This window comes from Periplaneta americana, chromosome 12 (assembly GCF_040183065.1).
Source record: "Periplaneta americana isolate PAMFEO1 chromosome 12, P.americana_PAMFEO1_priV1, whole genome shotgun sequence".
Classification (NCBI taxonomy): Eukaryota; Metazoa; Arthropoda; class Insecta; order Blattodea; family Blattidae; genus Periplaneta; species Periplaneta americana.
In genome coordinates this window covers 135,313,788-135,579,056 of record NC_091128.1, presented here as the reverse complement: position 1 = coordinate 135,579,056, position 265,269 = coordinate 135,313,788, and the positions used below count along the sequence as shown (strand labels likewise).

The following is a 265,269-nucleotide window of genomic DNA, read 5'->3' as shown; positions in this document are numbered from 1 at the left end:
CATTTTTCTTTATTGAAATACATGATTCATGAAAGGTAATATAGTATTACTCCATTATGTAATTACTGTACTATACGTCAAAGACATTTACAATATGTACTGTACTTAATTCTTTCGGAAAAAATGTCATTTATAGTTGTTTGCCATGTGCATGTTCTCCAAGTCCTCATGTTTACCACACTTCAGTTTCCTGCGATTATATCCTCCCGACGACGTCGCAACTATAGTGATTGAGTCGCGATTTTTTATTATCATTCTTAATATCGATGATGGGAGTCCTAATGAATCAGAGAGTTGTTTCTGAGTAAGAGTACTGTTCTCATCGTACTTTCGTAAGATTTCCAATTTTTCCGACACAGAAAGCGCTTTTCGTTTAACACTCATTGTAATGACATTCACAGACACTTCAGTACACTAAAGGACAACAAAATGCCCAGCAAAAATTTCCAGAATTTTATTATGGTCGAGTGAGGAATGTCGTTTGAGAGAGAGTGAGGTATTGTAACTGTACATAGGCTTTAAGCGCACAGGTAAAGAGTCTAATAAGAGATCGTAACAAGAGGGTGGGGTATATTAAGGTATGAAGTATGAAGGTTTAAATGTGCAGGTAAAGGTTCAATTACCAATACTTTTCAGTTCAGTGACCAAGATGTTTCATTCCTGTTACAGTACATTGCTGAAAATTACATCGAAAATATTCCACAAAAACCGCGTATTATTCGGGACTTGAGCGCAACAAACGGGGTATTTTATAAAGGCATTATATATGAAATGTGCAAAAAAAAAAAAGCGTATTATGCGGGATAGCGTAATAAGCAGGTGTGTCTTATCGAGGTTTTACTGTAGTTATGTTATTAAAATTATTATTATTATTATTATTATTATTATTATTATTATTATTATTATCTTTTAGTTTTCATATGCATATTATTACTAATGTATACAGCATGAGTAATAACCTGGCTACTGGGATGCTTATCTGAGCAATATTTATAATAATCAACCCCCACAGTCAAGAAGGTCACATTCCTTCTGCTCATCTTGTCTTGAGTAACGGACAGTACTATAGTTTGTGTTAAATAGAGTTATTTCATACAACTATAGCATTATTTGAGTTTAAAATTACATATTGCGCAATTTATTTTCTTTGTTTCCAGTAATCTGGTATGATGATGTTTTACTGTACATTTACAAGTAAATTTCACAGATATGATTTTGAAAATTCAAGGTACTATTCTAACAAAAAATTTTATGAAAATAAAATATGAAAAGAATATAAAACAAAATAGAATTGTTAGATGTCATGACAACGTGGACCAAGAGTATATTTCTGTCTTATTGTATCATTTTGAAAGCAATGGGAAGATTCTTTCTGATCATGCTGTTACTAAATGTAAACAAATGTTTGTGATCCAGGACCATTTTTCTACAAGACCACCAACATTAATTTCCAAGTTCAAATTACAACTCTTCAAAAAGTTCCTACAAGGGTGCTGTAACTCAAACTGCAGACGTGTATATTGCAGATATGTATATTGTTTGTTTAAATAGTATACCAACGCGTAAGTAAACAGGAGTTTACAACATTACAATTTCTTTTTGGAGGAGGAGTAGACGTCAACAAACTATCACGTGTGTAGAATCAAAATTAAGTTTTAATTAAAACATTTAAGAATGCTCACAGAAATATAAGTTTTCAGCATATGTTTGTTTATTCAACCTTTCCCCATCGTTTGGACAGATTTTGTTCATATTTTTCACTTGCAAATCGATTACAGTAATTCAATAAATATATGGACGAAATGTCAGAATTTTTACTTAAAATAAAAGTTGCTTGAGTATTGAAAATAACTTCAAAAAGCAGAGGCACTGGATGTATCATTGAAGAAGAACGTGACTGTCTCAAAAATAGGATTCCTTTGGCTGTTCTCGGTAAAATTACAAGAATAGTGCTGAAATTCTGATTCGACAATCTTATGTTTGATTCCAATTTGAATCTGTCTTTTATATGTAAATAATTTATTTTAATGTTGGAGCTTCCCGAAAACATTGGCAACACAAACAGTGACTTCCATTAATTCGAACATAATAATAGGCGAGTTTTTAAACAATCAGTACTCTCGAGAGAAATAGAAATAGACCAGACAAATGCTTTTTTTCTAATACGTATTTTGATGTGTGTATACGTGTACGTGCTTGTGGATTTTTAGAAGTGACAAATTATTGACGCTATTTTTATGCCATACTGCACCAGAATCTCATCATAGGAAGCTTATGGTTAGAACTTGTTTGCTTGCTTTTAAGAATTGTGCAACAAAATTGAAATGCTTTAAGATAGTTGTCCAAATCTTGTGTATTTATTTATTTCTTCCTGTAACCACTACAGGTTGCCATCGACAAAGAGTACCATGATACAACAGAGTAAATGCCTTGAGGCTTAGTGATACATTGTTGTTAGAGTGAAAAATAACTATTTGAATTATATTGAAACACATGATATTAAACGAAGTAACGTCAAGGAGATGCGAATTAGTCATGGTCCATATGTATGATGCCTGAAAATAGCTATTGAGCCTTTGAGTGCTGCAATTGTTAGATCTCTTAAAATATTTTTATGCAGGCCAAAAAATTTACAGAAGTCGACTAGGAACCGGGGTATGGTCCCACGGGCTCCTATCATTAGTCCCGTAATGACTATGGATTCCAGATAGTATTTGTCCTTATAAAAACTGATGGAACGTTCATATATATTCCTTTTTTCCTCGTGTACTTCTTCTGGCTGGTGTTCGTGTGATTTGAATCTCACAGTAGGGTCTATGATGTAACCTTCAAGGGAGGGAGGTTTAAATGCAATTATGTCGATTCTTCGATTACTGCCCTCACTGGATATGCCGTGTACTTCTTCATATACTGAATAACCTTTGTTCCTTAAGGCAGTTGCTATTATAGATCTTACTGTATGATGCCGCGTATTTCGTAGAAGTTCACCTTGTGGACAGGCCCCCAGGACATGGGCAAGGGTTTCAACCTCTCTGTTGCAACGTCGACAGAGTTTACTGCCCAAGGACCTGCCAGGTACACTACGCACAGCTGATACGTTAGCATTCATCTTGATTGCTTCCCTCCACTCACTACAGGATTCCAGATCCACTTATTGGCCGGGGTATATTGTTGGTATAAGAGCACGCGTTTGCCTTTCTGTTTTTTCTGGCTCCAGTTCTCAAACGCTTTTTCTCTTAAACTTGCCGTACCTTTCGCATATCTACAGTGCCGTATATTAAAAATATTCTTCTTGTATGTTAGTCTCATCTTCTTTTGAATTACTGTAAAAACGATTTCCAGTGGCTCATCCTATATAAAGACAACCTGTATATATTTTAATTGGTTGTAGGTTCTAATCTTAACAACATAGTTAACAATTGAATCAGTCGGAGCTAAAAGGAACTAAGTCACTTTTCACAACTTTTCAGGAGAAGCAAAAAACATTCCACTAATAACACAAATATTATATTTTTATGTTATAGAAGGCAAAAGAATATTTAAAAGTCTTAGTTCCTTCTTTCACCGTTCGATGCGCATGACATCCGTTGTTCAAATTGTTGCATAACCCAAAACTGCATATTTTGACGTAGTTCCTTTTAGCTCTGACTGATTCAGTTGCAAAATATTTATGTAACTTTTATATTTAAAAAAAAATAATATAATGGTGTTTTAAATTTGAAGTTTTACCGACAGTATAACAGTATAAAGTAATAGTTCTAAAGAATTGTGACTAATTGCAGAAACAAATGTATTTCATTCAAAACTTTTGAATGAAAACTAAATAGGGTAGTTTCCTGTAGCAGGACTCAGCACTAAGATTCTGAAACATTCTAATTACAAAATGTATCGATGTATAAATTTGTGACATATTAATAGCCCATATTATGCTTTTTTTTTTTTTTTTTTTTTTTAACCTGTATTGAATTTTACAGTTTGTGCTTGGAAGTTTAATGTTTTGCTAAAGGAAATAAGGTGCATTAATTAATATCAATACCGTATTGTATACATGGTTATGAACAGGAATTGACTACATGAGATTGTTTTCTGTTGTACTGAAACTTTTATTTCATTATTATTAGTATAGAAGAAATTTCGATTAGTTCTGTAGACGTGTAGCTGCATTCCTGGAAGCTTGTAATAATTCCTTAATCCAGTCCTGCATTTAGAACACCTATATAATAATGTACGAATATATATTTATACTTAGATTGCCAAGAACATACTGTACTTTCTATCAATGGAAGTAACTAGGTAAAAAAATAGAACTATTAGTTTGTTCATTAAATGATAATGCATAATAGGCCTACATTTTTATAGCAATGTTATAATAGCAATATTGACATATCATTAGCTTCTTTGAAGATTAATAGTGCTGTGTAATAATTTAAATCGTAAGATTTCGAGATAAAGGTTTACCTAATTGTTTGCAGCCGTGTGTATAAGAATCAGAAGAAAAGAATTGTGGGTGGACTATTGTAAAAGTGTATTAACCTTCATAAATCTTAAGTTCTGTCAATCAATTTTCTTAATTGAAATTACAATTATTAATTCGCAGAATTGTTTATATATTGAAAACTTTCTTTGTGGTTAAATTATTTCATTTTCACATTTTTCATTAAATCTTCACAGTGCTCATTCCTGAAGAATTAATTTATTTTTTGTAACAAATACTATAATTTTTAACAATAATTCAGTTGCCTACAAATGTAGCATAATCTAGAATCATTCTGGATTTTGTTACTTGGATAATATCAAATACAATCTCTGAATGAGGAGAAGGCACTTAGCGAAATTCATTACCCCAATGATGGTATTAATAAACGAAGATAATGAGTAGAAATAAATTTTGATGCGGCTGAGAAATGGTCGGAGAATTTTGCCATGAGCCTCTTTTTCAAGTACAGACCTGTATTTTATGTGCTATAAGAAGTCCTGCCTTTACTTCATTTCTTAAAGAATTCGTGCATCGTATCTCCCTTGAAAATTCATTGCCCTCATCCACGAAACTCAGATATGCATGGTAACATCTTGACCACTGAGGATGACCCGACCTGTAGTATCCTGTTTTGTTTTCTCTCATATGATATGAAGGAAATATTTATTTGCAAAAAAGTTGGCTTAGAGTTTTTTGCGGCCTGTGATATTCTTTAAAGTCTAAATTATTTTGTATATTGATAGGAAATGCATATTGACACATATGTCTTTTTTACTTTTTAAAGTATTTTCCTTACCACATGTTTCCGAGACACTGCTACTTTGTTTCAGATTGCGAGCCTCTAGAAAAGCTGTTTCCATTCTCGTGTTAATACCAGTAGCACTAACATTAAAGTAATATTCCTTCCTTATCACTCTATGCTTGTATTGTATAAGATGGGTTGATACAAATTTGGTACATTATAGAAAAAATCTGTACAATGTGGTACATTTTATTCGCCAATGGCAACAATGGGTGACAATCGTAGATTGATTGTTGCCAATGGCAACTGTCACATTACTTGACTATGCTAGTTATTCCATTGTATGTACAGGGTGGGGCATAGGAACCAAGTGTTTTTAAAATAATCATAAAACAGTTTGTTTTTGTTTTCAACACATTTTATTGGTAGAACAACGTTTGTGAGAACATACCATTTCAATTATGAGCGGCATGTGATGTCCGTCTGTGTTGATGCATTGTTGAAGGCGCTGACGAAAAGTCACCTCTATTCTTTCCAGGGGATCTCTGTTGATTTGGGTGATGTGTTGACGTACTGTGTCCTTTAATTCATCTAATATTCGGGGCTTATCCTTGTAAACACGTGCCTTTAGGTACTCACATAGAAAAAAATCACGTGGACAGGTCAGGGGACCGAGGGAGCCTTGGAACATCACCAAATCTCGAAATGAGACGATTGGAAAACAGGAGGCAAAGAACTGCCATTGATGCTCTGGTGATATGCGCTGTGGCCCCATCTTGCTGAAACCACCTATCTTGAATGGGTGTAAATGTAAATCGCCTTGCAAAATCCGTCTTACTGTACGATTGCTGATTCCAAGAGCAGCTGAATGTCTTCGAGCAGAGCGGCCTGGGCTGCGCAGTATCGCTTATCTGACTGAAACTTTTCTGGAGTACGCACTCTGTGTTGGGGGCCGGGCGATTTATCCTTCAGTATTGCGCCTATTTTTTAAAAGATTTTTTAACCCAACATAAGATTGTGTCACGCACGGGAACAGAATCATTGCAATTAATATTGAATCTGTAGCAAAACTCACGCCGTATCGCCATTTCTAACAAAACAATCATACGCAAACATGCGTCCACTGCTCCATGATGCCGACTGCAGGTGAAATGCTATGAGCCACGGAATGGACTGTCACATGCCGCACGTCTCTCCCTTTCATAATGACCGAGCACAAGCCATTTAAAAAACACTTAGTTCTCATGCCCCACTCTGTATATATGGTCAGCATTTTCACAATGGCGTTTAAGAGTTAGAAAAAATAAAAACTGGGGAACTTGATCCTCTATAAGCATTAAAATATATGAATGAAATTTCTTCCTACATTTTAGACTATTTTCAATTGAGTCGAATGGTATAGTGTAAAAATAAACAAGAAATAAAGAATATCGACGCATAAAGTATTAGGTTCTAACCATCAGAACTGCTTTGGCCTTCTATTGTGCCCAACTCTACAGTTCAAATATTCTTCCGTTTATGATATACTCATTACCATCTATAAACATAAATTATAGATTTCACGCTTCTAGAATAAAAATTAAATCCATGGCATGACAGACCATGAAGGGTCAAGGCGACTAGCTGGCTGCTGGTCTCACGTCTGCATACCTCAGCAGAGGTGAACGATCATCCAACCAGACTGGCGGTATTGTGTGGTTAGCGAGATGTTCGCCTCCAATTGTTTCCATAATTGTATTTCACTACCTATTGTAGCACTCCAAATTCAACACAGTTCTGGATGGGCATCTGTACCATATACTGGCCAAAATTTCTTGAGAAAACTCCTTCCCCATGAGGACTTGAATCAGAGTGCATTCCTTAAAACTAATTCTAGGCATGATGCCTTAGACTACAATACTATGGTGCAAGACTTTCTAAATTTAATGTTGATACAATTTTGTATTTTTCATCAGACAAGGTTGATTTTAAAGTATATTGCTTTGAAGTGAGTTAAAATCAGATGTAGGTCAGACGCAGTTTTAACCCTTTGAAGCACAAATTAACTTTTTATGTTTCTCATATCATGGATCATAACAAAGCTTAGATCAATTTTTTTTCAATATTTTAACTCTGCACACAATTTCAAAACACAGATGGCACCTCTGTGTATGCTCAAAAGGTAGTTCCTTGGTGGAATATCTGTGCCATAAAATTTAGAAAGAAATAAATTGGTGGTTCTTCTGTGTAACCACTATGCTTCAAAGGGTTAATCAAGACTGCAATCAATCATCAGGCTAATTTTTATACTTTCATAATCTGTACAGTAAATGTAAGTCTTAATGCTGGTAATAGCAGAAATCAAATCTTGAAGCACCAAAGACCAACTCAAAGTATTTTTTCCACACCATGTGGCTCAATACATAATTGAATCTCTCAGCTTGAGGATGCTGGCAGTATATGTTGAAAAATAAGTATTTTGTTAAAAACCATATCGAAATCAAATTTACTTTTTCTGACTCCAACTTCATAGTTCGGCTTTTTATATAAAAAAATGTATGCATTTGCTTTAAGAGGCACACGAAAAATTTATATTGTTAACATAGTGGAAGATTATTGTTTAAAGGCCACCGATGTAGCTCAGTCGGCTAAGGCACTTGCCTGCCAATCCGGAGTTGTGTTCGAGCGCGGGTTAGATTCCTGCTTGGGTTTTTTCCGAGGTTTTCCCCTACCGTAAGGCAAATGTCAGGTAATTATGGCGAATCCTCGACCTCATCTCACCAAATATCATTTCGCTATCACCAATCCCATCGATGCTAAATAACCTTGTAGTTGATACAGTGTCGTTAAATAACCAAGTAAAAAAATTATCGTTTAAATGTGATATATAAATTAAAGATTTAGGGTAATTTCAAATGGGGATCCTACCAAGTATATACACAATAAATAAATAAATGAAAAAAGAATGTACGGGAACAAAACTTGCTGATGAAAGTAGCAAATGTATCAAAAGATATGGTAAGGAAATATTTTCATTTATTCAGATCATCTGGGAGGTAAAGCATGAAAAGCTGTTTTATAGTTTTATTTACCATTTTTGTGCGTGTATTAAGAGAAATTGTTATAGTAGCCATATGAATTTCCGCTGCTCATATCCCTATTCCCCAGATTTCTTCAAAGCAAGAATTTTTGTTCCACTTTCAAAGGAATGGCAGAAGCAATCTCATTCATTGCCAAATATCTCTGCAAATAATGTGAAGCTCAGCCCATCTTAACGTATTTGAATATTTTTAGCTTGATCGCCAATACATTTTTTTCTTTAAAAATGTGTACAATTTTCCTTTCCTTTATAAAAATCTGCGACTCAGGGATTCAATTAAATCAGTGCAGAGCTGCTTCTGGCATGTATGTTTGCCATTTAGTGACTATCGTAGTGGCAATTGCATGCCAGTTTCAATTCCAGAAAGTACGAAAGACTGGCACAAAGGAATACTTCAAACTTTACTGTTCCATCTTAATCAACGAGAGCTTATCATTGTGCCTGATGTGTCAGAAATGTCCATCATCAGTTCCGCCTAATTTTATTCATAAGTTTTGAAGTGTTAATTTTTCGGGTTATCAGATAGCTTTCAAGCTTAAGTATACATTGCACATAACTAATGAAAATTATATCCATAAGAGACTTTTGTGTTAATAAAATGTCTTGCTACATAACCGTTTTTGTGCATTATTATTGTTGTTATTATTTGTATCATACGGAATATTATTTTAATTTTCTGTGATACAAGATAAGTGACTTCCATAGACTTCAAGCTGTTCTTTTTACATTATATATGTACTAATAGTAATGTTGTATTTTACTATTTTAAATCTCTTCCAAATTTGTTATTCTATTTTAATTATATGTTGGGCAATGACTCTTCATCAGCAATTAATATGTTCTTTTGAAAATATTACTAAATCTATAATGTTTCTAATTGTAAAGGATTTTCCTTTTCTTCCGTGAAGTACATGAACTTAAGTTTCATTTCATATATAATTACTAAAATTATTAAGTCTCCTTTCATAACCTAGTAGGCTAATGCATATTGTTGCATTGGTTACCTTGACGAAAAGGAAACCGAAGTTAATTTTTTTTTAGAGCTGTTGATTACGCATGTTTAGTGGACATTACTTTAATGTGCCATTGTTTATTGTGAGGTATGTGTGCGCGTGTGTAATGTATGATGATCAGATAATAAAACATGCATTATATTGTCTATAATATTTGTATTAAAATTATTTCTGGTCTATTACCGAAATAAAATCAAAGTTAGCACAGTTACAACTATTGCCGTGACATTGGAAAGTGAGTTTGAGCTTTTGGAAAAAGGCAAGTAATTTTTCATCATAATTTCTTTAAATACTTTGGCGCCAACTTGTCTCCTATTAAATGAATACTAGACTTGTGAAAATATATCGTCGCCTGAATGCAAGAACTAGGTAATTTGAAATTTGCGTTTTTTAGTTACCTCTTTTATAGCATAGCAAAAATCGCACAAAATGTAATCCAGGATCTAGGTAACTGATCGAACGATACCAGCGACATCTATTTTCCAATGTAACAAATAGGTAAAAGAAAACGAGACATATTTCTTAGTGCAATAAATAAGTAAATAGGCGATGTCACAAAATATGAAAAATCAAGTTACCTAATTCTTGCATTCAGGCAACGATATAATCTACATCTTCTTGCATCCCATGTCTACATAGCATGCACATGGAATACTGTTTTCTTTTCCTCTCTTTTATCCTCCTGTGGAAATATCGGAGAAGAATGCAGTAGGGCAAGATGAGGTCAAGGAAAGTGTATTAACATTGATGTCAACAGTGGTGTTTGCCCACTTGCTCTCCATAGCTGAAATACTTACTGTGCATTTACTGGCACACTACTGACTTTTTTTTTTTTTTTGGTAGATGTGGATGGTTGATTCATTACAATGTTTACTGTAAAAAGGACATGCCAAAAAAATTCCCTTTATTTTTATTCCAATCTTACTCTTTCCCTTGTATAGACCCAGAAACTAAATTTAAGTCACCTAAATTTTCCAAGTTTCAGTTAATATAAATATAAATAAATAAATCTTCCTCGACTTGGTGGGGTTGCCAAAGACAAAGAATGTTAAACAGTAACATTTAAAATTACATTAAAAATGCGTTACAAGAAATTTGTTTACCAGAAACTAAAATTTGCAGTAGATAATATTTCACATAATGAAAATTTATAAAAATACAGATAAAAAAGTGGACTGAGAAAATTCAACTGTAATTTGAATTGAAATACAAATGTCACCATAAAATCTGCAGAGAACCCTTCAAAGCTATAATAGAAATTTCCTTAATTGTTGTTGTTGGGACTCCAAATTTATGACAGAATGACACAAATTGTTTTGTTATGGTCCCTCTAGCGCCCACCATTAATCCGGTGACTTCTATATCCCTGAGTTTATATGATGTTTTGTAATAAGGGATAGTGGGTTCATATATTCTCCTTTTCTCTAGGTTAACCTCCTCAGGTTGACTCTGATGCGTATCGAATCTGATGGTTGGATCCAGAATATAACCTTTTGTCTCTCCAGGTTTAAATGTTATAATGTCAATACGCCGATGACTTCCAGTATCCGATATTCCATGGACTTCTTCATAGGTAGTGTAGCCATTGGACTTAAGGCATGTTGCGATTACAGACCTGATTTTGTGATTTCTGCTGTTACGAAGAGTTTCGCCAAATGGGCATAAACCTAAGACATGAGCCAGAGTTTCAACCTCACTGTGGCATCGCCTACAGTAGTTATTGTCTTGTGTTCTGTCTCGAATAGCACGTACAGGAGCAACATTACCAGTCATCTTCAGCGCATCTCTCCACTCGGAGCTAGAAAGGCCTGTATGATGTCTGACCCTGCTGTTTGCGGGAGTGAAGTCTTGATATAAGCTGACTCCTTTACCTTTCTGTGGCAATTGACACCATTAAATTCTTCAAAGCGCAAAATTTTCTTGAGTCAATTAGACTTCTTTTGTTCTTAATGGTGTCTGGGGAGATCAAATTGTTTTCCAAAGGTAACTTGCTGAGGTTCATTATTGGGTCTGTACATAGAAGAAGAGGAAAAAGAGAAAAGAGGAGAAAATATGAGTTCACTGTTTGAATTGATATGTTAATAGCACAGCCCGTAAGTTATTTGTGACATAATTTAACCTGAGGTGTGTGAACATAATCTTACAGGAGGTGCTCTTGTCACATGAGTTTCCATGTAAATTGCAGTCTTATTGCGAAACAATTGATTTCCAAGTCGTTTGTTCAAGTGTGTTGCTACGAATTTATTTTGTATATTTTGGCGAAGTGCATACCTGAAAGAAAAATTTGAAAAAAAAAAATGTTTTCTCAATCCACACGCATAAAAATTATTGGAAGTCAACCACTTGAAGTATAGTTGAAATAAAGTAAGTTGGTGATAATTTAGGAAACTTTCGTATTGATTGTTACATTTCTGTGAAAGATGAAGATTTTCAACTTGGCTATAAAAGGACATGAAATTAAACTTTCTAAAGATGTATAATTACATTAGTTTGTGAGAAATATGATTAAAATCTCTGAAACAAAGTAAGGTATTTTTCTGACATGTTAGGTAAGTTGGTGACATTAAAAAATGTGGATAAATATCATTGGAAGGCCTTCATTCTGTTAATTTATAGAACAGTTGAAGTTTCGTTTGTTGTAACTGAAATAAAATATAATAATGGTATCACACATGACACATTATTAAATACACATTCAGAATAGCTAAAAAGAATCACAAAACTGAAGATATAGTCTCTAATTGGATATCAGTATCAATCTTCTGATCCTACTATCAGCTATTAGATTTCCATCTATGAAAACTCCATACGAGCATTCATACACACTCCTGCCCAAACCATCACCCTACCATCTCCGAATGGCGACCTCTCGGAAATATGGCATTGCGAAAATCGTTCCCCTCTCCTTCTCCAAATTCTTTCATGTCCATCAGGTGAGCGTAGATTGAAACGGGAATCGTCTGTAAACAGAACACAGCTCCACTGTTCATTTCTACAGGCTCTATGAGCCTATGCAAAACGCAGTCTTTCAACGTGATGCATCCTGAGTAATCTGGGACCAGTTGCAGATTTAGCTGTTATCAGTCCACTTGCTTTCAACCTTCTTCTGTTTTGGCCGATATTGGACATTCATGCATGTTAACAAACCGTTGGACTACCATTGTAGCTGGCAGGTTGCGCTCCCTAAAAACTGATACCATGTGTCTGTCTTCATTTTGAGTTTTGCATCGTGGATGACCCGAACCTGGTTTCCTGGTGTATTCTTGTGTCTCTCCAAAATGTTTTAGATTATTCTGAATGGTACTTCTATTCTAGGCATATTAATGACATCTGCGATGTAACATACATAGAGTCCATAATCATTTAGAGCAATGGCTACAGCAATATCTTCGGGTCACATTCTTTAAAAAGATAAAGTGTGACTACCAACTTACACTTAAAACATGACAACATGTGAAAATTAAATAAATAGCGACGATAAAGAACAAAAACACAGACACAAATTCTGTAGTAACTGAGACTTTCTACAAATAAATGGCTTGTTTACACGAATCCATGGTAACAAAATGACTGCAGATTGTTGGGTATTAAATTGCATGGCCTACTAAAACTGTGATTAACATACATGTAATTTTTCTTTTTATAAAACAAGTGTCAGAGTTTTTTTTTTTTTTTTTTTTTTTTTTTTTTTTTTTTTTTTTTTTTTTTATTCCCCTGAGTGTAGTAATTACCATTGCTAAAATTGACATTTAAAATTTTGTCTAGCATTTATAATAAAATCTTGCTTATATAGATTGGCTGAAATAATATCATTCGCTATGTTTTTAAGAAAATGTTTGACGGTTGTGTTAAAAAATGAATCTCCTTTGTATTAATTTTTGCATAAGGGTTTGATTGATTACATTGGTGGTACAGTTTTTTATATGCCATGTACAATATTTTCGTGCAACTGTATTCTAAAACATCGATTGTATAAAATATTTTGGATGTTTTCTGTATACATGTTCAGGATGAAAATCACTGGGTAAAACAAAGTAAAGATGAGTAAAGAAGAGAAGAATGTTGAAAACTCCGAAGGTGAAGCTGAGGAAGGGGAGTCTACCAAAAAGAGGTTCAAGACAGAAGCAACCTTTTTCGTTGGCCGAAGAGGAGAGATAGACATACCAGCAATAGAGGAGGAGAAGCCAAAGTTCAAAGTATCGCTTAAAGTGAACGCTCAGGGAGCCACTAAACTCGAGCATAAATTCAAAGCAAAATTAAAACAAGAGACCATAGACTGGGATGTAGAAGGAACATCAAAAGAGAAGGATGCTGTCATTCAGACCGACATGACATGTGCTTCCTCTGTTGAAGAAGAGGAAGATGAATTGCCTGGTCTACAGATTCCTAGAAGAGAAGTTGCTATGCAGACAGTGTTTACATATGATGCAGACAAATCTGACACAGGTATACTCGAGGAACTCAAGTCTGCAATTCCTGTGCTGGACAGCCAAGTTCCCTTTGTTAAACAGGAACCTATTCCAATCGAAATGGCGCCTACACAGATTCAAGAAGAATTTTATGGAAATCAAGAGGTAGCGGTACCTGTTGTGCCTTTTGATGTTCAAGAAGCGCCTGCTGATGAGGAAGAAGAGGCTGAAAAATACTCTTCTGAACATGTTGCACAAGGAGCGGCTCCCACTGAAGACACGGCTGAAATACCATATGGATCCGACATTTCCGATAGAGGAGTAATCACAGAATTACGACCAGAGATCACAAATATCAGAGATGCATTACCTGACGCAACAGGCTTTGAACAACAGACATGGAATGGAGATAATATACCGCCTGAAAGTGTACAAGCAGACAGTTCCCACACGCACATAATTAGAGAGCAGCCGTCATCTCCTACAGAGCAAGAAGCAGAAATTGAACAAGGGGCTTCTATTGGAAGTGACAAGCAAGATGGATTGTTTGCCGTGGAGCTTATGCCTTTTAGTCCAACTGATATGTTAATGTCAAGAAGTGACGCAGTGACAGAAGATATGACATCCCAGCCTCAAGTTCAGTTCACAAAAAAGGAAGAAGGTAAGACATTTTGGATAGTTTATAGCACAAACTGCAATGTAAATATGGATCTCCAAATGGGCATATAGGCCTAGTTTGTATACATATTATTTTAAGAGTACAAATGAAAGAATGTTCATTTATGGCACCACAATAAATGGCCAGGGGGAAAGGAGCTGGCCACCCTACCCCTTTACCTCCTGGCTTAGGTGTCTCATATGTGATGCTTTATTAATGTCACATACGAGGTTCCAACCTGTCTTCGGACAGTTGACCAAACAACAGCAGTCTATGGTATGCGTAAACTCTGTGGTGGCTGAATGGTCAGACCTCCAGAGGTGGTGGTGGTGGTGGTGGTGGTTTGCATATAACAGATGTGGTCGTATGATCATTTTGTATAGAGTAACTTTTGCTGGAGACTAAATATTATAGCGGATATGTAATTTTTAGTCACAAGCACAGACGAGCTGCCAGGCAGCAATAACGATTGAGTACCTCCGTGAAAAAAGGTTGGATGTAACAATTTTGACCACAGCGAGTTTTCAGTGGAATAACATTGAATGCTAGTCCCTCTACAGGATACTAAGTGATCTAAGAGAAATTTCTATTTGAAACATACTTATTTTCGATGTCAAGACGGCCTTACACAACAATCGCAAGATATTTATTTAACAAACTTTTATAAGAAGGATATTATTGTATTGTATGATGTGCATAGGTCATCTGAAAGAGACGAACATTCTGACATGAACTTTACAGGCAGAAATTCTACAATGACCGAGAAAGTGCTGTGTTTAATGAAGCTAGGTCGTCAAATAACTATTCAAGAGACAGAGTGTGAAGTGGATCAGTGTAACCAATTTCGAAAGACGATCTTCATAGCAATGTCCATATTAAAAACAATGGTCATTTGTCATTATTTACTGTCTAAAATATATTCAGATACTCCTACTGCCTGAGCTACGTCTGTGGCATTCCACAAGTTAACATGCCCGAAAATCCATATATGGCTTAAATATAATAGACCTATTTAAACATTTAATGGTAATGGGGAATAGCTTGCCTATGAAGGTCTATACTTAGTGTTTGAGTGTTTGTAGTTGTTTAGTCAATATCCGAAAATGGATCTGAACCCCACCAGTGATAGCAACAAGGCACTACGTATGAGGCAACTTAGTGAGTGAAGATATTTAATCTTAACTGATGAGGTTTCATCTCAAATTATTGCCATGCCTGCACGCAGAGTCGAGAAATTTTTAAAAATAGAAGTTTGTTAGCTATTTGGCTTGTTTATTGCACATATTTTCCAAGTTTGGTAAAGTGATTTTAAACTTTCAAACAAGAATAATAATTGGTGAAATATTATTATGAATGTGGTAGAAACATCACTGTCGAATTAAATTTCGGATAGAAATGCATCTAAAAAATGCTTTCTCATCCTACATTTACCTATGGCGAATCCTCGGCCTCATCTCGCCAAATACCATCTCGGTATCATCAATCTCATCGACGCTAAAGAACCTAGTAGTTGATACAGCGTCGTTAAATAACCAAATACAAAATACAAGATTCCTACATTTAAGAAGTTTGAAAAAACTGGTTCAGTTCATGATAAAAAGAAATCTGGCCGACCAAGAATTAGTGATATTCAGGTTGTAGAGATTCTTCATAAAAACCAAAACCTAGCTCGAGATAACCCATTGGCTGTCAGCAGTGATTTTGTGTCGAGCAAACGCTTGTAAATGATATAAAACTCTGTATGGAAAATGTTACGCATACCTCTGAAAATGTATCCTTAAGGTTAGGTTAAGTAACGGTGGCTAGGGGCAGGTTAGGGTCGACCCTTTGCACGTCGGCCATACTGAGGCCTATTGTGCACCCCTAATTTATGGGATGAATAAGGATGAAGTGTACCAGCCCACAGGCTGCATGTGATTCCTCACCCAATGAGGACCCCCTACCGCCTCCGCCCACCCCAAGTTCATTCCACCAAGGTGACCAAATAGCACAGGATCCATTCCAATAGCCCTTCCAAAGTGTCGAAGCACCCTTGGAAGTGCTCTTAAGGAATGAATCCTGGCAGAGATATCATGGGAGGCTGGGAACCCAGGAACAGTTGTAGAGAGGATGCCCCCTCCCATAAGCGGATGAAGTAATGCGTCTTGACCAGGGGCGGCTCGCCCATAAGAGCTGCGGAGCTGCAGCACTCCCTGCTTTGTCAAGAAAATAAAAATAATTTTAATTTTAATTTGTAGAATAATTTTTATAGCTTTTCTTAAGTAAATTGCTTTATATTTCATCTGGCCGGGAATATGTACTATTATCTTATGCATAATATTTTTGCGCATCGACTGTATTGGAACTGACACTGCATTCAAAGTCGTCCTGGGATCTGCAGGGTGGGCAGCTCATAGAGAGTGTCTCTTGCTTGGTCAGGGGGTAGAGAGGTGAAGGGAAGCAGAGGGTAACTGCCGCTCTTTAAAACCCATATTTCGCTGCAGTGGCTTGCAGAGCCAGGCTACAAGGGAAGATCTTTCCTCCCCTCCCACACAGCTATTGTAATGCTGCGTCAAATGGATTCTCTATTCCCTTGAAACTTAATGACAACATTTTTATTTTCTCTTCACATACTTATTGTTGTAGAATCTTATCGAGTTAATATAACGAAATTAATATCCTCTTTTGCCTTATTATTATATATCCAGCCTCCTTAACTCAAAATGTTTGCGCGAGTAGAATCCTTTTGATATAGCATGTAAAATACGAAAGAGACCTCTTCCCAGTTTTAGAAAATTGTTGACCATCAGTATATCCGAGTGTTGCTTTGGTGTGACATCTTAGTACCGTAACTTAACCAGTGCAAATGTGCAAGCATGAGTGTGAATTACAGAATATTAATTTTTCTCAACTTTCCCTTTGCTGAGAAGATTGAAGTGAAATTTGTATACACCAAAATCTACTGCAGTGCCCCCAATCCACAAGTTCACGAGCCGCCACTGGTCTTGACCTGAATATTTCTATGGAATGAGATGAAGAAGGTGAATGATATGAAATCTAAATTCTTTTTTTTTTTTTTTTTGCACAAGGGGGGAAGGGAAATAGACTGTGGCATGAAAATTCCAACCCGGCATTTGCCTAAGTAATTGTAGAAAAAACACAGTCAGGTTGGTCAGTCCGGGAATCGAATCACGGATCTCCCGAATGCGAGTCCCATGTGAAACGCATGAGCCACCTCGCTTGGTAAATGTATCCTTAAACTGATCAGAAAGAGAAAAAAGAATTGGTTGGGTCGCTGGCTGAGAAGAAACTGCCTACTGAAGGATGAACTGAAAGGAATGGTGAACAGGACAAGAGTTCGAGGCAGAAGAAGATATCATATGATAGACGACGTTGAGATAGCCTATATGGATCATATGCAGAGACTAAGAGACAGGCAAAAATAGGAAAGATTGCAGAATAGGGTTTACAGTGAAAGACCTGCCCTTGGGCAGAAAACTATGGATGAATGAAACTGCAAATGAGTTCAGTGTTGTGGAGTAATGGTTAGATGTCTGACTGTGAAACGAGTGGGCCCAGGTTTAAATCCTGTTTCGGACAAGTTACCTGATTGAGGTTTTTTCGTTTTTTTCCCTCAACCCATTAAGAGCAAATGCTGGGTAACTTTCGGTGCTGGAACCTGGACTCATTTCGCTGGAATTATCACTTTCATCTCACTCAGACGCTAGATAACAATAGCAGTTGATAAAGCATCGTAAAATAACTTCATTAAAAAACTACAACTGATATTTGAATTGAAGGAAGCTATTAAGAAAAGAGTTAACTTAAAACTTTTCATTGTTTATTATCTCAGATGGAAATTGAACCGTTAAGGTTATCTCGAATCCAGTGGACAGATGAGATTCACTTTACTTTCAATAGTGGAGTCAATATTCACAATTACGAATATTGTCGAATATGGACAACAGACTGCCCGCATGCAAGGACAAAATCCTTCTCTTAGCATGTTCCATAGCTGCTTAATCTCGATTTCTCAGTTTGTAAGTTATATTGATTTCATTTATGTTAGTTATTGTATAATAACCCTTTTATATGTGTGTATTTAATTTTTACTCCATAAAATATAAAAAGACTATTTTCAGATCTTGCAAACTGCTTACAAAGTTTATAGTTTTCCTAAACATGGCCGAAGATGATATCTATTGTTTTTTAATTGCTTTCATAAAGCAGAACAAACTGTAGTCCCGACGCTCTTATTTCCGGCGTGACTCCGCCCCTTTGCTTACGTCTTAGAAAGTAAAGGCTCTATGAAGTCTAGGTAGGTAGTATCGTTCGCCATTTTTGTTCTCACATTGCCGAGCTACCATAGGAGGAATCTATTTGCCGCACCATTAAATATTATCATGTCGTAGCTCTTATGATAATAAATCAAACGCAATGTAATTCAGCAAATAATTGAGCAGCAAATAACGTCTTCATGTGTTTTCTGCGAACGCCAAAAAAAAGAGCTAAAATGGCGGGCGATTATATTAAGTATTTATCGAGCCTTAAGAAATGAATCAGCGAATCACAAGACGCACACGTTTAAATGTAGGCGACCTGCAACGTGATTGGCTGCCGGAAATTAGAGCGACGGGACTATACAACCACAGTCTAGTATATACAGTCACGAAGCTCAATACGTAGTAAATATGCATCCATAGATAGTTGCTCACCACTAGGATCACTAATATGCCTCATTACAGAAAAGCGAAATAATAACTGCACAGTCTATTGTTCCTAGTAGCCTCACAACTCAAGCTTCGTGACTGTATATACTAGACTGTACTACAATTACAGATTTCGTTCCAGCCGATACAGCTTCCTTACTTAGCGATGAAAGAGGCCTGATGTTGGACACAGATTTGTTAGTCAAACCTCAGGATCTGCAACAATTTATGGAAGGATTGGAGCCAGTGTTAGATGCTTCAGGTGAGAAGCGATTGGTAATCATTACAATTTTTTATTCGGGTATACCGAGAAAATTAATATAAATATATATGTACTCTGTTGAAGACTGATTAATGGGTTAGGTACATCTTACAGCAGTAAAAGTTTTGGAAATATTCAACATTTTTTTCCTCAATTATTGTATCTTGTACAATAATGAAAATTAGTATGTCTAAAACACTGTCCTTTTGCTATATGCAAAAAATATTTTTACGATTAAAAAAAAATTATATATATTTTTTTCAAAATTCATAATGGTGGTAGTTCACTGTCCAGTGATGAAGCGTTTCCCTCATAACTCATAAACTTGTTAACTTTTCATGTTCTCTCTCTCTTATTTTATTACTGAAACTCATGTTTACAATATCATGCTCTGTCAACTACATAAAAAGATAAAGGTATCCCTATGACATGCCATGAAGGCACTTGGGGGCCAAGGAGGTAGAGCCCCATGCTTTCCATGACCTCAGCACTAGAATGAGGTAGTGTGGTCGGCAACACACTCTGACCGCCTTTTATCCCCGGGAAAGACCTGGTACTCAATTTTATAGGAGGCTGAGTGAACCTCGGGGCCATGTTTTGTTTTGAGAAATTATTTAAGAACTAATCCATCATTTTTGGGACGTTCTATTGATATTTTTCCAATCTGCTTAAATATAATGTGTGGGATTCTATCTGGAGGCATTATTTTTAAGAGATCCAAAAAGCCAAAGTTTCATTATCCCTTTATTCACGGAAATGGATTTAATTGCAGATGTAAAAAGTGTTGGACGAGCAGTAAGCGTTGAACTCACTCCCATGTTGGACACTGACCTGTCAGTGGAACGACAAATGACTGAGCAGTCTCCAGTTGCTCTCGAACCACCTGCAGCTGTGCAGGACATGGCAGGTGAGTCTACGGAACGTGTGTTAAATGGAAATGAGAAAGGAAAGCACTGCAAACAAACATTACTTCGGAAAACGTATTATTTGTCTTTCTTGTGTTAAATTTTATATTACCTCGTTAACATGTTTCAGCCTACTATCGGCCTGTGTAATCAAGATGTACAAACATTACTATTGAAATAAAATCGATTATGTGTTCATTATGAATTAAGAATGTATATATAGTAAGTTCAAAAGGATTCTGTTGCTTGGATATGCCATTCATTTCATCTTCATTGATCGAAAAGTTGATTCTGATTTTCCACTTATTCTCTTCGTGTATATATGTGGTTTTAATTCCAATAGTTAAAGCTAAAATAATTACCATTACATTTTATAAAGTCTTACTTATTTTTTCAACATTAATTACACTGGTTAACGAAAAAAATATATTTATTTATTTCATCAATATTTGTTCACGTCATGGCGGATTAGATGTATTCCAGTTCTTAATCCGCCATCACTCTCTATACAAATATAACAAAAAATAATACATATTGAACCTATAAGTATCCTCTGTTTACAATAGTAATAATAATAATAATAATAATAATAATAATAATAATAATAATAATACACAACTAATAATAAGTATAGCTCTTGTATTTAAAACTCCTACTTTAGCTTTTTCATTTTTATGCTCAATCTCTTAAGAATTATTCTGTTAACTTCATTGACTACTCTTCGTAGTTTCTTATCGTGTGACTACTCAACATTTATAATTCCATCTCCGTTAGAGCTTTGACTTTCTCTCCCCATCTAATTTTAACTCTAAAAAGAAATTTTCCTAATTTATGCAGATTGCTGGCGTTTAGATGACCATTCATTTGAAAAAAATATATATATATATATACATACAGCATGGAAGTGAAATAATCCTGAAGATTGAAAGGGGCGATAGGATACACTTAAATGAATAGAAAACCTATATTACGTTTTGTGATTAAGTGCACGATTAATTAGAAAATTAAGTTGGAAGTTTCAGCAGTCTGGCAACATAGCTGCTAACACAATCTTCTTACTTCTCGTAATACAGATGTAAGAGTTCAACGAACTCAAGTCTATCTCCATATGTGAACCATCTCTATCTCTCTGGTTACAACACTGCAATCTGGTTGCGTCGTTCAGTGACTTGAAATTAGTGGTTTTTAAATTAAATTTACACGAAAAACGTTCAGAAAACTGCCAGAAGGATAAACATTTCTTTATTAGATTTTCTATCGATATGGACAAAATTCATGATCCTACTCGCAATAGTTACCGAATAAGAAGGTATTAAACATTTGGTAAAAAAAAAAAAACTTTTTTTTTCTGCAAATCTAGTCTTTCAGGTGAAGCTCCCTGTAAAGCAGATTTGAATAATTTCAAGAGAAAAATTGTTCCGGGTCCGGGTATCGATCCTGGAACCTCTGGTTGAACGTACCAGCACTCTCCCAACTGAGCTACCCGGGAACTCCACCCGACACCATCTCAACTTTTCCCTTTATATCCACACAACTCGCGTGCGCTGACAAAACTACGATATATACAGTATTTTCCACCAATATGGTATTAAACTTTTTTGTTACACACAACATGAGCTATTCGCGCTGAAAATCTACAGGGTTATTTCACTTCCATCCTGTATACAGAATGAAAAGTATATAATTGCATTAGTTTTATGACCGGAATCTTTAGGTTACCATATAACTGTTATAAGTAACCAAAAAGTCACATGTCATTTTGGTATTTGAATAACAGTTTAGCCAAAAAAAATATTGTATCTGAAGTTTGACCCCAATTTATGGTAAAACTATTGGGTATTGAGACAAAATTAACTGATTAAATTTCCGTCACACTGTAAATGCATTCTAAATCAGTTTGTTTTGTATCTTATTACACAAATGAAGCGCTTTTCGAAGAAATGACAAAGGAATATTTTTTTCGGCTTGTTCTTCACGTTGATATCTTACCACCCATATGTCTCAATGCCCAATAGTTTTATCATAAATGGAATTGAAACTTCAGTCACAATTTTTTTTTCGGCTAATCCGTTATTAAAATACCAAAATGACATGTGACTTCTTGGTTACTTACAACCTGAAGATTCTGTTCTTAAAATGAATGTAGTCATATACCACTTTCACCTTGTACATACGGTATTTTTCTTCTATTCGAATAAATTATGTTTTCCTTTACTCAAATGGATGCGCTGATTACAAATCTGAAATCAGTTGTTACCTAGCATTTCACGTTTTTTTAATCAAGAGCTAATCAGTAAGCATCAGTTTTAAAATTAAGTGCATATAGACTACAGTTGAAAATAATGATTTCGGCTTAGTCTTAAATGTTATTGTTTTTTATTACCTTGAATTAAATAAACATATTAAAGAAGAAAAATTTATCTGAGTTATGTAATAAGCTCTGTAGACCATTTTAAAAGAGCTTGAGAGCTTTGCTTTTCCATTGAGTGTGTGTGCGTGCGTGCATGTGTGTGTGTGTATGTGCGTGCGCGCGTGCGTGTACGTGTGCATGCACCAGCAATAGTTACACATTATGTTCGAATCAAATTGACCTTCATATCTTGTTACCATTAAGAAGTCAACTTCAAAGACATACTGCAACTTAGATTCTAACATGCTCTTAGCATGTTATCCACTAGCTTAGCATAGGTATCAGCTCGATAATTATATTGATGGAAATATATTATTGCTTATGAATCAGAAATAAGATCTTTAATCCAAAAATAGTTTTCAGTAACATACTAGTAAACGAAATGGATTACTGGAGAAAAATAATAAAAATAAAGCAATGTTAGTTTAGTGGGAAAGGAATGTATAATGCAACATAACATTGTCACGTCGCTTTCTTATTTATAAAGAAGTTAAATAATTTTTTGTGTATAAGTGAATCATTCGTAATATTAACAATAAATATGTAAATGGTTCTAGAAAATAATGAAAAAAAGGAACTGTATGTTAAAATTGGACATGAAGAAAACGGATTTCAGATTCAGGATTAGCACATTCCAAGGTTTGTATACTTGTTTTTCCCTGTGTAACAAAATCATTGTTGACCAGTGTTATTCATTCATAGTATCTCACATCCTTTCATTCACTTTCTATTCCACTATTCATCCATATTTCCTCACACCTATCCTTCCATTCATTCATTCTTCGTCCATTCTTTCGCGCATCTTTTCATTAAATTTATCCACTTATTCATTTATTGATAAATTCATCCATTCATCAATCCACCCATATATCTACTTTTCCACCATGCATTATTAACCCATTTGTCCATTCTCTCATGCATCCATTCATTTGCACTTCCACCATCCAACCTTAATTTATGTTGTTAAATGAGTGTACTAGCATATTGTGATTGATACAGATACTGTCCAATAACGTTTTAGTATAATTTGAAGTCTGACATTACGTCTATCTTAGGCTACAGAAGTACCATTGCAAATGTTTAGCATAGATGAACTATGGAAATACCATAGTTATTAGTGAAAAATACAAGACAGACCAAAAAATCAATGATTTTAAATCCTTGATATTTATTATTTTTTGTGAGTTAGATAGTGTTACTTACAGTTCATGCGAAATATTTAACCTACAATTTACTTTTCATGTAAAAAAGGTTCTCAATACTGTATTTAATAGCCACGTTCCTAAAATGGCCTCCATTTAGCTACACACATTCTTCGAATTTTGATTGTAGAGAGTCCATCACATGGCCCAACATCTGTACGGGAATATGAGACGTTCCATGACAAGTTCTTGACTGTAAACATTTTAAGTGTTTCAAATGAAAAATTTCTCCTTCTTTTTGATAAAATGCATGTTATTCTTTCCTAATGAAATGCTGCCTACCAAATTCTTTTATCTGATCTCCAAGCGCCTAGCTTTGTTTTGTTTTTGCATGTTCCCTCAACAGCAGACCTGAACGTGTAGCATGGTCTAGTGCCACCGATCTATCTCCATACATTCCTACACTCTCTGTAGATTGAAAACTCAAAAAAGTTTCATATCCATTTTTCAAGAATTAAAACAGAAAATCAATATCCCGAATTTAAAAGAAAACTTACAAATTAAACCAAACCCTTTAACTCTATTAAATATAGAATATAATCGAAATTTAACATAAGAAATACTGAAATCAGAAGTAAACACTGAAATACTGAAACAATTGTCTTTAGAGACAATTAATATTAGGTACCCTCCACAAAACTGGCTTCATTTATACACCGACGGATCCTTGATCTCCAGAGAACAAGGTGCCGGTGCAGGTGTTACGTGCTGTCTCTTCTCACTTTATAGATCTCTTGGATATGGAACAACAAGTTTTGATGATGAAATCATTGCAATAAGTGAAAGTCTCAGGAATCTTCTATGCCACATCAATAAATTTAAGAATGCAGTTATATTGTCAGACTCCAAAGCAGCTATTCTATCAATAGTCTCTAAACACACACCTTCATCTCAAACAGCAGAAATAACTAAAATGCTCTCCCAATTAATATCACTCACTAAAAGAATTGTATTCCAATGGATACCATCCCATTGTGGAATCCTGGGAAACGAGAATGTGGATGCTTTAGCAAAGAGGGCAGCACTGCTACTTACAGACCTGTTACTAAATCTACTTATTACTCTGTGAAAAGATTTATTAAATCTACATACTTAGACTTCAAAAACAAAATTTGATAACACAATCGCAAGGGAAAAAATGGAACTCTCTGCATCAAAATCCACAGTTAATTCCCGATTTACCACGAAAATCGTCTGTAGCTGCATTTAGATTGGCAACAGGCCATGATTGTTTGGCTAAACACCTGCATAGAATTGGAATATATCAGTCCCCTAACTGCCCATTGTGCAACTCAGACCAAGAAATGGATTCGGAACATCTCAAAATCTGTGCTTCGTTGGCTGGTCATGATAATATCTTTGAAAAATATTGGAGTGCAAGAGGTCAAATGACTTTATCGCCAAACGCCTGGCATTATAAAACAACAACAACAACATTCCTACACTGTTGGGGGTCGCTTGGAGGTTTAAGGTAACCAAACGCAGGACTCTACTCATTACATACACAGCATGGATAGAATTTTAGAATCAAATTCAGAGGGCCTTTAATTTTTATTGATATTTGAAAACAGGCTTTTTATTTTCATTAGACTGCCTCCTACTAACATGAACAAAGTAAAATTTCTATCCTATAATACATCACTTGAACAAAAATTGTACAGTTTTAATATGCTGTATTCTCTGTTCACGCGCGAAACATTAGTACTAACTACTTACTTACTGGATTTTAAGGAACCCGGAGATTCATTGCCGCCCTCACATAAGCCCACCATTGGCCCCTATCTTGAGCAAGATTAATCCAGTCTCTACCATCATATCCCACCTCCCTCAAATCCATTTTAATATTATCCTCCCATCTATGTCTCGGCCTCCCCAAAGGTCTTTTTTTCTCCGGCCTCCCAACTAACACTCTATATGCATTTCTGGATTCGCCCATACGTGCTACATGCCCTGCCCATCTCAAACGTCTGCATTTAATGTTCCTAATTATGTCAGGTGAAGAATACAATGCATGCAGCTCTGCGTTGTGTAACTTTCTCCATTCTCCTGTAACTTCATCCCTCTTAGCCCCAAATATTTTCCTAAGCACCTTATTCTCAAACAACCTTAATCTCTGCTCCTCTCTCAAAGTGAGAGTCCAAGTTTCACAGCCATACAGAACAGCCGGTAATGTAACTGTTTTATATATGCTAACTTTCAGATTTTTTGACAGCAGACTAGATGACAAAAGCTTCTCAACCGAATAATACGAATTTCCCATATTCATTCTGCGTTTAATTTCCTCCTGAGTGTCATTTATATTTGTTACTGTTGCTCCAAGATATTTGAATTTTTCCACCTCTTCGAAGGATAAATCTCCAATTTTTATAGTTAGTACTAAATACTACTATTTAAAAATAAGTTAGTAATGATAGTATAGTATAAATTATACATATGAAATAATCGTTTTAATGTGTCGAAGTTTTGTATATTATAAAGTTCTACTGGCCAATATTTTACTTTACATAAAAGCACAGACTTGAAAACTCATAGATAAAATTAGAACATTTGTAGAATATCGTATTTTAATTTATTATGTCTCATACATTAATTTTATATCTCAAAATTAAATCTATGTCTTTTAGCATTGATAATTTCTGTAAGTGTACAATGTGAGTGTCTAAACCAGTGATGTCAACGTTTCTGCCACCAGTATGACGTTGGCACAGATGGCATGTCACTATATGAAGTGCATGGATATCTATCCAGCAGGCGTACTGTTGTCATTGTACACGAGAGCCATGTTTTGTCTGATCCTTTCTCCGTTCTTACACCTTCAGTTTCTTCATTCATTTTGATTTTACTATACCCTTGAAGTCGGGATGAATATTATTATCAACAGATATATGCAAACTATTTCTCAGATTACCCTCACTCTGTGTTGACTTTTTAGAAGTTTCATAACAGAAAATACCTGCTCACAGACCTATGTACTTCCAGACATGGCTATTGTTCTTGCAGAATTTTGCTTCAGGTTTGCGAATTGTGAGTCCGGAAGTGCTTTGTAAAATTCTATTAGATCAGTACTTGAGGTATTGATGAACTTTTCACGAAGCTTACTGTCGCATGTTAGGTTGATCAATGCCATTTGCAATGGTGCGCCCTGAATATGCTTAAAATGTACTGTGAATGGGGTATCAAAAACAGAGGTCCAAATTTCCATTTTCCTCATATTCTAGTAACGTGTTTTGAATTGCCTCTCTAGATGTCTTAACACCTACAAATCCTTCGAGAGAAATATTCTCACAGTTATCTAATGCTTCAAGTTTCGGAAAGTGCAGTAGATTTCCGCATTCCAACTATTCTATTCACAGTAGTTTAATTTTGGAATGCTCGTAATAAATCCCATATAACTTATATCAGCATATTTTTTTACTTATAATATTTGATTACATAACAAACTTTTACTATATATTATTACGATGTACTGAAGCACATATGATTTTTCCGTGCAGAAATTCTGCGTCATCATATGATGAAGGATGAGTGGAATGGAGAAAAATTCTCTCTGGCACTGGGATTTGAACCCAGGTTTTCAGTTATATGTGCTGACGCTCTATCCACTAAGCCACACCGGATTCCCATCCCGATGTCGGATCAATCCTCTCAGTTTAAGTTCCACCTCCTGGGTTCCCTCTAGTGACCTACCCTCATGCACTGTGTCATAGATGTATGACAGTGGCACAATGTCCATACATGTGCAGAGGTGCACTCGTAATGAGTGACTAAGTGCCCAGGATCCAACAGAATAAGCGCCTTCTTAAATCACTAAGTGATTATTTTTCGCATATCATATATTATTACAATGTACCGAAGTACATATGATATTTCCGTGCAGAAATTCTGCGCCATCATGTGATGAAGGATGAGTGGAAAGGAGAAAAATTCTCTCTGGCACCGGGATTTGAACCTGGGTTTTCAGCTCTATATGCTGACGCTCTGTCCACTAAACCACCTAACGAGTGCACCTCTGCACTTGTGTGGACATTGTGCCACTGTCATACATCTATGACGCAGTGCATGAGGGTAGGCCACTAGAGGGAACTCAGGAGGTGGAACTTAAACTGAGAGGATTGGATCCGACATCGGGATGGGAATCTGGTGTGGCTTAGTGGATAGAGCGTCAGCACATAGAGCTGAAAACCCGGGTTCAAATCCCGGTGCCAGAGAGAATTTTTCTCCGTTCCACTCATCCTTCACCATTTTAATATATATGCCAAAATTCTAACATAAGAAACGCTTTTCCCAAGTAGGATCAAAATATTTAATACCACTTGACGAACAAGTCGATGTAGATGCATACGAAGCCATCACTATCACTTAACTAAGCATGGAGTCAAATTGCACATGTAACACACTTGTGCGCGCATATCAATAGTTCACGGTCAGACCTCGATAGATGCTGATAGCTTCATGGCTTGCCACAGAGACATAGGTGATGCCACTGCCACAGGTAGAAGAAATTGACATCGCTGGTCTAAACTATAAAATATCTGATCACGGAATTAATTCTCTCCTACATAACTATTTTAAACTGTATCTCTCACTTCAGTGCTGAATGCGGTCTCTACACCTTGCCCTGAGATTACTCGTAAATTAAATGGAACCATCCCTGGGCCAGTTGAGCAGAAAGATATGCCGGAAAGGGAACTGAGAAACATGTTAAAGGGCCAATATGCTATGGTAAATATAAGGACAGCAATGATGTCAGATGGCCAAGATAAAACAGGATATGCAATGATGTCGTGGGTAGGAGGAGGACAAACACAAGTCGAAATCATTGTACAAAAACTTACACCGGCTTCAACGAATGTGATGATTGAAGCATGGACACCTGCTTTAGCACCAAGAGAAACGTCGAGTGAGGTCTCATCAGTGGCTGAAACATCCGAGTTCATTCCTGTCTCTGAGATGACTGAAGCAGAGTTCGGAACATATCAAGATCAGACGACAGACGAGGTATTTCGAGTAGACATAACCGATGAGACTCTGGGTAACAAGACGGTGGGCGTGCAAACGGATATTGCACTCGGAGACCGGCTTACATCAACTTCTATATCTTCCATACCTCAAGAAGAGCAAGATCAGATCATAGTAAAATCAGAGTCTTCTGCCTTCATCCCATCGGTTCATGTGTACGATCAGCAAATGAATGAAACTGAAGAACCTGCTTACCAGGATCTTACAGCAGAAACAGTCTCAACAGACGAATATGCAGAAGAACAAGTGATTACAGATGACTTCAATGACGAGGTACATGCTTTTCCATTATATAGTGCATCTAACGATATAATTATGAAAAGCCATCAGAATAATGCAATCGACATAAATGAGAATGTAGAAGACCTCTTCAGTCATTTTGTAGTACCATGGAAGGAAGAGGCAAGACGGGCAGTAAGTGCCGAAGACATTCCCATGTGGGATTTTGATTTATTAGCTAAGCCCAAAGAGGTGAAGTTGCAATATATGTACACCTTCGAGCCTTTAACATATTTTCTTTCTTCCGAGCTACCAGTCGCGGTAGAGGAGGAAGAAGAATTTCGTGCTACAATTCCACCAGAGTTCAGGACTGGATTGCCACAGATCTTGACTGGCTGGTCTGCTGAACTCCAAGAAGAAGAAGAAGAAGAAGATCAGACTGATGTTCCAATGCCAGATTGGCCTTTATTAGATGAATCAGCTGAGGTGCATGACTACTATTTGCCTCCTGGGCCTGCAATTTCTCAACTGTCGACATTATCTGGTATTTTACCTAAAAAGTCACCTGCCTTAATTCAAATGCCCATACATTCTGAAGCTTGGGGATTTCCATTTGCAAGAGAAGAGAGATATGGTATCACAGGAGATTTGTATGCTACAAGTCAAATTTCTGGATTTGACATCATAAGTTCCGTGCTATCGTTCAATAATCCCAATAATGGAAGTCAGATTTCCACATTATTTATTCCTATGGGGCACGCAGATTCCTCATATAAGACAGGAAACAGTTACAACATTGAACCACTGACGCATCAACATTTCGGTGTTAAAGAAAGAAACATTGCAGTCACAGAAGTGCCTGGGCAATCAAAAGACTCTCCAGTTGCTATTACCGTTAAAATGAATCCTACTGCTCCGGAAAGTAGAATTAAAGTGGAAGTTGCAGAGGAGTTGAAGATAGCTCCTAAGTTTACTTTGCAGTATGAAGATGCAATGGAAATAACCGAGAAAGACAGGCACAGTGTGGGATACGCCTTACAGTTCAACAGTTCACTAGTACCAAGCACTGAAGAATTAAAGATAGAACCAATACAAACAGAACTTGTTATAAAAGCCTCACATGCACTTCCTGTAACTACTCTATTGGGCGTTTCGATGCAAGAATCGGATATTGAAATTAATAAATCACTTGCTGTATTCCAACCTGGCGGACTTGGGGGTCAGTTATCGCCCCCAAATACAGTTCCTCAGTCAGCTGATGTAACAAATCTGAACATACACTTTGAACCTTATTCAAATGAGATGCTCTCTTCTCAGACATTGGTAATACAATCAACTAATTCTGGTTTAAGAACGTCATTGAATATGACATTCGAAGAAATCCCAGCTGCTTGGGAGACCACAAAGCCTGAAACTGAAGGCGAAGTAAATTACAGTATAAATGTAAACGATAAAGTCATAGATGAAGGAGCTCCAACAGTTCTTGGGCCTAATAATTCAGCTTTATCATTCGCAATTCCATTAGGAACAAGAGGAAAGGGCTTGGTAAAAATATGTACACTTACTAGTCACCATTCTCTATTTGTAACTCCAGAAATTAAACCTTTTAGTGGTGAAGAAATACATGCCATCTCATCAGAAATTGTTTACAAAGTTACAGTAAACGGGACTGAAGAAGTAACCTCAAGAAAACAAGTTCTACCTGGTGGCTCACCGTTGAGAATTCGAATTCCTTTAGTTTTTGATTCTGACGATCTTATAATTTCCGCTTTGGATAGCGGAATTATAATGGACGTGGTATGTCAGATATGGCGCAATGGCATTCAGGAATATGAAACGCGCCAGGAATTCGGGTCCTCAACACCCATGAAACTTGAAATTCCTGTCGATGAAAAAACAACTTGTTTTCTAACAATCACAGGAAATCTAACAGCAGAGAATTTTATGACAAAGAAAGCTATAGTTTCCTATCAAATTGAAGGTGACAGAGTGCAAGAAAGAACATTCACAAAAGAACTGGTCAGTGGTGGTTCGGCTCTCAGATTTGATGTTCCATATGATTCAAAATTTCTATCACTGTCAACTTACATTTTACCAACTCCTCTTCGTAGAAAGGATATAAAATTTCAAATGTGGAAAAATGGAATAAAACTGTATGAAACGAGCGAAATGTATGACATGACTTCGCCGTTGAAACTGAAGTTTCCCATAGATAAAACTACATACGGCATCTTAACTCTTACGGGAAATTTAAATCTCGAGAATTATAAAGATCGTAATAACATTATCGTCTCTAAAGTTGTAAGAGAAGGAGCTGAGGATATAATATTCAGTAAGAGTGTGGACTTGAATACTCCCAATCTTACGCTAAATGTCCCCATCTGTGATAATAAACTGTGCGGTAGAAGCACAGCAAGACCAATGAAAGCAGAATTGTTCTTTGAAGTATTTTTTAATGGTGTAAAAGTGTATGAAACTTCCCAAGCTCTGGATAACGAGATATTCGAATTTCCCATAGATGAAAACAGAATTTGCTCAATGACTCTTGCTGCAAGTCTGATGTCTCTAAATACCGGAAAAGGTAACACGTTTGCTGTTTGTAATATTAATATAAATGATATGAAGCAAATAAGTTTTACTAGAAAAATTATTACAACTGAATCAAAAATGAAATTACATGTCCCTATTTTTATTACCGAGGATATGTTGACTTTGAATACTCTAGATGAAAACCGAGATACAGAACAAAGAAAAATTAAGTATACCATTTTTAAGGACGACAAAGAACTAGGAACATCTTATAAAGAACTGAGTTCACGTGGATCTCCTTTGACATTACAGATTCCAATTGCAACCGAAGATACTGAAGGGACGGAAACAGAAATATCTTGTTGTATTATAACAAATGATGGTACTTGCGTGAAGCAAACTAAAGCACTTCCTGTCACTGGATCACCACTTAGATTCGATATTCCAGTTTCCATTAATACTGATATGCATCTATCAATGTTAGTAACGACAATACGAGTTCAGTCAAGCCACAAACCAGAACAAATAATAGACGAAAGAACTAAAATGATTGACCAAAATTTAGGAATCGATCGAAATCAGACTGTTGTATTCAGTTCGGAGCCAGAATGGGTTGAAAATCTTCCTGTTCCTGAGAGCGAATTAGGTAGAATAGGAATCCCTTGTGCAGCATATGTGACTGATAATTTGGAAGAAGAGGCAGTCGATGATGCACAATTTTATGACAAAGAAAATGCTATGTCAGCTAAACCACAAGAGCCAAAAGCTCCCTTTGGCACAGTTTCGCAATTCGCTGGCTCACAGGCTTATCCTTACTTCCATCGTGGCTACCCTGCACCATTTGTAATGTCCATACCATTCTCAGATCTCACCGTTTCAACTGAGAAAGATGGAAAGCCCCCTTTTAAAGTTTTGCAAGTAAGAAGTTCATCATTTAAAGTACAAATTGCAGTGGACTCAAATAACAAAGAAGACTTAGTTATGTCTACTGCATTGCATATAACAAATTCCGCTTGTCAGTCATCTTTGTCTGAGAAAGCATCGAAAGATCCGTGTGAAGTACAAGGAACCACTTTAATTCCATGCACTTGTCTTCAATCAGAACCAACGTTAGTAGACCAGGCTAAAGAAAATCATCTTGAATATGACCAGCTGGCAGTTACACTTACAATGATTTCCAAAGAGCTTGAACGCCGTCAGCAACAAATAGAATACTTGCAGAAGCAAAAAGAGCAAGAAATATCTGCGTTTGAAAAAAAGATTATATCCAACTTTGGTTTCAATTCCTGTAAATGCAACTCAGCTTCAACTCATTCGCCAGGACTACAGAAATTCGAAATGGGTTCTAAACACTTGAAGCACAATCCTTCATATAAAACTAATACAAAAATATCAACTGTTGCCTACCATGTGAAGCCAAATACCTTCATTCAGCAAGGATACGATCAGAAGCGATATGATATAGGCAAAAGTGCACATATATATAATAAAATCATCAATGGGGTACCTCTTGAATTTTCTAAACAGCCAGAACTTCAACCTAGAATTCCTTCAAATTTAAAACTGCAGTTCGAGCCAGAAGCTTTCTTTGATATTGCTTCGCAATTCGCTGGCTCCCAGGCCTTTCCTTACTTCCATCAGGGCTACCCTGCACCAATTGAAATGTATATACCTTTCTCAGATGATAATTATAATAGAATGGATCCGGAAAGAATGTCCACAATTTCTTCACTTCATCCATTACAAAATTATTACGAAACAAACTTAAATCAAATAGTAAATGGTACTGAAGAATTTGCAAGAGCTCAGACTGAAGCACAGAGTTGCGTAGGCACTAACACCAATAATGTCAGACCAACAGAAATGAATATCAGTAAAGCATTTTATGAAAATTCACCATTTACAAGCGAAAGATACCCTCCTCCAGTAAGAATGGATTTACATATGGAAAATCAACTGCGTCAAGCAGGACATTTAGTAACGGATCCAATTGCAGGAATGGGACATCATATGACAACAAAAAGAAATAAAGCAGGTGTTCTAGATGGTGATATACTGCAAAAGCCTGTGACAGACCGAATGGTCCCTCATTATCAATCTCCTGTGAATCAAATCATACCTGGTAATGTTCCCACACTTGAAGCTCGAATGCATACGTATCCTTCTGAAATCTCAGCTTCTATCGTCACACCTATAACTGCACCAAATTCACAGGAAGAGCAAGTTCGACCTCAAGTATATGACTATTTATCAAATTTTGAAACTTGGTGTTCTGATGGTACTGAAGTATCTAGCGATCAAATATTGAACGATGAACTGTTATCATCCACAGATTTAGAAAATGCTGATGAAGAAACCAATTTTTACATAATTCCATCTTAATTAAGAGAAATGTAATGAAGACAGTGAATAGCCACTAATGCAAATGTACATGAGTCATAATCACTTTCCAGAAATAAAAGTTAATTTTTATTTAAAAAATACATTTTCCTGTACTCATCTTAAAGTTAATGTGTCATGTGATTTCCGATAAAGTTTATACACCTACACACAAATTGAATCGGCTAGAATTAAACTGTACTATATCCACTTTTAATGCGGCCAGTTCCTTTTCCCCTCCATTGCATACATCGTCAGTTAGCTACATATTACACTAATCAGACTTCATATGCATACAAACAGTTTTTTTTTCCTCTGACACATATCGTCAAGTGAGATGTACAGCCTGATTATAGATGTACATATCAGCCAGAACCTCAATCAGAGGCAACAGTTTAGATTTTGATGTGAAAATCGTCTGTAGCTGCATTTAGATTGGCAACAGACCATGATTGTTTGGCCAAACACCTGCATAGAATTGGAATATATCAGTCCCCTAACTGCCCATTGTGCAACTCAAACCAAGAAATGGATTCGGAACACCTCAAAATCTGTGCTTCAGTGGCTGGTCATGATAATATCTTTGAAAAATATTGGAGTGCAAGAGGTCAAATGACTTTATTGTCAAACGCCTGGCATTAGAAAACGACAACAACAGATTTTGATGTTCAATTTTCCTACATTATTCTAAAATGTCCTACATTTTGCTGTAAAGTCCTACATTTTGAACCACTGTGCTCTATATTTCATTAAAATAATCTAGTAACCTTACCTGGTAACATGCTACGAAACTTCAAATTTTTAAATGTGCACTGTATCATAAGAAAAGTACAGTTTCTAAAGTCGAAACTGAGTGATAACTTCGAGGTGTCTAATGTAGTTAAGCAAATTGGGTCTCCTCAAAAATTTTGTTGAGGATTTAACAGGAGGGTGTGGAGTATGAATATGAGGCTTGAGTGGGACCTGAGACTTGTGGCATCACACATTTGTTTGACAGTCTTGTAGAAAGATAATATATATTACATGGCCTGTACCCAAATGGTACAGCTCATAGCATCAGACGTTTTTTTCTAATGGCGGGAATTTGACTTTCTGTCATTCACCCATATGAAGCCAGTTATGTAGACCAATTTACCGACAGAGTTGTTTCCCAGGGTACGCCATAGAAGACTGGTCTACACTACACCCACGATGAGATGAAATGATGGAAATTTGTTGGGATGCCACAGGGAACAGGACCATCCAGAGAAAATCCTTGTATTACCTGAATCAAGGGCTTCACCATGTTATAAATCAGAATTACGTATATCGGGGATCAAACCTGGGTCCATAGGATTATAAATCCAATGCTCTAGCCACTAGACCATAGTAGCGACATAGCATCAGAAGTAACCGTGTGAAAAGACAGAATTGTACGCTAATATTTCTGTGTTACACTTTCGTATCGTAAATTTGTAAATTTATTTTTTGCAGTTTTCCTCTCTAGGTTTTCTAATTACTGTATAGTCTTGATGCTAAGGTTAGGTCCATTTACTGATAGTTAAACCTTCCATCAGTAAGGTTAAATGATGAACGCTTTTGAAGTTTCAAATGATAATAATCTAAACACAGTAATTTAATTATTTTTCATTAAAATGTTGGGGAATGAAAATACAAAAAAAACTGATGAATTAATCAGTGCTTTAGCATCTCAAAATCGTAAATCCCATGTACAGTAAGTCCTGGTTATTATATATAATAATCGAACATCATATGAAATATTACACATGAATACATAGTAAGCACTAATTTCTGTAGACAAGTCTTTCAAAAAGGTGGTGCTTATACTTTTGTTAGTTGTGATCTGTTATTAATTAGTAAAATTGATATGTCTGATTTCTATAGTGACAGAATATTAGAATCTATGAAATTCAAATTGGAGGTCAAATTTCGTTATCTTTAGGAGACAAAAAATTATATCCAACTTAGGTTTATTACTGAAAAGAGTTTACAAACCACATAAAAATAGATTATCTCTCAGAAAGTTTCCGTGTAAGTAAATTAAACTTACCTTTGGGCCAGTGGGAAAAGGTACATAAGTAAAAAAAAGTCTATTTTTCTATTGTACCTAATCACATAAGTCTAGTATTTTTTCTCGTTTTTTGAAATAATAAAATTTCTTGTATATTAAATTGAAAAGGGTCTTACTTTAACCAACATGCATGAATTTCATTACTATATTTATATTCAGTTACGGATAAATTAAAGAGAAAGTCTCTCCTGAAAAATTAATTTATCCATGACCATAACGAAAAACATGCCTTTACTAAATACTTTTGCGTTTGTAAAGTAGGCTTTTATTCAACATTACTTTATTTCACTAGTGAGATAAAGACTTTACCTCACAGTTTGAACTTTATCTCACAGTTCATTAGTATTTTCCTAGTACCCGGGTACACACGTATACTTTTCCATTGAACTATTACTCAAGAAGTTAATATATTAGTTACTAGATGTCACTACCTCTACTTCTTTATTACCATTTCTTAAATATACATACACTCAATCTCCTTCTCTTTTCTTTATCTGCTACGTCGTAATTTGTACATTACATCCATATCTAATATGCATCTTTTTAAAATTTTGTAATAATTTACCTTCTGTGATGCGAGGAGACTTGAACCTGCGAAGTTGGGTTTATAGGATTTTAAAACAACACGCGTTAGCCAACTGAGCTATACAGACATAATGATTAATAAAAATTTTAATATTCCTCTTAAGTTTACAGAAGTAAAATGTGAAATTATTTTAATCACATTAGTCCCGTGAACACTTCTAAATAATCCCTGAAACTTCAAAAAGACGAAAATACACGTTTAAAGTGAAAAAATATATATTAAAATTATATAATTAATTATAATTTGTTATTTATCCAAAGCCTTAGATACCACTCTTTACTAATCATGGCCTCCTACATAATGACCTACCTAGTACTCTTATTGATTCTAAAATCCATGCCATGGTATGTGATTACATGAGAACTTATTTTCAACATATTTTCTTTTATAAAACATAATTTTTCGTTATGGTCATGGATAAAATTACGTATGGTACTTATGAGCGTGATCTTTATTGCACTCGTGTAATTTAAGCACGAGGCTGACGCCTCGTGCTTAAATCTTTCCACTCGTGCAATAAAGATGCGCTTACCTCACAAGTACCATAAATAACTATTTTTTTACTTATGTGCCCTTTCCCGCCAACCAAAGAATAATCTTGGTCATACAATAAGTATCCTAAGCAAACTACAAGCTGGAAGTAACAGCCATTGATAATATTTTTTAGACAAATAAGATTGAATTCTTGTTCGACAGAACCTTTAATCTGATTACCGGTACTGTACACAAATCCTAAGTGTCTATGTTACCGAAAAATTGCAAGTAATCAATTTCTAAATATTGAATCTATCATTGTTTAAATTCTTGTCTACAAAATGAATTTTGGAAAAATGTACATAATGTCACTGATAATGATAGTAAATTTAATATATTTTTAATTATACTTATAAATTGTTTCATGAATGTTGTAAAAAAAAAAATCCAAAAGTAAAAACATAATAGGTAGCTGAGGAAATTAAAATCTTGCGTATTACAAATAGGAATGAGCTATAATGTAAATTATACTTAGGCCTATATTTTTAATTAGGTACCGCTACTTACCAGAAAATACTGTAGATAAAATTTTATCGAAAGTTATAATAGGGAAAAAGGAAGCATTTGAATAGGAAAAAACAAAATTCGGATATTAAAAGAAAATTATCTGGGTTACTTGTATTATTAGAAATAAAACCACTCGATATCAAAACAATTATATTTATTTAATTAAAATCCATGATCATAAAGTAGAGAATGTAAATCTTTATACAAATTTTATAATTTTTCATATTAATATCACTGACACCTTAAATATCCAAGATAGTTTAGAAGATCCTCCAATTGGTTGTTGTTCTTGTATTTATCAGATGCATATAATACTCAACTTCCAGGTCTCAAATATATTCCCACTGGGCAGAAATTATGTTTGTTATAAAATATCTAAAATCAAAAACAAAAAGTTCCTCTGGATATAACATACCAAAATAAAGTTCTGAAATAATTTCTCTTCCTTTAAGCTATTTATGTAATTTGTCAATTCAATGTGATATTTATTCAGATACATTCGAGTACTGAACAGTAAAATGATAAGTATAACTTAAAGATTAACAGAAGACAGATGGGTTGCAATAATTATAATATTTGCTAAAAATTAATTTAATACTGTAAATATTCTGCAATGTTTTACAATTCTATGTTCCTTTTCATTGCTGATTACAGTGATCACTATATTAAAATAGGTTCATTCCATATCAAATGAACACAGCTCACAATTTGTCTATTCATAGGCACATAAATTTTTTTATGCTCGACCATGCCGAAATGTAGTAATTATACACCTGGTAGCAGCCCTTTAATGGACCTCATTAAAGTACACCTATTCATTAAAGTTCAGGTATTCCACCAATCAGAAAACACCATTGTAGCAATATGAAAGCGCAAGTATCGATTACTCTCAGATATGCAATCGAAAGACAACTAGTGAAACATCACAGAGGCTGGAAATCCAATACTGTCGCAGAAGGTTATGTTCTGTTACTATAATAATTAGCGTTAATTGTAAATAATATTCAAATAAATTCAATTTGTCATCTCGTTTTTCAATGTCTAAATCAATTTCAAGGTTATATCAAGATTGTTTATTTTACTCTCTAGATTATTAAGGTCAATGACATTGTGTCATTTGTGTCATCTCGGAAAAAATCAATACTTTTGCGTCTGCGCACATCTCACAATTTACGAGATATTGCACAAGGTCAGTTCCGCTCCCCAGTCAGATAAGAATAAAATGAATACTTATAAATAATTTCAAGTTAGAAATATGGTCGAGCATAAAAAGTCATATGAAGCTTGTGCTCGTTTCATAAACATACTCGCGTCTTAATTGCTACCATTATAGGCTCGTTGCATAATGTACTAAACTTAAATGAAACCCTTTTGACACAATGCTATTGCAAAGTTTAAACATTCTTCATATTGCTTTTTATGATTTCTGGTATAAAAATTACTGCAACTTGGAACTTATAAAGTCTGAGGCCGGATGCACACAGAATCAGATGCAGCATGGCTCGTCGCGACAGGACTTTTGCTTTTTAGTCTCTCACAATGCCTTGCGACAGCTTATCACTGTCTGCTCACAACTGAATTGAAGTGTGGGTTTGGAAAACTGGTCTAGTCTAGCAAATGGCATCAATGAATGAGGACTGTCTATATCAGAAATTATATTATATTTCTTAAGGACACCCAATTCGCCTGAAAGTCTATACAACTGAAAGCATCTTAAAATTATATTACTATACTCCCGTCGCTCTTATTTCCGGCAGCCAATCACGTTGCAGGTCGGCTACATTTAAACATGTGCGTCTTGTGATTCGCTGATGATGACGTTATGTATTTCCTAAGGCTCGATATATACTTAATGTAATCGCCCGCCATTTTGGCTCTTTCGTTGGCGATCGCAGAAAGCACACAAGGCCATTATTTGCTGAATTACAGTGCGTTTGATTTATTATCATAGGACCTAAGCAGGGTTGCCAGATTTTAGATATACCAAGGAGGGACATCTTTTCTTCATCATATACAGCACTTACGTTTTGTTGAAAAAAAAAGAATAAAAATATTCCGTCTACATGCAGTTGAAGTGACTAATATGAATCTCAAAATTGCAATTTTAATCGAAGAACATATTGTAGATACAGGTTTCCAAGTACAAAACAATATTTATCTGGCTAACTTACAGCCAAATAAATATTGTTCTGTACTTGTACATCACATTCCTCTCGCATCTTTCTGAAGGGCTTTGCCAATAATATGTTATGCCAAATTATTAATTTAATGACTTAATAGTAGTTCTGTCTCACAGATATCCCCAGCTAGTTATTATTGATTGTAAAGCACAAATTCCAAAAGATGGCATCACATATTACAAAATATTTAAATTTCGATGTTTATTAATTGATTACAATGACATAAAATTTATTAGTATTTAAAATCATATTTATTTGGTGACTTAGCTTATTAGTGCTCCAAACTCACTATTTGACATACAGTATACAGTACATTTTCAGAGTTTATATACATATTTATCACTGGACTTTAGCATTTTCAACAAGCTTTTTTACATTTTCTGTACCAGGTATTTCTGATGAACGTCTCTTTTTAAATGTCCAGAAATATCATATTCACCACTGAATTCGCTGTCACAAACCTTACACTTGCCAAAATATTCCTTTTTTCCAATGTGCAAACTTACATTGTTAAGAAAATTAATTTAAATTTAATGTAATTATTCAGACCTAGAAGAAAATAGTTACTATAAAGAGAAAATTATACAAGTGATGTTAATTTTCTGAAGGAGGGACTTATTGCATCCCGCCTCGAATTGAAGCAGGACTCGGAATTTTTATATGAAAATCAGGACATGTACCACCAAATCGGGACATCTGGCAAGCCTGGACCTAAGACATGTTAATGTTTAAAGATGTGGCAAATAGATTCCTCGTCTGATAGCTCGGCAACGAAAGAACAAAAATGGCGAACGATACTACCTACCTACACTTTATAAAGCCTTCACTTTCTAAAACGTATGCAAAGAGGAGTCTATAGAACAGAGCAGTAGACATACAAATTATTATTATTAATTATTATTCACCTGGTGCTTTCATCTCATTTACACTTTCCTCCTACATTTTAGAAATCATATTATTGTCGTGATATTTTTTCAAAGTGAGATTGAAAAGAATGTATCTTTCCTGTACTAAAACAACCAATTTATCTGCATCGAGCTCCATTCTGAATAATGTGCATTACACAACAATAGTATCTGTAGATTGTGGAAGCTTGCAATCGTGGGTATGGTTATTCAGCCATGTACAGTACACTGCAGTCATCAGACTGTGTGCTCGTGATCAAGTTCAAGCAGTCATCCAACGTTGTTTCCCCATGTCTGCTCGCAACCATTGCGCTGCATCTGATTCTGTGTGCACCCTATCATAAGAAATCAATGGGAGAAAAGTACCAACAGACAAAATGTAGCGTCGCGTCTCATTCTGTGTGCAGCTGGCCTAAGGAGTTAATTCAAATACTGTCAGAAAGCCAATTTCGTGTCCTTTCCAATGACAGGTTGCATGGGCATATTACTAATGTTTTTTCAAATGGTAAGGTCAGCCATTATGACATTAAATATCAAATGTCATCAAAATTTGACCTTTAATTATAGATTAAAGATTATGGATTTTCTTTTAAATAATATATTTCATCTGTCATTTAATGTCCTATTTATGTTTGAAATTTGGATTTGGGGGCCACCATATGGTCAGATGTTACACATTTTAGTACAACGTAAGTGCACTTGGTTGGAAAAACACACAGTTGGTGACACTGACTAAATTGCTAAAATAAATACAATATATATATATATATATATGGTGACACTGACTAAATTGCTAAAATAAATACAATATATATATATATATATATATATATATATATATAAACACACACCTTCATCTCAAACAGCAGAAATAACTAAAATGCTCTCTCAATTAATATCACTCAATAAAACAATTGTATTCCAATGGATACCATCCCATTGTGGAATCCTGGGAAACGAGAATGTGGATGCTTTAGCAAAGAAGGGCAGCACTGCTACTTACAGACCTGTTACTAAATCTACGTATTACTCTGTGAAGAGATTTATTAAATCTACATACTTAGACTTCAACAAACAAAATTTGATAACACAATCCCAAGGGAAAAAATGGAACTCTCTGCATCAAAATCCACAGTTAATTCCTGATTTAACACGAAAATCGTCTGTAGCTGCATTTAGATTGGCAACAGGCCATGATTGTTTGGCTAAACACCTGCATAGAATTGGAATATATCGGTCCCTTAACTGCCCATTGTGCAACTCAAACCAAGAAATGGATTCGGAACACCTCAAAATCTGTGCTTCATTGGCTGGTCATAATAATATCTTTGAAAAATATTGGAGTGCAAGAGGTCAAATGACTTTACTGTCAAACGCCTGGCATTAGAAAACAACAATATATATATATATATATATATATATATATATATATATATATATATATATATACATATATATACACAATATAAAAAATGAGTTGTAATTATTATTAAGGTAGTTGTACAAAAGTAAATAAAAGTTGTTCCGAGCTTGAAATTGTGGTTAACACTATTATGTTGGTAACATAAGATGGCTCAGTGGTGACACACTAGACTAGCATTTGGGAAGACAGAGGGTAGGCCACCAAGGGGGAATAGAGAGGTAGAACTTAAACTGAGAAGGATTCAATCCGGCATCGGAACTAGAATCGGGTGTGGCTTAGTGAATAAAGTGTCAGCACATAGAGCTGAAAATCCAGGTTCGAGTCCTGGTACCAGAGAGAATTTTTCTCCGTTCTACCCATTCTTCACAATATTCAGTTGATCTTCAGATAAACATAATTTATCCTGCACCTTACAGAGATCAATGCATAATGACTAGAAAAATATACAAAAAGCTCTATGACATATTTTTAAATATCTTTGGTGTCTCGCAGATAAACTTAATTTTAATTAAAAACAGAACTTTCATAACATTCTTTAAAAAAAAAAAAAAAAACACACACACATACACAAACAAACAAACAAACAAAAATTAAAAATGGTACCGATAATACTGACCAATTTTTTTAAATACATTTTAACTTCGGAATACATAGTTTATTCCTTCCACGTGTTAAATACTTGGTTATGGTACCTTGTTGACTAGTTTCAGCCTGTTGTGGGCTATAATCAGAACTGGGTGGTCCTGGTCTTCATGCCTTCTGTTTGCATTTCCTATGAAGTGTGTATGTGTAGTGTAATGTAGAGACAAAAAGTGTGTGTGTTCAGACACACAAAAACACACCCATATGAACTTAACACACAACTCAATTTCAGAACACACACACATTACACTACACAAACACACATCCACAGGAAATGCAAACAGAAGGCGCGAAGACCAGAACCACCAGTTCTGAAGATAGCCCACAACAAGGTACCGTAATCTAGTATTTAACACGTGAAAGTAATAAACTATATATTCCGAAATGATAAAGTGTTAAAAGTTGTGTAATCAACATGTATACATTTTAAATATCCATTTTTAAAACACTATTTTCAAAAAAATATTTAAGCTTCTATATATGTATATATATATCTATTTTGATAAACAAATACTTTTCAAAATAACTTGGTTTCAAACATTTAAAAATTACTCAACAAATTATATCTTACTTTCAATTAAATACCTACAAATCTTACTGTATATTACACATTTTGGTGCTATTCTACAAAATTAAAAATGTCTACATATAAAAACAGCCTTTTACAAAATCTCTAACGTTCATTACCAAATTGTCAAATTTAAAGTAGGCCTACACTATGTTTTTTTGAAGAAGTTAGTAATAACTGATTGCTTAGATTTTTTCGTTGGTGTCTTCTTGCCTCCAGACCTTTTGCTCAGAGACTTCGTACTGTTCAATATTCTTCCTTCAATTACACCAGCACCCAATTTCACCCTTCTTTCATCTTCTTCCTCTCCCATTTTCTCTTGCTCGTCTTTGCAACTTTTATTTTGCGGTCTGTTATTCCTAGACGACGGCAACACTTCATCTGTTTCAAAACTTAATTTCGGCGAGGCTTCTGCGGTAGATGGAATAACTTCCATATTATTTTCATCACTGTCACATACATCACTATTTTCCGATTCAGACACTATGAGAACACGTTTTCTTGTTTGTAAAAAACTGTCTTCCGTTTTCTTTCGTTTTTCTCTATACTCTTCAGTATTTCTATTCTCAATGTTGGTTTCCAGATTTTCTTTTATAATTTTTCCAGACCGTTTTGTGGGGGTACACTTTAATATACCTGCTTTTGCTTTACTGCTATTACGTAATTTTTCGCCTTGCTCACATACATCTTTTTCACACATGCTTCGAGACACATGCAAACCTTTAATTACAGAGACGTCTACATTCGTATTTTCTTCTCCTTTACAAGAGAAATACATACTTATGTCACCTCTAGTTTTAGGTATGGCTGTTGTATTTTCTGATGGTTTACAACTCTCCTGTATTTCAATGCGTTTTTTACTTCTACTACTTTGTACTGCAAACATATCAGCTATTCCCCCAGCCTTCAATTCCTTTTTACTTTCTTTCCCCTTCAGTGTCGCAGTTTCTTTCTTAATTGCTTCTACTGGTTTATTACTCATATTTACTGCATTATTTGGGCATTGACTTTCCTCTTCAACATCAGCCAAGGCAATTCGAGCATTCTGTCTTGCTCTCTCAATTTCTCCTTTGGGTCTGGTAACTGCACGATTGTAATGGATTGCACCTAATCTAATTTCTTCGCCTTTCTTTTTTTTGTCCACGGCGTACAGAACATTTACGTCAAGAGTATTTGCTCTCTGCACACTGTACACATGCTCAGAAGTCAGAATTTTGAACTGAGTTTTCAACTTTGCAACATCATTTTCGTTGACAATTAGTATTTTGCATCCTTTCTTATTATGCAATATGCCTCCAATCAGGTAAGTTACATTTACTTCTTCTTTTAACCTAGATTTAAATTCAAATAATAATTGTTTTGCTGTATTTATATGAATGTCTAAAGTTTTACTGAGCCATTTGTATGTCACAACTTTATCTTTAACCATTACATACTCTTCAATATTTTGAAGGTACATATTCAATGTCTCGTCATTCATTTCGCAACTCACACGCTACGTATCACACTATCAAAAACTTTCCAGGTATAATGTGTCATGTAATGCAATACTTGCATTAATGTTTTGTCGCTTCAGTTTAGTTCTTTATACTAGTTATATCATTCCTCTGGATATTGGAATGTCTACTTTAAAAAAAACTCTACTCATTATGTCTGCAACTATTTGTATACGGTCATCGCCATGCGAATAGTGTGGTGCACCTGCGTCACGGACAGTGTGCCCAACTCAAGAAACACGAAATTCGCTACGGAGCTGCCGAAATTCCGCTACTGTTATAGGTATTAAATAAATATGGAGAAATCAGATAATATAATATATACTGGGTGTTCATTTCAAAGTGTGTCATGACGTCACTGTTGTTGGGTCACCGATTTGAAGCGAGTTTCAGTTTATATGTTAGAGAAGTTGCCTATTATTTAAGGCGTTCTTCAATCTGAACTTGAGAACGTGTACGGTATAACTTGAACGTCGTAGCAACAGATGGCGGTCTGTACGGTCTGTGTGCTACCATAACCTCTTTCGAACTGTGTTTTGCGCCGGCAAGTCGTACGCAGGGTATTTGTTATCATCGGTTGCGTACGGTAACATTCCACAACACAAATCAAATGCTCCGTGTCCATGTTGACCGTCGAAGTTAATGTCAACAAATATGTAAGTAATCGTCTTAACCCTCTCCCCATATACCGACAGTACGTATTTCCAAACAGTTCACATTCCTGCCACTACCGGCGTTACCGTACGTATCGGCACGTACTCTTCAGAATGAACGCCGTACTTGCTAGCCAACTTCTCTGCCTCTTAGATTATACACCTGAGCTGCGGAAGTGTAGAAAGATTGAATTCTCTAGGCTCATCAGCTAGCCACATGACGGCATACAGCGAGCCAAGACACATTTTGAACTGAACACCCAGTATATAGGCTATATATTATCCTAGATCATGATATAAGATATTATTCAGGAATCATAGAAAGAGGTTTTACTGTTTCTCCTGGCATAATTTACATTGTATGAAAATCAAAGCTGTGAATTATATTCATTTCATTCCAAATTTATTTGAAAATACTTAAACTTTAATAAAGACGTAGGCTATTTTGTAAACAGAAATATAAGTAGGGCCTAGTGCAGTGATATTATTTCATTTATTTGCAAATACTTAAACTTTAATAAAGACGTATTTTGTAAACAGAAATATAAGTAGGGCCTAGAGCAGTGATATTATTTTATTGAAATATATTGATTTTATAAAGATACCGGTACCGTAAGTTTGAAAGCAAGTTGATTTACTTATTGTTTTTTTTTTTTTTTTTTACAATAACACACTGAGAATTTAAATTTACTTGCATTATTATGTAATATTATTTAAAGTTGGAATATAATATTAGGTGTAATAAGCAGTTTGTAATGTTATTTCTTTTACTCATACTCCTGATCACTTATCATACCGTACTCTAGAATATACAATACATATTAAATTATTATTTTTATGTTATTAGCAGATTGCTCTCCCACTAAAAAAATTGTTAATATGGTTCTGCATCTTTAATTATAACATGTTTTTTTATGTATGTAATTTAAAAATTAATCAGATTCCTCCCCAGGTGAATCCTGTGAAGTTGATGAAATACTCTTATCATGCGTTAGTTGAACCTCCTAATATGATTATCATCTATTTTGTAATCTCGCAGCACACATTTTTATTCTCTGTAGCCTAAAGCAGTTACAATGGCAGGTGACAATCTATGGTCCGTCTCAGGAATCTGTGAAGCAGTGGCGGCTGATTGACTGAGGCAAGTGAGGCCGGGCCTCAGTCACTTCGCTTAACTGAAATCAAATTTTGTGTTTTTATATAATGTATTAGGTATTTGAATGAGGCATATATCGCTGTAGAAGTATTTGAAAACTTTGTGATATATATAGACCTGTTTTGCAGTAAAATTTGCTCCTAAGGCCAGGATCGCTCGTGCCAGGTCTGGCTTGTGATGTATATAGATCTGTTTTGCAGTAAAATTTTCTCCTGAGGCCAGGATCGCTCGTGCCGGGTTTGGCTTGTGATGTATATAGATCTGTTTTGCAGTAAAATTTTCTCCTGAGGCCAGGATCGCTTGTGCCGGGTCAGGCTTGTGATGTGTATAGATATGTTTTGCAGTAAAATTTTCTCCTGAGGCCAGGATCGCTTGTGCCGGGTCAGGCTTGTGATGTATATAGATATGTTTTGCAGTAAAATTTTCTCCTGAGGCCAGGATCGCTTGTGCCGGGTCAGGCTTGTGATGTATATAGATATGTTTTGCAGTAAAATTTTCTCCTGAGGCCAGGATTGCTCGTGCCGGGTCTGGCTTGTGATGTATATAGATCTGTTTTGCAGTAAAATTTTCTCCTGAGGCCAGGATCGCTCGTGCCGGGTCAGGCTTGTGATGTATATAGATCTGTTTTGCAGTAAAATTTTCTCCTGAGACCAGGATCGCTTGTGCCGGGTCAGGCTTGTGATGTATATAGATATGTTTTGCAGTAAAATTTTCTCCTGAGGCCAGGATCGCTCGTGCCGGGTCGGGCTTGTGATGTATATAGATATGTTTTGCAGTAAAATTTTCTCCTGTGGCCAGGATCGCTCGTGCCGGGTCTGGCTTGTGATGTATATAGATCTGTTTTGCAGTAAAATTTTCTCCTGAGGCCAGGATCGCTTGTGCCGGGTCAGGCTTGTGATGTATATAGATATGTTTTGCAGTAAAATTTTCTCCTGAGGCCAGGATCGCTTGTGCCGGGTCAGGCTTGTGATGTATATAGATCTGTTTTGCAGTAAAATTTTCTCCTGAGGCCAGGATCGCTTGTGCCGGGTCAGGCTTGTGATGTATATAGATATGTTTTGCAGTAAAATTTTCTCCTGAGGCCAGGATCGCTTGTGCCGGGTCAGGCTTGTGATGTATATAGATCTGTTTTGCAGTAAAATTTTCTCCTGAGGCCAGGATCGCTTGTGCCGGGTCAGGCTTGTGATGTATATAGATATGTTTTGCAGTAAAATTTGTTCCTGAGGCCAGGATCGCTCGTGCCGTATTTGGTTTCAGCATTTCCTGTATTTTCGCGGGCTTTGAGCTTGAGCTTAAAACGTTGTAGCTGAGGCACAATTCGTCTGGCCTCGTGGCCTGGTCAGGTTTCACTCCTCCCATCCATGGGCCGGCCTCAAGGGTAGAGTGGGGTGAGAATAGCAATGGTGACTTGTCTTCCTAAATAGGCCATAAATAACAAAAATTCCAGCTCTTTGGCAGGCAGAGACCCACACTATTCTCTCTCCTTATGTCTTAGTTTATGACTTAAGCGAGGATGTACTTCGTGGTACAGTAGTGAGTCTGGGCCAATGTTGTTATGTATTTCGGGAAAATATAAACAAACAAATGAGAGAAATAATGCTGGTGTAGTTAATTCATTGTTAGAGTGTCCTTTTTCGAGAAGAAATAATATTGAAAGAAAGGAAGTTTTAAATAAAGAGAGAGTCTATCGAGATACCTACGACATCGCTGACAATTTTTCTGACAGATAATCTTAAAACGCGAGTTTCTATTGCATCCTGGTATGGGCAACATAAATAGTTAAGTGGTAATGTGGTGCAAAATAAACTTCTCTGTTGGCCTTGTTTGTTGCTGTCAAGGGAAAAAAATAAAAAGAAAAGAAAGAAAGGGGATTTACAACACATAATATGGGTTGCTTCATCACACTGAAACAATCACTGAAACTCGCAGCATAACAGCTTATTTGGTGAGTGAAATTATTATTTTTCATTAATAGTAATAATAGGCTAATAATAATAATAATAATAATAATAATAATAATAATAATAATAATAATAATACAGTAATAATAATAATAATAATAATAATACAGTAATAATAATAATAATAATAATCATCATCATCATCATCATAAATAAACATTTCCTATCGGAGGCCCTTAAACTAGTTTCATCTGGCCTCACCGAGGATTTCGATCACCGGCCGCTACTGCTGTGAAGTAAAAAGACGAAAGAAGACCTCTGCGCAAATGGTGTGTGGGAGGGCTAGGGCCAATGATTGTGCTTTGGGGGAGGCATTGCTTAAAGGAAGCGACAATCGCTTGCAGGCGGGGATAATTTCTATCTGAACTCTACTCTACTTTCTACCACGAGCATCTTACCTCTTACGGACTCGAGCTGATGCTGCCCGCAATACACTCCGGCACAGATAGACTATGCCCCCACTATGCGCGAAGTTACTCCACAGATTTCTGGGACCCCTGATTACGGTTATACGTAATCAGACCGTAATCAGGGCTGGGACGGACCATAGTTCTTTGCTACAGTTGGAAAAGCAGTGATATTTTAATTTCTACATGCCATTACAATTATTAGCACCATATCTAGATAACATTAGAGTTATGTGAAATCTTATAGAAAAACGAATATTTATTTAGAAATTTCAGAGAAAATATACAAATTTAATCTTCTAACATTACTTTTTAAGTTCCATTACATTTCGAGAGAATTTCGATTATCGCCGCTAAGTAACCCGAAGCCTCAAATTCCGCTAAGGTTGGGGACACTGGTCACAGATCACACTTTATCTTCGAAGTGCTCGGAGACTTTTACATGTCCAGTCTGCCACAAAACAATGTCGAAATGTCGCTACAGCCCTGACGAAATTTCGCTACGTTTTGCTGCACAAATAAAAAAATAAATAAATAAACGGACCACAGATTTTATAAAATCTACAGAATATAATATATTATTGACCAAGTTCAATGTTGTTCAAATCATTTATGTACGTATCAAGAGTGCAACAAATTGAGAATTTAAACTAATTACCTTCAAATGATGCTGATGTTTTCTGAAGACTGTGATGAAATAGAACCGTGAAGGGGAAATAAAAAACACATAAAAGTAAAGCTGGCAATCGTGTGTTGTGATAACCTGTGTGAGCCTGAAAGTAGTTTGGGGACAGTGTTGCTAATATGGTGATTTTGCCACCAAGTCTGGTTTTTTGGTAAGCGATTTGGTAACAACTCTGATTACGATGTGATCAGGGGTGACAAGAAATGCCATTTAGCGACATGTAGAAATTCTGGCGTTTTTAAAGGACGTGTAGTCATAAATCTGGGGTTTGGACGCACAAAATTAATATTTCATTTATTCTGGTTTTTAATTCAATTAACCTTAAATCTTAATTATTTGGGAAAAGATTGACATTACTTAGCGTTTCAAAATAATGTGCAACGTCCTCATGTGAAGTTTCCCCTCTCCATCATCAAAGTGATTGCATGACTTCAGAATAAGAGTTGAGCCATGGCATTGGTCATGAAAATGAGGAAATAGGAATTAGGAACAAACAGGTACAGAAGTCAGACTTTTTTGAGCTTGCTACACCTGCTTTATCATTTCCATGCCTCAGGCTGCAGTGCAAGCCTTCGGGACCCTACTCCGTACAAGGTAAAAAAAACTCTTCCACATTCAAATGGCGTATTGAACGCGTGTTCAGTGTAGCGAATTTGACCAAATATAAATTGCGAAATAGAATGAAAATTTAAACACTTCATTCTAATATGAGTATTAAATTCGACTTGAAAATAGTCTACAAATGCTGCCATAACTAGACCTACAGTTTACCAGAACATGTAATTATTTTTATTTTAGTAGGTTATTTTACGACGCTGTATCAACATCTTAGGTTATTTAGCGTCTGAATGAGATGAAGGTGATAATACCGGTGAAATGAGTCCGGGGTCCAGCACCGATAGTTGCCCAACATTTGCTCATATTGGGTTAAGGGAAAACCCCGGAAAAAACTTCAACCAGGTAACTTGTCTCGAACCCGGGTCACCTGGTTTCGCGGCCAGACGCGCTAACCGTTACTCCACAGGTGTGGACAACAACATGTACTTAAACAAATTGGTACTCACGCCGGCAGCGTCTGATTTATGAATAATGGGACGTATCTTTTATTTGTATTTTAACACAAATTCTCCCATATGAGTAAAATTAATACAATTTTGGTGATTTTTATACTATTATTTGGTGACATTTGATTTGACGAGTTGGCAACTCTGTATGGGAATCGTTTGTAGTGTGCGTATCAGATAGGCTGTATATGGTTGACGTTGATAGAAAAAGAGTTATACCTAGATTGTTTTGGATATGGGAGTGTAAACATTTGGTATTATTTTAAAGGATCAATATAACTGGTAAATTTTCTTTATATATTTGAATGAGTTGTAGTTAGTTGCACGAATTAATATTCCCTTTCTAGGAATTCACCTTAACCAGATGTGGTCCAAATTTTAGATTATGAGTTACATTGCCAGCTGATTAGTGCATGTCTCGTCAAATTTTTAACAGGAGTGATGAGTGGCCATCAAGACAACAGAAGTCCAGGACCAATCCCTCCACGTTGGTTACATTGTCCGAGGAAAGCTTCAGATCTGGTGGCTAACAAATTTCTTGCATTCAAAACTCCTCTCAGCTCACAGTATGATGATCAGGTTCCAGAGGAGAGTCGTTTTCCACCCAGCATGATCTTCCAGTCAATGAAAAGTTACAAGGTATGTTACCTCTCTCACTGCAGCTTTACCTTTGAGTAACAATTGAATTTGTATTGTATTTTTCACTGTACTAGGTTATGTTGATAAACTATTTCCGATACCAGTACATTATATACCTTAGCGATAAATGCAGATGTCGTTATTTTATGCAATACGTAGTAATAAAGAGGGTGACTGCAAGAAATAGGCTTTTGCTTATACAAATCTTGGCTAAATCTGAAAGAACAGAACGGCAGTATGGGACGTTATCCCCATTCTCGCCGCACGCTCACCACACGGCAGCTGCTCTCTGTCTATTGTCTGCCCCCGCCTCGGTGGCTCACTCCCTAACACAACAAACCTGCGTCGTGCATTCGACATTCACGTATAAGCATAATAGAACACACAAATCTACGCCCGCCAAAATGAAATGTGCATTCGACACTCACGTACTTGGCATAACACAATACTCATCTGTGAACGTAACACTCCCTCACTCGCAGATTGTATTCCATACACAATAGTCACCAAAGACATGTGCAACGTCACACATTACATTCCTACAATACATTACGGTACTCCCCATTGAACAGGTCTGCAGAACCCGTAAGTAGGGGAGATATGACGTCAGCCTCACTCCACTTCTATTGGAGATGATCGACTTCTGCATAGAGTTGTTTACGTTCTTAGCATGTGGAAAGTCTATCAGTGGCGGCACTGTTATTTTCAAAAAGGATTATAATAAAGTCATCGTATTTATAATGCGTTATGTAGTTTGAAGATTTACGATTGTGCTAGATTTCCTGTCTGTAGTTTGTTTCTTTGAGATTTCTTTGCATCTAGCCTGCTTTAGATTTTCCAAAACTTTCGTCCTCTCATCACCTACGGAAACATAAATTTGTAGCATTTAAGTAATGAACCTTGAAAGTTTAATATAAATGTCACTATTCATTTCATTACAAAATGAACACAACAAGTGGTCCTTAATTTAACAGTATATAAACAAATCAATATACAGATCGTAATAATGAACTTACCTGAAAGTTTGTCTATTCCATAATCCTTAATATGAACTTTATTGAAATGTCGTTTAATATTGAAATGATTAGTAGAAATAAATTGGATGGGACACAGTAAATAAGCAATTCTTTCGTCTTCAACAAGAAAATAATCATATTCCCATTTCCTTTGGAAGTTGTATTTCTTCACGGTTTGGATTTTGCCATGTTCCAGTTCTCTTCAAACTGCAGTATGCATATTGTATACCTGCCGCCACGAGGATGAATGTTGATGTAGTGAGTGGAACTAAAATGCTATGACCACACTGATTGAAAAGGTGGATGAGGTAGGAGTAGTACGAAGGCAATTGCTCTGAGGAGCTACAGTTCTGCAGATCTGCCATTGAACATGAGTAGATTCATTTTTCCCTATTTCATCAAGTCGTCTCATAGCCGAGTGGTCTAAAGCATTACCAATAGCGTGTGTGAGTTTCATAGGCAACTTCAACTGATAGAATCCCAGCATAAGCAAAGAAATGAGATAAAAAAAGAGAGAGATAAGAAAGAAAGGGAAACAGAACGGAGTTTTCGTTTTGCTTCGTAGATGGCGCTTTCAGTTTCACTTTTGTCCCTTAGGTGTCACTCCCCATGTATGGTGGGTCCCTATCACCACGGCATGGCGCGTCCTCAGGTTGCGGATAGAGGAGACGGCCTCCAGATATGGAGGGTAGCTGCGAATATATTGAATAAGCAGTCGTGGACAGCCGATAAGGGGTGGTCCTCCAGCTTGGGGGTTGGGCGAAGGGCTAACAACCCATCACCGTAAAAAACAGCTTGTTACGAATTCCTACAGTAAGCCTCGGAATAGGACTGATTCTCTGGCACGACCACAGCAAAGGAATAAGGTTTTGAGATTTGGCACTTGGAACGTAACTAGTCTTTATAGAACAGGAGGGGTAACATTAGTAGCAAAAGAACTAGCTAGATATAGAATAGACTTTGTGGGAGTACAAGAGGTTAGGTTAGATGGGAATGGCATATCACAAATAGGAGATTACTTGTTGTATTATGGGGAAGGAAACAATAATCACCAATTAGGAACAGGATTCTTTGTACATAAAAGAATAAACTCAGCAGTAAAAAAGGTCGAATTTATCAGTGACAGGTTATCGTATTTAGTACTTAAGGGTAGATGGTGCGACATCATAGTTATAAATGCTCACGCCCCTACAGAAGAGAAAGACGACTATCTAAAGGATAGCTTCTATGAGGAATTGGAACATACTTTTGATCAGTTCCCTAGATATCATATGAAAATTTTATTGGGGGATTTCAACGCTAAAGTAGGACGGGAGGATATTTTTAGACCAACTATTGGAAAAGAGAGCCTACACGCAATTAGTAGTGACAATGGAGTTAGATTAGTCAACTTTGCCACATCGAAAAATTTAATTGTCAAAAGTACAACATTCCCCCATAAGGATATACATAAAAATACTTGGACTTCTCCAGATGGATTGACACACAACCAAATAGATCACATCTTGATAGATAAACGGAGACATACTAGTATAGTAGATATTCGAACTTTCAGAGGTGCAGACTGTAATTCTGACCATTATTTGGTGATTGGAGAATTAAGAGAAAGATTATCAGTAGCCAAGCGAGTAGAGCAACAAGTTAATATTACTAAATTCAATATTTTGAAATTAAAGGACGAGGAAGCTAAGCAAAATTATCAGGTCGAAATTTCGAATAGGTTTGCCACTTTAGAAAGTTCCGACGAAGTTGAGAAAGAATTAGATGTTAATAGCGTGTGGGAAAATATCAGAGATAGTATCAAAATTGCAGCTGAGCAGAGCATAGGTTATTATGAAACTAAGAAAAAGAAACCGTGGTTTGATGAAGATTGTTGCATGGTAGTAGAAAGAAGGAAACAGGCAAAATTGAAATTCTTACAGGATCCAGTTGAGGAGAATAGAGATAATTATTTCAATGAAAGACGGGAAGCAAGTCGTACACTTAGGAATAAAAAGAGAGGTTACTTGAAGGAAAAACTGAATGAGGTAGAAACAAATAGTAAGAATAAAAACATTAGAGATTTATATAAGGGTATAAAGGAATTTAAGAACGGATATCAGTCAAGGGTAAACGTGATCAAGGATGAGAATGGTGACTTGCTTGCAGACTCTTCATCAATCCTAAACAGATGGAAAAACTATTTTGCGCAACTACTAAATGTACATAGGCCAAATAGAAATGATCGGGATGATATTGAAATACAAACTGCTGAGCCATTTATACCCGAACCCACGATTTCAGAAGTCGAAATTGCGATAGAAAATCTGAAAAAGTACAAGTCTCCAGGTATCGATCAAATTCCAGCAGAATTAATACAAGAGGGTGGAAGTGCATTATATAGCGAAATTTATAAACTTGTACTTGCTATTTGGGAAAAGGAAATTGTACCAGAACAATGGAAGGAGTCCATAATTGTACCTATTTTTAAAAAGGGGGACAAAACCAACTGTGGTAACTTTCGAGGAATATCACTTTTGTTGACGTCGTACAAAATTTTGTCCAATATTCTTTTGAGGAGATTAACTCCGTACATAGATGAAATTATTGGGGATCATCAGTGCGGTTTTCGGCGTAATAGATCGACTATTGATCAGATTTTTTGTATTTGGCAGATAATGGAGAAAAAATGGGAGTATAAGGGTACAGTACATCAGTTATTCATAGATTTCAAAAAGGCATATGACTCGGTTAAGAGGGAAGTATTATATGATATTCTTATTGAATTTGGTATTCCCAAGAAACTAGTTCGATTAATTAAAATGTGTCTCAGTGAAACATACAGCAGAGTCCGTATAGGTCAGTTTCTATCTGATCCTTTTCCAATTCACTGCGGGCTAAAGCAGGGAGATGCACTATCACCTTTACTTTTTAACTTCGCTTTAGAATATGCCATTAGGAAAGTTCAGGATAACAGGCAGGGTTTGGAATTGAACGGGCTACATCAGCTTCTTGTCTATGCAGATGACGTGAATATGTTAGGAGAAAATACACAAACGGTTAGGGAAAACACGGAAATTTTACTTGAAGCAAGTAAAGCGATCGGTTTGGAAGTAAATCCCGAAAAAGACAAAGTATATGATTATGTCTCGTGACGGGAATATTGTACGAAATGGAAATATAAATATTGGAGATTTATCCTTCGAAGAGGTGGAAAAATTCAAATATCTTGGAGCAACAGTAACAAATGTAAATGACACTCGGGAGGAAATTAAACGCAGAATAAATATGGGAAATGCGTGTTATTATTCGGTTGAGAAGCTCTTATCATCCAGTCTGCTGTCCAAAAATCTGAAAGTTAGAATTTATAAAATAGTTATATTACCGGTTCTTCTATATGGCTGTGAAACTTGGACTCTCACTCTGAGAGAGGAACATAGGTTAAGGGTGTTTGAGAATAAGGTGCTTAGGAAAATATTTGGGGCTAAGCGGGATGAAGTTACAGGAGAATGGAGAAAGTTACACAACACAGAACTGCACGCATTGTATTCTTCACCTGACATAATTAGGAACTTGAAATCCAGACGTTTGAGATGGGCAGGGCATGTAGCACGTATGGGCGAATCCAGAAATGCATATAGAGTGTTAGTTGGGAGACCGGAGGGAAAAAGACCTTTAGGGAGGCCGAGACGTAGATGGGAGGATAATATTAAAATGGATTTGAGGGAGGTGGGGTATGATGATAGAGACTGGCTTAATCTTGCACAGGATAGGGACCGATGGCGGGCTTATGTGAGGGCGGCAATGAACCTTCGGGTTCCTTAAAAGCCATTTGTAAGTAAGTAAGTAAGTAAGGTGTCACTCTACCCTAAACCCCTACTTTCCACTCTTTCCCGCTAGAGCGTCTGGTGAACTAGTAGAGGAAAAGTGAAGGGGATTGTGGGCGGAGTTTGTACGTTCTGTTCTTTCAGATTTTCCCCTAACCTTTCGGGGAAACTAGGGCCTTTTCTTTGGAGTAACTAACCAAACTATTCGTCAGTATACACAGTTTAACACTTATGCCAAGTCTTGCTATCCGATTAATGTTCCAATTAATCTGTTTCGACCTGTTTCCTCACGTTAAAAGTTATCCTGTGTGAATGTTTTACATTTCCTTATTAGACCTATAAGAAGAAAACAAAAGCTGACATAGCCTAAAAATGTTAGAGATTTCCTCTGCTACAGAGTTGTTATTGGTTTGGAGCCTTTCTCTAGCACGTGACTCTTTCAACTTGCATTTTTCTAAGTTCTACGGTGTGGCAATCTGTGACAGGTTAGGTTATTTTTTTTTTATTTTAGTGGGTTATTTTACGACGCTTTATCAACAGCTTAGGTTATTTAGCGTCTGAATGAGATGGTGATAATGCCGGTGAAATGAGTCCGGGGTCCAACACCGAAAGAGGTTAGGTTAATTTAGGCTTTAGCATACCTAGCATATACGAATCTGTGACAGGTTAGATTAGGTTAGTTTTGGCATTTTGTATGCTTTGCATATATTAAGTGAAGGAAAATGTGCGTTTCGCGTTTTTTAAGTGTTCTCCCTCTTTATTTCGGTGTTAAATAAGCCTAATCTCTTTCAGGTTAACCTAAACCGATCAGTTCTTTGCAACTTTTAGCTATTTTCTGATATGTTTTCAAGTCAACTGACGTCTTAAATTAATTCTTCACATTCAAAGCTACTTTCCCTTTGAAAATTAGAGTATTTTCCCACTTTTTCGTCAAAAAACCTTCAATGTTGCGTACTGTAGAAAACTCTGGTTTGGTTTACTGGCCTTATGGCATGTGGCCCGGTCAGTGCTAGTTTACAGTTTGCCGCCAAAACTGCTTACCAATTTCTCTTCACATTGGATGCTCCCATGCGTGTTGTGCGATTGTTGTGAGTGTACTTCCATGTTAGATACCGCATAGAATGGCTCGCTATTTTACTCTAAGAAGAAAGAGTATTTGTGTGCAAGACATATCGTCGTGTGAATGCAAGAACTGGATAACTTGATTTTTCATATCTTGTGACATTGCCTATTTACTTATTTATTGCACTAAGGAATATGTCTCGTTTTCATTCACCTATTTGTTATATTGGAAAATAGATGTCGCTGGTATCGTTCAATCAGTTACCAAGTTCTTGCATTACATTTTGTGCGATTTTTGCTATGCTGTAAAAGAGGTAACTAAAAAACGCAAATTTCGAGTTACCTCGTTCTTGCATTCACACGACGATATTATAAGTAGGCCTACGAATTGGCTTGCTGGGTCTTTGCAGAGAGTATTGCGAAAGTTTCCGAATACTCGACTGCCGACAAGGCAGGCAGTATATAAGTTAATGGATAATTTTGAGAACACGGACTAGGTGTTAATCCAAATATGGCCTGGAAATATACCAGTTTTAACACAGGCTAAATTAGATGACTTTGGTGCTATCATGGATAAATATATAATAGGACGCGAAACTGCGGTCAGCACCATCTGGCGGCGGGGGGCTGAAATAAGATGATCAGTGCCCAACATCATAGGTGGTGAACATTAGAACTACGTGTTGGGTACATTACCCAGAGTTCTCTATTTATCCGTTCGAGATATTGCTCGAAGAGACAAGATGGCAGACAGAAACTTGCTAATAAGTGAACATAAAGTGATACTACGTGTGTATAAGTAGTGTATGTTTAAACAGTGATGTTTATGGACGTTGTAAAAATAGTGTTGTTGAATGTATTGTAAAGTAATAGTAATATAATAAATTGAACTATCTAAGTAGTTCTTGCAGATTTTTCCATTGTGCTGTACAATAAATACCCAAAGAATACAATCCCAATTATCTAACCTTTTACTTTATTTTTTGTCTCTGGTTATATTTTAATTGGGTAGTGTAAAATAGATCGTCTCTTTTATCTTCCTGTTGGCTCCGGTAAGAATTTTCAGTAGAAGTTGCTGTGAGGAATAAAAATGTAAATGTTTTATTTCAAATTGGGTTAGTTTTGAATATCGATGAGGGTGGGAGGGAATACTTTCTGCACAGTTTAACATTTTCGTCACCAGGTGCGCTGCTAAATGCATGAAGTAATTAGTTACTCTTTTCACTACTTGGTGCGCTGCTAGACATAATAACGCCCCTCCTCCCAACAGGTGGCAGCAAGATCAATTTCTACAACAGCGCCTCTAGTATGTGTTATGGGAAACTCAGTAAGTTTCGCATCCTATTATATATTTATCCATGGTGCTATTCTCGAACCTTCACCACAAAAATCTAAAAAAAAAATTGGCTCAGCAGGCTGGCATATCTGTATAATCTCCAGCATGTTCATTAACTCTTAAACCTATCACTATACCCCAGTGCATGCTCTAAACGAAGGTGATCTACATTTACATATCCATTATTGCAATTAGTTTTTAGACTCCGTGGAAAGTGACCGCCATTACAGTATTTACTAATTCTGGCAGCCACAACCTCATCCTCGCTGAGAACCTGTTTGCCAGTACATCGCTAAACCAAACCGATAAGAGCTCTATTCATATATATATATATATATATATATATATATATATATATATATATATATATATAAATGCTATTGAATATAGCCGGTACTGGTTCTTATAATGTGTTTGATCAAAAACTATGTGTTACCATACTTGCTTCCTTTACCATTGCTATCCTCCTTTTTACTTACTGGCAGCAGCTCATGTTATTAATTATAACACACCCCAAAGAATTTGAAGCTGTCCACTCATTTCACTTCCTCAGTTCAAATTCGCACGTTTATCTTCTTTATTTTTGTTTTAGTAACTATGGTCTTCGTCTTGTTTGCATTTATCTTCATCTCATACTGCTCACAGCTGTCATTTTTTTTTATTGGGTTATTTTACGACGCTGTATCAACATCTAGGTTATTTAGCGTCTGAATGATATGAAGGTGATAATGCCGGTGAAATGAGTCCAGGGTCCAACACCGAAAGTTACCCATATTTGCTCGTATTGGGTTGAGGGAAAACCCCAGAAAAAACCTCAACCAGGTAACTTGCCCCGACTGGGATTCGAACCCGGACCACCTGGTTTCGCAGCCAGACGCGCTGACCGTTACTCCACAGGTGTGGACTCACAGCTGTCATTAGCACCAGTAGCATATCCTCTAATATCTCCCCTTCTGCTAACGACACCATATCATTAGCAAATCTTATGCACCTTATTCTTTTTCCTCTTACTATCAACTTCCATGTACTGAAAAATGTTCATTAAATCCTCCAAGTAGATGTTGAACAGTGTAGGTGATAAAGGGCATCCTTGTCGTATATCCTTCTCCCTGTTCCACTACTTCCCTCTGACATTTCTTCTCTATCCTGACTTAATTTCTTTCGTATATAAATATAAATAGCCTTCTCTCTTTCCAGTCCAAACCAGTTGTCTTCAAGTCGCCATAAATTTATTCCAATTCACTCTGTCAAAAGCCTTTTTTCAGGTTCACAAATATCATATACCATACAATTTTTTTTTATTTTTCTATAGATAACTTTTTCTATAAATTGTTTGCAGCAGTCCAGTTGCATCTCTGTACCTCTTCTCTACCTGAAGCCAAATTGCTCTTTTACCAGCTCTCCTTCCATGTTAAGGTAAGCGTTCACTACATCGTATCGCACTCCTCATACGAATCGCACGCAACGGATATTTTAAGTGCAGTGCATTCACTGTAACGGCTTCACCTCATCGCCTCATCGGATTCCCCTATCAGCTGTTTAAAACATGACGTCGTACGATATTGACATTACTGAAAGCAGAGGAGTTGAGGTTAGGTTTATTAATTACGTCTGTTAGCAAATAAGAATTTGTAATTGCTTCATGCGTCTTAATTGAAGAGGAAGAAACGAAAGAAATATTGGTTACATAATATATTTGCAAGAAACGACTTGATTACTGTAATGGGAACGCCTCAAATTATATAATTCTTCGCAATTTTCTACACGCGAAATAAGTTTTCCGTCTGCCATTTTGGTGCGACACTGAACATGGCACAACATAATAGTAACAATTGACCAATTAAAATTGATTTATTAAAGAAGTAATAGTTGCCCATCCGAGAAACATGGACAGATTTGCCGAGAGGCGATGCGTCCGATACGATGTAATGAACGCGGTTACATAACAATTACAGCAAAGATAGTCTTTTTCCGATCTGTGCGATTCGTCCGATGCGTGCGATACGATGTAGTGAACGCTTACCTTTAGAATATAAATGTCTATTCAGTGTTCGCAGGAGAATCTTCGCCGAGTGTGATATCAGACTAATAGTCCCGAACTCATTACATTTCTTGGCATTATTTTTCTTCAGTATTGGCATCATCATTGTCTCCTGGAAATCTTCAGACTGTTGCCGTTCTTATATATTTCGTTGCATAATGATACTATACTTAATTCCATACTGTGACAGGAGATGTAAACATTGCCGGCAGAGGATGAGAGAAGTATAATTGCTATTCAACCAATTGCAGAGGTCTCATTCCACGCTTGTTTTGAAGTTTGGCGGGGGTAGAACGCTTCAGATCGCCCAACTTCAAAACAAGCGTGGAATGAGACCTCTACAATTGGTTGAATAGCAATTATACTTCTCTCATCCTTTGCCGGCAATGTTTACTTCTCCTGTCAGACATATGGAACAAAGTATAATGGTAGAATTTCCTTCTTGTCTTCACCCAAGCATTTCGCTGATTCAGCGGGTATTCATAATTGTGTTAATATTTTGAATTTTGTATTGTGTTCACAGATAAAACTTGGTCTTTGGATCGATTTAACAAATACAGGACGATTTTATAATAAGAAACAAATAGAAGCTGAAGGCTGCAAATATATAAAACTGAAATGTCGTGGCCATGGGGAAACTCCATCTGAAGAAGTTGCTAAAGCATTCTTTTTGATTTGTGACGAGTTCATACATCAAAATCCATTAGAAATAATAGGTAAGTAGACATTCCATGAGCACAAACAAAGTATATTTTGAATCAAGATTGGTAGGGATAATAAATTATTATGGGACTTTTCTTTTCTTTGGTAATTTTGGAGAATGACCATTCCACGATTTTCGAACTTTTTTTTTTCACAAACGATTTTATGCTTTATTTTCGAAAAGCAATAGAAAAAAAAATTCGGAAACACATAATTTCGACTGTAACCTAACATAATCTATCAGAACCTAAACTAAACTAACCTAACCCAAGCAAAACAAAGCTAAAATAAGCTAACCTAACCTAACATGGTAATATTATGTTAGCTTAGGTTAGTTAGGGTTAGTTAAGGTTATGTTAGGTTACTGTCGAAATTATGTGTTTCTAAATTTTTTTTCTGTTACTGTTCGAAAATGGAGCATAAAATCGTTGTTTGCGGAAAAAAAAGTTCGAAAATCGTGGAGTGGTCATTCTCCAAAATTACCTTTTCTTTATACGAGATATAAAAGGGAAAACATTGAGATGTTGCAAAAGATTCTATTGGAAGTTCAGTATCTACAAAATATTTGTCCAGTAATTATGCATATAAAATATACTGATTTCTAGTAAAGTGTTAATGGAGTTAATGGACCTTTAGTTGAAATCAAAAACATACGAGGGAAAACCAGTAAGTTCCAAACCGAAGTAGCAATCTACATTTTTTAATGAAGTGACTGAAGCTGTGCTAGATGGCAGTATTATCAGTATGTGCACAAGCAAAACAAAGAAGCAGCAGCTTCAAGATATTAGCATCTCTGTGCAAGTGTACCATTGGCAACTTGATCCAAGCATTGATGTATTCTATGTTTCGGGCTGGTAACAATGCATCCAAAACTCATCACCTGTGACTTTCCAGGCTAGCATATTATCCCCTTTAGCCTGACTACTTAGATATAGTCACCTGTTGCATATTTATCTCTGTACACTCTCCACTTGCTGACCAACTTGGTGTTTGATACTTGTTCATTATTCAGATAACTTCTGCACCCAATTGAGACAGCTTGACTTGACAGGCAATGCTCACCATACACGAGCAGCATTTCTTTATGATATCCCTTCATGCCAGACCTTTTGCCCAGAAAAATGGCACAACAAAGTGCTGCTTGCCAATGGTACACCCATGCAGAGGTGCCATCATGTTGCAACTGCTGCTTCTTTGGTTTGCTTGTGTGCACATCGATCACCTTGACACCTGGATAATATTGTCATTTAGCAGTGATAGCTTCAGGTGCCTCATTAAAAGATATGAATCGCTACTTCGATTTGTGTGTGCATTAGGATTCCATTGAAGATACTTATACAACTTTCTCCGCGATTATTTTGTGTTATATAAAATGAATTGACTAGTCAAACATTGGAACTTGAATCAAGGAAAAAGATATTTCGTAAAGGAAATCAATTGTTATGTACATATATGGAATTGTTCGTTCTCTTAAGACAGCATAACTTGCGTTATAAAGTTAATATTAGATTTGTTCCAGCATGGTTCAGAATCGATTCTGAACTGCCTGGTCATGTGGAGTATCTCAATATGCGTTCCAAGAAGACCTGAAACGATTCTGAACTCCCAGTTTCATGTTCCAACGTGCTTTGGAACTTGTTCGGAATGAGTGAAATTGGTTCTCAATTAAGAGCAGGAACTGGGAATCCTGAACTGTTGACACATGCGCATATGGCTTAATGTGAAGTGAGGTTAAAATACTTCGAGACTAAGCAGGATAGAATTAAAAAATAGTCGATCATGAGTGCTTTGGAAGGTGATAGTGATATATTTTATGACGAATTAAGTTTGGAAGATGAATATTATTTTAATATAAGAAGAATCTCTGAAGATCATGAAATAACAGTTCAAGAAACATTCCAACAACGTAAAATCTCAAACTAGTTCTGAGAACGTACTCAACTAGTGCATATGTCGAAAGATGTTCTGTATTATAGTCACAACGCTGTTATTCCCGGTGTGACTCCGCCTCCTTGCTTACGTCTTAGGAAGTGAAGGCTCTATAAAGTCTAGTAGGTAGTATCATTCGCCATTTTTGTTCTTTCGTTCCCGAGCTACCATACGAGGAATCTATTTGCCACACCGTTAAACATTATCATGTCGTAGCTCCTATGATAATAAATCACTGTAATTCAGCAAATAATTGAGCGGCAAATAACGTCTTTGTGTGCTTTCTGCGAACGCCAACGAAAGAGCCAAAGTGGCGGGCGATTATATTAAGTATTTATCGAGCCTTAAGAAATGAATAACGTCTTCATAAGCGAATCACAAGATGCACACGTTTAAATGTAGCCGACCTGCAATGCGATTTGCTGCCGGAAATTAGAGCGACGGGACTATAGTTTGTAACACGTTCTGAATTACTTGCCGGAATAAACCTATTATGAAACGATTTGTCATGCAATAATATATTTAACACGTCATTGTTGTCATAGAACCCCCCCTCCCTTTCTTCATAGATCATGATATCAAACTACCTTTCATTACAAATTTGTATGTGAATATGGGGAGGGAAGTAGCAGTGCTTACTCAATCCTGTCTTGATTTTACTCAAATAGTGGCATTAAAATATAATAGACTTATTTATGTTTCACTTGCAGGTGTCCATTGCACACATGGTTTCAACAGGACAGGCTTCCTTATAGTTTCTTATCTGGTAGCACAAATGGATTGCAGCGTAGCTGCAGCCCTAAATCAGTTTGCATTAGTTCGGTGAGTTATTTCATAATGAGTGTAATAAATAATTTAAATTGAGACCCTCAAAATAAAATTTATCTGTAAAATGAACTTCGTGGTAGAATTGTGTACCAAAGATTTACAAATCCATTATTTTGCAACCATGTGTTGGTTATATTTTGAAGGAAGAACGCTTTTGGTGTCACTTCTTTCGTACATACAAATTAAATCTATAGTTGAGTAGGTACAAAATATTTTTATTTACTTATTTAATCTGGTGGAATCAAGGTCATCAGGCCTTATCTACCACACCACCCAAATACAAATAAGGGATATACAGAAAACAAATGCAGAGAGAAGTAATGTGGATTTAGTTTTGCAACTGCATAAGGATTTGAAACATACAATAATGCTGAGGTTAAATTCAACTTGAACTTCTGATTTCAGTAATAATCTCTTTTCAGGTTAAGAATGATACTGCATATAAACTAATGCACATTGCTCATAGTTTCACTATTAGTTCTTTCCTGCTGAAAAATAACACTATTCTGCGGTGGAGGAGTATGTAACACAAAATTTCTTATGATTAATATGTAATCATTTGTAGGATCAAATTTGTAGTTGTGATCAATTATCATATATACACGAATACAGTAGTTCTAGGTAGCATAGTCGGTATAGCGCTGGCCTTCTATGCTCGAGGTTGTGGGTTCGATCCTGGCCCAGGTTGATGGCATGTAAGTATGTTTAAATGCGGCAGGCTCATGTCAGTAGATTTACTGGCATGTAAAAGAACTCCTGCGGGACAAAATTCTGGCAACGCTGATATAATCTTTGCAGTTGTGAGCATCGTTAAATAAACTATAATTTTGTTTTTACACGAATACTCCGCGCACCCTGATTTTAGGAAAGAGAAAAAAAATTGGCTGTAATTTGTGTTTTATTTACAAGAAATTAATCCTACATAATGATATACTCCAAAACTAAATAAAATATAAATTTGTTTTAAGAAACGCGTCATAATCTTCACAGCCAATCAGAAAGAGACCATCCAATGTCTCATCTCTCATACCATCTATGTGAGAGATTATAACGTTTTTGTTCTATCCATGGTTTTTAAAGGGAAGAATCCTATGTGTCGTTCATTGACGATTCAAAGGAATAGTTAGAACTGTAGACTGGGAAGCATTATTATAATTGATTCGTAATGTATGACATACCACTTCTGATAATCAAAACAGCATGCATTGACTAGACTGAGACTAATAAGTCAAAAAGTATTTATAATCTTTTTGCTGTAAGAAAAATCCTAATATAAACAATAGCACGTGACTGAAGTGAGGCTTCATTGGCTGCTGTTTGGCGCCATAGATTCTCAGTACGTGTTCCCGTCTACTGTTGTACATTCTGTTTCATGTTAAACATTTCCCGTTACTCGTCAAGTAGGCCTAACCTCACTACTATGCATTCGTTTGCTGAGGAAACATTTACTTTATAATTACTACAATTAAAACTCACTTAACTTATATACATTAAGGACTATTTGTTTTTCTCCGCTTTTGAGAGGGTTTCCACTCTTATGTTTAATAACCACACACACCGAGGATGCAAAAGCCATACTTCAGTACCACGTGCTTACGTGAACAAGTACAAGCTTAAGTGATGCCAACTTGTTACAAGAACAGACTACCGTTTGTATTCATCCGCGTTCATAGACATAACAAAATATAAAAGTAGCTTTTCTTTTACATAGCGTTTTACATATGAGTGAAGTTAAATGTTTCATCGTGTTTAACAACTAGAATTCAATTTTTTATTTTCAAATAATAGAAGATTATGGTTTCCAAATACGAACTATATTTTCCTGCGTCATGTGAGTGTTTCGACTGGGAGCCAATCACAGGTATGACAACAACGTGCTTATGTTTACATTAGGATTTTTCTTACAGCGAAAACAGTATAGAATTAATAGTATTAATGCGTGGTATTGTTTTGTTTTAAGAGCCTTATCTGAAAGTGACAAGAACACAGGATTATTCCCTAGATGATTGTTTTATGATAGTCATTACAAAGTACAGTGTATGTTGTTGCTTTAAAAATACTAAATGTCTCGTGTTCGTCAATGTGAAAAGTAATATGCATGAAATAAATAATATGTTTCAGTCCTCCAGGAATCTATAAAGGAGATTACCTGGAAGAACTTTACAGAAGGTACGACGAAGTTAAGGATACTCCTCCTGCTCCTGAGTTACCTGCATGGTGTACAGGTTAGTTTATGACAGTAAATTGCAATATAACTGATGAAATACATGTCTAAAGATAAGGTTTGATTTACACAGTCCACGTGCGGCCAATGTATAAAAACTTGGCCAAAACCATAACTTTCAGAGTGGTTCTTTTTGTTGTTTTTTTTCTCTGCATGTAGTTAGAAGTTGGATATTCTTGAAATGTTGGATGTTCCTGAGATAAGAAGTTTGGATGTCAAATCATAATTTATATTCATTGTGTAAAGAAACTGGTTGAATGACATGATTTAGTATCTGAAGTTATCTACTGAATTGAATAATAAAAAATGTTGCTGATAATTTGCGATTTTCGATATTTCGCGGAAGTTCGTCCATTAATTACCGCGAATTATCGGGAGTCGACTGTAAATTTATTTGAAGTAACAGTTCGACTAGATAATGTGTGAAATTTATGAGAATATATAATAATATTGTATTTTTCAGAATCTGATGACACTAACGGTGACGATGGTGGTGATGACGATGACATTTCTTCTGATGTTGGAGATGTTGGTGAAAGCAGGTTAGATTTATAAATTTTGTAAACTATTTCAGTTGTAAATAATACTATGTAGTACATTGCACTCTGAGGATTCTATGAAAAATAGTAGCATAAAAAAAATTCTTGCATATTGTTCTTTAAAATCGAATCTCAATATGTCTGGGCTGAGTAATATAATTCTGTAGTTATAATTTCATAACTATTTCATTCTGCTCTGTAATACTTCAACTTTATGACTAACACGCACCATTAAAGACCAAACGTACCAGAAGAAACCCAGCCCCTTGGATGACGACTGAAATACGTAGCCTGATGTCCGAACGCGACTTAGCTTATAGAAAATACACCCGCAACAAAAACGACGAATATTTTAACTCCTATAAACACCTAAGAAATAGAACGACTCAACTAATAAGAAACGCTAAACTGAAATACTCCTACAAACTTATAGAACCCAACACAACCCCTTCCGAATTATGGAAAAATCTGAAGGTTATTGGACTTGGAAGGGCTAGTGAACAAGCAGACATTCCCATCCCACTTGACCGCTTGAACGAACACTTTGTAAAGGACCCGAGCTTGAACGACACAACGAAACAAGACACAGTTTTGCCTGACTCAGTTCCCCCAACTCGAGACAAATTCTATTTTACCGACGTCACTCCCATTGACGTAATGAAAGCCATCCGACGCATCAAGACAAAAGCCCAAGGGCCAGACAACATTAGCATAATACTTATACAGAAAATACAAGAGATAGTAATACCTACGATTGCACATATATTCAATAGTTCCTTAATCACTTCAACTTTCCCTAAAATATGGAAGCAAGCTTTCGTTCTTCCTCTTCCAAAAGTCAAAGTTCCCACCGACCCGAACGACTATAGACCAATCAGTATCCTGCCAGCCATTTCAAAAGCACTGGAAAGAATCGTACACAGACAAATTACTAACTACATGAACGAACACAAACTATTCGACGAGTATCAGTCAGGTTTCAGAGCTGGACACAGCACAAGCACTGCTCTACTTAAAGTGACCGAAGACATTCGTGAAGCAATCGACTCTAATAAAGTAACAATACTAACACTTCTTGACCTTAGCAAAGCTTTCAGCTCTGTAAATTTTGACCTGCTCACCCATAAATTGAGAAATATGTATTTGTCAGAGACTGCTGTGAGTTGGTTCGAATCCTACTTACGGGAAAGACAACAATGTGTTGTATCCGGGAATCGAAGATCCTCCTGGCTTGACATAACATCAGGTATACCACAGGGGTCGGTACTCGGACCATTGTTGTTCACAATATATGTCAATGATATTACATCTCTTGTAAGGCATTGTAACTATCACTTGTATGCTGACGACCTTCAATGCTACATCTCTTCCCGCTTAGACCGAGTAAATGACGCTATAGATAAATTGAACGAAGACATTGACTCGATTGTGACATGGACAAAGAAACTCCGTCTTAAAATCAATCCTGGAAAGACACAAGCAATTATATTAGGACACAAACGGCAAACCGACGCTGTAAAACACCTCGACATTTCCCCTGTTAAAGTAAGTACAGTGCATATCCCTTTCAGTTCTTCAGTAAAAAATCTTGGCATTCACATGGATAATAATCTCAACTGGGACATGCAAATCACAGAAACCTGCAGAAAAGTATATTCTATTATCCATGTGCTAAAAAGGATAAATGTTCACCTCCCCTCTTGCTTAAAAAAGTCCCTTGTGCAGACACTTGCATTTCCCTATTTCGACTATGCGGACATTTTACTGACTGACCTCTCCAGCGACAACAAAATGAAACTTCAACGTGCTAATAATTTGTGTGTACGTTTTGTAAGCAATGTTCGTAAATATGATCATATTACCCCATCCCTGGAAGCAATAGGTTGGCTTAAACTAGATAAGAAAAGAAATTTACATTCACTTCTCTTTCTCTTCGAAATCTTGAACTCTTCTATTCCTTCGTACCTGTCGTCTCGCTTCACTTACCTTTCTTCCCACCATAATCTGAACACACGCTCTCGTCATGAAACAATACTAACAATACCATCCCATCGCACCTCCTCATACTCATCTTCTTTCACAATAGCCCTGCCAAGACTCTGGAATTCGCTACCTGCTAGCATCAGGGACTGTCGAAATAAAACTGAATTCAAACGAAAACTTACTAGGCACTTGGTCAGTAATTGATTACTTGTAAATAGTTTCTTTAATCTATCACAAAATATTTCAATATTCAGTAATTTCATCACTATACAATTTTGTTATTCTAGATTTAATTTGTAATTCAGTAAATATAAAATATTCTTTGTTTCTCTATGATAAATTATCTAGTTTTAATTATTCAGGTAATCTTTTCGTACTTTGATTTTATTGTAATTGTAAATTTAATACTAACTGTAATATTATTTGTAATTGTAAATGTAAATTTAATACTAATTGTAATTTTATTGTTGATATTGCAGTTGGAATCTCCTGGTAGAGGGGCAGAGAAGGCCTGACGGCCTTATCTCTACCAGGTTAAATAAATAAATACTACTACTATATTTTTAATGTGATATAACGAAAGGAACTGGCCACCTCACCCCGTTACCTTCTGGGTTAGTTGTCTCATGAGTGATCCCTTATTGATGTCACTTATAAGGTTCAAACCTGTCTCCGGACAGTTGACTAAAGAACATGTTTTTCTGCTTTAAATTGATTTGTAATGTGAAGAAATATTGTTCCATATTTAGTGACTGTTGAACTTCATTGGAAAATTATTTCGTGTAATGTCGCCCTTTAAATAGGGTGAATATTTCTGTTGTACAGACCGAGAAACAAAATTTGTGCCATCTGAATTTTCAAAGTTCCATTTATAACATTAAGCATGCGCAGTTTGTTATAACTGGAACTTGGAAAATTCAAGTGGCCCAAATTTTGTTTCTGAGTCTGTACATTCTTTGAGAAAAAATTGATACCGTAAAACAAAATACCTAATGTAATTTTTATTTATGTAGTTACTGAATCTTGTTTTGATTAAGATGAGTTTAATTTGTTGTACCTGAAACAAGAGAAAGAAAACATATTTTAAATTCAGATCAGTCTGTATTCTTTAGTTACTTTTACTATTATAAATAAGAAATTATAATTTGTTTTAGAGCTTTGACACTGGTAAGAAAGCTAGCAATGAAAGTCATTTGAAGTATTAACTCCTTATAGATTGGATAACACCAGAAAAAACAGGTGCTTGAGCAGAGAAAAGAGAAAATCCTGTATGAATATTCGATTGGATTAGGTAACATCAGGCAGGTTTGATCTTTAGTGGGAGGTTGGAAGATCTATGGCCATGTGCACCATTCTCGATCATCTAGCCCGTTTATCAGCAATCACGGAAACATGGTTAATTCTTGACAATGATCAAGTTATAGATGCGGTGCACCGACATTTTCCCTTGATCAACTCAGTACTGTCAGCTGACGGTACGCTCGCTTGAGAAGAATCATCTGAGCGCTAGGTTACCGCGTATAAAACAGTGAACAAACGCACTCTGTCAATTATCGCTTCGTTTTTGTTTGTCGGACTGCTTTCAAACATCCTCGCAGTTTTCAAATAACAAGTTTCAATAATCATGGAAGAAAAAAAGAAAAGAGCACCGAACTTCTCACAGTTCGAAGTGGGAATTCCTTTAGAACTCGTCAGCAATTCTGCATCCATATTACAGAATAAAAGTACTGACTGAAGTTCTCTAAGAGAAAAGCAGGCTACCTGGTTGGATTTATCCTCACAATTCACATGAGTTATACGTGTTTACATAATTCAACATAATTTGTAACGTAATTTATACAGTGGTTATTTCATATTATTGATAATAATTTGGAAAATTTCAGTATATGGATACCTCACTGACAATTATCTTGAAATAGGCTACTAAAAAGAGCAGATTTGTATGTGTTTGTCGAATGTTCATCATCTTGCTTACGAAAAGACACATTTCAGTGCCAATAATTTATTTGGGAAAATTTCAGTATTCGGATACCTCGCTAACAATTATTTTGAAATAAAAAAAAAAGCAATTCGTCTGTGTATGTCGAATATGCATCATCATGCATACGAAAAGGAAGTTTTTAGTGCCAATTTATTTTGTGTGCACAAGGTTGGAATTTTGGAGTAAGAAGGAAAGGAAAGTATCCTTGTTCTGAAATTTATCCATTTATTTTGTGTTCACAAGGTTGAAATTTTGGAGTAAGAGGGAAAGGAAAGTATCTGTGTAATTTCTCTTAATTCAAGTGTAAATAGCCTAATTGTCCAAAACGTCATGTAGGTCCTAATAGTTTCAAACGGCAAATCTATAGCTAATAAGTGATAATCTCGCATTCTACAAAATGGTCATTTAGTTTTACTATATTATTACCGGCATAGAATAACTACTTTATTATTATGTTAACAAAATTAGACAGTTAGGCCTAAATAATATTTTGTCCTCAAGTAAAGTCCAGATCTTCCAAAGCAGAAACATATATAAAACATTAGTCTATTTTGAGAAAAAAAAAACATTTTTATTATTCATCTACAAACTTACTCTTTCTACAATAACACCAATTCTGTTATTTCTGCAGTGACTTGCGTGTTCAAGATACATAATTTCATCTTCAATTCCATCAAGTACATCAAATCGTGCCGCCATTTTGGTTTTCTCGACTTGGCCATGTTCAATTCAAGATAATCGGTCCCACACCCATGATCAAATTTGATCATCAACAACTCACTTGTTTAACTTTGATCGAGATTGATACTCCGCAAATTGGCGTTGAAGATGGTCAAGTGCCGACTTAACCATGGTCAAATTTTAATCGAGAATGGTGCACACGGGCACTAGTGTTTAATCTTTTGTCAACAAGAATGTTGAGTGGCACCAAATTTTTTGTCCACAACTGTACTTATCAAAGAGGCATAACATTATTGTTGAAACATAAAGTACCAAATATAATGTGAATACAGTTTATGGAGCTGTATATTCCAAAGTTATTGTTATTAGGAAAGGCAGTTTTACGAACTTTCTTTGTTCAAAATATATAATCATTTTCAAACATATAAACTTGTAGATATTAAGATAGATTAAACAGATAAATGACCGAAATATGTTTCAAGAATAGACAATAAGATCTCACAAATACAGTATGATTACAGTTGAAAAAAAACACATGGTCTTCAAAGGTCTATAAAATGATGGTAAGATTAAATGGAAATTATTGGGATCTAATCTTTGAACAAGAATGAGTACTTTATACGTATACAAAAAGTAAAGTTCATTCTACACGTACTACTCATCTCTTACATCTAGTGAATTGACTTTCTGACTGAGGAATAAGCAAAATATCGTTATGAAAGTAAAAACTACCCTAATTGCCAAAAAAAAAGCAACACTTCAAATTAAAAAATAAAATAGTAAATATAATTATATTTTATTTATGTTTCTGTAAATTAAATGAAGAGTTATTCATCATTTTATGATTTAATATTAGGTTTGTAAAGTTTTATAATCCTTTTTATATTAAAGCCATTTCTTATAACAGTTTGATTGAATTATTCAAGAATGACAGAAATAATATATATAATCAATATTTACACTTCTACCATTTCTTTATTATATTTATTAATGTTTATTTACTCTAACTTTTCTGTTTGGTTTATAACACTTCTTTGACACTTTTTTATCTTCAGAAGCCCATATTACCATCTCTTGCATTAATCATGTCATCCAACTTCTCAGGCATGCTCCTGATTGTTGTTGTTTAGTCAACTGTACGAAGACAGGTCTTAACCTCACAAGTGATACCAAGAAGGCACCACTAATGAGACAACTAGGCCTCATGATAATGGGGTGTCGGCATGGTTGGTGGAGTTGATATAGCGCTGGCCTTCTATGCGTGAGGTTGTTGGTTCGATCCCGGGCCAGGTCGATGACATTTAAATGTGCTTAAATGCGACAGGCTCATGTCAGTAGATTTACTGGCATGTAAAAGAACTCCTGCGGGACAAAATTCTGGCACACTGTTGGTGCTGATATAACCTCGGCAGTTGTGAGCGTCGTTAAATAAAACATTACGTTTCCCTCTCCATTGCATACATCACCGACTAGCTACATTTCACACTAATCAGAGTTCAGATGCATACAAACAATTGTTCTTTCTCTGGTAACTATCGTCAAGTGAGATGTACTGCCTGATAATAGATGTACATATCAGACTGAAGCTCAATCAGAGGAGATGTTCCCTATTAAAGATCTAAATTCAAATGCCATATGAATCGTCAAGTTGGGTGTGTACTATCGAAATTCATAAAATCATCATATTAAGTGCTGTTAATTGTAATTATTTTCACCAATTATGAAGTACTGGTAGTATATGTGATGTAATTGAATAACTTTCGTACTGGGTGGTAATTTATTGTTCTGTCTGTCCCTGGGTATCACATATTGATATATTATATTGATATGTTCCTTTTTTAGATTGCTAGATTATAACTGTGTAACAGCACGAGGATGTCACTTCCTTAATATGTGATGATGATTTAATTGTGTTTTAGTGGGCGAAGACGTAGAAAGGAATTCCAAAATAAAAATCCGACATTTATGGAAGGGGTGTCTGGTGTGACACCAGTTACAACACAGCCCAAATTACAGAATATACAACGGAAAGTTCAGGACTTTTGTGGTTGGAAAAGGTAAAAGCTACATCATACATTAACTAATTTATTTTTATTTACAGTATTCACTCGAATATCCCATGCAGTTTATTTATGACAAAAATCTTGTCAAAAGTGGGGTATGATTCTTATTCAAAGAGGCCCTCTTTTTTTTTTTTCTGTTCTTTCTTTTTCATACTACTGCACATCCCATGTACCATTCTGTTTCTGTTCTGCTCTGTCTCAGAAACTGCAATTGGAACAGGCATGGAAAATAATTGGTAATGTTGAGAATATTACAATTAATATGTTTTTCAATATTTTTTTTAATAGCCTCTGGAAAACGTTTTTATTTGACAAAAGTTAGAGTACACGGCTTATTTGAGGGTGCATGGTGTTCGAGTAGATATATTTTTTAATTTTTTTGTTCCTGGATAGTAACTTTTATTTCATAATTGCTTCCTACCTGAAAACTACAGAAAATGGCTATTATTTCCAACAAAGTTTGTTTTTGTGACCATGACAGTGATATTTTAAAATTTTGTTATTTCCAATGAAGAAATGACAAGGTCGCATAGTTTTGTTAATATAGTCAGAAAAAAATCAACATATGAATCAAAATTGAGGCGGTAGCCGGAAAAAGGGCCCATAAGCGAAAGTCACGTTTCGAGAAAACAAAGATTGAAAGACTTATATTTATGTAATTACGATTTGAATGCACTTTTATCAAAACAACAATTTGCATACTGTTACAATAATATTTGTCTACAAGTTTTTATTAAACAATGCATTGCGACTTTAATAGTGTTATAAATATATTTTTTTATTTGAGCATTTTATAGGCCCTTTTTCCAGAGTACAAGTTTATTTTATCAAAATACTTTCAAACTTAAAGATATATAACCTTTTTTAACAAGTTTTAACACTTTTTAATGTGTCGACCTAACAATTTTAAGTTTTTAACAAAGTGTTAACGTGAACTAGAATCAATTTAATACTTTCAATATGGTTATATTTTAGCAGAAATTAAACATCAGCATTGAACAGCGCACATTACAGAGGTTTACAAGTTCATAATCATTTTAGCAAAATTATATTTCTTACATACATGTCGTAGTTACGTCATAAATTGTACCGATTACATGAAATTAAATAATATCTGTTGGGTACAGAATACAGATTACAGGTTATTTAGTCTTAATCTAGAATGGATTCACAGTCATTTCAAAGTTTATCTTCAGAGTGCAGTTTACACTTTAGTGCACATCCTGGATGGACTCACACTCACTTTGAGGATCATCTTCACTCATGTTTGCTGAATTTCATAACTACGAATGTAGTTCATTTAATTAGCTACCCTGCTCTCTGTTTACAAGATATTGAAACGAAACTACGTAAGCAAGTAGATTTTAAACCTGAGAATCGAATTAAACATTTTCCCGAAAAAGGGCCTATAGACCAATGGGCCCATTTTCCGGCTACTGTCTCAATTAACATGCATTTATATTACTGTTTATATAAAAATAACCAAAAAAAGATGTAGAAATAAATAATTTTTCGAGATTTACTACCATGATGTGAGCCACTTTCACGAATCTTCCTCTAGATGTACTTTCCTACCATGTTCTCGTTGTACTGTCCTTGGTAGTGACATTCAGGGTCCAGAATATCCTGGTGGAAGTGATTGCTTTACGCCTTCGTTATGCTCCCATGTTCTCCTTGAATTTATCATAATGAGCGTCAAAGATATGGACTTCGAAGGACATTCTGCAGCCCATTTCACCATAGTTCATCAGTCTTCACATGCTCTTAGTTTTCAGTCATGTGGTTACTCAGGAAGCCTTTAACCACTGCGACAAAGCTGTTCTAAGCACTTCATTCTTTGTAGAGAACATTTTAGAGAATTCCTTGTACAGTATTTTTTTGTATCTGTGGTTTGATGAAGATACCAACTTTGACCTTTGCCTTAAATAGCTTTGGAAAAAGTATCACAAGATACATAAAGGTTGCCAGCTTCTTATGTAAAGCTGTGACACATTGTTTCATAAAACCCAATTTGATTTGCAGTGGTGACATCAGTACCTCCCTGGGTACACCAGATGCTTCCACTGAGAGCTCTCAGTCTGCTGTGGCCAGTCTCACCTTAGTAACATTCTCTCTGATCTTTGACTTATTGCTGGCGCCAGCATTTTTGGCATGTGTCCTAGATATATAGTGCCCAGTTTGTGAACGTGATGCTAGTGCAGCTGAGAAAGGTACCACTTCTTATACACGTCACATCAGCCATTTGCCAAACACAGTTGTCAGACTGACTGCGGAAAATGTAAAACACTCGCACTTAACGTTCCCACTACTTATTTCACACGCCAAATACGATGACGTGGACTATAACACATTTTCATCCAACAAGTTCCGTTGCTTGAACCCAGACGTCAAAAGTTGAGCGTTGAATTTCGTAAAGGGTGAAAAAATGTAATTTCATTATCAAAAATGTTATTTTGTTATTTTAGAGGATGGTACAGAAGGGAAAAGAGATCCATGAAGTTCAGAGAATGCACCTGTTGTAACATATTCAGACCTCCATTCTCCAATGCCACACTGCCCTAAGCTTCCCATACCTACACCTCCAGAGACAAAGCAGCTATCTTCAATAGAGAGCAACCGGTCAGAGAATAAAGAAGACGTTAAAGATCCAAATTATTTAGGATATATAACAGAGGAGAGAAACCCACACTAGCCCAACCAAAAGCTCAACTTGATCAGAAATCTGCCATTGAATAAAAAAACACTAATAAAGAATTGAATTATTGTGGAACCTGTAAAACATTGTAATGAGAAAATCTGTGACTTACATTTTTCTTTTTGTAGTACTGGATTTCCTGGCTGCCAACCTGTATCCATGGACACAACCAATATCAGGTTATTACATGACAGGCCATATAGAGTTTCGTGGAAAGCTGATGGCACAAGGTAACATTTTTACATATTTATTTTAATAATGGTCAGTTATCCTTTTATCGTCCAGTCTGTTGTCAAAAAATCTGAAAGTTAGAATTTATAAAACAGTTATATTACCGGTTGTTCTTTATGGTTGTGAAACTTGGACTCTCACTTTGAGAGTGGAACATAGGTTAAGGGTGTTTGAGAATAAGGTGCTTAGGGAAATATTTGGGGCTAAAAGGGATGAAGTTACATAACGCAGAGATGCACGCATTGTATTCTTCACCTGACATAATTAGGAACATTAAATCCAGACGTTTGAGGTGGGCAGGACATGTAGCATGTATGGGCGAATCCAGAAATGCATATAGAGTGTTAATTGGGAGACCAGAGGGAAAAAGACCTTGGGGGAGGCCGAGACGTAGATGAAAAGATAATATTAAAATGGATTTGAGGGAGGTGGGATATGATGGTAGAAACTGGATTAATCTTGCTCAGGATAGGGACCAATGGTAGGCTTATGTGAGGGTGGCAATGAACCTCCGGGTTCCTTAAAAGCCATTTGTAAGTAAGTAAGTAATGGTCAGTTATCCTAACTTGTTCCTAAAACAAATTTAATCTAATTTGTATATAAAATACCGTATATACGTGAATACTCCATGCCATCGATTAGTCCACGCACCTTAGTTTTATGAGAGAGGGAGGAAGAGAGAGGGAGAGGGAGGGGCGGTAGGAGGAGAGAGAGAGAGAGGCTGTAATTTGTGTTTTATTTACAAGAATTTAATCCTACATAATGATGTACTCCAAAATTAAATAAAATATAAATTTGTTTTAAGGAACGTGTCATAATATTCATATGATGTTGTAGAAGCACCCAGGACTCTACCTACAATAGCAAATTAGAAAATACTATCTTGGATAATTTTGTAGACTAATGGAGGTTATGATGAATGGTTCCAGATTCAATGTCTCACCTCTCATGTCATCTATGTGAGAGATGTAGAACGTTTTTTTCCTACCTGTGGTTTACAAAGGGAAGAGTCCTGCTAGTCTTTTGTTGATGATTCAAAAGAATACAGTAGAACCCTGATTTTAGGCGACCTCCATTTAAAATTTTTCCGCATTTAATGTTGAGATTTCGTGGTCTCAATAATTATTACATATGATTAGTGTATTTTTATATTTGATTTAATGTTATTGTCTTTGCTGTGAAACCCGCATTTTACATTAAAAATTGTACGATTTTTTAAAAATCTCGACTAATGCAAAAGTAGTCCCTTGCTGTGGCATTGCGGTCTAAGGCATCCCCCCTAGGACTCGTGTTACGGAATGCGCGCTGGTTCGATTCCCCATGGGGGAAGAAATTTTCTCATGAAATTTTGGCCAGTGTATGCGACCGGTGCCCAACCAGCATCGTGATGCACTTGGGAAGCTACGCTAGGTAGTGAAATCCGGTTGCGAATACCAGCTATAACGGCTGGGGGGGATCATCGTGCTAACCACACGATACCTCCATTCTGGTTAGATGATCGTCCACCTCTGCTTCGGCATGTGGGCGTGAGGCCAGCAACCGGCTGGTCAGTCTAAGGCCCTTCACAGGCTGTAGCACCACGGATTATTATTATTATTATTTAATGCAAAAATAAATGCATTTTGATTCAGCGCATAAAATACAAATTTTTGTAAGAATCAATCACTTAGAAATGCTGCTGCCTTGCCACCACATGATTTCCTCTCCCTCACCATGTATGTCTACATGAAGCTGCATTCTCGTTTGTCTGCTAATTTCCTCCCTTTGCGAGAACCAATCACAAGCAGAATAAAACATTCACAGCAGAACAGGACAGAATTTCCGCTGTTTGCGAGAACTAATCACATTCAATGATGGATGTAGCAGCCATCCATGACAATTGCTTTTTGTCTTTGTTGTGTTCACTGAGGTGTGTGCTACTACAGTGAAGAGATGGAATTTTTCACCGCTACTGTACATATCAGTAGAAAGCAATGGCCATGAAAAGGAAAATGCTTTCTCTCTTGGAAAAAGTTAATTTAATTCGCAAAAAGGAAAAAAAAATCCAGATGCTAAGATATCTGCAGTGGCAAGAAGAACACTTGATTGGCATCCAGCTTCCCCTTATGTTTTCCATTTTTTATGCAGTATTGTACATAATTTTAATTATTATAGCTTTTTTTAAAAATAAATTGCATTTTTGCAAAAGTTGTTGTTGTTTTCTATTGCCAGGCATTTGACAATAAAGTCATTTGACCTCTTGCACTCCAATATTTTAAAAAAAATATTATCATTGTCAGCCACTGAAGCACAGATTTTGAGTTAAATGGCAAGTTGTAGCTGATTTAAGTGAACACCATATTTTAACGTTTTGGTGGCTACTTCATTCACATACAACTCCCAGAATGTCTGGAGGACCACACCTGCTGTTGGTCGACGGGTCCACTGGACCTAGCTGGGAGATGTTGTTGATCACCAGCTTCCCCTCCTTAAGCCACTGGAGGACGATTTTAGTGCCATAGCAGGTCAGCACTAGGAACAGAAAAGTAGAAAGAGGAGGAAGGAAAGTGAAATGAACCCCTAGGCCTCGAATGCTGTAATGCCGTCGGGGTCGAAGAAAGTAAGAGTTCAGTCAGAGGACTGGATAGGAAAGGGTAAGGAGGGAATTAGGTATTGAATAGAGGAAAATTATACCAAATTCAGTCATTAACTCATCAAGCTGACCAGTGCTAATTGATGAGTAGCCCCTCCCTTTAGTTCAGCTAGTAAAATTATGCTTACTAACAGCTGCATCATGGGAAGGTAGGGTTGGGACATTGGATATTTGTCCAGGTTGGTTCTTTAAAGCCTTCAATGGGAAGGATTAATGGCTCTCCCCCCCTATATCCGACAGATACCCTTTTGCAGCCATTTTTGCAAAAGTATTCAAGTATTCAATTTAGTGTCAACCCCCATTTAAGATTAATTATTCTGTGTCCCCAGAAAAACGTTAAACAGAGGTTCTACTGTAGTTGAAATCGCAGACTGGGCGTTGGAATTGACTTCTGAAAGAGAATCATGTTGCCCAACTCTATGCCACACAGACCGAAGTGCAAGGCCAGACAATGCTATAGTACATATAACTGGATCCAATGTTTGAGGTGAAGCAGTACCAACCTTATTTCAAATAATGCGCGCACCTCAGTTTTTCTTTGCTAAATTCTGGAAAAAATATGTGCATAGTATTCGTGTATATATGGTAATTCATTTATCATTCACTATATATTGCTGTGATGTAATGAGATGTATAGTATGATATGAATTGTGGAGGTGGGACAAACTCACATTTAGGTCACTCTTACAGGACCATTGTATTATCTAAAAAAAAAAGCCAAAAAATATTGCCTGGAACCCTCTTATTTTGTGTGCCATAAATCTACTAATTAAATTTTTTTTTAACCAATGCCATCACGCTGAGGATTTCTATTGCTCTTAAAAATTCATTGCTCTTAACTAGGTTTGGATCTACAATACTTGCAAGCATGGTAAGTAACTGATTAAAAGAATTATGTTGTGTTGCCTGCTTTTATCTGGAGAAAGAAAATTCCAAGACTGATCGGTCTTTAATTTTTAATATATCCAGTCCCCATGCTTGTAGATTTCTCTTTTGTATGATCACAAACTTACTAGTTGGTTAAAATCATAGAATTAAGATTGGTTTTTGATTTTCAGGTATATGATGCTGATTCTTCAGGAGAATGACATTTACTTCATTGATCGAGACAATTGTGTGTTTCAAGTGTCTGGAGTGAGATTTCCACACAGAAAGGATCTCAAGAGGCATTTAGTGAACACACTTCTTGATGGGGTCTGTTAAAGAGTATTGAATATCTTGAAAACCAACTTCTTAATTGAAGTCTTGAAAGTGTTTTAATGAGCTTATTGAAATTGTTACCACTATACATAATCTGTACAGTTTTCTTCTTTTTCTACGTTTAGAGTGATAACCTGATGAAACCACTATCCTTTTGTTCAGTCATTTTTACTTCTACCTCATTTGTTTTCTAACACCTGACAATTTGTCTGTTAATATTTTGCATTTCATTTTTATCTTGGTAAATCTCTCCATGCATTAATTGCATTTTACTTTCTCTCTTAAGGCGCGTCTCCACTATTAAACATTTAACAACAACATGTTAAATATAAATGTTGAATTTAACATGTATATGGACATTTCAAGTCTCAATTGACTTAACATGTTAACTAAGTATGTTGAATTTAACACTTTTAACATGTTGGCGTGTTTTCCAGCAGAAATGGAAAACATGTCAAGTCAATTCATTTGCTCGTGCAGCGTCGGTACAGTTCGGCAAAGTTCGTACAGTTTCTATAGCAACAACTATAAGTTCCGATTTTGTGGCGCGTATCTTGATCATTTTTATACTATCATTGGTCCTTGGTGTTGGCTATGAGTTGTTCGAAATAATGGAGTGAACAAAAGAAAATAAATTAGAATAAAATTAATGCACTGATGAAAAGACCTTGTTTGTGGGATGTGTCTGCAAAAGAATACACAGGCAAAACTAAGAAGACCGACTGTTTTAGAGAACTGGAATTATTATTTAATTGTTCTCGAGAATACAATAGAGAGTTTTCGCACTCTCGTTGTATGTTAATGTTCGTGAAACTTCGGAAAGAATAATTATACGATATTACCCACTCCTTTAACATCTATCATGTCGTAGGTCCTATGATAATCAATCGCGCTGAAATTTTTTTAATTGAGATGAAATGGCTGCTCTTAAATTGTGTATTTCTTTGATGTAACAGGAAGTATTTTTGTAGCACTATATTAAAATCGTGTTCTGACATTCTTAGCAAGTTTTTGAAACCAAATCGATACTGTATTCAACTTTAAACTCGTTTAGGATGTATCCTGCATAGTGTCGTTTACTAAGATATTGCCGCATCCACATTCTCATTTTCTTCCTTTTCAAAGCCTTGTAACAAGCAATAGAGGCAATTACAAAAGTCAGATCATCATCTGAGTCCATTGTCCAAGGTTTGAAAATAAAACACTGTCTGTATTAAAATCTCATAGACTGTTTATGGTGGACTGCGCAAAGAAAGTCAAGTTTAACAATGTGGACAAAGTGTTAAATGAAATTAGCATTAACATGTTCAATCAACATGTTGGGATGTTAACGGTAAACAATTTAATATTTAACATGTTGTTGTTAAATGTTTAATAGTGGAGACGTGCCTTTATGTTCTAATTCTCCCAGGTGAAGTTTATTACTATTATTTCTATAATTTTCGGCATTTACTTTTTTTATTTGTGGAGTTCAAAGTCGTAGTTCATAATGGGACAATCTAATTTTGTAAAAATATGATTATGGACTACAGATACCCATATTTTAATACATTTGATTTAGAAATTTGTAGTACAACAAAGTCTGCTTGTTTTTCTCTTAAAATTCCTGTGTTGAAACGAAGACATACAGCTGTATGTTAGTGTGTGCAACATGCATGCATGTGTGCATTCAATGATAAATGTCGTACTGCATGTATCAAACATCACTACATTAACGAGTACTAATCTTGTAGAATATTTATTGTCTTAATTGTAGTAATTGCATCTCCTTGCCCTCTTTTTAATGTAAATCACACAGATATAGCCTCAGATATCCACCTTGACAAAATTGACAACAGCAGCGGTGTGACAAATTCTTTTGTGGAAATTAAGGGAATTATTTCGTCTCTTGTTCCTACTATTGGAAATAAAGTACATACAGATATTTACTTTCTCTGTATAATACACGTACAAATAGAGTTGTAACTAGGGATAGGATTTTCATAGTTTTAGCATATTTTTAATAAGATCATTGAGTTGCTAAAATATACAGAAAAATTATTTACTAGGGCTGGATAAAAAGTAATGGCAACAGTTCAATATTTCTGACATGGCTTTATTCACAGGGGTACAACATTTACGTACCTTCTGTATAGTCACCCCCCTTATTTATTACCTTTTGCCAAATGTTTGGAAGGCGTCGTACACCATCAGTGTGTCCATCTTTGTTGATGTTCCGTATTGACCCCCCTACAGCACGGATAAATTCATCTCTGGTATTGTACCGGGTCCCTCGCAGTGGTTCTTTCACTTTGGTGAAAAGATCGTAATCGCATGGACTCATATCGGGTGAGTACGGTGGATGTTCCAGAATCTCCCATTGCCAGCGGTGCAAGAGGTCCTTGACAGCAGCAGCGGTGTGACTCCTTGCATTTTCGTGAAGAATGATGGTATTCTGTACCACCAAGTGTCGTTTTCTCCTAAGGGCTGGACGAAGGTGGTGCTGCAGGAACCTACAGTAGTAGTCCGCGTTTGCCGTCTGCCTTGGAGGTACAGCATGGTGCAATATTACTCCATCATTGTCATACGCCACAATGAACATCACCTTCACAGCACTTTGTGTATGGTGCACTTTCTTCGGATGAGAATAACCTGGATGCTTCCATTCATTTGATTGACGTTTCAAGTTGGTTGGTTCGTATGAGCGAGCCCAGGTTTTGTCCATAGCGACGATTCGTCCAAGAAAGTCGTCATCTTTCCTTTGGTATTGGTCCAACAAGGCCTGTGCGAGTGCATATCGGTGCCATTGTTAAACCTCGGAAATTTCTTGGGGTATCCAACGCCCTGTAATTTTGCGGTAACCCAGAATGTCTTGCAGAATGTGGAGCACAGTTTTTTGACATACTCCGACTTCCGCTGCTAACTCACGCGCAGTCCATCGACAATCAGCATCCAACAGGGAAGCAAAGTTGAACTGTGTTGTCCTCCACTCGGGGTCGTCCTGTACCTACGGAGGTTGTCCTGAACGGCATCCTGCCTTCCCGGAACGCTTTAACCCATCGTGCCATATGGCAACGCTGCATCGGCACATGCTTCACGCAGTTCCTGAAAACATTCTTGTGCACTACGACCTCGTGTCACTTCAATTTTGATCCAGGAACGTTGCTCTAGTTTTGTAAACGTGGTCTTAGGGCGCTCGCACTATCCCTATGAAAGTCAACGTTCTACACACTGCAGTAGATTGACAGAGTACTGTCGCCGCTGGCTACACTAACTCATCTAACAGTCCTTGTTCATGTCCACACAGCTGGCAGCTCTCGAACGCACCATTGTCACGTGACAGCAATGTTGCCATAACTTTTTATCCAACCTATGTAAATTAAGGCACTTTATTAGAGCATATTTGTCAATTTTATCTTGATAGAACATATTGTAATGCTTTATTGGTCATATTCAGCATAATTCTCCCTTTTGAAGCTTTTTAATAAACTTGTCTATATCAAAAGTTGGTTTTCTTCATTCTTTTAATTTATTAGAAGTATATTCTTTTATTTTCCTGTGGTAAAATTTTAATATTTTCTTCCTCCCCTATTCTGTAGAATGTGCAAAATGGACTTGACCCTAAATGGTCACGAGTCACGGCAAATATTTGTGTATTGTTTTCACACAGGTATAGAAAGGAGTGGCTAGGCATCTCACTTGAAGCACTGGATGTGGAAGTAGGGAAAATCACTTTGTTGCCAAATTTTAGGAAGAGGAGGCTGTGTCTCAGAGACAGCAAGAGAGAGGCAAGAGTGGTTTTCTTTTCTTATCACAGCTAGAACAATGAAGTATTATGACTTCAGACTTCAGTTCTCTTTGTGTAATTTAATCTTACTGAAGTCGGGAGTGTTGTGCAAGTGAAATGCCTAAAGTAAAGGACTCTAGTAAAATTAAAACAATATGTTAGTCAATAATATAGGTACAACGAAAGTTTATGAAAATAAGTTAGCATTTTCTGTTTTGAATAATATGTATATGCCTTGAAATTCCTTAAATTTCACTTTTTTTTCTCTTCTGGTTGTCATTCTACATGTAGTTTGTACTTCCAAAGTAAAATATAATAGTACATTATGCAACGAGCTTATAATGATAGTAATTAAGAAGCGAGTTTCATAATTTTCATACGAGCTTCTTAATTACCATTATAGGCAAGTTTTATACGACTTTTTATGCTCGACCATATTTCTAACTTGAAATTATTCAGATGTATACATTTTATTTGTATCTGACAAGATCGGAAGTGACCTTGTTCTAGGTCGTGAATTGTGAGATGTGCGCAGACTCGAAAGTATTGATTTTTTCCGAGGAACAATAATGTCATTGACCTTGATGTACTCCCATTAAACTTGGTATAACCTTGATTATTGAATTCGACATTGAAAAACGAGATGACAATTTGAATTTATTTGAATATTATTTACAATTAACGCTAATTATTATAGTAACAGAACATAACCTCTGCGACAGTATTGGATTTCCAGCCTCCGTGACTTTTCGCTAATTCTCTTTCGATTGCATATCCGAGAATAATCGATACTTGCGGTTTTATAATGGTACAAAGCTGACGTCATTGGCTGAACACCTGTAAGCTGAGTTGTCATTGGCTGAAAACACTTGTACTTTAATGAGTAGGTGTACTTTAATAACATGCATTAAAGGACTGCTACCAGGTGTATAATTACTACATTTCGGCATGGTCGAGCATAAAAACTATTTTTAAATTTGTTACGGCATATTTTTTATGTTATAGAGCATATTCCTGGAATTTTAGATCATAAGTGCATATTTTATATTGTATATTTTGGAGATTTTTAGGGCCTAAATATCGTAGTCATATAGTAGCGAAATTTGGACAATTAGGAAATAAGATTAAAAAAGATTGGTTGCATCAGAAATTAAATTTAAGAAAACTGCACACAAACTGATGGATGAAGCTGTCGCACCTCGTTGGGGCGCCAGAATCTGCGACGGTCGTCGGTCGTCGTCGTCGTTGCCCACGATGCCTTCCCTTGCCCTCGGCTGCCAGCTCCGTCGTATATGGAAAGTATCTCGAGGATGGCACGTTGATGTCAATAATTAACTATGTACACTGATTAATTTGGGCGCCAGCCTCCTCGAGATTACTCCGGTAGAGTATGAGAATTTCCCAGGTCAGCTGCAAAAACGGTCGGGACATGGGGTTTGGGAGACGTGCTCGTAGATTGAAATGACGTAGGCGCACACCAGAAGTTGTTGGTAAGAACTATGAGAACGTTTATTATTATTATTATTATTATTATTATTATTATTATTATTATTATTATTAAGTGTTCGTTTCAGATTAGCAGAAATGCGCGTCCAAGTGTATAATTTACTGCTCTCACTTCCTACAAGTTGGTAGACTAATTTCAGAGTTCACGTGATTATATATTTTGTACTATAAAACACCAGTAATATAACGGAGAGTTGATAACGTGATGACAATTTATTCCTAATGTAGTAATAATGATGAGAAAAGAATTCAGACTTATAATAATGATGCAACACACGGCTTCTTCCTATACCGACTAAAAAATTCTAAGTCCGTAAATTGTTATCCTTCAGAGTTAGGTTCGCCGAGAATATGTGGAGTGCGACCTCTCCATACGTGTTGTATATGCCTTCTCCCTGTCTGCCAAATCTACCCTCTACTTTCAACCACCAAACATACAATTTCGCCCTCCTATCTATATATCACGTGTCTCTATTAAGAATCCTGATTGGCCATGATTACACTTACGTCACTTAAGACGCGTTCTTCAAAAATTGTTCGTTAACTAGAACCTCCCCTTACTTCCGGCGTCCTGACAATTCTCTGACATATACCAGATCATCTCTTTTTTTTTAACCTGGCTTGGCGTCATCTTGCTGACCACCCGCAGGCAAAGTCCATACATTCCCTCATCAGTCAACTCCATGCCTGGACACATGTTTCCTGTCCGCGTAGCTTGGCTTCGACCTTCCTCCCCACCTGTTACTTCCGCCTCACATTCTGCAACTTTCTTACACGTCCCACACTTACTATCCATATAAGAATATTAACACGAAATACTAATCTAATGAAAAACCTCCTTATCCTATACGAGGAACCGTCTCATGGATCACAAGAGGAACGATATTTTAGAAGAATTAGAAACTACAGCAATATTAGGAAAAGATTAAAAATTATAGAGACAATGGAAAACATCATGTTCACCATGTGCAAGAATATAGGTACTTGAAAATGATGCTTCAATACCATCCTAAAAAAAAAAAAATAGGCAGATAACTGAAAAGATTAGCAGATGACTCTCCACTGGAGGCCGAAACAGAACACTAAAGATCTAAATTTGTGGAGGATAATGACGATGATTTTCTTTCTCTTTATACAAAATACAAAGCGTGAGTATCGTGATGCAATTTTTTTTCTGATAGTGGTTACTTTACTGTCATTCACTTGGATCAGGGCCGGGAAACAGTCACTTTCAGAGCGCTTAGCTTCTCCCGCTACAGTTGCTGTTGTAGGGGTACTCATATACTGACTGCTCTGTTTACTATACGAGTTTGCCACCCCTAACTTAGATGAAACCAGGTAGTTACTTTACTGTCATTCACTTATATGAAGCCAGTTGTGTAGATCAATTTACTGACAGAAGCATTGCCCAAGCAAGGTGTGCCATATGAGGCTGGTCTATGCTATACCTACAATGAAATGAGATGATGGAGTACGGCAAACTGGAGCTCCCAGAGAAAACCCCTGCTGAACCACAGACTTGCCCGTCACAAGTCATAAATCAGGGGTACACTGGGGATTGAACCCAAGTCCACAGGATTATGAGTAGGAAGCAGATGTTGGTGATCTAAAACTCTACTTAGAATGATTATTAAAATACCCTTAAAATAATGAAAAAATGACAAAAATAAAAGAAAATGACATTTAAATATTATTCAAAGTACTTGCACCACAACTTCTTAAAAATTAGTCCCCTTGTTTCAATGACTGTCCTGCAAATCTCTGAGAGAGGAGGCAACTTCCTGGAATTAGGCCAAGATAAAGGAAAAGGACATGCAAAAAAATTAAGGTTTTAAGGGAAATCTATAGATTTTAATGAAGGTTTACAATGTTTTCAATCGGTGGTGGTCCATGTCAGTGCCTTCATTCTCCGTCTCCTTCTACTTCCGTTCTTCACTTTTGTTACCAGATCTTCCAGATGGGAGAGTGTGAATGACAAAACAAATTGTGGGTGCAGCTTGCATTCTTGCAATCTTTGTGTTAAATATACTGTCCATGGGGACACAACGTCCTGTCCAAGACATGGGGAAAGTTTCTCCCCTTCCAAACATAAATTCTAAAGACACTCTCGTAGCGGTCAAAGCTCTCACTTAAACTAAGCTGTTGTCAAGCATTTTATATTACTTCCATTGTGTGAGGTGAAGTCTTCAGTGGATTGAGGGATGGTCTTTACAGTTTGTTCCAACTATAAAATTCAAACTTCACTGTTACTCACTTATTCAGTAGGTAATTACTACTGACCTATTTGCTTAGAAAAAGATTTAACAGACCTATCGGTAAAGAAGGAAGCAAAATTCATTCCAAATAATCTAAAAGTTCTTCAGAGTATTAAAAATGACCAAAAAATGCCGAAAAAATATGTTGTTGTTTTCTAATGCCAGGCGTTTGACAATAAAGTCATTTGACCTCTTGCACTCCAATATTTTTCAAAGATATTATCATGACCAGCCACTGAAGCACAGATTTTGAGGTGTTCCGAATCCATTTCTTGGTTTGAGTTGCACAATGGACAGTTAGGGGACTGATATATTTCAATTCTATGCAGGTGTTTGGCCAAACAATCATGGCCTGCTGCCAATCTAAATGCAGCTACAGACGATTTTCGTGGTAAATCGGGAATTAACTGTGGATTTTGATGCAGAGAGTTCCATTTTTTCCCATGGGATTAGCGAAAAATGGCAAGTTGTAGCCGATTTAAGTGAACACCATATTTTAACGTTTTGGTGGCTACTTCATTCACACACAACCCCCAGAATGTCTGGAGGACCACACCTGCTGTTGGTCAACGGGTCCATTGGACCTAGCTGGGAGATCTTGTTGATCACCAGCTTTCCCTCCTTAAGCCACTGGAGGACGATGTTAGTGCCATAGCAGGTCAGCACTAGGAACAGAAAAGTAGACAGAGGAGGAAGGAAAGGGAAATGAACCCCTAGGCCTTAAATGCTCTAATGCCGTCAGGGTCGAATAAAGTAAGAGTTCAGTCAGAGGACTGGATAGGAAAGAGTAAAGAGGGAATTAGGTATTGGTTAGAGGAAAATTATACCAAATTCAGTCATTAACTCATCAAGCTGACCAGTGCTAATTGATGAGTAGCCCCTCTCTTTAGTTCAGCTTGTAAAATTATGCTTACTAACAGCTGCACCACGGGAAGGTAGGGATGGGACATTGGGTATTTGTCCAGGTTGGTTCCTTAAAGCCTTCAATGGGAAGGATTTAATGGCTCTCCCCCCTGTATCTGACAGATACCCTTTTGCAGCCGCCGAAAAAATATAAAAATGACCTATTAGTTCAAAAATACAAAAAATGCAATATAAGAAATTAATTTTTTACATTGATATTAACATAGAAAGTATTGCTATATAAATAGGCATCGACCTAATGTGAAAAATAAGATGATGACTTTTCATCAACAACCGCCCTCTAAATATGAGTATTGATCCTGAGTCCACAGGATTCCGAGTCCAGCCCTCTAGTACTGAATCACCATGGTGGTAATGCAGAAAAAATTGATTTTAAAATTATCATAGAAAAAATCATTTTCAGCATCACGTCGTTTTTTGGACTTGCTATCTGTCCTTGCCAGTGTACAGAAATTTTTCTTAACTGTGTGATGGATTTCGTTAATAATCAGTATATACCAGTCAAAATCTCCAGGCTTGAGACAAATTAAATATAATTCTCATTCTTAATAAAAATGACGCTGTAAAATGGCAATTTACTACATTTTTTTAACTAATGCTGTGCATATTGACATGTAACCATTTAACCATTTGTACCTCTGCCTATTTTATGATGATTATGATGAAGAATCTTGTTCTGAGGTTAGGGTACCCATGAGGTAGGATTCTGTTAGACCCGTATGATATAAGAGTATGGAAGCAGACAGGTGATAATGACGGCAAACTGAACCCAGAATCTGGTGCCAAAAGTTACCTAGCATTTGCTTTTAATGGATTAATGGGAAATCCCGGAAAAAACCTCAAGCAGACAACTTGTCCCAACCAGGATTCCATCCCAGGCCCATTAGTTTCGCAACCAGACACTGACCACTACTCCAAAGTGGTGGACATTTACTACAAAATAAATCAGATGGTTTTCATAATGATGTTTTGATTACAAATGCATAAATTTGAAAAATAAATTGGTATGATTTGTGTCAAAGATAAACGATTTAGAGAAATTATTACAGTACGTGCATAATTATTTCTATTTGCATGGATTATTAGTGGTGTCCAGTTCTATACTCACCTCATTACCATATGTGGATAATCTTACGTTGCTTTTAGTGGTCTTATGCCACAATACTGTTGATTATTTGACTAGAAAGTACTATCCTCAGACCTCTCAAACCATTGATAGCTTTTTAGTGAGTAGATAAATATTAGAAATTATTTAATTATATGAACAGCTGTTTTATTTGGATTTGTATAAAATTAATGTCAGACATCTTACTTTTTGGGGTTATGAAAAAAGTCTTCATGTGCAATTAAGTAAGCCAAAGTTAATCTTATTTGAGAGTGAACAGTATATACAGTGTGTGTATATATATAGTGTGTGTGTGTGTGTGTGTGCGTGCGTGCATGCATGTCCAGGAGCTCTGGTTCCCCTGTGGCATCCCAACACCTCTTCATCCTCATGTCATCTCTCCTTGTGGGTGTCGCATAGAACAGTCTCCTTCGCGTAAATTGGTCTACAGAACTGGCTTCATTTTTAGCAGTAAATTAAAAAAAAATTTACCATTGTTTAGGTTGGCAAGGATGACAAACAAAGACCAGTTTAGTTGCTAGTAATTAATAAAATATGTTTGTAATTAATGTAAAAATAATACAAATTGCAGCTTGGATACCCCTATCTCAAGGAATGCAGTCCTGAAGTATTTTTAATCTGTCATTAAAACTGATTATTATTCAAATCTAGTCTTTCAGGTGAAGCTCCCTGTAAAGCGGATTTGAATAATTTCAAGGGAAAAATTGTTCCGGGACCGGGTATCGATCCCGGGACCTCTGGTTGAATGTACCAGCACTCTACCACTGAGCTACCCGGGAACTCCACCCGACACCGTCTCAACTTTTCCCTTTATATACACACAACTCGCGTGATTATTATTGTTTGATATAAAAATATTGTTATTATATGAGCAGCGTAATTTCATTATGATTTATATAAATATCTCTAAATCTTGATGGAAATGTTAAGTCTAATGAAATTTTGTTTATTTGTTTAATATGCAGATGAATATAATTTATTTTTGTTTCAGGAAATGGTCATAGATAAAGTGAATGGTCAAGACATTCCTCGATATTTAGCCTATGATATTATCAAATTTGAAGGGTGTGATGTTGGAAAATCTCCTTTTTATCCAATCAGACTTTCGTGTATTGAGGTAAATTGTTCATAATTGATCCCTTAAAATTAAGTTATCAGAACTAACTTTTACTTATGCTGGAGTATGTTTCATGAACACTTTCGATTTTTACTTTCACTCATTAACATTTCTCTCTTAGAAAACGTAAACAATTGTTACATAAGAGAGTAACCAATCCTGTCATATTAAAATATCGCACAAGTTATTTAATTTGTATTAAACTTGACATGGTCTGTGCTGGCTTACTCCTCGGGTATTTACTTTATTTTACAGAAAGAAATTGTGAATCCAAGGCATCAGGCCATGAAAGAAGGACGAATTGATAAGTCAACTGAACCCTTCAGTGTTCGTCTGAAGCAATTCTGGGACATTACACAGGCTGGCAAATTATTAGGTGACGAATTCAGCAAAATGCTCTCTCATGAACCTGATGGACTTATCTTCCAGCCTTCAAAAGATGTAAGTTTCAGTAAATTAATTAGTAACTTAGAGATGTAATGATTATAGTTATCAATCATAACCACAGGTTACTAACAACTAGCAATTATAATGATTTTTTTTTTAATTTTATTTCCATATAACTTGCCTACTATTACTATGATTTTGTCCAGTGATTTTGCATAGAATGTCATGAATGTAATTATACTATTTGATTTCAGCAGCGATAAAGGATTTCTCTTTCTGTTGCTCGTATGTCTTAAGACATACGAATAGTTGACAGTTGACAGTGTTAATGAAAATAATGACAGTATTTTTGCATGCAATTGGGCAGTAAACAAATTGTGTGTGTTAGAATGTGCATAAACTGCAAAATTTCACTTCACAGTTGACTTTTGATTTGAAAGCAAGAGCACACTGATTTTCTGAGTGAAATTAAATAGCCTTGCACGAACACTTACACATACACTCACCCTAGTATACGACATAACTCTTCACAGATACACATCTTGCTTAACGTGCCCATTGAAGTGGTGTGCAACTTGAAAATGGGTCACAGTCCTGCCATCTATCCGCAGTATGTGGAACCCGAATCATGCAAGTGAAGTGGGTAGGCAGTAGATACACACAGACACCTATTTGTTAGTAATGCAGGTTATTGTATTATTGTATTCTTCACAAATGTTAAGTATGTGGACATTAAAATAAATATTCAATCAAAAGATAACTCAGATATAAATATGTATTTCCTTTGTATGTTATATGTAATGTATTATTAGATAGTGAAACATATTGTGGCACCATTCCGGAATGTTCTCGTTGCATCAGGGAGTTGTGCGCGCATCTAGCAAGGAGGAGGTGTGGGAAAACTCGAACCCCTGACTCTAGCCGCGGTATGGAGCGAAAGGGGGAGAAAAGCTACTGTGACTGGGCGGAAGTAAGGAAGCATCTAGAAGCGGATTTCTCTCGAAGGTTCCAAAAAGCTATGCGAATCGGAGATTCCAGAATATGTGGTGCAGTAATAAAAGCTCATGTTGCCAAGAAAGAGTCGGTCAGTCTTGAGTCTTCAAGTCAATCTTGGACAGCAGGAGAGTTCAATGTACAGTGAACTGCATCTGGGAGATCTGGGTTCGACGTGCAGTGGACTGCAGCTGAGAGCTTGGGTTCGACGTGCAGTGAACCGCATCTGGGAGACTTGAGTTGATGTGTAGTGAACCGCTGCTGGGAGACCTGGGTTCGACGTGCAGTGGGCCGCAGCTTGGGAGACCTGGGTTCGATGTGCAGTGAACTGGAGTGAGTGAGACTGTGACCGTGTCCACCAGGCGAGTGTGACGCAGTTCGGGAGACCCGAGTTCAACGTGCAGTGAACTTGAGTGGTGAGTTAGAAGAACTAGCCAAGGCAAGCGAACTGTGAACTGAGAACTGACAGTTTTGTTCTGCACATAGTGCATTGTGATCATTAATTGAAATTAGGAGCACATTGTTGTTCTTTTCAATAATACATGTCATGCATTGTCATTATCGCTGTGTGAAATGCAATAACGGCTATTGTGTTGCTGTGTTGAGTGGAATACCCATTGTTATCGGGTGAATTATTAAAAATAAAGTCACATTGTTGTCGGGTGTGTGGTGTTAAAATAGAAGAAAGTCACAATATTTAGAATCTTAACAATAAATAGGACTTCACTAGCCACAGCTCTGCCATGTGGCTCACAGAATAGTTACAAAAGAATCTCTTGGACGGTAACTCTTCCTTACCACCAATTATTATTACTAGACATCAGATTTATAATGATAATACCAGCAATAAAACTAAGAAGGCAGACATACTTTCATATTATGTGTCATAAAAATGTCAAAAATAGTTACAATCATAATTGCTGAAAATTTAAATTCGTAATCATAATAATATTTTTTACAGTTTATTTAAATGTTTAGTGTAATCCCTAACAGTTAATCAGTTTATATTGTTGTTGTTGTCGTCATCATACTTTCAAAGTAAATTCTGTAAGTTTGTGTAATAGTTCTTAGAACACGTAAGTATTTGCTGTCTTCTATTAACTTTTTCAGTAAGCAAGGGGTAAAGCAATCATGTCTTATCGAAAATTGAGCTGATTTCAAGTTTAAAGAAAAATATATCATGCTGTGATAAAAAATTTTTTATTATCACAGTTGAACTTACGTCACCTCTTTTGTCACAATTTTCTGTCGTAGTTTTAAAATTTTCTTTGTTACAGTAAATTACTTTCACATAATATGCTACTAAACTAAGCACGAGTGCATTACCTCTGCAGACATAAATGACGTTTTAAAATCTTCTTCGTTGAACTATTTATTAATATGTTTGAAAAATTTTAAGTTATATTATTGTTTGTGTTATAATTTCATATTTTTTTTACTACCAAATAATGGAAATATAAATTTATTTGCATATTTAAGTTACTGTTCTTGAGTCTCTCCTCCTTCTTGAATCACTGTACTTCCAAATTTGAATGTCATATTTCATCACTTAGGCAGTCGTTAAGATACTTGTTTCCTTTCATTATATTTTATTAAGTATATTATTATATGAAGCATCAAAACATTCTGTGTGTGTGGGGCTTAGCAGTCCAGAAAAATAATTTTGCCATCCTGTCTCTTTCAACATTTGTATAAGAATGTGTATCCTTGTTGTTGTCATAAATTGGTATAATTATCTTACTTACTTACTTACTTACTTACTTACTGGCTTTTAAGGAACCCGGAGGTTCATTGCTGCCCTCACATATGCCCGCCATTGGTCCCTATCCTGAGCAAGGCCAATCCAGTCTCTATCATCGTATCCCACCTCCCTCAAATCCATTTTAATATTATCTTCCCATCTACGTCTCGGCCTCCCTAAAGGTCTTTTTCCCTCCGGCCTCCCAGCTAACACTCTATATGCATTTCTGGATTTGCCCATACATGCTACATGCCCTGCCCATCTCAAACGTCTGGATTTAATGTTCCTAATTATGTCAGGTATAATTATCTACCTATATTTTCTCGTAAGTTTTCTCTTATATAATAAAACTTTATATCTTGGAATTTTTTTTTTGTTTAAATGTTTTTTGTGTGTGTGTGTGTGTGTGTGTGTGTGTGCGTGCGTGCGTGCGTGCGTGCGTGCGCGCGCGCATATGTATTTTAATCTTCAAGAAAAGTATTAAAAAATGAAATATGGAGTAAGGTATTTGGACACAGTTTAGTATACATTTCATTTTTCAAGAACTCAAGAAATTGAAGTTTTTGGTCAGTTTAATTAAAGTGAAATATTCACAGTAGAGAGTTACGACGAATTTCAAGATATTTTTCTTAAGAAAAGAAAGTGCCTTCAAATGGATCTTCAAAAGAGAATTAGAAAGAACTGAGGTAGAGTGATTGAAATAAGGAGGAAATATTATGAAAATTTTTTTTCCCCATTTTATTACCATATCAGCCCAAATCTAGTACGATGTTTTTTTGCATAAATCAGCGGTATGAAAATCATATACTTATATTATAATCGCAGCAATCTTGAGCCAGTCAACCACCCACTCAATTGTCCAGCCCTTCTCTTGTGCTCGAAATACAAAACCTGGGGAGGGGAGAGAAGATAATTTTTCTTTAGGCAGAGTACAAAACAGAGTACCATGCCTGGTGGTTTAATGGGAACCAGTCCACACCTGTGGAGTAACGGTCAGCGCATCTGGCCACGAAACCAGGTAGCACGGGTTCGAATCTCGGTCAGGGCAAGTTACCTGGTTGAAGTTTTTTCCAGGGTTTTCCCTCAACCCAATATGAGCAAATGCTGGGTAACTTTCGGTGCTGGACCCCGGACTCATTTCACCAGCATTATCACCTTCATATCATTCAGATGCTAAATAACCTAGATGTTGATACAGCATCGTAAAATAACCCAATAAAATAAAAAAACAAAAATAAATAAAGGAGACCATGCTCCGACACTAACAGACAAATTGGAAAAACCAAGTATGCACTTGCTGGCCTAGTGGATAATTACAGCATGAAATAGGATTTGCAGTGAGTCAGTTGTTGAAGAGTTTTAAAAAGTGATGTGTTTATGACACTGATGACAGTGGGGGTAACATTTTGTGAGAGAATTACCAGCCTGAAGAAGAATATAGTTTCAGTTGAGAAGATGTTGTTATGAAACTCCAGAACATTTTCAAAATGCAGATCGTATTATACTGAGATATTTGTAACTGCAACTATTTGTACTGTCTGTTGTAATTGGAGCTTTTCCTTGTTATAGACACATAAATAAACAAATAAAAATATCTTTATTTTCCTATATAGAACATCTGAAAACTTAGATTCGTGTTATATTCGAGGTCATACTAGATTTGGGCCTGTTTGTATTTATAATGAATATTACTGTCATATGCTAAAATCGAAAACAATTTACTGTAAGATACACACTTTCATCACTTGATTAATCACTGAGTAGCATTATAACTTCTTCACTGTGTTAATATTATAAGAATTATCTGGCTAACTAGTTTCGACATGGTGTCCGTCATTGTCCGAAGCCTAGTGAGGTCTCGTGCTATCTTCTGGTTTTCTGTTGTGGTGGGGTGTGTTCATAATTGTGTCGAAAAGGGTGGTGTTTTGAAATTCAGTTGAGTGTTTTTTGGCTGGATGTGTAGTATTTTCCTGTCTATGTAGTTTTGTTTGGATTATGTGATGTGTTCTGTGTAGGTTGAATTGGTATGTGGTTTGGTTATGGCTGTGATATGGGTTTGAAAATACTATACATTCAGCCAAAAAAACCAGAAAGCTAATTCATTTTTATTCCAATAACTATTTTCAAGATTTTGAGCAAATATGAACTAAACATTTTGAAAACTTTTATGCAAGGAGCTTTTTTAGTAACATCAATATAAAATATACTTAACAATATAATTTCAAAACTATTAGATCTAATTGCACCAAATATTGTATAGATATTATTATAGATCTGTTTATATAGTTTAAATTTCACAAATTTTGGCCGAAAATTGTGGAAGTTTTAAAAATCATACATATCCCCTTAAATGATTGACCCCAAAAATTACGATGGCTCTCAATATCTTAATTTAATCAATTTGTTTTTTCGTGTTACGTGCATCTCACAAATCACTTTAAGAAAACTCATTACATAATCACGACTAAGGACTACATTTTCACAATCACACAATCAATATGCTCTATTTCAATCAATATTGTCATTATTATTTTTTCAACAAATACTCAAAAATACTTAGAGATCACACACGTCGAGCAGGTAGACCCTATTAGTTTCTCCTAACCAATGAAGTGAAGTATTTACATAATAAATAATTGCTTTTAACAAGAAAATGGTTTACATACAATTAACTTTTCATATTTCTCTTTTTTGTTCCTAAAAAACCCCTTCCCTTTGCGATTTGTTTATATATGTACATGTATATTAAACAACTGAATAATTAGCCCTATTACATAGCTAGAAATTTAGTAACGCAAGTTATTGTAATAATTGCTGCCTTTCTTCGCTGCATGTGCATGTACATCCCTGTGTCTACATTACGACGCTATGTAGTGAATGCGCTATGTGCTCATGATCAAGGTCGAGCTCTTCTACCATGATTGGGAGCTAATATCGTCTCATCCCTGCTCTAGAACAATATGAAATTTACAAACATACAAAAACACACCCACAGCACATCCTGAACACTCGACTGAATATCAAAACACACATCCTTTTCGACACAATCATGAACACACCTCACCACAACTGGAAACCGGAAGATAGCGCGGGACCTCACTAGGCTTTGGACAATGACAGACACCACGCCAAAACTAGTCAGCCAGATAATTTTTATAATATTAACACAGTAAGGAAGTTATAATGATAATCAGCTTATTGTAACTTAGGTTCATGTAAACATTAAATATTTTATTATTATAAGCCATATATAAAACAAAAATAATCACTGATTTAATGTTTCTTATCATTTTCAGCCATATGTGGCAGGTCGTTGTTCCGAGGTTTTGAAATGGAAGCCTCTTAGTCATAACTCTGTTGATTTCCAGTTGAAGATTGTCACAGAACAAGGGCACGGGTAAGATGAGATGGAGATTCTCTCAATACCCTTTAAAATCATTGTGATTCTTCAAACTTTACTGATTACCAGCAAATTGAGTGTCTTACATTGTAAGTCATATTTCTTATTGCCATAATTCATAATATTAGTTATTTAGACACATTGATTATTTCAGAGATAGACTTAACTAATGTGCTTTCTTGCCAATTATTATAAATTCTTTATTACTAAATTCATAATTAATTATGACTCTCAAATAGACCGAACTTCACAGTTCTTCAGTGTCAAATGTCCATGAAAGAATTAATTAATTCCTTAATAGTTGAATATTAGTTTCAGCAGGAGTTAGTAGAATTCAAGAAAATCTCAGGGCCAGGTTTTTTTGGTGTTCAATTTTTTTTTTTTTTTTTAATTTCGTGAAAAATATATAAAATATCGTGTTTATGGTTAAAAATATGGCAGTGTAATTTCGTGATAATTTTTAATGCCATACACTTATGTATAATGTTACTAAATCAATTAATGATTTTATACAAGGCATAATACGAGGGTGGATCGGAAAGTAACACACATTCATTTTAAAAAAAAAGTTTAATAGGTAAACAAAATTACTCACATCTTTTAGCTACTTTTCTACATAGGTGTTAAGTTTCTCAACACATTTCTCCCAACAATGTACCAGTTTCAGTATACCCGTTCATAGAAGTCCATTCGGTTGGAGCAGGGCTGGGTACCAAGAGCGGATTCTACTCTCTCACGGGGAGCCATATGATTTCTCTTCATCCCCTTTCTTCCCCGCCGAACACCGCACAGCATTGATTCTGTGACAGATGAATATTAAGCGTCCCCGTTTAGAGTCTGGATCCGCTCCCGATGCCCAGCCCTGGGTTGGAGTATATCCATCTGCGGACAGTTGATTACACTTCTGCATCGGTCGCAAAGTGATGGCCAGCCAGAAATTTCTTCATGGGACCAAACAGATGAAAGTCCGACAGTGCAAGGTCTGGACTGTATGGTGGTTGCTGGAGCACCTCCCAACCAAATGTATTGATTTTCTCACGAACAGAAGCCACAACATGGGGGCAAGCATTGTCATGAAGTTCGACATCTTCAACATTAATGTTACGGCATTTGTCACGGAAGGGCACGACGCAATGTTTGAATGTAGGCTGTAGCATTTACAGTGGTCCCGTGTTTAGCAAAGTCCATCAACAAAACACCATGCATATCCCAGAACACTGTCACAAGCACTTTCTTAGCAGATCAGGTCACTTTGAATTTTTTCTTTACTGGGGAACCAGCATGTTTCCACTCCATAGAGGCATGCTTAGTTAGTGGTATGCCCAGGACTCATCACCAGTGACATTTCCTTTCAGAAAGTCGTGTCCTTCTGCAGCGTAACGCCTTAAGTGGTCCAAGCATGTTATCATTCGCCGGCCCTTGTGGTCGTCTGTCAGGTTCTTAGGCACCCAGCGGGCACTAACTTTATGAAATTTCAATGTGTCATACACAATATCATTCACCGCATTGTATGAAATGTTGAACTGCTGAGATAAGGTTCGCAGTTGGATCTGCCAGTTGTTCAATGCCTGTGACATTCTGCTGGGTTGCAGATGTTACCGGCCGCCTGGAACATGGTGAATCATAAAGGTTCTCACGGCCGTCTGCGAAGAATGCACATCACCTGGAGATGTTGCAATGGTCCATACAGTCTTTCCCGTACATGCCACACATTTTCCTGTGAATTTCATTCAGGTTATGTCCTTTAGACCACAAAAATCGCACAACACCGCTGTTCTTCACAAGTTGATGACAGTAACGTGCACGCCATCTTTGTTGCGTAGTTCACGCTTCTCTCGCTAGAGCTGCACATGCAAAACAAATTGTGTCTGTAGTGAAAACTTCAAACTATATCTCGGTGAAATGTCAACATCCCTGCCACAATACCAATGCAGAAAAAGATTGTTGTGTGTTACTTTCCGATCCACCCTTGTATTTGCAACATTTATGGGAAAATAAAGCTTAAAAATAGTAAATAATAAATTGTACCTTTTTTAAATCAGCCCTACTTGGTTATATATTAGGAAAAATGAAGTATAAAACAAAGTTGTTTACAAAACAATCTGTTTCTCATTTATTTTCATTCATCAAGTATCAACTTACAACAAGTGACAACATTTTTCTCCTTCATACTTCTTCTCGATTCACGGCTGTTAAGTCCACTGGTTTTATATCCACAGATAAAATGTCACTTTTCTCAGTCCACAGTACTTAACGTCCAATATTTTTTGTTCATAGGCATAATGTTCATTCGGATATGTGACCACATTCACAAAGTCCTTGAGCATATTGGGTCACGTAAATTATGTCCAGAGGGCTGAAATGATTGAAATCCATTAAATTTATTTTTATATCTATGAAAATAGAAAAGTGATATTCAATAAAGATTCATTATTATTAAGACAGATTTAATTTTAATATGGAGAAAGTATCAATCAATCTTCTTAATGTATCCAGCTGTTTGCTGACAACATAAAGTCCACTATAGTCCACTGTAGTCTATTCAGTTATTGTTTTTCACGAGAAATGAGGGGTATTTTGATCCGTGTTCATTATAGATGCCTGTTGCTAGTAGCCAGAGGTGGGGTGTAGTCAATATATACTGCAGGGCTGTGTCTTCTGCAACTGATACTGATGATTTTTATTTACTTCTTTTGTGGCTTATGGATGGACAGTATAGAAGAATGTGTTCCAGATCTTCATCATGATTATTACACCACAGACAAGTAGGATTATCAGAAATGTGAAATCAGTGTAGGTACAATTGAGTGACAATGTGACCTGTTCTGGCTCTTGTTAAAAATGTTTGAACATGTCTGGACAAGTTTTTGTACATTTCCAGGTCATTTGGTTTCTTTTGTACAGACTGTAAAATTTTTCCTTTGTCAGAAGAGAACCAATTGTTGATCCATAGGTTTGTAAAATGAGACTTTACTGAAGCAAAAGCATTGGATAGAGGTATCACTTGAAGAGGTCTTGGTTGCAAATATGTTGCCTGTTTTGCAATAATGGAGAAAGTATAAATAGTAGGTCAGTTTAATTTACAGAAACTAATTATCAAAATTATCATTGTCATCGACCTCTTCAGGATAGAGCTTCAGCTGGTAAGAGATGGCTCTCAGATATGTTAGTTTCACCTCTTTCTCTATAGGTAACATATAAAATATAATATATACAAAAAAACATTAGCTCGCCCCTGAAAGAGTAGAACTCTATAGGTAACATATTTTCGTACCATTTGCTCAGTGTTTTTAAAGTAATACTTTTTTATAGAGTGTCGAATACCCACATTTCCTCCAAGAAGCTGATTAATTATTAATTTATTATCATGCTGGTCTTTTTGAAAATACTCAATAAATTTTCAAATATTGGTGTGGTGAGTTACAAGGGCCCTTTGGAACTTGCTCTGCCAACCACCAACAGAATTCTTTGTTCTCTGGAATCCATCGAGGAGCACAAGGTACATTCTGTACCTCTGGAGGAAAGAGAGGTGGAACAGCTCTTCGAATACCTCTTGCTGAAATTCCTCTGACATAAGTTCTTTTAATGTACAGAGTTAGGTCTTGAACAGGCTCTGCAACACTTTCGGCTGTTACATCAGATATTTTCATAACAGATTTGTCATACAAAATACCAGCATACAATTAATAGGGCTAATTAAATTAAAGTTATATTTAACCAGGGGCGAATGCTAGCCACGAAAGTTAGGCTTGCTCTTTTATTCATAGGGGAAGATGGGAGGATATAATAATTCATAATTAATAAAAATAAACAGACCCACATAAATAATTTATTTTATAATTATGAAATCATTATGAGTCATGGATCATATTCCCTTATCAGATATAGAAGTTTGATATAATATAACAAACATGGCCAACAAATCAGTTTATTTAGTTTTTTCGACCCTGCCAACCAATGCACATTGTTGTATTGAGCTGCACTGAACGAGCGCACATATTCTCTATAATGTCTGTCTTCTCTTGAACTTCGAGAAAATGGATTTAATAATAAGATTTCAATGACACACAATTCCGAACTCATTGCAAGAATTAATAATACATGCAGCAGCTAACATAGGCATTCCGCTCATACAATTACATTGCACTCGCAAATCACAGCACATTCCCGCTGTCATTACTGGTCTGTGTAACGTTAAATAGTCGTTGGTGTAGCTCTCGGACCAGAGCTTCAAACAACACATAACAGAAGCATGTGCGCCTAGAACGGACCAAGGAGGAAGGCACTTGCGTGCGCATCATATTCTCGCTATTTCTACGTCTTCCCTGTACCTCCAAGAAACGAGCAAGCATTGCGATACTTGCGGTGTGCAACCTGCGGATGGTATTACGCCTATACAGTATTCCAAAAATCAAAATAAATTTTAATGTACATAACGCCATTTTGAGAAATACACATTCTACGAAAATATTGGGCTTGCGCAGCAAGCATAGCATGCCCTGAGAAATCGCCCCTGTATTTAACATAATGGACATTCAAGGCCGTGGACATTCTGTAAGATGTACATTTAGTAGTGGACTTATTTACAGTGCATTATGGATATGAATTTTTATGGACACAATTTCTAATGGACTTCATAAAAAGTGGACATTATGTCTGTGGACCTACCAGCCTGGAATCTTCTTCTCATATCTGACACTACAAGATTGTATTGTGAAAAGAATTGTTCACTATCTATAAGGGGATTTTGCCTAAAATAATAATTAATCTTTTTTTTTTATTATTTCCATCCTACATTTCCTTTGAATTAATTTTAAACTGGCCTTTATTACATAGGATAGTATACAAATTATAAAATGACGTTTACCTTTAGAAACATTTTCGTTGTGTCCATTACGAACTCGTATTTTTCTTCTTTCACTTTTTTTTGTGTTTGAAGACTTTCTTCAATATTGCACTATCTTTTCAGAGCATAATCCTGTGCACTTGTTAGCTGAATACAATTTAAATGCCCTTTACTTTGAATATGTTTTTCACATGAATTACACCTTCCCACTCAACTCTTGTATTACAGTGTTTACACAGTAATATATTAGTACTATTTGGCACGAAACCATGTTTCTTGAATTTGTTAGCCCGAGAAGTGACACTAACTTCACGATTTCTCCCCATCTCGGTCAGAAAAACGGAAACTACTGATATTTCCTACCAAGTAGGGCTACCTGAAGTAGTTCTCAACTTCTCAAAAATGTAGAAATACACCCCCTTAGTGTTTTCTTGGAAATGTTATTTAATTCTACATTTATTTTTGCTTTACGTATTACTCTGTGAAGAGATTTATTAAATCTACATATTTAGACTTCAACAAACAAAATTTGATAACTCAATCCCAAGGGAAAAAATGGAACTCTCTGCATCAAAATCCACAGTTAATTTCCGATTTACCACGAAAATCGTCTGTAGCTGCATTTAGATTGGCAACAGGCCATGATTGTTTGGCCAAACACCTGCATAGAATCTGAATATATCAGTCTCCTAACTGCCCATTGTGCAACTCAAACCAAGAAATGGATTCGGAACACCTCAAAATCTGTGCTTCAGTGGCTGGTCATGATAATATCTTTGAAAAATATTGGAGTGCAAGAGGTCAAATGACTTTATTGTCAAACGCCTGGCATTAGAAAACAACAACAACAACATTTTTGCTTTACCCCACCTCATCTGAATTGTGTTAACATTGTTGAGCTGGACAGTCGCCTGCAGATTAGGAGACTGGAAAACCAATGGTGACAATGATCGTGGAGGCGAAGAGGGAAACCAAGAGAATAATAGAAGTTCATGCAGTCATGATTTCCATTACTCTTGCAATTAATAATAACTTAAAAACGAATGTATTTCTAAATAAACGAAATGTTCCAAAGGATCAGGAAAACCCAGTCATCAATGGTCCTGGAGCTCATAAAAGAGAGTAATAGACTTTCAGGTAAATATACTTTCAAAATTATTTCTCATTCCTTTGCGGTTAACATCTTCAAAACGAATATATTTCTTAAAGATAAATTTTAACAAAAATGTAATTTTTTTCGTTTTTATCGTAAAAATGAAGATTTTCGCGAAAAAAATGCGACAAAATTACAGTCATAAATCAGTCACATTCTGTGATAAATCGTGCATATACTTCTTGTTGCATCTGTCTGTTACATTTTGCGTTTATTGTTAATAACAAAAAAACCTGGCCCTGCTGATAGAAGACCATTTAAAATATTTTAACTTCAAAGGTTATACATTGCATCTTCTTCCCAAAGTTAGACAAATTAGTAGTGGAGTTCTGATAGGGACTGAAAGCACACTCACATCGATTTTCCGTATTATAAAAAAAATGGGGATACTGATAAAATACAAATAATCAAAATTGAAATCTGGCACACAACAAGCAAAGTCTACAGTCTGCAATCCATCAAACAATATCCCAAACCTTGATTGATTTTTTTTTTCCCTACTTCGAATTGTTTACTTTGTAAAGAAGATAATATTATAATGGATATGATACACCTCAAGAACTGTAATAGTACATTATGCAACGACCCTATAATGGTAGTAATTAAGACGTGAGTATGTTTGTTTATGAAACGAACGCAAGTGAGTTTCATAATTTTCATACGAGCGTCTTAATTACCATTATAGGCAAGTTTCATACGACTTTTTATGCTTAAGTATTCATGTTATGGTTATCTAAGTGAAGAGCGGAACTGACCTAAATTGTGAGATGTGCGCAGATGCAAAAGTATTGATTTTTTCCTAGGGACGAATGTCATTGACCTTGATATAATCTAGAGAATAACATGAACATTAATATTGATATAACCTGGAAATTGATTTAGAATTGAAAAACGAGATGATAAATTGAATTTATTTGAATATTATTTACAATTAACGCTAATTATTATAGTAACAGAACATAATCTTCTGCAACAGTATTGGATTTCCAGCCTCCGTGATGTTTCTCTAATTGTCTTTTGATTGCATTAATAATAATAATCAATACTTGCGGTTTTATAATGGTACAATGGTGATTTCTCATTGGCTGTACAACTGAACTATAATGAATAGGTGTACTTTAATGAGGTGCATTGAAGGGCTTCTGCCAGGTGTATAATTACTACATTTTGGCATGGTCGAGCATAAAAATTTAACAACTATAGATCTGTCATTATGATACTGGGAAGCAAGAAGGCAAATGGAAGAACTCCAGAACGCCAAGCATAAGCAACCACCCAACCAGCCAACCTTGATTAATTAAAAATGGAACAAAAATTGTTATTATGGGAGATTTCAATCTCATTCTAAAAGATGGGGATACAGCAAGTCCAGTGAATATGATTGAAAAATAGAGGACCTCTTGAACACCACGATTTTAGAACTTGTATGAAGATATTCTCCCACCTTTATACATCATATGGGTCAAGTATGAATCCCAATCTGCTGTTGGTGACTGTGGACATATTTCAAAATGTTAGTAAGAAGATACTAGAAGACTCTGAATCTGAACACAGAGCTATTTATTATTAGTACTATTCAGACAGGGATCTATTCAAAGAAATCAAAAAAGAAAAGTCAAGGTTATAAATTGAATTTTAGAAAGGTCAACTGGGAGAAATATACTACAGTTCTGGAAAATCAGCTGCCAAAAATGATTATAGATGAATCAGACAGTACAGACAAAGTAAACAAATCCATGTGTAAAATAATACTAGATACAGCAAAAAGTGTATTCCTAGAGGAAAAGTGAGGAATTACGAATCATTCTGGTCAGAGAATTTACAAGCATTAAAAAGAAAAACGAAATACAAATAGAGGTAAGAAAGTACAAAAATTGGAAGTGATGTTGAAGATTGGAGGAAAAAAGTAGCTAAATTAGCGAAAGAAATAAATATGTCCAAAAAAATTGTTAATAACCTCATAGAAAATGTAAATTACAGAACAGAATGATAGGCCTAAAGGTTCACCAGTTCTTGAATAGTATAAAGAATGATAGAATGTCTTCGAAAACACCAATTCTTTACAACAATAAAATTTTAACAAATAACAGAATTGTTGCAAAATCTTTTAACAAGTATTATGTTAATAAATCATAAACACTCTAAAAATATAAAGCAAATTGAGAAAACCTGAACAATGCTTATAAAGAAAGAATCTTTCATAGAGAAGTTGAGAGAGCTGCTGTTAGGTCTTCTTTATTTTCATTCCTGTTATTCTTAAATTTGTGAAAATTCGTTTCAGCACCATGGATTGTATTGTCACTACTCATACACTGTAGTTCTCCCAGAATTCTTTCTTGGGCATCTTGCTTCTTTTAATAATTGTTTATTTCTAAACATTTTGTTTCATGTTAAGTTATCTTTTATTGTTACATATTTTTAATGATTACTTGAAAGAAAATTGTAATTTTCAATTATATTTTTTAATTTCACCTTGTGAAATCTTATGATTTTACATTGTTTTCCACGTAACATATGAAACCCTGTATGTACTCTGTTAACTGTGAAGTATTAAGAGTCTATGAAATATGAGTACCTATATTCTTTAAAATTCAATATTTACAAGATTAAAATTAATCTTCTCAAAAGACTGTAATAAAAACTAAGTTAATAATTTGCCATTCTTACAAAATTTAGTCATCTCTGTTTTGTCATTTGTGCTAAACAACACTTCAGGTCACATATAAATTTTATTATCATCCCCTTCTTATTAATATATTTAACCATTATCTTAAGTATAACCATGTTATTAACTGAACCTGTTTGTCTGTGACTATTTTACCTATTATTTTTTACGAGTGTCTTATTCTTTTGCTGAGATCAATGTTTTAATTGTTTTACCACATATAACTCCTCAGAGTTTTCGTAACATTTGTGATCCAGTTACTGATTTATATTTTGTAAATGCGAAAAATCATATAAAGCGGAAAACTGTATGCATTTGACCTACTAATTTCTTGTGTGCATCTTTGCATAAAATATACATTGGCAAACAAACTTCAAGGATTGCTAGATGGGTTAAAAACTAATGTAAAATTGGGAATCCATGTTCAGCTTAATATGCTGCAATTGTCATTACAATGCCACATAGTCAGGCATTCCTCCTTTGAGAGGAATTTCGGGCAAAGATCTTCGTTTGTGATGTCACTCAAGCAACCTCAGGAATCTTACACAGAAAGTGACAGTCCATATTGCAACCGTGCAGTGCCCTAACCAAACTGGAAGTTGTCATTTTGAGCACCTACTCTAGAAGATAATGCATTCATCTGTATTTATTTGATGGGAAACTATTATGCGATATAAATGTATTCAGGTTGAACTGTAAGTAATGTCATTAATTTCAGGGTGATATTGAGATATTTCAAACAAAAAAATTTAATACAATAATTTTGCTCGTTTTTGCTTCCTTTTCGAGAAAAAAAATTGTTTTATATGAAACATTTCATAGCATGTTTTGGGAAAGCTATTGATTTAATTCCAAATATGTTCAGTCAATTTAAGAGAGCAGTGTATTATGATAATAAATGATTGAAAGAATTTTAATTCTGTCCTTTAAATATGCAGAAATTTGATCCAAACAAATGTCACTTTTCGTTCTGCAAAGGAATTTTAAAATGTTACCTTTGTTCGGATCAAATTTCTGCATATTTAAAGGACAAAACTAAAATCCTTTCAAATCATAATACACTGCTCTCTTAAATTGACTGAGCATATTGGGAATTAAATCAATGGCTTTCCCAAAACACAGTATGAAATGTTTAATGTATGAAACAATTTTTATATCGAAATGGAAGCAAAACCGAGTAAAACTGTATTAAACTTTTTGTTTGAATTATCTCAAAGAATAACCCCCTGAAATTAATGACATTACTTACGGTTCGATTTATATACCGGTACTACTGCGTGTTCAGTTCAAAGTGTGTCATGGCTCGCTGTATGCTGTCATGTGGCTAGCCGGTGAGCCTAGAGAATTCAATCTTCCTACACTTCCGCAGAGTCCGTGGATACCCACGGACTCTGGAAGTACGTACCGATACGTGTGGTAACGCCGGTAGTGGCAGGAATGTGAACTGTTTGGAAACACGTACTGAGGTGAGTTTTTTTTCTTACTGTCAGGATATGGCGAGAGGGTTAAGACGATTACTTACGTATTTGTTGACATTAACTTGGACGGTCAACATGGACACGGAGCATTTGATGTGTGTTGTGGAATGTTGCGGTATGCAACAGATGATAACAAATACCCTGCATACGACTTGCCCGCGCAAAACACAGTTCGAAAGAGGTTATGGTAGCACACAGACTGTACAGACCGCCATCTGTTGCTACGACGTTCAAGTTACATACTGTACACGTTTTCAAGTTCAGATTGAACGCCTTGATTAATATGCAACTTCTCTGACATAAAAGTTGAAACTCGCTTCAAATCGCTGACTCACAACAGTGACGTCATGACACACTTTGAAATGAACACCCAATAGTAGAATGATTCAAATGAAACCCTACCTCCTAATGTTTTCAGAGAACAATCTGTAATCATTCAAAAGAGAGCACTGTCTGCATTGACATGAGCGTCTCATTGTGAAGTAAGCACTGGATTTTTTTTTTATGAAATTCCTGTGACTTCTGATTGAAAAAATATCATACACATAGTTTGTTTCATTTCAGTGCCTGAAGTAAAATGTCATTATTTTAATGCACGTTCAGTGGACAAAAGATATGGAAGTAACAGAGGAATATATTCAAACTGTTGGGTGGATGTTCTGTACCTTCCGTTGCGTGTAGGGTTGCCACCTTTCAAGGACTGCTGTACTGGACAAACCATCCAAAAGACCGAGAGATAAACCGATTTTTTTAATTCAGTCTATTTCATATCATTTTACAAGTCACAACAGTCGATATAAAATTAAATATTTCCCATTTAAACATGAAAGTAATTGAAGAGTCCACTGCAAGAAAATGTCGAAAATGAACCAAGACTGTCAGTGCATAGCTGAAGACATATAGAATGTACATACTGAGTTATATGGCATTAACACTGATAGTCATTGTCCAGTAATGATCGGAAAATCACAGTTAAGCTTTGAGCGCTAAGCATTTCAAACTTTCAATTGCTTCTCCTGCAAAATGTATTGCAAATGACATCCATCATTCTTGCAGTGGACTCTTCAATTTTAAAATATAATTTAATCATTTTTCTTGTAATCATTGAAATTATACCGAAAGTAGCTTTAAAAATCAAGGGAATTGAAAGTAAGAATGCTTTTTCCTTTCTCCTGCAAAATCTTTTTCAAAACACATCTAACGAATTTTGGAGGCGCAGCAATGATATGTTGATAAATAGATAGTACAGTAAAATCCCTCGTAACCAGCAATACCAAAACAAAGGCACTTTTGGCTAGGCCAAAAAAAAGAAAACATCTTTAAATCTGCCACAGCCTGGGCCATCACTGTTGCCTCATTAGGAAGTTCGTACAAATTTCCATGTTCAGTGAATATTTGAATCTAAAATTAGTGTATGATTTGTGTTGTGTGATGTGTTTTAATAAAGAAAATCCACACAGTTTTTGTGTTTATTTAGTTACGATCAAGTGATTGAGAAATAAGCTTCACATGGCTGCAGTTTCAACAGTTGGCATCATAAAATACGAACAGGTAATTTTTTAAAAATATTTATTCAATTATCGGGCGAAATCTCATATCCGAAATTAGCCTGATCCATTTGGTGCCGATTAGGAGGGATTCAACTGTATTTGGTGTGCCTTGCCTCACAAAAATACAGCTACTGATACTGTGATACTTATATCGAACAATAACTTGTCGAGTTGAAGAGAACCTGCAAATTGATGCAGAATTGTTGCATTATCCACTCATGAATAACATCATCTTGGATGGGTTTCATTTGAGTTACCCTTGTGAATGCTATTTAAAATAAATGAATTAACTCACACATGTAAGGTGAATTAAACAGTGTTCATGGGTTAGATAATAAACATACAATATATATATATATATATATATATATATATATATATATATATATATATATAACACAGTTGTATGAACACTTTACAAATGATGATAATTAAGATTGGTAAAATTCAGACATGTTTCGGAGGGCGCCCCTCCATCCTCAGTGACATTACCATGACTGTAAAAGGAAAATAAATATGTATAAGATTCGTGGATGGTTATGTTTAAAAATAAAGTACAAAAAATATACGATGTCTGAATAATAATATTTAATTCTTATAAGGCTAGAAAAAGTTAAGAGATTAATGACCATTCATACAGTCCTCTCTGTAGATTGAAAAGTCAAAAAAGTTTCATATCCATTGTTCAAGAATTAAACCAGAAAATCAATATCCCGAATTTAAAAGAAAACTTACAAATTAAACCAAACCCTTTAACTCTATTAAATATAGAATATAATCTAAATTTAACAGAAGAAATACTGAAATCAGAAGTAAACACTGAAATACTGAAACAATTGTCTTTAGAGACAATTAATATTAGGTACCCTCCACAAAACTGGCTTCATTTATACACTTACGGATCCTTGATCTCCAGAGAACAAGGTGCCGGTGCAGGTGTTACGTGCTGTCTCTTCTCACTTTATAGATCTCTTGGATATGGAACAACAAGTTTTGATGGAGAAATCGTTGCAATAAGTGAAAGTCTCAGGAACCTTCTATGCCACATCAATAAATTTAGGAATGCAGTTATATTGTCAGACTCCAAAGCAGCTATTCTATCAATCGTCTCTAAACACACACCTTCATCTCAAACAGCAGAAATAACTAAAATGCTCTCTCAATTAATATCACTCAATAAAAGAATTGTATTCCAATGGATACCATCCCATTGTGGAATCCTGGGAAACGAGAATGCGGATAATTTAGCAAAGAAGGGCAGCACTGCTACTTACAGACCTGTTACTAAATCTACGTATTACTCTGTGAAGAGATTTATTAAATCTACATACTTAGACTTCAACAAACAAAATTTTATAACTCAATCCCAAGGGAAAAAATGGAACTCTCTGCATCAAAATCCACAGTTAATTCCCGATTTACAACAAAAATCGTCTGTAGCTGCATTTAGATTGGCAACAGGCCATGATTGTTTGGCCAAACACCTGCATAGAATTGGAATATATCAGTCCCCTAACTGCCCATTGTGCAACTCAAACCAAGAAATGGATTCGGAACACCTCAAAATCTGTGCTTCAGTGGCTGGTCATGATAATATCTTTGAAAAATATTGGAGTGCAAGAGGTCAAATGACTTTATTGTCAAACGCCTGGCATTAGAAAACAACAACATATCTTTGTATAGGACACACATTGGTCATTAATCTCTTAACTTATTCTAGCCTTATAAGAATTAAATATTACTATTCAGACATCGTATATTTTTTGTACTTTATTTTTAAACATAACCATCCACGAATCTTATATATATTTATTTTCCTTTTGCAGTCGTGGTAATGTCACTGAGAATGGAGGGGCACCCTCCGAAACATGTCTGAATTTTACCAATCTTAATTATCATCATTTGTAAAGTGTTCATACAACTGTGTTATATGTATATGTATGTATGTATGTATGTATGTATGTATATATATATATATATATATATATATATATATATATATATATATATATATATTGTATGTATGTTTATTAAATGAATTAACCAATAACGTGACGAAAACTGAGTTTTAAGTACATTTATTTAAATTAATAGAGATCTTATTCCAGAATATATGGAAGTGAGATTGTTTGAAACTTACCATTGTAGTGACAATTGCTACGGTTTATATCTCTTAACAAGATCGTTACTAGACATGGATTCTTTCTATCCCCTCTACCAACTCTAGAAGTCTGTACCAGACTAAAAGAAACACTGTGTATATGTGGAAAGCACTTCATATCTTCTTCACGGCTATCTGTCTGTCCATGTCTGTCTCTCTATCTGTCCCTTGTCCATGTGAACAACTCAAATCTTGCTGAGTATACAGAATGAACCGTAAGTAATGTCATTAATTTCAGGGGATTATTCTTTGAGATATTTCAGACAAAAAAGTTTAATACAATTTTGCTCGTTTTTGTGTCCTTTTAGAGGTAAAAATTGTTTTATTTGAACCATTTCATATCATGTTTCGGGAAAGTCATTGATTTAAATCCCAATACGGTCAGTCAATTTAGGAGAGCAGTGTATTATGATTAGGCCCCGGATTTTTATGTAATATGAAAATGCGAAATATGTACATAAAAATGTAGTAAATATCGGTGAAATGTGTAATTAAATATGTAGTATTAATAAAATATGTAATTTAAAGCCACTATTTATTAATGCATTAAATTCACAAAAATGTCACAATTTAACTGGTCAGTGGAAGTTGGAGGATATAGCCTGGAAAGTGACTTGCCATTTCCACCTCATTGTATAGTTTGCAAATACAACTTGTCTCTGCCACAGTTTATGCTTTTTTTTTCTTGTGCCTTAAGATTTCCTGAAAAATATTTTTCTTTGACACACAAAATGGTATTTTGATTTACCTGACACCCGACCCAAACCCCTCGCTAATAGCCTACTTTCAATTTGTAACGAAGTTAAATGACCGGCGCACCTGACCATCCCAGATTCTGAGAAAGCATTAGAGCAAATGTATAGAGTTGAGGCACTCCAAACTACTATATTTTACAGACAAAGAGATGGAATCCCTAGTTTTATGTTTGTTTTTTTTTATTTATAAAAGAACTATTGTCTTAAGCCAGCTTTAGAAATTAAAGTATTTTCTATAGTTGTGAACAACACATAATGACGTCAGTTTCCGGGCCCTCCCTCTTTACCAGCATCGTGTATTATACTATAGTGAGAACAAAAAGCAGCCCTCCAATCGAATCGGAGTAATGGGACAGGAACATTAAGACATATGTCCAAATATATATGAAAAAAAAAAAAAAAATCAATAATTTACTCTGAAAAATAAGAAGAATTTAATAAAAAATATTCTAAACTCAATTGCCTAGATATGTATAAAAATGTTACATTCTTTGCATAATATGTAAAATATGTAATATTACTAAGAATATGTAAAAATATGTAAAATGAAACTCATCTATAACCATATCAGAACCACAAATCGCCGACATTTGTCATTTTCAGTAGTCTACAAGTAAAGGAATGCAATATGTAATTACATAAGATTCCGGTCTCTAATTATGATAATAAGTAATTCAAAGAATTTTAGTTTTATCCTTCAAATGTGCAGAAATTTGTTCAGATCACATTCACAGACAGTGCCGTAAATGCAATCTTTACCTTCCCTCTGATGTGAGGTAATTGCTATACAAGATCAGAGCTTTAGTTGGGAAATTAGAACTACCAGTACTTACCTAACCCTTTAAAATTTTCCAGACTAGCTTTAAGGGATGTTGTTTTGCAGTCATTTTTCTTTTACGACAGGAGAGTTCTTCTGCTGATCGCTTCCCAGTTGACAATTATTGTCCCGTCGCTCTAATTTCCGGCAGCCAATCGCGTTGCAGGTCGGCTACATTTAAACGTGTGCGTCTTGTGATTTGCTAAGGAAGACGTTATTCATTTCTTAAGGCTCGATAAATACTTAATATAATCGCCTGCCATTTTGGCTCTTTTGTTGGCGTTCACAGAAAGCACACGAAGACGTTATTTGCCGCTCAATTATTTGCTGAATTACAGTGCGTTTGATTTATTATCATAGGAGCTACGACATGATAATGTTTAACGGTGTGGCAAATAGATTCCTCGTATGGTAGCTCGGCAACGAAGAAAACAAAAATGGCGAATGATACTACCTACCTAGACTTTATAGAGCCTTCACTTCCTAAGACGTAAGCAAAGAGGAGGAGTCACGCCGGGAATAACAGCTTCGCGACTATAGGATTTCACATATTATGGCACTGGGTCGAATTCAGAAAGAGGAGGTCCAGTTAAATTGTGAACATCATATCAGCTATATATTCCACCAAAAGAGCATTTCTTATTTTTCACTTGGTTATTTAACGACATTGTATCAACTACTAGATTATTTAGCGTCAGTAGGCTTGGTGATCGTGAGATGAGGTCAGGATTCACCATAGATTACCTGATATTTGTCTTACGGTTGGAGAAAACCTCGGAAAAAACCCAACCAGGTAATCAGCCCAAGCAGGGATCAAATCCATGCCCAAGTTCAATCATCAGGTAAGCATCCCAGCATTTCTTATTAGGGTTATAATCTCATTCATGGAGCTAAATGACTGTTTACACTCAGCTGTTGATATAGCAATAATGTCCAAAGCACAAAGAGGTGGCTACAGATCATATGGCTTTCTGTCATAATTTCTATATTCTTTGGACTCCCTGAAATCCCACGCCGTGGCGTTGCGGTCTAAGGCATCCTGCGTAGGACTTGCATTACGGAAGGCGCGCTGGTTCGAGTCCTCATGGGGGAAGAAATTTTCTCATTGAATTTCGGCTGGTGTATGGGACCAGTGCCCACCCAGCATCGTGATGAACTTGGGGAGCTACGATAAGTAGCGAAATCCGGTTGTAAATGCCACCTATAACGGCTGAGGGGATCATCGTGCTAACCACACAATACCTCCATTCTGGTTGGATGATCGTCCACCACTGCTTCGACATGTAGGTGTGAGGCCAGCAGCCAGCTGGTCAGTCTAGGCCCTTCATGGGCCATGGATTATATGGACTCCCTGAAAGCTCTGATACTTTTCCTGTTATCTGTTTAATTACAAAAGGTGCACTATACTTTGTTCTCCATACATTAAATCTAGGTTCTCAGGCCATTCGGATAGATTTAACACAGTTAAGTGACAGAAAAGACCATTATAGTTACTACTATTTTGCATCTTCTGTCATTTCTCTGTGAGATGACTGAGTACTTAATAATCTTGATTCTAAATTTGCAGTGGACTTCTATACAACTGTCCTGCATTGATGCTTTTCAAACTAACTCATAATTGAAACACATTTTTCTTTGTATTTGTTTGTAGCGTGCAGCAAAAACAAATTTTCTTCAATATTATTGTCTCCCCGTCATTAGGTATATGAAATTACTTTCTATTCAGTAAATTTATATAATTTTATCCGAAGTGGTACAGCTTTGTTCTTGTAAGAGCCGATGCATACTGCCATAGATTTGCGTGTTTTAGAACTTCTGGTACTCTATTCAGACAATTGTATAACTACTGGTACTGAGTACCAATGAGTACTGGCCCAACTAAATCCCTATAAAAGACGACACATTTTCTGTGCTTCATTTGTTTTCAGTAGAAGTTACCTGCTAAGAATAATACCTAGAATCAAATTAAAATAATAATAATGCGAACAACAGCAAGATTAATTCCTGTTATTCGAGTAAAGATTGTTGTAGAAGGAATTGTTTTTCAAATACTGTAAAAAGGAAATTAAAACAATTACCTTTCATATAATATCCATAAAGCAATTTACAAACAAACCACAGACAAGTAATAATAAAATACAATACAAAAGTATCTAGTCATAAATTCAAATACAATCAACTCCCGATAATTTGCGTGCAGTTAATTCACTCTGCAGGTAATTCGCGATCTTTTTTTTGGGGGGGGAGAGGGGAAGAAGAGTGGGGCACAGAGTAACGTCATTATTTCCCTTTTTTTTTAGTTGATTTACGCTCTCTTCCTCTCTTTTAAGATATTTGCGATCTAAAATAAGAAAAAATAAACAATCCTCTAAGAAATAAAACAAGACGACATTTTTTGAACTAATAATGTCTTATGATATTTTGTAAAACTAATGCTTTACTCTCATGATAACGAGATATATGCGTTGTCTCATGAAGTTTATTACTATTAGCCACCGGCGTGGCTCAGTCTTTTAAGGCACTTGCCTGGTGCATTTGGGCGCGGGTTCGATCCCCACTTGGGCTGATTACCTGGTTGGGTTTTTTCCGAGGTTTTCCCCAACTGTAATGTAAATGCAAGGTAATCTATGACGAATCCTCGGCTTCATCTCGCCAAACATCATCTCGCTGTCACCAATCTCATTGACGCTAAATAACCTAGTAGTTGATACAGCGTCGTTAAATAACCAACTAAAATAAAAATAAAAATTATTACTATTCATGCTTGTATGGAATCACAGCCTATACTAAAGACACTTGAATTCCATTATTATCCCATAAAATCCAATGTTGCATACAACCCGATGACTAAGGAAAAGAGATACATACACCCGGTATTGGAAATTAATTTATAATTCGAAACACTTCTTATTTCATACAATGATCATTCTTACATTTCGTCAGCATAGTCTATATAGTGCTGGCTTTCTGTGCTCGAGGTTGCGAGTTCAATTCCGGTTCAGGTCGATGGCATTTAAGTGTGCTTAAATCTTAAATGCGACAGGCTCATGTCAGTAGAAATGACTGAAATAACCTTGGCAGTTGTGAGCGTCGTTAAATAAACCATAATTTTTTTTTCTTACATTTCACTATTGTTATTAATTTTCATAATTATAAAAAGGCTCTATTTAATCATGCCACTCATTAAATAATTAAAAAACAGAGTGTATTTCATATTTTATTGTTATATAGATATATAAAGATAGAGTCCACACCTGTGGAGTAACAGTCAGCGCGTCTGGCTGCGAAACCAGGTGGGCTGGGTTCGAATCCCGATCAGGGCAAGTTACCTGGTTGAGGTTTTTCCCCTGGGTTTTCCCTCAACCCAATAAGAGTAAATGCTGGGTAACTTTCGGTGTTGGACCCCGGACTCATTTCACCGGCATTATCACCATATCATTCAGACGCTAAATAACCTGAGACGTTGATACAGCGTTGTAAAATAACCCAATAAATATAAAGATAGAATGTAGATGTAGATTCATTTTGTTCATGGCTGTTAAAGAGAATATGAAATGCTGAACTTTATATATGACGGTTTGAAATATACAGTTTTCTGATATTATTGATAGAAAGAATTATAATTTTTCTTACTGGAGTATACATTTTGAAATAATTGTACACATTATTTTGATAACACTGAATGTAAGAAAGTAAAATACTTATAGTAAAAGAATTAATGTGATTAATATAGTTCCTCGAATTTCAGTATTTTGAAAAGCAAAGTTGGGCACTTATATGTGGGAGGAATGGATCGTCCCTTTGCCCAGATGAAGATGACTAAGGCACTAAAAGAGCTTAACAACAAGATAGTGGAATGCAAGTTCCAGGACAATCAGTGGGTCTTCATGAGGGAAAGAACCGACAAGTCTTTTCCTAACAGCTTTAACACAGCTTCAGGTACTGTTCTTAATTGTAATTGTGATGATAATTATTATTGTGGACAGATATTCTGCAAAGATTTGTATTGTACATGCTCATTATTATTCAGTTTCTTTAACACAGAATACAAGCATCACTGTTAGAAGTTCCAGTGTTTATTGAGAAGATGAGCTGGAATTAGTCGTGTTAGTAGATGTAGATCCACTTTGGAAAGGATGAACATGTGTAAGATGATATTGGAGACTACTTGTGCTTCCACTGTAACTGAACGATTTTTCGTACTTCTTTTAAAACACTGTTTTTCTGTCCGTCATCTTTTCACAATTTTTTACTTTAAATCTGTATACAATACTAAATACATTGACTTCTTAGTAACCAGCAATCACGCAGAATTTGTGAAAGTGAACTAGAGTCACAGAAAGCTGAGCTTTGACAGTTTCATAAACAACTAATGGGCAAAGTCAGGTGCATGTGGACGAAACAGAAGTATTCAATTCCAAGAAATGTCATTACTCGGATTATTAACCTACTTCCAATTGCAAACATATCAATATGCAAAGTTTTCGTTCTTGTGAATAAAAAATCTTCACTTTCACATTCTCTGCTTCCCGTTCTGGTTCTGGTTCTCGTTCCCGATTTATTGTAGACCAGCCTGAATAGATTATCAATTGACATAGTCAAACGTATTGTTTCAGTGAAGTAAAATTCTGAAAACTTCATTTATGTAGAGTTTATTATTATATTTCAAAGAAGTCTGATCTTTTGTGTAAACTTAGTTCTTCAGAGAAGTATAATTATACATCTTGATTACACAACTTTTAACACTATATCACTTTGGAAAACGTATTATGTGTATTTCACGTGTTAAATTTTATATTACCTTGTTAACATGTTTTGGCCTGCTATTGGCCATCTTCAGAACTGGTTGTTGCTGGTCTTGGCGCCTTTTGTTTTGTTTCCTGTGGGGGTGTGTTTGTGTAGTGTAATGTGGAGTCAAAGAGAATTTCATTTGGATGTGTTTTTGTGTATCTGTATATTTCGTATTGTCCAAATGAAATTCTCAACACACAACTCAATTTCAGAACACACACACACTCTTTGACTCCACATTACACTACACAAACACACCCCCACAGGAAACAAAACAAAAGGCGCCAAGACCAACAACAAGCAGTTCTGAAGTTGGCCAATAGCAGGCCGAAACATGTTAACAAGGTAATATAACATTTAACACATGAAAGACACATAATACGTTTTCCAGAAGTATAATTGGTGAAGTTCATTGATAGTTGTTCTTTGTGTGTTTGAATAATTTAAGAAAATTTAGAATGTATAATTACATAATACATATTTTTGGGTGTATTTTATATTCTGATGTTCAATGTTCAGTTAAGGTAAGCATTCACTACATCGTATCGCACTCCTCGTACGAATCACATGCAATGGATATTTTAAGTGCAGTGCGTTCACTGTAACGGCTTCACCTCATCGGATTCCCCTATCAGCTGTTTAAAACATGACGTCGTACGATATTGACATTACTGAAAGCAGAGGAGTTGAGGTTAGGTCTATTAATTACGTCTGTTAGCGAATAAGAATTTGTAATTGCTTCATGCGTCTTAATTGAAGAGGAAGAAACGAAAGAAATATTGGTTACATAATATATTTGCAAGAAATGACTTGATTACTGTAATGGGAACGCCTCAAATTATATAATTCTTCGCAATTTTCTACCAGCGAAATAAGTTTTCCGTCTGCCATTTTGGCGCGACACTGAACATGGCACAACATAATAGTAACAGTTGACCAATTGAAATTGATTTATTAAAGAAGGCCATGATCGCACGCATCGGAAAAGTTGCCCATCCGAGAAACGTGGACGGATTTGCCGAGAGGCGATGCATCCGATACGATGTAGTGAACGTGTTTATATAACAATTACAGCAAAGATAGTCTTTTTCCGATCCGTGTGATTCGTCTGATGCGTCGATACGATGTAGTGAACGCTTACCTTTATCCTACATTTTCACATAATGTCCTACATTTTGAACTGCTGTGTCCAACATTTCATGAAAATAATCTAGTAACCCTAGATGCCAGGTCTGTATCTACATGATCTGTTTCTGCTGCAGCTGTGTGCAGCAGTATCCGTGACCCTGTTACAAAAGAAAAACTGATGGATTTCATAGAGCATCATAGGTGGTCTCAAAATGACCAAGAATTAATGCCGCCACCTGGTAAGGTTCCACGAAGATGAATGCAAGATCTGAAACACTCAAGAGTGGACGTGACTCTGAAGGTATTAAGTACACAAGTGGACCATGGTCTGCGAAGTGTGATGTTTCAGAATGTATAATACTGCCTACCGAATGAATCAGTGTGAAATAAACAGTAGAACTGTGAACTAGAAGACAAATGAAAACAAAAGTGAATACAAAAACGGACATACTACAAAATACTCCCTTTGTATTGCCATCATACATTGTAGTTAGATCAAGTATATCCCACACAAGACGTTCATTCATCAATTTAAAATATTCTCATTGGGTTTTGGAGAAAGAAATAAAACTCTGATGAACATACTGTTTCAAATATTTGGAATGACAAATTATAAAATAAAATAATGGTTTTATGAATACATTTTGTGTTGTTTTAGAAAATAATACTGTTTATTTTAATTACAAAATTATTGAGATTTTACACTATCATTTTAGTAATGGTTATTTTTTTACATACTGGCTATTCCATATGAAATCGATCAGTAAAAAACCTCGAATTTTTTTTATACTCTAATTTTTTCCCCACTTATACAAGGTGCTGAGAGGAGTGCATTTTCAAAAATATACTATCGAAAGTCAAACGGTTTTCGTATTATTGAGCGACAAATTTAGCGTATTTTATAAAAACAAACCTCTTTCAGCACTCAGAACTCTGGAACCATTTACTGCAGAACATTGAACGAGAGCTCATTTTCAAGCTAACATTTGGTAGGTTATGTTAAGAAGTAATCCTAATTTTTATTGTACACATAGAGAGACAGATAATCTGATTTTACTTGCTTTTAGGCTTTTTGGCCATTTGTAAAAATGTAAAAAAATATTGAGAAAAAACCTTGCATTATTAAGAGGGATTCGGCATTGTTTGGTTAGTGGTACGGCAATAAGTTTCGAGGGTATTAAATAAATTATTTTCACACGCCTTGACTTGAACGGCACAGTACCGCACGCACTGGCCAAGAGCTGAAATAAGCGAGCGTTGGGCGTCATTTTACTCCTGTGTTTATGAAAACCTGTGATAAAGCTAGCACAGCCATGACTGCTAGACGACACATCACATGTTTGTCTCCTGGCCTTGCTTGTCTTGGCTACCTCCCGTCTCACAGTCAACTGGTTAGTTCACGTGCGTACTATTTATTTTCTTTATTTGATATTTGGAATACTTTCTTATCAACATACCATCAGTAAAAAATATGTATTTATTTGTACTTTCTGTATGTAAATTTGTTAATAATTTATTCCATAAAATATAATGTCGTGATAGAATTAATCAGAGTCTGAATTTATTGTTTTGGTTTTATTTTTAATGTTATATATTTATTTGAATGGTTTTAATTATGAATTATTTTTTAGAATAGTTTTTTTTTAACATTTTCCGTTTGCGGAATCTAACTATATATTTTTAAAATATTTTTTCCTAGCCAAAGGCGTCTTAATGAAGAAAAATCTAAATTTCTCCATGTCCATAAAAAGTAAGAACATCTGTTTATATATCAATATAAACTTTAATTTCTCAGCATAAAAATGAACCATGATTTTGATCATTGGGTGAAAGGGTTTCGGAGCTACAACAGTTTAAAGTTGCAAATTTTATGAAAATACGATAAATTTAAATATTTTTAATTTAAACACTATGAAGTTCTGATGCGTCATACTTTGCACAAAGCATTGTATCACAGTTCTCTACGTACAAAAAAAGTTTTATTGTGTTTAGAAATTGTAAGGTCAATTTTCTCTATATTTCGGTCGATTTGAGATGGAATAGCTCATACCTACATCTTATTCCAATAACCAGTAATACTTTTGGTTCAGTCTGGTAATTAGGTAAGTGTTTTATATATACAGTAAAGAGTTGGTGGACATGTACTCTACCATGCTGTTCTTTGGTGAAAAGGGAGACTACTATCATCATCATCATCATCATCATCATCATCATCATCATCATCATCATCATCAATAGACCACGGAACTTTATGCACTAAATACCCTGAAATATATGCAGAAAAAAATTCATTTTAGAGGTTTAATAATACGGTATAAATGAACATAATTTAAAATAATATCTGTCAAGAAGCCATATTGCACAGAAGACGATTTTCCCATTAGTAGAAAAAATTTGTCTTCAGAAACTCATTTCTCCAATAAATCTTTTCTGCTACTTTTTTCTTTTGGCATGTCGGCAGTTAAACTTGTAAGCACAGTGATCCTGTACTATTCTTCACTTGATTGTTTTGTTTTTAGTAGGTTATTTTACGACACATTATCAACATCTTAGGTTATTTAGTATCTGAATGAGGTGAAGGTGATAATGCCGGTGAAATGAGTCTGGGGTCCAGCACTGAAAGTTACCCAGCATTTGCTCATATCAGGTTGAAAGAAAATCCCGGAAAAACCTCAACCAGGTAACTTGCTCCGACTGGGAATCGAACACGGGCCACCTGGTTTCGTGGTCAGACACGCTAACGTTACTCCACAGGTGTGGACTTGCTTGATTGTGCAGTAAAACTTGTTGAAATGAAAATTTGCCCTGCACGAGATTTCACTCTCACAGGTATTTAAATACATTCAGTTCTGTTTCCATGAAATCAGAGTGCACTAGCAGCATTGTCTTCGCCGCAGTTCCATCAGCACAACAATGCATGACTTTATTGTCGCAGGTGTCTAAATACATTAATTTTTGGTTCTATGAAATGAGAGTAAAATGTGGTATAAGTCTGAATGGCATCTAAGTGACGCGTATTTTCGCCCTGGCTTCTGAAAAATTACACTTACATGGCTAGTATATACACAAAACAGCAGCTAGCCTCATGTTGAATGGAAAATGACCCAACTTATACATTAGGGACAAGTATAAACTGTCATCACAGCAATTTCATGCCCTCAAATAGTAATTAAATAATTTTATTTCTGACATAATTTTCATATTTCATGGAAATTATTTTTATTTTTATCAGAGAGAAATTTTGGAATTAGATAATAAATCGGGCAAAACAAGGTAACATTATGCAAAATAAAAATATATATGCATTTAAAAGGGAAAATAGTGGAAATATGCTTTTATACAAAATAAAGTTGGCTTCATTTGAATGTAAAAATAATGATCGGAAAAGATCCACTTTTACTTTTATGCTCGACCATGCCGAAATGTAGTAATTATACACCTGGTAGCAGCCCTTTAATGGACCTCATTAAAGTACACCTGTTCATTGAAGTTCAGGTGTTCCACCAATCAGAAACCACGATTGTAGCAATATGAAAGTGCAAGTATCGATTATTCTCGGATATGCAATCGAAAGACAACTAGCGAAATGTCACGGAGGCTGGAAATCCAATACTGTCGCAGAAGGTTATGTTCTGTTACTATAATAATTAGCGTTAATTGTAAATAATATTCAAATAAATTCAATTTGTCATCTCGTTTTTCAATGTCTAAATCAATTTCAAGGTTATATCAAGATTAATGTTTATTTTACTCTCTAGATTATATCAAGGTCAATGACATTTGTTTCTAGGAAAAAATCAATACTTTCGCGTCTGCGCACATCTCACAATTTACGAGATATTGCACAAGGTCAGTTCTGCTCCCCAGTCAGATAAGAATAACATGAATACTTATGAATAATTTCAAGTTAGAAATATGGTCGAGCATAAAAAGTCGTATGAAACTTGCCTCACTTGCGCTCGTTTCATAAACATACTCGCGTCTTAATTACTACCATTATAGGCTCGTTGCATAATGTACTATTTCAATATACCAAATCAATAAAAACGTGCAACTGTATGAAGTTCTGCGGTCTGACCATCAACAACAACAATCTTCTATCTCTTAGCCACACGTGCTATAATTCTCCTTCATCTGGGCAGGTACTACAGAATTTCCTTCGTGATTCCTTTCCCATCACACTATGGGCACGGTGAAGGATATCAATAGCCCTTTGTATGCTTTTCACTAATTCCAGTTACTGTGTAATCTTCGTTTTTGTCATTTAAAAGTCACTTCTCCAAAGATATAAGAAGTATAAGTTACGCGATATTTAGGTATTGTAATGCTACAGTTCTCTGATTTAAGGACAATGGCATTTTTGCTGTAAACTCTTCTGAACACTATATTCTAAAACAATGTGAAACACTAAACTGCGCACTGCACAAAACACATGTTTGACGAATAGAGACCAGCTCGAATTACTAAAATAATGGATGTGTAAGATGCAATTAAACCCACGTGCACATTAGTATAGGCTGTTTCTAAACTATGTAGCCTATCACAATTACGAAAATTGAGCAAAGCAGCTTGCCCTGTTTTTTTTTTTTTAATAGGAGAATCAATCAAATAGAATGGAAATCATGTTCGATGCTTAATAACTAAAATTAATAAGAAGTAACTAATTTAAACTTAATTACATTTTGGCTGTTGACCAGTGAAACAAAGCACATTTCTTGCTCTTATCTTTTTTCTCTTAATTCAATTTTTTACACAACAATGTCTGGAAACAGAGCCCATAATTCTAATTGTTTTTATTATTCAACTGTTTGTATCATAGGTAGGAAGTTCGTACCAAAACAGTAGATTTCAGTTGAGTACATTGAGGAATATAGATGTCACCTGCGCCTCTCCCAGCTCCCGCTCACTACAGACGATAAGCAGTTCACATAAACAACGCATAGTATCATTCTGTGTAGCTATGTACAGTCGTGAATAGTGTGAAGAATATTGTTAATTTATATCAATAGTTTAGGTTTTGAATAAAGTGAAGTATTCTTTATTAATGTATTATTTACGTAATGTTAATATTATGCATGATTCCAAAGAGGTAAACTCATCTGTTATTAAATAATTATGCAAACAGGAGTGTGTAACACGTTTATTTTTCCCCGTATTATTCTTAGTTAAATGTTGGTTGAAAGACAAGTTTATTTACCGCCATCAATACTTGCTTGTTTTGCTGGTCTGTTGACATCTCGTGCTGCTGTGCTACTATGCATTCGGTTGTGTTACAGTGCAAGTTCATTCAACATCAGAATTACGATACGAATTTCCTAGCTGTCATTACAATAACAAATTGAAAGATTTTCCTGAAAATTTGGATTTAATATTATGTGCCACATATGAGATACACCAATAGATTCACAAATTTGTTGTTCATCTGATGATAGTAAGTATACTGTATCATATTTCATATTTGCTCCAATAACGTCTTGTCACATAGAACGAATATTTTTAGAGTAATTTTTTTTTTTCCTAAACATAAAAGGAGTACAGTAGAACTTGGTTATAGCGAGCTCGTTTTGTGCGATACCTCGCCTATAACGCAAAATATTCTGTGGTCCCAACTAATTCCCCATAAGACATATGCTTTCCTACCTTGCTTAATACGACAAACGCATATGCGTTTACCTCGCATATAACGTCATTTTCAACCTCAGTTTGGAATAAGATTTTCTAAGAACCAAAGTATTTTAAGAAATATTTTGTTGAAATCTGGCCCTGACAAATTCTTTACAGTCTCCTTCTGTCATATACCTCTGGAATGCAGGCGGATTCCCCACCCCATTGTAACCTGCCCGAATTCATGCGGTATTAGATCAGTTTCGACAGGAAGTTTTCACTAAGTGCACGCATTTTAATGCATTATGGCCACTAAAAGAAGTGAGTGATGCTTTAGAAGCCATTAGAATTATGAACGTGTTCTATGAATCTAGGGAAGGGAGCAGTGAAATTGCAACTGAAATTATGAACATAGAACGTAATTTAGCCCTAGAAAGTGTGTATTGGGGAAGTAGAAGACAACAGAGTAAAATGACTGATTACTTCACTTCTAAGTAAAGTAGTTTGGTGAGTACTGAACAAACTGTTTTAATACAGGATACTGTATTTATAATTGTAGGCCTACGTGTATTTTATTATGTTCATTGTAGGCTTAAAAGTCAATACATAAATCTAAAATAAGTCTAATTAAGTTTGTTATTTTTCATTTTCCACCTCACTAGACTGATAATGTGAATCTCGGTTACTACGACACTCGTTTATAACAACATAATTTTTAAGGTCCTTTGAACGTCGTTATAACCAAGTTCTACTGTATTTCTTTTGGTAAAATGGAAATGTTCATTGTTATTTGTTATAATGAGGCTAGGATCATAACTGTATACTTTGTATGTTATTTTTATATGTATGGGTAAATTATTTTTAGATTAGGAGTTATGAAGTTTACAATTACACATTACTGTTTTTTTAATATTATTCGTTTATTGTTTACTTGTTCTAAGGCCGTGGATGATTGGAGCACAAATTTAGTTATCTTGCTGTACATGTTTGTCGTTCTGGTTCATTGACATTGAGAGTTGTGCTACTACTTTTCATTCGGTAGAGATATAGTCCAAGGTTTCGGTACCAACTTCCTACCTCTGGTTTGTATACATCTGAAATCTGATTAGTGTAATATGTAACTAGTCAGTGATGTATGCAATGGAGGGGGCAAGGAACTGGTCACCCTACCCGTTATTTCCTGGCTTAGTTTCCTCATGAGTGATGCCTTATTGGTGTCACTTATAAGGTTCAGATCCTGTCTTCGGACAGTTGACTAAACAACAACTTTAACAATACATGCTATGCGGAATGTTACTTTTTACCCATAAAGTAGCAACATATGAGCCGTTCAGAGCAAAAGTGGTGTAAGTCAAAAATTGGTAATGAGGGTTAAAGTAAACATTCTGTAAAATGCAGCGCAAAGTAGCAATTAATATTCAATTTATTTAAGCTATTAGTAGCCAGTGGATAGCAAGAAGGATATATTAATTGCTACTTTGCGCTGTATTTTACAGAATTTTTACTTCAAACCTCATTACTCAATTTTGACTTACACCACTTTTGCTCTGAACAGCTCATGATTATTGTAATGTGCAGTGATGAGAGTTACAGAATGAATGAACTGAGGAAATGACGTGAGATATTGTACAATTAGGTGACTGGTACATAAAATAGATACTGTTTTCAAAATCTGCATTTATTCCCAGAGATATACATATATAATATATTCATATATGTACAGACAAGATTATTTATATTTACATAATTACATCCAACACTGATTTTATGAGTATAGAGCCTTCACGATAGAAATATATTGAAAGATATATTTATGTAAAGTAATTAAATTTTATTACATTTATATTTTAGTATTAACCCCGTGTAAATGGTACTCATTTAAACTGCAAGATAAAAGTATACTATCCATATTCACTTAAGGTACTGCTATACAAGACAAGTATTAAATCACAGAAGTCATTAATAATATATTTCACACTAATTATTCTGTAAATTAATTAAATGTATTCAGTATCGACTTTTAACACGAAATACTGAAAAGTCTGGTTGATCTACGTGTTACATGAATGTTATTAAAACTGTTTATTATATATAAATAAACAGTATAATGTAAATTTTACATTGTTTCCAGTATTCGTGCAGAAACTTTTATACGGAAATGTATGCCAAAGGAATAGTGTGTAAAACATAAAGACAAATTCTATCTCAAACTGTAATTAAATATTACAGCAACATTCTTAAAGTGAAAAACTGCTACACACAGGAATTTGATCTTCTGCATATAACATTTTCAACTGCAGTGCATGTGTAGATATACTTGTGCACATTACTTCTTAGTTAATTACAGCCGAAAAGTTCAGACGCTCATTGTATTAAGACAGGATACTAAATTCGAGCAGACGCACGATTCTTAAAATGGAGGAAAGCAGTGAAATATCAGCTAATATAGGAAGCATTACGATACTTTATAAAATGCCAAAGGATTTAGGTGGCTATAGTGATTTTTCGAAGGTTATGAAAAGCAAGCTTGGAATATGAACCATTAAGAGGAGAGGACGATATTTTTTGGTGAAAAATGAGTAAATTTAAAAAAAAAAAAAAAAATGTTTTCTTTAGAATACTCTGTAATATGTGTGGAATTCATTGCATAACATTTTGTGGGTATTTGTGCCCTTAGCGGATGTTGAGACGCCATGTTTAAACTTCCTGCGCTATGGAATTTTAAATCACACGTCCCCTTTCATTGTTGTTTCCGGTAAATTAAATTTAAAATAAAAAATTCTTTACAATATTGTTTGATATGTGTGGAATGCATTGCATAACATTTTATGAGTATTTGTGCCGTTACATTTTTAAACTTCCTGCACTATGTATTTGTAAATCACATGACCACTTTATCGTTGAATCCGGTAACTTCATTTTTTTGCTACATTGCCAGATAAAAATGGATATAATTTCTGAACTATTACAGATACATGCATGAAATTTAGAACGCACATTCTTTAGACTATTAGGAAACTTTTCTCCATAACAGAATTTTGTTAATAGATTTCATTTTTAAAATATGTCCGTTTGTTTGCGAAAAATGAAATCAAAAAAGTGTTATTAAATTTTAATTGTTTATTTTACAAACATAGGGAATAATATCAAAATTCTGTTACAGACAGATTGTAGAGCATTCTTTTGCAAGTACATTGCAAAATTTCTTTGAATCTATCTTTAAAAATGGTTTAGATATATCGGTTTTAGTATAATCCTGCATTGGGTATATTTTTTTCAAATCTGGGCCCCCAAATAATTTTTTTCAAAATATTTATATTTGGTTGAGTTGCTACAGCTATGAGCTCTCTACATACAAAAAATTAATATTTTACACCAAACAGGAAAAAAAGTTTTAAAAAATACCATTCTCTCCCCTTAACAGGGCAATCTGTAATTTACAGTGCCAATGGAAATCATCATGAAATTTTCGAAATTATAAGGAAAATCATCGAATAATCCTTCTAAGAATCAGTGAAAGCTTAGGGTAATTCTGAATTTCTCATGATCTTTGAGTTCTGCTATTTTGAGACATAAAAAACAATATAACAGCTCAAATTAGGTTATTCACCATGACCCATGACAATGTAACAATCAATTGTTTGCAAATTACTTAAGCTGTGATTGAAGAAATTAACATATCGTAAGCTACATATTACACTGTTTCACAGAATTAAAAAAAAAAAGAAACTTTGACAGCATTCATATTTAGATTCAGCTTTAAATAATCAAATTATGAGCATAATCAGGACTATGCCAAACTAAATCTTCAAATCCATGTTCCAAAAATGGATAGAGCACCAAGACTAATGTAGGCCTATATCATCTGAGAAAGAGTATTTTGAGAGTCAGGAACTATCACAACAAGTCAATCTCAATACTTCGGAAGAAAATCTTCACTACTCATTTAAAATACATAGCTATTTTTATATATTTTTTCTTTAAAAATAACAGTAATTGAGATAAATTCCTTAAGTAAAAATTCTTAAAAATAGTACCAGGATCTCGAATCATGATAGATAAATCGTAAATAACAAGTTGTATCATTATCCATCCAAGAAGAAACTTTTTTTTTACGAAAGACTTGAGTTATTTTAAAATGCCCTCTGATTTTATAGTATTTACCTCATTTGCTCAAAATTGCAAAAATATTTCCCATATATATACAGATTATTAAGGAAGACTCAAAAGCATTACATGTAAATGTTAAGTTTCCACATTATACTAAATGTTTTACTTTCTGTAATGGTACTAAAGTTTAATCGAAAATTATTCCTCTTCCAAGATAAAACTTATTTGATGTGCTACCTTGTAATGTCAAAGTAAAGAATAGATATTCTTGTAAGAAAACTTTAAGGCAAGTATGTAGACAATGGCACATATCTCAGGATGTACTGCTGATTAAAATTAACTCTTAAACACTTACTAACAATTTCAGTATAATTGTGTTAAAACTAGTCTCATTGTTGTTATTAGAGGAGAAAAATTCGCTCCAGTGCTGGGGATCGAACTCGGGTCCTTGGTTCTACATACCAAGCACTCTAATCACTGAGCTATGCCGCAGTTCAATCCACAGCACCAGATCGAATCCCCCTCCTCTAGTGTTTTTCCCTGTAGAAAAATTCTGTAGGACCAAAATTTAATCTTTATGTAGTCTCATTGTGTTGCAGAGCACAGAGTTAACGCTCATCCTGGACATGATTATTTTGGGTTTATTTTCATAGATTGGAGTCTGCTTTGTACTGCCACTCTGTTCCGACTTGAAGTACCTTATTTTCTTTCAGCAATTTATTAAGGTGATGATTTACGTTCACAGTCGCTGCAGCATAAAGATTTCTTGGAGTATCCTGAAACAACAATTTATGTTTGAACCAGTGTCGGTGCGTCAATAAGAGCACAAGAGCACGTGAACACTTCGTTTCCATTAATGCACGACTAGTTTTATTATTTAATACCGTATTGACGTAGTGGGGATGTATAATATCAGAATCGAGTAATTTAAACTTCCCGCATCTTTCATAAACTTATGTAAACTTGGCAACATGCGTTCACGTACAAGCCGTGCTCTTTTCAAGGATGTTATAGGAATTACATGCATGCATGGGAGAAAATTGTCTTTCGCTGGATGCTTATGACTCGTCAAGAGCACAAAGTGTTAAGTGAACAATGAATCTATTCTACAGATGCCGGGTGCAATGCCTATCGTTCACGTGCTATATCTCGAGGAGGAAATTTAATAGTCTGTATTTTAGCCTGTAGATGTGAGCATTTCTCCGTCTTGGAGCATTTACTTTGTGTGGGTGTGTGTACAGTGTGCTATGAGAGTGTACTTTGTGAATTACTATACTTTAGTATTAGCATAATAACATAGTTTGGTAAATATTTATCCTCTTGATATTTATCCATGGTTTGCCTTTCAAACACGTGGTGGCTGAATGTGATAGTGGTATGAATTTAAGTATCCATATAGTGGTGTGTAATATTTAAGAATAATGATTAAATACTTAGAAGGTCAAAATACAACAGTGTTCATAAGTAAAGATTAAAAATAATGGAGATAATTATTTTTAATATTTAAGAATAATACTTACTGGTATATATTTATAGTAATCAATCTTTGCGAATGGGATTACAGTACTGGTATAGGCTATAGTATATCAGTGTGTTGTGAATCAAAATATATTACTGAACACACGCTTTTGTAAATAACGGCACTGTGGTATGTATTAATTTTTAACAAATGTAAACAATGAATTCTGTTCAAGCAATTTTGAACAGTAAAGAACTGGGTAAACTGACTAACCAGGAAAAATTGGAAATAAAAAGACTAGGTTTAATTATTATTATTATTATTATTATTATTATTATTATTATGTTTTGAATTAATATACATTTCTTTCGATAGTGAAACATTGAAATCATGACATTTCATATTAGGCTAAATGTACGATTTCAAATCTTTGAAAAATATTGGAGTGCAAGAGGTCAAATGACTTTATTGTCAAATGCCTGGCATTAGAAAACAACAAATTCTTTTCGGTTTTGGAACACAAAATTGTGAACACACGTAATATTTTATCACGGTTTAAACTAACACAGTGCAAGTACAGTAGAACCCTGCTTTAACATTCCCGTTTTTAAGGAATAATCTATAAAGCCCCAGCCAAATTACCATAAAAATAATGTAATTAATTCCTGCTTTTAAGGAATGCTTTTCAAGTGAATTTTGTGATAATGAAGCCCGAAATATCGAAACAACTTTCAATAATTAATGGTATTGGCATATTCGATAGTGCATCTCAATCGATGGTAATATGTCAGCATTATTCTTTATCATTCTTTATGGTCTTGCTTTGCGTTGCTTTCATAGAGTGGTTGCTTTGCTTGCTTTGTTTTTGCGAGTTGTGTGGATCCTGTTTCCAAGTTTTCTTGTTAGTTTATGCTGTTTAAGCAACATTATAATGGCGATTAAATGGAAAAAATTAACTACAGTAAAACCCCGATAAGACGCTGTTCAAGGGACCGGATGTAAACTGCGTATTAACCAGGACCGCGTATTAGGCGGGTATACTTATATACAGTATCTATTAGCATTTTTCTTTATTGAAATACATGATTCATGAAAGGTAACATAGTACAGGGTTGGGCAGATAAAACCGGCCCGTGTTATGACATTGATAGGTACTAATGATTTGAAACAAACTTCAAATGGAATGAAAATAAAATGCATTTACCTTCATAATAAATGTTGCAAGTGCCCTCCATCTGCATCTAGACACTTCTGTGCACATTTTAACAGGTTCATGAAAACACGTGTCAATTCCTCATGGGTGATACTGCGGATGCAATTCCTGAATGCTGCTTTTCGCTGGTACTGAGCGAAGCGGATATTTGTCTCTGAATAATTGTTGTGTTTCCTTAATAGAGCTGGTCTGTACGTACGCCTCCACAATGAATATTCGCTCTGGTATTGAATAAGTCATGCTTATTTAAAGAACAACTCTTTACATGTGTTTAGAACGTCTGACTTTTAAACAGCAACCAGAAGAGGCTATAAGCAACAATGGCGCAACAACAATGACACAAAACACGCGGAAGATACAGTATAGCCAACATAATTATATTTTCAAGAAAAAAGAAAGAAAAGAAAACAATACCCTACATAATTTATTTTCCAAATCATATGACATGAGATGGGGCCGGTTTTATCTGCCCAACCCTGTATTACTCCATTATGTAATTACTATACTGTACATCAAAGACATTTACAATATGTACTGTCCTTAATTCTTTCGGGAAAAAAAAAAAAAAATTATAGTTGTTTGCTGTGTGCATGTTCTCCAAGTCCTCATGTTTACCACACTTCAGTTTCCTGCAATTATATCCTCCCGATGACGTCGCAACTGTAGTGATTGAGTCGCGATTTTTTATTATCGTTCTTAATATCGATGATGGGATTCCTAATGAATCAGAGAGTTGTTTCTGAGTAAGAGTACTGTTCTCATCGTACTTTCGTAAGATTTCCGATTTTGCCGACACAGAAAGCGCTTTTTGTTTAACACTCACTGTAATCACATTAACAGACACTTCAATACACTAAAGGACAACAAACTGCCCAGCAAAAATTTCCAGAATTTTATTACGGCCGAGTGAGGAATGCTATTTGAGAGAGAGGGTTAGCAAGAGGGTGGGTTATTGTAACTGTATGTAGGCTTTAAGCATGCAGGTAAAGAGTTGAATAAGAGAGCGTAACAAGAGGTTGGGGTATACTAAGGTATGAAGTATGAAGGTTTAAATGTACTTTTCAGGTTAATGGCACCAGTGAGTTCAATGACCAAGATGTTTCATTGCTGTTACAGTACATTGCTGGAAATTACATCGAAAATATTTCACAAAAATAGCGTATTATGCGGGACAACAAAATGGGGTATTTTATAAAGGTGTTATATATGAAATGTGCAGGGACCAGACAAATAAAAGCGTATTACATGGGATAGCGTAATAAGCGGGCACTTCTTATCGAGGTTTTACTGTATCGGATGGAAAGTGAAAATAATAAGGGATGTTGAGGCTAATCCTCAAGTAACACTATCGCATATGGCAAAAAAGCCATTTGAAGAGTTGGAAAATATTATAATGAAATGTATTGTAAATAATAATTGTAGGGCTAATTAAATAATCATAATTTTGGTATATAACACACGTTAGTACCAATTATTGTAGCCTTTTCTTTCCATTTTATGTAAACCCCCTTTTAAAGAAAACTCCCCCACCCCTTTAAGGTAAAAAAAAAAAGTAAGGCCTCAGAGATTCGTTAAAAAGGGGTTCTACTGTATCTGTTACTGGTTTATTATTAGCTGTTAATGTATTATTTGTTATTGAAGTACAATTATTAAATCATATTTCTGTGATATTGACAGCTATGTTTATTGGTGTGAATGATAAATGTCTGTCTTACAAGCAAACATTCTCATGGGGGGCAGATAAAAAAGTTAATATTTTTTCTTCCATCATGTTAATAATGTCAAAAACAAGTGCTTGTACAGATTTTGGCCATTCGAGCGCAATTACAAGGGCATGAAAAAATAAGTTTTCCTGGGGTCTTTTACAGAGAGAAAACACAATTTCATTGGAAAAATTTATTGGAACAGATACAACTACTATTGAGCTATTTTTCAACATATTCTCCACTGGAATTGAGACATTCGTCATACCATGGGATCGACAGAGAGGTGTAGATGGCTGTCACACACTGGTTCTGATCCCAGGCAGCAGACTTCTACGTCACAGAGATACAGAAGTTGATCCCGCAGTATGACAGATGTCTCCGGTGTAGAATATGTTGAAAAATAGGTCAACAATTGCTGTATCTCGTCCAATAAATCTTTCCATGAAATTGTGTTTTTTATTCTGTAAACTGCCCCAGGGACACTTTTTTTTTACGATCCTTGTAATTGCACTCTAGTGGCCAAAATTGGTACAAGCACATGTTTTGACATTATTAACATGGTGAAAGAAAAAATTACTTTATCTGTAGTGGACACGTGATTCTTAATGTTAAATTCTAGAAATAGAGTTCTTCTTAAGCTCACTTAAATAATGCAGGGAAAATTCTACAATGTCACATTCTTACAGACTTATTAGCTCTGTTCAAATCATAATAAATTACAACAGTACACAGATGTTATTAGAAATTTCTAATTTACGGCTCTATTTTACTGTTACTGTTACAAATGAAACTCACAGTATAGATGATCTTCACTAAGTCCAGTTCTGTCATCTTTCTGGCTTCTTTCTTGAGGACTTCAAGGATCTGTTTTTCTCTTTGATTTCTGTGGTTAATATAATATTCTATCTTTGGTAAAGGATCCTGCAAACAGCATATTCATAGATGTATTAATTTTTAACATTCAGTTAATTTACAATTAATATATCATAATGTAAAGAAAAATAAATTGCATAGCAAGTTGTTTACATAAGAATTAAATATTTACCACAATTCATAGAGTTCTACTTGTTAAACAGTATTTTGTACGGAATTTGTGTTTTATAGATCTTACATCAACATTGTGGCTTTGAGTTGTGGAACAAGTTGAGTAGAAAGTATGAGTATGCAGGAATTCTATTAATTATATTTTGAGTTGTGGAACAGATGAGTATGCAGGAATTTTATTAATTCTATTTTGAGTTGTGGAACAGTTGAGTATGCAGTAATTTTGTTAATTCTATTTTGAGTTGTAGAACAGTTGAGTATGCAGAAATTTTGTTATTTCTATTTTGAGTTGTGGAACAGTTGAGTATGCAGAAATTTTATTTCTATTTTGAGTTGTAGAACAGTTGAGTATGCTGAAATTTTGTTAATTCTATTTTGAGTTGTGGAACAGTTGAGTATGCAGAAATTTTGTTATTTCTATTTTGAGTTGTAGAACAGTTGAGCATGCAGAAATTTTGTTATTTCTATTTTTAGTTGTAGAACAGTTGAGTATGCAGAAATTTTGTTATTTCTATTTTGAGTTGTGGAACAGTTGAGTATGCAGAAATTTTGTTAATTCTATTTTGAGTTGTAGAACAGTTGAGTATGCAGAAATTTTGTTAATTCTATTTTGAGTTGTGGAACAGTTGAGTATGCAGAAATTTTGTTAATTCTGTTTTGAGTTGTAGAACAGTTGAGTATGCAGAAATTTTGTTAATTCTATTCTGAACCTTTTCTCTTGGTCCCCCATTTTTAGTAACATTTGAGACTAATAGAGGGTAGATGAAGATCTGATTTATGTCTTGTATTAAAATTATGAATATTTTGATTAGTACTAAATATATCGTGGTTATGATCCAGACGTTGGCGGCAGACTCCTATGACACAGACATACAAACGTTGGTGCACCGGTACGATAAATGCCTCAATAACGGTGGTGACTATAGTGAGAAGTAGCCAGTGAATCATCTGTAAATAGTGCAATAAATATTTCTTTCTTATTGATGATTTTGTTTTCTTCATCGGCCATTGGAACTTACTTCCTGGAAGAACCTCGTACATGACTCGCAATAACATGAGAAACAGATATAACGAAAATTAACGGATATACTATTTGACAACTTTATGTTTTGATGGCAACCACTCTCTTCACATGGGGAACTATCATAACTTTGTTTTCAAAATAATAAACCTCAGTTTCATTTTTAATTTAGAAGCAAAGAGAATTATCTACGTAAAGAAAACTTAAAAAAAAAAGTTTGACTATTACTGTATAAATAGTGCAAACATTTACTTCTATTCTATTTTTCTATCTGTTGATTCTTTTAGTAAATGTTTTGTTCCCAATCTTAATTTTTTATATACATCACCAGTATAATATTTTTGAATTTCTGATGTTTTATCTAATTTAATACCGTACTTAATATAATAGAGTATAACCTCGTTAATATGCTTGCCAAGGGACTGTGTCCTTAAAGCATTATAAGCGGGACAGCACTATAGATGGGATATGATTTATGAAAAGAGGAAAACAATTTAGACACCACTTCATAGGAAACATGCACAATCAAACTTACTCCACACTCTACAGAATTCAAAGGATGGCTAAATTTTACACAAAGGACAGAAATATATTGACGTTTAAGTGTTAAAATCCTTTCTATAAAGGAAACCACCTGTAAATACATCTTTGGATAGTGCTGATGGAGGGTTTTTTGAGGTATAGAGTGAAATTTCTTCCTTGCACTTGTGGTACAATGACCTTCAGTACAGCTACAGCAACGTATTTATGTGAAATGTTTTACTCATTTCTGATCCGAAAAAAGCATTACAAGGAGGATTTGGTAGTGTTACAAGAGGGTAAAATTATGCAGGATTATTTATTAAATGTCCAGGGACCGTATAAAAAGAGCATAATGAACAGGATAGCGTTATAAGCTGAGTGTATTAAAGAGATTTTACTGTAATATAATATTCTTTAAAATGTATGAGGGTGATTTGGAAAGTAACTTTAATTTATTTTTAGCAGTAATACAAGAAGGGGAAGGGAACTTGCACCGGTACAGTAGTGTAAAATAACACAGCGGATATATGTCTATTGCACTATTAACTGTCGAATGCTGATTCGCACCTTGTGATCAATATTTCAACATGAGGGCTACTATCAAGGACCTATCAGCTGTGAAGTGTGTGTGTGTTTTTTTTTTTTTTTTTTTTTTTCATGCAAAATATACAAGTACTGCCAGAGATTCGTCAAATAAAAGGAGATGTAAGAAAGTAATGTGAGGTATTTGAAAGTGATCAAATGAATGTTCACGACACTCACCAGCCTTTTGTGTGTGAAATGTATGTAAAGATCAATGAAAATTTTCACTTTATCAACCCGGATTTTCAATTAATTTTCTTCACATACTCTTTTGTACAAATTAAAGTACCACAAGTTTTGTGCTCGATGAGTCGGTAAGACATTTACAGATGATTACAAGACAAAGAGAATGTACTTGGCACTCAACTTCCAGCAGTGATACAAGGGACAAAAATTTTTGGATCACATTGTAACTGATAATGAAACTATGTTAGTGATAAATTAGAGAGACAGTCTATGCAGTGAGGGCACATTTATTCACAAAAAAAAGGGGGGGGCTGGCAGAAAGCTTACGGCTGTGCTGTATTCAGAATGAATTTAGAGTTGTATTAATATAATAAATATTTATTTAACAATTTTTCAGTATAAAGACTTATCTTTATAATGATGGATTAGAAAACCATTTTCAAACATGGACAAATGTTTTCGACTAAGAACTGGTCATCTTCAGATCTACATAAATGACATGGGTATACAATGAACACAACTACATCATCAAAATGCCAAAGATGTACTGTTACTTGTTTAAGCATAACCATTCATCATAAGATTTAATGTTAAACCCACTTATGTCATACTATGATGTTTTGGCTACTTATTAATTTTAACTTTACATAAAATTATATGCTTCTTTATCATGACTTTGTATGTACAGGGTGAACTTTAAGTAATGTCATTAATCTCAGGGAGTTATTCTTTGAGATATTTCAAACAAAAAAGTTTAATACAATTTTGCTCGTTTTTTTTGGGGGGGGGGGATATAAATTGTTTTATATGAAACATATGTGTTTTGGGAAAGCCATTTAATTCCCAATATGTTCATTCAGTTTAAGAAAGCAGTGTATTATGATATTGAATGATTGAAATATTTTAGTTTTGACTGTTAAATGTGCAGAAATTTGATCCGAAGAAATAGTTATTTATAATACAGGTTGTTCGTAAAGATCCTCTTTTTGGTACAAGTGTAATGTTTGTGAAACGAGGCGAAGCCAAGTGTATCATGTATATCATACAATGTTTTTTCTATGATAGCACAAATTTACATTAAATAAATATTTTAGGTTGGAGAGGTTATAAGATCACAATGTCATGGCTGTCTAAACTCAGAACCACTAAGAAATAAGTACCCATGAATGACAGTCTGCTTTATTCATGATCATGATTTCATGGCCGTCTAAACTGGCCATAATCAACAAGTGGTTAGGAAAAGTTGAATGCTACATTTTTCTGCAATGAGTATTACATATGTAACTTCAGAATAAGGGCTAAAATGTAAATATAAATGTTAAATTCGTTACTTATTTGTGTTACATGTAATATTTGTCATGAAAGATCCAGGTAATGCATTAATGTCTTGCTGAATGAAGTTTGTACATTGAATATTGCATTTTCTTTGACAGTATGTAAAATGATTTCTTATTTTTTTTACAGACTAGTGTTTTAAAGGCACATTTTAAGCACTGATAACAATGGGTAAAATTCAGCTTTATTACACTATAGTAGAGAAATAGTAACTTATAATACAAGTTAGTGAAGTGGGTAGGCTATATTTTGACAGGAGTGTAGAATTCAGAAACGAGGCTTGCTGAGTTTCTCAAATACACGATTGTCAAAATACAACTTCACGAATGTGTACCATACAATGTATTTTTTTTTTTTTTTTTTTTTTTTTAGATAGCCTCAAATTATTACTTCACGCACACTTTGCTTACTCCATGCACTGGTGTTCAAAAAATAATTTATGCTCGACCAAGCCGAAATGTAGTAATTATACACCTGGTAGCGGCCCTTTAATGGCCCTCATTAAAGTACACCTATTCATTAAAGTTAAGGTGTTCCACCAATCAGAAAACACCATTGTAGCAATATGAAAGCGCAAGTATCGATTATTCTCGGATATGCAATTGAAAGACAACTAGCGAAACGTCACGGAGGCTGGAAATCCAATACTGTTGCAGAAGGTTATGTTCTGTTACTATAATAATTAGCGTTAATTGTAAATAATATTCAAATAAATTCAATTTGTCATCTCGGTTTTCAGTGTCTAAATCAATTTCAAGGTTATATCAAGATTAATGTTTATTTTACTCTCTTGATTATATCAAGGTCAATGACATCTGTTTCTCGGAAAAAATCAATACTTTCGCGTCTGTGCACATCTCACATTTTACGAGATATTGCACAAGGTCAGTTCCACTCCCCAGTCAGATAAGAATAACATGAATACTTATGAATAATTTCAAGTTAGAAATATGGTCGAGCATAAAAAGTCGTATGAAACTTGGCTATAATGGTAATTAAGATGCTCATATGAAAATTATGAAACTCACTTGCGCTCGTTTCATAAACATACTCACGTCTTAATTACTACAATTATAGGCTCTGCAAATCTAGTCTTTCAGGTATGGCTCCCTGTAAAGCAGATTTGAATAATTTCAAGAGAAAAATTGTTCCGGGGCCGGGTATCGATCCCGGGACCTCTGGTTGAACGTACCAGCGCTCTACCAACTGAGCTACCCGGGAACTCCACCCGACACCATCTCAACTTTTCCCCTTATATCCACACAACTTGCGTGAGCTGACGAAACGCCAGAGACCCACATCGAGTGCACACAATCTCTGTGTGACTTGGAATTGTGGTTTTCTGTTAACGTACACAGTGATGTATATATTATGCAAATCTAGTCTTTCAGGTATGGCTCCCTGTAAAGCAGATTTGAATAATTTCAAGGGAAAAATTGTTCCGGGGCCGGGTATCAATCCCGGGACCTCTGGTTGAATGTACCAGCGCTCTGCCAACTGAGCTACCCGGGAACTCCACCCGACACCATCTCAACTTTTCCCCTTATATCCACACAACTCGCGTGGGCTGACGAAATGCCAAAGACCCATATCGAGTGCATACCGGAACAATTTTTCCCTTGAAATTATTCAAATCTGCTTTACAGGGAGCCATACCTGAAAGACTAGATTTGCATAATATAATACGTCACTGTGTACGTTAACAAAAAACCACAATTCCAAGTCACACAGAGATTGTGTGCACTCGATGTGGGTCTCTGGCATTTCGTCAGCCCACGCGAGTTGTGTGGATATAAGGGGAAAAGTTGAGACAGTGTCGGGTGGAGTTCCCGGGTAGCTCAGTTGGCAGAGCGTTGGTACGTTCACCCAGAGGTCCCGGGACCGATACCCGGCCCCGGAACAATTTTTCCCTTGAAATTGTTCAAATTATTCAATTATAGGCTCGTTGCATAATGTACTATTATGTATGTCGGTATTTTTGTACCGATACATAATAAAATTTATTTGCCATGTTTCTTGTATTTTATGTAAGCCACTGGAAGTTACTTTCCAAAGTGCCCATGTAATTTAAAAATATAAATATTGACCAACCTCCACTACTGGTCCGTGTCCAGGATATATACACACAGGCTTGAGGTCTAGTATTTGATGCAAGGAATTCATATAGTCATAAAGATCTTCAAACACTGCAGTGCCTTCACCAAGTATGCAGTCCCCACTGAATAATGCATTTTCTTCCAATAGTGTTAATACAATATGATCTGTAGTGTGGCCAGGTGTATGTACAACTCTGTATGAAACAGAATTTGCATAACATGTTCAAGCTGGGTGGCATTTCTACTTAAAATTAACAGTGAAATAGGAAGACAAATACAGCAACATCACCAAGGAAAAAAGTTGTTAAAATGAAGATTAAATATTATAAAACCTAAATAAAGCAAAAATGATCATGCTTGCAGATAATACTGTCTGATCTGTTGTATTTACTTGAAAGGAAACACTCATTTTCAATAAAAATCAGTATAATTAAAATTTATAGTTCTTACCAGCATAAATAAAAGGACTGCTTACTGATTCAGTATTTGTTATTGTATCCATTAACTTAATGACAAATGGGTTGTAGATCGCGTGTGTTTGTTCCTGTACCTCACAAGGCTGTGTTGCCAAGTCTTGCTTATTTTTATTTAAGGCCATGGATCAGTGAAAATAATGAAAAAAAAAAAATTTTAAAAATGGAAATTTTGATTTTAATTCTAAAAAATAAAATAATGTTTCAGTTTTATAAATCTGTGCTTATTTTGGCCATAAGACAATTTAAAGGGACCAGCGTGTGTACGGTGGATTGATTTGTATCTTGAAAAGCTTCTCTCAACGTCACAAGACGTTACTAAGCCATACTTAAATACTGCTAACTGTTCCACAGTAAAAGATATTCACTGTGATTAATAGAGGATTTTCCATTTAAATATCTCTAATTTTGGACATTTGTTTATACCCAGGATTTTTTTGATACCGATCAGGGGCGTATTTTGCGGGCTACCGGGGCTACCGGCCCAACTGTAATTTCAATGACGAAGTCATCAAAGTATTTTCGTCCCAATCAAGACGTCTGGAATTCGCATATAAATAGGTAAGGAATTTTATTATAGGGATTTTTAAATATATTTTGCGTAATAATAGGGTCAGCGGTAGCCCAGACCCTTAAACCAGTATACGCCACTGATACCGATACCATGTAACTTATTTTATCCTTAAGCTTTTCCCCTACATTACCATGGACGAAATTTAGGCTGGATATTGTTTCTTCAAACACTTGCAACGCCACATTTAAAGATATGCCTACCCTTTTCAAGGACGTTATTGCTTTAAGCACACTACTGTGCTCTGAGATTCGCTAGGTGTGCCGCAAAACTTTCAATACTTTTCTGGTAAAAATAATTATAATAATTTCACTCAATACCAGTTTTCAAAAATAGAATATGATACTTTTATTTTTAAAATCCAAACTATGCATTTTTATGCAACATAAAATCAGCTCTGATGAGCGTAATCGCGAAAATATGCTACAATAATATAAATGTCATGAAATATGCATTTATGTAAAAAAAAAAAAAAAAACAAAATATGCGAATATATGCAACATAAAATTTGGTTTGATAAGCTTAAATGTTAATAAGTAATAAAAATGCAATTAGACCGTCTCTGCTTATCTATATTACAATTATAATTTATTGATGTCTTACATTAACATTTTCGGTACCTCAGTGTACCATCTTCAGATGTATTTATGATACTAAATTTAAATTTAAACCTGGGTGATAGGTACATATGTTGTGGTCTTGGATATTTTTTTTTTGTGCGTGCGTGCGTGCGTGCGCGCGCGCGCGTGTGCGCGCGCGTGTGCGCGTGTGTGTGTGTGAATATACATACTATACCCATACATGTTTACAGTGGTTACATGGACCATAAAACACTTATATATTATCGATTGTTAAAACAATCAATTAAGATCAATTAACAAACTTGTGGTCATTGTTCTATGACGTTATCTAAATATTTAACACTGTGAATTTTATGAATGTTTATCGTGAATGTTCGTTGGGGCAACTAGTGCAATTAATCCACATCAAATAGGTAACGACTAGTTGCCCCAACAAACATTCACGATAAACATTCATAAAATTCACAGTGTTAAGTATTTAGATAACGTCATAGAACAATGACCACAAGTTTGTTAATTGATCTTAATTGATTGTTTTAACAATCGATAATATATAAGTGTTTTATGGTCCATGTAACCACTGTAAACATGTATGGGTATAGTATGTATATTCACACACACACACTATCCAAGACCACAACATATGTACCTATCGGCCAGGTTTAAATTTAAATTAAGTATCATAAATACATCTGAAGATGGTACACTGAGGTACCGAAAATGTTAATGTAAGACATCAATAAATTATAATTGTAATACAGATAAGCAGAGACGGTCTAATTGAATTTTCATTACTTATTAGTCAGCTTATCGGAACAATCAATACAAGATGAAACTATTAAATGTTAATGATTCGTGAAGATAATTAATCAGCAATTAATTACAGCCAATGGAAAAATATATGAAAATACATGAACTTCCTGGCCCTACATATTACTAAACAATGAATAATTTTTGTCTTGCCTCAGAGTAGCTCCTTCTGTTTCAAATTCTTGTCCATGTTTAAGGTAATTTAGAGGAATTTTATTTGGTAATGGATCATCTGGGGGAAATGTGCTCTCGAATTTCCAAACCGTGCAATCTGTAAAAAAAATTACAGCAAATATTTCATTTAATATGGTGTACCACATGAAAAGTCCATATACAATATACCAAGAAATCATTGTTTATTTGACTTAACTTCCTCTTTATGAAGATACGTCATATCTTTAGTGTGAAAATAATTTTCTGCTGTTCGTTTTACCTTGTTGTGATTATGATAGAAACTCTCTAGGACCGCATTTTTATCACAATAAGTATCAGAGAAACATAAACCTATTTGTATATGAACTACATATTTAATCTAAATTTATAAAACAGTTATATTACCGGTTGTTCTTTATGGTTGTGAAACTTGGACTCTCACTTTGAGAGAGGAACATAGGTTAAGGGTGTTTGAGAATAAGGTGCTTAGGAAAATATTTGGGGCTAAAAAGGATGAAGTTACAGGAGAATGGAGAAAGTTACACAACACAGAACTGCACACATTGTATTCTTCACCTAACATAATTAGGAACATTAAATCCAGACGTATGAGATGGGCAGGGCATGTAGCACGTATGGGCGAATCCAGAAATGCATATAGAGTGTTAGTTGGGAGGCCGGAGGGAAAAAGGCCTTTAGGGAGACCGAGACGTAGATGGGAAGGTAATATTAAAATGGATTTGAGGGAGGTGGGATATGATGATAGAGAATGGATTAATCTTGCTCAGGATAGGGACCAATGGCGGGCTTATGTGAGGGCGGCAATGAACCTCCGGGTTCCTTAAAAGCCAGTAAGTAAGTAAGTACTACATATTTAATCTAGAAACGTTAAATTTGGTATGTGAATACATTTTGATTTATTATATGTACAACAAAAGCATTTTAAAGGATAATAAAAAAAAAATGGATCAAATCAAGTAGTGTGCACATATGAGTAGAACAACTTTTGAATAGAAATCCAGGTTTGCTGGATTCCACCTGCAATGCTAGGAGCTCGTAGGCACTGTTACACCTAAACCACTTTGTAGATGTGCTAACAATAATTGCACAGCAATTAAATAATTATGAATTACTTCTCTATCTTATTTTTATTTAAACATACGCACCTTGTTTACGTCTTATTGTATAAAATGTGATTATTATCAGTGGATAACCTAATGTACAGTTTCGGGAATTGCAGTACCAAATGAAAGGTCCATGTCTTTGTTGTTGTTGTTTTCTAATGCCAGGCGTTTGACAATAAAATCATTTGACCTCTTGCACTCCAATATTTTTCAAAGATATTATCATACTCAGCCACTGAAGCACAGATTCTGAGGTGTTCCGAATCCATTTCTTGGTTTGAGTTGCACAATGAGCAGTTAGGGGACTGATATATATCTTTATACAAGTGTGGGTAAATATGAAAAAGTCAATTTGAGGGGGGGGGGGTTGGCGGGCTTCAAAGACTTTCTGTCCCCAAAAGATCATTTTATTTTTTTCATATTGGTAGGTACTGATTTGCAAAGGACACATAGCTGTACTGGGTTTTCTTTGATATGATACTAGACAGATGCATGGTGTAATTATCTGACACCGAGTCACTATAATGCCATGTCTCCACCTAAGATCACATATTGGTACGTATATATTTTAAATATGAAAGAAAGAGCAGTTTCATGTAGAATAACTCTTCTGGGTTCTCAGCCAGGTGAGTTGGATATTTGCTTCCAAGCTTTCTATGGCTAGCTCTGCCATCTTCTTCAGGGAATGAAGTGTCGTGGGACCATGTCTAGCCGGTATATACGTCAGAAGGGCTTCCTGCTGCGGGCCAATCAGGAGCTAATGCCGAGCGCCTACTGCATTCTGGTTGGTCAAAGTGGTGGCCAATCAAAAGCTAGTTCCTGGTCCCAACTGCCTGCCATATGCTGGTGGTCTAAGCGTATTGCTGGCAGTTTCCCATGCTGTACTCAGCTGTAGGCCCCTGTCTCTGTTGAAATTATTGCCATCTAGCTGGATTTCGATGGCTTCCTTGATGACCAGGTCCCAATAACCTGATGTCTTGTCCAAGATGGTGATGGCCTGCTGTATGCTGGTGGTCGAAGTGTGTTGCTGGCAGTTTTCCATGCTGTACTCAGCTGTAGGCCCCCGTTTCTGTTGAAATTATTGCCATCTAGCTGGATTTCGATGGCTTCCTTGATGACCAGGTCCCAATAACCTGATGTCTTGTCCAAGATGGTGGTGGCGTCAAAATCTATCTTGTGGCCTGTTTCTAGGCTGTGTTGCACTACTGCAGACTTATTGGGGTAATATAGTCTTATGCTGCGTTGATGTTCTCTGCAGCATTCCATAATGGTGTGTCCCATCGACTGCTTTCACAGGAAAAATATTTAAATACATTCATGCAGTAGGATAGTTGTTCACTTACGAATTATCAAACCGAATTTCACATGTGCAAAATAGTTTTTACTGATAATTTAATTTCTCTTTAAAGTCATGTTTCTTGTCATGACAAGATAGATCCATTAAGTTCAATTACTGGAATACTATCAGCTCTTGTGATATTACTGTTGAGAATCTTTTAAAACTATCGATTTGCAAATTAACTGCTGGTCAGCATATCTCTACATTCCCGTCCATAAAGTTGTGGTGTAGTTGCGAACTGTGGGCAGATCAGTCGTGTGTTTAGTGTGGAGACATGAGTTCACGGAAGGAGATGCCAGCAGTTGCAAGGTATTGCGCTGGTAAGTGGCTGATTTGCGAACCAATAGTTTTAAAAGATTCTCACTGTAATTATAAAAGTGTTGTTAGGCATTTATTAGGGGGTTGCCTTGATCTTTTCCTAATGTTGCATTATGTATGTGATGAAATCTTTCTTATACTAAATCCTGCCCTAAACTATTAATAGAGAACTCACTATTACTAATTTTATTCACAATATTGTGAACTCCTCCAATGTGATCGTGATGCCAATGTGTGACAATAATATGCTCTAAATCTATATTTTCCTTTTTCAGAACTTCTTCTAAATTCTTCGTGTATTGTGGAACATCACTGTCACCAGTATCCAGTAAAATTCTCCTAAAAATAAAAGGATAAATTCTTTTAGTAACCATATTCAAATAGAGAATGATGCTGCAAATTTGAGATTCTAGGATTTCTATGTCATTAGGCAGCAAATAATCAACAAACACATTGATTAGTATAACACATGTTTCAGCAGAAGTACATCCTATTCTGGTGAAGTTAGTGGTATGGTACTTCAACTGTTACTTGATTTGATAAGGAAACATTGTGCCATAACGAAAACAAATATTTCTTAATGTCTGTAACACCTGAATGAACATCATCCTGATTACTGGATAGGTAGAGGTGAACCAATTGCTTGGCCTCCACGCTCACCTGATCTAAACCAGTTGGATTTTTTTGTGTGAGGATATAATGTCGTTGGTATACTCAACTGTTCAATACTTCATGCAAGAATTGTGCGGGGTTGTTATACAATACATACAACAGCAGACATTTTTGTGCGTGTTCATACCTCAGTGAGACGAGCAGAAGCCTGGAGTATGACAGAAGGTGGACATTTCGAACACCTGTTATAAGGTACTTAACATGGTGCATAATTTTAAAACTAAACTGGAGCTAGTAATGTACTAACATAAAATACTTGAATGTCTGATATCTCAATAATTATCAATTTCCGGTTCCATGTTTATATAACATTTTTAATCCTCTACATGTGTGGAATCCAATCCTGAAATTTTGCCGTGTATTTTTTAAACACCCTGTATAACACGAGCAAGCAATGCTAGCCTTTATGTTAAATAATACCATATGTAACTTATTGATCTTGATAATGCTATGAGAAAGGTGACAACACTACTAGCACATGGATAAGTAGACTTGAATTTTTATTTGCCATTCCACAAATGTTTTCAGATTTTTTTATACATATATTCTGGTCACAACTATTCTTGTATTTCTTCCTGTTTTACACGTATTTGTTTTCATAAACATAGAATTATATTCTGGCCTGGTAATGTTACACTTTATCATCTCACTCCATTTTGTAATAATAAATCTCGTAGTTTTCTACACGGTCTGTCTTGCTCCATTCTTTAGCTAATTATATATTGGATAGGCTCCGATGAGGTCTTACTTCTTCGGGCATTAGCATTGCCATCTTACTTCTATTGTCTATCTTGTTGTCTGCTGAGTGACTAACCTTCTCCAGGCTCTTGCAGTTGCTCACAATATGAATATATAAATTATATTTAAAATTATAAAAAATATAGAAATTCCCTTATTAATTACAGTAACTGTTTTACACATTGCAGTTTTCAATTCAAGCCATATCTAAATTGTAAAAGTCTTTTTGGTTATATCAAACGTCAATTAAAGTACAGGGGACTAATTAAACTAGATTATTGTATTATTGTGATGTACTGAAGTACATATGATATTTCCGTGCAAGAATTCTGCATTATCATTATGATGAAGGATGAGAGAATTTTTCTTCGCTCCACCCATCCTTCACCAATTAAACTAGAGTTAATCAGGGCTAATCGCTTCGAAGTTAGGTACTGGTACTCGACAAAATCAGAAATCATATTTGGGAACATTTTTGACGTAAATACAGCAATATAAATGGTCACCAGAAATTCTTCACTGGATTCCAAGAGATATCAAGAGACCAAGAAAACGACCAGACATTTAATGGACAGATGAAATCAAAGCTGTTGCCGGATTCCAATGAAAAAATAAGGATTTAGATATGAATTGGAAGAGATTTGGAGAGAGCTTCATAAGTTAGCAATAATTGCGAAGATACGTAGCATTTCAATAAAAATATTCTATTCTACTTCAATTTTAATAACACGTTATTCAACGTTAACTTGGGAATCATGGTTACTCTGTTATTTATTTTTTTTTCGGTGATGTGTGAACTCTATGTTAAATGTTGAATGAATGGAAACTTGTGAAATACTTAGGACTTATGCAGAATTTGTAGTTTTAAAACTATCAACAACATACCCAAACAGTAAGCCTATTTTTTCTCTCCTTTTTTCAAAATTGAAAGTAAAAGTTTTTTATCTTTTTTTTTTTTTTTTAGTAGGCTAATCATTCCTAGCATTTCTAAATAGTTACGTCAAATGCTTCCTCTTCTACCCAATTACCTACTATAAAATATTAATAATGGTTGTGAATTTGATACATTCTTCGTTTAATATTACTGTACTACAATTTTTATGATTATATTGTGATAAAAGGCGTTATTAATTAGCCATATTTTCGTATTTAATTTAGATCGCATAGTCTTGGAATTATTTCCACACTTAATAGAGCCAAACATTTAGTAAACGTCGGACGAAGAGATAATTGTAACACTATTAGATTTTACTCGTATAGTTAAATGTAATTATGAAAGACTTTCAGTGATTAATTATACATTATTTATTTAATTTTAATTTAATCGTAACAACGCAAAATTGACAACGATATATAAGAAAATGGGCACCTACATAGAAGACTGTCCAACAGTAATTGAAGTTTTCTTGAAATTTTAAATAATTAAGAATCAATTAGAAAAATTAAAAAACAATTATAATTTTGAAATGATTACTTTAACAAATATACGTTGGTACCGTTATACTTATTTATAGATATATGCATTAAAATTGTAATAATATATTCCGTCGCAATTAAAATATATGTTGGCAACAGTGCCACATGAGCCTTACGTAACTATACAAATAAATACCAAGGTGTGATCATAACCTTTTCCCAGTTCCAATGATATATGTATTAGTTCCTTGCAATGTCATAGGGCTAGGATTGCACCCTAACACTCGAATTATTCGCGATGAGAGTTTTGACACTGATGGAATAATAGCTGCCATTTTTTTTAGCAAAATACTTTTAACATGTTATGTCACAATAACTGGAGTTTGATACATACGATAAGACATTACAAAAAGTATACACACTACACACTAGATGTCTCCTGTTTACACACGATTGTTATCGCCTTGGTTTCGATTGTATCCACTGTACTTCGCTGTATTCAGTGACCCTTGCCGATAGAAAAGATGGCAGGGGCCTTGGCTCGATGGAATGCACTTGCGAAAGGACATTTTGGTATGTTAATTATATTATATTGTAAATAATATACACACAAATTTGCACTTACGTAGTTTATGTTGCACGTTTCTACACTGTAATTGCAGTGCAAAGTTGCCATAGTTACAATATTGTGTAGACATGTTTATATAGGCCTACTGTGTATTATATACACACAACATACAATATGTGTGGTTTAAAGTATAAGATTTTATATAATAAATTGAAATATGTTATAAGACATAGTGGTGCGGTACAGTAATGATTATATGTGCATTTTTGTCTTTCAGGATTCCTTGGTGCTCCGGTACTAAGTAGTGTACAACTTCGTACCAATACTACACAGCCAACAAAAGTATGTGTGCTCTTAAATTTGCTCTAATTAATTCTATTAGTGTAACAATTTGCACAAGGCATAGTATTTTAATGAAGTATTTAAATATATTGAATCTTTCCTAAGCTTTTTCAAAGAAATAAAAGTATTAAATGGTATTGGACTGTTGAAATGGATCTATTAGGTGAAATTACTGTTTTTGTTTCTCTTTTCAACAACCACTATAGTGCTGTGCAAGTAGATTGTATAAATTAATTGTATCATAGTTTCTCCTTTCAACAATCACTACCAAACCACCAAAAATAACAAAATCGCTTCTGTAGTTGTTCTGCATAATTACCGAAAATAATGTAGGCCAAATACCGTTACTTAAGTGTTTAGAATTTCTGATGCTGCATGTCATCTTTAAAGGATCCGAAAAGAATGTTTCTCTGAAAGTAAATTCTAGTTTGACGGATAATTCCGGCAAAACCTTCACAAATTTGCTTACTTACTGTAGCCAGTCTATGACACTTTTGGTCACATTTCAGGAGTAGGCCTATTGTAGTAACCAAATCGCCTTAAGTTTCATATGTAATATTATGTTCTATGAATTTTATTATTTCAGACGAAATTTGGACCTTTACATGATGATGATCGTATATTCACAAATTTGTATGGACGTCATGACTGGAGATTGAAAGGAGCTCTGAAGAGAGGAGACTGGTATAAAACAAAAGAAATATTACTTAAAGGAACAGATTGGATCATAAGTAAGTTTAAAACAAAATAAAGTGGATTTGCATACAATTTTTATAACGTTTTAGTGACATGAATTCCAGTATCTTCACTTCACGTCACATTCTGCCCAAGGGCAGGTCTTTCACTGCATTAGTATTACCCGAATTAGTATTTAAGTTATTGTAAGTATCATGAGATGTGAATTAACTGTTTGACCTGTAGTAACTCCTGACACAGTTGCAAATAAATAAAACTGACAAAGGACTTTCCTGCTTTAAATGTCGCTCTGAATCATCTCCTCACCGGTTCACCTTACCTTTTGAATCATCCTGTGTGTAATATAATTCTTAATTATAAATTAGCTTGAACAGCAAAATTAATCTGCACTATAAAATTGCGATAACATATTTGTTAACTTGTACATTTGATACATGTAAAAATTTGTATCTGCAATAATTGTAAAGAATGATTGTATGATAAACGAAGATTTGTCGAATTTTGAAGACTGTGAATTAGCTTCAGGTGGAAGAAAACCACTGTATTGTATAAATTCCGTAAACAAATACATAGATATGCTATGTTTAAATTTTTAGATGAAATCAAGACCTCAGGTCTTCGAGGAAGGGGTGGAGCAGGTTTCCCTTCTGGAATGAAATGGAGCTTCATGAATAAGCCATCAGATGGGAGGTATGTTGTGTTGTTGCATTGTGTTTCAATGTTTTATTGCCTTTTAGATTCAATTTTAATGAGAATTTATCCTATTGCAATGCAAATGTCTACAGTGCAATTCAAATCTCCTGGTGTCTGAAGCACATTTGCTTGTATGGCAATAGCCAGTAGCAACAGCGCTGTATTGCCGCATATGGATATTCGTTGACGCTGCTTGTAAAAATAATAATTGTGCTCGGACAAGTTCTTCGTGACAGGGTGTCTACATGTGATTAGGTTGAATGACTTTTTCTGGATATATAGAAACAAGAATCGCATTTCTATGCCAAGTAGTTCGCATTTTATGCATCTTAATTGCATCTAGCTGATTCATGGTTTTTATTCTCTTCCACAAGTGACGTTTACACAGCTGCATGCCGATAAGAAAGCCTTTCGAAGCACCAAGAGACCAAGACTATTAACTGCAAACAGCAACATAAACATTAGATAAAATTATAATTACGAAACAAGAGCAGAAAATACCAGCTCGATTTCTGTTTGCGTTGTGTGTAGGTATTTGACGTATTTTGTGTCTGTCAGTGAAATCAATAATTCGTTTGTAATAAACATTTTCTAGTGTTCTTATCAGTTTATTACTTTATTTGTTTATTAGTAGTATGAAATTCAATTATGTCACTCAGCAAGTCCAGTGGATATAGTAGCAAAGTTCGGAAATTTATATTTGTCTACAATTTCTTCAGAAAATATTGGTCTGAAGAAACTCATAAAAATCTTAACTTTTCTAAGTGTCAAGAAGTAACTGCTGAGGCATGTTCAATAAAAATGTATCGACCATGTCACGTGAATGCAGAGAAGTGCAAAAAGCAGAAACACAGGGTGCTAAGAAATTGTTCGTCTCGCCTAGAAAACATATTAATGTACCTAAAAGATAACGAATTTAAATGATTTCGAAAACACGCCATTGGCTTTTCCCCTGGAATTGCAGACATAAATTTAAAGTTATGATTTCTTAATACAGTATGCCCGGAAATTGAAACTTTAGCACACGTCTTGAGATTCTGTGAACAGGGATTGCTCTTGAGGAACTCTAGACATCATCTTGTAAGATCCAAAATTGCTGCTACATTAAGAAATAATGGCTGGATAGTAGAAGAAGAAATCTCCTGTCTAGCTGAAAATGGGTCAACGAGACGAGTAGATATTTTAGCATACAATGCTGACACTAAACAGGGCATCATTGTGGACCCCACAATACGTTTTGAAGTAGAATGTCATCAGTCAGCAGAGGTCCACCTTGAGAAGAAGTCGATCTATGAGCCTACAGTCAACTATTTCAAGCTGAAATATGCCTTAATTCACATTGAGGTATTCGGCTTGCTCATAGGTGCTCGAGGGACTACCAGCTTTTTTCGAAGAATTTCGACGACAGTTTGCTCTGCCAACATCTCTGAGGGATGACATTGTGATAATTGTGTTAAAAAATCCTGCCAAATCCTAATTAATCACATGGTGCCACATTAATATCAATTGTAATTTTTCACGCCCTTTTCTTTGTTTCCCTTCTTTAAAATTTAATATCTATGTTTACATATGTATAATAATTTTTTTGAGGATATACTGAGTCTGTAAGGGCTACCCTCTTACTATTATTATTATATTATTATTGCATGAATAAATTATTTATTATTGTATTACGCTGTTTTGTTATTGAGAACAGAGCCTGTTTTCAACTCCGGCTGCCCATTCCTCCTGCCAGATGAGTTAGGTGGAGCACGCATCACCTGCTCTGTAGGTTTGACGGACATTATTGGCTCTCGCGAAACGTCAGGGGATTTGGACTCCATTGTAGTTTTTACATCATAATAAAGCTATAACTTTGCAGTTCACTATAATCATGACCTACTCTATTACTTACCTGTTGGAGTCATCTCCAACCCAAATATGAAACATTTATACACTAGAGTTTATTATGCACGCAACTGATTTAGTATGTAAAAAATGCATACTAAAGTTATCCAAGAACTTGCATTTAAATTATCTCATTATTATTATTACTATTATTATTATTATCATTATTATTATTATTATTATTATTATTATTATTATTATTATTGTTATCACTATTTCTTACCAGTGTTTATTATTGTCACACTAACATTACTTATCCAACTTTCATTATTTACTTTCATGTTGTTTTATGGTCTAGATATTAATGTAATAACTATGTAACCAATTGTATTCTATTAGAATTAGAGTCTGGCTGGGCGGAAGAGAAGGCCTACTGGCCTTAGCTCTGCCAGATTAAATAAATAAATTATTATTATTATAATGTAGGTACTAATTTTTATCACATACCAATCAAATTGTTGCAGAAGTGTAACATAAAGTAACTGTTGACTTTGTTTGTTACATCTTTGTCATATTAAAATTTAATTTATTTTGTCAGCAATAAGACCTTCATATCCCAGGTGTGCAAAACAGAGATAGGCCTATTACATTTTTTATTACACATGATTCACCTTTCTTATAGGCCCAAATACCTTGTGGTGAATGCAGATGAAGGTGAACCAGGGACATGTAAGGACAGGGAAATTATGCGTCATGACCCTCACAAGCTTGTAGAAGGCTGCTTGGTTGCAGGAAGAGCCATGGGTGCTCAAGCAGCATACATTTATATTCGTGGGGAATTTTACAATGAGGCTTCTAATATGCAGGTTGCAATTTCTGAGGTAAGATTTTTTAATAGTTAGAAAGGTGGTTGGTTAAGAAAAGTCATAGAATGATTATCATGTTTGCCATTAGAGTCAAAGTTCGAACATTCAAACTGTGTTGAAAGCAATTATTGGTTTTTAAGGGTGATAATAATAGCATAATTTCTTTCAGGTTAGAAGTAAAGTTTTGCAGATTTATGAAACATGAAATCCTGAACCTAAACAAGAGCTCTCCAGGTAGAATTTCCCCATTTTTCCACCGTGTGAAAATGTAATTATGTTAGTCATCACTCGTATATACCTATCATTCTGTCATTGGGGATAATGAATTCTGTGTCACAGATGCCCCCAATAACATCTAGGAATCATCATAAGAAGGGGCATGGCGAACAAGCTTGTTATATGCTCATAAATATACACACTTGCCCAGACATGTTCAAAAATTTTTAACACGAGCCAGAACAGGTCACATTGTCACTCAATTGTACCTACACCGATTTCACATTTCTGATAATCCTACTTGTCTGTAGTGTAATAATCATGATGAAGATCTGGAACACATTCTTCTATACTGTCCATCCATAAACCACAAAAGAAATAAATTAAAATCATCAGTACCAGTTGCAGAAGACACAGCCCTGCAGTATATATTGACTACACCCCATCTCTGGCTACTAGCAACAGGCATCTATAATGAACACCGATCAAAATACCCCTCATTTCTCGTGAAAAACAACAACTGAATAGACTACAGTGGACTATAGTGGACTTTATGTTGTCAGCAAACAGCTGGATACATTAAGAAGATTGATAAATATACACGAACTGTCTTACTAATAAAAACTCTTACACAGACATTTAACTGCCTTACACTTATACAGTGAACAGCTCGTTTATAAGTCGTGTGTAAATTCCTGATTAATAATCACTACATACATCATGTATAACAATACAACATTGTTATACAGCTGCGTCATAGTTTCGTCATTATTTTATTAAGAAAGATAACAGAATAACTGAGATTCTTTACTGCATCCAATGGTGTGCCACGCTAAGTATCGATAGTACAGCTGGGCCATGCTATATATTGATCAAAGAGTACAGCTACAGCAATATTATTCTAATTATTCCGTGCTCTCTGATTTGTTGTTCTGTGGTTACAAGGCAACCATCATTATAAAATGACAATTGATATGGAACAGCTGTTAGAGAGGTGGCCATTTTTTTTTCTGTATACAACGCTTAAACAGGGGGTTTCGTGTGTATAACTACAGCAAAGCAATTCTCATGTATAGTTACATGCTGCTTATACATCCATTGCTTATGCATGGTTTATTAGTTACGTTTTCTGTCCCAACTCTACAGAAGTCGTGTGTAAAAATTATATACTGTTTATTAGTAAGACCGTGAAAGTCAAGTTTGAATTTTCTTGACATTAATTTCTTTAGCTATAGGAGTAATATTATATTACATGTATTATCCTAACTTTTACTAAAATTACATACCTAATAATTTTCACAATGTTTAAATACTCATACACTAGTTTATTTATTTTGAGAACAGTATTAGAGATGTTTATCATGTTTGTTTCATTGCACTTATTACCTCTTTCAGGCATACCAGGCAGGCCTGATCGGAAAGAATGCTTGTGGATCAGGGTACGACTTCGATGTTTTCATGCATCGTGGTGCTGGAGCATATATTTGTGGGGAAGAAACTGCGTTAATAGAGTCTCTTGAAGGAAAGCAAGGCAAACCTCGTCTTAAGCCACCTTTCCCTGCTGATGTTGGAGTATTTGGTTGCCCAACTACTGTTGCCAATGTGGAAACAGTATCTGTAGCTCCTGTAAGTTGTATATATTTAAATATTAATTAATCCTTTGATCTCTTGTTTTGCTTTGAATTTTTAATCTTCTTTGCAGTATACAGTAGTACCTCGATTATCCTTCTCTCAATTAACCAATTGAAGGATTGAGAATTATAAGGGTACTAAATGTAATTTTACCGAAATTGAGATAAGCGTTTTTTCTGATATTGACGAATTAATTCGCAGCGCTGTTAAGGAAATAATTAACATTCCTACTGACACCCCGGATGCTATGTTGTATGTACCAAGAAGATTGCGAGGTTTAGGAGTATTTAAAGCCCAGTGGGAAGCTTACCTTCAGCACTTAAATATTTGTCAAAGACTTTTACACGTTGACAACCCTCATGTAGCAGCCACGCAAAATCTTCCAAACGAAATTGAACATTGCATCAAACCATTACCAATTACCTTCGATTGCTCTGAACGTATTTCTTCTCAAAAACTAAGAAAAGCATTGCGTGAAGATTCTTTTCATCAATGGAGCAAATTGAAAAGTAAAAGTTTGGGAGTTGTTTTCTATTCTCACTGGAAGAAAGGTAATTCGTGGATCTCAACCAAAAAGGGACTTTCGAGCAGTCAGTGGACGCAAGCCATTAAGATGAACTGTAATACAATACCTGTACGTACTCTCCCTGGTAGAACTCTTGACTCAACCCGTTGCAGAAGATGCGACGAGCAAGAAACGTTTCCTCACGTCTTGGGTTTCTGCCATCATGGAGAATTGCTCCGAATCAACAGACATAATACGGTTCGTTCTCTCATCGCAGCTTGAATCCGTCAGAATGCTTCCTATGAGGTTTATGAGGAGGTTGGTTGCGTCTCTTCTGATGGCTCTACTAGGCGGGCTGATATCATCATAATTGATCGGCAGAAGGATAAGGGTGTCATTCTTGATCCCACAATCCGTTTTGAGATGCATGAGCAACAGCCACAAGAGGTGTGTCGTGAAAAACAAGTCATATATGAGCCTTGTTGTCAGCATCTTGGAGCACAATACCACATTACACATTGGACAGTTTTTGGGCTCATGTTCGGTGCCCGTGGCACGATCCCACGTGAAACTTTAAATCAACTTAAACAATATAAAATTTCTGATGCAACGATTGATGCCATAGGATCTCACGTGTTAAAATCATCCTTAGCTATAATTAGTAATCATTTGTACCCAACAAAATTTTTATTGTAAATGATTTCCTACGTTTTCTTATCTTAATGTTTTTTCTTTTTCTTTCCAAATGTCACAAAATTGTTTTGTTTACTTATTATTCTTTATGAATTGATTAGTAGGCCGATCTATCGAACCCTTATTTAGGGCGGCTTTTGTTTAAACAAATTCAACATGTGCCTAGAATTGATCCGCCCTTTTGTTTTTCAGTCAGAGCTTTATTCTACTCTGTCTTATTGTTAAATGGTATTTAAATCTTTAGTTCAGTCTTTTGTTTTACATCTCTAATTTCATAAGTTTATATGGAGTTTTTATTTTTCTATATGAGAAACTATTAATTATGTTTTCTCTTCAAAAGACCATTTGCCGTAGAGGTGGAAGCTGGTTTGTAAGCCTTGGTAGGCCCCGTAATTCAGGAACCAAACTATACAATATATCTGGTCATGTAGTCAACCCCTGCACAGTTGAGGAAGAGATGTCGATTCCACTGAAGGAACTGATTGAACTTCATGCGGGAGGTGTGACTGGTGGCTGGGATAACTTATTGGCCATCATCCCAGGAGGATCTTCCACTCCACTTATACCAAAACAGTAAGTACATAAAGAAATTTAAATTAAGATAACACACTCTATTCACGTTTTGTACATTTTATACCCTAATGGACCATAGCAGAGTAATTAAATGTCATTTCAGTCATACGTTTTTCTCACGTACGTTTTTTTCTTCAGACCCCCATAAAAACATATGAATGAAGTTTTACTGTAAATTTTGTACATTATCACAATACTTTCTCTTACGGACACTCCTCATATACGGACAGATTTTAACGTCCCAACTGAAATAATATAGAAATAATGATAAATTTAACTCTCGTTTACGGACACTCTCAGACACGGACACGGACAGCTATTTCACAGTCCTAAAGCTTGCTTTACCTCCTGACTGCGGACAGAACTTGGATTTGAAGACCTAATGTGTTACAAAAATGGAAAATTTAGTACAGAAATTCCTTAACATGAAAGAAGACAATAAGAGTCTCGTAGGCTTCCACTAGCTCAGCCGGCTACCCCTTGTTAGCTGGAAGTGGGTGGATAAACAAAGTCATAAAATTTAACCTGTCTGATGGGTCCAAGGTTTGCGCGATCGTGAAATTGTATTTGACACATGATAGGGTTAGTAGTATTATTCTCTTCACCTCAATCAGTTGTTCTGTTTCGAGAGACATGGCACCTGAACGTAGAGGTTAAGTTGAAAACTGTAAATTATAGTATTGCATAACCTTAGACCTAGAATAAAATTGCATGGCACAGTACTTTATTTTCTTTTTTCGGTCTTATCTACTGTAGTTCAAAGTTGCAAAGAATTTACTGTAGTATACTGTATTTAGAATTAAACTACATTAATACATTTCATTTAAAGTGTGAAGGGATACATATTGCATATTACAAATTTACTGTTAGATTGGAGAGCCTCCCTCTCAATAAAGGACACCTCCCAGATGCGGACAGATTGTTACGTTCCATCGATGTCCGTAAATGAGAGGATTCACTGTACTTTGTATAGTGAGAAAGTAAAATAGCAATATTTAAAGCAGGGTAGTCTTCTCAAAACTAATTTTGAATTATTCTGTGAATAATCAAATGTATTCATTGATGTTTAAGATGTAAAATAGGAAATATATAGGCCTATATAAAATTCTGTTTCAAAATAATTATTTTATGTCTTATGGATTTAAAAATATGTATTGTCCCTTACATATGGGTATTTATTTGTTTATATGTTAAACAAATTTTATTTCTCTATATTCATGAGCGTAAAAAGTATTTTTGAGAGTCAAACATTTTATTTAGTGTCTTGTGGCCTCTGTTTTTAAATTTTAATTTCAATATAATACAGAAAATGTTATGACCTGATTTACTTTTCCCTTCTGTTTTTGCCAATTTATAACAAATTTGTTACAGCTTTCAACTCTTCAGATGAAATACACATATATATGAAGTGCGTTTGAAAAGTTTGTGGCCTGACACATAGATATCATTGAAAACGTATCAACAATGCTGCCATTGTTAGCGGCTATTTTACATTAATTCAAGCACGAAAGATCATAATTTTCTGTTGACTATATTTTGTGTAGTTTAATTTTGAAGTTAGTGTGCCGAACAGATTGGCAAAAATTGAAAATAGTGAGCTTCTTGCTGTCATTAAATATTTCGTAAAAAGGAAATGAGTCCAAAAGAAATTAAAGCAGACATGGATGCTACACTGGGGGAATCTCCTCCAGTGTTTTTGACTGTGAAAAAATGGGTGGAACTATTTAAACATGGTTGAGAGTGTGTTGAAGATGATCCCTGGAATGGACATCCAGTAACAGCAACAAGTGAAGAAAAATCCTCGTTATGGTGTTGAATGACTGTCAACTGAAAGTGTGGGAAATTAGCGAGGTTATGCATATCTCAGTCCCGCACCGTGGCGTCGTAGTCTAAGGCATCTTGCCTGGGACTCACATTATGGAATGCGTGCTAGTTCGAGTCCTCATGGGGAAAGAAATTTTCTCATGAAATTTCGACCAGTGTATGGGATCAGTGCCCACCCAGTATCGTGATTCACTTAGGATCTACGATAGGTAGTGAAATCCGGTTTCGAAAGTCAGCTATAACGGCTGGGGGGATCATCGTGCTAACCACATGATATCTCCAATCTGGTTGGATGACCGTCCACCTCTGCTTCGGCATGTGGGCGTGAGGCAGCAGCCGGCTGATCAGTCTGGGCCGTTCACGGATTATTATTATGCATATCTCAACTGAACAGGTGCACCACATCCTAGTAAATGTCTTCGGCATGTTCAAGGTCTCCACAAGGTGGCTTCCATGTTTGTTAACATCAGAAGAAAAGCACACTGGAAAAGATTCAAAAACGGGCTCTCAAGTGTTGTCGGAAAAATTCACCATTAAAATGGGACACACTCACGGACAGGAGAACGCGAATTCAATTATGCGCAATGTTCAAAACAGAGGTGAGCCTGCCTGGAGTAAAATAAAAAATAGGTTGCAGCCGCCAAATTACTCTTCAAGGAATGACCACTCATATAAATTGAGGGAAAGAAGACAGAGGATGGACACTGGAAAGTTTTCTTTTCTCAATCGTACTATCAGGGACTGGAATGCTTTACCTGCAGACTTACTAAAGGCTTTACCAACAACCAAAAATGTATTTAAAAATAGGCTTAAGGACTTTACTAATAGACGGTAATTATACACAGTATTTAAAGGGTGTAAATGATATTTTGTTATTGAAGTGTTGTATCAGTGAAGAATTATGTTGTGTCAGTGAAGTGTGTTGTGTAAGTGAAACGTGTTTCTGTCAGTGAACCTTTATAGTTTATAGTGGCAGTGCAAAGTATTTGAACAGTGAAATGTTTTTGAAGTGTTAGTGAAATCAGGGTAGAATCAGTGAAATGTGTCGTAGTTCCAGTGCAGTGAGTGAGTTGACAGCGAAATGAGTGTAATGTTGAAAGGTACTTGTGCAGATATGAACATATCACACTCGTGGGTTTTAGTTCGAACTTATGTTTAAGATACAAATTAGATTTATTTTAAATGTTATTTTAAGTGATCATGCTTCATTTAATTTAGGATATTCCCTGTTGTTATTATTATTAGTATTATTATTATTATTATTATTTATTATTATTATTAATTATTATTATTATTAATGAGATTTGGCACTTGGAAAATGGATTTGAGGGAGGTGGGGTATGATGATAGAGACTGGATTAATCTTGCACAGGATAGGGACCGCTGGCGGGCTTATGTGAGGGCGGCAATGAACCTTCGGGTTCCTTAAAAGCCATTTGTAAGTAAGTAAGTATTATTATTATTAATTGTATTTTTAATTAATAAGTTTATTATTATCATTATTGAGTGTAATTAGTTGCCACTGCCACCGAGTATATACCCATTGCAGTGTGAATAAATACATACATACATACATACATACATGTCTAATGTCAAATTTCGAGGAATTGTCTGGCCCGATTTTTTGAGGAGATTTGTGATCTCTGATGAAACCTGGATCCACTACTACATACCAGAGACAAAACAGTGGAAGCACAGTAATTCTCTGCCTCCAAAGATAGCAAAAGCAGCTGTTCAATTGGCTGGAAAAGTCGTGACGTCCGTGTTCAGGGATTCTAAGGGGGATAATCATGATTGAATATCTAGCAAAGGGGAGAACAATAACCGAAGAATATTATTCAAATCATCTGCAGCAACTGAAAGGGAAAATTCGCGAAAAGATGTGGACAAGAAGAAAGTGTTGTTTCTTTGCAAGAATGTACCTGCTCACACGTCTGCAATCACGGTTGCTAAACTACACTAACTATGGTTCGAATTGTTGCTGCACACCCCCCCCCCCCCTACTCACCAGATCTCGCACCCTCATACTTCGTTCTTTTCCCAAAGCTCAAAACTAACTTGGCTGGGAAGAAATTTTCGTTGAATGAAGAGGTTATTGCAGCAGCAGAAAGTTTTTTTGCTGACCTCGAGGAATCTGTATACAAAGAAGGTTTAGCAGCATTGCAGCACTGGTGGACCAAGTGTGTTAATCTCAGGTGGATATTATGTTGAGAAATAAAGATTGTTTCAGAATAGTCCTAGTTTAATTTCTGTTTCAGGCTATGAACTTTTCAAACAACCCTCGTAGTTACATGAATTTTTGTTACAATAGTGTGCTTATCACATCATTAAATAACTATGCATCTGAAGAGGAACATTGAGTGTAGAATTGCAATTCTTGTTTTCTTCTGACTTTTGGGATTAGACTGTAGTTGCCTGTTCAGTTTTTCACTTTCTCAGTTTAATAACATTTAATATGCTAACCCAGGAACTATACACGACACCAATTTTTCCTTTGTATCCACACAACTCAGATGAGCTGACAAGACGCCAGAACTCAACTATGAGTGCACACAAATACTGTGTGACTTAAATTGTGGCTTCCTGTTAACGTACCTCCAGTAACGAATGTATTATGCAAATCTGACTTTCAGGTAGTAGCTCCCTGTAAAGCAGGTTTGAATAATTTCAAGGAAAAATTGTTCTGGAGCCGGGTATCGATCCCGGGACCCTTCGCTTAGCGCGCAAACGCTCTACCGACTGAGCTACCTCAGGAACTATACACGACACCATCACAATTTTTCCTTTGTATCCAACTCAAATGAGCTGACAAGACGCCAGAACTCAACTATGAGTGCACACAAATACTTGTGTGACTTAAATTGTGGCTTTCTGTTAATGTACCTCCAGTAACGAATGTACTACGCAAATCTGACTTTCAGGTATTGAAGGGTCCCGGGATCGATACCCGGCCCCGGAACAATTTTTCCTTGAAATTATTCAAACCTGCTTTACAGGGAGCTACTACCTGAAAGTCAGATTTGCATAATTTAATATGCACAGTGTATAGTGATAAAAGAGTTGATAAAAATGTGGAATGTTACCTTTTTAGATTAAGTGTCTGTAACATTTCAGTAATTCATTTTGCTTTGAGAATAAATGAATTTGGGAAGTATCAATGTTATTGATTTCTGTTTTTCGTATTCTAGTGTCTGTGAAGATGTATTGATGGACTTTGATGGTCTTGTGGCTGCGCAGACTAGTTTAGGTACAGCTGCCATTATAGTGATGAATAAACAGACAGACATTGTGAGAGCCATTGCAAGGCTCATTGAATTCTATAAGCACGAGTCTTGTGGCCAGTGTACTCCATGTCGAGAAGGTATCTCCTGGATGAACAAGATAATTCACAGATTCATCACGGGTAATGCACAGCCTGGTGAAATTGACATGCTTTGGGAGTTGAGCAAGCAGATTGAAGGACACACCATCTGTGCTCTAGGTGATGGAGCAGCTTGGCCTGTGCAGGTACAGTAATACTGATAAGTAGCCTACCTAATACTGGTGACAGACTACAGTCACTAATTGCGATTATCGACCTAATCACGATCGGGTTTGTAGTGTGTCACCGTCCCGATTGCGATCAGGAGCTAAATCCTGTTTCCAGAACAAGATAATCGCGCTGAAGCACGGCCCAGTGGACGAAAGTGACATTTTAGTAATCTTTGGTTTCGAATTACCTAGAATTATATTATTTAGGAAATCATGACAGATTCTGCTGTGGAATTTTGTTACCCCTTCCATTGTATTATATGAAATAGAAACGAAAATGAATGGCTAGAAAATTAATTTGGCTACTATTAGTGGAGAAATTTAATGCAGATGTGAAGAAAGTAAAAAGAAATACGTTAACAAATGAAGACGAATTATTCATATTTCATATATATAGAGAGCAATAGAAGGCTGCTGAAAGATGTTTCAATTTCAATCTCCATTACGACACTATCGTTGAGGATAGAGTTGATTTTAAAAATATGTTTTATTACAAAATAATATAAATTTTTGGCAGGATGATACAAATTTTATAGGTTATAAAATCTCTTTTCAAAATAATGTAAATAGTACAGTAATTATATAAATTGTATCAGTTTACATTGTAAAGCATATAACAATTTAACAAATAAATTCCCATATCAAGCTGCAAGAAACAACAAAAAAAAAGGGGGAAAAACAATTAACAAACATCAAAAGAAAGTATGAACTTTAGGTGTTGTCCAGGAGGGAAACAAACATATACGTATGTACATAGAGAAAATTTGAATAAAATAGGAATTTACACAAATCCAAATTGCCCTCTATGCAACAAAGAAGAAGAAATGACTGAAGATCATCTCATAATCTGTGAAGTTCTACCTGATGGATCCACCACAGAGAAATATTGGAGAGCAAGAACACTAATGGTTTCGTTGCCAAAGCCCAGCATTAGATAACAACAACACATAGAGAAAATTGTTTCCTCTATGGTAATTCAGTTGTTGACCAGAAGGGACCTAGTGTGTCACCACATTTTTGGTAATCGCGATCGGGCCTGATCGCGATAAGTGCTAATTGTGATTAGTACTGTAGTCTGTCACCAGTATAAGGGTGCAAAGGCAAAGATGTCCGGAAATAATTTATTAATGCAATTAGGAAAGTCTATGGCTGCTGAAAGTTTCAGATAATTCGAATGATTTGAAAATTTCTTGATTTCATTTATCAAATTAATTGTTTAACTTATAATCATGAATTAATCATAATTATATTAATTTTTAAAGAAGGAAGAGTTGAACGAACCTCTTGTCTTGAGGAATTTAGAGTAAGATTGAGTATGCGCTTTTCTTATTATTTTTTTTTTTTCTTCCTACCAGAAATTTTCAACATTCAGAAATCCTAGAGTTGTGCAATCCTTTTTTGTTGGTAGCAAGAAAACAATTCCTACCTAAATTTTATAATGCTACACTTTAACAAGAAAATTATTTGTAAAGGAAAGAAAATTCATATGGTATTTTAGAAGTGTGACATTTGGTATAACATATTGCATGCTTTTCACATTTTTTTGTTTTTTCCTAGTTATGTTCTTTGTTCGTAATTACCTATGTTTTTAGTTCTAATTTTTCATTTTTTATGTTATCTCAATAAAATGACTCTAGATCTTATTGTGCAACATATGATATTATATTAATTATTGCCATTAATTTAACTACAAGTAATGGTGGCCTATATATATATATATATATATATATATATATATATATATATATATATATATACATACACACATACATACAGACATACATACATACATACATATATGTATGCAGGGATTTTCAAAAGTAATACATAATGTGTGTAAACTGCTATTATTCGGGTATACTAATTTTGACTTATATATAACGTATCTATCAGCATTTTTCTTTATTGAAGTACATGATTCATGAAAGGTAACATAGTATTACTCCATTATGTAATTACTGTACTGTACGTGAAAGACATTTACAATATGTACTGTACTTAATTCTTTCGAAAAAAAGTCATTTATAGTTGTTTGCCATGTGCGTGTTCTCCAAGTCCTCATGTTTACCACACTTAACTTTCCTGCACTTACATCCTCCCAACGTCGCAGTTTAAGTGACTGAGTCACGATTTTTTATTGTTGTCCGTAATGTCGATGATGGAATTCCTAATGAATCAGAGAGTAGTTTCTGAGTAAGAGTACTGTTCTCATCGTACTTTCGTAAGCTTTCCCATTTTTCCGACACAGAAAGTGCTCTTCGTTTAACACTCATTGTAATCACACTCACAGATACTTCATTATACTAAAGGACAACAAACTGACCAGCAAAAATTTCCAGAATTTTATTACACCCGAGTGAGGAATGTTGTTTGAGATAGAGAGTTAGTAAAAGGGTGGGGTATTGTGCAGTATGAAGGTTTAAGTGCGCAGGTAAAGGGTCGAATACTAGTACTTTTCAGTTTAATGGCACCAGTGAGTTCAAGGGCCAAAATGTTTCATTGCTGTTACAGTACATTGCTGAAAATTACATCGAAAATATTCCACAAAAATAGCGTATTATGTGGGACTTGAGCACAACAAATGGGGTATTTTATAAAGATGTTATGTATGAAATGTGCAGGGACTGGACAAAAAAAGTGTATTACACAGGATAGTGAGGTTTTTACTGTAGATGAAAGGTTTTTAAGAAAAATGTTCAGACATGGCGAATCTTATTTCTTAAAAGAATTTATTTTGTAAGTGTGAATCTTTTCTTTAGCCATTGTTGCATGAGCTATGACGTCATCGAATAAATGTTTAAATTAGAACATATGATTTTTTTTTTTTTTTTTTTTTTTTTCCACATTTTCTGAAAGAACGTATTTGAAATTGTACATTCTGGAAGATCTCACTTATGTAATTGAAGTTGATGTCTCTCCATACAACAAAAAAGAAAGGTAATACAATTTCACTAATTTTCACATAAACACGTCCATGAGGCAGTTAATTTTACTAACCAATAAATAATTAATTAGTTCAAAATCTCCTCCACTGACAATCTGGCAGTGACTGAGGAGCAGTACAAATTCCTTTCGAACAGCTTCTATCACAGCTGGCAATATTTCTCTACATTCCATTCTTATTCTGGTCTTCAACTCGTTCATGTCACTTGACCCTACACTTCAGTAAACCCCATAAAAAGAAATCAAGCGGAGACAGATCAGGTGATCTTGCAGGCCATTCGACATGTCCTCTTCTTCCAATCCATTTATTCGGAAACACTTCATTCCTGTACTGTATAATTATTCCTCTCTCAGTGATTTGAAACCCCTGAACACCACAATTTGAACTGGTTGGTTGGTTGCTAATGCTCAGTGCATTTGAGTTCTTCCATTTGCCTTTTTGCTTCCCAGCTTCATGATGACACATCTGTAACTGTTAAATATTTATAGTTCTTGAGGTGTCATATTCATTATAGTATTTTCTTCTTTACAAAGTAAACAGGAGTAGAAAAAAAGTATTTATTTTATATAATTTTGAACTGAGTACAGTAATTTGCATATAATTGTGACCTTGTTATTATTGCAGGGATTAATTCGTCATTTCCGGCCAGAATTGGAGGAACGGATGAAGAAATTCCATGAAAATACTGCAGTAGCAGCTCGAAATTGAGTAGATGAACTGGAGAAAATTCAGTGATAATTATAAGAAGTGTGGGTGAGAGAGTGTACTAATAAGGTGAAGTTCGTGGTAGGTTCTCTGTACTCATTCAACTCTGAATGGTCTTTACTTCTTTCGTAGTAGAAGAGATTCTGTATATAGACCATTGTACAGTACTTTCCGTGGAAAGTTACTGCACTTGAATATTTATTAGCATTGTATATAATATAGAATGTATCTGATGTCTGAAAGTCTGGAATTTTATAATCATGTAAAGACTACAAAGAGGAATATGGTAGACTGTGATGACTCAAATCGCATTTCAGTTCACATGTGTGAAATATGTATTACCTTCATATCTAAATTATTCATTCACATTAAAGTTGTTCTATTCCACAGTACCAGATTTTTTTTTTTTTTTCCAGTCATCACTATTACAGTGTTTTAATGTATAACATATTTGATGCTTACTACTCAAATAAAGTCTGAGAACGCTGCTGTTGAATTGCTATTTTTTACTTTCTCCATAATACTATAGCAATCATAAAAAAATTAATTTAAATTTATATATTGACAAATCGAACTGCAACCCTGACCTAGTTACTATGTGAGCGCTGGCTGTCTTGGGGTGAGCAAGTGAAAAAGCACGGGAGGAAGGGAGAGAGGACTATGAACTCTGCGTTGCCACATTAATTTTTTATTTTAGTAGGTTATTTTACGACGCTTTATCAACAGCTTAGGTTATTTAGCATCTGACTGAGATGAAGGTGATAATGCCGGTGAAATGAGTTCAGGGTCCAGCACCGAAAGTTACCCAGCATTTGCTCATATTGGGTTGAGGGAAAACCCCGGAAAAAACCTCAACCAGGTAACTTGCCCTGACCGGGAATTGAACCCGGGCCACCTGGTTTCGCGGCCAGACGAGCTAACCGTTACTTCACAGATGTGGACTTGCCACATTTAGTAAGAGGAATACATAAGGTTGTTGTTATTATTATTATTATTATTATTATTATAGAATTAGTATATTATTAGTATAGAATGTAATACTCGTCTGAGGTGCTCTCGACTACCCTTACAACCTATTTCATCTTGCAGTGTAGCTCGGAGTTTCTTTAATGTAGGTACTTCATTTTGTGTGTAGTACTCTTATATTTTTCTCCTTATAATGCACCTATCCATGTCATCCAATATGATTTTTTTGCTCACTTTACGGTTTTTACCCGGTGTGGATAATTTGGTTTGCTTACTGTCGGCTACTTTCGTTTCTCTTCTAATTTTTTTAATGAATTATTCCGATTTTCCAGTTGCCGTTGCAGCTCGTTTTGTTGCTTGACACAGTGGCAAATTAAATGAATTCCTGTTCTTCTCATCATCAAAAAACTCAATTACTTTGGCAACAATACTTCTTCCTTCACTATGTGCAACTTTATTCTTGCCTGTTTCCATCGGTGTGAATTAAATATGCACGGACACAACACAGCTCACAATCAGCTAGACTGAAATTGGCAACTTTGTGATCGCAGTTGTATTGTACTTGCAGGCCCACTCACAATTTGTCAAACCTGCTAACAAAAGTATTAAAAGGTTGACTAGTTGCCTGCAATTCTAGCATAATGGAACCTTCCTAGCCGACAGTCGAGGCAAAAATGAAGAATCCGTTATTGTGGTCATATTGGAGAGTGGTTCTTCTATTGGTCACGATGCCCACACACACCTTCTCAGATACTTACGGGGTGATTGATGACTGAATGACACGGAGCAAGAGAGAGAGAGAAGAAAGAAAGAGAGAGATTCCAGAAGTTGGCATGTTTTATGGGGTTTCACTTGAACTTGTCAAACTATATAGGTAAGCATTTTGAGGCACTGGGACATCGAATTATCTTCTGACCAAAGTTGCTGTGTGAACTACCTTAGCCATTAAAGCAATGCGTACCCTCCACAAAACTAGCTTCATTTATACACCGACGGATCCTTGATCTCCAGAGAACAAGGTGCTGGTGCAGGTGTTACGTGCTGTCTCTTCTCACTTTATAGATCTCTTGGATATGGAACAACAAGTTTTGATGGAGAAATCGTTGCAATAAGTGAAAGTCTCAGGAATCTTCTATGCCACATCAATAAATTTAAGAATGCAGTTATATTGTCAGACTCCAAAGCAGCTATTCTATCAATAGTCTCTAAACGCACATCTTCATCTCAAACAGCAGAAATAACTAAAATGCTCTCTCAATTAATATCACTCAATAAAAGAATTGTATTCCAATGGATACCATCCCATTGTGGAATCCTGGGAAACTAGAATGCGGATGCTTTAGCAAAGAAGGGCAGCACTGCTACTTACAGACCTATTACTAAATCTACATATTACTCTGTAAAAAGATTTATTAAATCTATATACTTAGACTTCAACAAACAAAATTTCATAACACAATCACAAGGGAAAAAATGGAACTCTCTGCATCATAATCCACAGTTAATTCCCGATTTACCACGAAAATCGTCTGTAGCTGCATTTAGATTGGCAACAGGCCATGATTGTTTGACCAAACACCTGCATAGAATTGGAATATATCAGTCCCCTAACTGCCCATTGTGCAACTCAAGCCAAGAAATGGATTCGGAACACCTCAAAATCTGTGCTTCAGTGGCTGACCATGATAATATCTTTGAAAAATATTGGAGTGCAAGAGGTCAAATGACTTTATTGTCAAATGCCTGGCATTAGAAAACAACAACATTTAAAAAAATGATAGAGTTTATTTAATGTTTAATGTTAAATACCTTACTCTATGCAGATGATCAAGTCATAATTTCCAATTCAGAGGATAATTTACAAAGAGGATTATATACATTAAGATTTTGGGATGGAAATTTCAGCACATAAGTCAAAAGTAACTGCATTTTTAGGACAAGACCCAGTCAGAAGTAAGATAATACACAATAACCAATGCCTCGAACAAATACAAAATTTCAATTATCTGGGTTATGAAATAATATCTTATCAAAATGAAAAAGATGCGAACAAGAAAATTACCAAATTTACACAAATTCTAGGAATAATAAACAATGCATTAAAAGCTAAATTAGTACAAAAATCTACAAGAATAAAAATATATAATACACTAGCATTACTCTCCCTTTTATACGGAAGCGAGATTTGGACATTAAAGAAAAAAGACATGAACAGAATCAAAGCAACGGAAATGAAATTTTTCAGGACAGCAGGATATACTCTTTTAGACCGAAAAAGGAATGAAGAAATTTTAGAACAATTAGAAGTAGAGTTAGTAGAAGAAAAAATCAACAGATATAAATTAAATTGGCTAGATCGTGTAAGAAGAATGGAAAATTCAAGAATCCCAAAAATTATGATGCAGTATAAACCTAGAGGACATCGTTGACCAGGAAGACCTTTTAGAAAACTGCTAGGTGGGGCCGAAGCAGGTCTACAGAGGCCTAATTCGTGAAGGATGATGATGATGATGATGATGATGATGATGATGATGATAGAGTTTATTCTGATCCTTTTGAACTTTTAGAACTGCAACAAATAGCAAGAACATTGGCATTGAGCTGCATTTAATATACAGTGCTGTAGGAATTATTGACCATATTTCAAAAGAACTGAAAAGTGGAGTAATACGACAGTTTTGGATGTTCGGAAAACCTTTCGGTCATTATCGACCAGTCCACAAGCTTATCTACTTTGATTGTATATCTGAAGTGTGAAGTCAGCAAAGAACTTTCCTCACCCTCATTTAGTGTTTTTGGACATAATTTAATTACGTTACCAGAAATCTGATACAGTGTTTGAACATTTGTTAAATTGCTTAAACAATCATGATTTTCACAACTACCTTAAAGAGCATATTGGGCAAAACGAAGAAGAAGAGTGCTAAAAAGTTAGGGGTGGCAAAAGTGTAGGAAAAGGAACAGAGAAGGAAGTGATAAGTGTAAGAAGATAGGGTAAGAGTGGAATATGACACACTATCAAACAATGAATTCAAAAATGTGAAGTGGAATGAGAGAGAAATTGCAAGTGTAATTAAGTGAATTAGATATTTCAATTTTTCAATGTTATGGGCTGGGAGTAGTATCAGGGGTACTTCAACTGTAGGAGTGTTATAGAAATAAATATATGGAAAGAGGTAAATAAATAGGAAATTTAGGAGTGAAGCGAAAAGAAAGTGATAAATATGTAAATAAACAGAGGATAGAAAAAAAAAGTGTTGTAAATAAGAGTAAACGGAAAAGTCAGAAAGTAATGTAGGAGAAAATAGCGGGAAAACAATGATTAAGAGTAGGCAGGATTTGAGGGTAGAGAAGAAAATAAATAAATAACGCAAATTATTAAGGAAGGAATATGCAATATCTAATAGGTGAGCGAGAAATGGAAGGGAGACAGCCTAGGTAAGAGGGAGAGAATAGAAGATGATAGAGGGGGAAGGACATATAGCAATTCAGTCATAACAGAACGTTAGAAAGTAATCAAGAAATTCTCGGCAAAGAATACATCAATAGAAAAGAGTTATATGTATTAAAGGGATGGTGGATCGAAAAACAGAAATGTGAAGGTCCACCATAACTGTGAATTGTAAAGTTGATTGACAAATAAATATCAAATATTGGGCAAAAATTCTAGCATTGCAAATAAACTAGTAATGAAATATCCAAACATTGTTGTGTGGCACTGTATCACTCACAAGTTGGAGTTGGCACTGAGTGCACAGTAAACGAGGTAAGTGGTGTGAATAATTTTAAGGTATTTATGGCTAAGTTACACACTTTCTATAGTAAATCACCTAAGAACCAGTGTGAACTGGCTGAATGTGCTGCAGAGTTGGAATAACAAGTAAACAATATCAGAAGGATATTAGGCACAAGATGGGTCATCTGTTTACAGTTTGGCATGGCTACCACTTATTAAAGTTGTAACATTTACATTATGTTCATAAAATAATACAAAATAATAGTAAAAATCAATGTTATCATTTTTATTATTTCACTACTCATTAATCTAGGTTAGGATTTTTGTGATGTAGTGTCTGCCTTATCTGAACATGCTGATTGCAGAGTACAGCTGGCTTTTAAATTGCTTACTCAAAGGAATAGATGCATTTCTCCCCATGGCATAGAGCGTATTCCGAATCTCACCGGTGAGCAATCCGATGGCATCACGGTGTTCCGAATTCCACCGATGACGTGATTGATGCTCCGCCGGTGCCATCAGCTTGCAGAGGTGGTGGCAGTCTCCATCAGCCGCCATCAGTGAATCTGATTGGTTCTTGTATAGGGCGGGAATTAGCAGACGAATGACATCGTGCACTGTTGTGTCATGGCGGTGTGTTCTGCTTTAGTTCTGCTGTAATGAGCACAACGTAAAAAAAATATGTTAATGGCTTATGAGCGAACATGTCAAAGGACCAGTTATTACTACCGGTTCAAGAAATAAGTTGTTTATGATCTCTTTTCTTTGAACGAGATGGCAGTACGGAAATTTCGCAAAATTTTGCTAGCGTAGCACAGACAACAACTTATACAGTCGCCATGACAGCCATCGATCCTTCCACCAGTTTTGTTCCTTATTTCGCTGCAACGTGACGTCATTGATGCCACCGGACCGGTAAGATTTGGAATACGCTGATAAGCTATTTTTTTTTATTTTAGTAGGTTATTTTACGTCGCTTTATCAACATCTTAGGTAACTTAATTTAGCATCTGAATGAGATGAAGATGATAAGGCTGGTGAAATGAGTCCAGGGTCCAGCACCGAAAGTTACCCAGCATTTGCTCATATTGGGTTGAGGGAAAACCCTGGAAAAAACCTAAACCAGATAACTTGCCCCAACCGGGAATCGAACCCAGGCCACCTGATTTCGCGGCCAGACGCACTAACCATTGCTCTACAGGTGTGGACGACATAAGCTGTATTACCATAAGCTATTAAAGAAATATGTACCTGTACAGTAATAAATCCCTCCCCCCAACTACCGTCATTCTGGTGGGCCTACTGTTAAATTACGATTACACTCCTGTTGCAGACATTTGTTAAGTTCACAGATATTCTTATAACTGAAATGGACAGAAGGTTTAGCAAGCAAGCTAGCTGTGGGTTTAATTTCATCATGTTCAGAAAACTATTTTTGAATGATAGTGTACATACATAGCATTCTGCCCATTGGCAGGTCATTCACTACAAAACCAGCATTCTCCAGTCTTTCCTATTTTCTGACATCATCTGCCCAAACACTCTTCCTGTTCACAATTCCTTCCATTGCATCCTTCAGTAGGCAGTTTCTTCTCAGCCAGTGACTCAACCAATTCCTTTGTCTCTTCCTGATCAGTTTCACCGTCACTCATTCTTCACCCACTCTTTCCAACACAGCTTCCTTTCTTATTCTGTCTGTCCACTTAATACGCTCAATTCTTTTCCATATCCACATCTCAAATGCTTCTACTCGCTTCTCTTCACTTCGTTGTAATATCCATGTTTCTGCTACATACAATATCACACGAAGCATTTCATTAGTCTCTACCTTGGTTCTTTTCCAGAGGTCCGCAGAAGATGCTCCTTTTTCTATTGAAAGCTTCCTTTGCCATTGCTATCCTCCTTTTGACTTTCTGGCAGCAGCTCATGTTACTGCTTATAGTACACCCCAAGTATTTGAAGCCATCCCTTGCTTCACTGCCTCGTTTAGTATTCGCATGTTTAGTTTCTTTATTTTTCTTCCGACAACCATGGTGTTCGTCTTGTTTGCATTTATCTTCATCCCCTACTGCTGACAGCTGTCATTTAGCTCCAGTAGCATATCTCTCAGTATCGTCTCTTCTGCTAACAACGCCATATCGGCAAATCTTATATACTTTATTATTCCTCCTACTGTCACCCCTCCCATGATCTGCAAACAGTTCTAATGAAAGTGTATCACAACTAAATTAATGTTTTTAATTTTAGATTTTAAATTGTATTCCCTTTAAATATAGCTGCCTTACAGATTTTCCTGCTCCCTTCTCTCAATTTTTGAAAAAAAAAATAAAATAAAATAAATAATAATAATAATAATAATAATAATAATAATCATCATCATCATCCCTTTCCCTTCCCCGGGTATTTTGAAATAAATACGGCAGTCGTTCCCTGTGGCTTTATTTGAAGACATTCTTATAATAACTTTTGGAGGAATAAATTGATAATTCAATGGAATTTTAGTTGTTTCTTCAATTACTGCATCATTTATGCCTGGAATATTGATTGAATTACTGTAGTAGTAATTTTGTTTTTCAGAAGTTCACTAAAATATTAACCTCCTCTTGTATACTGAAGTGAAGATTTCTTTAGCTAGCCTTCGGATTTTCTGCATGGATAGGGAAAATTGTCCGAATTATAGGACTTTTGAAGTCCCCAATGTTGGCTATAGTGGGTGTACGAAAGTTTGACGTTTGCGAACGATATAGTCCGGAGCGGTGCGGGATTTACTGTTTGCCGACTGAAAATTAATTTTCGCGATATTTCTGTAAAGAAAGTGAATGTGAACAGTTATTTATGTAGGGATTATACCTATGTTACTTTTAGGAACATACGAAAGTCAGTTGCTGGATTCATTTGCAAGAAGCTCAACGAAGTAGGATTATCAGCATTAATCGGTAAGTTTAGAAAAATCTCACTGTTCTAATTGTCACTGCTAATATACGGGTATTTTGTGTTAGCCTATATTGAGTACTTGACTTGTGTATAACGTAATTGTGGTTCCAAATTATTGTAAGTTAGATATATTTTATTCCATAGGCGGATATAGAATGATTTTCTTAGAAGGGGGGGGGGGGCCGAATAGCATGAGAAAATAAGCTAATTCGCAATGTACGTATTTTTATCACGAGCATACGAATGCTCTCACACGCGTAAAATAGACACATAGACAAAAAAATATAAATAAACATTCATTATGCCCTCTGAAATCTACATGTTATTCTTATATCTTGCTTAGCTAAGTAGCTACAGCAAAATGTCAGTTACATCAAACAAATAGCGTCGTAAGATCCTTGTGTGAACTAGAGAGTTGTGCCATCAATGAATCTGTAGGATGCTTAATATTTGTCCACTTCGCCATTAATCACATGGCCATGATGAATCGTTCGCGAAAGGACTGACTCTATTGAACGACTCGCTTATTGAGAGCTGGTCGTTTGCGAGGCTCTTCCAGCTCGCGAGCGATATTGACTCACAAACAGCACACAGCTAGTATCACGACTCCAATGGAGGAGGTCGCTGCCATCGCAGTTATGATGAGTTTCGTCGCTGCGCCTCCAAAATCCGCTATGTGCATTTAAACAGATTTTTTTCAGTGGGGGGGGGGGGACATTTTTAATTTCCATGATTTTCAAAACTGCTTTCAGTGCTTTAGTTGATCTGGTACTTGCTGGTACAATACAAAATTGGTTGAGTATCAGAAATTTCCAGCTTTGCTGAAATGCCGTAATTCACACTTATTAATTTTGTTTCTAACTTAAGTATCAATTTCAATGATTTAGACTTTGGAAATTCATTAATTTTTTTTGGAAACTTGACAGTTACCATAAGGCATTAGAATCGCCAGATGATCTTCAGAACCCTCAACTCAGTGAACGAAAAAATTGTAATTCCGATTAAAATTAGAAATTTATTTTGGGAAAACATATTGCAACCTTAATCATTAATTTTATTTTGGGAAAACATATTGCAACCTTAATCATTAATTTAAGTGAACCCTCCCAACCCAGACGATCAGCACAAGATTCCCACATCTGTAAAATAGAAGGAACCTCGTATCCCCAGCCCCATGTGTAATATATTTTTAAGTGAATACAAGTTGTTTTTATTTACCAACTACTGGCTAAGAGCTATAACGAATATTCTCTCAGTAAATCCATCACAATCCTGAATTTTGTCATTTCCAGAATCAGCACCTTCTTATTGACAGATCTTTTTTAAAGATCTCCTTACCTTGTTGAAATTTTGGATTTCACTACTACTTACTGATGAACTTGACACACGTTTTATGTCTGTTTGCCTGTCCCATACTTGAAGAGAATAAGTTTTCCGGCATGTCAGGGGGCTCTTGACATATTGCTGCCCTTTATGTTTGTCATTTAATATAGCCTATGAGGAATCTGTTGGTATATTTGTCTTATTTTTCTATTCTCTCTATGAAGTTGAAAACTGATATGTCCGCTTCTATATCTGAACTTATTCATCTCAAAATGTGTATTGTGCAACAAAATGATGCAGAAAACTTATTTTTGTGTTTCTATTTGAAGAAAAAAATTAAAACTGGAATTTATTATAGTGGTGGTTTGTAGAAAGAAAAAATTAACATTACCGGTACTCTCATACCCACAATAGCATATGGATTATTAGGAAGTAGCACTGCTTGTTTTCTGGATTGAAGCCTTTATAGTGAAACATTATAACATAAGTAGGTGAAATGAACATTCACATTATGTCTTGGCAAAATTAAAACTCTTTGACTAAATAAAAAATTGTAAAATTGTGACCTACTGAAATTTTAAGGGTTCCCATTGTCCCAAAAGAGGTCTTTGGGACATGTTTTTGTCCCGCATTTAAAAATTAGTGACTGAAAAAATGAAACTGAAAGTATCAACTCTTACTTACTTACTGGCTTTTAAAGAACCCGGAGGTTCATTGCTGCCCTCACATAAGCCCGCCATTGGTCCCTATCCTGAGCGAGACCAATCCAGTCTCCATCATCATATCCCACCTCCCTCAAATCGATTAATATTATCTTCCCATCTACGTCTTGGCCTCCCCAAAGGTCTTTTTCCCTCCGGCTTCCCAACTAATACTCTATATGCATTTCTGGATTCGCCCATACGTGCTACATGCCCTGCCCATCTCAAACGTCTGGATTTAATGTTCCTAATTATGTCAGATGAAGAATACAATGCGTGCAGTATTCCTTTGCTGTGGTCGTGCCAGAGAATCAATCCCATTCCGAGGCTTAGTTTGAGTTTTCGTAACAAGCTGTTTTTTTTACGGTGATGGGTTGTTAGCCCTTCGCCCAACCCCTAAGCTGGAGGACCAACCCTCATCGGCTGTCCACGACTGTTTATTCAATATATTCACAGCTACCCTCCATATCTGGAGGCCGTCTCCTCGATAGTATCAACTCTGCTATTTTATTATAAATAACAATCTCCATCACTGTCGGTGATATTGAAATTCACTACATTCGCAACATTGGAGCTTACACTGAATGTGTATAGGCCCTATTGTTCTCAAAACGGTTCATACTATGAAGCAAACTGCTGCCAGATCAAACATTGTCGAATCTTGCTTGTATGATGAAAACATATAATCCGTTCTGGTCTCAGTCATCCAGAAGTCTCTTCAGAGAACACCTGTTATTTTTTCTGCTCTGTGGTCTGTATTCAGAATTAATTGTGGAATTCTGTCCCTGTTCATTTTTCATGGTATAATATGTTGAATCCAGTTAGTTTTGTATTTATTCATTTTTGTCAGAATGGATTCAGTTTTTAATTAATTGTGAATATCTTTATTACGTTTATGATCTTGCCATGTGCATTTACCTGTTTTCCAGTAGCGTAGCATGAAATTTTGAGCAGGGGAAGCTAACTCAAGTTGTCTTTCATGCAGTATGAGAAAATGTATTACAAAAATACAGTCTTAAAATAAATAGTAGTCAATTTCAAGTCAGCAGTCGAAGATTGGTTGGAACATCGTAAGTAACACCAATAAGGCATAACCTCAAATGAGACATAATAAAATACGATTTCACGGTTTACACATATCTCTAACAAATAGACACGTATACGTATAACATTAGCTCACTCCCTGTCATAATTAGAGAAATCACAATATTAGTTATCATTACGTAAGTATGCGTCTGTCTTTTGGTTGTGTCCTTCATTGACAGCAAGGGAGTAGGTCATTTGTTTTTTTAAATCACACTTTTGTTCGTAAGTCAGTCTTGATAATACAATTGTCCTAAAAAATTCAAGTAAATTAGTGTCAGGAACTGTTATTTCGCTCATTATTTATTATATCAGCCACAATGCACACTAACACTTCAACTGAACACAACTGACGAATAGGGATAACTCGGAAACTACTTATTTTAAATGTTAAAGCGAGCTTCTTTTCGAGCCTTGCGACTAGGGTAGTTTAAAAGGGATGGAAAATCTGCGGGATGGATTACACAGAAGAAACCGTCTGCTTGGAAGCTGGTGTGTGCAGGCTTCTTGTTTACTGCTGCATCACAAATAATCCTGAGCTGCCGCATCACAATATTTAACGCGTAAATATAAATTCTATTAAAATTAATAAATAATTTTCTCCATAAACTGCAGGTTTATTATGAAATTATTATTAACTGGGGAAGCTAAGCTTTTTAGCTTACATTGACGCTACGCCACTGCTGTTTTCCTTAAAAAATTTAATTTCTGCTACTCTGATTCCTAACTTGTATCATTGTTTGAAAGTCCAGATTTCACATCGATACATAAGTACAGATACTGCTAATGTGTTATAATAATTTTAACCTTGTTTGTTGTAAAGTCGTGGAGGATTTGAAAGTTCTGTTATGATGCCTGTGGCTTGCAACAATTGGAGACAGACTATAAGTGCTTAACATTAAGCATGGCTGTTTTTTATATTCAGGAAAGATTTTCAGGGTACTATATATTTTTTTTCCAAGAAGCTTGATGAATCTAATAAGTAGTTTATAGCAAACAAGAAAGAAAAATCCACCACCTCTGATAAGTATGTTAAATATTACTTTACTTTGAAGCTCATATCAAATGAGAGAAAATTGATTAAAATCACTAAATAATAATGCTGATTCTAAAAAAAAAAGTTTCATTGTTCTATAATGACTAGCAATCTGGTTAGACCTGTGTTACACCAAAACTGCTGTTGCAAGTCTTGTCACCTTCTTTTCTCCCTCTTCTTTTTCTTCGTCTTCTGTTATTCATCTTTCCAATCCTCATCCCTATATTTATCCCCATAACCCCCATATTGATGAGTCAGAGGAATACTATCGTAACTAGCAGTACCAATAATGAGAGTTACGAAAGTATTTCTCTGAACCATCGATATTATTATCATTATACTTAAATCCAGAAATAGGGTTGCCAACCTTCCCATAAGTTATTTCCCGGGATCTCCCATATTTGCCCCTAATTTTTAACAGTCTCCCGGTTCCCATATTATTCTTCTCTTCGAACATTTTTCTCCCTTATTTTTGCATAATATAAACATTTTTATTGTAAATATTTTATTTTGCCGCTAATGATAATTTATGGGCATATTATGAATTTTGTTATTCAAGAGATGCATTAAAATGTGCAGTCTTTTTAGAAGGTAATGCTTGCCAGAAATAGGTTTTAGTGCTCACCCTTTAAAATCAAACAATGTTCATGTTATAAATTTGAAAAAATTGGCGAGTTTCGTTCTAAACTTACTAAGTAGTAATGCTCATACAAAGAGGATATTTTATCTTATGAACATTATAATTGGACAAATGTTAGAAACAGGAGTACGACACATCTAATGAAATCAGAGTTGCAACCTGTAGTCTGATTCAACTATTACGCGAGACAAAATCTGTTTCAAAATACTCTTAATTTAAGCCTAGCTGCTGAAGTGTAGAATAAATTTGCTTTTAGTAACTGAACCGAATTTGTCAATTTTCTATGTGAAATTTTGTCGATTCCTTAGCCTCCTGTATTTTCTTAAAAAAAAGTTGGCAACCCTATCCGGAAATCGATCAACAAATTACAGTCAGTGTATCTTCATGTAACCGTTTTCATTTTATGTTTATGAAGATTTAATATAGTTACAGTAGAACCTCGTTTTAACATTCCCGTTTTTAAGGAATAATCTGTAAAGTCCCAGTCAAATTACCATAAAATAATTAATTCCCGCTTTTCAAGTGGATTTTGTGATAATGAAGCCCAAAATATCAAATCGAGTTTCAATAATCAATAGCACCAGCATATCGTCGTTGATTTTATGAAAACTCCTAAGCTTATGCGACTTTACAGAAAATAATTTTCCAGGAGGAAGAAAAAATTGATTAAAAATCAATAGACATACACTTATCCTCGATGATGTCATTTATGTTCATCATATTCACCAACATTTTCTACTGAATTACTTCATATGAACATTCTTATGTAGGGCCATTGATTTTTAATTAAATTTTTCTTCCATCTGAAAAGCTACTTTCTGTAAAGTCACATAGGAGATTTCATAAAATCAATGACGATATTCGACAATACATCTCAATCAATAGTAATGCAGCGGCATTATTCTTTAGAGTTCCTTATGGTTTTGCTTTGCATTACTTTCACAGAGGGATTCCTTTGCTTACTTTGTTTTCGGGAGTTGGGTGAAGGCTGTTTCCAAGTTTTTTTTTTTTTTTTTTTTTTTTTTTGTTAGTTTATGCATCATTATAATGGCGACTAAATGGAAGAAGTTAACAAGTATTGGACCCAGATGGAAAGTGAAAATAATAAGTGATGTCGAGGTTAATCCTCAAGTAACACTATCGTATATGGCAAAAAGCTGTGGTTATGGCAAATAATAAAGAAGAAAGAATAAATTTTCAATGCAGAGTTTCAATGTGGTTTTAGTTTAACTAAATGGAAAATCATTAGTGTTTCTCCATTTGGAACATTAGAAAACATTATAATGAAATGTATTGTAAATAATAATTGGTCTAATTAAATAATTATATTTGATATGTAACACACGTTAGTACTGCTACTTATTTTAGTCTGTCCTTCCAATTTTATGTAAACCCTCTTTTAAGGAAAACTCTTATTTAAGAAAAAAAAAAAAGTAATCTTTCAGAGATTCGTTAAAAAGGGGTTCTACTGTACATTTTTTAGAGAGCTGAATTTCACACTAATACAATTTCTAATAGTGAAATGGTAAATCAATGTACGCTATTTAGAAAGCATGTTCATTTTATTATATTGCTGCGTATAGTTGAACATAACAGAATATTTGAAAACAAAAATGCCCTCATAGCCTTGGCGGTACATCATTTATTCAAACCATCCTAATGCAAATGAAAATCGTCAATGAATTTGAACTATTTATTGACATTATTTTTTTTTATTATAACAGAAACTAACAATTATTCACAAGAAATGGTATTTACACGGAAACAAATATGTACATATACATTAACAATACACATTACACCTTCCTGAGGGCTTTACATGCTCCACTTATTGGAGATCACGTGGAACTTTTCTAAACCATTGCAATTAACAGATCAGGATGCTACATAAAACAAGGTTCACATTAACATTAACATCGTTACTTTATTTTTAATACCAGTTCAGATTTCCATTCAACTACACTTTAATAGAACTACTATTTCATGCACATACTAGATATTAAAACAGTTCTATTCCTTCGTAATAAAGTGTTTGCTCCAATACAATTAATTACAATCTGTATTCCTAGATTTTGATTCAAAATACATCCTAGAACTGAAATTGCATGTACTCAGTCTTCAATTGATATATTCATTATGATTCAATCATCAGATTTGGAGTTTACAATTCTTATATTATGAGGTGAACTATTAAACCCCTCTAATTCATTTTCAATTTATCTCCAATTTCTGAACACTTTTACCATCCAAAACCACAATGAATTACAATATCACACTTTTGAACACAGCAGTCACTCACATAAAATGCCTTCTGGAAGATTTAATAATAAATTCGCTGAATGTCAGTATTCTTAGTTATGCATGCATTGCAAGTTTGATATACAGTACTGAGATCTTGTGTCATTGAGTTCCTTAAGAGGAGAACGGAGATGAAATTTCGTAATAAAGAAGAGACAAAATTTTCAATTATTTTTGTGTAGGCCTATTTTAAATTTATCTTTCCATAAATTTGCTACAGATCAAATATTTTTGTGTATAATTGTAGGAATAGCATAGAATTTTGGGGCTTTCTTAATTCCGTTGTAGGATGTGAAATCTAGAGTACGTTCAGATGATAATCAATAGAAGAATTAAATAGTTACTGAAGTTGTTTTGTAATCAGTATGGAAGAAAATCTCGAAATTGAAGTTAAGTTTTCATTTACTTAAAGATCCAGAACAGAAAATTATAATTAAATAAAATCAAAGATCTGTGGGAGTTCTTAATACTGAAGTACTCAGTACTATTCAACTCATGCTGACTGGTATTAGTAACTTTCAGTTATCACTTAAAATTACTTCTTTTTTTTTCACCTCTGCTCTCCTACTGGCCAACAACAACACAGCCACCTAGATCATGGAGACTAGCTTGCAATGTCAGTCACACCACAAACCCGTCAAAGTCTGGGCCTTACTGCAGCTGAGGCCAAGGAACCGAGGAAGATGTTGCCTGTGCATATAGACTAACTATACTGACATACAGGGAAAAGAATGTGATGAAATGAAAGATGATAACATGAACGGGAACAGGATTATGCGACTTGAATTGGAAGTGCTAACATATTTCAGGCGATGATTCCAAATTATCTGTCAGTGGTTCAAACTACAGCAGTGTTTATGACTCTACTCGGAAGTGCAGGAGACATTATAAGCCACTATGAATGCAGCTAAGAATGTAAGTTGCATGGCGTATGATCTGGTACATTGAAGGATGCTTCCAACTGACATCTGGGAGCTGTTGCATGCTTGAATTGTGATGTATTCTACTATGTAACTAACAATGGAAGAGCTCCTGGCGATAATAAAATAGATGGAAGTCCAGTATTGCGGACAGACCATGACCATACATTTTGATTGGATAATACTGCAGCATGTCCGATAGACTGGGGTGTGATGTAGATGATCCAGATTGTTATTTGGAAGTAGTAGCTTCATGAGCCTGTTCAAACTATGAAAGTGCTGCACATTCTATCTTGGTGGACGGTTGGTTCATTTTGCCTGAATATCAGGTACCATCTGATCTCCGCGTATAGATGTTTCGACTTGCTCTTCACGAGTGAGCCACGGATGTAACAGTACATCAGCTGCAGAAAGACGTTCGCTTGGCTCTCGCCGAAGTAAACTACGAATTAAGCATTTGGCTCGTGAGGAGAGACAGTCAGGAATGATAAAATGACCCCGGGTGATCTTGGCGAAGAGGCTGGCATGTTCACTGTCATTAAATGGATACCTGTGAAGGAGAGAAAACAAATATAAATACTTAGAAATCACATAATGGCTAACATTTTCAATTTTCATTCTACTTATTTGCTTTTATGATCAGTTGTTTCTCAATTCAGAAACCGTATGTTTTTAATTGATATATAAAAAGAAAACATTTCACGTTCTTCACCGAGTATATAAATTGAAGGAATAAAATTCAAATACTTTACAGATTAAAGGAGAATGCAATAGTACATTATGCAACGAGCCTATAATAGTAGTAATTAAGACGAGTATGTTTATGAAACGAGCGCAAGCGAGCGTCTTAATTACCATTATAGGCAAGTTTCATACGACTTTTTATGCTCGACCATATTTCTAACTTGAAATTATTCATAAGTATTCATGTTATTCTTATCTGACTGGGGAGTGGAACTGACCTTGTGTAATATCTCGTAAATTGTGAGATGTGTGCATACGCGAAAGTATTGATTTTTTCCGAGAAACAAATGTCATTGGCCTTGATATAATCTAGAGAGTAAAATAAACATTAATCTTGATATAACCTTGAAATCTATTTAGACATTGAAAAACGAGATGACAAATTGAATTTATTTGAATATTATTTACAATTAACGCTAATTATTATAGTAACAGAACATAACCTCCTGCGACAGTATTGGATTTCCGCGACGTTTCGCTAGTTGTCTTTCGATTGCATATCCGAGAATAGTCGATACTTGCGCTTTCATATTGCTACAATAGTGTTTTCTTATTGATGGAACACCTGAACTTTAATGAATAGGTGTACTTTAATGAGGTCCATTAAAGGGCTGCTACCAGGTGTATAATTAGGCCTACTACATTTCGGCATGGTCGAGCATAAACATATTTAACAGTCCAATTTCGGTGTAAAGATATTCGTAGATTCTGCTACTGTGCAGTTTTTATTTAGACCAAATTATATAACTGAAACTTGGTTCAGTGCTGTATAGAAGGTATGTATGCCTGTTAAATTCCAGTACATCAAAATAATAAAAATGTTAATGTGTTTTGCAGCAGCAATTTTAGTATATATTCGACTAGTAGTAAAAGCTTGTAAATAATAACTTGAAATGAAGGCACTAAGTTATTACTCTCGCGTACTAAATTCTAAGTTAGGTGTGTGTAAGGAAGCTGATGGGAAAAATGTATGTGACCAAATAAATTAATAATAATATAAAAATAAACAATAAACTGAGGATTTAATTTTTATCAAAACTGGAAATCTACTCTCATTGATTCTGTCAATGATACTGGAAATGTACTCTTAATGAATGTCAGTGATACTGAAAATGCACTCTTAATGAATCTGTCAATACTCTTACCTTCCAACAAGCATTGTGTAAAGAATTACACCTAAACTCCACATGTCCGCAGCCCGACCAGAGTACTGTGCATGGCTGCGAAGGATTTCTGGGCTAACATAAGCGGGGCAGCCACGTTTATCTTGAAGGAGGTCATCATCTGGATCCTCCAGAACAACAGCATCTTCCAAAGTTTCCAACTTCAAATGACTTCTGTAACAATCAGAATTATTCACGCTTAAAATGAGCACAAACATTTGAGAAAATCTACGTGCTTAAATAATAACCTGCAAGATGATATTATGGAATCAATTTGCCTTGACTTACGCAGTAAGGATGCCAAGGATGGAGAGTGCAATTAGGTATAAATAAGTGGAAATTAATGAAAATTACAAAATCCTTGACAATATTTTTAACAAGACGAGGATTTAACCCAGTTAAAAACGCAACAATAAATTTAGGGATTATGAATACAATGTCGATTTCGAGTTACGTAGTTAACATATATTGTCATTTCAAAAAATTAGATTTTCTATTGGCTCTTGTAAACTGAACTGATATATTGGTTTCACTTTCTTATATCACTACTAAGATAATGTAGAAATGCGAAACTACTAGTCGAAAAATAATATTTTATTTGTATTTTCCAGCATGTTCTAGAAAAATGCTACTTTTTTTTGTACGTAAATCAGAATCGAGCCTTGAATTTCAGTCTTTACACTCTTGGAAATTTCCCCAGATTCAGGTAAAACAGGAAACATTGTAACAATTTAAGGCAGGGGATTTGTAAAAACACTTCACAGTCGTGCTATTCAACATTGGCTTTATTCAAGGTAGACGACGAATTATGACGCTATTCTTACATGCAAATGACTCCATCCGCGGTGATTTGCAACATCCGCATGTCCTAACCAGCGATTGCGTATGATACTTGTGAAGAAAAAAACTGTTACAGACTACTACAAGCTTCGCATTTCAACATGAATTACTGAAATCACTCCTGGTGTCTAATACAGGATATGAGCTTATTTAATATGCAACGAGCTGTGATAGAAATGCATACACGTATGTTTACATACTGCTATCACCTATCCCGTGCTTCAAGGTACACACTGGTGTGCTAATAATTACAGGAGTTGTTTATACAAAGTTAACATTACGTAAAATAAGTATAAATAATTCTATATTACGTCAATACTTGGAGCAGTTAGCGCCTTTTTAATGATAGTGGTAAAATATTATGGTGTCTAACCGCACCGCCACGCCCTACGAAATGTTTAGTATACTCCCCGATAGATATTATGTACTAATTGGAATGCACTTGTTAAGATAAAAAGCCTGTACAATTTGAATGTTGCTGTTCAACCATTATTGTTGGTACACTTTTAAAATTAGGGTGTAAAAGAAGATAATTCCCTACAAAATTCATTAACGGCGACATTGTAGAAACTTAAACAGATTTTTAATCTTTTAGTTGTTCGATACATTTTCTAAAAACATGCCCATGATATTACCATTGCCTCAGCTCTGAAATTCTGTGAGATGAAGAGGGAAATTTATATATTAATTGCGCCACGTACAGTATTCCTAGAAAGATATAATTCATAGCACAATTCCACCAAATTCTTAACATCATTCGTTCGATTTCTGTTTGAGAAAGGGAATTTAGGTAGACCGAATACTACTTTGCTATCTCCTAAGGTACATAGGAATATAAAAGGGAACTTATCATCACTATTGCCAAATTATAACAATGATGACGTATCACTGGATACGTCCGCAGTTACGCTTTAAATTATATTTACGTTGACTTGTAATTTAGAAATTAAACTGACATTTAAAAGAATTAAAAGAGAACAATTCAAGGGTTGTGCTGCATTTTATCGTTATCAACATCTTCCTTCGAGAACTGTAATTCTGACCCAATGAAGTTTCACTTTTATGATTGTGAACTAAGTTAATACTAGTAATTGAAGAGGATTCTCTGTAATACCATCGCTGAACACAAAACAGCACAAACACAAGTCAAAGGACAGTACACCCACTTCTTATAGGAGTATGATAAATTATTTAATGTCAGAAAGTGTAATGTTGGTAGATAAACACACGATTTGATCTAACAACACCATTTTTCAAAATGCAACTGTTAACGCCAATTTGTAATATAATAGTATATTATGCAACGAGCCTATAATGGTAGTAATTAAGACGCGAGTATGTTTCTTAATTTTCATACGAGCGTCTTAATTACCATTATAGGCAAGTTTCATACGACTTTTATGCTCGACCATATTTCTAACTTGAAATTATTCATAAGTATTCATGTTATGGTTATGTAAGTGAGGAGCGGAACTGACCTGAATTGTGAGATGTGCGCAGACGCGAAAGTATTGATTTTTTCCGAGGCACGAATGTCACTGACCTTGATATAGGCTAATCTAGAGAATAACATGAACATTAGTCTTGATATAACCTGGAAATTGATTTAGAACTGAAAAACAAGATGACAAATTGAATTTATTTGAATATTATTTACAATTAACGCTAATTATTATAGTAACAGAACATAACCTTCTGCGACAGTATTGGATTTCCAGCCTCTGTGACTTTTCGCTAATTGTCTTTCGATTGCATATCCGAGAATAATCGATACTTGTGGTTTTATAATGGTACAATGATGATTTCTCATTGGCTGAACAACTGAATTAAAATGAATAGGTGTACTTTAATGAGGTGCATTAAAGGGCTACTATCAGGTGTATAATTACTACATTTCGGCATGGTCGAGCATAAAGGAATTTTTCTAACAGATCAGACTATCTGAGAATTGCAGGGTAAATGTCGCTATTGACTGCACTACACTCTTCTCGTGTAAGACGTTTCATGTATGTTGTACCCAAGGTATTACAAATCATCCATATTATGTCTTTAACTTTAAAGGAAAGACCTTCATACCTCAAGCTTGCGTGCATATAGGAATGCTACGCTTTTATGTTGTGAATGTATTTCAATTGGTTTCCTAAGTCAAGAAGAGAAGGGTTAAGTCGAAGGGAATGCGCTCTTTTCAAGCATGTTAGCTAACACGCATTATAATAAATAGGGCCGATATAATCAGAGGCGATGGCTTTAGAAGTATTTGCACTTTATCGTGCCTCCCTCCCATTTTTGCGCAAGGCGCTCTTAAGTGTTACTGCAACGACGTTATAGAGTAACATGTACCAATTTACTGTTGTCCAGGTATGGATGTATTGTATGAACAAGTAACAGATCCCCTTCCTTTTTCATTGATCTGTCGTAACCATGGCAGCAACTTGTTTCCTGCCACTGTCCTCCTCTCGTGCATGTTACTCAACGCTCTATTCGGCTCAATATGACGTCACCTCTAACCCGTAGGCGGATTGACTTACAACATTTCTAATACCTGCTCATTGCTTCTTATTCCCTGAATAAAATCGACCAAATAAAGCCTTGTCGTTTCGTGAGGCAGACATCAGAGGTGGTTACATTTGTGCGTTGTATAATTTTTTAAGTCTCCCCTCATTATTTTAGTGTGTTGTATCTTAGGGCTACGTTTTTAGTTGCTACACCCAAATAGAATTGACGCGATGCAATCCGAAATGCCAGAAGAACTGTTGTTCGTGACAAGCCCATTAATATTGCTCTTAGCACACGCGCACCACGTATTTTAACGCCCCATTAGCTGTGCTCTGTAACGAATCTTCCGTGTTGACCAATAGTCTGTGTTGCTTGAGTGATTTTATCTTTTATGTCACCCCAAATCCAGACTGCAATAATTGTGCACCTGTTCTCACCAATATATTACACAGCAATTTACCAAATCGTAGCGAACATAACCATGTAGGAGGAAGGACGTACGTCTTTACGAAAGATGAGGGCAAAAATAAATTCCAGAACCACATCAAAGTAAAAAAAAATCGCAAATGCCAATTTTATTCTTTTGGGAATCCTGGCATGCTTATTTAGTCTTTATAGAAGTCTGGTTAGATGTCTCCCATTGAATATCTTTTTTTAAGAATTGGGTATAATCTCATTTCCAGTGAAAGGAACCATCTATAACGAAGATTTAACTAGACTGTCAATAATGCATGAATTAAGCGGTCTGTGAACAAAACATGTTTGTAGAAAGGTAATATGAACAAGACTGTGATAAAAAACAGAAGTTGAATATCTACCTAGTAGACAGACGTAGACCATCTCGTACTGAGTATTATACCGCAATTCTCTTACTCTGATTAACCTCCTCTTTTATCATACTTGACACACCACTGCTATACCTGGTAAGGTTTATCTTGTCTCAGTAGCAATAAAACCAAGTCCCTTCAAATGAGGGTGGAGATTATAGGAGGGTTGTAAATTTTCAGAATTCCTTTCAAAATCTTGTTATTGTGCAGGCTACCGGAACTCAGTTTCTTGAAAGACAAGCTCAGTGACGGAACTATATAGTACGAAGAGAGATATTTTATTACTTTATTTTGCGCTACAGAATGTATCAACTAGTCCCTTCCGCCACTGGCATCGCTTCACTTCCCCCATCGCAATAACAACACAGACGAGGTAAGACATATCTCCTTTCTCTCTTTTCACAGTGAGACAAGATTCATCACACAGACTTTAGTAGGGAAAGGAAATTCTTTTGATCGTACACTAAATATCTCACAAATGCGGACCACGCTGAGATATCACAAGAAAATAGATGAACAATCCCGTGGACGGAAAATATATTTCTACCAATGCCCACGCCGGAAATCAAACCTCAGACCACGTACACGCACATAGCCACAACGGCGAGTATTATGAAATCGAAATAATTGCTTATATTATAGTTACAACTGGTCCTCCTCTGTCAATCTGTAGCATTTCTAGCTCGAATCTAGCGGACCCGACAGAGAAATGGAGATTTATCTTGTATAGGGAACTGGGAGCTTGCCCTTGTGTGTTTCTTAAGCGGTATTTGCCTTGCACCACGCTGACCATATTAATGCTCCGCTATTTGTGAACATTTGTACGAATGGATATAACAAAGCTAATTATTATTATTATTACTGTATTTGAACCTAAACTTATTCACAAATTAGTACTGTAATGCGAAACTGACTCTGTCAAGTATGATGTCTACACAAAGATGTGGACATAAATTGTGTGATTACGCAGAAAAAAATCCGGTTACACCAGGATAAAGTTCAAGGGCATAACTGACTTGAAGTTTGCACCGGCCAGACTACAGTTCCATGTATTTTACCAAATGCTTTTAATCTTGAAATAGAGGGTATCGCTTTTTTTTAGAGCTGATAACGGAAATACGTTTAAAGCAGGAAATGAACGGTGCAGAAAGTATTTGTAGATGTCATGTTTGAAGTTTTACTCGAGTCAGCTCTCCACTTCCTGCACTCCAAGTGGTTGCGAAACCAAGTGAAATAGCTGCCAATGCAGGCATGCTGAATACAGTGCTGGCACCACACAGTGTTGAATAAAAGTCTGAAACGTTCCGTGGCGAAATATCACGTATAAGTTACTTCAAAACCTGTTCTCTTGTTATTTAGCATCGAGGTATGGAGTGAACACTTCGTTGGCCAAGGACGTTAAAGCGTCATAGCACTATATATAGTGCTTGCAGACGTTGGTTCATAACCCTGTGTAAATAATATGCAGCATTTTGTCATCATCGTGTTTCAAAATGGCAGAGAGCATAGCTCTTATAAGAGTCAAAGTGCAATATATTGAGCCACTTCGTTGTAAACTGTGTATTCAAAATTGTAATATATCTTTCGATATTTCTCATTTTAGTCATATGTAAAACAATCACATTGCACTTCTTCGTTGCTAGTTTTTGTGCACCAAGATCACATACGATCTTAGACAAAAGAAAGATTTTCAACTTTTAAAATATACGATTACTATTTATCTCAGTTTTCCTGTAACTATAATTCTTACTAAAAGACAAAAACCTTCACATAAAACCTAAATAGATGGTTCACAATAAAAGTGACAAACTTTAGATACCGGTAATGTTATTAAATTATTATACAAATAAAGGAATGGAAAAATCTTTTACGAACTAACTGTCATATCCAATCCACAGGCTTCATTTTGCGACACAAAACATTTTTAATATCATGACTATTTCATATTCGAATCAAACGAGGTATTAAAAGTACTGAATAAGCAAAATATGATAATCTGACTCACACACACAAATCAAAAGAATATTTAAATTTCAATTGATTCTCATGTTTTGAAAAAAAAATTATAATTCTGTTCACTTGGCTAAATTACGGACTGGCGCACCAATATCTCGGCATCTAGAGCGTCAAATTTTCACCTGAAGGCTCTGGTTAGAATTCCGGCGAGTAGGTTAAAGTTGTCTAATTCCGTGATACATTTTTTTCACTGAATGTTACGGGATTGGGTATCTTGCTAGGAAGTTCACCGATGTCTCAAAAGTAGGCGAAAGATGTCTGGCGCTATGGTCGAACGGCAAAACTTTGACTGACATTCAATTTTTAAAAAGTGTCACGGAATTACGCAATTTTACCCTATAAGGTGGAATTGAGGGCAGAGACAGTCTTTGGGGCATAATATATATTTGTTTCCTCTATCATTCTACAATTCATTATCATCCATAAAATGGTCCACACCTGTGGAGTAACGGTCAGCGCGTCTGGCCGCGAAACCAGGTGGCCCGGGTTCGAATCCCGGTCGGAGCAAGTTACCTGGCTGAGGTTTTTTCCGGGGTTTTCCCTCAACCCAATACGAGCAAATGCTGGGTAACTTTCGGTGCTGGACCCCGGACTCATTTCACCGGCATTATCACCTTCATTTCATTCAGACGCTAAAGAACCTAATGTTGATACAGCGTCGTAAAATAACCCACTAAAATAAAAAAAAAAAAATAAAAAAAATTCATAAAATGAAATATATGGGCTAATTTGTATTGTCACTGTGATGCGCCCACGGATTTTATGATGGATGACAGACTAAGGGTTACTCACGGTCTTGTCCAGTGGACCAGGGAAATATCTCTCCCCTCCCTCTCCTCCCACCCCTCTCTCATACACATATTATTACAATACGCTATTTACGCGTATGATTTTGCTATTAGCAGTCGCAGAACTCATTCATTAGTTTAAAAAGAATACGAATTCGTCGGGATGTACTCACTTGGCGGTAACTCTACGAATATGCCAAAGAAAAAGTATTTCATTATCTCGTGTTCAAGTGAAACATTAATTATAATGTTTACTATAATATTACGTCGATGTTGTGATGTCTGGGATATTACATCACACTTGACCTCGGACCTGTTGTCATCTTAATTTTGGAGCAGTTCAGTGTTTAGTAAGAGGATAAACAGTTAAAATCCGGGGCCAACAACCTAAATTATTATTGCTATATAAAAGACTTTCAATTGCTCAAGTAAATGAAATAAAAGCAAGTGGTATTTCACGCTTGGTCATTTCGAAATCTCCCCCTCTTCCTTTGTTAAGGCTATTTTCTGATGAAAAGGATGGCGAATGAATTGCAAGATTTTGGGTTGCGCAGCCACAGACAAGCGGCAGCAGTAGGTACGCCCCACTTGCTTCATACCACATGACTCGAGTGAAACAGACAGACCGAACGAACGACTGCAATTCTTGAACAGAGCAGTATCGCCAGCAGCAGCCTTTCCAATCCACATCGCCGGTGCTGCTGCCTGTCTGCTGACTTTCACGTCGCCGCACCATTGCATCACCGGGAACAAGAAGCGAGGTGACTGACCTGACCTACAACAACCGGGTACTTGCGTTCAAGTTCATGCTCATGTGGCCATCTCTGATTGGATATCGGCACCGGGAGACTTTTTATTGCTTTACAATTAACGGTCCTCCTTTGTGGCGTATCCGGCTGTACATACAGCGGTTCCGAATTCAGTTCCCTGTGACTTACCTTCCATACCACAGGGATAGGACGTGTGTCTATTGTGCATTGATTGTCCTATGGCCTTACGCCATGCTGACCTTGTGGGAAAAGAGTCTCACTTGGTGAATGATTTGATTAATAATTCTTATAAGTCGTGGAGTAACGGTCTGGCTGCGAATCCCGGTCGGGGCAAGTTACCTGGTTGAGGTTTTTTCCGGGGTTTCCCTCAACCCAATACGAGCAAATGCTGGGTAACTTTCGGTGCTGGACCCCGGACTCATTTCACCAGCATTATCACCTTCATATCATTCAGACGCTAAATAACCTAGATGTTGATACAGCGTCGTAAAATAACCCAATAAAATAAAAAAAAATATATTACAAGTCAGAACGCAAACGGTTATAGGATTGAATTCTTCAAGGAGATAATGAAATGATGATTTCAATTATATATACAGGAGTAGACAAATCTAAAAAATGTTTAGGCGCCAGCCCCTTTTCGAGGAGCCACCATATTTTACCCACACAAACAATGAGAAAACCATTTGAGCTTATATAAAGATACTTTCACTAAAATATATTAAACAATATTTCATAAATATATATAAATTTAGCTTCCCTTATGAAAAGGTTGCCAGACCTGACAAAGCGTATTACATATAATTTGGAAACAAACCTAAACGGTAAAATGATATACATTTGAAACGGTTAGGGAATCGAATATAAAAAATGTCAGAAAAATTTACACCTAAGTAAATAAAACACGTTACGCACTTGAACTTCTTTCTACGACTGTTTTATTAACGTTATGTATTAGCCCTGGTCACATATAACATATTGATCAGCTTAATTCACTTTCAAAACGACTTTTATCAATTTCACTATGCTGCTATCTAGCGACTGCAAAAGAAGTCACGTTATAACCCTGATGGAATTGCATGAAATAATAGCTTGCAGCAGTAGTTCCATCTAGCGGTCGTTACCAAAAAATTCATTTTCGACAGTGGAAAGCTTAGTGGTTGTTATCTTGTATATGTTGCGATTTCATAACGTGAGAATGGCCAATCTGATATATTCGTGATCAGAGGTATTCGTAGTGACATAAAAGAAATGGACGTCTTAAAATATTTTTGAACTATGAAAAAACTCAGGCACCATATAAATAAATATTTTAGACACCTGGCGGCATCCGGCTGAGATTTGTCTTCCCCCTGTGTGTGTGTTTATGTGACCAGCTATTTCAATTGAATACGAGAAGAAAATATCACGTCTTATAATGTTAATTATGAAAATCACTCTGGAAAAGAAAAGAATGTAGATGCACTATAAGTTTTAAATTGTAATTAAAATCAATATTTATAAGCATAATTAGTTAACAATTTAAAGGCAAACATGAATTTATATTAAATACATACTGTATCGTTAATTATAATTTATAAAACAATTCGGTCGCAGTATACAAACACGAAATTTTACCGAAATTACTAAGTATGAAATTCTCACTATTTTATGGGTTGTACAAATTAATGTTTTAAGCTGTAACGCTGTGAAAGAAACCATCTTGATTTCGAATCTCATCTACAGCATGCCAGTTTGTTGTTAATATGTAAGTGTGTGTTGTCTTATGTGGTGGTCCGGCGTCGCGGTAAAACGTCACAAGAATTTTGTCGTGTTCGTCAAGCGTGGGTCGAAAAAAGAAATAAACATAAACTATGGGCTGCAAAAAGTATGCCTAATAAATAAACATACACAAATAAAATAAAATCAACCTATAAAAATGTCGAACAATCATGATGTTGTTATTAATTTTAAATTACGAGCATTTCTAAACGCGTGTAAATTTATCCAAACCTCTTATACAGTGATTATATGTGAATAACTTTCTTTTAAATGCGGTTGTTAAGTTTAGTGTGGACTATAATGGATTAGTTTTGACCTGCCCTAAATAATTACCTCGGTAACGCAATTTCATTTCCTTAAGTACATAGTACACCTTGGAACGTAACGAAGGAAAGTGGATAAAGATCCTATTCGTAACTATTTATTACGTAATGTGTTCATAATCTGAGCAGGCGTATTTGTTATTTCAGCATCACTTCCTTAATTTCACTCTCTCTCTCACTCCATTTGAAGGGAGACAAGGAAGGGTATTCGCTATGACCTCTGTTACAAGACGGCTTGGTCATCTGTTGTTGACACAAATAAGCTTGTACATAAAAGTAAACGAAAGCGACCGACGGGTTACACAAAAAAAAAATCTGCATGGTGTTAGGTCATCAGTGTTGGAGAAATTTTCGTATCTCAACTATCTAAATCCATTGTTCATTCTATAGACTCCCATTTCTCAATATACCGAACAGGTTTTATGATTTTTTCGTGTGTATAATAATCAAGAAACGATATCAAATTACTGATATGAACGCATGTAGTAAACATTTTTTAAAACCTAAGACAGTACTCTCGTATTTACGAATTGCATCTATCCCCTTACAGTAGATAAATATCACATAAATCATTATTGGACGTCCATCTGAAGGGGAGGGGAAGAGAGTCCTACATTACACTTTCTTTCACCTGGAAAACCATTTACGGAAGCAGAAGGGTTTCAAAACATTTGAAAAGCTGAAAAAAGAAAATCTCCGTTCTTAATATAAATTCGTCGGCACAGTTTTCTTTTAATTGACATTCTTAGGACTTCTCATCTTTTCGATATGCTGATGTCTGCTCCGGGATTGTAAAGATGTTCCAAATGTGAAGTTAGAAGTATGAAGAAAATAAGATGTAGCCTATATTTCGTAATTAGTAAAAGTATTATTTTTCTATTAGACATAAAGTATGATAAAATAAACCATTATTAATATCATTATAAGATGCAAAATTAGTCCAATATATATATATATATATATATATATATATATATATATATATTTAAACAATTTATTGATCGATCAGCGCATTTAGCGCTATACCGATCAGTTATAAAAAATATAAATACAATACATGACACTGAATTGAGGGCAGCCTAGATTGGGCTCCTCAATGAACAAAAATAATTGTTAATAAATAATTATTTACATAGGTTGGTGTGATAAATAAAAAAAAAATATATATTTAGTTACGGAAAAGCTAACGGATCGTTGCTCATATCAAGATTATCGGACAAAATCGAAAAATGTGTTACAGTTTAGTCTAATTTACTAAAAAATCGACAACAGTATTCCTATCTGAAAAGAGAATAATGTGTATGGCTGGAATACATTTTAGAGTTTCGTGTAAAGAATATTTTAAATCTTTTAAAATTCTAACTTTTCCTAGTTTATATATTTTAAATTTGTGTACTTGTAAGTTTGTAATAAGTATTCAGAATAGGAATTTTTATGGACTTAATACAAGTCAGTGTAATGCATTTCACATTCTATTTAATAAATTAAGAGTTGGATGTAAATCACCAAATGTTATTGGGTTGAAATTATATAATTACTTGCCTGAAAATATTAAGAATGTAAGTAAGGTTTCTCATTATAAAACTAAAGTAATAACTATTGACTTTTCCCAATGCAATGTATTTTGTCACTTGGAATAATAAAAAGTAAATTATTCTAAACAGTGCATGACTGATTTCTAAAGAAAGTGTTTTAATAAGAAGTATGTATATCTGGCAATATAGCTTGCATGTAAGGTCATTACCTTATTCTGGAAGAGAAAGACGGATGAATTACGCTTTTAGAAAGCATTAAATAATTGGCAACTTGGAAGACTTTAAACAATAGTAGGATGATAGATCTATCTCACAGTTAATGAAGATGGTTACGTGTATGCGGGCTGGAAGCATGCTAGTGTTCGTATTATGTCTGTTGCTGGCGCAAGATCATACAGGTGAAACAGAAGAAAGTGGCGTTACTAATGGCTGCTCTAGCGGTGATTGAACTCTACGGTAGAGTCAGGAGAAAGCCACGAGTAAAAGAAAGCATGAAGGAACGAACTGTTTGTATACTTATAGAAAGTATCCGTGCGCTGCGGGCAATGACACTTTCCGATTTTTCCGAACACTAGACGTAGACCGTGGTACCAATCCATGAAACTAGCTGTTTTAGCTTTTTCAAGATGTTCTTGTCGAGTTGTGAACTTCCAAATCATCTTGATTCATTTCCGCGTTTCTTTGTCAGCATTTTGATTAACAATAAGTCACCAGGTTTTACCTTTCTCGTCCGTAACTGAATTGACAAAGCGTTTTGATGAGCATGACTTCTCCTGTTGCATAACTCCTTGCAACTGCAACCATAGCTCAGTAATGGGTGTCTCGTTTCTAACTGATAAATCGATCATGAAGTTTGCTGTGCCTCTTTAATGTTGGTCACATTTACAATACTAATCGCATTTACCGCTGCCATTACAGTTACATCACAGCGAAGACTAGGCATCGCTTATTGGCGCAACTAATCTACTTGCACAAGAAAATAGCGAATACAAAACAGCTACGTGACCGAGCTGAAAAACATGTGTCATAAACCCGAGCATTTTAATGAAACTCTCTAAACCTGTAGTAAAAATGTGATTTGTTAATTTGTGTAAACTAGATTATTTAAAAAAAAAAGTCAGTTTCAGGATAGGATATGTAGACTACTTATTATAACTATAATTATTATTAATATTACTACTACTACTGCTACTGAAATAATAATTAAGGGGTTAGGTACAGCTCACAGCAGTGAATTTTTTGGAAATATTCAATTTTTTTTCCTCCGTTACTGTATCTTGTACAATAATGAAAATTGGTATGTGTGAAACATTGTCCTTCTGCTATATGAAAAAAAAATATTTTTACGATAAAAAAAAATATATTTTTTTCAAAATTCAAAGTTCACTGTGCAGTGATGAAGCGTTTCCCTCATAACTCTTAAACTTGTTAACTTTTTCATGTTCCCTCTCTTTTATTTTATTGCTGAAACTCATGTTTACAATATCACGCTCTTTCAACTACATTCCTTAATAAACAATATTTTTTTTATTTTGTGTTAGATATTTGACCATTTTTTAAAATGAATTTATTTTTATCAGACAATCTATCAATATAAATAATTTTTTTTAAATCGTAAAAATATGTTTATCATATAGCAGAAGGACAGTGTTTTACACATACTAATTTTCATTATTGTACAAGATAGAGTAATGGAGGAAAAAAAAAAGTTGAATATTTCCAAAATTTTACTCCTTTAAGCTGTACCTAACCCCTGAAAATATCAAGGAATAGGCCTAAATCATAGTAAGTTTCTTCTGAGTTCACACATTTACTCGCACAATATTAAAAAAAATTGTTACTCCAGCTCTTATTCGGAAGTACAGTTCTTCCTTTAAGGTGCATCTGCACGGTTCAATTTTCCGTGCGTTTACGCATGCAATCTGGGGAGAATATTGAAAGAATCAAGCTGAAAACAAACGTTCAATTAAGATGCATGCAGATTTTGTGTCTACATGATGTGCCGTGTTGAACGTCATCTTCACTACGTGCAGCATATATATATATATTAATTAATGAATATTAAATGTCAATCCAATACTTAGGCGTACTTGATTCGCAAAATTGTAGTTTCAAACTCGTATTTGCGATAAGCTTCAATAAAGCTAATCGTACTTGCCGCCATTTTCGGCTTAAAAGGAACACAATCACCATACAAAGGAATTTTCAGTTTATTCACGGCCACCTAAAACAATCAGTTGCTCGCTACTGTTGAACGAAATACGCACAAGATACTCACCGGGGATGAGTAGCTTTCAATTGTCGCATGCGCTCTCATTTTTAGTGGAAAAAAGCATGCACAATTGAATGCGTTTCGTTCACTCTTGCAAGCATTGTTTCAATGCTTAAAGTTTAAAGAAAAGTTTAACCGTGTAGATGCAACTTTAGGTTTTTATTCAAGGAACTCTGGGGATATGCATTCGTCCATTCTCAATTTATTCGATAATATTTCTATTAGGGATATGCAGCTCTTGACTTAATTCGTTTTTCCTCCAATACACAAGGATGTTATCACATATCAGTCACATATATAGTAAATCTCGTCTTAGCGGCTTATACTTCTCGCGATATATCTTGAGTGACAGCGACCATTAAATTGGAATTGGGCGGCACCTACTGCGCATGCGATACACTGATTCCTACACTCCAGCTACAACACATCGTTGTGAAAACGACAAGGGGAAAAAACGATTTGAAGTTTCAAATACCCTTGTAAATTTAGGAAAACTTGATTTCAGTAAACATACTATGATATAGGAAGTTATTAAAATGAAGTCTTCCTGAATTTATAAGGGCATTTGAAACTTTAAAGTCTTTTATTTTATTTTTTTCAGAACTAAGAAAATGCTCATTCATGGTTTTGGCATGAGATGGACGATATCAGTTGATTCAGATGAAGTATGTGATCACTGTGTTTTGCCGTAACAAGCGACCGTTATTTCTTCAACTCTAACGTCCACTGACGTCACCCGTCACTCTAGGTATAGGCCTACCGTGCGACGTGTAAATCCTCTTCACTTTTTATCCCCCCCCCCCAACCGGCTTCACTTTCCTGGGTTCATAGAGAAGTACGGGAATGGCCGTTACTTTATGAACTTTTGAACGCATTTCTTTGCTTGCTGCTTTCAATGTGCATTTAATTGTTCCGCAAATACAGTTAAATGTTTTATCTTTCATCCTAAGTCATCACTATCATAACGTGGAGTAACTGGAACTGGTTAATGGTTGTTCACATACATAATTAAATGATTTCAGGCAGCAGACATGGTAATATCAAATGATCCTATGGGGTGAGGAAGGAATTGAATTGATTTATGACATGATCTGTAATTATGTTTCGGTAAGCCTATTGGGCTCTTGAATGACAGCTTCTGTTTCTGAAATGTTGAAAATTAAGAGTGGCAACATTCTCCTTAGTACATTTTATGTAGTTATGTACAAAATATATTACGCAATTTAAAACGTCGGTTTCGTTGTCCAAATATGTATTATACTCGTAAATATTTATAGGCCCTATATATATAGGGCACCAAATAAACGTGACCACATTTGTGCTTCAGATTTTGTAACGCGTGATATGAAAGTTCATTTGCTCTCAAACCTAATGTGTTTCGTACGAAGGCCATCAGTTTGATTCATTCCAATAAATCTATAAATTTTAACTGCATGATGGCAACCAGATGATCGACACTTTGTAGATTTAATAAATTCAATTCTGTTTAATTTACATATAACTGAATATTGTTTACAACTTTTACGAAACAACGAAGCTTTAATGTCTAGGTTTCTCCAAAATATGTCAAACGTGACTAAAACAGATGGATTGTGAAGGAGAGGAAAAAAAAATGTATATTTTATTTCTAGGGAACGGGCGGATATACAGTACGACAGGGTCAAATCAATTCCCTCACGACCGAAGGGTAATTATTAGCTGTTGGAACAGTTTCTGTAAGAGCTGGTATGATTAGTTCTCTCCGCGACCCCTCTCTTCCTCGATGATTACAGTGAGTTTGGAGAAATGGTTACGAAAGAATATTCGCAAAAAAAGTTGACACTTGGCATCTTTCTTTGAGCTTACTAAACACTGTTTCTTGTGTAAAGAAATCGTAGCCTAAGGGTTTAAGATAATGAACAGAGATTGTTATGGAAGTTCCAAGTAGAAATTGAGCAATTCCCCGCAAACTTCCGCGTGTGCATGTCTCAGATTGCTTAATATAGGCTTATTGATAACATTTCTAAATGATAAACAGGGATATTACACGAATCTCAGAAATGCGTTACTGAAATGTATACCTAGTTAAAAATGGTGGATAATTCTAGTCGTCTTAGAGTACATCAGGCGAGGAATCGTACAATGTGTCCAATAGAGATGGGTAAAAAATAACACAACAGTTATTTTGGAACTGTTCCGGTCTCGGAACTGTTGCAAAAATGAACAGTAGGTCGGAACCTCCTGTTCCGAAATAACAGTGTTCCGACTCCGAGCTGCTCACTTGCCAACTGTTGCGGGCTCGCAGTACCGCGTGGCACAAGGTATGTTCCGACTCCCTCGGAACTGTTGCAAAAATGAACAGTAGGTCAGAACCACCTGTTCCGAAATAACAGTGTTCCGACTCCGAGCTGCTCACTTGCCCAGCTGTTGCGGGCTCGCAGTACCGCGTTGCACAAGGTATGTTCCGACTCCGAGATAACAGTCGGAACGTCGGAGCTTGTTCCGATGAACCAACGACAGCTGCAGTTACACTGTACTTGAAACTCTCACGTGGTTGGAGGGGGGCGCATGGACATTGAAATCCTTGCGGTGGCGCGAACTTTAATATCAACATTTGTAAGACTGGCCAATCATCTGTAATGTTATAGTAAGTATTCAATAATCTGTAATATTGATTCCCGCTTTATGGTTTATTTCACCATTAGTTGACTAATTCTGTTTTATAAACATTCTACAAAGTCATAAAGTACGCATACTATTATTAATTCATTGATCAGCTGATTCTATACAAAGGTTAAAGTCGTAAATGGTAATGAGTGGTTTAGTTACAATGTCTGTATGTCGTTTGTTGAGGTTAAGTCTGACAAGCACAAGTTTTTGTGCTATCTTCTCTGTTATCAAAGAACGACAAAAATGTTGTAGCATTATTTGTTGGAAACTACCCATATAAGTACTGATTTGGAGAGCGAGGTTTAATGCGAAGTTTAAATTACACTTTGGTAAAGATGCGATTCCAACATTTTACTAACCCACTGCGGGGTTTCCAGGTTTCAGTACTGCCAATATATATCTTTTTTATTTATGAAATTGTAATATTTATTATTATTATTATTATTATTATTATTATTATTATTATTATTATTATAACTGTGCATTAAGAAAAGTAAAAATAAAAATTAATGATTTGTTTTTTTTTATTATGTAATAGAGAGAACAGAAATTACATACCATATGTTTTAAATGTTATGTTATTTTTTTTTAGTTGGCTACCATGTCTTTATAACTTTATGTACGAAAACAAAGTGTTGTATTCTGTCCTTGTAGTCAACAGCTGTGTAATTACTAACATTAAGCTTTTGAGTTCTGTCCGCATGCACAGCAATTTTCCAAAATCGATTCGAATGTGCATTGCAGTGCCATCTATAGATAAGAATGTGTACTATGTCATGCCTATGAGTGCTCCAGTGTGAGCTGCATGGTGTTATTTGTCTATGGTGAAGAGGGAGGGTACTGTACCGTTCGTTTGAACGACTCAACGACTCCGACTCATCACCACTGGTGACTGTTATTTCGGAACTGTTATTTGGAACATAGTATTTTTTCGGAACCGGAACCGTCGGAACTGTTCCGGGAAAAGAACAACTTCGCCCATCACTAGTGTCCAATCCAAGTTTTTAATATATTTTTAGACATATTATGTGACATACAGTGGGTACGATATAAGAAAGGTATAAAGTTCGCACTTCAAACAATATAGAAGAACAAAACCAACTGATATTCATGAAGAGAATAGTGACTTAGACCAGCGTTTCTCAAACTATGGTCCGCGGACCACCTAAGACAGAAGAAAAAATAAAATTCAAACGAATTGCGTATTACACTATAGCTGAAAATCTCAGAGTCTGTAAATGACACATGGCAATCGACTTTCACTTTTTCTTCCAGTACTGACATTTTATAAAATTTATTTACCCTACTCTTTATATCGGCTTCCCACTCTACTCTCAGCAAAGAAAGTGGGATTTAAAGCACTATGAACGTGGTGTTTCTCGCTATTTTTTCCCTGCACATCTGGCGCCATGCCTTTAACCCAGCTAGGGACTACCAGAATTTATAACAGGGCCAAAGTGCCGAAACGTTTCATGTATTTTTGACTTTCTTAATAGTTTGCACATTGAAATGGTCACGTACTGTACGTCGTACACCAATAATAGAACATGCAAAATTGCATCTTTACTTGTTCAAAATCGCTCATGTTTCTGCATTAATTTTTTTTATTTCTCTTTTTGCAGATGACGATATAAGAAATTTTCTTCTATTAACATTAACTTAATTAGTTAATACTAATATAAAATTAATTGAATTAAATTAATTTTAATTAATTATTTCCAAATTAAAATGTAAGTATGCTACATAAATGATAAATTTGCTTTCGAAGGAAACAAGAGTCAGGTGGTCCGCGGAACTGTTCTGACTTAAAAAAGTGGTCCACACTTCAGAAAAGTTTGAGAAACGCTGACTTAGACAACAAAAATATCGAATTCAATCATGGTCACCATCATGTGTAGGAGCAAGTATAAGTCTCATGAAAATCCCTACTGAAATTGGATTGGTGAGTGTTCAAGCGTGATTCGCATGTAGCTAATGCGTATGCTGCGAACCACACGATACCTCCATTCTGGTTCGATGATCGTTCACCTCTGCTGAGGCATGTGGACGTGAGGCCAGTAGGTCGGTCATGGTCCTCCATGGGCTGTCGCATCTCGGATTTATTTTTAATGCGTATGCTATAACACATCTATTGCATACGGTAAAATCTGCATTTATAGCACATTAACATTGTAAACTTTATGCTTAACCGGCTAGTTTAATGCTGAGACAATCAGAATAAAATGAACTAGACCGAGCGAGTTGGCTCAGACGGTAGCGTTTGAGACTCGCATTCAGGATGTCCCGAGTTAAAACCCCGTGGCCGACCAATCTGACGGTTTTTTCATGGTTTCCCTCACGTCGTCACAAAGAAAATGTCGGATTGAAAATTTACATACCAAGATTCATCACCGCCTCAACCACCAATATCATAAACATTAATCAATATATAAAAAACAGTTACATGAACACAAGCAATGTACAGGTCCTAGAAACAGAAATCAACAACAGTTTAACAGCGGCCTACTGATATATCCACGTATGTATAAGCGTGTATAAATAAACTAAAAAAAATGAACTGTATTGGACGAATGTTTAATAATCATCGACTAACAGCAATTTTCCTATCTGACATTGAATAGTCGACATTCACTTTTCGAAACAATTCACATTTATTTTCATGACAGTAAACCCGTCAACTGTCATTTCTGATATTCTGAGCATAGTATGCCACAGGAGGTTGCTAGCTTGTTTTACGATAGACGAGTTGCTATATATTTTTATTTCGCGGAGAATAATTATTCAGCTAAAGCCACCAGAATGTAGGTCCCCTATTGGTCCTCAGCCTCTTACTGGTTATTCGGCTGCTCCTCCATATTTTGAAGAAAAGTAGATTGTACTTTAATGGAATGCACATATTTAGAGGAGTGGTGAGAATATGATTTTGAAAGTTATAAGGTATTGTTATCTCAAAGGAAAAGAAATTTCACGAAGGCCACAATAAAAAGGAGAAGGTGCATTGTGATCAATACAGGCTGTTGACCTTTACATAACTATAAAAACCACATGGTTCCTTTTGCTGGGATTGTGCCCGAATTGTAATGCGACGAAAGCGAAGTTGAAGGCATGTTAAGACTGAACTATTTAATCACGAGATATAAATTTGTTGTCACTACTTTGCATTCCTTTTTGACAAGAGTACTTAGCTTCAAATACTTCAGGCCTATACAAAAATATAGTAAATGTGTGATTGTCTTCAGCAAATAATAATCTTATGAACAGCATCGTGGCCATCGGCGTAGCTCAGTCCACTAGGGCGCTTGTCTGCCGATCGGGCACGGGTTCGATCCCCGCTTGGGCTGGTTGGGTTTTTCCGAGGTTTTCTCCAACGAATGAGGCGAATGTCAGGTAATCTATGACGAATTCTCGGCCTCATCTCGCCAAATACCATTTCGCTATCACCAATCCCATCGACGATAAATAACCTAGTAGTTGATACAGCGTCGTTAAATAACCAAGTACAGAAAACAGCATCGTCACTTTGAAATGATCTTCAACACTTGAACAAAAATATCCTAATTAATGTTTTTCTTATCGAATCTGAATGTCCAGTGTACGGTACATAATTACTACATAAAAGAAAATTATAAATATAAATAATTTTAAAGGGTGCTATTCATAGACATTTCGCTAGCCCGCGCTACGAGCGTGCTAAATTAGCCCCGGCTGTCGACTGGTTACTTGTACAGAATTCATATCATATATCGCTAACACTAGTTTACGAATACGAAAAACGTTAGTTCGCTGATCATCCACCGGAAGCCCGCGCTGAGAATGTCTATGAATACGGCCCAAAATCTATGCATTTTGCGAATATTTGGCGCCTTCGCTTACCATTCACATCAAAGAGTTCCGAAACTGAAACAGTTAAAATAATAAGAAATGGTGCCATTGTCATGGATTTCATGATATTGTTACTGCTGAAAAGGTGAACCGCACATTAGAGGCCATGCCGTCTGTTAATATAAATATAGGATCTTAAAATTCTTCACTTGGCATAAAACTCTTTGCGGTCATTCAACTCGTGCGTGAGAGTTGTGGAGAGAGACTCGCAGATTCTTTCTCTCTCCGCGATATGCAACTGGGTTAAGGCCTACTTCAAGGATTTCTCAACCTTCTTTCTCACCTTCTGGCAAACCACGGGGACAAGTGCTATAAGACAATATAGATGAGCCTCGAGAATCCACGGTCATGGCTTTCGACGTTCTGTCAAGATACGTCTTCACAATTCTGTTTAATTACAGTGTCATCAGGCTTTACAATGGCTTAGAAAGTTGCTATCCTCGGAAAAGAAAACGTTTCACCGAAACTTTCTTGTTAGATGGCGAAAACGAAGATAATGAGAAAGAGTTCGAAATACTGTAAGTTAAACTTGTTACGTCTGAATAAGTACTTGTCAGATGCTCTGATTTTGTGCCGTCTTAAAGTTAACCAGATGTCATGATATACGATAATATATTATCTAATCAGCCACTGTGATGCAATCATAGCGAAAAGCCGCACCTGACCGAAACTGTACAAAGGATGTTGCAATAGTCCCAATTAAAACTGATTTTTTGTACCTGGGTAAAGTTACATAAAAAAATCTTTTCTTTTAAATGAAAATCACTGTCAAATTGCAAAATATCATTAATACGAGTTACCAGCTCAAATGAATTTAAAATCTTCACTCTTTTTTTTTTTTCATTTATATTTTATAGTCGGGGACACCGATAAAATTGCGAATATGATAACTAGATGTTTGGGTATCCACAGAAACGAAGGCAGATTTTGCTTACTGAAGACATCTCAAGACACGAAATTCTACGAAAGTTTTTCGCGTAAGTACGATTCTTTATAACAGCTCGGCGCTATAATACACGTATTCCTGTTGATATTTAACCTTTTCTCCCATGAAGGAAATTAGAAATTTACAAAAATCCGTGGATGTTTACTCAAAGTGCGGCTTGACCTTGGGGATTAACCCCACTTCCTTTTTTTCCAGAATCCATTCCAACAGAAGTCCTTGTGGTATAAATTATAGTCGCAATAGAGCTGAAAACCTGACATCACCTTCTTGCAATTAAAGTAGCTTTTGAAGGGAGAGGAATAGAGGGGAAAGGACCATTAGTAATTCTTCCAGAAATTATGACGGTCATATCTTGTGGGAACATAGTAAGAGCTAAGCATTACTCCCGTATTGAAATTGTAGAGAATTAAACTACTGTAGCATATTGCGAGAAGTTTTTTCTTTCAAGAGTGGCAACATTTTTTTTTCTAAACCGACCTTTCGGCAGTGTTCAAAAGACGAAGGGACTTAAATCGTTCAAGAAATGGATGACATAGTGTGAATACTGACCAGGCAAGGCCCTAATTAAGCCTATACTTCGTTTCATAATGTCTGACAGGAGACGTAAACATTGCAAAATTGAACTGTAAAGAATCAGACTGCTAAAAGTCGTGTGTTCTGTAACAATTATTGTGATAAGTGTGTAAGAATAATGTAATTTTTAATTAAACTTTGAAAAAAAAAATCTGTACAAAGCAACAAAGGAATTAAGAACACATTTTTAGCTTCAGAATACTAGTCAATTGAAGAAAGTATACTTCTGAATAGTTCATTCTCTAGTCTATTTGTAACATTCTTTTACCCTTAGAACTACAGAAAAAGGATATTTTTTTAACAATTTCAAATTAGTGTAACTCTGAAAATATTGGAATAGGACATGTCTTTATATGTTTGACAGGTTTTTGCTCAGAATGTCTCCAGAAATAAGCTTCGTAAGTGGCGGTAACTCGTGAATCACCCTGTATATAGGCCTATATACTGCGTGTTCAGTTCAAAATGTGTCATGGCTCGCTGTATGTCGTCATGTGGCTAGCCGATTAGCCTAGAGAATCCAATCTTCCTACACTCCCGCAGACGCGTATTACCTAAATGCGAGAGAAGTTGCCTAGCAAGTACGGCGTTCATTCTGAAGTACGCAGAGTACCCACGGACTCTGGAAGTACGAGTACGTACCGATACGTGCGGTAACGCCGGTAGTGGCAGGAATGTGAATTGTTTGGAAACACGTACTGAGGTGAGTTTTTTTCTTACTGTCGGGATATGGCGAGAGGGTTAAGACGATTACTTACGTATTTGTTGACATTAACTTGGACGGTCAATATGGACACGGAGCATTTGATTTGTGTTGTGGAATGTTGCGGAAGGTTGCGGTATGCAACGGATGATAACAAATACCCTGTGTACGACTTGCCCGCGCAAAACACAGTTCGAAAGAAGTTATGGTAGCACACAGACCGTACAGACCGCCACCTGTTACTACGACGTTCAAGTTATACCGTACACGTTCTCAAGTTCAGATTGAACGCCTTGATTAATAGGCAACTTCTCTGACATAAAATCTGAAACTCGCTTCAAATCGCTGACTCACAACAGTGAAGTCATGACACACTTTGAAATGAACACCCAGTAGACCTGTTTAATCAATATTGTCGTATGGATGGATCCCTAATCCTCCTTGATCTACAGTATGCGTTTGCAAATTAATGTTTATTACGATAGTATGTTATATCACTTATATCCTATAAATCAATTTCTGCTGAAGTGTCTAGTGCTCTAATTATTATTATTATTATTATTATTATTATTATTACTACTACTACTATTAATTTTATTTTACCTGGCAGAATTAAAACCTTCTCTTACACTCAACCAGATCTACAATAATGCAAGTGCACTAGTCAGGTATAAAACCCTTGCCAAAATATGAGTTGAAGTAGAACGTAGAATTGGTATAATGATGACAGGGGAAACGGGATTAATCTGATAAAACCTGTTCAACATAAGTCTTCCGTCACAAATTTAAGTTGGATTAGTTGGAATTTTAACTCGGGGCCCCGATGTGCAAATCTACAATCTGAATGATCGATTAACGTTTCGTTTAATGTTGCTTCGAAATTACAAGTACATTTGTAACGGGAAATACTGTGTTGAAACGGCTTAAATTAATCGGCACGCACTCGAAATGACTATGTAATTACGAAATTTAAACAATGTTATCATCAGCCCACTTGCAACGTGTTTTTCTGGCTTTGCGGCTATCCGTCGCTAACATTATCTCATCTGAACTGTGAGATAAGCTAAAGCCAAGTTGTAGTTATAAGACGCATGTTGTGCAAAGTATATACAGATTCTTGTACTGATAATTTCATCACATATTTCTGTTACTTGTAAACACTAAAAATAACTCGGATTATAACGAATATCGATCTCTTTCAAGCAAGCCTTTGTTAAAGAGTCGTCTAATTAAATCTTACTGTTTAATTGTCCTGATTCCTGGAACATGTACGCAAGAGGTTCCTTAAACTATTTTTACTGGTGAACAGGGTGATGCAAGACTCGTCCCTATATAGGCCACGCTACCAGTCTGGTATGAACGATTAGGGTTGGGCACAGGACATCCTGTTGTACTGTTACGAACCTCCCTCCCCCTCCCTCCTATCCTATATTTTTCCGGGATGTAACAGTCATTAATCATATGAAACGGTTCGGGACTTTTTTTTAGTCTAGAAAGGATTCAAGAACCAGCCTCCTCGTGATGTCACGGATATGTAAGATTAGATTCGAAATTACGAGAGTTGGCAGTTTTAGGGATTATGTTAATTGTCCAGTTATTTTATATCTTTGCGTTTGTGTCATTAGAAGTGTTTAAAAATATATTCGTCGTTGCCGTTACTATCATCGTCACCATCTTGTCATCATGAACTTCAGTCAAAATGTCTGCCTCCTCACGGAGATCAACCTATCCCGAGCTGCTAACTAGCCCACAAGTTTAGCTGTAATACGTAGGACTAATGTGCTGTAGCTACTAAAATTTTAAATTGATGAGCATGTCATCGTTTTCAGTTTGAACTGTTCGAAATCTATGACAAAGGACTGCTGGTTTTGAAATCTACGGGTCGTATTCATAGACATTCTTAGCGCGGGCTTTCGGTGGATGATAAGCGAACTAACGTTTTTCGTATTCATAAACCAGTGTTAGCGATATGATGTGATATGAATCCCGTACAAGTAACTAGTCGATAGCCGGGGCTAGTTTAGCACGCTCGTAGCGCGGGCTAGCGAAATGTCTATGAATAGCACCCCTCAGGTTTAGAGTTTAACCTCGTAATTGTTGAACTCTATCGGAATGAACATTTTTGAGTTGTGAGTTTCCTTTTTGAACTTGGTTATTTAGCGTCGATGGAACTTGTGATAGAGAGATGGTATTTGGCGAAATGAGGCCGAGGATTCGCCATAGATTACCTGACATTCGCCTTATTGTTAGGGAAAACCTTGAAAAAACCCAACCAGATAATCAGGCCAAGCGAAAATCGAACCCACGCCCGAACGCAATTCTGGATCAGCAGGCAAACGCGCTACCGCCTGAGCTACGTTGGTGCCACTTGTGAGTTGAAACTGAAGTAGCCAAATGAATGTGCAGTTATCATAAATTGAATTACTCGTACCTATAAGGCAACATACAATTAATTTTAAATTTTGTTGGGGGGAAGCTAGTCGCTGTATCTGTGAAACTTGTTCGAATGACTCCTGTATAGTTCTAACCCGTTTTTTTCGCGACTATCCGGTTTATTACGAAAGGTGACAGAGTTTCATGTGAATGGATTGAATTTCACTAAGCATGTTCTTGAATTAAATTATGTTCAGTTCTATATCTAACCGCAACCGATTTAAATGCTGCTGCTGCTGCTACTACTACTGATAATTTATTATTAGTATCCCGAACTCTTTCTTTTTAAGAATGACATCGTATAATATTAACAGCATATTCAATAAATTGAGACTGAATTTCGATACCCGACAGAACTATGATATTCTTGCCGTAGAGATTTTCTCAATTGCTTCAATTTCCTTCACTTCACCACTTACCACAGTACCGCTATATCATTTCACCAACTTTCAATAGACGCCGCAGATTAAAAATAACGTTAAATATATGACGTATGATCAATTTCACATGTTGAATACAGTTTGTATTTAAGATGCAATCCTCTTTACTCTTAACAACAAATATCAAACAATAATAATACAACAGTTCCTATTCATCTGCAAATAAGTATCAATTCAATTGAAGAGCACAGGCGAAAAACAAAGTAACAATTGAGGCGTTCAGAAGTCAACATGATTAACTCTACTTTTGGTTATTTCAGAGTTTCTTAGTTGGCAATGTATTAAATTGACCATATTTTCACTGGTCAATGTGATTAACTCCATAGTTCAGTAAAAAGCCCACAGAATGCAGTATTCTTCTTGACTACATTACAGAATTAATTGTGTGTATTTAACTTTAACCTTGAATATCTCAAAATCTTTCGAAAAGGAGTTAATCACGTTGATTTCTGAACTCCTCAATTGTCTTAAGGGTAATGTTACCATCTAATTCAGTATATTACTGAAAAATCATGTGTTTTTCTTACCAAAACTGGCAAAGAGAATTATCAGTACGGATACAGTCTTCTTTTCCTACTTTTTCTTTAGGAACAACAATAACTTTTGCAGTAATATATTGAATTAGATGATGGCATCAACCTCGAGGGAGTTGTTTTAAGGAACCAATATGTACAAAATAGATAAAAGATTTAAATACACACATATATGTAATTCTACACAAATTTACGATGAAAATAGTCGATTGGGTTTGAAACTATATATATTTTTTTTTGTAACGTGTAAGTCTATTCTTCAAGGCCTTTAAGTGCAAGTAATCTAGAAGATAATTATTACCGTAATATTTCGTATGTTAGTAAATTTGAAACTGACTACCTGCTGTGAATTACCTTCAACTTCAGATAACACTTTGAGCTGCAGTAACTTCTCAACATCTAAATATCACATACCGGTACGTAAATGGATGAGTTGTTGGGAGGTTTTTTCATGTTCAGTATTACAGTATGGATACTACGCACCTTTTAGGGGAACGGAGAGAAACTAAATTTGCTTCATTTCTTATAAATAACTCTTTGACGCACACTGGCTCATGGAGTACTTGTATAACTCCAGTACGCCTTTTTCCTATAGTGGCAACACTGCGTCAGCTATTTGTAGCAATGACGTATTAATGCCACGCCAAGAAGCGACTGGTTCTTTATACTCGCAGCGGTTCACCGAACTTGCCATAATTGGCCAGCCACTTTATTGTCTGCGCTCACAAGCGGCAAAAGAATCTCTTTCTTCAGGAGACAACTCGCACCTTGTGGGGGAGAATACCCTGTTCTCCTTCCCTCGCTGCGGTTAGGGAATGCAGTGTGCATGACCCGGACGCAGACATCATAAAAGCGTAACCGTAGTCTGCGATGTTTCTGCATGACGTAATATTGCAAAGAACACGGTTCACGGCTGCCAATGCCAATTTAACTGTCTGCTGCTGTCATCTTCAATCATTATTGACTTGTCTTGCTTGTCATTACCAATCATCACCCTAAGAAGATATAAATGTGGAGTTATAACTGACGATGTTTTCAACTGTAGGACATAGCCCATTTGGGGCGCCGCGACGCCCTTGAAGAGTCCTCATAGCATTCTCAATATTTTAAATTTATCTATAGTATTCTTTAGTTTCTCCATGTATTGTGGGTCCCTATCACCACGGCATGGCGCGTCCTCAGGTTGCGGATAGAGGAGACGGCCTCCAGATATGGAGGGTAGCTGCGAATATATTGAATAAGCAGTCGTGGACAGCCGATAAGGGGTGGTCCTCCAGCTTGGGGGTTTGGCGAAGGGCTAACAACCCATCACCGTAAAATCAGCTTGTTACGAAACCTACCAATAAATATGTGGATGATGTGAATATGTTAGGAGAAAATCCACAAACGATTAAGGAAAACACGGAAATTCTACTTGAAGCAAGTAAAGCGATAGGATTGGAAGTAAATCCCGAAAAGACTAAGTATATGATTATGTCTCGTGACCAAAATATTGTAAAAAATGGAACTATAAAAATTGGAGATTTATCCTTCGAAGAGGTGGAAAAATTCAAATATCTTGGAGCAACAGTAACAAATATAAATGATACTCGGGAGGAAATTAAACGCAGAATAAATATGGGAAATGTCTGTTATTATTCGGTTGAGAAGCTTTTGTCATCTAGTCTGCTGTCAAAAAATCTTAAAGTTAGAATTTATGAAACAGTTATATTGCCGGTTGTTTTGTATGGTTGTGGAACTTGGACTCTCACTTTGAGAGAGGAACAGAGATTAAGGGTGTTTGAGAATAAGGTTCTTAAGAAAATATTTAGGACTAAGAGGGATGAAGTTACAGGAGAAAGGAGAAAGTTACACAACGCAGAGCTGCACGCATTGTATTCTTCACCTGACATAATTACGGACATTAAATCCAGACGTTTGAGATGGGCAGGGCATGTAGCACGTATGGGCGAATCCAGAAATGCATATAGAGTGTTAGTTGGGAGGCCGGAGGGAAAATGACCTTTGGGGAGGCCGAGACGTAGACGGGAAGATAATATTAAAATGGATTTGAGGGAGGTGGGATATGATGGTATAGAGTGGATTAATCTTGCTCAGGATAGGGACCAATGGCGGGTTTATGTGACGGCGGCAATGAACCTTCGAGTTCCTTAAAAGCCATTTGTAAGTAAGTAAGTATGCACAACTGCAAAAGTTGATTGAAATATCTCCGTGTCTTCTTGGAAGTTTGTGTGTTAATAGAATGAGTATTTAATTATTAAGGTGCGTAAAAATAATACAAGTGAATGGCATACTAACAGAAATGTTATAAATAGTTTCTTCATATATACCGATATGTCACCGAAAATTGTGAAACAAAATCTGGTAACCTTATACTAAAAATATCAGATCTTCGGAAAATATACTGTGTAAAATAATGATATTCATGTGAAGGTACATACAGGGCTAGTAAGATCGTCAAAATACGTTAGTTTAATATAAAGTTGCAGTGACAAAGAATTTTCGAGAGACAACGCTGATAAAACAACTGGAGATTTTATCAAGTCCTTGCAGATTGATTACAAGCACCTTTGTAATGATTGGAGATATTGGAATTCACAATTTATGATGAACGGGAGAAAAGTTCAAGGCAGAAGAATATATCCGAGGATAGACAACATTAAGACTTAATGGATCGTATGCGGAGACTAAGAGGAAAGTGGAAAATAGGGAAGATTGGAGAATGCTGGGTTTACAATGAAAGGCCTATCCTTGGGCAGAAAACATGAAGGATTAATAAAACATTCATGTACCTGCAAGGAAATTTTTAAAATATGTTTGATACAGACTTTGCAGGCATACTTAGCCTAACGACGAAGTAGGTAACAAAGCAGGAATTGTTAGGGCGGATATCCGTAATTGCACACGAGCCCTCGAAATAAAATAAGATTTAATTATTGAGTAATGTGAAACTTTAAGTATCTCTCCCACCCATAACCAAATAATAGACCTAAACGATAGTGGATTTGGTCTTGCAGCCATGCACCTTCAACCTCCGCTAAGAGCTGAGGTGAAAACGGATACTCAACAACAAAAAACAAGCATGTAAAAAATGACAAATTTAAGCCGTCCCTTGGAAGTACTGTAGTGACTAACACCCTGTCATGGTCATTCCCAGACCAGAAGTTGTTCTGGGTGTGTTGGCGACTGGAAAAATACCTCTCCTTATTATTCTGGAGTGTTTGATTGGTCCATTCCGTTGGGTAGGTAGGTATATTATGAATTCCTCAGGTATTTCCTTTTACAACCCACCCAACTAACCAAGAATTCCTTGTTCCTTTTATAAATGTATAGATTACTTACTACCATGGTCCTATACACAGGCTACACGAAAGCAAGGGTGCGTATGTTGAGTCAGAAGTCCGAAGACTTGTTGAAACCTCGAAGTGATATCAATAAGGCATCGCTTGAGGCAACTAAGCCAGGAGATAATGGGGTAGGATGGGCAGTTCCCTAGAATTAACATACTGTATGTGTTCTGTACTTTTGGAATAGGGTTGTCCCTCATTGTAAGAGTAAATAGTGAGATCCGTGTAACTATGTAATTTACCGCCCAAAATAAGATTTAGATTGATGCCATCAGAAATGAGTTACAATGTAGTCTATAACTTAAACGAAAAGTTAGAGATGAATAAAAATGATTAGTTTCAACACATTATAAAGAATGACAGATAATTGCATCTCTAAAAAGATGCTTTATTATAGAGTATAGACCTTCGGGTCGAAGAAATGTAGAAAAGACTAAGAAGTGTGTACACATTCCAACGGAGAGCGGAACGGGTCAGTAGGCTCAAGCCCTGAATTAGTTGTTGATGATGATGATGATGATGATGATGATGAAGACGTCAAATATAGCAATCTATAACAATAAATTGTAGTCTACCGCTGTAGAGTAATGGTTAGCATGTTTGACCGCGAAACGAGCGAGCTGGGGTTCAGATTTTTTCTGAGGTTTCTCTTCAACCCATCAAGAGAAAATGTTGAGTAACTTTCGGCGCCGGACTCTGGACTCATTTCGCTGGCGTTATTATCTTCATTTCACCCAGACGCTACATAACCATCGCAGGTGATAAAACGTAGTAAAACAACCAATTAAAAATATATATGTTCGGTTTATATTTATTCAATTTGTATGATTTACTCATATAGGCCTAGTGCAAAAATATAAAACATTGTGGCGTTTGTATTGTAAAGCACTTCTGCGAAGGAAAATTTTTTGATAAACCTCTGTGTTAGAACTTTCGTAAGTGCCTTTACATTAACTACGGTGTCGAAATAATAGCAACTACAAATTCAGAGATCATAAGACATAAGAGAACGGGGTCCCACCTGACCTGTGTGAGATACTAGTGAGCTGTACACTGTCGGTCACTTACATCAATCATATTTCACCAGACTGGGAGTTGAAGCGGTGAAGCAATATATTCGGCGATTGCAATATATGGGAACAATGTTTGAATCGGCGGACACGGGCACTTGCACTGAAACTTCGCGATGACGTCAGACAGGGCACGCTTTATTCAAGGCTGCTTTTACCACAGTTGCCAAGTGTGCTCTTGGGCATCCCGGGACATTCAGGACTTGCACTTGTACTTCAGTACATTTACCGCCCTATGTGACTTAATTGTAATGGATTATATAAACAGTTGTTTTATCATGTAATTACACAGTTCAAATTCTACTTATAATCTGTAGTTCTATAATAATAATAATAATAATAATAATAATAATAATAATAATAATAATAATAATAATAATAATGGATTTATTTAACCTGGCAGAGTTAAGGCCGTAAGGCCTTCTCTTACACTCAACTAGGATTAAAACTTGCTTACACAGTTGAACATAAAACTGGATCGGAATTAAGTAATTATATACTGATACAATTTAGGTACATAATGAGATCAAAAGAGGTAGTTATATAAAATTTACCTCATAAAATAAAAATAAACATAGTGGAATACATATTAATGTTGTTAGAATCAAATACGAATCACATAAAAACAGAAGCCGATAATTCAATAAAAAATGTACTCGGTAAAAATAAAAATAAACACATTAGTATACATATTAGAATTAGATTACAATTAAGTAGGATTTACATAATTAAGTCAGAAACCGACAATTGAATAAAATGTACACAAAAAAATAGATTAATAATAAAACAAAAACACAGTGGGATACATTTTGGCGTTAAGTGATAAATAAACACGATTTAGATAATAAAAATAAGAAACAAAAAAGAAAACTTAAAAAAAATACAGTGGAACACATTCCATTAAATATTTGCAACGCGTTAGGTCTGGCAACTCATCATAAGATATTTTTCTAATTGACATTTAAAGGAAATTAAAGTTCGGCAGCCCTTGACTTCAGGCGGCAGAGAATTCCAGTGACGAGAAGTAGCAACAGTGAAAGATGAAGAATAAAGAGATGATGTGTGCAGTGGTATTTCTAGCGTGTTATCATATTGTGACCGAGTATTTAAGTTATGATACCGAGAAAGACAGATAAGTAAGAGGGAGTAGAGGTGTGCAAAATTCGGTATAAGAGAGAGCTGTATTGAGCTAGTGATGCGTTTAAACTAGAGGACATGGTTGAATTTATAAGTGGGTGACGTTATGTAGGAAGGAACTATTGTATCTTACAAATTTATAACAATTTACATCCATGCTATACTTTGAACTCATTTCTATTCTCTACAAATTGGACTGGTATTACCAGAGTGCATTTTTATTTTCAGTAATGTGTCAGGCCCTTCTGTGCAGTATTGTGCAAGTGGTCCATTTTCATTTAATTGTCGTGGGAAAGTGTACACCGTTTTAAAATTTTAAGACAGTGAATACTATTTAAACTGTAACTCTGTACTATGTATGATGTCAAAGAAGTAACAACAGGGGAGGGTAAAGGTCACCCTTCTTTCTTAAATCTGATTTTTTCGTGGCATATCGATATTTCATTAATGGCCAGTTTCTCCAAGAAATGTTTGATTTGGCTTAACTAGTGTTAAATTAACAGTCTGTTTATCTTTAACGTTTTGTTAATGTATTTTCCATTTCTTCAACATTCTGTTTAAAACAACCAACACTTAACTATAACAGTCGTTATCACTATTTTAACCATTCAATAGCAGTTGGTAATGGTTTTGCACATGTAAGGCAATTTTTATTGGGTGATATTTTTCTTTAAATTCTGTATTGTAGAGTAAGTCATGAAACGTGTATAAAATCATAACCTGGTACAGTAGGCCATGATTTATAAAGAAGAAGACAAATGAAAGTTGTAGGTGAATACTATGGAATAATAATATTATTATTATTCCAAAGTAAGGTTATAGTATTAATGCCAACATATGACTTCTCAAAGAAGCAATTTTTGCTGAAATCTTTTTAATATAATACTCATTGTGTATTTTAAAACACTATTGACATTGGCTATAATTAGTTGAAATCAAGAGTAAATAGTAGATGCTGAATTGGAGTAAGTGGTCTGTTTCTGTTTGTAGGATATGCAAGTCTGGCTTAAATTCTTGTACACTTTTTAGGCCTACTTGTTTTGAAAATCTATATTGTCACAAATTGAGTATAATGCATAGTATATAAGTCATCATTCCTAGTTACCTTGCCATGTTGAGATCCCACATTTTTTAAATATTCAATATATAATAGCTCAGCATCAAAATAAGCAGCCAATATGATAATCAGTTCACTTTTGAAGATTATCTTCCCTATATTAGCTTTCCAAAATGTCTTTTAAATGTTCTGTTATCAGTCATTCACGAAATATTCCTTAAAATATTATTTTCACAGCTTCTGTTTGAATAGCTATGGTGTCATCTGCCATATTTAACTGTCTGTCAAATGAGTTATCTGCCTAAAATCCTACATTTAAAGTTAACAAACACTTAACAATCTGTTAAGCCTAACTAGTGTTGAAGACATGAAAAAACTATATTTAACAAACTGTTTAGAGTTTAACATTCGTTAAATATTCTAATACTTGGAGAAACCGGCCATAAGTGTTCTGTAATCTAAATTGGGTTGTTGATACTATATTTTTAACATAGATACTCTCAGACGAGTATTGCTACAATTGTACCAGATGTGAAAACAACCTATCTCGACGAAACTGCCTTCTTGTCAAATTTCACCTGTTTCGTTTAAAGAATGTTGTGTACATTGAAGATTAAAGAATTTTACTTACATCTTTTAAAATAAAGATAGAAACGGAACCGACGCAGTTCAAGAATTCACCAATATAACAAAAATTGCTAATTTAATAGACAAATTCACGTTACAGAAGATCGGGTATTTTTTTGTGTCTAAGGCTGTACCTACAATTCTTTAACAGCCTTCAAAACCGTATTATGAAGCTTGTGGTAGCAAAGGCGGATTTATATTTATAAACATTTTATTACAATTATTACTTCTCTATATTTTATTAATCCAGCGGTTGTATTTTAAAATCTTGTTCTTTCTAGACTGTAATTCTTCATAACCTGATGAAGTATTTCGGGTGTCAAAGAATTTGTTCAGGGCGTGAAAAAATGCAGCTGGAAAAGGAACAGATGGAGACAAGAATGAGGGAAGTAGTACGCAATCTGTTATTATTAGTTATAGCCGGATATATTTGAAAGCGAAGACAACTCCTCTTCACCTGACCTACATTACTACGCAAAGAGGTTTCCTAGGGACACGAAAGAAAGAAAGAAATAAAGAAAGAAAGAAAGAAAGAAGGGTACAATGTAGTAAACAATAATGTTAATAATGTTACGCCTGACCGTGAAACGAGCGGGCCCGGGTTCAAATCCTGGTCGGGACAAGTTACCTGGTTGAGGTTTTTTTTTCCGGGGTTTTCCCTCAACCCACTAAGATTAAATGCTGGATAACTTGGCGCTGAACCCTGGACTCATTCCTCCGGCATTATCACCTTCATATCATTCAGACGCTAGTTAACCACAGCAGTTGATAATGCGTTGTAAAATAACCCATTAAAACAATGTTACATTAAGTCAGGATAGTCTCAGTTTTGAGGCACATTTCCTCATAAAATAATTTTATTCTTCTCTCGCACTTTTATGCGCTGAAAGTAATACGAAACGAATGACCATGTACTAAAAACAGTCTTGGGCCGAGGTAAGTGACGAAACAGCGCGCTTTAGAACTCATTTTGTGTCCTCGACTCGACACTTGAAGCATCAGTGAAAGGTTCACTGTCCCGATAATTTTACATTCTCTCATAACACACAATAATGTATTCCTATCTGGAATCATTGACAAGTAGTTCATTGCATAAACGATTCAGGTTGAAACGTGTGTAATCTCGAAAGTGTCGGATCAGTCTGTGCAATACGGTATTTCTTAAAACACTACCTTGCCTGCTTTCACCTCCTTTACCACCAAAGATTTCAAAAGCCATGTAGAATGAAATCGTAATCTTTATCTTTTGTATATCCAACTTATACAAACAACTCTCTAATATTTCCTAAGCTAAAGTAAAGAAAAACTAGATACAGTTAAGAGTTAATCAATAACTGGATTAATTATGAAGTCATAAAATGTCCAGTTGCATACGTGTATATACAGTAGGTCTATATAATTATACCGTGGATATCAATATTAACAAGTCGTTAATTGCTCCTCCCTGTACATTTGTTGGTAGAGAAGAATAATATTATTATATTTTGTATTGTATTGTATCTAATTATAAACAAATATTAAATATTACACTGCTTAATGAAGAGAACTTATCGATTATCGTTAGGTATATGTATTAAGGAAGAAACTAATTAAGTGCTTTGAGTGGAGTGTGGCATTGTATGGGGACAGAAACATGGACATTACGATGAAGTGAAGAGAAACGTTTAGAAGCATTTGCAATTTTATTTATTTTCTCTGATGGAGTTAAGGCCATCAGGCCTTCTCTTCCACACCACCAGAAATACAATACAACTACAAGAAATGAAATGTGGATATGAAGAAGAATGGAGCGTGTGAAATGGACATACAGAATAAATGAAATTAAGCTGTGCTAGAAGGAGTGTGTGAAAAAAGAATAATTCTGAAAGGATCAGAAAGAGAAAAAGAAATTGGCTGGGTCACTGGCTGAGAAGAAACTGCCTACTGAAGGATGCACTGAAAGGAATGGTGAACGGGAGAAGAGTTCGGTGCAGAAGTTCTATCAGACGATAGACAACATTAAAATACGTGGATCACATGCAGAGACTAAGAGGAAGGCGGAAAATAAAGACTGGATGATGCTGGGTTTGCAGTGAAAGTCCTGCCCTTGGGCAGAACACTATGAATGAATATATGTATTGTAGATGCATAATCATTAAAATGACTACATTTAATAATTCATCGGCTCTAGAAATAACACATCCTTCCATACATCTTTACCCTACAGTCTTCATCTAAAGGTACCACTTCGTATAGTCTTGGAATTTCACACCATATCGTTTCCATCCTTATAGAATCATGATTATTTAGATCACTCAGTGCATGATTCTTGAAACTTGAGTCATCAATACGTGGAATAACATGTAAAAGGGAGCTATAAAATTATTTTCTAAAATCAGAGGATAATACCTAAATCGCTGTACACAGTTTGTTCCACTATAAGATTCTGAACTCCCCATACAAGTGTAATGTTTCAGTTACGCTTTTTCACAGAGTTGTCATAGTCCAACGCATTCTTTTTGATAATCTAATTAATCTGTCCTCATATACAAACGGAAGCATGCAACGTTAAAATAGAAGTAGGAATCTGTGAAAACGATGGATAATTAAGGTCATGTTAGCGTTTCGTGTAAAGTAGTCCAGAGACGCGCACTGGCAGGAAACCACTGGGTCAGCCGGAAGCAAATTGGTTGATAGGAGAGTGCAGACAAAACCCGGGTATTGCGAAGTATTTTATTAACACAATTACTGTTTAAAGACCATAATGCTAGTTACTGTTTCGGGCCAATGCGAGGTCACCTACATTCCACACACTATTTCCCAAGTAAACCCAGACTCCGTTTATGGGTCACGGCTCTCCGACTAACCCAGGTCAGTTCTACGCTGCAGAAAATTGCCCATCAAACCAAGCAGAATGACTCCTGTTGCGTAAAAGGACTACTGAATATAAATATATAATGTTGACATAGATAGTTTTGATGTTCGTAAAGTTTGAACTGGACAATACTGCTGGCATGAATTATGAATCTTGTCTTATGGATGCAGTTACGCATGATTTCTTAGTAATCGTACACTGTTCCATTTCAGTCAATATGACATCTGAGTAGAAAATTAATCAAATAACATGTTACATTATATTATTTGTTTTATTACAACAGTGCCGTCTAATTTTCTACACAAGTAAGTAATATTGACTGAAATTTAACAGTGTATGATTAACTGATATTGATAATTGACTTATCGGAATTTTCAACATCAATAATAATAATAATAATAATAATAATAATAATTTATTTTAGCTGGCAGAGTTAAGGCCGTAAGGCCTTTTCTTCCACTCAACCAGCAAAGAGTATACATACATATGTATGAACTTACAAAGAATTCAACAATTTGATTTAGATAAGAGATACATGTATACAAAAGTTATTTACGAATTAAACAACAAAATGCTATGAACTATTAATTAAACACTGAAATACAAACTTATTAATTAAACACTGAAATACAAACTATGTAGCAGAATTAAGCTAAAATACATAGAATGTAGTAAGTTATAAATAAAATGCCGTCTTTTTTTTATCACACTGCTATTTGTGATTATGTAAGGAAGTTACATATCAACATTTCTGTAATACTTTTCATAGATATAACGTAATTATAAAATCTTCTGTGAGTTAAATGTATTACAAATAATCACCTTGTACCCAATTCGTTTGTTTTTAAGCGAATGTCATAAATTTGGGTCGATCTTAAAAACGAAGAGATTGTTTCTTTAGCAATCTTTAGTCTAGCATTATTAAATTCAGCTTTGAATATAAGTACACCGAATTTTAATTTAATTACGAATTCTTTCCGTCTCACCTACAATTATTTAAATAGTATTTTAAGATTAGTTGTGGATATTATATTTTTACTTTTCAGAAATCAGTCCGGTAAGAACTGGAAATACAGTATCTTTAAGTCTGGCAAAAAACATAAACTAAGGTTTACTCATCTTGTGGATAAACTATTTTGTTAATTTATAATAGCAAACATTTCATTATCAAAGCCTTTGGTTTAAATACGTTGCGAAGAGTGTCTTTTATTGTCTTGACTTAACCTTATATCATTCCAAACTACCATGCTAATAAATCACAGATCTCAAAGCTTCAATTAAATAGATAAGTGCTGGATGTCGATATAATAGTTCCCGCAAAATGTCGAATTTTAATATATTATGCAATAAAATTTCAGCTTGAAATTTACTATAACGATATTTGAAACTGTTTGTACACACGCGATTTTGTTTTGTTATTTTTGTTAGATGTTTTAAATTTAATAAAACAAGACTTTGGATATATTTAGACATGGATACACTTAATCATTTTAATATGAGTTAGGCCCTATATATTGCGTGAACAATAATTAAAACTGGCAGCAGTTTCTTCATTTCGATCAAAGGAACTAAGGGCCGATTGCATAAACCATTTAATCTTAGATCAGAGGTTAAATTGATCCTCGTTTTAGCTGAACTTAAAATTTTATGTTGCATAAAGTCTAATCTGAGATTAATTTGTCTTAAACTAAAGTCAACTTTGACTGAAGAAATTTCTCCGATTGAGTTAGATGATCCAAGTTCAGTTATTTCTTTTCTGTTTGAAGTATACAAGTGGCAGATTGTGCAAAAAGAATACCATTATTATTAATATATATAGCAGATACATTTATATCAAATAACATAACCTATAATTATATTATGTTTATAACAACCATTAATTATTCATAGATATAATAGCTACATTCATAAATTTTCAATTAACTGTATTACTAAACGAAAATTGTCGTTTTATAAAGCTTTATTATGTTTAGCAGTATCAAACACCATAACATAACAATTTGGAGAATGGTCAATCTTCTTCTTATTATCCGCCATTATTTACAATGCACAAAACAAACCAGTGTCTCCAACAGAATGTACGGAAAGTCGACAAAAAAGTAGTTGGAAAGTCGCTAGATTTCTTATTATCAACAAAGATTAAATTTTGTCACTATGAGGTGCTAAAAAGGTCGCTAAATCCCTATTTAAGCAATGTAAAAGTTAAAAGAATTTGTCGTCGAAAAAGAGTTAAAGTCGCTAAATTGGCTACACTGAACAAACCTGTACAACATGGCCCGCGCATCACATACTTCACCTGTTTATGCGATGTTGCCAAGTCCTTTTCACGTGAACTTAGATTGTATTTGAACCTAGGTAATTTGATCGCAGAAACGTTTTATACAATAGAAGTGTCTGAACTCGGTTCACTTTCCGATCTTCGATCAAAATTGATCTTTAGTCAGGGAGTTTTATACAATTGGGCCTAAATGTTTCATAAGACAGAGTTCAGAGAGCATATTATATTAACACACCTGCAAGGACTGTACAAAGGAAGACTCGAATATCCTGCTGCACTGTTGATGTGTTGCGCAAGTCCTAATTTTGTTTCACATGCAGCTAACTATAGAAGAAGTTGGGGAGTTTGCCTTGTCAGAGACGCAGAGAAGACATGAGAATCTTTAACTTGAAATATTTGGACGGCATTGAGAATAAGCAGCAGCATCGGTATTTCGTCATTGTATATTGAGAAGGAACGCAGAGGCGATGGAGGGGGAGGACCTTGGTTGCATGATGACAAGAGGCAAGCGATTGCAACACAAAGAACAGTCTGAGCTGAGGAGAAGCTTGCCTCATACACACACGTGGCACGATCCTCACTCCCATCGCTCCGGAAACGGAGACCAAGACACACTCCATTAGTCACCATTTTTGTAATGCATAAATTACAGGGGCCTCTATATTATTTGTCGGAAAATATTTAATTTTTAATTTTCCCGGCGGATTTTGAACTTCAAATTCCAACGGAGGAAAATCTACATTTTCACTTCTTGTACTTTTACTGCTAGATGAAATTTCATATTAAAGGACCGTACATTGTGTACAATCGTCACACTCAAATGGTTAAAGTCGGCAAGTCAAAGAAATAATACTGTTGGCTGCACAGCAAACAGACATTCGCTATCTCCTTTGCAACACTGATTGATTGTTTTGTTTATTACAAGTCATCCGATATGAGACACGCTTTTAAGGTGAAGATAAAACCCTGATTGCTGTCCTCGACCTCTCACTCCAGTGATCCAAAAGAAAATATTTGTAAACTTATAATACTTTCTGAACTGAATATAAATACAATAAGAAATATTGCAACCTTGACTTATACTGATTGGCGCGTCGAGTAAGAAAAACACGAATAAAACAACAAATACGCGTTTCAATCGTAGGCTAACTTTAGTTGACTTGAAGAAAATAATGACACAAGGTATGGCTTTATAATAGAAATGGAGTTGCCTTACGTACCACCAATTACATAATATCCAGGAGGCAGAAGCATTTTATGAATTGTGCAGTCAAGAGGTATTTGAATTATTCTTCATAATACTGTAATATATTTATGTCATAAGATTACACAAAATTATTTATATCCCTGTCCGCTGAAAAAGATGATTGGTATGATTCGTGAGGAAAAGTTTACCTTTATGCAGCAGAAAAATTCAAGAGAGAATTTTAAACCACGTTCACACCTATGTTATAAAATAACCAATGTAGAATGCAAGCTGTTGAATACAGACAAAACATGATAAAGAGCTAATCTGAATTAATTATTTATAATTTTTAAACAGAACCTTTTCAGTGATATTCATCAGGCCTACTGTCAACATCCCGGAATATTAATGACCGTTACTTACTTAAAATGTCTTGTAAAGAACCCGCCCTCACATAAACCCGCCATCGGTCCCTATCCTGAGCAAGGCCAATCCAGTCTCTAGCGTCATATCCCACCTCCCTCAAATCCATTTTTATATTATTCTCCCCAAAACTCTTCTTTCCTCAGGTCTTTCAATTAACACTCCATATGCATTTCTGGATTTAATGTTCCTGATTATGTTATGTGAAGAATACATTGCGTTCAGTTCTGCGTTGTGTAATTTTCTCCATTGTCCTGTAATTTCTTATCCCCAAATATTTTCCTAAGCACCTTATTCTCGAATGCCCTTAACCTCTATTCCTCTCTCAAAGTGAGAGTCCAGTTTCACAACTATAAGAACAACTGGTAATATAACTGTTTTATAAATCCTAACTTTCAGCTTTTTTTTTTGAAAGCAGACTAGATGACAAAAGTTTCTCAGTAGAATAATAATAGGCATTTCCAATATCTTTTTCCATTTCGTACTATGTTCTGATCACGAGACAAACATATAGGCAGGCTACTTTGTTTTTTTTTTTTTTTTTTTTTTTTTTTTTTTTTTTTTTTTTTTTTCGGGATTTACTTCCAAACCTATGCCATTACTTTTCCTAGTATTAATGGTCGTTACTTTTTTAAAAATTAAGTTTGGTAGCAGAGGAATAATCGCATGTGAAATAAGCACATCCTTAGAAACTGCACATTAAGGCGTAAATTATAAAGGAATGAATTCATTACTAATAATACTTTCCTGGAAGTTAGTCATTTCTAAGGAATGTCCTTGAAGAAGAACAAAATTGATAGTAGCCCTATATATCTGACTTCCTTTGGCATCGCTTGACGCTTCCACCTTGTACTGTTTGAGATGACCGCTACCTACTATCTCTCTTGAAAGCAGATGGTCAACTTACCTTTGCGAATCGGCGAACACGAATTTCCTGAGCTTGAGATCACGAAGGACGATTCCTTGATCATGGCAGGCGCGGACCGTCTCCGCGATTTGCCTGAATAGTCTTCGTGCCTCAGGTTCACGAAGCCTCTTTCGAAGTCTGACATGCGAGTGCAGGTCTCCATGCGCCGGAGGAAACACGAGGTAGAGGAACCGTTCTCCGAGGAGCACCTCGTGCAGGGAGTTGATATGTGGGTGCGAGTCCACCCTGTAGTGGGCTGAAAGCAAGCCGCCTGCCTCGCGCCCAACCACCTGCAAAAAAAGGGCAATGTATAGCTCCATTCCTTACTTCTTTGGCAAGGATTGAAACTCTTGGGAGGCAAGGAGATAAAACTCCTTCTTCCATGCTTTGGTAACCTTGACCATGGATAAATATATAATAGGATGCGAAACTGCGGTCAGCACCATCTGGCAGTGGGGTGCTGAAATAAGATGATCAGCGCCCAATGTCTAGGTGCTGAACATTAGAACTACGTGTTGGGTACGTTACCCAGAGTTCTCTATTTATCCGTTCGAGATATTGCTCGAGGACTCGACGAGAAGCCAAGATGGCAGACAGAAACTTGCTAATAAGTGAACATAAAGTGATATTGCGTGTGTGTATAAGCAGTGCATGTTAAACAGTGATGTTTACGGACGTTGTAAAAATAGTGTTGTTGAATGTATTGTAAAGTAATAGTAATATAATAAATTGAACTAAGTAGTTCTTGTAGACTTTTCAATTGCGCTGTACAATAAATATCCAAAGAATACAATCCCAATTATCTAACCTTTTGCTTTATTTTTTTTTGTCTCTGTCTGGTTATATTTTAATTGGGTATTGTAAAATAGATCGTATCTTTTATCTTTCTGTTGGCTCCGGTAAGAATTTTCAGTAGAAGCTGCTGTGAGGAATAAAAATGTAAATGTTTTATTTTAAATTGTGTTAGTTTAGAATATCGATGAGGGTGGGAGGGAATACTTCTGCACAGTTTAACATTTTCGTCACCAGGTGCGCTGCTAAATGCTTGGAGTAATTACTCTTTTCGCTACTTGGTGCGCTGCTAGATGTAATAACGTCCCTCCCTCTAACAGGCGGCAGCAAGATCATTTTCTACAACAGCGCCTCTAGTGTGTGTTACGGGAAACTCGGTAAGTTTCGCATCCTATTATATATTCATCCATGACCTTGACAGTAGAAGGTGATGAGCAGGGAAAGGATTTATATGTAAATACATATTTACTTATAAAGCTAATATAATTTATATTTTGCATTATCTTTATGTTTCACAATGTGTAGGGTTGAAAAATCCTACTTTTATTTTCCATATTTTTCCATATTTTAGCGTTTAGTACATATTTTCGTTAATTTCCATATATTTTCCATATTTCATATAAAACAGTCCATATTATATTAGGTTTAACAATAAAACAAAACAAAATTCCATTAACTTGTAAAAATACATTTCAACAATAGAGATTTAAACACATGTTCAGTAATCCCTTTAACATCAGAGTTATTTGAAAATTAGCAGTCCTATCAACAATGGGAAAGTAAGTTACAAAACTGTATTAATTTAATTTAAAATTTTTAACAGACTTCAGTTGTGCAGCTCAACAGTTAAATGCCAGTCAGAGTACACATAGGTTCAGTTTTGTAAATCATACTATAAAGACGGTAAATATGCCAAAAGTACGTCATTCAGTCAATTTAAAATCAAAACTAACAAGTTACATTTCAGAATTTAAAGAAGATGGTTTATCAACTGACAATAAAATATTATTTTGTAATTTGTGTCAGTGTGCAGTATCATCTACACAAAAGTTCCTGGTGCAACAACACATTACAACTAGTAAACATCAGGCCAACAAACAACTAAATTCCAAGCAGAGACAATTGTTTTTAACACAACCAACAACATCGAATGTAAGATCTGAGTTTAACATCGACCTGTGCCGTTCTCTCATCTCTGCTGATATTCCTCTCTACAAACTAAAGAATAAGGTCTTCAGGGAATTCCTTGAAAAATATACTCAACATACAATCCCGGATGAGTCAACACTTAGGAAGACGTATGCTCCATCCATCTACGATGAGACAATACAGAAGATAAGAGATGAAATTAAAGATAGTTCAATTTGGGTTTCCATTGATGAGACTCCCGACAAAGAAGGTAGACTTGTTGGTAATGTAGTTATCGGTTTGTTAAGTGAACAATATTCTGAACGAATTCTTTTACATTGTGATGTTCTAGAAAAGTGCAATAACAAAACTATAGTTAAACTGTTCAACGAAGCTATGGGTATCCTGTGGCCAAAGGGTATTATGTACGATAATGTGTTATTCTTTATTAGCGATGCTGCCCCTTATATGGTCAAAGCTGGACAAGCATTATCTGTTGTATATCCTAAATTGACTCATTTTACTTGTGTGGCGCATGCATTTCATCGTGTGGCAGAAGTGGTCAGAGACAATTTCCCTAAAGTAGATTTGTTGATTTCATCAGTGAAAAAAGTATTTCTCAAAGCTCCCAGTAGAGTTAACGTGTTGAAAGAAATGTACCCTGAAATTCCATTGCCACCAAAGCCAATTTTAACTAGATGGGGTACATGGCTAGAAGCAGTTGAATATTATGCCGAACATATAGACTCTATTAACAATGTTCTCCTTGCATTGGACTCTGAAGATGCAGTCTCAATTGATACTGCGAAAACAGTTACCTGTGACATAAGTGTGAAGAATGACTTAGCTCACATTCAGCATACATTTTCATGCATCATAAAAACGCTCAAAAGTCTCCAAAATAGGCACCTTTCACTATCTGAAAGTTTTGAAATTATAAATAGTACTGTGGAACAACTGAATCGTGGTAGAGGTAAAGTTGCAGATGCAGTAAGAGCTAAGGTGGACACTGTACTTTCAAAAAACCCTGGATATGAAGAACTACAAAAGGTTGTTGCTGTGATGAGTGGTGAATCAACAGTGAAGATTAACTTGGACTTATCCCCAGCAGACATTGTGAAATTGAATTATGTACCAGTTACTTCTTGTGACGTCGAACGCTCTTTTAGTCAGTATAAATCTATCCTCAGAGACAATAGAAGAAGATTCACTTTTCAGCACTTGAAAGAAATGTTTGTAACCTATTGTTATGGTAACAGACAATAAAAATTGTGTTTTGTTGAAACTACATTGGAAGATAAGGTACGTCCATTATATTTTTTGTTTAGTTTGATTAAAATGTACCAATATTTAACGTACATAGTCATTTTTTTATAATTTTAAGTCCATATTTAATTCCATATTTTGGTAAAAATCCATATTTAATTCCATATTTTGGTAAAAATAACTACATATATATATTTACATATTTCATATATTTTTAGTCCATATAAATCCGTTCCCTGGTGATGAGTGCTCGCTGACACACCCTGGCCGCTTTCGGTATGGAAAATAGCATAACGTATGGTACTTATCTGATAGACTATGTGCATCAATTGACTTAAAAATTGTGGTGAAAGGAAAATTATCAGGCCTTCGTCCAAACTTGAATCCACGATATCTCAGTCACTAGTCAACTACTATGTTACAGGTAACACATTGTCCCACGGCCGGGGACTCGTTCGTAGAGGCTAATGAGGTCCGCTGCGGTGCACTACTGCCCGTGGATTGGACGGGGAGGGCTCAGGTGAAATAAACGGTGGTACGGCACGCCTGGATGTTGACGGGGGATTTCAATGACCTAAAAACTCTGGAAGTACCATGCATGCACTTACGCCTTGAAAAATAAAATATGATGCATATCAAATCAAATATTGTCCAAAAATTACTTAGAAAACTTTTTCCTACAAATTGTTTTTGTGAATATTAATTAACTGTTCAGCCTATAAAAATAGAAGGGGGAAGAGGTAAAAGGGGTGAAAATTGTCCGTCTGTCCTCTACGTTACTAATTCATTTATAGCTATGTTAACAAGGTCACTGACTGTTTATGAATTACTATCTGGCAACAGAGGTGTTGGAAACTCTTTTAAGTGTCACATGTTTCAGAAGGGTGAAGAAGTTGAAGGTGAGACCGACCAGCAACAATCTGGCTATGTTCCTAGCATTCTTTTGTCCTTAGTGTTTTGACAAGTTACTGCTGGCGAATCTAGTTACCTTCAAACTTCATTTAACCACAAATATTTTTAAGGAAATGAAATCTAAAATAAATAATTAAACGCAAACAAAATCTCTTGCAATTATTGACACAAAACATGCGAATAATCCTTTTAAATTATTGTAAAATGACCAGAAATATGGTTTCCAACACTTCTTAGTCAAATATGACTTAATGTTAGATATTGTAAAATATGCATTTATAAGACCAATGAAAACTGTGTTATCGTGTTAAGAAAAGCTAGAAGAGTGTTTAATTTAAGTTTGTAAAGAGAGACCAAGATAAAAGTATTACATGTTATAGAAATCCGAACTCTAATTCTTCTTCTCCATATTATTATTATTATTATTATTATTATTATTATTATTATTATTATTATTATTATTATTATTATTATTATTATTATATCCTCCATAAGTTGTTGATGAAAGAGAATATAGATAATAAGAGTGACAATGCAAGCGAAGATTCTTCTTTAGCAGGAAGATGGGTTTTGTTAGACGCTCTGTAATGTAATGGTTTCTCCACCAGTAATATACCTAGTTAAATATACACAAGTTGTCTACGTAAGGAAACATTTGCATATTCTGGTCTAAAGCTTCAGAAGACGCCTATGTTTGAAGATGAATTGAAGAGCAGAATTTGTGACTTTCTTATAATAGATACGTAACACATTTTAATTCTAAAGCGTGAAAACGCACACGGTATATTATTATTATTATTATTATTATTATTATTATTATTATTAGTATTATTATTATATTTTCATATTGGTCAATATAACGCTTCGTATTTTACGACGTAAATGAATTGGTAAAATATTTATATAGAGTTGACATCGTCAAAATGAATGCACGTACCGAATAAAGCTTGTAGCGAGTTAAGTAGACCGTACGTGTGCTTTCTACAATAGCATCGAGGTCTCTCTCTTTCGTCTCATAGCTGAAATGTAGGATCAGCATGCTAACATGCTTGAAATGTGAGAGTATAATGAGGTCCAACGATGCTAAAAAATATTGAGACTAAGTAGAAACGAGAAAAATTCACCTCTCCGTATCTGTCTACTATAAATTTCAACTTCAACTCATAGGTATGCCACATCGAATGTCTGTATCAATTATTCGGATAATGGTGTGCCGAAAGAATACTAGTTAACACACAAGAAAGAATTTGTTCTCAATGTCCACTCACTAATTAGAATGTGAGTAAAAAGTACACGATCCTTCACGTATGTGTCATTGCCCCGAGTTGTTCGTTACAAAAGACTTTCAATAGGCCTACACTGCATTTCTTTAGGAAATCCATTAACTCTGCAAATGCGTTTATTCGTTCACTTACATGCCAATGGACCGGATTCGCTTTATTTACAATTTAAAACAGTATACGGTACTTGTAGTAAATTTCCGATGGGTGTAGCAATGTTAACACTATTTCGTATGCTATTAGATACCAGGAAGCGAGATCGTCGTGTTAGTCACTACGTCTGTTGTTTGGAGAAATGGTTGCACGGTATTGCAGCATGAGACCATGGCAACATGTGTTGTTGAAATATTATACTCAAGTACTTCGTCATCGTAATATCCATTACGACCATGAATGTGTTTATTTTATATCCTATTAAAAGGACGAATGAGATTTGTTTTTTTTTTAATCCGGTCTCCGATTTTATAAACTTCATAAATATCTACGGAACCGATAGACTATTCATTATCAGCGTGTTGTCTACACTATCTTATTGTCATTGTTTCAGTAGTCCCTTAATTTGTTCAAAGTTTCACGTTGAGAATGCTATAAGCTAAGCGCAAAATAAATCCGAAAAGATGACGTATTAAAGTTCTTAAGTTCTGTGCTAAGTTTGATTCCGAATTGAATGTAATCAAACAGGACCCTGAAATTAAACTGTTTATTTATTAGGTCCTACTAATTTTTAGTTTAAAATAGTCTTCCAAATCTAATTTTATTAATAATAATAATAATAATAATACTAATTTAGTGTTAAAAGATTTTCGTTTCCAATGTTTTCAGAACTGTTCTTCCACCTCTGCCTTATTTTTCTGCACCTCTGTATTTGTATAACTGTCTGGAGAATGTCATTATTCATCCTTTCAACTTCATCGCTCCTTTCTTCGGTAATATCTTCAAGTGGTATGTTGTTTACACCTAACCTTTGATATCTTCATTACGTATTCTGTTGGTTCTTTTATATCCTAAAAATTGATCTCAAGAACATCATTTCTGCCGTGTGTTTACTTTTTTGGACAATCCAGCATTCCGCTCCATAAAGAAATGTGGGGATTGCCAATACTACATAATTTTCTACGTTGACTTTGACTTATGTTCGTTTTATCGTACCACATAAATTCTGGAATTCGTCGGTCTTAAAATCGATATCTTTATTGTTATTTAAACTTAGGACTTAACCAAGGCATTCTAAATCGCTAATCTGTTCAACTGGTGTGCCTGTAATTAAAATCCGTGCTTGTGTGGTATGTTTTCCAGCAGGTTCTGCTTGTATTTTAGTTTTATTCACTTATACCGCCATTTTATAAGAATAAGTATACAATTGAATTATTTTATATAGGGTAAAGTTTGGTAATATTGTGATACTAATAATATTATAATTCTTTTTGAGAATTTTTTACAATTTTACTGAGCGAGAGGAAGATCGGTTTTTTTGCGTCAACGTATTATGGGAATGTTCGTGGGCAAGTTTCTGCACAAAAGTGGTCCTTCTCTGGCTCAGTAATATTGTAAAAAATTCTCAAAAAGTACTATCACAATATTATTAGTATCACAATTTACCAACCTTTACCCTACAACTTAATTTTGTTTTATCGTAGTAGGTAATTCTACAATCACTCCTTTGTCTTTGTCAATGTTATATAATATTGATAATTTAACAAGATAATCATTTCGAATTATTATTATTATTATTATTATTATTATTATTATTATTATTATTATTATTATTATTATTATTATTATTATTATTATACAAGGATTATAGTCTAACCAAATTGTTACATATCCAGATTTCATATATAAAAATGGAAAGATATGTACATTTGCTCTTGGATACATATAAGTCTATAACTTAGATTCTTTATCACAGCTACGTTTCTGTCATATTTTAATGTTAGTTGTAGGTTGTTATAATTATAGTACTGCAGTTGTTTCGATCGGATTTGAAAGTACATATATTTCAGCAGAACTTAAGATGTTTTACAATCTGTTTGTATTCTTCATATTCACAGAATCATTGCATGTCTTGCTCCATAGCAGTCTGGTTGCACATGTTCTTGTAATAAAGTACAATATTGTGGGATGTGGTTTGCGTCATCTGCATGCCCACGACAAATAGGAACAAAGGCGTTTTAATCATCAACTTAGTGTGCACTTCTGGAAAGTGACATGGCTGCGGCACATGGAGTTTGACGAACAGAAATTTCTATGTTTTGCAAAGTGGTCTTAATAAATTAGATTCATTGACAGTAATCCAACATAAATCCAAATGGGAAACACCATTTCTTAGATTGTCTTAACAGTTATGTTTTCAATAACGAATTAGGCCCAAGAATATTTTTTGAATAAACCATCCGAATTATACAAATTTGTGATAGCTTAATTAGTAGTGTATTCGGCCGTGAATCTAGCGAGCTCGGGTTATGTACTCGGCATGGAAATGCGGATTTATACTACTAAAATGGTTGTTGAATCTGTTCTTGAGAGTTTGTGTGAATTAGCAGGTATTACCAATAAATAAACAGCATTACAAATAATTTGCGCACACATACATTTTAAAAGGGTTAACAATGTACGTCCCTGCTCTTCGGAAAATTATTGTTGAAGCAAGCTTACAAATTTAAGACCCCGTAGTCAACTGCTCTGTCGGTAGAATAAACTTATTTTCTATGTACATGTTCAATTGATACCAACTTCACGAAAGATTTTTATTATGTGAATGCAAAGGTTAAAATTTGCGAATTATCCTTAAGAAAGTGAACAAAACGTTTTTACTCTTCGCAAGAATTCACTCAATATATTTTCAGTAACGGATTAATGATTAATTTGCGATTTTTTTTGTAGGAGTGCCATGTGTGTCAGTAGAGGGGACTATATTTTGTCCTCAAAACGGAACTTGAATCTGGGGCATGTCTTAATAAGCAAAGGATTCAAGTGCAGTGTACTTAGAATGGCTACCATGAAAATAATTTGAATTAATGGGTGTAAAAAGATAACAGATGTCCTTATTCTAATGAAAGACTCTTTTGGGCTTAGTGATGGAAGAAGCTGTGACGGCTTTTAGATGATATTATTACGCACTGGTATCACTTAACTTTTGTGTCTAGACTTACAAAGTGCAGCACCTTACAGGCTACATCAGTTATCCGCAGAGTTCTTTTAAGAATCGTCTTAAAATTGTTTTAATTATTTTGCAGTTTACCATAATCTATTGGCTTGTAAACTACTCTTTCCTGAATTATTCTCAGAAGAATGCTTCTAGTTATTTTATTAAATTATCCACTTCAAATTAGCAAATGAAATATGTTGCTCAAATTAACATTTTTATTAAATACGAGTAGTTTTAGACTACAGTCTACCTAGCTACAAGTTTAGGACCACTAGCGGTCTGCGGATAAAATGCAAGTTACATACTTCTTCGAGCGCCATTTATTCTCTGTTTCTTTCTTTCGTGTGGCTGCTATTTTTGCAAAAGTATTTTTTATTTATTTTGCTTGCTAAATCAACGTCGCGAAAAATAGTACACCATGGGACGCTCTACTTGTGTAATTTGGAGCGATTGGCAAACTCCGCTAGGCAGGCCTTGCTCTAAGCGACGTCATAGGGAGTGACGTTACACCCCACATTTAGCAGCTTTCAGTGCTAAATTCTGTGCAAATATTCCCACGCAGCATAAGGTAGCTGCTATAAACGCGTAGATTTCGTGTGTTTGCTTCACGCCGAGCTCATATCTCGTAATCCTCAACCGGGGTATGAGGACATCTACTGGTATCCCAAGAGATTTACAGTACTGCCTGAAATGTTGCGCAGAAGTACAAATATAATCTTTTCCGACATCGTGGCACTGATAATCAATAATCGTCAGGATCACGTCAGTTTTTGTAGCAGAACAGCGAACTTGAAAATATAGATTTAGGCGCTTCATGCATTGAATTTGGTCTAAAGTTTATAGTATGTGTTACAGTTACACGTTGCATTAAAATTCAAAATATTTTAACCAAGGTTACATAAAATAATATGAAGTATGTGGCATGTTGGCATCACATATTATTATTATTATTATTATTATTATTATTATTATTATTATTAATTATGGCAATCGTTATCATTATCGTATTTAGGGATTAGATCCTTTGTTCCATTCTGTCTTCATACATGAAATTATATGTCAACTTTCGATAGTCGTAAGCAGGGGGTTAATGTGATTGTCATGGCACAAGGTCACGACTTAAGTAACTGTGCACAACTTAAGTAACTGTTTATATTTATGGTAAATTTTACGTGGGTTACCAATAATTAACCTGTGAAGTGTCTACAAGAAATTTAATATTTTACACAATTGCTAAATTAAGCTCTCCCACTGAGAAGAAATGATGCAGAAGGAAATTCTGCAAATCCGTAGTGTGTAACTAAATTAAAATTATCGTTATATTCATCAAATTTGAAAGTGAGCAGAAACCGTTTGAAAGTAGGCCCCTAACTGAAAATCTGGAAACCATCAATTTTACCGAAATGTGTAATTTTAATGAGTTGTGTTTATGGTGTCCAAAATTTTAAAAATTGCCATCAATTTTATAAAAATCTGTGTAATTTTAATTTGAGTTGTTTATGGTGTCCAAAATGTTAAAAATTACCATCAATTTGATCGAAATCTGTGTAATTTTAATTTGAGTTGTGTCTAAATTACCATCAATTTGATCAAAATCCGTGTAATTTTAATTTGAGTTGTGTTTATGGTGTCCACAATGTTAAAAATTGCCATCAATTTTATCAAAATCCGTGTAATTTTAATTTGAGTTGTGTTTTTGGTGTCCAAAATGTTAAAAATTACCATCAATTTTATCAAAATCCGTGTAATTTTAATTTGAGTTGTGTTTATGGTGTCCATATTGTTAAAAATTGCCATCAATTTTATCAAACTCCGTGTAATTTTAATTTGAGTTTTGTTTATGGTGTCCAAAATGTTAAAAATTACCATCAATTTTATCAAAATCCAGTGTAATTTTAATTTGAGTTGTGTTTATGGTGTCCAAAATGTTAAAAAATTACCATCAATTTTATCAAAATCTGTGTAATTTTAATTTGAGTTGTGTTTATGGTGTCCAAAATGTTAAAAATTACCATCAATTTTATCAAAATCCAGTCTAATTTTAATTTGAGTTGTGTTTATGGCGTCAAAAATGTTTAAAAATTACCATCAATTTTACCAAAATCTGTGTAATTTTAATTTGAGTTGTGTTTATGGTGTCCAAAATGTTAAAAATTAAACACTTCTTAGTATTTTTCTAAATTATTAGGTATGTTAATGCACCCATAACGTATATTTTAGAAGTACACAAGTTATAAAAGTATAGTAGTATTATAGCTTATTATGTAGGCCTACGCCCACCAAGTTTTTCAGATATACTGACTGATCATTGGTGAAAGTGAGATATAAAGATGCACGTTTTCATAATCAGAAAAATAACAAGATAAACAGAAAAGAGAAGAGAAGGGATATGTCATTCCATTTTACCGACGAGGAATGAAGTCGCTGCTGAAACACTACTGTCGAGTCATACAGAGCATAGCAAGTCTAATTTTAAATCTCCACTCATAGATGGCGCAGCACTCGCATTCATCTAATCTTTTGTAGGTAGTATGTATCACACAATTCATAGAAAACTTGATTGCGTAGTTTCGCCTAGAATTAACTACACTGTAGACCTGCGATAGCCCCGACGAGTCATGCTTCAATTCCAGAGAGGGAAACAGTGTTATTCTGTTTTCCTTCAGAGACGACGCAATGTTTTGAGTCATACTGGCCATATGACCATGCACATCACTAAATATAGATATTCAGAATTAGTGCATAAATAAAAATTGGATAACCCAATTCTTAAGTTGAAGGCATGAGACGAAAAAAATCTAATTCTGTACACTTCCACGTCATCAGTGGATCATGAGTTTATTTCAATAGAAAATGAAGTGATAACTGTGATAAAAAATTCGTGAAACGACAGATTGTTAAAGCGATATAGGCCTTAACAGTACTTTAGTCTTTGTTTGAATATAATCAACGATTACGAAAGAGTTTTGTATAAGATGGAAGATAACATTCTCTTGAAGCAAACTTGACCTAAAAGAAAAAAAAAAGTCCTCCAAAGGCGATGGTACCAGAGCGCATCCCCGTAATCACGTCAATCTGTTATTTATGCATAGCTTTAAAGTAAAGAGGTTTATACACCTGTCGGGACATTTTACTTTGTCCGTGACACAATAAACGGAGTGGGAGAAGATTAAAGCTTGCTCATTATTTCGTTAGTAGTACTTAGCTGTCTTATTGCACAAGGATTTGACGCAACCCTCGCCGAGGTTTCAAGTCCCGTCGGTCTTTCAGCCACGACCACTCGCCAAATACAACATCGATTTGGTCAAAACCTACGAAATGTGAACCTCGAAAACATACGTTTGGTTTGTTTCAAGTCATTGCCCCTGTATTGTTTAATTTCTGCAAGGCAACAAACACCTGTGCTCTAAGCGATTTATTTGCAAGACAAGGTCAACAAGACCTGCGGTTTCACGGCTGGTGTGACTGCTTCCTATTGAAAGGTCCACAGATCGAATCACAAGGCCATTGAGGCGGTCTAGATTCCGAAACATTAGTGTACAGTTCTGTAAAGGGCATGGATATAGGTTGTCTCAATCGTGCGTCATCGCTATCATTTTATTAGGCCTACCATTAACATTGATTTAATTTGTATAATAATGATTACTAGTTTAATATGAACATAGGATTTTATATCTATATATTTCACTATTCTGTAACTCAAGTGTTCCGACGGACTCACGTTCGATTCTTGACAGGAGCAAAATAAAAATTAATCTCTATCCTTCTGATATTACTGGTTGTGTGTTCCTTGTTTTTGGTTTGTCTGAAACGGTTGTCTTATCTCATGCTGACGATATAACCAGGTATTTATATTGCTTGTGAATATCGTGTTGGTTCGTGAAATGAAACAAAGGACTGGATCTTTGAAATGGATAATTATGTCAAAAGTATTCGATGTATTTTATTATTCTACCTATGAAACGAAGGTGCTGAACAGTTAAAATCTGACTATAAATCCTATGCTGAACAGTTAAAATTTGTATTAGAATGTAGGCTTTCACGGCCGGCGTCAATAGGAGAAATGTTTTCGGGCTATGAGGCCGTGGTCCGTTGGTTGTGTGACCAAACGTTTCGTTCACTGCTGCGGTGAACATCTTCAGTGGTGTAGATTGCTGGTGCGGCTGGTTCTACTGGTCATCGGCACGCGCAGTAGAACCAGCCGCACCAGCAATCTACACCACTGAAGATGTTCACCGCAGCAGTGAACGAAACGTTTGGTCACACAACCAACGGACCACGGCCTCATAGCCCGAAAAACATTTCTCCTATAGTTAAAATTTGACTATAAATCCTACCAGATAAACCTAATCGTATGCTATACCGAAAGTTAAGTGTTTGATTCCCATGGCCAGGTATTGACGGTTTTTCATGATTTAGTACAATTGTTGTAGCAAATCCTTAAAATCTTACAACACGTCATCTTTCGTTAAAATATTTTCATTATGTATCTCACCATACTGGCATCGAGGCAAAATAAACACTGTTAAATTCGCAATTAAGAAAATGCCGTTGGAAGAACTAAAAACATTGATTGAAGACCGGAACAGACCATTAATCTAATTACTTAAAAAATAATAGCAACTACGAATATATTAAATTATACCTATTTAATTTATATTACATACGGAATTAAAATATCAGACAGAAATTGCATTAAACTGTTCATAAAATAATGATTATTTCTATAAAAAAAACACTACAGTTGTTAGGCTACCCTTTAAGCTGCAATATAAGTTTCCTAACGATCAGGCATGAGCAGTGTCTGCTAGCTTTACATAATCTGTGCTCACATCAAGAGGCACTAAAAGCGCACTAAAAAGTGACGCTCTGAGCATGCGTCATGCGCTGGCAGTGGAGGGGATTGGGTGGGGATATTGAGAAATATTACGAGCAATAGTTCGGAGATTCGAGGTTTGCCATTCTATTAACAGAGGTGGGATGTTAAACTGTGTTTGTAGTGAAGGACACTACGGTCTTACGCCAAGATCACGTTTTTATGCACAGAGTTTCAAAATACATGTTTTTTAACCTATGAATGATATCGAATTCCGCTTAGTGATATGTTTTTTGGTTGTAAAAATACGCATTTAAACAATGTATGCATTATAAGTATGTCAAGAACATTATTATGCCATCAAAAATTCTTCAGAAAAGTATTGAAATATTCTAATACTGCAAAACAAGTTGATATATAATATATACACTGGGACAAATGTTTACATACGTTATAACACTAGTATCGTCAACGTTACCAACCAGCAAACACAAAATATATCCGGCACATAGAAACTAGACTACACGCGGTAGCTCGTGGTTAAAGAATTGCGCTGCAAATCGGAAGATCGTGGAATCGATTCCTGATAGGCTCATGGATTTTTTTCCATTGATCTTACCTTCCGACCACACAATGGGTCTAGGATTCACTGAGCCTCATGAGTAGGTACCTGGAGCATTTTCTTGTGTTAAAGGCGACATGGACGTAGGATTGGCATAATACCTACTATAGTACTAATGCACATTTTCTGCATAGGTGGGCCTCCATGGCCTGTAATAAGGATCTTTCTACATACGTACTATTTTAGAGACACAACTGACAAACGTCTGGGCTTAAACTGTTACGATGTTACATTTGAAAACGTTGAAGCGAAATCAATCATTAATCTCATTTATTTAATCACGCAATGAACATGTCTATAGACCTACACAAATGTACAAATTGTAGTAAAATCCACTTTCAGTACAAATAATTATGGCGGCCGGCGAATTGCTTCTGTGTTTTCCTCTGGACCAGTAATACAACGCCCAAAACGGTTTGCCAGCAGCCAGAAATTTTTTGTACTAAAGGCGAAGATTACCCGAATTGTTAAGGGACACTGGAACTAAAATTTGAAACTTCTAAAGTTTTTGACCAATTGCTTTGAAATTCGGTGGATTTGTTGTATTTGTACATTTAAATAATAGTACCAAATTTAATCAAATTTCATGTATTAGTTCCTTAGATATTAATGTTCATTTATTTTAATGATTATTAAATTACGCGTAAATTCAAATCGTCCCTCACGACTTCAGACTTGTAATTGCGTATTAAACTGTTCTGTGAAGGACTAACATTTCATGATTAAGAAAATTACGCATGAATATTTAAATTCGAGTATTGGTTAACGAAATACAGATTTTTTATACAAATCCTAATTTTTGCTTGATAATTTTATTTCATTTTTTAACGTTAAAAATTCATATCATGAAAAGTTTTCAGCGAAGAGCTGATTGAATGCACAGGTTTGTGTATTGGAGTATGCTGAGTATTCTTACAAAGTCTTATTAAAATCGGAGCAAATGTATCCCGCCGGAGACCTTTTTATTGACTAAAAACGTAGTTTTGAGAAAACGCAATTTTTAGTGGGTGTATTCGGTTTAAAAGAGCTGCGCGTAGTATTTTAAAATTGCCGCCAGGTCTCTCAAAATGGCGGGCGGAGAGTAAATATACGACAAATGTTAAATGTATAAGGCTATTATTTATTTGTTTCTGCCATTTCAACCAAAAACTCAGCCCTTGTGTCCATTAAACCAAATATAAGTTTAGGCTCATAAAATATAGAAATACATATTGTCTTTTAAAACAAAAATAATTTCAGATCAAATTCGTTGATATGCACAGAGTCATATACTACTACATTGCTGTGCAATTCCACGTAACAAATCAACCGCAAACTTCACTTTATTTCCATTGATCTTTTCTCAATAATAGAGAACAGTCATTGGGGATTTCCACTTCTACAAATATGACATATTACGACACATGTACTTTATACTCTAGTCTCTTCAGTTGAAGTGAAACAATGGGATTTCATATATTTTTTTTTTTTTTCGAAATTATAAAATAAATAAACCAGTTATAAGAATTCATTTGTATTACGACTTGGTCATTACAAGGGGAAGAACTTCGATGAGATCAGAAGCTGACCTTGACCTAAGAGCTCATGCACCGTACAAATGCTGGTGCAAATCACACTATGCATTTATCGTGGACAGCCCTGGGAGGTGGGGGGGCGACTAGGGGAGTGGGGGTCGCAAGCGACCGGTGTTTCGACACAACTGGGCGTGCTGCTGAGTCGAGAGTGGGATGCTGGCTGACGGACCAGTCTGTCGGCCAGCAGCTGCCTCAAGGTTAGGGCTGCAGCATCTGTCAAACGATGGAGACAGTTCCGGCTCCCCTTCCTAAGAAGCAGACACGTAAATGATGACTTCCGGCTGACAGACCCTCTTACGCATCCGGCTGAAATCGCCTCTTTTGGGAGCTGTATTACATTACTTGGAAACCGGGGATTACTCGAACCCACCCTACAGAGCAATTAAATTACTATTTGAATTCACTTTATGTTGTGTATATGGGGGCTTATTCACCCTTCCTTCTTTCTACCCAACGGATATGACATTTATGAACATATGATGAAACTTCCAGAGCTTTCTACCACACTCCACTGCACCGGATACACCAGAAAATAAAACACTTAGGACTACACCACAATTTAAGTGTATAAACTCTAATAGGCTAGTCATCATCTAAAGAATATGAATACGTATTATATTATTACTTTAATTGCCACCACAGGAAATTTTGTCAACAATGTAATTACAAATTACAGCAATGGCGTCATGTCTACATGTACAGTCTACCTGCTTGCATATTGCAAATAACTGTTAACTTACCTACGTCTTCGAAGTCTGGAAGTCTCGTCTTTGACGAACATGAAAAAGCTAAGCCTAAGAGATTATAAAAATGAATAAAATTCCCCGTAAGAAATTAGAGTAAAATAGAAATACAGGCTTATTCGCTATCTAAATTTTCATAAGCTTTTGAGAATACCTACAAAAGCGGCAAATAGTCAGTAGCCCAATATGTAAACAAATCACAAAATTTCATTTAGTAATTTTACTACTTAGATCCATAAAATAAATTAATGCCATGAAACAACTGTATTGCGAATTGCAATAAAATGAATTATTTTCAGTGCTGAATTCACTTTCGGATTGGGAATCATCTGGAACACTTGCGAGAATATTAACATAATTACTGGGACATCTTGGAGAACAAACTGTGAATGGGTGCTCCCAGATTCCCGTGAATTCATCACTGATTTAATATTAAAATAATTGCGATTTAAATACATAATGTAACTTAATGTTTCACAAAATACAGTTTACAGTCCAGCTTTTGTCATTTAATCTGTTAACATATCAGGTAGCATATATTTTAAAATACATATTATTATCAGACACTTTTTAAAATAATAATGTCAAATAGTCGACTAGCTCAGAAAGTTCATTAGGCGTCGAAATATCCCTGAAATGCAGTAGGCCTGTGCCCTCTACATATTTTTGGGATTTAATGTCAGAAGTTAATAATTAGCAGGCCGAACTAACACGTTATTTCTTATTCCTAATTAAGTTATTATCTTTCCATGGGACTTCACGTAAACGTTCATCCTCTTCATAATATATTTCCTGTTGATGTACATACATACATGAAAGATTCTTTTCGTAGGCGTAATGATGCGCACTCGACAAACACAAACAAATGTGCTCTTTTTTCACTTTATTAAAAAAAATAATAAATAAATTGTAGGCAAATATTTTCCCGTCTTACATAAACCAATTTGTGCGAGATCGTGCGTATTTGCTTGGTTTCCGCACAAAACCAATCCGCGGAAAGTCTAAAATTCCACGTTCAGTTTTCCCAACCTAACACATAACAATTTCCCTCTTCTTACCGCTTAAGTGACATAATGATTTTACTGCTTTAGGCTTTTAACATAAGTTATTATTTTTAGAGACGTTCAATATAGTAATAATTATAAATTGGAAACTTACCACTGCAATTTCACCAAAATTGCACTGTTAATCATTGTTTTTAAATATTTGCAAAAATTAAGTAAACTCTACAACTCCACTAAAGTTACTGCATTCGTGATGCAAGTAACATTAAGGAAGCCGTGAAAAAATCAACAAGATTCCAGACTCATCATAGACTGGGAGGGGGGGAAAGAGACGTATATCACGGCCTGCTGGAGTATAGTAAACACAGAAAACATTTTAAAGCAACAATGTTGAAGATAGATATATTTGTTTTGCAAATTTGCCGTCATCGAACAGAAACCAAGATGGAGATTTCATTGCAACTAATTAGAAAATCCTCTTTCAGGTATGTAATAAACGGTCTTCGCACAAAATAATGTACGATGCACGAGCGGTATGTTTTCTTTCAATTCTCGGAAATTAAAAAAGCTCAACTACGTTTCGCTTTTTCAAACTTTTCCTCGAACATGAAAACTTCAACATACCGCTCTTGTAACGCATATTACTATTGTCTACTCCACAATACCATTTATATCCAAGAGCAACTTCAGCGTAAATATTGATGGGCCCAGAAATTTGGTGCACGGTGAATAATCTAAAAGAGAGATTGGTCGTTGATCTTACCTTGCATACCAACTCTTCTTGTGTATGAACGTTGACACATCTGCAGAGTGTACTCCCCTCCACCACTTCTAACATCAGGTACTTATTACCCACAAGAGAGGCTGAGAATTGTTTATTAGATGATGATGATGATGACGGTGACGATGGACATGGAGGAGGTGATGACGGTTGAAGATTGGGACAGAATTGATTCGCGCACACAGTCTGTTGTTGTTGCTGCTGATAGTACTGTTGTTGGTAGGTTCCGGGTTTGAGCAAGTCACAGTCCCCTTCGGCCGCGGCAACGACGCCGACCCCGACGGTCCCACCTTCGTGCGGTGATCGTTGTGAAGTACCTTCGTGAATGATCTGTTCATCTTTATGCCTCGACAACTGGAGGTGGAGGAGGGTTGTCGATGTTGGTCTTTCAACTTGCATCGGGATAGACTTGAATCCACAAACACTAGAGTCTACTAGATTTATTCACCGCAACACACACGGTCACACACGCACCCTTCTGCTCTCGAGACACTGCAACACTTTCAACGTATGCCAAACCGTTGCACTTTTATCTTCCACTTTACAACTTTAGGGCCGAAAATTGTAAAGTGCAGCACTCGAAGACAGATACATCAAATTCTTCATTGACGATTCAGAATTCCTTTTACCTTTAGAGACTAGGGCCGTCAGTGCAGATCCAACGCCGTTCGCAGGGTCAGCAGCATCCAATGTCGTCATTGATCCAGACACATCGACAATGTTTTTGGAACGCCAGTGTCCTTCCTGAAAGTAAAATTAACATTTTTGAGTTGCAGCACAGTTTGCAATACGTCATAAGCTGATGCAATAATTTTCAAACGACCGCCTCTCACCAGGCATGCGCTATGTGTTAAATCAATATGTTCAAATCAAGGACCTGTAAAAATTTTTAAACTAGTCATGAAAGCTATACTGTTAGTATTGCAATATGCATTAAAAATACATGTAATTCCTAACGATTTCTTGACAATGGCTACGACCGGAATGGTTAGATGTGTTATATAAAAAAACAAAAAGAGCCGCTATATTTAAACGTACAGTATGTTGTAGTCTGTCATATGAATTGTAACATCTACAATATGTGTCATAATTATGTGCTTACACTACCCGATACAACAATACGCCGGTATATGAACAGTATAACCGGCATTCACGTCTAATCGGCTAGAGTAAACGGAAACACACAAGTGCCAAACTGACCTTTTCTTTGTAAGAGCTTGTTCCTGAGTGGATATCGTTCCAAAATTTGACCGTCTGTACAAACGAGGGATGTTCGTCTGGCCCTGGCGACAACGTCTTCGTCTTCCGGACTGGCCAAGTTTTGGGCCGGTCCCCGCTCAGAAACAGCTTTCACAGCACGCAGCAATACGAAGGCACGCCATTGTGCAACTGAGCGCCGAGCTTAGTGTCCGTCGCATCAAGTAGCGGCGGCCATGACAGAACCCCCGTAACGCTCCGCGTCATCATCTATCCGTCCTTATCTCGATGTAGCCGTCATTCAGCGGAACGGAATATTACATACGATCGTATGTTCTAAGATTTCATTCTGATTAAAGAATATTACCGTATCTGGATTGTGTATATTGAATGAAACAGTGTGAACTATTTTCTTTTGCGGCGGGATACACTGTTCGATTACACGCGTAGAAATGGCTTTGTATTATGAAATATGAATGGCGATTTCGTTCTGTTACAGTTCGAATTCAAGTTTGAAATAATGTAAATATCGTATGGATGAACTCGAGTATGAAACTTTAATATGATATTAAATCATACTGATTTTTGTCGTATATTGTTCCAACCAACTTGCAGAATTTATGTCCACAACTGTATGCAACAATACTACACATGTTCATTCATAACTATAGTCAAGAGCTCTGACGTATGTGATTGTAATGACTTTTCTGAATGAATGATGATAATTCATGGTTTCATTTAAATTTAATAGGATGTAATTGTTTTTAATACAAACATTTATAATACGAATGAAGTTTTTATACTTACAAAATGTAAAGAAGAACTTCAGTGAATGGCTTACTACCGGTGAGCTGACATTCACAGAATGAGTGTACCGCCACACAAGTGGAAGCATTATCAGGGAAATTTTAAGTTGTCGAGATGTAAATGTTTCACTTCCTGGCGCAAGCTGATGTTGCATGTGAACTTTTCTCGGTAACACTGCAGCGTGCAATAGTTCATTACGATAGCTTGCGCGATTGCAGTGTTGCTGCTATTGATGCAAGTTATTGACAGCGTTGCGATCACTGGTCAGCCTTAATGCTGATCATTTCAGCTCTGAAAAAGAAGGTCGAGGACGAATTCAAAGATACTTAATTTTTAATTAAAATCATTTTTTGGCCCACCTTGCAGAGTTCCTACCTTAGGCGAGTTAAGTATGTCAAGGATAAATTTGCAAAACGATCTGTTTTATATTTAACTGTATGCAATTTAGCAACGAGAGCCAGTGTGAGGGTTGCATGAAGACGCGATGGCTCAGTCGTTGAAGTGCATAACTTCAGTCTGGGATGTTGCGTGTTCGATCTCGGCTACAAGAATTCTACACTCACCCACCCTCCTCTTACAATACTAGTTAGCATCTTTTGCGAGAATTGCTGGGCTTGAATTCATTCACCATTAGCTCAATATTCTTCATTTCACTTCTTTTATTGTTTTAGTCCACCGCTGTGGAGTAACGGTTAGCATGTCAGACTGTGAAACGAGTGGGCCCGGGTTCAAATCCTGGTTGGAACAAGTTACCTGGTTGAGTTTCTTCCGAGGTTTTCCCTCAACAAGAGCAAATCGTCTTCGTCCCTGCAACAACTTCTATGTGCAAAATATAAAATTTTTTAGTAGGAAGAAAAAACACATTTATTCATCTTATGGCAGCCGTACATAGGAGACTGTGAATTCTTACATTTTCGAAACAAAGAAATATAATTGCATATAGGAGAAAATCCACAAACGATTAGGGAAAACACGGGAATTTTACTGGAAGCAAGTAAAGAGATAGGTTTGGAAGTAAATCCCGAAAAGACAAAGTATATGATTATGTCTCGTGACCAGAATATTCTACGAAATGGAAATATAAAAATTGGAAATTTATCTTTTGAAGAGGTGGAGAAGTTCAAATATCTGGGAGCAACAGTAACAAATATAAATGATACTCGGGAGGAAATTAAACACAGAATAAATATGGGAAATGCCTGTTATTATTCGGTTGAGAAACTTTTATCATCCAGTCTGCTGTCGAAAAATCTGAAAGTTAGAATTTATAAAACAGTTAAATTACCTGTTGTTATGGTTGTGAAACTTGGACTCTGACTTTGAGAGAGGGACAGAGATTAAGGGTGTTTGAGAATAAGGTGCTTAGGAAAATAATTGGAGCTAAGAGGGCTGAAGTTACAGGAGAATGGAGAAAGTTACACAACACAGAACTGCATGCGTTGTATTCTTCACCTGACATAATTAGGAACATTAAATCCAGACGTTTGAGATGGGCAGGACATGTAGCACGTATGGGCGAATCCTGAAATGCATATAGAGTGTTAGTTGGGAGGCCGGAGGGAAAAAGACCTTTAGGGAGGCCGAGACGTAGATGGGAAGATAATATTAAAATCGATTTGAGGGAGGTGGGATATGATAGAGAATGGATTAATTTTGCTCAGGATAGGGATCAATGGCGGGCTTATGTGAGGGCGGTAATGAACCTCCGGGTTCCTTACAAGCCAGTAAGTAAGTATAGGAGATTTTATTATTTAAGTTATTTAATAGAGCAAAAATCTGAAAATCGAAAAATATGTCACATAGGGCCAACGACGAGATGCTGGATAACTTTCGGCGTTGGACCATGCACTCATTTCGCTGGCTTTATCACCTTCCTTTCATTCAGACGCTATATAACCATATCAGTTGAAAAAGCGTCATAATATAAACAATAACAAATATTGTTCTGTTAGCCTGGATTTCCTATGATTTGTGTCGTACGAAAACATCTCTGATGTTAACAAAAAAGTACAGAGCTCCTGACAATAAGTCACACGGTTGGTTGAAAGAAACATGCACGTGCTTGACACTGCACATAAATTCACGCAACATCTACTGTCATAAACGATCTGAACTGAACAAATACAACATACTACGACAATAAAACACTGAAGTGTGCAATATTACAATATTATAGTATGTAGCTTACTTTCTTATGGGCTTGTATTGTTTGAAAAAAGTAATTTTATGCTCGACCATGCCGAAATGTAGTAATTATACACCTGTTTAGCAGTCCTTTAATGCATGTCATTAAAGTACACATACTCATTAAAGTACAGGTGTTCAGCCAATGACAAGTCAGCTTTGTACCGTTAAAAAACCGTAAGTGTCGATTATTCTCGGATATGCAATCAAAAGAGAATTAGCGAAAAGTCACGGAGGCTGGAAATCCAATACTGTCGCAGAAGATTATGTTCTGTTACTATAATAATTAGCGTTAATTGTACATAATATTCAAATAAATTCAATTTGTCATCTCGTTTTTCACTGTCGAATTCAATAATCAAGGTTATATCAAGTTTAACGGGATTACATCAAGGTCAATGACATTATTGTTCCTCGGAAAAAATCAATACTTTCGCGTCTGCGCACATCTCACAATTCACGACCTAGAATAAGGTCACTTCCGAGCTTGTCAGATACAAATAAAATGTATACATCTGAATAATTTAGAAATATGGTCGAGCATAAAAAGTCGTATGAAACTCGCCTATAATGGTAATTAAGAAGCTCGCATGAATATTATGAAACTCGCTTGCGCTCGTTTCATAAACATCCATACTCGCTTCTTAATTACTATCATTATAGGCTCGTTGCATAATGTACTATTGTAGAAAAATAGCTGATACGTCTATAATCTAGGTTTAGGTTATTTTAAAATCTAGTCTCCTAACCTTTAACTATGCATTATTTTCATTAAAATACCACGGAATGTCATTTTGTTTTTGTTTTCACTAAATTCTTCACATACACATACATACGTACATACATAGATACATATAGTGACTTACGTCATGGTATATGACTACGGAGCCTCGTGATTTGTGAATGTATGTTGTTGTTTTTATTATTATTATTATTATTATTATTATTATTATTATTATTATTATTATTATTGTTGTTGTTGATCGTGAAACTCTCAGCTGCTGATTTAATAATGTAGATTCATGCCAGTCACAGGAAAGTGTTTTCCATTCAGCAGTTTGCAGAATTTTAAACTAATTTTATTATGCCTTAGTGCAGATCTGCCTGAAGATCGTCTTCATAATGGCTGGTCTTTAAACTTTTATACAGGGACATAATTTTATTTTTACTAACATTTCTAATATTAACCTGGCTATACTTTGTTGAGAACCGAAAACACAGTTTGCTAACCCCTTCCACGACTGGAGTTCGATGATACTGGCGTAATATACAAACAAATCACTTTACTAGGTATAGGAGGGAAGAAAAGTAGTTTATCCATTTACGTAAACTATGAAATATCACGCTTTTGAGTTTCATAATTTCCATTAGGTTTTTGTTTAATCAAAATACAGTACTGTATTCACAATAAGTGTTTTTAATCACGAACTCAGCTGTCCATGTGGACGCATTCATTATGCAGTGTATATTATACAATCTACAGCACATTAGCGTACACTATAGAGAATGAAGTTAAATTGAAATATAATCATAATATGGATATTTAAACACATTTTTTTTAAATGGTGGCCGTTCATTTCAATACAGGCTTCAGGTCTAATGTGCATATTATCGCACTATAGAGTATTGTACCTAATTCCAATTACCAGTTTCGTCCTTCGTACCAGTAACTCATGTTGAAATAATTCTGTACCTACTCTATAAAAGAGTATCTTACGTATTGTAAATTCAGTCTTCACTTCTGTCCGATCCGAAAACATAAAATTACTTAGACATGCTATCTACTGTTCGTCCAAGTGGTTATGTCGCAGAGTCGTAGAAAGGGAGGGAAATCACGTGACAGTTAATTACTTAACTAGGCCCTTTTATTTAAGTTATTTTAAGCAGTTTTATGGGTATAATATTACGTAGACGTCCAATTCCTAACAAAAATTAATGCTCTTAGAAAAGAGCTAAGACAGCCCAGCCACTAGCCTTTACAGAGAGGCGAATAGAAGCAGATGGAGGAAACCGGGATGCGACGTAGGCAAATGGACGACAGTACCTGTGCGAAAATGATTCAATATTGAAAGCCCTTTCGTCACTGAAAAACGCGAACATATTTTTGGAACGTACTGTTTACTATGACCGTATGGCTACTATGACTGTATATGCGGTCTTGGATCTGTATGGAGGACGGTTGAACTTCATTGGCAGAAGGGATGGGAGTGAAGTACATTCAAAACCTCAGGTACAATAAAAATTGAAGTAAAAATAAAATGATGTCCCTGTATATTTTTCTTCTGGAAGCTTGTGACATGAATTCATCTGTGTCGTCTGGCTTTAGTTTTGGAAACTGTGCCATCTTCCGAGTCAATTTTCTTCACTGTGATGTATAGCCTATGGTTTTTGAATTGATCCACAATATTTTTCTCAGAATGTTACAATTGAAAATGTTCATTTTTATCCGATTGGATGAGAATGCATTTATCGCATTCGTATATAAGTCAGATGTAATTTTATTAGTGATTTATAAATTTGTAACTTTGACCCTCTCTGTATCTTATTACATTGCTTACTAGATAATTATCTGTTTGTTTTCTGTATTTGTATACTTACTGTAATGATTTATTTCTTGTGTACAATTATCGCGGGTTATCTGAGTTTCTAACTGGTTCAAGTAGTTGATCCTATCAAAACTTGTGAATTTCTAGTATTAAAAACCTTTATAAGAGTAGGGAGGAATGGAACGTAATTCTGGAAGCGGATACTATATATGTAGTTGTAATCATGCATGTTATCGCATTTTATCCAGGATAACTCTTTGGTGTTTTTGAGAAGCGGGGATTCCTGGCATTTTATTCTGTTGAGCTTCAAGAGGAAGTACGCTTCTTGCAGGAAGTTTCTGTGATATGGGAGTGCTATTAATATCTGTCTGCTTTTGATTTCATTTCGGGGCGGGTCGGAAGATGCCGAAATAACTTAGTCGATAGCAACTGATTACGAACTGGAAAAGAGCACAATCGCCTCCCGGATAGATGGAAGAATTTTTGTGGTCTAATTCCAAAACGATTAAAAAAGGCACTCTGTTTTCTATTACACGAATATGATTACTGTGAGGGAACGGTGATGGCGTGGTCTAGAGGTAAGCCTATTACTGAACTCGTACTCTAAGACTTATTTGGAATTATTTATTTAACCTGGTAGCGATAAGGCCATCAGGCCGTTTATTCCTCTCAACCAAGGGATTACAACTATTACAAGGGTCTGTGTTCGGGCTGATTTTTTTTATTGGATTTTCTTTTCAGAATTTCTCCAACTATGAAGCGAATGTCATGTAATTCCATGACGAATTCTCGATCTCATTATCAATTTCATCAGCGCTATCTAAGCAGTCGGTTCAACATCGTCGTCGCTGGATAACTTTTCAGTTGATGCAGCATCATTAAATAACTGATAACTACGGTTCGGATAAAGTAGCTGTATCAGGATAGGCATCCTTGGTCCGTGCGTTTTGTTTACAAACTTTAACTGCTGGGAAGAGCGCTTTCTCCTAAACTATTAGATTAATTGTTTACATTCGGAATCTACAGTAAATTTTCCCGGAAATGTTACAATGAAATAATACAGGCCTAATAATTTTAGTAAACAAAAAATAATAATAATAAATATTTATTTTAAATCAAAAACACAAAATGACAATGAACTGGAAATCTATTCAAACGGTTTCTTTTTATAATCAAAAGATAAATTAGATTACTTTTTAAATAATTATCTTTACAGAACAACATTATATTCACTGATACCTGCAAATTACTTTTATTCCGAAATTCAGACGTTTTCAGGTCAACAGAAATTGTTAGCTGTAATAATGTATTTTACAAGCCGTTTCTTAGAATTCAAATCGAACACCTGTATTCAGTTATTTAGGTAACGTCCCTCATCGATTCTGTTACTGCATAAAACATGATCAATGGCCACTGGAAATGGATACAACTCGCAGAGTTCGGTAGTGTTAGACATTTAACGTACAGTATTCAGAGCCGTGTCTTAATGTGATTTTTCATATTTCGCGTCAAATTTTTAGAAGTTGCTTAGTGTTGAATAAAATCACATTTTCATAATAATTTTGCGATAACTCTGCTCGTAATTTTCACACAGTCTCGCACAGCAGGAAAAGTTAATTACCATAATTTCATAAATATACCTTTTCCAAAGCTTCCTTAGTACTGTTCCATGTTACAAAATATCTGTAGATGCAGTAAATAATGTTTGTCATTATGACAGTTATCTTTAAATAATTTGAAAACGATTAGAGATATCTCAAAACAGAGTGCACTATTTTTTTTTCAGAAAATTTCACATGATTTTGAGTACCTACATGATCCCCTTTCCATTTAAAATTTCAGAGTTGCTTCCAAAATGGCGACTTTTGAGATAGCTGGGGGCTAGAATCGAATGAGTCACTGGTAGAGCATTTGGTAACACCTATAGTAATCGAAAATAAAGCATATGGAAGATATTTATATGATTCCAGACTTTTGATTCACTCTGTATTTTAGGACAGCTTAGTCACAAGAAAATCATTAATTTTGAACAGTACCTAACGAAAAATGTGCCAGAAATATAATTACTGCTTAAGCAATGAGTTGAAGGGCACGCAACTTCATCTACTAATGGTGTCTGTGTATAGCAGAAAAACCATCAATAATAGGAAATTGCTTTAAAATGAATATATATATATATATATATATATATATATATATATATATATATATATTTCAATTTTAACTGTGCATATTTTGTTATTTTTACTGCACATCCCGATTTTTAAATGCATATGCGCATACATATTTTGCGGTTTTTTTAGTGTATATGAATCCGACTCCTAGTTATGACATACTAGAGGCCTATGTCAGAAGGTCTCGCCAATTGGGCGTCCGACTAACACTGTGATTATACCACGTATGGTAGTAAGCCGCGCCATTGGGTGTCTATAACTGGAGTCGGGTATGTTGGTGAACGTTTCACTGGTAGAGTACCGGTACCTATATTGTATGTAGTATTCGTACTCTACAATTCCACAATACCTCAGTAACTCACTTAGTAGAGCGCTGGTTTACGATAACCGCGGACCCGTGTTCAAATCCCGACAATGACAAAGTTGTATTTGTGGTGGGCAAAACAAAAATTGTAAAGATTTTTCTCGGGGTTCTCTTTTTTTTATCTTTTAATTCTACCTACACTCCACAACTCTCTTTTCATTTTCACCACTTGTGTTTGTGCGGTGCCGAATCGGCCGTTTGTCGTGGTGGGTGTTCCTTTGGGTTTGTCCAGAGATTGGTAGATGGCAGTGGTGGTGGATTCTAGGCGACTTATTGATTGCAGAGATGACCCGAGGCCTCCCTGATGGGGATATAACGACTGAAGTATATTTCTGAGAAACGGTAGACCATCACCAAAATTATATTTATAATTGCTAGCTGGAGAGGAATACGTGATGCGAGGGATGGTGGAGTCGGCTTAGCCAGGCAACACAATCGTCACTCAACTCATTTCGTAAGTGATACATGAAAAATAATTTGAGCTGAAGTGCTTAGGGATGTTTCTTGTTCCGTTCTATGATTATCATTCCCACGGCTTTATTGAATGGTATACCGGTAATAAGTTTCTGCAATTTACACCAAAAGAAACGTAAAAAAAAATACACATTATAGTTTGATAAAATATTTATAGAAATGCATCTGTATACAAGATGAGTAAATGTTGGGTTCGAAATTTAACCTGAAAAGCACTTCGTCTCCAGTGTTGCTTAGGCTTTGTGGGAGGGATTACTTTGTATTGTGAACAAGTGTAGCCTTGTTCATTATCGCGAGCGGATGCTCTTCCGACCCAACTCCTACAATTGGGAATGCTGAGTGTAGATCAAGGAGGCTGCCGACCGGAAGTGGCCATGCTAGGCGTTGGGTCTCTGGACCTCAATACCATTGACCTCGTATGCATCTTGTGTACACGTCGTTCAACTTTCTGATCCGTGTTTGCACAATGACTTGGACTATTTATTTTCTGTTGCTTCGTATATGCTTGTAATTTACTTGATGTCTGAAAGTAAATCTTTCTCTTTATGCTGAAATTCCTTTCACATTGATATTGAACATTGAACGCACATTATCACGAAATTCTCGCCAAAACTATCGAAAGGTTAGCTACTGCATTTGTATGTCACAGTGTATCCTAGCTGATGAATCATTGATGATACAGGAGTTGGCACTACTAATTGCAGGGATTTGTTATTACTAGAGTCCGGAACTTTAGACACTAAACGTTCCTACACGCTGCAGCATATCAACATCATCCTCCATGTCATTCAGATATGAGGTTCTGAAAATCCACGTTACTCGTGAATACATTCGTGTTAGCCCTAAGGTGAATTTTTTATGTTGTCTGATACACGATAAAGTGATAAGTCCATTTTTATTTACTGAGGACATCATTACAGAGATTATTTACCATGACATGCTTCAACAGTACCTACTCCCCTAGGTGGAGTTGCAACCATTCATAATTTTTCAACAAGACGGAGCTCCCCACGTTGGTCTAATGATGTTCGGAATATTCTGGATAGACATTTCCCTGGGAGATGGATTGGCCGTGGCGGACCAATCGCTTGGTCCTCGCGCTTAGTGATGTGCGATAGCCGATAGTACTATCGATAGTTTTGACTTCAACTATCGAAACTATCGATAGCCAGATTGTTTCCAATACTATCAATAGTTCTGGCGACTATTGATGGTATGGAAAAATGGAAAAATCATTGATAATATTATAAGGGTTTCAAACTGGAGCTGAGCAACACGATTCTTTTTCAGCGATTCAATCAGACTTATGAATCGTTTCTAACGATTCATTCACGGTTTGTTCAGAACTCCTTCCACTTTATGATTCCAAGTATTCTCTTGAATCGTAAACGATCGACTCGCATGATTCTTCACTTCGCATAGATGGCACAATAGGTACGGGAAGGGTAGTCTCTTTATAATGAGAGTTGAGATGGTTTCTTTCTGATTGACTGGAACCAGTTTTTATGACCTCCATTAATCTACAAAATTATAGAAGATAGTTATCCTCAATTATAATTTATAAACTCAACCTTACTATCAAGTACATTTTTTTACATTAAATCTTTTAATTACTACGCAAGTTTCAGGCACGCACTCATTTTTCATATTTAACTAAGCAAATCCAGTATTTTGTTTGCACTTATCCGTTCCTTTCATCATACACCATTCACTCACAACTAAGTACAGTAATTTGGTAAGGAAGTATCTGTATTCATTGAGATCTTCAGTGCCCTCGCAAAAACTGTTATCCAAAACTGAAAACGTAATCAGTGAAAGGCGAAACCGTCTGCATCCAAACAAAGTGGAAATGCTTATTTCAATGGGAAATTTATCCTTGGAGCAATGGTCACATGTTTAAAAACATATAATGATGGCTAATGTTGGGACTTCAAGAACATATTATAATATTATGTGTTATTGGTATGCAATTCAGATTCAATTCAGTATATACTATTAAATTAATAGTTTAGTACGTGTTTAGATATAAATTCAGAAATATATTCAGTTCATAACTAATTAACAAAAACGTTTGTAATGACTATAGATAGTATCGATAGTTTGATTATAACTATCGATAGGACTATCGATATTAGAAACAACAGTCGATAGTACTATCGATACTATCATCTTTACTCGCGCTCACCTGATATCACCCCTCTGAATTTTTTTTTCCTTTGGAGGTACGTCAAGGATTGTATATACCATATCCCTGTTCAAGATCTCGTTTTATAAGCTGTGTAAACTGTTGATCTTGATAAGCTGCAGCGTGTATGGGTAGAAATGGAACATAGTCTTGGCATCCTGAAGGCAACCAGAGGGGTACACGTTGAGGTGCATTGAATTTAAACAAAACTTTGATAGTTGTAGAACATTCTGAAAAAATCGCACTGCTCTATATAATGTGATTTCAGAATTATGATTGTCTATAATGGTAACAGGACTTACGGATACAGTGTATGGGACATTTATACAGTCGGGTCCACACCTGTGGAGTAACGGTCAGCGCGTCTGGCCGCGAAACCAGGTGGCCCGGGTTCGAATCCCGGTCGGGACAAGTTATCTGGTTGAGGTTTTTTCCGGGGTTTTCCCTCAACCCAATACGAGCAAATGCTGGGTAACTTTCGGTGCTGGACCCCGGACTCATTTCACTGGCATTATCACCTTCATCTCATTCAGACGCTAAATAACCTAGATGTTGATACAGCGTCGTAAAATAACCTAACAAAAAAAAATATACAATCGGTCTCAGGAAACTATGATATGATGCGATTGTTTCTCCTTGCTTTCAACATTTGTTAAATGTGTCATGAAATTCTGAAAAACGGTAAGATTACGATGGGGGAATCGCGAGCTCACTGATCAAACTTCTAACTCGTCTTCTTTGTTCTTCTAAGCAGCCACTAATGAATATTCGTGATCACTTCCATCATTTGTCCTCCGTTTGTCGCAGCATGAATCAATTCCATTGTTCTCAAGCTTGTCCATTCTCTGAACTTACGCAATCATGAAGTTCCGATCAATGCCCTTTATTTCTTCAATTTCCTCCCCCCGGGTGATAAGTCACAGTAAATTACATACATCGAAATAGAGTATGTTCTCTCTATTTAATCGTCAGGAGTTTTTTTCTTTATTAATTATGCTAAGAACAACTTTATTTGTGATTCGATTGGCACAAATTCCAATTGAACTCCCCAAGACTTGAACCCGATTCTATTGCATAGAAAACCGATGCTCTAATCGTCTAACCAATTAAAAGTTCTGGTACAATACAAAATTCAATGTAGGTACAGTATATGTTTGGTAAACTCTCGTAACTATGAGCAAGCATTCAGAAAAGGTTAGTAAATGTAATTCGAAAACGAAATAGGAAGCGAAGACAATATTTTGTGCATACCGTTTTTAATCGCTAAGCTAGACGATCGCGAGCATCACCAAAAAAAAAAAAAAAAGGGCCTCATAGTCTGCTGTATATTTATTACATTATTCTATTTGTATGAACTTCTTGTATTGCCCATGCATCATCCAGTGACTAGTATTTAGCGTTTGGCTATTTTTCTTCATTGGAATAGCTAAGCGGAAAAACGTTGCAAGCGACATTTCATTCCCTATTGCAGTGTTTTAGTATAAACATGTTGCACGTAACTGTAGTGAATTCTGGTGGTTGAAAATGGTAGTACGGGCTTCAATATAGGCTTTACAACCTAGGAGATTGTGAGAAAACGTTGTATCTCTAAGCATAAAATATTTCTTTTTCTATTCCTGTAAAATTTTAATTTTGCGCTTGCAATGTTTTTCCGCTATGCAATGAACATGGTCGAAACACGTGAGAGCTCTATTTTCTACCTGATGTGCATTCTCCCCACACCTACTCTTATTTACATTCTTTCCATACTATCAACCTTAAAAACTCGGGCTCTCCACCGACTATGGCCTATTACTATTATTATTATTATTATTATTATTATTATTATTATTATTATTATTATTATTATTATTATTATTATGGGGATCAAAGCTGGCATGGCCACAGGGGAGCTACTAATGCCAGGTAGGTGTGCTCTATAAATACTGTGTTAAACCATCTATCAAACCATCAGACAGCTCTACCAGCAAATCCTACTCCCACGTCCTTGTCGTGATCCCTGGGCAATGTAACCTCAAGGTTATAGCAAACGGGAGAGGGTGAGAGCGAGTATCCAGCGCTCACAAACTGGATCCCCCTGGCTATGGGAGCATACCCAAACAGAAAACAGGTAGGTTCAGAGGCCTTAAGGTGGCATTCCCACCACTGAACTTTCTCAGCGATGGGTTGGTAACCCATTCTGAGGAGATTTTACTTACTCGTCATTCTCAGGAGAAACAAAGCCGGACTGATTTTATCGCGAAGACAACCCGAGCTAGCAAACGGACTAATGATTTGAAAATAGCAGTATAAGACTTATTAAATTACAGACCCCTTGGATACCGAGATCGTGGACGCCCGAAGAAGCGATGGAGAGACCAGCTTTTCACCTGAGACGGAACAGGCCAAATGGCCTAAACCCTGATAGCTATTGATGATGATGATGATGATTATTATTATTATTATTCAGTCTGCTGTCAAAAAATCTGAAAGTTAGAATTTATAAAACAGTTATATTACCGTTTACCGGTTGTTCTTTATGGTTGTGAAACTTGGACTCTCACTTTGCGAGAGGAACATAGGTTAAGGGTGTTTGAGAATAAGGTGCTTAGGAAAATATTTGGGGCTAAGAGGGATGAAGTTACAGGAGAATGGAGAAAGTTATACAACGCAGAACTGCACGCATTGTATTCTTCACCTGACATAATTAGGAACATTAAATCCAGACGTTTGAGATGAGCAGGGCATGTAGCACGTATGGGCGAATCCAGAAATGCATATAAAGTGTTAGTTGGGAGGCCGGAGGGAAAAAGACCTTTAGGGAGGCCGAGACGTAGATGGGAAGATAATATTAAAATGAATTTGAGGGAGGTGAGGTATGATGATAGAGACTGGATTAATCTTGCTCAGGATAGGGACCAATGGCGGGCTTATGTGAGGGCGGCAATGAACCTCCGGGTTCCTTAAAAGCCAGTAAGTATTATTATTATTATTATTATTATTATTATTATTATTATTATTATTACTGTTGTTATTATTAGTATTTATTGTTATTACCATCATTATCATTATTATTTCTCATTATTATTATTTGAGGGGCTCACAACCAGAGTGAACCAAGTCCACCAATGGTCAGTTTGTGGATTAATACAATCTCGGATGAAGAAAACTTAGATTTATTCATTGCCAAGTTCATAACTCATTTGTTACTCCACAGAGGGCAACATTTCCTATGGAAGGTGAAGGTTGCTAAGCATGAGCCAGGAACTTTAAGACTCAATTTCTCAAAATTATTCGAGGAAGACTTGGTCCACTCTGGTTTTGAATCCCCCATTTATTACTATCATCTTCATTATCATTATTACTTATTATCATCATCATTGTTATTTATTATCATAATTATTATTATCATTAACATTATTATCATTATTATCACCATCATCATTATCATTATTATTTATCATTAATTATCATTAGTACTTATTACTATCATCTTCATTATCATTATTATTTATCATCATTTTTTTATTATCATAATTATCATTCTTATTATCATTGACATTATTATTGTTGTTATTAGTATTATCACCATCATTATCATTATTATTTATTGCTATCATCTTCATTATTATTAATTATTATCGTCTTCATTATCATTATTATTTATCACCATCATTATCATTATTTATTACTATAATCTTCATTATTATTAATTACTATAATCTTCATTGTAGTTATTATTTATTATCACCATTATCATTGTTATTTATTATTATTATTATTATTATTATTAAACTGCTAAACTGTAATTGGCCTTGTGCTGTTGTTTTTGCACGTTAATATTCTAAATAAATAAATAAATAAATAATAATAATAATAATAATAATAATAATAATAATAATTATTATTATTATTATTATTATTATTATTATTATTATTATTATTATTATTATTATGCATTTCATGAAATAGGTACGGCGACTGTTTCGACTTCACAGTAAATTTTTTATTTATCTCTCTATTTGTTTTTAGGCCTATTTTCCCATTATATGATGCATAAAGGAAAAGTACAGTAGAGCTATTGTGGTGCTACGTAAATCCATTTTGAGTGTTTCATAATAGGCATATACTATTTTCAACATATCGTCTCTGTATGTATTGTTCGAACAAGTTACCTTGGTACCTTGATTTCTCTAGTGCTGTCCGTTTCCCTTGCAGCTATCTGTTTAGTGCCTGGATCTTCGTAAGCAGTTGTACTGATTTACAAAATATTATTAGGCTTAACTATTTACTTTAGGCGCACTCACACTTCTATCGTCGGTACGAAAACTTCCCTTAACAACGGTCTGTTATTCAGTTTGTCTGTCTCTGTTTCACGTATTTTACGGTCTGATGTTTTATGAATGATAGTACTATGAAGCGTCTGTCAGTTTAGACTATACGGTATCGCATGTATCCAGCATAAACTCTTTCTCAGTCAGTTAAGGATCATTAACCTTGCAGGAATCTCACTCACTAACATTACTTTGACGTAATGGAAGGATTCACTGATACCGAATTAACCGATATTCATTCAATGTATGAAATCGCAAGAGAATTTGGCTACGACTTTCAAGTCGTGAGATTCCGAATAGACTAATGTTTGTTGCTGCGTACCAAATGCTCCGGAATAGAGGATCTCTTCGTCCTCGGATCGATGATCGTGAACCGCAATGTGACGTTCTTGCCTTTTGTGACTTTTCTAAAAAAAAAAAAAAGCTTACATTTGCGTTCACTAAGCTCTGCTTTACTGTATACAGAGAGTAAGGGTATAAGTGCCGTCCTTTTCACAGTCGTCGGGGACGGTCTATAGCAGTGGTCGTCAGCACTCGCTGAAATGTGCAATGGGTACGCGGTGCCGTCTCGTGCGCACCGTCGTGCAACAGGGAGAGATAGAGAGCATACCCGCTAGCAGCTACGATAGCACTATAGTGCACTGCGTTTTCCGCGGGTAAGAGAGGCAAGCCCCAGCGTGCTCTGTGCTGACGACCCTGGTCTATAGGATCATAAAAGTTCATACAACATAGAATCAAAATTTTATAGTTTTCCCAGAAAAAATATTTATTTCGTTGTTTTATTTGCGCTATACTACTTGTATCGTTAGTAAAATTACTAAAACAGTTACATCAGTAGATATATCTAGCAAGGAATTAATATTATTTTAAATAAATATTTGTGTGTTCTATTACGTTTTTGTGAAATTAAATAATAATGCATGCTTAAATTTGTTAATATTCTGGCGTAAGAGACGTGACAACGTTCAGCAGGATTCATGCAGCAGACGTAGGGGAGAGTCGGGTAGTATCGGACATCGGGTAGTATCGGACAGTGCGTTTCTTTCATCTACCACCATATGTTAGTACCTGAGTGAGATGGTTACGTTTCTCTATGCGACATCACAGAAACGTAACCATGTCAATCAAGTACTATCATCGTGTGGTAGATGAAAGAAACTCACTGTCCGATATTACCCGATTTCCGATACTACCCGACTCTCCCCTACAGCTTGGTTCAGGGATTTTGGCCCCTGCAAAAATAAATAGGCTAAGAGCGAGTTACTCATACTGTGCTCCAACCACGAAGAAGTCTTTCCGGAATGAAACGCAGGGGGGGGTGATGCTGTGAATGAATGTTGATGTCATAAGGTCACACACGTGGGTACTCGTTTCTCTATTGGCTAGCTCTCACAGCACAAACAATAACATTGACACACACTTGTTTATACTACCCTAGTTACAAAATTAGATCACTGTTAATCTCCTGGTCTTTTAATCTCTCCATACATATGCAGGAGAGCGCATGGTTTTTAAACTGACGTTATAACGATAATATTATCTATCTACTTCGCTCCAATAGATGACGCTATAGTAAACACATTCCTTTCACGGTTGATCTCCTGGTTGGAGAACAGTAAAGTCATCACTACTGGCGGGCTGGGTCATACAGGTCAGGCGGCGCAGTCATAACACCTAACACTTCCTTCTTATCTTGTCGCGGTACACTCCGTCTTAAAACACAATATTCTTCCACACATCCGGTTACTAACCATTACGTCTGTTGACTAAACATTGTCTTGATGACTTACATTTTCTTGACATGAGTGTCCCTCAGCTTCGAGAATAGATATTATTTTCATACTTCCACTTTCCTCTTCCCCTCCTATGCACATGTGATTAAACTTCTCTCTTATGATGCAACACACAGCTCTGTCACTAGCCAAACAACTAAAGACAGGGGCTATTAACGCTGAATCGACCTTTTTTTGTACTCTGCACAGACATACAGCTTAGCTGAGAAGCAAACATTCTGATGGGGGCAAATAAAAAAGTAAAATTTGTTCTTCCACCATGTTAATAATGTCAAAAGAAGTGCTTATACAAATTTTGGTCACTCGACCGCAACTACGAGGGCCGTAAGAAAGTTCACCAGGGGCCGTTAACAGAAAGAAAACACATTTTCATTGGAAAAACTTATTGGAACAGACACAGCAATTATTGAGCTACCCTTCAGCATATTCCCCATAGAAATTGAGATATTTGTCAAATCATGCGATCGACATAGAGGCGCAGACGGTTGTCAAACGCTGGTTCCGATCCCAGGCGGCTGACTTCTACGACACAAGGATACAAAAATTGATTCCATGGTATGACGAATGTCTCAATTTCCAGGGGGGATATGTTGACAAATAGCGTAACAATTGCTGTATCTGTTTCAATAAATCTTTCCATGCAATTGTGCTATTTTTTTTTCTGTAAACGACCACAGGGAAAATCTCTTTCTGGACGGCGTCGTAATTGCGGTCGAGTGACCAAAATTTGTATAAATACTTTTTTGACATTATTAACATGGTGGAAGAAAAAAAATGACTTTTTTATCTGCCCCCATCAGAATGTTTGCTTGAGAGTTCAAGCTCCCTGTCCATAGGTCTTATACCGAGCGGATGGCAGTTCAGTACAGGTATTCGATAAACAACTTACAATACCATTCACAGTTCAGAAATATCGTATGTTGTTATTAATTTATGGAGGAAGTCGTCATAATTCAAGTGGAGCAAGAAGGATGTACCGCCAACGTTTTCCGCAAAGGAGGTTACCTAATCGGCGAACTTTTGCAGCAGTTTCTCAACGATTATTATAAACTGGGAGTCTCTTAGCCTGTTTCGAAAATCACACAACCAGACATTTCTTTTAAAGTGATACTGCTTTACGGAAGAGGGAGAGATTAAAATTTTGCGTTAGAAAAAGCAGTATACCATTATTGTTTTTTTTAGACGTACAATAAAAAAATTGGGGCAGTATTGCTACATAAAATGAAAATTTACCGTTATGTTCTATTAATGAGATTGAAACTTTGTATTTTCTGCTCGTTTTATGTAAACAATATTTGTTCTGGTTCGCCGCTGCACTAGAACAGAGCATCTGTTTTGTACCGGTATGTCTGTATCCGCTTGAGCCGTACTGTGTACTAGTAAATCCCCTCCTCCCCATCCAGCAACGTTGTCAAACGTCTAATATTGTAAATTTTAATTAATAGTTAAATATTGCAGTTACAAAAAAATTGTAAGGACTTTTTCTTCCTTATGACATGAATAATCATCAGTTAAAATAATGGCACTTACTGTATACCCCTTACATTCTGTATACGCAGAACCAACAGAACACGTAGTATTCTCGCTACATTGGGCATCTCTGAACAGTGGGGTTAAATGATCATGCATGTCACATAAGGCCCGTATTATGCATCAGAAGAGGAAAAAAAAATCCGGTTGTGATCACTAGGGCTAGGATTCTTAAGTAAATAAATATACCGTAGTAATATACGTTACAAGAGCGGTATGTTGACGTTTTCATGGTCGAGGAAAAGATTGAAAAAGTGAAACGTAGTTGAGCTTTTTTAATTTCCGAGAACATGAAAACAAACATACCGCTCGTGTATCGTACATTATTTTGTGCGAAGATCGTTTATTACATACCTGAAAGACGAATTTCTAATTTGTTGCAATGAAATCTCCATGTTGGTTTCTGTTTAATGACGGCAACTTCGGAACACCAAAATATCTTTCTTCAACATTGTTGCTATAAAATGTTTTCCGTATTTATTATACTCCAGCAGGCCGTGATATACGTCTGTCTTTCCCCCCCCCCCCCCCCCGTCTATAAATGCGAACTTAAAACAAACGGTAAGGTTATGTAATTATTTATTTTTCATTTTAATATTTTAACAATATTATTTATATAACATATTGCAGTAATAACATCGGCATCTGGAATCTTGTTGATTTTTTCACGGCATCCTTAATGTTACTTGTATCAGGAATGCAATAAGTTTCGTGGAGTAGTAGACTTTACTTAATTTTTTCAAATATTTAAAAACAATAATTAACATTGCAATTTAGGTGAAATTGCAGTGGTAAGTTTCCAATTTATAATTATTACTATGTTAAGCGTCTCTAAAAATAATATGTTAAAAGCCTAAAGCAGTAAAATGAATGTCGCGCTTAAGCGGTAAGAAGAGGGAAATTGTTATGTGTGTTACGTTGGGAATACTGAATGTAGTATTTCACACTTACCGCGTATTGGTTCTGTGCGGAAAACAAGCAAATACGCACGATCTCGCACAAAAGTATTTTATTTGCACTGCAATAGAAACTCGTAATTGTGTTTTAAGTTTCGAACAAAATCACCTGAGCATATATTTTAAATTTTATTTCACATAAAACACATTTTTTGAGTTTTTTTTTATGTAATTACATATTTTCAAATATTCACATAAAACACACAAAAATTAAGTTTCCAGCAAATAATTTCCGACAAAAGCCTCATTTCAGAATAATCATCACCCGAATATTCAGTGTAGTTGTTTAGACGTGACAGCTGGCGACTCTTTCTCATAATTGCCTCTCTGTTGACCTGTGGTTTACTCTCTCACCACAAGGGATAAAAGCTGTCACAACTAAAACATTGTGCTGTAATTAACACACAAACATTGATGTGTCATTTAGGAGTGTTTTGTAAGTTATCATAACTCTGATTCAAGAAGCAATTATAATTTCATAAACATCAGCTGCCTCTATTTTCGTTTCTTATCATAAACATATCTCTAGGGGGTAGTGATGGGCGAAGTTGTTCTTTTCCCGGAACAGTTCCGACTGTTCCGGTTCCGAAAAAATACTATGTTCCAAATAACAGTTCCGAAATAACAGTCACCAGTGGTGATGAGTCGGAGTCGTTGAGTCGTTCAAACGAACGGTACAGTACCCTCCCTCTTTACCATGCTGCTCACACTGGAGCACTCATAGGCATGACATAGTACACATTCTTATCTATAGATGGCACTGCAATGCACATTCGAATCGATTTTGGAAAATTGCTGTGCATGCGGACAGAACTCAAAAGCTTAATGTTAGTAATTAAACAGCTGTTGACTACAAGGACAGAATACAACACTTTGTTTTCGTACATAAAGTTATAAAGACATGGTAGCCAACTAAAAAAAATAACATAACATTTAAAACATATGGTATGTAATGTCTCTTCTCTCTGTTACATAATAAAAAAAACAAATCATTAATTTTTATTTTTACTTTTCTTAATGCAGTTATAATAATAATAATAATAATAATAATAATAAATATTACAATTTCATAAATAAAAAAGATATATATTGGCAGTACTGAAACCTGGAAACCCCGCAGTGGGTTAGTAAAATGTTGGAATCGCATCTTTACCAAAGTGTAATTTAAACTTCGCATTAAACCTCGCTCTCCAAATCAGTACTTATATGGGTAGTTTCCAACAAATAATGCTACAACATTTTTGTCGTTCTTTGATATCAGAGAAGATAGCACAAAAACTTGTGCTTGTCAGACTTAACCTCAACAAACGACATACAGACATTGTAACTAAACCACTCATTACCATTTACGACTTTAACCTTTGTATAGAATCAGCTGATCAATGAATTAATAATAGTATGCGTACTTTATGACTTTGTAGAATGTTTATAAAACAGAATTAGTCAACTAATGGTGAAATAAACCATAAAGCGGAAATGAATATTACAGATTATTAAATACTTACTATAACATTACAGATGATTGGCCAGTCTTACAAATGTTGATATTAAAGTTCGCGCCACCGCAAGGATTTCAATTTCCATGCGCCCCCCTCCAACCACGTGAGAGTTTCAAGTACCAACTTCATCCAACGAAGTTCCAAGTATAACATAAAGAACAACGAGAACAGTGTAACTGCAGCTGTCGGTTCATCGGAACAAGCTCCGACTGTTATCTCGGAGTCGGAACATACCTTGTGCAACGCGGTACTGCGAGCCCGCAACAGCTGGGCAAGTGAGCAGCTCGGAGTCGGAACACTGTTATTTCGGAACAGGAGGTCCCGACCTACTGTTCATTTTTGCAACAGTTCCGAGAGAGTCGGAACATACCCTGTGCAACGCGGTACTGCGAGCCCGCAACAGCTGGGCAAGTGAGCAGCTCAGAGTCGGAACACTGTTATTTCGGAACAGGAGGTTCCGACCTACTGTTCATTTTTGCAACAGTTCCGAGACCGGAACAGTTCCAAAATAACTGTTGTGTTATTTTTTACCCATCTCTACTAGGGGGTGCATGTTGTTTTTCAATGGCCAGGACGCTCTTAGTAGTTACTTACTTATTGGCTTTTAAGGAACCCGGAGGTTCATTGCCGCCCTCACATAAGCCCGCCATTGGTCCCTATCCTGACAAAGATTAATCCATTCTCTATCATCATATCCCACCTCCCTCAAATCTATTTTAATATTATCTTCCCATCTACGTCTCGGCCTCCCTAAAGGTCTTTTTCCCTCCGGCCTCCCAATTAACACTCTATATGCATTTCTGGATTCGCCCATAGATGCTACATGCCCTGCCCATCTCAAACGTCTGGATTTAATGTTCCTAATTATGTCAGGTGAAGAATGCAATGCGTGCAGTTCTGTGTTGTGTAACTTTCTCCATTCTCCTGTAACTTCATCCCTCTTAGCCCCAAATATTTTCCTAAGCACCTTATTCTTAAACACCCTTAACCTATGTTCCTCTCTCAAAGTGAGAGTCCAAGTTTCACAACCATAAAGAACAGCCGGTAATATAAGTGTTTTATAAATTCCAACTTTCAGATTTTTTGACAGCAGACTGGATGATAAAAGCTTCTCAACCGAATAATAACAGGCATTTCCCATATTTATTCTGTGTTTAATTTCCTCCCGATTATCATTTATATTTGTTACAGTTGCTCCAAGATATTTGAACTTCTCCACGTCTTCAAAAGATAAATTTCCAATTTTTATATTTCCATTTCGTACAATATTCTCGTCACGAGACATAATCATATACTTTGTCTT

General features: G+C 35.6%; 5 protein-coding genes, 1 long non-coding RNA gene and 1 other non-coding gene across 9 annotated transcripts; 3 read left to right on the top strand and 4 right to left on the bottom strand.

The window, feature by feature from the left end:
- Window positions 1–27,981: 27,981 nt before the first annotated feature.
- TRNAY-AUA (transfer RNA tyrosine (anticodon AUA)) lies at window positions 27,982–28,053 on the top strand. Its single transcript has one exon. It is a non-coding gene; the product is annotated as a tRNA-Tyr (tRNA).
- Window positions 28,054–41,591: 13,538 nt separating this feature from the next.
- Window positions 41,592–45,102, bottom strand: LOC138710912 (DNA polymerase delta subunit 3-like). The gene has a single exon (XM_069842106.1). The coding sequence runs from the start codon at window positions 44,885–44,887 to the stop codon at window positions 43,556–43,558; it is 1,332 nt and encodes a 443-aa protein (XP_069698207.1). The 5' UTR covers window positions 44,888–45,102; the 3' UTR covers window positions 41,592–43,555.
- mRNA-cap (mRNA capping enzyme) lies at window positions 44,579–119,616 on the top strand. Of its 3 annotated transcripts, none has more exons than XM_069842104.1 (14): window positions 44,579–44,710; window positions 51,266–51,468; window positions 61,253–61,445; window positions 64,071–64,182; window positions 66,310–66,413; window positions 66,876–66,954; window positions 73,516–73,653; window positions 76,483–76,584; window positions 80,276–80,411; window positions 90,986–91,111; window positions 91,367–91,552; window positions 97,529–97,629; window positions 116,806–116,996; window positions 119,111–119,616. In XM_069842104.1, exons 2-14 carry the CDS (start codon window positions 51,271–51,273, stop codon window positions 119,233–119,235), a joined length of 1,791 nt encoding a protein of 596 aa, XP_069698205.1. In that variant the 5' UTR covers window positions 44,579–44,710; window positions 51,266–51,270; the 3' UTR covers window positions 119,236–119,616. The 3 variants fall into 3 exon arrangements, 2 of the variants coding, with proteins under 2 accessions (XP_069698205.1, XP_069698204.1); XM_069842103.1 differs by lacking the exon at window positions 44,579–44,710 and adding an exon at window positions 50,979–51,111; XR_011335323.1 differs by lacking the exons at window positions 44,579–44,710; window positions 119,111–119,616 and adding an exon at window positions 50,979–51,111 and having other exon boundaries at window positions 97,529–97,721; window positions 116,806–116,945.
- On the bottom strand, window positions 48,791–49,846 carry LOC138710083 (uncharacterized). The gene is made up of 3 exons (XR_011335053.1): window positions 49,739–49,846; window positions 49,407–49,590; window positions 48,791–49,230 (listed from the first exon to the last, which is right to left on the bottom strand). It is a non-coding gene; the product is annotated as an uncharacterized lncRNA (long non-coding RNA).
- A 6,621-nt stretch (window positions 119,617–126,237) lies between the features above and the next one.
- LOC138710913 (beta-lactamase-like protein 2 homolog) lies at window positions 126,238–148,397 on the bottom strand. Its single transcript, XM_069842107.1, has 6 exons — window positions 148,263–148,397; window positions 145,399–145,562; window positions 142,443–142,560; window positions 139,850–140,048; window positions 133,864–133,989; window positions 126,238–129,466 (listed from the first exon to the last, which is right to left on the bottom strand). Exons 1-6 carry the CDS (start codon window positions 148,382–148,384, stop codon window positions 129,338–129,340), a joined length of 858 nt encoding a protein of 285 aa, XP_069698208.1. The 5' UTR covers window positions 148,385–148,397; the 3' UTR covers window positions 126,238–129,337.
- A 73-nt stretch (window positions 148,398–148,470) lies between these two features.
- ND-51 (NADH dehydrogenase (ubiquinone) 51 kDa subunit) lies at window positions 148,471–166,160 on the top strand. Its single transcript, XM_069842105.1, has 9 exons — window positions 148,471–148,622; window positions 148,895–148,959; window positions 149,546–149,690; window positions 150,252–150,345; window positions 152,858–153,056; window positions 154,653–154,883; window positions 156,428–156,660; window positions 161,673–161,991; window positions 165,584–166,160. The coding sequence occupies exons 1-9, from the start codon at window positions 148,574–148,576 to the stop codon at window positions 165,665–165,667; spliced, it is 1,419 nt and encodes a 472-aa protein (XP_069698206.1). The 5' UTR covers window positions 148,471–148,573; the 3' UTR covers window positions 165,668–166,160.
- Window positions 166,161–180,920: 14,760 nt separating this feature from the next.
- On the bottom strand, window positions 180,921–243,545 carry LOC138710909 (tribbles homolog 2-like). Its single transcript, XM_069842102.1, has 5 exons — window positions 243,145–243,545; window positions 241,927–242,688; window positions 223,879–224,168; window positions 183,191–183,382; window positions 180,921–181,851 (listed from the first exon to the last, which is right to left on the bottom strand). The coding sequence occupies exons 2-5, from the start codon at window positions 242,341–242,343 to the stop codon at window positions 181,611–181,613; spliced, it is 1,140 nt and encodes a 379-aa protein (XP_069698203.1). The 5' UTR covers window positions 242,344–242,688; window positions 243,145–243,545; the 3' UTR covers window positions 180,921–181,610.
- Window positions 243,546–265,269: the final 21,724 nt, after the last annotated feature.

Excerpts from the sequence above, each read along its gene's own strand:
- ND-51 (XM_069842105.1), top strand. The coding sequence starts at position 148,574 with ATGGCAGGGGCCTTGGCTCGATGGAATGCACTTGCGAAAGGACATTTT. Across the intron at positions 150,346-152,857 it reads AATAAGCCATCAGATGGGAG|GCCCAAATACCTTGTGGTGA; the intron begins GTATGTTGTGTT and ends CCTTTCTTATAG. Across the intron at positions 156,661-161,672 it reads ACTCCACTTATACCAAAACA|TGTCTGTGAAGATGTATTGA; the intron begins GTAAGTACATAA and ends TTCGTATTCTAG.
- mRNA-cap (XM_069842104.1), top strand. The coding sequence starts at position 51,271 with ATGAGTGGCCATCAAGACAACAGAAGTCCAGGACCAATCCCTCCACGT. Across the intron at positions 66,414-66,875 it reads GTTACCTGCATGGTGTACAG|AATCTGATGACACTAACGGT; the intron begins GTTAGTTTATGA and ends TGTATTTTTCAG. Across the intron at positions 116,997-119,110 it reads CAGCTTTAACACAGCTTCAG|CTGTGTGCAGCAGTATCCGT; the intron begins GTACTGTTCTTA and ends TTTCTGCTGCAG.
- LOC138710912 (XM_069842106.1), bottom strand. The coding sequence starts at position 44,887 with ATGAATGACGAGACATTGAATATGTACCTTCAAAATATTGAAGAGTAT.
- LOC138710913 (XM_069842107.1), bottom strand. The coding sequence starts at position 148,384 with ATGGCAGCTATTATTCCATCAGTGTCAAAACTCTCATCGCGAATAATT. Across the intron at positions 140,049-142,442 it reads ACAGAAGGAGCTACTCTGAG|AGTTGTACATACACCTGGCC; the intron begins GCAAGACAAAAA and ends TGTTTCATACAG. Across the intron at positions 129,467-133,863 it reads TAGTGAAGATCATCTATACT|GATACTCCAAGAAATCTTTA; the intron begins GTGAGTTTCATT and ends TTGTTGTTTCAG.
- LOC138710909 (XM_069842102.1), bottom strand. The coding sequence starts at position 242,343 with ATGCAAGTTGAAAGACCAACATCGACAACCCTCCTCCACCTCCAGTTG. Across the intron at positions 183,383-223,878 it reads GTGTTCGCCGATTCGCAAAG|AAGTCATTTGAAGTTGGAAA; the intron begins GTAAGTTGACCA and ends TGATTGTTACAG. Across the intron at positions 181,852-183,190 it reads TACACAATGCTTGTTGGAAG|GTATCCATTTAATGACAGTG; the intron begins GTAAGAGTATTG and ends TCTCCTTCACAG.